Source organism: Rhipicephalus microplus, chromosome X (genome assembly GCF_043290135.1).
Source record: "Rhipicephalus microplus isolate Deutch F79 chromosome X, USDA_Rmic, whole genome shotgun sequence".
Lineage (NCBI taxonomy): Eukaryota > Metazoa > Arthropoda > Arachnida > Ixodida > Ixodidae > Rhipicephalus > Rhipicephalus microplus.
The window spans coordinates 46,334,359-46,592,309 of NC_134710.1; the positions used below are offsets into that span (position 1 = coordinate 46,334,359).

General features: G+C 45.8%; 6 protein-coding genes across 12 annotated transcripts; 4 read left to right on the forward strand and 2 right to left on the reverse strand.

Moving 5' to 3' along the window:
• Positions 1-36,131: 36,131 nt before the first annotated feature.
• Positions 36,132-81,694, reverse strand: Hex-A (Hexokinase A). 2 transcript variants are annotated; one of them, XM_037426918.2, is made up of 9 exons: positions 81,522-81,694; positions 52,965-53,127; positions 52,735-52,874; positions 52,298-52,513; positions 50,039-50,138; positions 48,064-48,256; positions 47,814-47,969; positions 46,165-46,438; positions 36,132-37,031 (listed from the first exon to the last, which is right to left on the reverse strand). In XM_037426918.2, the coding sequence occupies exons 1-9, from the start codon at positions 81,543-81,545 to the stop codon at positions 36,939-36,941; spliced, it is 1,359 nt and encodes a 452-aa protein (XP_037282815.1). In that variant the 5' UTR covers positions 81,546-81,694; the 3' UTR covers positions 36,132-36,938. The 2 variants fall into 2 exon arrangements, with proteins under 2 accessions (XP_037282815.1, XP_037282814.1); XM_037426917.2 differs by lacking the exon at positions 81,522-81,694 and adding an exon at positions 64,909-65,058.
• Positions 81,695-81,863: 169 nt separating this feature from the next.
• Positions 81,864-182,496, forward strand: LOC119175892 (BRISC complex subunit Abraxas 2). Of its 4 annotated transcripts, none has more exons than XM_075876449.1 (9): positions 81,864-82,022; positions 82,222-82,314; positions 82,370-82,460; positions 82,556-82,656; positions 83,145-83,344; positions 85,013-85,156; positions 90,620-90,683; positions 95,846-95,957; positions 182,461-182,496. In XM_075876449.1, exons 2-9 carry the CDS (start codon positions 82,234-82,236, stop codon positions 182,469-182,471), a joined length of 804 nt encoding a protein of 267 aa, XP_075732564.1. In that variant the 5' UTR covers positions 81,864-82,022; positions 82,222-82,233; the 3' UTR covers positions 182,472-182,496. The 4 variants fall into 4 exon arrangements, with proteins under 4 accessions (XP_075732564.1, XP_037282818.1, XP_075732565.1 ...); XM_037426921.2 differs by lacking the exon at positions 182,461-182,496 and adding an exon at positions 114,679-114,834; XM_075876450.1 differs by lacking the exons at positions 95,846-95,957; positions 182,461-182,496 and adding an exon at positions 93,084-93,242.
• On the forward strand, positions 117,945-132,463 carry LOC142775107 (spastin-like). The gene has a single exon (XM_075876448.1). It carries the CDS (start codon positions 127,347-127,349, stop codon positions 128,016-128,018), a length of 672 nt encoding a protein of 223 aa, XP_075732563.1. The 5' UTR covers positions 117,945-127,346; the 3' UTR covers positions 128,019-132,463.
• Nop56 (Nop56 ribonucleoprotein) lies at positions 144,511-194,485 on the reverse strand. Its single transcript, XM_037426927.2, has 10 exons — positions 194,354-194,485; positions 193,650-193,854; positions 191,943-192,110; positions 187,034-187,232; positions 180,595-180,782; positions 178,655-178,806; positions 167,916-168,016; positions 164,498-164,646; positions 161,280-161,401; positions 144,511-144,837 (listed from the first exon to the last, which is right to left on the reverse strand). The coding sequence occupies exons 1-10, from the start codon at positions 194,354-194,356 to the stop codon at positions 144,574-144,576; spliced, it is 1,551 nt and encodes a 516-aa protein (XP_037282824.1). The 5' UTR covers positions 194,357-194,485; the 3' UTR covers positions 144,511-144,573.
• Positions 194,486-199,444: 4,959 nt separating this feature from the next.
• l(3)73Ah (polycomb group ring finger 3-like lethal (3) 73Ah) lies at positions 199,445-240,146 on the forward strand. Of its 3 annotated transcripts, none has more exons than XM_037426928.2 (8): positions 199,445-200,016; positions 200,966-201,071; positions 201,159-201,255; positions 201,323-201,378; positions 201,863-201,931; positions 202,021-202,247; positions 202,837-202,917; positions 224,616-240,146. In XM_037426928.2, exons 1-8 carry the CDS (start codon positions 199,981-199,983, stop codon positions 224,658-224,660), a joined length of 717 nt encoding a protein of 238 aa, XP_037282825.1. In that variant the 5' UTR covers positions 199,445-199,980; the 3' UTR covers positions 224,661-240,146. The 3 variants fall into 3 exon arrangements, with proteins under 3 accessions (XP_037282825.1, XP_075732567.1, XP_075732568.1); XM_075876452.1 differs by lacking the exons at positions 199,445-200,016; positions 224,616-240,146 and adding exons at positions 200,030-200,757; positions 208,475-209,580; XM_075876453.1 differs by lacking the exon at positions 199,445-200,016 and adding an exon at positions 200,035-200,757.
• A 1,529-nt stretch (positions 240,147-241,675) lies between these two features.
• On the forward strand, positions 241,676-243,503 carry LOC119176641 (uncharacterized). The gene is made up of 2 exons (XM_037428000.2): positions 241,676-242,809; positions 242,912-243,503. Exons 1-2 carry the CDS (start codon positions 241,933-241,935, stop codon positions 243,031-243,033), a joined length of 999 nt encoding a protein of 332 aa, XP_037283897.1. The 5' UTR covers positions 241,676-241,932; the 3' UTR covers positions 243,034-243,503.
• The last annotated feature ends 14,448 nt before the right edge of the window (positions 243,504-257,951 follow it).

The following is a 257,951-nucleotide window of genomic DNA, read 5'->3' on the forward strand; positions in this document are numbered from 1 at the left end:
CCATCTTCACTGCGACGTCACATGATTGAAACTGATGAGGTTTTCGGCAGTGTGAAAGTCGTGGAGCTGCCCTCGCAACTTATTTTGTTTCCTGCGAGCTTCTTTACAATCGTCATTCCACCGGAGAACCCTCCGCTTGCCCAACCGTGCACATGTTCTGGGGATAGCTTTAGACGTGGGGTTTATCGAGACACTGCTGCCACAAAAGCTACTCCAACATCCAGGCACGTAGCCAGGATTGTTTTATGGGGGGAGGGGGGAAGGAGGACGGGCTTAGTTCTTCGAAAAAAAGTATTCTCCTGGCAAGTAGAATAGATAGGAAGAAATTAACACTGTAATATATAAGGTGCCTATTTATTCGAAGAAAATGAGAACAAAGTGGAATGCAGCACAAGAGGCGAATTATTATGCGACAGAAAGAAAATTTTCCCACTGAAGTAAAGTTTGTGTGCACCAGAAAGAATACTTCACTACCAAAAAATTGGCCCCGTATCTTCATGTTCAACTGCAAATGTCGTCGAAAGACGATAGTCTCCTATCTGAACCGAGTGAATAGAATTAAGCATTTATTTGATGCTTATTTGATAGTGCGCGAGAAAATCGATCAATAGAATTCTGAAGGCGCTGCGTATGACATGAGCGTTATCTGTCGGTAATCTCAAAAAACAAAACTTGGAAGAAATATTCAGTAGATTTCAAAGTAGGTGGCAGCACCATATCATCTTAAAACTTTTCTTTTTCTCCATAGCATCGCATTGTCAGCGCGACATATAAAACGCTACAGTTCTTAACATTACTTATGTATGCCTTTTGTAGTGTAAAGAAGCACACTGCAGAATATTGACAATTGATGTTGTGCTTCAGATATGCGCAATATTTACACTAATTTGTATAATACTATGTCAAGTGCACGTTAAAGTACCCCAAGTGGTCGAAATTATCCAGAGTCCTTCACAATGTGATCTGCCTCATAATCTTGACGTGTTTTTGGTAGGTAAAACTCCACACATTATCACTATGTCACGGCAATTCAAAACTTTGTTTCCGTTTTAGGCTTTCACGTTGCGCGGAAAGAGACATGGACGCAAGAAGGTAGGAAAAGACGCTACAAGTGCTTGTAGTGTTCTTTGGTGCCTTTTCGTGTCGACTTGCGTTTCCGCGCTACATATAAACTGTTGAAATGATTGACTAACAAGCCCTCATCGGAACCATCATCCATTATGGAGTATTAGTTCGTCATAACGAACACTGAAAATGCGAATACTTAGTTATGGCGAAATAAATACGATCATTGATATTTCGCGCTTCACTTCAAGGACATATTGTTTCTTACAACGAAACTGAAAACGTGAGAATCCACCACGACATCATATGTAACAAAGAGGTATGTGTGGTTTGCGTGAAATTCGATATTCTTAAGGTAGCATAGTGCCGTTTCGCTTTTAGCTTCTCTCCAATGCTGTCGTATCCCATTGAGCCTACCACAGCACCATTTGCAGTCCTTCAGCCTGCGTCTCATGAGAACATGCCACAATCCTAGCTTCAGCAACCCGACTGACTGTGTCAGCCTGAAATTCTACTCGGCCGCTGCAGTACACAAGTACAGTCACCCCTTTATAACGTACATCATGCTCATGTTAAAAAGTGCATACAGCGTAGTGTTTCCTATAAATGCACTAGATGGACCTCTGGTGCTTTTATTCATGGGAACTACAACGCACGGCGCTTCAGTGAGCATAGATATAGTAGTACACCAATTTGTCTAATTTTTAGCACTTTCGGCTCCGTTTGGCTTGGAGTTGCTTTAACATGAGACAACAATCAGCAAAGCTACGCTTCACCACAGTAACGTTTAAGGCTCGCACATTTAAATTGGTCTGCGAAGTTGAAAACGGTACGTTCTTTCATTTGAAACAAAAACAATACATAACATTAGCCAGTGTGTCCGAAGCTCACAAGCGTGGATACCATAAAGAAACATACATAAAAAAACAGACACTCCAATGGGAATCCTGCGGCCGCGATAGGGCGCTGTTTTCATGGCCACGACCTCCTGGTCAGACCCGATACTGTCTTCTGTAATTTTAAAACAACAAAAACTTTTTTTTTTGGACGGTACCCTAATGCTTCGAAAGTAAGTGTCTTTACCACTAGGCTACACACCCATGCCTCCGCAAGGAGAATCCATTTATTGTTTATCTAAACACAAGAATGTTTGCCTTTTGTGCAAAACAAATGCAGAAAGACAGACTTTACCAATTTTTGTTGTAGCGCATTAAACATGCTCAATTGGACACTATAAATATTCCTTATAGAAAATAACACAAATAGAAGTATTTCTTTCTGCAAAAAATTTTGATGTCAAACTTGGGACTTTGTGGTCCTCCTGAAGTGGCTATTACATGAGTCTAGTGACGAGTAAGAGCGTTGCCCTTTAGGCTTTGCCCTTTAGATACGGCTGTGTCCTCTAGATCGGGCGGCGGCACATGCCACCTATCCATAAAGTTAAGTACCATCACGATGTATTCAGGTACTGAATTTCACTTGCGCCTTGATTGTAGGCACCAGTCAGTTAGCCTCGTCCTGGTTATTTCTACCGGTTTAAAGTCTATTTTGCCTTCACTGTGCCTAAACCCCAATGCTTTGAAAAAATTCTGATCCATTATCTTGGTTTATTGGGTGGAGATCTTTACAGAACATTATCAAATGTTCAGCCATTTGTTCCTCCTCTCCATACGCACCACACAACGTGTCTGTGCCCTCGCATATGGCTCGGTACGTCTCGGTCCATAATCACATTCTGGCCTCAAACAGCAGTGAACTACGCTTAGAATTATCGCAGATCTTTTAATTTGTTATTTCTTGCTTGAAAGTTTCGTAGGTCTCCAGTGATGATTTCGTAAGCATTCCAATTTTTTACTAGTCCCACTGTGTTTCCTTCACCTTCTTTTCAACCGATCTTTCCTTTTGGCTTGGTATTTTGCTGCTGTCTAAACATTGGCTTGAATATTTTCCAATTTGCTTCCTTCATTTAGTATAAACATTCTTCACGTGCAAGTATTGAAAGCTTTCCAAGCCCAACGCTCCTCTCCCATTTTTCTCAATCGTTCCTCAAACTATATCTTCTTGCTACTTTCCCCACCCTCGAACGATGTCCACCATATCTCAACCTGCACCCTTTGACTTGGGATATTCCTGTGAGCTCCCAAAGCAAGTCTACCTAAGCCACGTTGTTTAATTTGCAATCTTGCTTGAGCCACTGGTTTTATGCACCGCATAGATGGATAGCAAAACGGCGTGTCTTCTGCTACGGTACTTCCGGTTCAAGGCCCATTCCTTCCGGCTTCAAGGTGCCTGCGACGCGGTGTAGTCGGGCAGGAAACACATGCAAGCTGGCCGCGCGTTTGTTTCTGTTTATTAGCGATTGTGTTCTTGAGTCTTTTTGCGAATGGATAGACGATATTTCGCGATTTTAACAGAACGAAGTTATAAGTGTAAATGTGCGAACAGGAGGTACGGTGAGAGGTGGGTTTATAGCACGTTTATATGCTTTGAAACACAGTAATGTTTTCCATAATCACCTCGATTTAATATTTTCGGTCACAAATGGTGGCCTCCTCAAAATCACTCAAACACATGCTTTCAAATGTTAACGTATGATTACAACATAAGTACCCATACTATGCCCGATGAAGTACGCTGATACCATGCACAGTATACTCTTCATCTCCTATTGATATGTGGGGTTTAACGTCCCAAAACCACCATATCATTACGAAGGCGCCGTAGTAAAGGGTTCCGGAAATTTCGACCACCTGGGGTTCTTTAACGTGCACACAAATCGGAGCACACGGGTCTACAACATTTCCGCCCCCATCAGAAATGCAGCCGCCGCAGCCACGATTTGATCCCGCGACCTGCGGGTCAGCAGCCGAGTACCTTAGCCACTACACCACCGCTGCGGGGCCTCCTATTGTCTGTCAAGTTTATCAAAACAGTTTAGTGCGTAGAAGGCCAACGGCACAAAACGATTTCTCAGTTTAATATATCGGAAGACGTAAAACGATTGAAGTCTCTTTCGAAGCAGCGGGTGTCATGTTGGGATGACTCTATTATGTCAGACTAGTAAGCGTGAAGTGCAGATAGGCTGTGTTGTACTCCGACTCATATAATTAAAAGCTATGTATTAGAAATATATGTTGAGGAGTCATTTAAAAACACTGTAAGTGTGTTTGAGCGAACGGCACGTAAAGGCAGGTTTAGAGGCGTAAAAAAAAACACCATAAAACTGCAAGCACATTCAGTGATTTTTCTAATAAAAACAGTTTATACTGTTTTAATTCACTATTTCGAACCCGAGATGATAGATTTGCGGCACAGAAATAAAATAAATCTACGTACTTGTGAGCAGCATCAAAACAAATAGACGGATGTTTCATGATGCTGTGATGAATTGAAAAACCTACGTGTGCGAGAAAACATGTGCGAAAAGCCCTTTGCTGCAAAATAATGTGCACGCGTCCGGAGGTTCGTTCTGCTTGAGTGAATAAATGACCGCTCGTACCATAACTATCTCGTAGTGACTGATTTTGTTATTCATTTATTTTGCATATCAATCCATTTTGCAACAATTTGTTAGAAAAGGCCTCCGGCAATGCTAGGTTGAACGTGCAGGAAGGGATAGCACTGGCAAGAATGCCCGTCCGACGGCTGGGCATCTCGAACTGGAAGTCGATGAAGACGAGCGTCATAGCCCACAGTCCTTTGAGTGAGCCATGATATTGCTGTCCACCTATCGCCGAACTTAAACCGAGAACCATGACCCCTTTCTAAATCCCTCTCACAACGTTATACCTAGTGTAGTTCCACGGTGCACTATATTTCATTACAGCTGCATTCGTGTTGCCCTTAGTCTTTACTTATCATTCGTGCTCCCTTAGGTACTTACCCCGTTGTTTATCTATGCATTCAAATATTTGTATTTTCCCCCTATTTCTAACCTGACTTTTTGGGTGCACGTTAAAGGATCCCTGGTGGTCAAAATTTCCGAAGCCCTCCACTACGGCGTTTCTCTGTGCACTGTGCACTGTGCTATAGAGGAAAGCTTTGCCAACCCCACTGAATGGATACTCTTTGCACTTGATGAACCCAGGCAACGCTTTGTTTTATAAAAGCATTTAGTACGTAATACTCTACTGTGGGAGAGCAAGAAGCCGTACTAGTCGATTTATATGTGGGGTTTAACGTCCCAAAACCACCATATGATTATGAGAGATGCTGTAGTGGAGGGCTCCGGAAGTTTCGACCACCTGGGGTTCTTTAACGTGCACCCAAATCTGAGCACACGGGCCTACAATATTTCCGCCTCCATCGGAAATGCAGCCGCCACAGCTGGGATTCGAACACGCGACCTGTGGTTCAGCAGCCGAATACCTTAGCCAATAAACCACCGCGGCGGGGTGGCACGTTGGACTCTGACGTGACGCTTGATCTTTAATGCATCACAAGGAAGGCGTCCGCGATCGTCTTTTTGCCCCGCCGCGGTGGTCTAGTGGCGGGTTCGATTCCCGGCTGTGGCGGCTGCATTTCCGATGGAGGCGGAAATGTTGTAGGCCCGTGTACTCAGATTTGGGTGCACGCTAAAGAACCCCAGGTGGTCAAAATTTCCGGAGCCCTCCACTACGGCGTCTCTCATAATCAATTGGTGGTTTTGGGACGTTCAACCCTACAAATCAATCAACGATCGTCTTTTCGGTGAAATCAGAGATCTTGATTTTTTTCTTTTACAATCCAGAACTTTATTCAGAACATAGTGAATATATGCCCGGTATGTCCCAAGCAGCGTGTAGTGCTACACCATGGTCCCAAGAATTGTAATCGCAATAATAGCAAAACCTGTTTTGGATGAGATGAAATTGTTAAAGCGGACGCCATAAGTAAAAAAAAGAAAATGTCCTTGGTTTTTATGTGCATCGTCTATGAAATGAATTCGAGAGGCTTTATTGACTGCGCACTGAGTGTATTGAAATAGCTTCGAAAAAAGGAGAAACAAAAAGGGGAGGACATTCTAAATATATTAGCCTCCTTTCGAGCCGTGTCAAACATATGAGAAAGGCAATTCATGACTGAAGACAGCTTTTTTATTTTACCAGAGTGCCTTGGTATAACGTACAGCATGCTTAGGTTGCAAAGCGTATAAAGCATATAGTTTCACTTAAATACTCTAGATAGAACTATGGCGCTCTTATCTATGGGAGCTGCAATGCAGGGCGCTTCAGCCAGCATGGAAATGATAATGCACTAATTTGTCTAATCTTTCGTACTTCGGCTTCATTTGGCTCGGAGTAGCTTTGACACGAGCCGACGATCAGCAAAGTTACGCCTCACCACTTTAACTTGTAGCGTCATCATCATCGCCATTCATCGTCATTTTTCTAAGCACCGCGCTGCGCCTCTCGTGCAGCTCATGTCACAGCTCGAGGCGCGAGCTAGATGAGATCCTGCCCACGCTCCTGGCGGCTTTGGAAGCTGCAGCCTCCACCGCTCCGCTTCGGCAAATCGCCTTTGATAACAAAGTGGCGAGCGAACCACACGACCACGTTGGCCACCGTCCCGTTTTCCTTTTTCGCTACATTGGTGACCCGGAGAACACGCCCTTCGCCGAGCGGCTCCCTGCCCTGCTTCCACAATTCTGCCTTCCAGTTTCACCGTTCCACCCGGTCTAACCCCGAGCGTGGTTTATGCGGATCGATGCCATTCTCGCGGTCAATGGCAACAAGGCACAGCCGATGATGCACACGATCCTGCTGGACGCCCTGCCGGTTGAGCTGCGTCATCGAGAAGCCGAGTCGTCCTCAAGCCCGCGACCCTTCGATGACCTCTGCGCTGCGGTTCCCGCCAGCTACGTTGAAACCTACCACCCGCTTCCGGGGAGCCACGAGTTATAGGTTTCCCCTCCGCCCCAGCGAGTGGTACCAGACGGCCCGCAGCCCTACCTTGACAAAGACCTCATTTCCCCGGCTTCGACTACTTCTACCTCTGATCCGGTCGCAGGAACATCCAATACTGCAAATGACCACGACCACGAGGTAGAAGCCGCCCCCACTGCGACTGACCTCCCCCCCGAGAAGCGCATTCTCTCGGAGCCCGCGTAGGCGTTCCGTCACACGTGCCTGCCACCTGCACATCTTCCGCGACATCGACGGCACGCGACACTGTGGCCCCACCCGACTTCACGACATCCACCCACGCCTCGGAGTCTGGCACAGACATCCTTGCACCCGCTGTTCACCTCTCGGTCGTGAACCTTCACGATCTCCGATGTCGCAGGGCGACTCTCTACCAACCCCAACGCTCTACGTGTACTGCCAGCAGCGACCAGCATCGCGCTCGCAGTTTCCCACAGCCGAAGTTAAAACCACCCGCCAACAAGCATGGCCAAAGTTCCGAGACGCTGCGACTCTGACCGACGCTCCTGAGGACGACGTGCCCGGTCCGCCTATGACACAACAGACCGGACCTTGTGTACCATCCACACAGGCGGACAACCACCAGGCTGCCTCAACGAGCACAGGTACGCCAACCAACCTTTTGGTAGAGTTCACGCCTACTGAGTATCATGACCGCCCTCCGGACTCCTTGAAGGGTGACATGACCTCGCAACAATGCACCTTGAATTCAGACGTGCTTTCACCACGACCCAGTCATCCACATACCTCTCCGTGGCGCATCGGCGGACAGGTCACTGTGGACCTGCTTGCCTGCCGTGACCTTCGTGCGCTTCTGCGAGCACGGCGTTTCCACGTCCGTCGACTCGGCCACCCGTGCCGGCACGGCACCCGGACTGTAACGCATAGGTCGGTGTTTCGTCGACGGTTGCGTCCGCATCAGCACAGCCAGCCAACTGCTCTTTGTCGACAGCCTTGTCGGCACCATGTGCGCTGTCGGAGACTCCACCGCGACCATTCCATATCATTTCTCGGTCATCATGGCTCCGCTTTGATCCATCCACTGCAGGATAAAGGCCTCTCCCATGTTCCACCACTCAACCCGATCTTGTGCTTTTTGCTGCCACTTTATACCCGCAAACCTCCTAATTTCATATGCCCACATAACTTTCCGTGTCCCTCTCACCCGCTTTCTTTATTTGGGAATCCAGTCAGTTACCTTTATTGACCAGCGGTAATCATTTCATATTCTTGGTTTGAACAATCACATCCTTAACCCCGGTTTGTTTTCCTCTAAAAAAGAATTGTTGGGCCAGTAGCCAGAAGCTAGTGTAGGCCCATAATCAATATACATATAGCAGCTACAACATTACATGCATATCTAGTTCTCAGGTACAAGATCTTAATGGGGAGGCAATGTACATAAACTCAACATCAAATAAAAGCAAAGAGTGCATTCTAAAATAACTCCGAAAAGAAAAAACTTAATTTGGCACAATACGAGATACAACATACGGTGCTACAGAATGGGCACGTCCTTTACTATAGGGGCTTGGCTGACAGAAGAGAACTGGGAGTGGGGTTCCTAATTCACAGAAACATAGCTGACAACATAGAGGAATACTATAGCATTAACGAAAGGGTGGTAGGTATTGTAATTAAACTGAACAAGAGATACAAGGTGAAGGTGGTACAGGCTTACGCGCCTACATCCAGCCATAATGACGCTTCAGTTGAAAGCTTCTATGAAGACGTGGAATCGGCAATAAGTAAGGTAAAAACACAGTATACAATACTGATGGGAGACTTTATAGCAAAGGTAGGGAAGAAGCAGGCTGGAGACCAGGCAGTAGGAGATTATGGCATCGGCACTAGAATCGCCAGAGGAGAGCTACTAGTAGAATTCGCCTAACTCAATAATTTACGGATTTTGAATACCTTCTACCGAAAACGAAGAAACCGCAAGTGGACATGGAGGAGCGCTGATGGCGAAATTAAGAACGAAATAGACTTTATAATGAGTGCACACCCAGGCATCGTGCAGCATGTGGAACTGGTTGGCAAGGTACGATGCAGTGACCAAAGAATGGTACGGTCTTGAATTCGCCTAGACTTGAGAAAGGAACGACAGAAACTGATACACAAAAAGCCAATCAATGAGATAGCACTGAGAGGGAAAGTACAGGAATTCAGAGTCTCGCTTCAGAACAGGTACTCGGCTCTTAGTGAGGAAACCAACCTTAGCATAGACACAATGAATGATAATCTGACGAGTATCATTACGGAGTGTGCAGTTGAAGTTGGAGGCAGGGTAGTTAGACAGGACACTGGCAAGCTTTTTCAGGAAACGAAGAATCTGATTAAGAAGCGTCAAATCATGAAAGTCTCAAGTACAACAGACAAAATAGAGCTGGCAGAGCTTTCGAAGTTGATTATTAGGCGCAAGGTATCCGATGTAAGAAGGTATATTATGGAGAGAATTGAAAACGCTCTGAAAAACGGAGGAAGCGTCGAAGCAGTGAAGAGGAAATTGGGATAGGCGAAAATCGGATGTATGCACTAAGGGACAAAGAAGGCAAAATAACTACCAATATGAATGGGATAGTTAAAATAGCGGAGGAGTTTAACAAAGATCTGTACAGTATATGGCCGGGACAACCACGACTTTAATACTATAAGAAATAGCAGTAACTCAGATGACACCCCACCAGTAATGATAGAAGAAGTCAGAAAAGCATTGGAGAGCATGCAAAGAGGCAAAGCTGCTGGCGAGGATCAGGCAAAATCAGATCTGCTGAAAGATAGAGGACAGATTGTGTTAGGAAAACTAGCCACCCTGTTTACGAGGTGTCTACTGACGGGAAGAGTACCAGAGTCTTGGAATAACGCTAACATCATCTTAATACATAAGAAAGGAGATGACAAGGACTTGAAGAATTACTGGCCGATTAGCTTGCTCTCTGTAGAATACAAGCTATTTACAAAGGTAATTGCCAACAGAGTAAAGAAAACATTAAAATTCAATCAACCAAAGGAACAAGCAGGATTTCGAACAGGCTACTCAACAATCGACCTCATTCATACTATCAATCAGGTAATAGAGAAATGCTCAGAATATAACCAACCACTATACATAGCTAGCCTTCATAGATTACGAGAAGGCGTTTGATTCAGTAGAAATATCAGCCGTCATGCAGACACTACGGAATCAGGGCGTCGATGTAGTACATATAAACATCCTGGAAGAAATCTACAGGGGATCAACTGCCACCATAGTGCTTCATAAAGAAAGCAACAGAATACCAATCAAGAAGGGTGTAAGGCAGGGGGACACAATCTCCCCAATGCTATTTACCGCGTGTTTACAGGAGGTTTTCAGAAGCCTAGAATGGGAACAGTTTGGGATAAGAGTTAATGGAGAGTACCTTAGTAACCTGCGCTTCGCCGATGACATTGCATTGCTCAGTAACTCAGGGGACGGATTGCAACTCATGATTACGAAGTTAGACAAGGAGAGCAGAAAGGTGGGTCTTAAAATGAATCTGCAGAAAACGAAAGTAATCTACAAACACCTCGGAAAAGAGCAGCGCTTCGATATAGGTAATAGTGCACTTTAAGTTGTAAAAGACTCTTTCTACTTAGGGCAGGTAATAACCGCGGAGCTGTTCCACGAGATTGAAGTAACTAGAAGAATAAAAATGGGGTGGAGCACATTTGGCAAGCACTCTCAAATTATGACAGGTAGATTGCCACTATCCCTCAAGAAAAAGGTATATAACAGCTGTATCTTGCCGGTACTTAGCTACGGAGCAGAAACCTGGAGACTTACAAAGAGGATTCAGCTTAAATTGAGGACGACGCAGCGAGCAATGGAAAGAAAAATGGTAGGTGTAACCTTAAGAGACAAGAAGAGAGCAGAGTGGATGAGGGAACAAATGGGGGTTAAGGATATCATAGCTGAAATCAAGAAGAAACGGACATGGGCCGGGCATGTATCGCGTAGACAGGATAACCGCTGGTCGTTAAGGGTAACTAACTGGATTCTCAGAGAAGACAAGTGGGTTAGGGGGAGACAGAAGGTTAGGTGGGCAGATGAAATTAAGAAGTTTGCTGGTATAAATTGGCAGCAGCAAGTACAGGACCAGGTTAACTGGCGGAACACGGGCGAGGCCTTTGTCCTGCAGTGGACGTAGTCAGGCTGCTGCTGCTGAAGATGATGATGATGAGATACGACAAAAGTAAATTGGAGAAAATGACATAATTTTTGTGAAGTACATAATTTTTACAGCAGGCGTGAAACGATTAGCTTCTTTTACTTCATGGGGTATGGCGCTCAGAGTTTGGGTCCCATAAAACTCGAACAGTCGTTGGCCGTACGTGTTTCGAAAAACTGGCAGGTTGAAATCAATATTTATTGAATTCCTTGGTTTGATATTAGGTGTAATGAACACACTTGTTTATAACGAGTAATAATCACGCAAGATTTATCAGAACGGCCACTTTCAGTTCACCAGTGATGGGAAATAGTAGTATACCGAGCTGATTGCAAAGCAAGTTATTATCATTGGGTGGTAGTGTGTAAGTCGATGCGTAAGGCCCTTTTCTGCAAGCGAATGATAGAATTTAAGTATGTTTTTATGTGTACCAGACCATGATTCGAAATAATTTATGGTGTGACAGTGAAATATCGAAAAGTAAACAATGTTAGGTATGGTAATATTAAAGCCGTTTCTGCATTTTATTAGCAAAAAGCACGCAGAACCTCATTGGTTCACATATTACGTATGTATGGTCTCTAGATCGAGTTGCACTCCAATTAAACCCCTCAATACTTTATGTTCTGTAGTTGTATTACTGTTCTATCTACAAGCTGAATTCGCAAGGCTGTTGTGTCACACTTGGCATTACGGGAACGGAATACTACACATATTTTTTCTTGTCTCGGTTCAGTGGTAATATATTACATGCAACCTCTGCTGATATGCCATATAGCTCGCTATTTATTCTATTCTAAAATTCGCTATGGGATTTAACTGAGAATGATAGCGTGGTACCATCGGTATAAATAACAGATTTTAATTGCTTTAGTGCTAATGGGAGGTCATTAACGTATAGCGGGATTAGTATGGTCCCCTATACTGATCTTTGCGGAACTACCACAACAACAGTGAAATATTGGGAAGCAAATGAACCAATTCTGACAAACTGTTTCCACCCTTTAGATAGCTTGAAATAAAGTTCATTGTATACGTTCGCAATTTTTTCAGAAGTATGGAACGACAGACCGTGTCAAACGCTTTTTTTTAATCTAAAAATATCCTGACGGCTCGTTCTTGTCTAAAAGTGTGTATATACTCTGGCTTAGTTCTAACACTGAAGATGACCTTGATGTTTTAGTTCTAAGACCGTGTTGAAATTCTATTAGAAGCTTGTTTTCGTTTCGGTACTGCTTCAGCTGAGCCGCGATGACCCTCTCAAATACAGTATTTAGAATGCTAATGAGAAGGATAAGTCGATAGCTTCCGGGCTCATTGATATCGCCACTTTTGTATATAGGAGAGGCTCTTGCGATTGTTAAAATGTCAGGGTGTATGCCTCGGCTTATTGAGTCGATAAGTATCTTCGTGAGTATTGGTACTAAAACATGCATATCGTCTTTCAATGATTTCGCGGTAACTCCATCATGGCCGATAGCTTTGTAACAAAGCATACCTGATATGATAGAGGTTACTGTAGGTTCGTCAACTTCATTCAAGAAAAACGCCGTATGAGTGACCTGGCAATCGACATTGCTTTCGGTGGCTGGAATATGGTCAGCTAACTTAAGACGGATGCTAGTGAAGTAAGCATAGAAAATATCGGTGCACTTGGCGTTAACATGTTCAGGGGTGATCGGCTTTTTTAATTGGGATATTTATTATTCCTTTTAACACCTCCCAAATCTTTTTTTAATTACCCTGTGCTTGCTGTGCTAGTAAGTCGTTGTATTCTTTTTTCCGCCTCTGCGTAAGAGCTACTACTCGATTACAAGATATCCGAAAATTTTGCAAATAATAAGTGTTGTCTTTCTCCTTATGCCATTTTTGCTACTACCAATCCTTTTCTTTGATAGCAGTGAGTATATTTGCTTTGTTTATATGTTGTGTTTTCAGATACTATCTGTGGGGAGGCAGTTGCAAAGTTTGCGCATCTGATACGAGTGTCACTGTTAAACACTTATTAAAAATATTTTCTTTGTCTGCTACAGATCTTTATAATTATTCCTTCGATTTGCTGAGTAGTTAGTCTTAGCAAAAGTATTTTTTGCATACCGTAACAGTGCAAAAACATCGCAGTGGCTCGTCTCATATACGCCAGAAAATATGTCACCATTGTTGCACAAAACATGGTTTGTAGTCCTATATGCACTGGTTAAAAATCTAGTGGGTTCACAGATTGTATTATTAAAGCGCCATTTGACTGCAGCTGTGTATATATATTCAGAATCTAGGTATTTGCCGACGTCAATGTTAATATCGCCAACAACATAGCCCTTAGTACTAAGGGTGCAAAGGATAGATTCCAACGATCGATAAAAAGTGGGCGGACTCGAGCTTGGCGGTCGGTATATTATACCAACACCCACACTTGAATATAAACGAATAAAGAGAGATTCAACTGAACTGTTACTGATTTCAATACCTGGGAGTACCTTCTAAGAGAACGCCTACTTCATTAGTAAAACCACTCCACCACCACGTGATTTATCATCCCTAAAATCGCTTATAAGACTGTATCCGGGGATTAAGATGTACTCACCTTCTCTAAGCCAAGTTTTTGTTAAACCGATAACATCAAAAGCAAAACTATGCTGTGCAAAAAATGCACACAGCATATCTTTGCTTCTACGAAAACTTCGAATGTCACAATGAAGTTCGAATATGCACTGTGTGTCGTGAAATTCGCGTTCGACTTCACGAATTGAAAACTCCACCCTTGATGGGGTGATCTGAAATTCGAGAGTCCGCTAAACTACCTTTCGGAGATCGTCCTCAGAGGTTATGTGAAGTACACGAGAATGGTCGGGTTTCCGCATAAGAATTTTGGCGTGTGATACCCAAACATATTTCAAATTTCTCTCTTCTCATCTGGCATGCATTTGCCAAAAGAATCTTATTCTTTTGGCGGAGATGTCCTTTGATGAATATAGGCTCATTGTTTTGAAAGCCAAGTTTGGATGTAGATAATCTCTTTTTCTTGGCATTCCTGATCATTTTCTCTCGGACTGCAATACAGGTAAATGTTACCACAATGTACTGTTCAGCTTTATTTTTTGTCGGAACATGGAGCCCTACATCGATGTCTTCAGCACGAAGTTCCGTTTTCAAGGAAGTTGCTAATTTATGCATCATGTCTGGTAATGATTAATTTGCTGACATAGGAACATTTCTAATTTAAAGTTGTTCCGACGTCTGTATTGTTTGAGCTTGATTATTTCTAGTCACATTTCTTTCACTTCCCCTTGTCGCTGGCAAACGACCCCAATAATGCTAGCCTGCTGGTGTTTCACTTCTGATTGTTCATGGTGCATATGGAGTGCATTAGTCCTAAGGGTTTCAAAGCCCTGTACATGGCATCCATGGAACTCTTGATCTCCTGCATGTCTATCTGAGACTGTTTGTGGTCTTCTACACTGAATGTGCGATCTAATGATTGTTGTTATACTTTCTAGCTTCGAAGTCATGTCGTCCAAAACTTTGGCTAGTTCCTCAACGGTGCTTAGTGGTTTGTCGCCAAGACCCAGTCCAAGTAAATTCATTGGGTTTCCACACATTGCAAGATTCATTCAACAGGGTAACAATGTAACATTGCAGAGGGACCCACGAGCTATAAATGAACGTTACTATAAACTTAAATACGCTTACGTACCTGAAATCACACAAGAAGTGGCTTTAGTACTTAAGCACATGCTATATGCAGCCTAAATCGCTCTGAGGCAATTGTGGCTCCGAATAAACCGGGATTTTATAGCTTGAATGAGATGCGTCATTTGCGAGAACAGCCATTCCATGCAGCAGCGGTTGCAGCTTGATCATTCGTAAGAGCGGCAGTTCCGCCTATAAGTACACCGATTGAGTCCCGCACCTGGTTATCACGCCCTTTACAATCAGCCTTTTGTAGATAAGCCGCTCCGTTGCGCCGTCAGAAGCTCAATGGGAAGGAGCTTGCAATCACACCAGAAGCAGGTTTAGTACATAGCTGATGGTATGTACTGCGCCCCGCTGCGGTGGTCTAGTGGCTAAGGTACTCGGCTGCTGACCCGCAGGTTCCGGGATCAAATCCCGGCTGCGGCAGCTGCATATCTGACGAAGGCGGAAATGTTGTAGGCCGGTGTGCTCAGATTTGGGTGCACGTTGAAGAACCCCAGGAGGTCGAAATCTCCGGAGACCTCCACTACGACGTCTCTCATAATCATATGGTGGTTTTGGGACGTTAAACACCACATATTGATCAATCATGGTATGTACTGCCTGGATCGCTCTGAAGTCCCCTGATCTACTTTGCTGTTTTTATTTTTTGTCTCTTAAGGTTACACCTATCATATCCCTTTCCATCACTCGCTGCATCGTACTCAGTTTAAGCTGAACCCTCTTTGTAAGCCTCCAGGTTTCTGCATAGTAAGTAAGTATCAGCAAGATGCAGCTACTATATACCTTCCTTTTAGGGGTAAGTGGCAATCTACCAGTCTTGATTTGATAGTGCTTGCCTAATGTTCTCCACGCCATTCTTATTCTTCTAGTTACTTCAATATCATGGCTTGGGTCCGCGGTTGTTGCCTGTCCTAAGTAGACGTATTCTTTTACAACTTCAAGTGCACTATTACTTATCTCGAAGCGCTGTTCTCGTCCGGTGTGTTGTGCTGTACTTTCGTTTACTACAATTGAATTTGAAGGCCTACCTTTCTGCTCTCCTCGTATAAATCAGTAATCATGAGTTGCAATTTGTTCGCTTAGTTACTCAGGTATGCTGAGTAATTGTCGAAGCGCAGGTTACTAATGTAGTCACCAATAACACTTATCCCTAACTCCACCCAATCGAGGCCTCGGAAAACCTACCGTAAGCGCGCGGTACACAGCATATGGGAGATCGTATCCCCTTGCCATACACGCTTCTTGATTGATATTCTGTAGCTTTCTTTATGGAGCACTATTGTGGCAGTTGATTCTCTATGGAGGTTTTCCAGGATGTTTATATATGCTTCGCCGACGCCCTGATTCCACAATGTCTTCATCACTTCTGATAATTCTACTGAATCAAATGCCTCCTCGTAATCTATAGTGGTGGCAGGCAAAACTGCTGGTGAGGATCAGGTAACACCAGATCTTCTGAAAGACGGAAGACAGATTATGTTAGAAAAACTAGCAACCCTGTTTATGAAGTGTCTGCTCACAAGGAAGGTACCACAATCTTGGAACAATGCTAACATCATCTTAATACATAAGAAAGAAGGTGACACGAACTTCAAGAACTACAGGAGGATATCAGCTTGCTCTCCTTCGTATACAAGCTATTGACAAAGGTTATTGCTAACAGAATAAAGAAATCATTAGAATTCAATCAACCAGATAGCAAATAGGATTTCAAACTGGCTACTCAACAATCGACTCGATATCGTGACGCTTTTCGTGATCCCTCGCACAACGTCACACCTATTGTAGTTCCACAGTGCCCTTTTTTTCTTTACAGCTGCATTTCGGGTGTCATTAGTCATTACGTATCTTTCGTTTTCTCTTAGGTACTCAGCCACGTTGTTTATCCATATGCTGTGATATTTGTATTTATCCACTATCTCTAGCCTGACTTCCTGTGTCTTATGCTCACTGCCTTTGTTTTCCTTGAAAATCATCATTGCCAATTTTTTCCTACTGAACTTCATGTTTAACCTATCCCTCTCATTACCGCAGATGTCTATCAATACCTTCTGATCTTCCTTGTTGTCAGCTATAATACTACATCATCTGCACACATTAGAGCTAGTATTAACTGTTCAACGTGTTTTCTTTCTTTAGCAAAAGAGAGGCTAATGCCGAACAATAGTACGCAATCTAGCGGTTGGTCAGATCCTTTCTTGCTTGCCGCGAAAATTCTCAAGCGGCCACTCTATCCGAAAGTACATTTCTCTATACTAAGACTGCGCAATTTGTTTACTCCTTATCAGTTCCAAGGTCACTGAACGATAGTGGCACCAGAGTGCCCTCTAGACACCCAATTGCCAGACGGTACACAAAACAAGCCCGCCTGGCGTCGAGAAAGCTGACAGAGATGAGATGCCAGTTCGGCTTGTGCCGGGACAGGTCAAACATCTTGTACTCGGATAGAGGCGGGGTTATGAGGCCGACTAAATCTTGGAGTTGCACCTCGACTACGTCACACTCTGGATCAACGCGCTGAATCTCCGCGAGTGTATTAGCCGCACTCGCGTAAAAAGCTGACGGGGTTCCCGCACGGGGCATGCAGTGAGAGAGGGCGCCCGTCGAGAACTGCCGTAAGCGCGTGCTAAGGAAGAACGACGCGAAGCTTCGAGTGAGTGTCATGTCTGAGTCTAAAGCTACACAGGTCCATCTTGCGTGAAGCGCTCTGGCCATGAGCCTCAGGTCGGGGACTCTGAGTCCCATCCGATCTTTGGGCAACTTCAGGACCGGCTCCTCACGTAAGCAAATACATGAACCGCTCCATAAAAACTGGAAGAGAGTCGGTTCCTAGCGATTCTTGGTTCGACTCGCCACCGGCGTAACACTAGCCACAAGAGTTAAAACCGAGAAGAGGAACGATATTGCGAGTGTTATACCTGTGTCACACGTGCGCGCGAAAAGTCTTTTAGGTAAGCGGTCTTTTTACAAAGTTGAAAGACTTTTAACAAAGAGGTGTTGCATCGCAGACACACGGCAGCAACGATCTCCTTTTAGTGTTTTCGTTCGAAGACGCTAGCGAAAGCGTGGCGCTAGCAGTTAAAAGAGAAGCAATGAAAATTAAACGATGTATCACGATGTATAAACTAAGGACTTGTTGCACTGCTCGTTTCTTCAAATAAATTTAAGAATATGAGATGAAAAAACACCAATGTGAAAGTTTGTTGCACTAGTTGAGGAAGCATTCCCATAACTAGCGACGTGCACAAGTCCGTCTGGCACCACTGGGCTATTATTTATCGTATTTGTTTTTTGCTGCTCTCGACTGCTCTCGACACGTTATGGGCAACCGTGCGGAAGAAAAAGCGAGGATCGCAAACCTCACGGCCTGCCTTCTCGCTCTGGAAAGCGAGACAGACGCTGCAAAAGCCGCCAAGGAGAGGATCAAGCAGCAACTGCTGTTCAGCAATTCCTTGCTGTGCGCATTGAAGCTGTCGGAGAAGGCCTGCGATCGATCGATCTGGGCCTTCAGACGAAACGAGAGGTGGTTCGAGGGAACTGTACCTCACCTCGGTGAGCAGAACTTCAAGCAATCTTTTCGAGTGTACCCGTCCACTTTTCGTTTCATTGTGAAGAGCTTGCGCAGTGAGCGCGAAAGACAGTGCACCAGCATGCGCGAAACCATCACTCCTGAGAAGCGAGTCGGCATTGCCCTATACAAGCTTGACCACTTGAATGACGGGCAAACACACGACTGCCACGCTTTCCTCGCTTGTGCAAAATGGCGTGGCGCGAGACCGAGCGTCACCACGTGATATTGCCGACGGGTTGTAGCTGCTTACGAAAGCAGAAAAGGAAATAACCATTAAAGAGTTCATTACACCTTCTGCAGGATATGAAATTTGTTTTTACAAAGAGTTTTGGTGACAGAAAAATAAGCATTCGCTCTTTTTTTTCCACCACTTGAAAATTGCTGGCGCCCACTGGTTTCGAGGCTACTCATTCGGAGCCGTAAAAGAGGTCGACGAACTCCGTTTACGAAAAAGACCGCTTCTGAAAAGGAGTTCGCTCTGTGCCGTGTGTCTGCTGTCAGGAACTCCTTTTCGGAAAAAGACCGCTTACTTAAAAGACTTTTAATTGCCCGTGTGACAGGGGTATTACCCTTGCAGTCAGTGGACAAGAGAGTTTGTCGAACTCCTGAATTATGGCTTCAAGTTTCGCACTCCTCTGCAGGGGAAGGCCTTGGCAGCCCCACTGAACTCTAACTTTATGCATTAATTAACACAGCTACAGCTGTGCGTTATAAAAGTGTAACGATTAAGAGTACGTCGTACTCTACTATGGGAGAGCAAGAAGCCGTCCCACTTACATAGCGCGTATAATCCGCTTGAGATACGGAATACTGCTTGCGCAGATTTGCACCACAATCCGCAACTCTTCTTTTTTCTATGCCACTTTGTCAAACGATTATAGGTGCACTAGCTTTCAACCAATATTACATAGAAGCAACGCAAGTGCAATATACTGAAAACTTAAAAAAGCAAAAAAATATTCCGCAAAGTGTATGTAACAAAAACTTTTTATACGAATCATACGAAAAAGCTACAAAAAAGCGATAAAATTAGGCAGAGACTGCTGCACCGAGCGGCGCACGAGCCACTCCCACACAGAAAGGCTGCTGCGCCACACGGAGGTGACGTCATGAACTTTTCCGGTAAGGCGCTTTGTTTGAATAGTCGGAGTGTTTAGCGGTACGTCTAGACGTAACAATAGAAGCAGTAAAAGTTACGTTCAAACGTGAAAATGAAAAGAAATGTTTGTTAGGTCCAGCGTGAAAACAATACGCAATCGACTTGTTAACCGCTGCAATCCAATTAGCAGTTGTTGCTTAATTGGTTAGAGTGGCACAATATGAACTGGTGAGGTCGGTGGTTCCAACCTTATTGCAGTCGTTGTTACTCTTCCTTTGCTTTTTTGCTCGCGCATGTATTGTTTTAAAATTCGCGCCAGCTCATCTGCTTTCCGTCAGCCGAACTTGCTGCTGGTGGTGGTCCTGTCCACATGCCTTTAATAATGAATGTTTGATGACTCTCGCAGAATTGGCTATATTTGGTATGATAAAGTGGTTTGCGAAATAATGCTGTTAATCAGCGAGATGTAAAAGGACACGAAAAACTCAAACGCGGCTGGCTGCATTGGTTTCTCCTGCACACGCGTCAGAAATGTTGATTTCCGCGCTTTTATCTAAGTTTTGTTGACAGAAAGGCGCACTGCAACGTAGAGCAAAGTTTTTTATGTCACTCAGAGTATCATCCCCTGACGAAGTAACTGGCAGGACGCTTCAAAATGCTGACGTGCCGCCGCAATGGTCTAGGCGATCAGCACACGATAAACGATGCCCAAGGGGAAGTGCCGATGGCGTTAGCCCATTTAACTACAAAACAGCTTGTCTGCCGTGCTTAATAACACGCACGGCCTGTGAAAACACGGGAGCATTTACGTAGCAACGAATTAGAACGGCCGTACATCTTCGCACTTAACAAAACAGCCGGCAATGCAGTAGCTTTGGCCTTCGGAGATCACAGGCTCCCTGAGAACACTACAATAAAGTTGTATCCATCCATCGTAAGAATACTTCAGACGGACTGCGCTTACATGCATGTGCGTCTGGTCAGTCACACGTAAACTGTGCAAAAGCATTTATTTCATCGTCGACATTGGATTTCGCGGCAACCAAAACTCGGCAGCAAGGACACTTTCACGTTTGAATACACCCCACTTGGCATTGCAATTTAGAAAATGCAGTACGTTGAACAACAATAATCCGCACTTCATGCTGAGAAACTTTAGGGCGCACACACTTAGATGAAGCTGCGGCATGGTGGACGGCCGCGCTAGAACAACCTCGAGGTTTAACTGGGCATCCAGCAATCACATGAAGCAGCGACGACACGGGGTCTCCGGTCCTCCTTGAGAGCGGCCCACGCAACGATTTTGCCTGAGTTTTCACCACCGCGGTGGTCTAGTGGCTAAGGTACTCGGCTGCTGACCCGCAGGTCGAGGGTTTGAATCCCGGCTGCGGCGGCTGTAGTTTCGATGGAGGCGGAAATGTTGTAGGCCCGTGTGCTCAGATTTGGGTGCACGTTAAAGAACCCCAGGTGGTCGAAATTTCCGCAGCCCTCCACTACGGCGTCTCTCATAATCATATGGTGGTTTCGGGACGTTAAACCCCACAAATCAATCATTCAAACATGCATGGTCAATCTGGCATGAGTGGGATGCTATAGAAGTGCACGTGCATTGACTCGACGGCAACGGTGGCACGAAGAGCTCCGTGTTCATGGGCATTTAAGGCTATGAAGGAGTGCGGACAGCTGCAGGGAGACGCGATAAAAGAAGTGCTATAACGTGCCCAGCATGGGTCGTCTTCACTTGTATTGTCTTCTTCTCAGCTTGTCTATTGCTAGGTGCGAACGCCATGATTACTTTGTAAAGTGCGTAATGCGTTCGTGATTGAAACCTTCAACTAACATTTCTCGCACCATGCTGCTCTGCTCAAAGGTTTTTTTTTTGTGCTCTTTACTTCGCGTATTAATTTCGTGAATGGCTTCATGCGAAAAAAAAGAAAAAAAAGAATCAACTGTTTTGGAATCTGCCCAACACGTCTGTCAAAAAAACAAAACGTTTCTTGGCTCAATAAAGTGAGCCGCCACTCGGGTGTTAGTTTTTTTTTTTTTTTGTGAGCGGAAGGGGCGGTATGTGGATTCGAATTCACTACATGAGTGAGAATTGCTGAAAAGTGCAGCTATGCTTAGTATCGGTATGTATGGTGTTCGTAAATTGTGCAATGTTCCAACAAGCGCAAGAAGAGAGAAGTGATGAATCTAGAAAAAAATGTAGTTAGCGAAAGCTAGAGCTTATTCTTTCAGTAAACACTCCTGCCTAGTTAACAGCTTGCATGGTTTCTCAAATATCTTTGTTTTTGCTGCGGAGACTGCTTGTGACTTTTCCATGAAAGAAAGATGTGATTGCGCAGAAGAAAATTTGGCTAAAGGCGGCAAACAAAGCATGTCCAACATTTTTTATTTTCTTCATTCGGCTTATGCCGAAGTACTGCGGGAACTACTGCCGTGTAGCGCGGTGCGCTGTATGTGTAGTTGTGCGCACTTCATGCAGTGGTACTTTTTTGCGGGTCTTCTTATAATGTTGCCCATAGTTTATTGCCACCACTTCTTACGCCAATCACTTCATGCGCTTCGCCATAATTAAAATTCACAAAATAAGTATTAAGGTACAAGCATATAAATAAAGGCCAGTTCTTTACAGGAATATAGAATATTTTGTAAAAACCTTGTGAAAGCCAATAAATACGAATACTCTCACAAACCTCACTCCGTTCAATTGGATTTTACGATGCCTGGCAACCACAACTAGCTTGCATGTTCCTTCAAATCAAAACTAGCGATGAGTTTCCGTTGCCTGGTGCAGTGTCGCTTGACTAATTGGTGAACATGGCAGCCAACCACCTGTCACGAAAATGCGGTCTTTGAAAGACTTGAATTCGAGTTGGCGAGGCTCTCTTACTTTTGGCGTGTAGCTTAAATGACGTCAAACAATTGTAGATTGCTTATTGCTCATCAAATGCTTGTAGCCGTGGCTTGAAAATTTATGAGTCTTTACTTGTAAAAGTTGGAGTCAAGGACACGTGATAGACTAATGCTTCTAAAAATTATTACAGAGAATGTAGATGGAGCCAACGTTTCGACAAGTGAACTTTTCTTCATCAAGGCAACGCTGTTGCTCTGACGAAGAAAGTCAACTCACCGAAACACTGACGTTTTTTCTCGAAAAACTTCTGACCGTTTCAAGCCTCTCCGTGCGTTTCTGAATTTCAGTCTTGTTTGGTACTCAAGTTCTCTAAGAAACCTATTCGCGCCACCGCCGCCTCAATCATCATCGCCACCACCACCACCACCACCACCACCACCACCATCATCATCATCATCATCATCATCATCATCATCATCAGCCTGACTACGTCCACTGCAGGATAAAGGCCTCTTCCTCTTCCATGATCTGCCAACCCGGTCCTGTGCTTGCTGCTGCCACTTTATACCCGCAAACTTCTTAATCTCATCTGGCCAACTAGCCTTCTGTGACTCGGAGATGGTCCCACTAGTCAGTGCCTGGCGAATTCCCCACTACAATACCCCGGCGACGAAGACGAGTCATCCTGGCGACTCAAGGTGACGAGAGAACAGGAGGGTCGTAGCAGGGCTTGAGCCGACTGACGTGGACCGTCTCACGACCAAGGTGGCGCTTGTCCGTGGACGGCTTGAGCGGTTCAATCACATAGGTGACAGAAGAAGGGTGCTGTATGACGCAGTAAGGGTCAGTATACTTCGGTGCAAACTTGGGAGTCAGGCCAGGAGAGTGGAAAGGCAGTCGGAGCCACACGAGAGAACCGATGGGGAAAGTGTCCTGAACAAGATCACGGTCGTGGCGATCTTTTTGGAGGGCTTAATTGATTAACAGCTGTGAAGGACCAAGAAAGCTGACGACACTCTTCGGCATGTGCGGCCATTTCAGAAACTGGGCTGAACTCGGAGGCATCAGGATTGTATTGCAGAATTGTGTTGAGTGTGCTGCATGGGTCACGACCATATAAAAGAAAAAATGGAGAAAAGCCCGTTGTTGATTGAATCGCCGTATTGTAGGCATACGTCACAAAAGGAAGGACAACGTCCCAATTGGAGTGGTCGGAATCAATATACACAGCGAGCATGTCTCCGAGGGTTCTATTGAAACGTTCCGTTAGTCCGTTCGTCTGAGAGTGGTAGGCTGTTGATGTGCGGTGTACCGTACGGCATGAGTAGGAGCTGCTGCAGAACTTCGGACAAAAATACGTGGCCCCTGTCACTCAGGAGCTCCCGTGGTGCACCACGACGAAGAACAAACCGATGCAAGATGAAGGTTGCAACGTCACGAGCACCAGCCGAAGGTAGCGCTGCCGTTTCGGCGTACCTTGTCAGATGGTCGGCAGCCACAATCACCCATCGATTACCACCAACAGAGCAGGGTGGCGGGCCGTATAGGTCAATCCCAACACGATCAAATGGGCATGCAGGACATGGTAAAGGCTGCAAGTGACCGGGTGAATGATGAAATGTCTTGCGCTGCTGACACAGGGAACATGAGCGAATGTTTTTGCGTACAAACGTGTACATACCCCGCCAGCAGTAACGTTGGCGGATCCGCTTATACGTCTTTAGCGCACCGGCGTGTGCGTATTGCGGCTCAGCATGAAAATATTCGCAGATATCAGACCGCATATGGCTGGGTATGACTAGCAGCCATTTACGACCCACCACTTGATAGTTGTGACGGTATAACAGGCCATCACGTATGGCGAAATGCGTTGCTTGTCGGCGAAGAGCCCGTGGGTAACCGGAAGTTGATGCGCCAGAAAGCATATTCAAGAGCGAGACAATCCAAGGGTCTTTCCGCTGTTCGGATGACATGTCTGTGACGCTGACGGCAGAGAGGGGATGGTCAAGGGCTGATATTTCTGTATTATCAGATTTCACAAGTGATCGTGAAAGCGCATCTGCGTCAGAGTGCTTTCGCCCCGATCGGTAGACGACGCGTATGTCGAATTCCTACAGGCGTAGTGCCCAACGTCGGAGGCGACCAGAAGGATCTTTCAGTGAAGCCAACCAACAGAGTGCGTGATGGTCAGTTACCACTTCAAAAGTTTGGGCGTACAAATAGGGGCAAAACTTGTTTAACGCCCACACAATCGCCAGGCATTCTTTTTCCGTAACAGAATAGTTGGCTTCTGCCCTAGCGAGGGCGCGGCTGGCATAGGCGACCACATACTCCGTAAAACCTTGTTTGCGTTGCGCGAGTACTGCACCAAGGCCGACGCCACTTGCATCCGTGTGTACTTGGTCGGCGCAGTAGGGTCGTAATGACGCAGTACGGGTGGTGAGGTAAGGAGTTGGCGGAGTGTTGCGAAGGATTCGTCACAGGCTGCAGTCCAATTCGAAAGATCTGCAGGGCCAGCAAGGGGAGCGATGATGGAAGCAAAGTGCCGGACAAACCGACGAAAATAGGAGCACAGGCCCACAAAGCTCCGTAGTTCTTTAACTGTAGACGGCTTAGGAAATTCGGCAACAGCACGAAGCTTGTCAAGGTCGGGAAGGATGCCGGCTTTCGAGACATGACCAAGTATGGTGAGTTGTTTAGCCCCGAAGTGACATTTCTTCAGGTTAAGCTGAAGCCTGGCGTTTGTAAGACACTGTAGAATTTTACGCAGACGAGTGAGATGCGAAGTGAAATCGGGTGAAAAGACCCCGACGTCATGAAGATAGCACAAGCATATGTTCCATTTGAGGCCGCGTAAAATGCTGTCCATCATTCGCTCGAATGTGGCGGGTGCATTGCAGAGTCCGAATGGCATTATGGTAAATTCATAGAGACCATCCGTTGTGACGAACGCCGTTTTCGGACGATCAGACTCAGCCATTGGGACCTGCCAATAACCTGAGCGTAGGTTAAGCGAGAAAAAGAATTCTGCGCCTTGGAGACAATCGAGAGCGTCGTCTATGCGGGGAAGAGGGTAAACATCTTTCCTCGTAATGTTGTTTAGGCGCCTGTATAGTCTACGCAAAACCGGATCGAACCATCCTTTTTTTTTTTTTGACGAGTACAACTGGTGAAGACAAAGGACAAGAAGGCTTGATGACTCCACGCTGTAGCATGTCGTCTACTTGTTCTGCAATTACGCCACGCTCCGCCGAGGACACACGATAGGGACGCTGGCGCTAAGGAGTAATCTTCCCTGTGTCAATCGTGTGCACAACGGTGCTCGTTCTTCCTAGCACCGCTTGGGGAAAGTCAAACGAACGCCTGAATTTGTGCAACAGGGTAACAAGCTGCTCTCGTTGAGCCGGGGCGAGATGGCTGTCAATAGAACTGTGAAATGCATCGGACGACACGTTGTTCGAGGCAAAGTGAGGAACCAACGCGTTCAGCTCCCTATTCGGCTTGGTGTCGAAGAAATCGGCAGGCACGATAGGTATACCTTCATCGATAAGCTGAATGTGGCCGAGCGTCTCGTTGCGGCGCAAACTGAGGGGGCACGAGTTCGGATTGGAAATAAATATTCCGGTAGTGTCTTGACAAAGCGCAAGAACGGCGAATGGCAGCGATGTGTGGTGGCGGCTACCGAAGATGTCAGATGGCGTGAATAGGACGGTAGCGTCCCAAAGTGAAGTGCAGCAGGCAGGGACAAACTGGGCGCTGAAAGGAGGAAGGTCTATGTCCGTCGCGACGACAAGGTTAGCCACACTAAATACGGCCGCATCAACAGAAGGCGCATCACGAAACGGTAACAGCTCCACTTCGGCCCGAGCGCAGTCCACGACGGCGTGATGACGTGATAAGAAATCCCATCCTAGGATGACATCGTGGGAACATGAAGCCAACACGTGAAATTCAATGATGTACAACACGTCTCGAATAACCACTTTTGCCGTACATGCCACGACGGGCTCAATTTATTGGGCGCTCGCAGTGCTAAGAGAAACTACGGGAGAAAGCATAGTCATTTTACGAAGAGAGCGGCAGAGTCTTTGACTAATCACAGATATCGCGGCACCGGTATCGATGAGTGCAAGTGTTCGTACACCTTCGACGATTGCATCGATAAAATTGGCGGGAGACAGGGGAGGACTTAAACAATTAGGTGATGACGCAGCTCGTGCCTCCGAAGCTGCGGCAGTTAGTTTTCCGTCTCAATAGAGGTGGGTCGTCGACGCATAGGCGATACAGAACGACGGCTTGTTGAAGGGAAAGGCGAGCGTGAAGTAGAACGTCGAGAAGCGTAGGTTCAGGTACCGGAAGCAGCTTGCGCATCGCGTTCGTCAACTTCAGGTGGCACGTGGTATGGAGGTCGAAACGAGTAGTCAGTGTATCTTGGTGCATTAACTGCGAATCGCCGACTACATAGACGCACAACGTGACCTGGAACCCCACAAAAGTAACATATCGGCCGGTTTTCAGCAGTGCGCCAAGGATTTCCGGTGTGCTGCTGTGTTGCTGGAAACGGCGCGGTAGAAGGTCGCACAGGATGTGGCGTATACAATGGCAGACGAGGCGGAGGCAATGCCGCGACGGCTGCATAAGTCAGTGGCGCGGCAACAGGTGTTGATGGAGAGGCAGGCGTAGGTAATGGCAACGCCTCGGAGACCTGCTCCTGAATAGCCTGTCTGATTGTCGGCGTTAGGCGGTTCGTTGGTGCTTCGGTGGTCGGCAGATACGAGAGACACGAAAGCTGTCGTGCGACCTCTTCGCGTACATATTCTTTTGGTAGAAGGTCGCACAGGATGTGGCGTATACAATGGCAGACGAGGCGGAGGCATTGCCGCGACGGCTGCATAAGTCAGTGGCACGGCAACAGGTGTTGGTGGAGAAGCAGGCGTAGGTAATGGCAACGCCTCGGAGATCTGCTCCTGAATAGCCTGTCTGATTGTCGGCGTTAGGCGGTTCGTTGGTGCTTCGGTGGTCGGCAGATACGAGAGACACGAAAGCTGTCGTGCGACCTCTTCGCGTACATATTCTTTTATCTGCTCCAGCAGGGTGCTGTCACCACCAACGGCCAGGGCAGCGAGAGAGTCGTCTGCTGTCGTCGACCTCCGAACTGATGCACGTTGCTTGCGAATCTCTTCCAAGCTCTGGCACAAGGTAACAAATTCGGATACGGTACTTGGGCCCTTGGCCAGCAACATTTGAAAGACATCATCGTCTGTTCCTTTCAAGGTATGCCGCATCTTGCCTTGTTCGGTCATCTCAGGGTTAAAGCGCTGGCATAAATCGATAACATCTTCAATATAGCTAGTGAAGTTTTCACTCTGCCTTTGTGCACGTCCGCGTAGGCGCTGTTCAGCACGCAGCTTGCGCACGGCGGGGCGATCGAACACAGCTGCAAGGGTGGTCTTGAAAGCGGCCCAAGTGGTAAATTCAGTACGGTGGTTTGTGAACCACAGGCTGGCGATGTCTTTGAGGTAAAATGGGACGTACTCCAATTTCGAGGGGTCGTCCCACTTGTTGGCGGCGCTCACCTTTTCAAACAGCTGCTACCAGTCTTCCACATCTTGGTCCTCGGTGCCGCTGAAGAAGGGGGGATCCCGTTGGCGCAGGCTGGTAGGTACGATGACCAGTTGAGATTGGGCCGTGCTTTGCAGCATGGTACCTTGCTCGGTCGTCTGATCAGGCATTGCTGATGCAGTGGGCAGCTTCCGGCTTTGAAGTTCGAGGTTTGCGTACCCAGCACACTTCCACCACTTTGCAAGGGAGTTTAATAGCGACGCCAGGTAGTAGGCAGGCAGCCGGTACGGACAGAAATGCTCGAGCAGTCCAGCGTCTACAGCTCGTGCGCACGCTCGCGCTTCACACTCGGAGATGGTCCCACTAGTCAGTGCCTTGCGAATTCCCCACTACAGCAGTAATACAGGCGCGTAATAATACTTAGCTCTATGGCTAGTTGACGTGAGCCACCACCCGATCTAAAGGGCACAGCCGGATCCATCCATCCATCCATCCATCCATCCATCCATCCATCCATCCATCCATCCATCCATCCATCCATCCATCCATCCGTCCGTCCGTCCGTCCGTCCGTCCGTCCGTCCGTCCGTCCGTCCGTCCGTCCGTCCGTCCGTCCGTCCATCCATGCCATCCATGTCTTTTTTGCCTGCGTGCCAAAGTTGCCGCACGCAGGCAAAAAAAGCGGTCGCTACCGAATCAGTGAAGCTGTAGCCGACAGAGGAAGCTATTTTTCACAATGGCGCTCCCTTATTTTCAGGGGAAGATGTCCTCTTTTGAGATAATGGTAAACAATGCCGTAGTTTATGACGAATGGAAGAAACAGACACGGTGTTTGGACTACAAGTGTCGTATGCATTCCTTCTTTTCGTGTAAACTTATCGCACAGTTTGGTCTTCTTTAGGTATGATCCAACGAACCAGACAATTCCTAATGCTGCCCGTATGTCGGCGTCTCCTGATATAGTTAATTATTACGCCACGATCCCTCCACGTGCTCCGCAAGAAAGAAAACGCCCTGGTGATATTAAACACTCCGAAGAAGCTTGTAATAAATATTACTTGCGGTTTTCACAGCTAAATAAATAAAAACTTTCGAGAAACAAAGGGGGCGGGGAAAAGAGGGGAGGGACCACTTTTTTTGTTATCCGCGGTCCCTCCGCAGTTTTAATCTGACCCTGCTTATCAGTGACGAAACGGCAAGCCTGTGCCGTCGCTGTTCGGTGGGGAAAGCTGACGCGCATATGCGCAGTTTGTTTTCATCCGATGGTTGGCATCGTTCTCGGTGTTGTTTTTTTAAAGACGATAGTCTTTCTTGGGGACCATCAACGCAAAAGTTTTTGTCTGTCTCTGTCTGCCTGTCTGTCGGCACATTTGTCTGTTTGTCTGCTCTTAACGGCACCGGCGGGTACTTGATGTGGTTAACCCCATCCGCAGCGCCCACCAATGTTGCTCAAGATTTAGTGTTCATACTTGTGTAATTGTCCATTACAAAGTAATTATTGCGTATGTCTGGGGCACCCTAACAACACGTATATATTCTGCATGTGCGTATTTTACTAGAAAAGGCATGCATAAGTAATTTTAAGGACCATAGCACTTATCACTCTGCGCTGACCATGCAACGCTTGCACGAAAAGGCGAGTGTTTTCAACGCTTTGCTAAGACGAGACGGTGGTGGCACCTACCCGTCGCCTTGCGTTCTATTCCTTATCACCTCTGAGACGGGCGCGCCCACCCATGTCAGAGCCACGCGCTTCGTTTTTCAAGGAAACTGCCAGATGGCGCTCAAGTCTCACGTGTGACGTGACTTGATGCATTCTTTCGCCTCCGCTGCACGCTCGAGGCACCCTAACGCAGCGCCTCCAGAGTATTATTCACCGATTTTCTTGCGCTCAAGTCTCACGTGTGACGTGACTTGATGCATTCGTTCGCCTCCGCTGCAATAATTAGGGACCGCACGTCGCAGCTTGTCGTGTTTATGTTCGTTTCATGCGCTAGCCGCAACGCACGTGCCGGGAACCCTGCCGCACGAAAGCGGGGGACAAATAAGCCAATTGTCGACGCTCTTTCACCCTCCGCTTGGTGCGGCAAGTGTGCCGGCACGTGCGTTGCGGCTGTGCGGCTAGCGCATGGAACGGCCCTTAGCCATCAGTGCCGAGTGGCTGGGCAGTGACAAAGGACGTGTCAGTTCACGGTGATCATTTTATATCCACGACACGCGGCAATTAAGCCTCTACCAAAACCACTGTGCTGTAAAAAAATGCCTATAGTGGGTATGTGCCCGAAATCTGGCTAGTGCCAATAATTTTGCTCTGACCCCGTCACGGTGGTATAGTAGTGGTTAAGGCTCTCGGTCACTGACCCGCCGGTCGCGGGATCAAATCCCGGTCAAGCGTTCGCATTTTCAATGGAGGCGAGAACGCTTGAGGCCCGTGTACTTTGATTTGGGTGCGCGTTAAATAACCACAGGTGGTGCAAATTTTCGGAGCCCTCCACTACGGCACCTCTCGTATTCATTTGATGGCTTTTGGACGTAAAACTCTACAAATTATCATTACCCTGCTCTGCTGAAAAAAATCACCAATGTCTATAATACTGTCTAATGTGACTCTGATTGATTCTTCGTGTTGGGGCAAGGCCAAGTGTGTTTGAAGTCGTGGCTTTCCATACGCCATAAATGACGATTTCGGGGAATTATAGGACGTCAAACACTACGCCATTATTCGTCTTTCTGCGCGGATAAGCCAGGCATACATACTTGTAAGGCATTATGTACACACTTGTGATGCTGCACTTAGTCAACGGATCAACAATATTTAAATATGTACAGCCCAACAGTGGAGGCCTGCTGGGAAATGTGTGCATTACAACTCCTGTGTCCCCCCAGGGTAGTAAGCTGGCTATAACTGTAGCGTTTTCCGTTTCAGTCATTTCTCTCTCCCGCCGATGCCGCATGTGACTGATTACGATGAATTATGGCTGAGCACTTCGGAGTGGGTGGGAGACCTTAAACCACGCACTCGTTGCGCAATTAGCATTGAGCGATGACCGATTGTTAATTCACTCATTGGTCACGGTATATTACATATGTCAGCGCTATCTTTTTGCAAATTAGTTTCAAGCACTAGTGTGACTCTGTGGTATAGAATGCTCGACTGCCACGACGACGCCAACGCCGCCCTATCGCAGGGACGGGCACCTGAAAGCTGCGCTCTACACACTTGCAATAGATTTTGTGCAATTTTTTGATGCTGTGGCTAACGAGCTTTTCTCTTATGGGGTTGGAACATTTGACAACCCACTCGTTACGCAATTCCAATTGTGTGACGCCTGGTTGTTCCTTTGCCTAGAGTCGGTTTGCAACGGAGTTTCAAGCACCAGCCTGGCTCAGTGGTAGAACATTGGGCTAGTGCACAGGGACCCGGGTTCAAATCTTATTGTCTCTTTGGTGCTTAATTTTATTCACTTTCATTTCACTTGATAGCGGTTACGGACACCGGCAGCGGCTGACAACTAGGGCTCCAAAAAACGACCCTTGCTGTGATCTCGTAATAGCTTTCGCTGTGAAATGAATGATTTCACCGTAGCGGGCACTTAACCGTACTTGCAGTAGGCCTTCTGACACGGCCATGTTACGCGCGCAGTCGTTCGTTTCCTTGAGGCCCGACCAGACGCGCCCGTTGCAGCAAGTGGAATTCTGACGCGCCGCCGTGCCCTCTCCGTATAAAGAGTGGGCGCGCAGCTTCGCGTTGCCATGCGCCTTCTCCCTCTGTGGAGAGAAGGCGCGGCGCAGCGTTGGAAAGCCCCGCGCTGACGCACTGCGACGAGCACGTGTGGTCAGGCCTTTACGGCACTATGGTCCCTATAATATTTTAGGGACCGCACGGCCGAGACAAGCGTAACAAGGCGATGCGCACGAGGCCCGACATACGCTATGGCGTTTGACTCTTGACGGCGAAGGTCACGCGTCCTCAAAGATTTCCTGGTATCCTTAAATTTCTCGCGTTATCTGAGTGACGAACACAGTTACATAACATAGATCCATCACCAGGCTCCAACCCAAATAAGAACGATCTTCACATGACAAAATAAAGATACTTCAAAAAACAAACAAAGAAAACATTGTGGTTATCTCGACTACTCGAATTTAGATAACTAACCGCTTTATTAACCAATCGTCAACCCCGGAAGAATTCGCTCTTCCCGCCAGAACAAAGTGAAATCAGTGCATTTGATGTGCCAACATGACAGAAAACACAGCAGTTATCGATCGGCCACTGTAGCACTGCATGCTTGCTAATGCTAGCTAACTGGTTGTGCCCCTTTATTAAAAACTGCAATTAAAAAATTCGGTGAGCGTTCACAAATTCCGCTTTGACAGTTCACCTTACAAAAAATCAACTTGGATTTTACTGCCTTCGCCGAGGCCACTCAGCCAAGCTACATGTACGAACATTAACCCAGAAAAGCTGGCGGCGAGACGGCCTTAATGGTGACAGTCTTCGTGTTGGCATGCAGTACGTTACAAGCATGGTCGTCGGCAGGATTTTACCTTGGCGGAGGGCGGGGGGGGGTGAAAATCAGTGTTGCCTCGCGTCTGGAAGAGATCAGTGGTGTAGCTCGGGTGAGAACAAGTGCTGGTGAGGGAGTGCAAAAGCAAGTGCCCCTTTTGAACACCCATGATTACGGGTCATGCAGTGGTCGTAGGCTGCGCGCTGCTGCCAGATACAATGAAGCTGTACTAATCAATATCGTGGCCATTTCTTTTGTCTACAACTTACTTAGATCTCAAGCGTATCTGCAAGCGCAATCGGAAAGGTATCTATTCCCTGCTTTTAGACGGCCTCATGGCAGTAACCGCTTGCACATATTCCTGCCAATTATTATTTGGTTTGAGTCGATAGAAAACACGAAGACAGAGGAAATAGGGAGGGAACATGCTGACAACTGCCACCTATAGGGGCACAACGCCTGCCAGCTCCTTCGGGACGGGGAGGCATAAAAGAAATAAGGGAAGAAAGAAGGAGAGAGAGAGAAGAGGAAAGTTTAAAAAAGAGAAAAAAAAGCGCACACGCAAAAAAATAGTCACATGAAGAATGTCCCTAAACGTAAAGTTAAGTCTGTTTTCGTTAAGAACGTTAAAAGGGATCTGCGAGCCTGGTCACGCCTAGAAGCACATCTTCCTGGGAAGAAGCAATCATCAAGGGTCGTGCAAGTCCAATTATTGAATGGTCCTTTTTGAGTAGTACTCGCTGCACAACGAATTTAGGGCACTCTAAAATGACCTGTCTCACAGGAGCCACACGACGAACATATCGGACTGTCAGCACGTCCTTGACAGTATAATCGTTCACGCACCAACTCTTAGCTTGTATAACAGGGCTCTGTCACGACGACTCCTCGACCAAGAAACGATCCGCTTGCGACACGCTGGTCAGGATGATGCTTTAGAAGATCTCGGTGAATCAGCAGACGAGCGTTGTCAAACCAGCATGAAATTTCTTGGCAGCCACACTAGTTGTGGGCACAAGTTAAAGCAATGAGATCGACCTTTTCGTTCCCAGGAATACCACCATGCGAAGGTATCCACTGGCAAATTAGGACACCCCACGAGTAATAAGTTTTGTGGCAGATTTAACAATGCTGCATATAATTGGGCCAATGGAGTATTTTCTCAACAATCTGCTAAGGGCAGCACGGGAATCTAAGTACGACAACCTTCAATTCTTCTAATTCAGTGCAACATCAATCGCAGCTAGTTCTGCAGTCCTTGGAAGTGGATGGATGCAGTTTAAGAAACAACCATCGGACGTTAGTAGAAGGGCAAAAGAAAGCTGCAGAGCCTCCTTGGCAGTCATTGTATATAGATGCGTCAGTGAATACTTGAAGATGACTGTCAAAATTTTCAAACAGATGCGACTGGGCCCATTCAAATAGTGCCAAAACAGGCTGGTCCGCCTTTTTGAGTGTTCCGGGAATGGAAAGATAAATGGGGAAGATGCATTTGTTGCGCCCCTTAAGACAATGAAAGAAGTAGGATCTGCCAAACTGCACGTAATTATGGTAAACAATGCTGCCATTTTCCCCATGTGAGAGCTTTCATGCTGAAAGAGGCGATTAATAAGTGCATTACAATCTGGAGCTCTGTACATGCGCTCGATATGGTGCAGCGCTCTCTCCTCAGCCTGCAGCCTCAGGGGCAACTGGTGCGCTTCGGCGAGTAGGGGAACAGATTGTGCATCACGAGATAAGCCTAGTATTATTCGGAGAGCAACACGATGGTCCCGTTCCAGTTGAGACATCAAACTTGACGGCACATCCAGAATAGGCAAGGCGTACATCAGGCCAGAGAGCACAGCTGATTGATACACCTGTAGTTCTGTCGTCTGGTCACAGCCAGCGCCCCTAGCAGTCAATGCAGCTACATATTTTAGGTGCGAATGTGATTTCTGCCTCGCGGAGATAATCGCATACAGGAGGTCATCGATGATTACCCCCATGTAGCGATGTTGTACCCACACAAGTGGTGTGTCGCCAATGTACAGCATGCTCGTGCTCCTTCGAGCACGTTGCCTTGGATGATAAGCAATGACGGCATAGACAAACTATAGACCTGAAATCTATAGACGAACTTCTAGGTATTCTGTAGCCGTATGAAGCGCTCCGATTCCGCGAAACGCGGGCCCTGATGGGAAAGACCACTGATCCACAGTGCGATGTTGGCATAAATTGCTGCGCCCATTGGGAACTCCTACTCTTGAGGTAATCAGCTTGGCAGTCCAGCAAGCACGCTGTTGAACAGAAGCGGCGATAAAACGCTGCCTTGGGGGACACCGCACTTTTCGAAAGCCAACTTCACCCATCCCGGTGAAGCCAATATTAAGACCCCACACACGCGTCGAGATAGCCATCTGCAACGCCACTCGCCTTTCGATCTAGTCATTGGGGTGGTAGTAAATGCATACCGTACTTCAACCTAACTACCTACCTTCCTCCCTACTTGCCTACCTTTGGCAGTCTTCCACCCTTTACCTCACAGCGACCGACGGGGTCGATATATTGCCGGCCCCATTTTTCGGTACCCAACAATGTTTCGCGGAAAGGTGCGAGTTTAATTGTCCCCTAGCAGAGGACGACACTCTTGAAAAGGGCATGCATGAAGTATAATTTGTGCTTTTGCAATACCCACAACTAAAAAAAAAAAAGCAGGCCATGAAGAGTAGTCTTTGTACTCTATTTATTGAAAGATTCTGGTCATTCTAATCCACATTTGCACAGCTCAAATAAATGCGTCCATAATGGAACCCGAAATCTCAAAAACACAACGTGCTTTCTCTGCACACGTTTTAAAAGTAGTAACCTTTTGTAAAAGCACTTTTCACATAGAAGAGGCAAGCACAGGCAGCAGAGATAAGCTAAATTACGAAACGAGCTGGCAACAAGATTCACCTACAATGCTATTTACAAGCCACAAACTGCAAGCAAATCCGGGGGCCCACATCACAATCGCAAGCTTTGACAAAACAGTGTGTGAGCATCATGCTGCGCTAATACCACTTCAAATGGATTTTCTTGAAGCGAGTAAACAAATGCTATGACATGCCTGGAACTCAATACTTATTAAAAGTGGAGGAAAACAAAGGCAGTGCTAAACAGCACCCATAACAAAAAAAAAAAACTGGATGTACATAACTGTTGAGTTTGGCACATGTCAATAAAACACGCAAGAAACTGCTATACTGACCTCATGCAGAAAAATAAAACTTGCTGAAACAAAATGAAATGGCAACAATGAATATTATGGATGGTATATTGCATATATTTTAACACAGGTAATTTAAGTGCATCACATGACTGCGGAGCATCATCTTTCGCATACTTACACACAGGCAGTTCAACTGCATAACATGGAACAGATCTGCTTTTTCTGCTACCACAAGTTACATCTGAAATTGAAGCCGTTTTACTTTATACCTGTTCTTGGAATGTCCTACAATAAGCTAATTCCAAAATTATTCCTAACCATGGGCCAACTGGAAGCCCTACACATAAACTGCACACACACACACGCATACATACAATAAAAAAAAATATCACAAGAAGATCAAAGTGCAGGACACTGCAAGGAGATTACCACATGACAACATTCTTTAAAATCAACTGTACAAGTGACAAGACATCCAGTGGCAAAGTACTTAAAATGAACTAAAATCAAATGTTAAGAGACAAAATGCTTAAAAAATGGCATCCTGTAGTTGATAGCACCTTTCAAACCAATATATGCCACATTTAAGAAAACAATACAGCTCGTAAAATGCTTCTTTATGACTAGTCAACCCCCCATACCCATTGAAGAATGCGCTGACATTTCGAGTGCACCAGAAGAATGCACCATTTGACTCAAAAATGATTTCCTGCTAAGAACTGTAGTGCCATGATGGTTAAGACAAAAGCTACCACTAAATAGTGCAGCACGAAGTGCTACCAGCAAAATTTGCACTAAGAGACAATGAGATTACACATGAATGTCATGACATGAGATGTGTCATGGTAATATTCTTTTCCACATGCAGGGCTGACAGGGCAGTAACCACCCAAGAGAGCAAGTGTGATCTCACTGGTAGTGTTACTGAGGCTCTTGGATACAACCAGCACCTAAGCCAAACAAGGCACCTGTGATTGCTTTATGTTGATTCCTCTGCTCGTAGTACCAACGTGGCACCAAGTTGAACATTTTTGCAACCATTCTCTACAACACATGCATCACATACATAGCATGCTCCCATATTCTCTTGCTCATGCTAAGCAGTTTAAGTGTGCAAGAACGAGTACCCTGGGCTGTAGTTCCAGCACAGTTATTTCCAATGGCGGTAAAAGCCTGAAGCCCTGCAGCAAGAGTGGCAATTTGGGTATATTTTAACATGGTGTCCAATAAATAGTCTCTCACGACAGACCGCAGTATAGTGAAGGCTCAGTATTGCTGTCTCAAGGGTTTTACGGAGCTTTATCCTTCTTCGTGCGTACAGCAACAGCTGCCACCAAGGCTGCACCGCGGCCACTTCCGTCTTCAGAGAGCATCAGGTCAAACTGAAATGGAAGTGAAACCAGAAAATTTATGCAGAGCTGCACTACAGCGAACAACAGTGCAAGCACCCCCTGCACATCCAGACTTCACAATCAGGCACTAATAATATTTTACAGCTGTTCCTAGCAGCACTGAGTGTTTATACTACTTACACCAAGAAAATGTGGTCAACCAGCAGCAACCCAATGTAAAATGCAGATGTCGCTCATTGCAAAAGAAAGAAAATTTGCAGTGCCACATATACAAGCGCCAGTGATATCAGTGCACGGCACAGAGAATAAGTTGCAAACCTGGTTCCCAGCCTCTGTCTATTACCGTATTTACTCGATTCTACCGCGCCCTCAATTGTAACGCGCACCCGATTTCCACCGCGGAAAAAAAAAAAAATGTACGACATCGCTTGCAACGCGCACCCATTTTTCTCGCTGGCCCGCACGATCACACCACTCGAAAAAACGACTCCTTTCGGGAGAGTCTTCCATTTAAATATGAGGTTCGGGCGAAGCTTGTGGCCATCTGACGTGTAACAGAGCATTGCCGTCACTGTAGTTTTACCGTGGACCGATGTCAGCACGCGAACTTGCTCCACCCCCTTCTTCTCGACGGTTGTGGTGCCAGGCATGTCGACGTAAAGAGGCGTCTGATCGGCATTCCCGATTTGCTCAAGCAGGTAGCCGTTGTTGCGCCGCAAGTTTAGGACGAACCTCTGAAAACTGTGAAGCTTTTCATCGTACTCCTCCGCAAAACTTTTCACATATGCATGTTCCCCTTCGGAGGGAAAAGCCTTTCCTCTTCATAAATTTAGTTAGCCAGCACCTGCTCGCTTTAAACTGGCTCCGCATTAGACCTTTTTCTAAGACTAATTGCATAGCCCGCACTTGGAGCAGTTCTGCCGTCACGGGCCGCTGTGCCGCTCGCTGCTCAAGCACATACTCGCCGAGCAGCTATTCAATTTGCGGAAACCGACCCTGCTGTGGTCCACTGAAGCCTTTGCGTGAAGCTTTGCTGTCGACAATCTTCTGCTTTTGTTTCCGCCGGTCCCGCACGCACGTTTCGGGAACTTCGAATGACCCCAATGCGGCCCGATTTCCGTCCGTTTCTGCACACGCGATAACTTTTCTTTTAAAAGCGGCATCGTGGTGCACTCGAGTTTTTGGAGTCGGCCCTTCCACGCCGTCGATGCTAATGCACTACTAGATGACGAACACCTCAGCACACGTACGAAGTGCCGCACATGGGAAACACATAGGCAGAAATGGCCGATGCGCCATGCCGACGCACGTAGAGGGCGGCCATTTTGGATTTGCTGATGGCAATAGATTAACCGCAATTTTTTTGTTCGTACTCGATTCTAACGCGCATGCGATTTATGAACTCGCTTAATCGGAAAAAAAGGTGCGCGTTAGATTCGAGTAATTACGGTATATAAATATTGTTCTGAAGCTAGTAAAAAATGAATTTATCATCAGTGAAACTCTAGCATTAGCACTACTTTAATACAAGTGAGCAAAAATTATTTATTTCATTGAAATTTACTGAAAAACTGCCACATTTGTGGGTGCACAAGTTTCAATTTCTTCCAAAATATTGTGCAAGGCACGCGAAACACCGCAATACCAAGAGCAATTTCCAATGTCTTTACTGACAAATGCTGCAGTACTGGAACAAAGTTTTGTACATGTGTATATGGTATACAACAGCTACGCCACCTTGTTTTGCTGTCAAACTTGGGAAGTAGCAGAATTACCCAAGGTCCATTGTGCAACTTTTCTCCTGTAGCCCGAGCCAGTTATGTACATTTGCGCTTAAGAGTTGCAACACACTGGCTGTGGTTAACATTGGCCAGAGTCGTTCAGGCTTGAGGTCATATTAAGTTAGCTAAGAAATTACCGTTAATTGGGAAAGTTGAATTCATTTTCTTTTTTTTTTTATGTTCATGCCATTTTCCAGTCTTGGCATTATTTTGAGTACAGAAAGCGTGTTGTGAATCATACTATACACCTCTGTACTTGAGTGGTGAAATGACCTTGCATATGCCCTAAGTGTGGCAATTGCTCAGTTTCTATAAGCAGTCTTTTTCTATTGATAAGCAAAGATTGCTTCAAAAATATGCACATTCAAACTAACGGACACCTTCATAGTGTGCCTACGGTCGTATATACGAGGTCTGTTAGAAAAGTATTAGACCTTTTTTTTTTGCAAGCACCTAATTAATTTAAAACAAGTGCGCTTGCATCATCCAACCTTGAACCTTTGTGCGCATGCGTGAATTTTTTCCCACCTGCCAATAGCGTGAGTCGCTGGGACGCAGCGTTTGAGTGAGCTAGTGCGCGGTTCTCTCGTCCGTTTTTCTTTGCTAGGAAAATGACGGAGCGACTGGCCCACTGCTACTGCCTCAAACTTAGCCATAAACTGAACGAAAGCCAAGTGGAAACCATTATAAAGATCAAGACTGCTTTCAGTGACAGCGCTACGAGCCACACACATATCAAGGAGTGGTACAACTGGTTCAAAGACGGCCGCACATTAATAGAGAGCGGGCCATGTTCCGGTCGGCCATCAACATGCCGAAATAACCAGGCCATTGCCAAAGTGAACGCTGTGGTGGTGCGGCACCGTCATGTGACTACCAGAGAAATTGCGCAAGAAATGGGCATCGGCACTTTCTCTGTACATTCAATTATGACCGAAGATATGGCCATGAAGACAGTTGCGGTGAAATTCGTGCCGAAACTGTTCACAGTGGAGCAAAAGCAACTTCTTATTGAAGTCTCACAGGACATGAAAACAGTTGCATAAAGACCTCCCCCATCGTGATGCTGTCCTGTGGCGCAAACTTCAGATGGGTGTCTTTCCCAAACCCTGGCTTTGCAGCAAGGTATGCCCACACCTCGGAACACTACACTGTAGATACTGCTCACAATCTGCCACCCTCATACATATAGCATGGACGTGCTCACAGTACGTTGACGTCACACCCAGAAGATACATGGGAGTTCCTTCTGCGTACCACCGACTCAGCACAGCAACGCCAAACAATCTCGCGCGCATTGGAAGCCGCGGAGTCCCAAGAGATCCATCCCCCCTGACCTCCTCTAAGCAGCGTAACCGACCTCTCGGCCAGTCGGCCAGTCACCTCTATAGGGAGAAATAAAGTTTCGATCATTGTCATCATCACAGGACATGCTGGATTTCACAAGCAGTGATCCAAGCTTCATGAACACCATGACGAGTCTTGGGTGTATGGGTACAGCCTGGAAACCAAATCCCAGTGGTCACAGCGGAAGCATTGCACGTCAAAGTGATGCCGAGTGCTTTCTTTCACTCCCGCAGCCTGGTACACCATGATTACACACCACAGGGTCAATCAATCACCAAACAGTACAACAGGAATGTTCTCCATCGCCTACATGACGCTGTGCGGTGCAAGAGACCCTAGTTGTAGTCAACAGGATCCATCACGCATCCATCACGACAATGCTTCTGCACGTTCCTCACACTTAGTTCAGACTTTTTTGGCGAAAAGCCAGACTCCTGTAGTTCAATAGGCTTCTTACTCTCCTGATATGGCCCCCTGCGACTCCTGGCTGTTTCCCAAACTGAAGAGGACATTAAAAAGAGAGCGATTTCAGACAAGGGAGGATATTATGTCTGCAACGACAGCCAAGCTAAACTCCATTTTGAAAAAGGCCTCCTCAGAATGCTTCCAACAATAGCAGCACCGCTGGGGAGAAGTGTGTGGAGTCCCAAAGGGACTACTATGAGGGAGATTAGGTTTCCGACGCTCCAACAATACCAGTTTTGTTTCTTTAGTCAAAAGTCTGATAGTTTTCCAATATCCCTGTGCAGCCAAAACCTCGTAACAAATCTTAAGATGTGATTTCATTAAATGAGCAATTTATACTGACATAAATTGCTAGTGCATGAAGTGAGTGCTGAAAGATAGAACACAACCTTCACAATTAGGTACTCATACAACCTCTTCACTTAGATGAGCTTCCTTAAGAAATTGACTCGCCTCAATATAGGAGCTAGAAGCTGAACCTACTCTTGTGTGATGTGCACTGATTGCATGTGCAGCAGGTGATACCAAGCAGATGGAATGACCTCTGCATTAGGGGATATTTATGATACTTGGTAATGTTTTTTTTTTTCAAGAGCACCATTGCAGAATTGTCTGCAAGCAGCTCCCCAAGGAGCGGCCCCAAGCAGCAGTCATTGGCGCAGCTTTCATACCAAAACATGCAATCGTTTCCTTCAAAATAAAGCGCTTAATAGTCAGCGGACCTCACTCTGCTACCAAAAAATAAAAAAGGACACAATGTCATAATTCTGCACGTTTAAAAAACTAAAGTAGAGGCAGCTGCAAAAGACTCACTACTTCGCAAAGCCGAACTGTTGTTCTCCGGTCGCGTGCGCTTCAGATCGGAGGTAGACATTCAAGGAAAGTGTTCATTTCCAAGGCTAGGTAATTGACAGACTTCTAACATAACCTTTTTACTGCAATACATCTCCAATTATAAATACATGTCAGATATTAAAACCATGTTGTTTCTGCGTGACCTGTGTAACGCTGTGCTACTTTTCTGGGCTCATTTTCAGGTCACAAGTATCGCTACACACTTTGCAGTAGTGTGCTTCATAGCTTTTCTGAAGAAGTCCGGCATGGACATCTGCATGAGTGGTGCAGCACAAAAGAAAGACTGATGATGTATTTCCATGATCAACTGTACACAAAAGAGCAGCCCGAGTACGCAGAGCTAATAATATTATCTGGGGTTTTACGTCCCAAAATCGCGATATGATTACGTGGGACACCGTAGCGGGGGGCTCTGGAAATTTCGACCATCTGGTGTTCTTTAATGTGCACCGACATTGCACAGTACACAGGTCTCTACCATTCCGCCTGTATCCAAATGCGACCGCCACAGCCAGGATCGAACCCACGACTTTAGAGTCAGCAGCCAAGCACCTTAAACACTGTTTTTCAAAGGCGGACCGAGTACGTAGTGCTAGCTGACAGCACACCGGCTGTTTTGTCATGCTTTGTGGACATAATCCGTCATGCAGATTAAGTATTGTCGTTCTGGTTTCCTTGAACACACTATACATGTGCTTCCCTTGACACATCTTTTAAAGGGCCATTAGACAACGTCGTGGTGCAACATTTTTTAATGGAAAAATAACTGCACACTTGTACTATGTGAACATGCTGCCGCAAGAATTTTACAAATAAGCACTGCAAAAAGGATGTTGCATGGTGTAGAATGATTTGGCCATTTCAGTTTTTTGCTCGTCCTCCCCAGCCTTTCCTAGCAGCAGACATGGGTAGGTGTAGCTCTGTCTTGACTACACTCCCTTCGACAACGTAGGATATAACTTCTGTAATTATGTCATCGGCACACAGCAAATGACCGAGAAAAGATTCCTCCACATGCGCACGCGTCCTGTGAGTGTGGGGAGCAAGCGCAGTGCAAGGAGTAAGAGCCACTGGCGAGGCATGCATTGTTTCCATAATGGAAGAGTAATAACACACCGCTCTATCTCAGAGACTTTTGTTCTGGCAATATCACTTGCCCCGGTAGTCCGAAGGCTCTATGAAATGGCAAAGGGCAACGCAGGAAAACGAAAACGCAGACTGCGTGGCCTTAACTGCATCACCACAAGGCTGAGGCACTGTTTTGTAGTGCAAAGGGCCAATCGACAAGCTCACTAGTACATAATGCTACCCAGGGGTAAGATTTTGTCACCAAGCGTGCCAAGAGGACTGGACCAGCATAAAAAGTGCCGCAGGATTTGTTTTTTGAATGGGTGGGTAAAGTTGAGTGGGATACTCTATCGATCAAACAGCTAAATTTGCTCTACGAGTTTCACAACTCTTACCTCCAACATTTGTGCGGTGCACACTGGCAGTCTAAATGAACAAAACAAAAAATTCACAATTACGATACTGCCTAATGCAAATTTTAAATGACAGCTACTTGAGCATTTTGATTTCCAAGTAAGTTGAGGCAAGTGCTTCAGCTTCGGCAGTGTGCACCTCCAAATTCTAGTGTTAGTGGCATTGACACTCTGGTCAGACAGCTCGTTTGGCAACAGCAGCCGACGACGCACTTCCACCAGTTGCATCGCTCATTGTTTAAAAGAACTGGCTAAGACTATTTCGTACATCGGTAACAATTTACATTAAGAGAATGCCGCAAGTATTGTGTCTGGGGCGAACAATTTCTTAGAGCCCTCTTCACAACACAGACAGAGTGTAGCATGACTGCCTTGCTAACCTAACCGGGAGACACTCCAGAAGGCAGCACGTGGGCATGTTCCACAACAGCTGATGCACGAGTGTGTGCATTACCGTTGCGCTGCTGAACCATCATCTTGCCACGGTCATTCCCTCTGCCACCTGCTCACCTAGTCTTTCATCCTACGCTGCGCCCTGTGTTCCCTCTCCTTCACTCTGCCAGTTATGCCCACGCCCTCCCCGCAAACAAAGTTTTATATAAAATGACAAAAGATGAGGGATACAGGAGCGCACAGTGAAGGGCCGATGCGCCAGGCAGGCTAAGTACTTCGGAATACATTGCTTTGAGAAGCTTGCCCAGAGATGCTCGTTAGTGCCTTTGCAATGATCCAAGTCTCGTGTGGCAGTACTGATTTTCTGTGAACGTGTGCAGTGGTGTTTGTGGCACAAATTTTTAACACATGTGCTTGTCAGCTTAAATTATTGACGGAGCCTTGCACTAGTTTATATGCATAAATCATCGCTTTCATGGATCTACAACACCGACAAGCAAGTGTTGATCAATCTTCCTCTCTCGCGCATGTATAACCATGACCTTCTGTTTGAAATTGCATTTATAGTAATTTTGTTCTGCTTGTCCAGCTAATACTGCATGCGAGCTACCTAAAAGCATGGTGAAATAAAAGCCAAGCTTGGAGGGCGGTGATTTCCGAACAAAAGAACAGCGCAGATTACGAATTCGTGTTAGTACTTCTTTTCTTCGTTTTTCATCATTAAGATAACCAATATTGAATTAAATGCAGTCACCTCGTTAACAGCATTGCCATGGCTACCTGGTTGCTTGAACAGCCAAAGTATTGGAAATTCATCGAAGAACAAAAGAGAAACACCAGCAGCTAGCACTTTAAAAGGGCCCCGAAAAACTTTTTCAAGTAACCACAGAATAAACTCACTGGAAGAGCTTATTGCCTCATGAATTCAATGCCACAAAAATTTCAAAAATCCCTCTAGTGCGAGTGGAGCTACAAAGATTTGTCGCATACCGCAATTGCATTCTCTCTTCTATCGTCCCGACAAAAGCGCTGGAAGCTAAGCAGGGAGAGATAGCAGAAGCAAAGAGAACATGTCAGGAATGCCTCGCGACCTTGAGCACTTTTTTTTTTTTTTTTTCAAATGCACGGCTTTTTCAGCGTGATCGCGCTCGCACGCATGGACAAGTCACTGCCTCCAGCGGCGATCATTATAACGACCGAGCGCGCCATGTTCAAATCAGTTAATGGCTGATCGATGGCCTTTCACGAGCGGTTTTTGAGAATCTTCAGTTATTTCTTGAGAGAAGAGAAAGCAATTTTTAGATGACTGATAAGTTATTGTGAATTCCAGGCCGCATGCTGCGCTATCGGGAGCCGTACCGATCGGCCACGTTTTCTGAACATGCTCGAAAAGTGTTTCAGGGCACCCGTGAAGACTACGATTTGTGGATGGTTTTATTTTCGCACCCAGCAAAAGATGGTGGATTTAGCCTACGAGCTCGTCGACAGATGACTCTGCACATATTGAATACCCTCTATTGTATGGTCATATGCCCACCAACTGCTATGGTATCGAAATGAGACTCTCAGTACATTCGAAATATGGATGTACACATGGTATTAAATTGCAATGGTGATAGACTTATCTTAGATGTTCCATAATGCAATATTTGAAGCAATGATATTTAGAGGGACGAGTAAAAATAGCTGGTGAACAACATAATGGCCAAAAAATAAAATTGTATTTCATTAAAGATAGAATCAATTTTTGACAGAAAGTTTTAGCAGAAAAAATGAACTCCAAAAAGAACTTTCATGTGAGAACACTGAATATGCAGAATCTCTCTCTCTCCCCCCATGCATGCACAAATGCATGTGCACACACACACAAACGTGCATGCATACACACACACACACACACACACACACACACACACACACACACACACACACACACACACACACACACACCTATACGTACACACACACACCACCAGGGTTGATGCTTATTTACACGACCAAAATTCAAAGATCTTCAAGGACGTTGAAGGCTACATGTACAAATCTTCAAGGTCCACATTTAACACATGTTTTTATCGAAACAAGGTAAATCACTGCAGCAAACATCAAACACATGGCTCCAATGATATTTTCTTTCTAGACAGCTTTCAATCATAGTTTCTTAAAGTTGCAGAGGTAATCACTTTCAGTACGACACAAGCTGCACACTTTTATTCATATAGGAAAAACTAAGGAACATCTATTATGCATGCCTTGGTTTTTCTGACTTTTCAAATAAATATCCCCCATCTCCTGCTGCTTGGTCATGGCAGTCTTCCTAAAGCTGTTGGACATGATGATACACGTCAGGTCACTAATTGTCGCTGTATTTTCTTCATACGAGTCAGTTGTAGCTGTTAATACTTTTAACAAAAGCTTCCAGTTCCTTTTCCTCTTTTTTTTTTAGAAATTCGACCTTCCCACATCGCTTTCTGTTCCTCATGCTCCTGCCTTTTCAGAGTTTCCAGGTATGCACAGTATTGGTTCAGTGCAGAAGCTACTGATGTTCTCAATCCTTTTTTGCGATAGGCATATTACATATGCCACCCGCTAAACTTCCTGCATCACAAATAATGCACTGTGAAATGTGCAATTTTTTCAAAAAAAAGTAAATTCAAGAATTTACAAAATTTGCGAAAGTTCTAGCACTTTTAAAACCTTGAAAATGAACTTTTAAAATTCAAGGGTTTTCAAGAATTACAAGAAGTCGGATGAACCCTGGCACACAGAGAAAGACAGGCAGCCAGAAAGGCTGGCAGAGAAAGAGAACAGTTCTAATTTCATTTATGAAATAAACCTTACCTTATACTGAGGATTGGCCAGTTCAGCGATTTTTGCCTCCATAAGATTGTGGAATCTGGGGTGGTACCGATACACTGAGCCATCAACACCGACAGTGGTGTGGGGTCGCTTCATCTTGTTAAGGATGGTGGCCACAGCTGCCGACACCAGATGGGCTGCACGCGACGACACACGAGCACAGATGAGCTTGAGACATTCACAGTCTTCATCCGTGCCAACCATGCCCATCTTGACCATTACGCTGTGGGCTTCATCATAGACACCTCGGGGGTCACTGCACACATGCAATAAGTCGTGGTTAGTCATGCCCATGTAGTGCTGCAACAGATCTCACTAGAAGACGATGACTAATAAACATGGCACTTTCAGGCTCAACAGGAAAAAGCAACTATGTAGTCAAGATGTGCTGCCACTGAACACGAAGAAGCGCGTCAGTGATACATAGGGCACTTTCCAAGCACAAAAGGCGAGCACGCACCAATTATGTAAATTGCACATAGTATATCCTGGTATCCGAGGTTGACAACTGGACAGTCCTAAACATTTATGAACGCTTGAAACCTACAAAGCAGCTTTTTTTTTTATTACTTCACTTCGTTTCAAGTTCCTGGGTAAATGCCTTTTGCCTTTACTGAATGACAAGCAGCAAACTTCATTTTTTAGGTAACAGCAGAAAGAGTGGACATGGGAAGAAGCTCAACAGACTACTCTCAAAGCATGGTCAGAGGATGAAACAGATTGTAAAGTCGCCAGTTGCACTAGTGTCGCACAGGTAAAGTAAAAAGAAATGAAATGTACGCCCTCTGCATCTGATGTTTAATGTACATACATAGGTCTCATGAACCCAATAAGAGACTTGGAGCTTTTTTGGTGTATAGTGCCCATTTTGTTGAAAACTAGACACTTCCTTGAGTGATTTAGTTTTTTAGGCATAACCTGACAGCGTTTTTCAAGCTTTGACTACTTTGCACAGTAAGCTTTCAAGAACTCTTGGTAAACAGTATTGCAGCACACTTGAAAAAATAACTGTGGACAAGATAGTGCACAGAAAATTGTGCGTCAATGACTTATTGTTCCAATTTAATTTGTTAGCCTAAAAGACATTTAAACTACCCAAGCACTCCCATAAAATATTAGGTCAGCCGGCTTAATTTCCTACCATTTGCTACTCCAATGTGCTTAAAGCAAGCATGAACTATGTTTTACAACCTATAAAATTAACCACAAAGACGATTTCAGGCAGGGATGACTGCAATATGAACACCTGAATGGTTAAAGAAACCACCACTAGAATGTACGTAAAAAGATAGAGCCCCAGAACAATTCTCTCAGTCAATTAAAAGGGTGCAATTTTCAAATGAGCTGCTAACATGTTTTTAATTAACTATAAATGTCAGAATCTGGCGATCATCTTCCTTCGAGTTTGGAAGATTTAGTGAAAAGCGGCCAAATAAAAACCACTGGTCAGGAGAGGCACAGAGGACCAAGTTACAAGAGCACCATACTGATGTCATTCACACAATCATGGCCAATTCAAACTTACGCTTGCCAGATATAGTCACCAGTACTTGCACAATATTTGACATTTTTAAAACGGCATGAGCTTTCTAGCAATTTAATATTGCCGTCTAAAATAGAATGTGCTTCACCTTTCAATCTGAGAAATGTACTTCGTCTTAAAGAGATATGGGGTCTTCATTTTTTCAGAAAGTTTTGAGCTGAACATCAAGTTTTCCTCGGCAAGGTGTACCAAGATACGACGGACAAGCTCCCCCATGTACATGCCAGAGATCATCTTCTCAAACCTAGATGTGGAAAAAAGAAAAAGAAAAGAGAAATGAGCAATGTAAACAAGGGCAACATGTAAAACAACTTCTTTGGCTGGCCACCATTACTTACAGCTGCCTTCCAGGGTTGAGTGAAGCCGAATCAATTTCTCTGTCATAACGTGTTCGCACAAATTCCAAGGAGCCATGGTCACCAAATGCACCCCACTCTGTGTTGATGATGACTTGTCGAGGTTCGTCATTGTCTCCATCCCAGAGTTGCACATTTTCAATTTTCTCCATATAACATGCGTTCGTTCCAGTTCCTAGCAGCACAGAATGACAGCGTGAGCAAAGCAATTTAAACTATGAAGCCAGGAAAGCAGTCTCGTTTAAAGTGATGCTTCTAAATAAGAGAGCATCATCTAGACTAGAACATGACAATCCAATGCCCTTCCTTTACTCTAAATCCTGAGACAGTACGATGCTCATGCTAGATACCAAAACGAGTGAAATTTATGGGGACCGTGCAACATTTAAAGGTGGTATGGTGGACTTCAGTGGCAGAAATGTTATTGAATAAGCTTACGTTGCTCATTGTGCAACCATTTGCAGCATGCCATACTAGCCTGCACTCTGTCGTCAGAATCATAAGAGATAGTTGCTCAGGGGATGAAATGTCGACAAATAAAGTCTAGAGAACTATGTATATGGTTTCTCAGACTCGTATGGACAGAGGATCACAAACTCCAATTTCAAAATGCACATGCCTATGAACCTGCACACAGTTATAACATTCCAGTAACTGTTCTTGTTTATTGTTGATCTTCTAACCATGCACGTCTTGTCTGACATGCTCGCTCAGTTAAACATAAAGGGTGGACAAAATTTGTACAGTTTCATCATGCTGTTCATGCTACATATCTTAATTCCGACATTACAAGGATCAACTATGTCACTTCTTGGTCAACTGCATCAGAGAAAGAAGTGTTCACATATCCCAGCGCCCAGATATGCGGACATTAGTATGCATACAAAGGGTTCATACCAGCCAAGCTTTTAGAATGAAGATGAAAAATAGCAAACCCCACAATGTTAAATGGGGTCTCCAAAGATAAACAAGACAAAAAGCAAATGAACTTGTTAAAAGGGCCCTGCAAGACTTTTTGAGCACGGTCAGAAAACACTGCCGATCGGTAGTAAGGGCACCCAAGAACACGCGAGCTAGATATTATAGCACAGTACACGGCCTGGCATTCACAATAACTTATAAAAGTCGGCTGAAAATTGCATTCTCTTCTCTCAACAAATGACGGAAGACACTGGAAAATCACTCGCAGAAGGCCATCTATCAGCCATTGGCCGATTTGAACATGGCGCGCTCGGTCGTTACAGGGGTAGCCGCGGGAGGCCACGACTTGTCCACACGTGCGCGATCACACTGAAGAAGACGCGTATTCGAGAAAAAAAAAAAAAAACAGTGCTGAAGGTTACGAGGCACACGTGACTTTTTTTTTCGCCCCTACCGTCCCTCCATGCTTAGATTCCAGGGCTTTCGTCGGGATGAGAGAAGAGACAATGTGCTTGCGGTGTGCGACAAATCTTTCTAGCTCCACTTAAACTGGACGGATTCTTAAAATTTTTGCAGCATTGGATTTATGAGGCAATAAGTTCTTGTAGTGAATCCATTCCATGGTTACTTGAAAAGTGTTTCAGTGCCCCTTTAAGGTGGAAGCCATGCGATCAAAATTTTGCTAAAAAGAGTTAATGGGACTGGAGTTGACCACATGCACCAATGCATGTACAGAATGGGCCCCTGTATGAACTCTCTAATATTTAAACATGCATGCTCTTTTTACAGTGCCCGCTAGTTCTTCATGAATGCACAGCTTGAATAAAAATCAAAAAATTCTCTTCACAAGAGGTAGTTCAAACAGTTAACACAAATTCGTGAATCCCATAACTAAGCTACGGTGTATGCCTGCATTGTGCTTCACTGTATGGCAGCAGCAACACTCTCTCATGCCTTTATTGCACTCCGCATAAGGCTGCCATCATTTCATTGCATGCTCTCCAAGGACGCAAGAATAAAGTGCAGTACGGCTTACCGACAATGAGCCCGAGCCTGCATTCCTTATTTTTGTGAGCACATGACATGAGAGTTCCCGTTGTGTCATTCACTATTGCCATAACATCAATATTGATGTCCTGAAAAAAAAAAAAAAAAAAAAAAACCTCGTTATTACAAAGCCACAGTCAATGACCACAGCAAAGAGCACCACAAAACTTGTCACATCGACTATAATATAAACATTCTTAACAGAGCTAAGTACTATTTTATGCAGTAGGAACATGTAGCTTATTTTGTATAAAACAAAAACATGTCACAAAGCATTCAAACCCTGCACTATAGTGCTTTTGAGGGCAACCTTCTACGAGGACTTTCAACTCTTTTTTTTAAAGGTTTTCTTTTTGATGATAACTCATGTCTCCAGGAATATAGTTTCTTCCTACAGCCCATGCAACATGCGAAGTTGTTAAAGATGCACATCAAGTTGTGAAGATTGCCAGGTATGACAATGCTAGCAACCCTCAATGAAATTGTTCTTCCGGTAAAAAGGAACACACATCCTCTTTAGCTTGGAGACATAGTATGCAATAGGTTAATGCGCTTCAAGGTGTGCTCCACAAGACTGACTCGCTAAGATTTTTCGTACATCGAACTCACCTCCATCATGTCTGTTTAAGAGACTGCCCTTAAGATGCAAAATGAAGAGTGCCTAAAATTTCGTTGGCACACTACATATTGACTGGATCTGCCTATCTACTCGTCATCCCAGCAGCCCTTCGCACCGAAGTACTGAAAGCATGCCACAACGAGGTTACCTCTGGCCACTTGGGTTACACAAGAACGTTGGCCAGGGTACAGCAAAGGTATTACTGGCCAAGACTAACCACAGCCGTGAAGCACCACGTTCGTACCTGTCTCGACAGCCAGCGACGCAAGTCACCGCCAACTAAACCAGCTGGCCTCCTGCAACCCGTACAGGTCCCAATGACTCCATTCCACCAGATCGGCATGGACATTTTGGGCCAACTCCCTACTTCTACTGCAGGCAACCGATGGGTTATCGTCGCGACGGATTATTTGACCCGTTATGCCGAGACAAAGGCTATCCAGAGAGGTACAGCAGCGGAAGTGGCAAGATTTTTTATCGAGAATATTGTACTGAGGCACGGTGCACCAACCGTCATAATCACAGACAGAGGAACCGCATTTACAGCAGCTCTTTTGGACCATGTTTTGATGCCGAGTGGAACAACGCACCGTAAGACCACAGCATACCACCAACAAACTAACGGGCTGACAGAGCGTCTAAACAAAACCATTGAAGACATGCTTTCGATGTACGTTGACGTCGAACACAAAAATTGGGATACAATCTTGCCTTACATAACGTTTGCATACAACACGGCCAAGCAAGAAACGACCCGCATGACACCTTTCAGCCTTGTTCATGGATGGGAAGTATGAACCATGTTAGATGCAATGTTACTGCACGAAGGCGACGACATCGTCCCGGACGCCGACACGTTTACGGAACGCGCAGAAGAAGCTAGGCAACTTGCATGTTTACGGATCAGCCAGCAGCAAGACTACGATGCAGGCCGCTACAATGCTCACCGCAGAACAGTCGTCTACCAAACTGGCGACAAAGTATGGGTTTGGACGCCCATGCGAAAATGAGGACTTTCGGAAAAACTCTTAAAAAGATACTTTGGACCGTACCTAGTTGTGCGACGACTGAGCAATGTCACTTACGAAGTTGTTCCCGACTGTTCGTATAGTACAAGGCGTCGCCAGCACCATCCTGAACTCGTTCACGTAGTCCGCATGAAACTTTACGTCAGCGAGTGATTGCGTGATACTTTACTTTAGAAAAAAAAAAAACTGTATTACAGACTGCGCATCGGGGCGATGCTCTTTGAGAGAGAGGCAAATTACGCGTGTCTACATGTGGACGATAACGATGATGGGGCATTTAGTGGGCATGAGGTAGTGAGCCTCTAGCTTCTCTCGAGGCCGAAGAAGACGATCTTGTGGATCAGCTGTTGAGGACACGCTGTTTTCGTCGTCCCAAGGTGTATGTGTTTTATTCGCGTGGTACCACGACAATATGTCACAGTTTGGCTAGCTGAATTATTGTTCACAAGGTGCCCTAAATACTCTTAGTTTAAACTACTGTATACATAGTACTGTTGTCTTCGTTCATACAGCGCTCCGAGATCCCATACTTCATTATCAGCAGATGCGAGTAGTGCCTCATAATTGACATAACTGATGCAAAGAGAAAAGTGACACCCACCTCACGCTTCTTGATTGCTTCCCTCAGCAGACGCACTACATCCTCGTTCTCAACACCACTGCACTTGAAGCCCTTGGTCCATTGAACCAATCTGGCCTTTGTGAGACCCTCTTGTCGACAAGGGAAGCTGAATGTAAAGCCCAGGGGAAGCTTCTTGTCCTTGACTTGATACTTGTCCATAAACTTAGACATGCAGTCAGCTATGTGATCGAACAACTGCAAAGCAAATATGAAAAAAATGAGGATGTCTCACAGCAGCAAAATCCCAATTCACCCCCCCCCCCTCCCCGATCAGCAGTACTCTTGCTCCTTCAATTGCTGCTCAACAGTGCACAGCTTTCTGCCCACAAGCAAATATAAGTTATACATGCTAGTTTATTCCAGCTAGTACACAGGTAATCTTAAAGATTAGAACAATAAAAAGAAAACTCACTGACCTCTTCGCCAGTTCCAACCATGACTTCTTGAGGAATAGCATAAATTTCGTTCTGCATGCTGAATCTATCGCCATCAATATCGATGAGTAGAACTCTGAAGTTAGTTCCACCCAAATCCAAAGCTAGAAATGTTCCAGTTTCTGCAGTGCACCAAAAGAATCGTGTGAGTGAAGTTTTATATACAGAAGCACTATGTTCATGAATAGCATAGGTAACAGTACATCACTCACCTGAACCATTGGGAACGTCCCTCACGTAGGTAATGAACATTTTGACTTCTGCCGATTTGTGAGTTTCTTTTCCAAGGCCTTTGTTGAATTCATCAAGAAGTTTGGCCGATACTTTTTGCAGTACATCATTGGGGAGCTCAAGGTCACGGGTCATGGCTTCAACCTGCGATAGCAAAAAAAGAATTGAATATATTAGTTCAACCCTCAAAGTACTATTGGTAGTGAACTGCAGTTGCATAAGAGATATATACAAGTAGAGATAAATACAAGTAGAAATCAAGAGGAAGCTATTAAATAACTCTTAAGATTGCTTTCAGTCCGAAGATTGCTTTCAGGCCGTTAAGAATCACTATTATATATTTTCTTCAGCTGGCAGAAATGTCCACCATCAGAGGTAAAGCAGAGACTTGGACAAGCTGGAAATTCAATATTAACCTCACTACACTTTGTAAATGGAATGAGAAAAAGATGAGCGGACAGGGCAGACACCGACGTAAACCAAGTTTAATTTGTCGAACTAACAGAAATATACACACTGGAGTTGAACAAGTAAAACCTGTGCCCAATGTCCTACCTTCTATGTCGCTATGAAGTAACAGCCAGATACTCAATTTTGTTTCTGGTAGGGTCAATGGACGGCGTGCCAATAAAAAGGCCACCCAGCTGCTGTCATGAAAAGCTGATAAACCTTCATGTTGCGACGATGCGGGATCGACGAGCACACATAGCACCTCGAACAAATATATTTTATTGATCACAGGACAAAGACTGCAACGTCTTCTTCGTCTCTGCCCTCGGCCAAAGACACTCGTGCTGCTTCGTTGTCGCCACCACTGGCACATACGCACGTCATTATTCCCCCTTTAAAAAAACACATGGCCCCGACGTTAAACGTTCGAGAAGCAAGGCAAAACCAAAACTGCGCAGCTAGTCACTGAAAGTAAGGCTTAATCCGAAGCACGTGGACAATCTCTGGTGAATGTCTGTGGTGCTTCGAACATTGAACGCCGTCCGGAACAACCTCGTAGTTGACGTCACTGATGCATCGCAGAACATTGTAGGGTTCTAAGTACCTTTGCAACAGCTTTTCGGAGAGCCCACGCCGACAAATAGGGGTCCAGACCCACACTTTGTCGCCCACGTTGTATATGACGGTTCTGTGTCGAAGGTTGTAATGCTTGGAGTCATCGTTTTGTTGTTTGGTAATTCGCAACCTAGCAAGTTGTCTGGCCTCCTCTGGTCACTGGGTGAACTCTTCGGCATCCGTCTAATTACCATTATTTTCATGAGGGAGTATCGCGTCTAACGTTGTCGTAACTTGCGTCCGTAAAGGAGATTGAAGAGTGTCTTCCGAGTGGTCTCCTGACGAGCAGTGTTGTATGCAAACGTGATGTAGAGCAATGCGTCGTCCCAGTTCTTGTGCTCTACATCTATGTAGATGCTTATAATGTCAGCCAGGGTCTTGTTGAGACGTTCGGTAAGCCCGTTAGTCTGGGGATGATATGCCGTTGTCTTCCTATGAGCTGTACCCCTTAGTCGGAAAACGGTGTTCAAAAGCTCAGCCATGAACGCAGTACCTCTGTCGGTGATGACTATTGCGGGAGCACCGTGTCTTAAAACGATAGCTTTGATGAAAAATTGCGCCACTTCAGCTGCCGCTGCGCGTGACAGAGCGCCTGTCTCCGCGTATTGGGTCAGGTAATCTGTGGTGACAATTATCCACCCGTTTCCAGTGGCAGACTTTGGGAAAGGGCCCAGAAAATCCATGCCAATTTGTGTGAACGGTGTTGCCGGCACTTGAACAGGCTGCAGCAAGCCAGCTGGTTTGATGGATGGTGGCTTGCGACGCTGGAAATCTATACATGCTTGCACGTAAGTTTTGACAACTCCGGCAAGTCTTGGCCAGTAATAGTTTTGCCTTATCTTCGCCAATGTTCTTGGGTAACCCAAGTGACATAGAGGTAGGATCATCGTGGCATGCTTGCAGTACCTCACGGTAAAGCGAAGAAGGAACGACGAGCAAGTAGCTGCTGCCAGCGGGTGAAAAGTTCCTATAAAGAATGTCATTCCGCAAGCAGTACGATGGCAGCCCTCTCGAAAATTACTTCGGCACGCTATTCGTTCGCCCTTGTAGGTAATTTATGAGTGGTAGCAGTTCAGGGTCGTCCCGCTGCTGTTGAGAAAAGGCGGCAGCGTCCACAATGCCCAAAAAGGCCATGTCGTTGTCGTCATACGGCGATGCCGTCTCAACAGGAGATCAAGAAAGGCAGTCTGCATTGGTGTGTCATTTTCCGGACTTGTAGGTAACAGTGAAGTCAAATTTTTGGCGCCGAAGACTCCAGCGTGCAAGACGGACAGATGGATCTTTGAAGTTGATAAACCAACAAAGCGAGTGGTGATCATAATAACAAGTAATGGGCGGCCGTACAAATAAGGACGCAATTTCAGGACTGCCCACACCATTACAAGACATTCTTACTCTGTCGTAGCATAGTTAGCTTCTGATCGGGACAGTGTTTTGCTGGCGTAGGCGATCACCTTTTCCATGTTGTCCTACTGTACGAGCACTGCTCCAAGACCCACATTACTAGCGTCTGTATGTAGTATTGTTGGCGCAGCTTTATCGAAGTGGGCGAGCATGGGCGGTGTTTGCATGCGCTGACGAAGCTCGTGAAATGCCTGCTGCTAGTCTTCACCCCATGTGAAGGGGATATCTTCCCAAGGAAGCTGTGTCAATGGCCATGCGATGCATGAAAAATTGGCAATAAACCGCTGGTAATAGGCACAGAGTCCCAAAAAATTGTCGCACTAATTTTTTGTCCGATGGCATCGGGAAATTTGCCACACCGGCTATTTTGTCTGGGTCGGGTTGGATCCCTTGGCCGCTCACAATGTGACCGAGGAATTGAAGTTCGTGGAAGCCGAAGTGGCACTTTTCGGGTTTTAGAGTAAGACCGGCCAAGCTTATCGCTTCAAAAACTGCTTCAAGCCTTCTTAAGTGTTCCTCGAAAGTCGTTGAAAAGACAATCACGTTGTCGAGGTACACCAAGCAGGTTTGCCACTAAGTCCTGACAGAACCGTGTCCATCAGACGCTGAAACGTTGCTGGCGCCGAACAGAAACCGAAAGCAAGTACCTGAAATTCATAAAGCCCATAGAGCATAACAAAGGCAGTCTTCTCACGATCTCTCTCATCCACTTCAATTTGCCAGTAGCCGTTTTTCAAGTCCATGGACAAAAAATAGCGCGCGTTCGTAGTATATCCAATGAATCAATACACGGCAGACGATAGACGTCTTTCTTTGTGATCTGATTTAGCTTCCGGTAGTCGACGCAAAAACGCAAGCTGCCTTCTTTTTTTTTTTAACTATCTTCCAGCATCGTTGTCACCTGTTTTTTAATTGAACGCTCTTTTGGGGCGACGCGATAAGGATTTTGCCGGATAGGTCTGGCGTCGGAATCCATAATGATGCAGTGTTTCGTCAATGCCGTTTCACCAACTCTAGATGTGGTACTTGTTGATCAGCGCGAGAAGGCGGTTTCCCTCAATGGAGACAACGTTCGACTAACGTCAACATTTGTCGGCGCAGTGATAGTAGACGCTGCTGCTTCCTCCAGTAAATAACAATCTTCTATTTGAGCGAGTTCATTGAAATAAGCAATAGCCATGCCATTAGCTATGTGTCGGCGTTTTCTGCCGAAATTTGTCAACAAGAGTTTAGCGCATCCATCAATAACAGTGATGACAGCCCTGGCAATAGAAATGCCGCTAGTGAATGTGAGCTTCTTGATGTTTTCAGCGATGCCAGTACGGTTTTGTAAGATGCCGTAGTGCACAGATACGAGGGAGCAACTTTGCGGCAGCAGTATGACGTCATCTGCAATACGGAAGTGAGGTGGCTGGTGTTCCTCATTAGTAGCAGTGTGCGAGCTTATAGCGAACATTACGCTTCTGTCGCGGAGGTCAATCGCAGCCCCGTATTCGCACAAGAAATCCATTCCCAATACGAGCTGTTTACAGCACCCGTGAAGAATGACGAGGGTGGCAACAAAGAAGGAACCAGCGATGAGGAGTCGGGCCGTTCACTTTCCAACAGATGCCATCAACTGACCTCCTGCAGTTCTTATGTTGGGTCCGTGCCATGGAATCTTCACCTTCCTTAGTGTTTCAGCTAGCTGCAGGCTTATTATAGTAAAGTGGGAGCCAGTGTCCACAACAGCCGTCACTTGGTGGCGGTCAATGTCAACGACGAGGTCAGCGCCGATAACGTCGGTTATGTCGCCAGTTGTCTCATTCGTCGGATTAGTCGTTGCTGTCGTCTTTTTCGGCATCGGTGGCTTCGAGCTGTCATTTGTCTGCAATGGGGGCTGTTCAGAATTTCAATTATTGGCAACCCCACCTCCTCAAGGTCAATACGTCTAGTTTCCCAGTCGCGGGCTAGGGGACCTGCCCCTGTTGACATTGCAAAACTGCGACGATTAGGTGAACTGGCCCGTGCAGGAGATGGAGAACGTGATCTGGGCATTACTGGATTCTGCGGCGGTGTGTTCACAGGAGCGTCGTTGTACATGCGTCGATCGTCTTATGCAGAGTAATCAGGGTAGTGAGGAAATCTCGAGTATTGAGCGTCGCGATAACAGCAAACTCTGTAGACGTGCCCAGCTTCACCACAATAAAAGCATACTGGTCGTCGATCAGCGGTACGCCACAAATCTGTTTTCCGACGCTGGTAGGTAAGGGGGGCTCACTACTGGGCCACGTTGTGGAGTTCACATGTTGGCTTTATTGCATTCGTCTTGTCGGAGCAATCGGCGATCTTGGGAAAGTCATCGGCGCTGAGAGCGGCTGTGTATGCAGGGTTGGTGGTGGTCCAGTCATTGGAGTTCACTGTGCTGAAGGCGCGCCGACGGGGCGTCGGACTGCATCAGCATAAGTAAGATGTCGTTGCACATCCCCATAGCCGGATGAAGAGAGAGCCTGACGAACCTCATCCCGGACAACATCGGCGACAAAGGACAATGCCGGCGTCAATTCGCTTGCTGGAGTTAAACCAAGCTAGCTACCGAAGCTCCTCTCTCAAAATCTCCCGTATGACTTCCTGCAGAGGCCTGTCGTTGTCGGAGAGGCTCGCCACAGCTGTAACAGGACTACTCGCTCAAAAGTTGACCAGGTTCTGCTGGCGGTACCGTGGCTGTAGGGCCCGTTCAATAGCTGTGGCTTCTTTGATAAACTCGGCTACTATGGTTGGTGATTTCTCACAAGCGCAGCAAACAGTTGCTCCTTCACGCCTTGCATTAGATACCGCAGCTTCCCATCTTACGGCATCTCGGGATCTGCCCTGCGGAAAAGACGGGTCATGTCCTCAGCGAACATAGCAACATCCTCATTTGCTTTTTGAATTTGAACTTCCTAAAGGCGTTGCGCATTCTCCTTTCTGTCGAGACTGGTAAAGGTTTCAACCAGCTGGTCGCTGAAGTCGTCCCACGTAGCCAAGCTTCTTTCCCTGTTGATGTACCACGTCAGGGCGTTGTCTTCCAGGTAGAAGTACACATTAGTGTGCTTGTCTTCTGGGGTGGCCCACTGGTTATACTTCGCACAGCGTACGAACTGGTCCAGCCAGTCTTGGGCGTCTTCATAAGTCTCACGATGAAAACAATCAGGAATCGTGGGATTCTGTAGTGTCATGTGCACTAGAGCTGCAGTGGCCATGGTGGCTGAAAGAGGCAAGCGATTGCTGGCAGTTTCTCGCAAGGGACCGAGCTCGGGAGCCAGGCCTAGCAGACGGCGACTGAAATGATGGACTGGTGTATCGACGCGTGGTAGCGATTCCGGGCTCAAATGTCGGGTCCGCGAAGGAGTGCCAAGCATGAAGACTACCCAGCACCTCAACCAGTGCGACGATGCGGGATCGACGAGCACACAAAGCACCTCGAATAAATCCGCTTTATCGATCACAGGACAAAGACTGCAATGTCGTCTTAGCCTCTTCCCTCGGCCAAAGACACTCGCGCAGCTTCGTTGTCGCCGCCACTGTCACTTACGCGCGTCAATATCTAACTTTCAATGCAATAGGAATATATGCATAAAATGACGAAATGGGAACTCATTAAAGTTGTGGCACAGTGTGCGAGCATTATATGACAACACAGGACAAAGTGGTGTGGAAAGCGCCCAAGCACGCCTACAACACACATGTATATTTGTGGACAATTGAACCACAAACAACTTGTGTTAATTATAAAATTAAATAACCAAAAATCAAACTGTCTAACACATTTTTTCCTTCCTGTTCCAGCCAGACTGTGCAATGTGGATATTACTTTGGTTTGCACTATTACTTTAAGGCCCTAACTATCTTTGCGAACCACGTAATTTGTGGCCTAAGATTGTTCATCCCTACCAACCAGGATCACCACCAACCAACGTCACCAAGGCTACATTCATTTGCAGACATAAAATGAGCCACCAAAGGGCAACTAAAGTAAAACAATGAATCAGTTTGTTATTCTTAATGAATCAAGTAAAAGAATGAATACATTTTATATTCTTAATAATTATGAAAATTGTTCTTCCTAAAATATACTCCTGTTAATGACACCATCCTAGGTTTGCTAAAAGAACAGAAAATGCGGTTCTAATTTTAATTTTTCACGTGAAGGTCAGTGTGATGTCAATAATTTAAAGCTGCTTTCTCTTTTATTGTGTCTGTTTATGTGTGTTCACGCATGTGCTGCATGTATGTGCGCTCATGTGTTGGCAACATTGCCTCAAAAAGTTTTCTTTACACTTGGTACATTAAGTCCCAGGCCACTTCAGGAGGCTATGTACTTCATATCCACCAATCAAGAATTATGTAGGTCACAGTAAATGGCATCAAAATCCGACGCCATGGCGACGGATGCAGAAACACCAAGGTGACAGCACCACCTGCATTTTCTTTTTGGGTGTTTTCTCACTTATAAAGCATCTCCCACTGCAAGAGGGGCACTCTTATGTTGGAGAGGGGTAAAAGCACAGGCACACTACAATACAAAGCTATGCATACTATTTGCACAGTCGCCAACAAATCTTCATTCCCTTTACTTGTTTGATTAGATGCTGCATCAAAAATGCAACGCAAAAAAAAAATAATTGTGCACGAGCAACACTCTGAGCTATACAGTGGAGCGGTGGTTCCCCACTACTCACGTGCACCACCACAAAAATCATTCACACCACACTTTACAAGCAATGAATCCAGCGGTACACTCACGCACGTCAGCTAATTTGACCTTTTCAAGAAGAGATTGTGCTGCAATGCACCTTCATTGAATATCACATGTGCACATGACATTGTGACCGCTCACCTTTTCTATGCTTCTTGGGCCCTGTGTTTTGATATTGTTGTGATGGCAATTATATGGACCCTCTCGGCTTGATTTTTTCGCCGGTGTCGGCGTCGGTATCACTCACCATATATATATATATAGATATATATATATGAAAAGGCAAGAAAAAATCCAGAAAAAGACCCCAACGCGCGCAGTATCGAACTTGGGACCTCTGAAACGCGAGTGCGAGGTGTAAACCACTGAGCCATGAAGCAGCACGTCCCTCTACGTTCAAATGGCAAGCTGCTTACATATACTACTTGCCGCTGGTGACGGGCATCTCGGAATACGGGGGAGGGGGGGGGCATAGTGTTTTCAGCATTACCATCAAGATGGCGCAATGAGCACGCGTCGCCACATCGTCCCGACGCGGCGGCGCGCTCTCTCTCCCACACGTACTTTGCCCCGCGGAAAGAAGAGGGTAGACGCTCAGTCACGCACCCTTATCTCGGGGTGGAGAGGATCGTACGTCTTAGCTGACCTTTGGCTTTCACCGAAACGATTCTGTTGTAGTTACCGGGCGCACAAAGGTCACTGCAATCATTGCAGTCTCCGTTTGCGAAAAGAGCGCGCATTTCAGACACAGCGAACTAACAACTAAGATGCTTATTTGAGTTCATCTGTACCTGTGAGTACGTTTCGTGCGTTATTTGTGCGTGAGAAACGCGGGGCACGTTTCAATCTGCTTGTCATTCTGCCCGTGACCTCCCAATTTGTTGCTATCACGTTTATTGCTTCGCTTGTGTGGTAAAGCTGTGACTAATTTAACAGAGTGAATCAGGTCATTGGGCTTCGATAAATATCTCATATTGCGAGATTTTAAAAAAAGAAGTTACTCTGACGAATAATTGCATGCCTTTAAGTTCATAAATGATTTAGTAACAAGTTTATGAATTAGTATTTCCAACTTAAAATTGACAGTGACTCAGCATTTACGCCTCACCAAAAAGTTTGCCGTACAAGTGTGTTAAAACCTGCATTGGCAAAGCATATAGGTATTAAAAACCTGGTACGCAGGTCTGCATATCGTATTTAGCATAGATTGCCTGCTACAGAATGCTTTAAAAGTTTACCGTAGTATTCAGTAATAATTGATTAAGAACTTATACATTTCCAAATTACACAAATTAGTTTTTCACATTTGCATCCTAGCGACTGTTTTCCAACTTGCCACTTACAGTTACGAAAAAATGGTTACTGAAGCCTCCACGGGAAGGTTTTTCATTTTCTCTCTCTTCTCTATTGTAAGGAAGAGAGAGAAGCGTGCGTTACCACAGCGCCCATTCACTCGCGACAACTGACAGGGCAAAGTCGTAGCTGCAGAATATGGGCGTCATGCTGTTTCGTGGCGGGGGTTTCCCTGGCAGTAACAACAACAACCTTCCACGCTCGTGACCAGTGGGACCGACAGTGCAGACCGGATGTCCTCCGTCAGTCGCCGACAAGCGGCTAAAGGCGCTGCAGCAGCACGTACGTGCCATGGCACAGTTGCGGAAGCAAAACGGGCGGTGAAAAAAAAAACGGCCTCGGTGCGAGGCCTCGCGCGCCGCTCTTGCGAAACACCCGCCGACAAACATTGCTTCCTTCGAAAATCGCACGCGCCCCATGAGCGCGCGGCGGGCAGGTCAATTGGCATTTATTCGCAAGCGCAGCGAGAAAACCCAACGTCGTGACGATGGCGGAGTGTCGACACGGCGCCAGTAGCTCATCCCCTTGACGTCACGAGTGACGGTTGGGGGGGCGCATTATATTCCACGCGGTTTCTGCGGAACAAAAAGGCTTCGACATTGCCATTTGATCGTTCGGCTTAACTGCGACCGAATTTTCTTTTTCACGTGCATTTTTTTTTTTTAACCGGGACCATGTGCCAGCCCACGCCGCATTACCGCTTTGGAAATGGGGAGTTTGACAGGTTGACACACCGATCTACCACATTTAGGAGGTCACGATTTCGATATGAAGGTGCAATGCTCTGGAAATTCAAGGATGGCAGAAACTTCCAGGACTTTCTCAAATTCAAGGATTTCAAGGACCTGTACGCACCCTGCCCCTATGACGGCCGCATGCAGAGCACCGAAGCGAATCACGTAGCAGCACAGTAACAAACAACGCTTAGAACTGGGGCAGATAAAAACGACACGTTGCCCTGTGCTGACACTACTTTTGCTCGTGCCTTTTTTTTTTTTCGTCCTGTTCCCGACTACGCTACTGCGGTGAAGACAAACAGTGAATGTTTTCGCTCGCTAACAGATTTTCGCGCAGTTTGAGCGGAGCACAAACTGACGAGTTAGCGACTCTTCAAAAGCGCTATGCGAACTGCGCAAGGAACTGAAGAAGACTGGCGCCAGTCAGCGCCTCGCCAATTCATGCCTCTCCCGCGCTGAAGAATACTAATCATCACCGGTCCCACACATTCCTTCAAAAGCGCACTTGGATAAAAGGCAAGGCAGAAAGTCGTGAGAGAGAGAGAGAGAGAGAGAGAGAGAGAGAGAGAGAGGAGTGCCTATGCACGTACTCGAGAACGCGAGCCAGCAGCGCCCCAGAGGCAGCTGCGCGTGTCCATCGCCTTGTCACACGCGCGAGCGAAGAACGAATGACTCATGAATGATCAACCATACAAGGTCAAACCATGCTTTGACACTGACGGATACATACTAGCCACGTCGTGCACAAGGCAAGCAACATTACGACGACGCAGAGGCAGCAGTTGAGTGGCGCGGGGTGCTCTCCCACCCAGCGGACCACCTACCTTGCAGCCTAAATTACGCAGCTGAGTTTTATTCTAGACAAGCTGTACACTACGTAAATGTCCATATTTGGATCGCGACAAAGGCGGACTGATCTTGTACAACACCTTCAATCACCCCCCCCCCCCCCCCCAAGCCTGTGTCATCCACACCCCTCCTCTCTTCAGTGCCTGCCATCCACCTGCTGTCGCCAATTAGGACAAACGATTAGGACAACTGTGAGCACACATTGACAGAACTTGTGCAATGATGGGGTTTTTGCGCTAGTGAAAACAAATTCGCGACCCCCCTTCCTATTTGGTGTTACTTCAAGCAACCCCCCCCCCCCTGAAAAAAAAAAAGAATGAGTGGCTAGATCCGGCCCTGCCTTTGATGGACAGTTTCTCGGTTTCTATCCCACTCCTCACCCCTTCGCAGGCGATGCTGACTGAGGCTCTGAGCCGCTTATATACCACATTTCAATTTACGGTACGCTGCCAGCGCCGTGAACCGCTTTTGGGGCCGTGTGCCAGGCTGTAAGGCAGCAGGGACATGACGGTAAGTAAGGGAACAGCACGCAGGGTGCAGCGTTCTCTCGACGGGCCATGGGCGCTGCCAAGCGGCTCACGCGGCCGCTCACCCGTATTGTCGTTCACGGCGCACTTGCCAAGTCACGTCGTGGACAAGTGCAACAGCGAAGTAGAAGGAAAGCTGCCGAGAAAGCGCAGCCCGGGCTTTACCGAGGTGGCGCCAATGACAGGCGGAGGTCAAAGCTGCAGCGAGCCACCTGCGCCTCTTGAAAAGGCGCGGTGCACTCTCGGCGGGAGCTGTCGCAGCAGCAGCGACGGATAACGGCGTCGCGCGAGTTCAGAGAGAAGCCCCCGAGGGCTTCCGACAGCTGGCATGGCGGTCCCGCTGTGCTTGCACGTTTCAAGGGTTCCCGGGGTACCTCGCAATCAAGCACCGGAACCCATCTCTTAAGGATCGCCGGGTCATCAGTCATGCACATACGGATGGAAAGCTGATCGTCTCGGTAGTATCCCAGCACGACAGAGCATAAAAATATATATACAGGAACACACCGCGGTAGATGTATATTAACTGAAAGAGGGATGGGGGCCGCAGATAAAAATAGAAAGGAAGAAGCTCAGCACCAAAAAAATCACCTGGAGCTATCAAATTTGTTCAAAGAAAGGCGCTCGATTCGCTTCAAAACAAATGATGTGTGGCCCATCGGGAAACTAACAACGGCGCGAGCTTAGCATGGCACCTTGAAACCAGTTCCGGCCCATTGCGCCACTAAAGAAATCTATTCATTAGACGACTGGCAGCCGGACAGATAGACTTGTCGCGCACAGGTGTCACCGAAATAGCGAGCATTCTGTCAGAAAAACAATATTCACGGCTGTCTAGATAGACTTACTGTTGCTGCACGTTTACCAGAGGCGTAATGAGGTATGACAGTCAAGGGCGTAAAAAAACAACTCACCGCATTTGTACATGCCAGATGCGGAGAGTTGTCTGCCACAACAGAACTCTGAAGCACTGGGAGCAGCATCGGGAAAGTGTACGCACGCTATGCATGTAGAGTAGCCGGAAAGCACGCTCTCGCGACGAGCTCTCAAAACATGAACCCATATGTCATAACGAATGAAAATATTTCTCGTAGCAAATATTGAACGCTTTCTGTGAGAAAGTCACAATCGTTAAAAAAAAACTACGAAACATCCCGAAATTATGAAAGCGGGGATTTTGAAATTGCCTCTTGAACCCGCACAGCCTTTCTTCAGTACAGACACTCACGACTGAAAAGGTAAACAGAGTGCACTGAAATGACATATCACTCACGGTTCTGAGCTGGGTAGAGAGACAAAGAAGTTTCTGCAGCCGTCCCAAGCACGTGCGCATAGCGATATAGCATGCTCGACTTTGATCAAGTCTGGCGTCACTTCTTACAATACACGTCTGCGGTTCACACGCAAGGCGCCTTCTGGAGGCAGCACGAAACTCAAGCAGGAAACGACGCGAGGGCCGTTAGCGAGGAGGGCTTCGCCGCAGCCAATAACTGTCTGCCCTGTGGCGGTCTGGAAATAGAAAAATGAGTCATCCGAGTGACCAGCGCTTAGGCCTCCAAACCGAACGCCTAACGCTCGCTGAAACCAGGCAGCCGGTCTAACAGTGCCAATACTACACAAGGTCCCGTTAGGGCGGTGGCCACGAGATCAGTCATGGCGTTGTTCACATTCGGGCGTGCCAAGCCGAGGTAAAACTCGGTATACATTTCGGCAAGCTGGCTTTGAAGGCACCCAATCACAATACAGTGCGTGCTTGCACAGCCCACCGCCGAGGCACGAATATCGCTCGGAGTCTGAAGAAAGACCAACGGTTGTGCGGCCATGATTGTCCTTCCAAGGCTGAAGCGTACCGCTGAGCACGATAACAGGGCCGTGCGAAGCCATTGGCGCGGCGCTATTTCCTCCTGAATACAGGAAACGCCACAGTGCACGGGCGCTGAATGACGTACAGTCGCAACGACCCGCAAATGGGAATTGCGAGGAGGCCTATCGTCTTTCATATATTTGGGGAAGCGGCCCATTCCTGGGCTTCGCACCGGTCGTCCCTGTTAAGCGAAGAGCCAGAAACTGGTTCGAACGATGCGAGACAAATGACAGCCTCACGTGTCGTTAACCCCCACGGGCAGACAGCAGCCTCCTGTGAAAGAGGCGGCAGACTTAACAGGGACCCGAGGATCGATTGCATACCAGCCGTGGCTCTTGACCGATTAAACGCGGCCTTTGCCGCCATATACATCTTTGGGCACGCAGGCTGTGCAGCGCGGCTTGACATCCATCTGCGACCAACAAACGCGCGGCGCAACGGCCTTTCATGGAGGCCTGGACTGAGGGCCCCACCCAAAGAAGGCTCAGTGTGCATTTGTTATTAATAAATATTTATTCTCTCTCTCTCTCTTTCATTGTGTGGCAGAACGCTGACGAGGGATGCGATTAGAACTTGCTGGTTACACACCTCGAGTAGTTTGTAGGACAAGTGTGGACACGCATAGCGCCCCGCGGGTCCGTGTGCGTCTATACGTTCCGCCTCACTTGCGTTACGAATAAATTACTCGAACTACTCGAGGTGCTTACCACCGTGCCAATGGCGCGGTTCAGCAGCGTCACGACCACCACGTGTAGTTCATTGAGTAGCGCACATGGCGCCGTTCATGACGTAAGTACGCGCCAGCGCCCTTGAACTACTTCGTCGACAGAATAGCGGGCAAACGGGAGGTGACGCAACAGCGTCGCCCGGTTGCAGCGCGACCCGACAGAGGCAGACGTCGATACTGCGCCAGCCATCGCACCCAAGGAAACGTGGCTTATCACTGCGGCGTCGGACATCCTCCGGCAAACAGGGCGCCGGCCTCCCTCCCGCATCACGCACTGCCAGCAGCGACAAAAGGCAACTGCGCCATCCACGCGGAGTGACGTCAAGGACGCGCCACCACGCAGCATTTTACTTTCGTTTCGGGGCCACAAGGAAACGCAAGGCTAACAACGCAGCTAATAACTTATGTGTCCCTCAGGCGCTCCAAATAGGCGATGACAAATCCGCGCCAGCAACACGTACAGGGCATCGTGCGACTGATTTCTACACGTCACCATAGATGATGTACACGAAAAATACACGCAGGGCTTTTTAGCAGTAAACCAGGCTAACAGCGCTCACGCCCCAGTCTTGTTTTACCCATTCGGCTATTTTCCCGATATCTTGACACATTGCCTAGCATTTCCCGTAACATAGCACGCTGCAGGGTCCTTAACCCCTCGTTTCCTTGTCCTCGAAGACCGATATGCTAATTTGAACTGGCAATGCGCAATGGCTGTACACTTTTTAACCTTTAGAGACAGCGACAGACTCACTGTCATGGTTTGTGAATGTCTGCCGTAAGCAATCCAACCCATCATTTTCCTTCGGCGAATTTCTTAGTATAGGCTCCCGTGTTAGCAATTTACCTAGGTGTACGTAATAGAGTACCGACTCAACGTTTTGGTTACTAATGGTGGATTCACTTTTGTCAAGCTATTAATTCCTTGTGTGTTGTACTTCAGCACATTCACTTGTAGCACCACTAATACTTCATCGGTTTAAGCTTTCAATAATATACATTTCTTGGCCATTATTGCTTAAGTATAGTGCTGAGGTTGAATCCTTGCGGCATTTTTCGTGGTTCTATGGCACAACACGTACGGCCCGAACCAAGCGCACGATACTGCACGGCCGTCGTCAAGAGGGAGCACGGTCGCCAAAATCAGACACGGAGCTCGAAGAAACCGATACGCGGTGTCCCACGCGAGACCGAAGGAGCAGCAGCGCCTGCAAACTACGGCCGTCAGCGGGTGCACTGCCGCGCTCAAGGGCGCGTGGAAGCGCCTTGTCGAGTGGCCAGTGCATGCAGGTGGTCGCTGGAAGCGTGCCCAGTCATGTCGATCGGGCAGACCTGCCGACCAGAAATTGGCCCCTCGGGCTACCGACAGCACTGTTTGCGTAGTCTTGCTCTCTGCAGACCGGTTGAGGTCGTTCGACGTACGCAAGCGGCGCCCAACTTCGCGGGGAGCCCCGCTGAGGGGTCCCGGAAATCGGAACAGCGCATTTTGCACGCAGTCAGCGTCTCGAGCATAACAAGTCGATGCCGATTCGAGGTGAACAATATGCTTACGATCCGGTTAGCGAGCTTGTTTCACTGTGACGGGCCAAACATGCCTAGCATACATCATCTATTCGACTTGGGTCGATTTCTGCAGCCAGTGCACGCGACTGGTAAGCTACAAGGACGGAAAGTTACGGACGCATAAGTGAAGGAGAGGCGCAACAGACAGGCTCGAAACATATACAGTCAGAACGTGGCACAACAAAGCACTCTTTGGGAGCACTTCGCAGGCTATCAGACCCCGTTAAACGGAGAAAAGAACCACTGGTTTCAGTTACTATGCCGAGATAGCGGAGGTGCGCGTTCTTTTTCTTGAGGACGAGACACAATTCTAAGCGCGGAATTTAAAAAAAGAAAAAAAAGAAACTTCGAAGCGGTTTCATTCAGGCTTGGAAGTTCCTCAGTGATTCACATGTAACCTGGCCAATTATGACTCTCAACTTACAGAACTAAATAATACGCAATGCAGGGCTTCGCGAATTTGGGTAAGTTATTGCGCATTCCGCGATAAGTGTGGTTGGATGTCCCACAAAGTTTTGATAAGCATGGAACACTAATGGGCATAGGAGAAAGGCACGGGCAGGGAAACGGTACGACGCCGCTAAAAAAAACACACACACACACACACACACACCAGAGACTAATTTCAAGCGCATAGCCAATAACGATTACATAAATGTCATGCCAACGCGCAATACAATCAGACAACGAACTAAAGAAGAAAAAAAAAGAAAAAGCCCAGAATCATGTACATGCATAACGCAATAAGCAGCAAGTTTCACCAGAACAGCATCGCGTTTCACGATGCTGTTCGGGTGAAACGCGAGACCACAAATACGATTCTCCCAAGGACTGTCAGACACGACGCTGTGCAACATAATGGTCGCGAGGCAAGGACAACTATGCAACACAGGCTGAACGTGAAATACCGCGGCTGGTTACAATACATTGGATCCTTTTGGTTCTACCGGGGAGTGATGAGTTGTCGGTTTGCGTGCCGCGCCTTTTTGCCTTTTTTTTTTTACAATACATTGAGCAAATCATATAAAAGTATACGCAAGCAGGGATTGCACGTCACGATGATTATGATGAAAGCCGCTCGTCAATAGGCGCAGTCCACGCACAAACGCCGTCTTCGCGTACCGCAATTTACGAACATAGGTTTGAATGAAAGTTTAAAGATCTTATGTCGCCCTTCCCCACCCTACTGTTACTCAAGTGTTTGCACAAATGTGACAATCGCACATTACGTTACACAAGAAACACAGCGCCGATCCTAAGGGCATCTGCATATAACCGCCACTGAAAGCAAAAGGTAGGAAAAAAAACGTGTGCTAGGCACAGCATAGTGTACACTCACGATCTTACTGACACACATTGCTAATTCAATTAGACATGACAAAAATACAGCATGACAGACATTTTCCCACTCAAATCTTCCCCCAAATTAAAATATACATGGAGTGTAAGAGCTTCGACTTCTCTGCCGCCTTTTCTGCAGATATTTTGGCAGCTATGCACGGCGCCGACGCCGCGGTGCACGCAAAAGGGCACGAGTTTCAATCATGGCATCAACCACCCCGCACAATGACGGCGCATAGAAAGAGTATGAACTCATCCCCAAGTTCCCGCCTGTCTTGGCTAGGCGTCACGGCCACGATTTCTGGGATACTACCAGTCCACCGCCATGGGAAGTCGGGGACCACTCGCAGCAGTGACCGTTTATTACGAACGTTTGGATCTGTGTCTGCGTTGGTGCTATGCGCTGTATAGGGTACGCTCGAAACTGAGCTTCAGCTCAGTCCACACTCATGGGACGCGCTTGACTTCATTGTAGGGACGCATTGGAATTCATTGCCGCAACTGCGCATGTTCGCCCACATTTGACCAGCGTGAAGTGTTGAGGAAGCACCCGTCACAAATAACGCAAGAAGCCCAATCACGCCTGGCAGCGCTACATCCTTGGTCTTATTTGCGCATTAAATGTTACCAAGCGAACCGTGTATCAAATCTTGCTCTGCGACGTTGCGGTCTCGTGTGGGCGTGACACCCGGGTGCATTTGTGTGCTTGCGCAAGACAGACACACACACATTATATATATATATATATATATATATATATATATATATATATATATATATATATATATATATATATATATATATATATATATATAAGGGAAAGAAGTGTATACCTAAGGGCTCGTTTTTCCGTGTTTTTAACACAATAATAATGAGATATAACAGACAGTAATGCCAAGGAAGGTACAGGGGAAGTTATTAACATTAATGGAATGTAAATAAGAAGAAAGAAAAGTGGTTTTTTTTCATCCACTTTTCTTTCTTCTTATTTACATTCCATTAATGTTAATAACTTCCCCTGTACCTTCCTTGGCATTACTGTCTGTTATATCTCATTATATATATATATATATATATATATATATATATATATATATATATATATATATATATATATATATATATATATATATATATATATATATATATATATATATATGCGCTGCATCACTTCAAGCCGCCAATATCAATATGATCGCCATTTCGACGAAGGGACGGTAGGTGAATGTTCCTAACACACACTCGAAAATAGAAATCGTGCATGTGCCTGGCGATAACGGCAAAGGCTGGTCCTGCCTACGCTGCGCTCCTATAATGACTCGCTTCCGTTCGGGCGCAGCTTCGCTTCCAGGTTCTTCGGAGAAGCTTTGAACGCGGCTCCGAGTTCGCGCACAGGCAACGCTGCGCGAGCTGTCGTTGGCTAACGGCGTACAGCGACCAAATGCGGAGGAGTCTGCCTACTCGGTTGCCGAGGTCGTTCTTTCTCTTCTCGGGGAGCAACTATATACAGCGAAAACGGATAAAGAAGCAGCAGAGAAACGGAGCAGTCGCATGCGATGTTACACACGTTGTAAATAAAACGAGTGAACGGCTAGAGGCGCCTGTCGCAGCGAACGCCGGCTGACTGCCCCTTTCGGCCAACACGCGAACTGACGTCACCAGGAGAAAAAGTTACGACAGCTGCGTGAAACATGAACTCCGTTCAGGCCATTATTCAAATCAGCGTCAGTTGGTGGAAAGTAGCTGTCGACAAGACGAAACTTAAAATAATAACGAAATAAAGATGCTTATTTTCTCTCTCTCTCTCTCTCTCTCTCTCAGACTGACGTCGTAAAATGAACATGCATTCGTATTCCCAACCATTGCTGGAAAAGTAATCAATAAAAATAATAAGCAACGAACCAAGTCCCTTCGGTAGCCGAAATGTATGCAGACTAGCGACGTAGTCTAAATTAATAGTGTAAACAAGGACCGACACAAAAGAACGACATGTGCAGTGATGTGTGGAGCTTTCTTTACGGCGACTCAAATGAACCAGGGCCACTAGCGAAATCGCGAGGCGAACGCTGTCACCACGCACGACATGTCCTGCGAGGCCCCTTTGATGCGGCGGCTTGTCCCCTGGAGAAAAAAAAGCGTGCACTACACAACCGATACTCTTGCCCAGCGACAAGCACAAGACAAAGCCAGACAACACCGCAGACTTCAGGCACCAAGCGTGTCGCCGTCAGGAGCCCGTGTTAGCACACGGCTAGAAGCAATGGATCAGTCACCTTTGACGCTACACACCACATGGTTCGCGCGAATCTATCTCCCTCAAGAGTGCTGTTTCTTGGGCAAGTTGAATATTCATAGCTTAATATAATATTAGCTTAATAAAATACTAACGCCCTATCCTAAAAAATAGAATATTAGCTTAAAGTAATAGCTTAATAAGATACTGGCGCCCTATCCTGTATCCTTTTCTTTGTCGGAGTTGCACCACACGTATTTTATTAAGCTATCTCCCTCGTAAGCTTACTGCGTGGTTCTGGTTTTGTACACTTATCCTCTGTCTCCCTATCATTTGAGGAGTTTGTTTTTCGAAAGCTCAAATAAGGCCATATCGACCCATAAATACTCTGGACTTTGCTCAAAAACGGTAATAAGATACAATTTATTATTACTGCTTTAGAGGAAAGCTGAGAGTATGTATGTGTCAACAGAGTATTACTTGAGCTATAGTTCCGGTTCAGGATCTGGCCCATTTCGAAAAAAAAAAAAAAGGCTCCCCGTTCACTCTCTTTCTCCCATTTCTGCTGCAGATCACCGTTAAAGTGCCAGCTGGGCAGTTGAAAGTGCGGTCAGTAGTAACTGCACCTTTTCCTTCCTTACCCGCATCCTATCTTTTTTTTTGTATGGAATGTTTGAAGAACCAACCACTAAGTCTCTCCAAGCGTTTCGCCAAGAAATCGACAGAAATCGTATATACCACATCATCCTGCATCTATCAACAGATTCTCATAGGAATGCACGCACCAAATATACGGGGTCGTTTCTCTCTCTCCCCTCTGGGTAATGTACAACTTTTGGGGACCTTAATAATAATATCTGGTGTTTTCGTCCCAAAATCACTGTACGAGAGGCGCTTGTTGTTGGAGGCCTTAACGATCAGCATATACATGACCACACCTCGAGTAATTTAATATCAGGTACTTTTTATCACGGAGTTTTAGGTTGAGCTTGCAGTCTTTATCAAACCGGCGCACTACTTTGGCTCGGGGAAACAACTATTTCGTGGTCGCGGCGTGCCCGGACTCTGGACCCGCAGTCAATTCCTTATACTTAAGGTATATAAATGCAATTTTAGCCATCCATCAAACTGTCCTAGTAAGCGCTTTGTGTAAGCATGATCAGTCTATGCTATAATCAATCTAACCTTCAAAAATAGGCATCTGTGCTAACTTCAATTCGACGTACAGGGAGAAGTTCCAGCTCGAGTTGGACTAGCACTACGCGCGAAGGAACTCCCGATCAATAAATAAAGGTGCATTTATGTGAACCAGCAGTGGCAGTGATATGTCAAATAGCCTCAAAAAGTTAACACAGGCTGCCCAAGCAGTGAAGAGGTGACCCGAGACAACGGCTAACGTTCACTAGAGCTACACAGCCAGCTGCGCATATCTTCAGGCATAACGTCGCTCGCAGTGGACTCGAAAAGTTGTGTGCAACGGCACTGAAGCCTATACTTGGTGAACTGCATATGACGCGAGGACGGGTGAACAGAACATGGTGATTGATTGATATGTGGGGTTTAACGTCCCAAAACCACCATATGATTATGAGAGACGCCGTGGTGGAGGGCTCCGGAAATTTCGACCACCTGGGGTTCTTTAACGTGCACCCAAATCTGAGCACACGGGCCTACAACATTTCCGCCTCCATCGGAAATGCAGCCGCCGCAGCCGGGATTTGAACCCGCGACCTGCGGGTCAGCAGCCGAGTACCTTAGCCACTAGACCACCACGGCGGGGCAGAACATGGTGATGATGATGATAATCATAATATGACACCCCAAAACCACGATATGGTTATGAGAGACGCCGTAGTGGAGGGCTCCGGAAATTTTGACCATTTGAAGTTATTTAACGTGCACCTAAAGTTATGTGCAAGGGCCTCGAGCATTCTCGCCTTCATTGGCATTGACACACCTATCTACAAAAAGTTGGCAGTGGTAGCGGCTGCGCGCGCACGTTCGAACACTGAGCAGCAAGAAACCATCGTGCACACGCTAAACTACTCCTCTTTGATATATGCAGCACCATATATTATCTGTCCTGGCTGGCAACTGCAGCACGAGGCTGAGATCGCTGGCCATCAGATAGGCCGGAGTTTTTTTTTTTTTTTTTTTGCATACGTGCTCGCCACCACACGATTCCGCGTCTTTACACCTGCCGTCACCAACCGCCACGTCGAACCGGGAACTGCTAAACGCGTGGCTTCGAACAAGCGGCACGAGAAAGCGAACGCTCAGCGATGCAAAGGCCCGTCCGCAACTTGTGCAATCGGAGACAGCGAGATAGGGGGAAACGAGACCAACGGGGAGAAACTGTAGAGTTCATGCAGGAATGTGCCGACTGCGTCGGGCAGCTCGTATCTGTTGCCATGCGGTTTCACGCTTACAGCCTTTCAAAAAGGAGGAGTCAGCTTCCAGCTTCTCACTCTGGGCACTGAAACGTGCGCGGCTGCCTGCTCTGCCCTCTCCCGCTGTCGAGATTCGAAGCTTATCGTTTTCGTTCCATAGTGCACGGCGTCGCGCGAACAGGTCTGCACATGCGCACGGCCCGGTGAAATCTGTCGTTTAAATGGCGGGATGCTACTGCGCAGAGTTACTGCATATGTGACCCCTTGGTAGGTACGTGGGGTTTAACGTCCCAAAACCACGATATGATTACGAGAGACGCCGTGGTGGAGGGCTCCGGGAATTTCAACCACCTGCGGTTCTTTAACGTGCACCCAAATCGAAGCACACGGGCCTACAGAATTTTCGCCTCCATCGAAAATACAGCCGCCGCAGCCGGGATACTATCCCGCGACCTGCGGGTCAGCAGCCGAGTACCTTGGCCAATAGACCACCGCGGTGGGGCATGTGACTCCTTCCCGTAAGGAGATATACAGAAGCTATTACTGCCTTATCCCGCCACGCAATACCGGCACTTGTTGCGTCATTTGGTATTGCAGCTTTTAAAAGACAGCGCGAACTCGCGCGGAAGTTGTGGCATGTGTGCAAGCACTGTATTCCATCGAGTAAGAAGTTTTGATTTTGGATGTTGCACTGAAGAAAATTACGGATGGGGGGAGGGCTAAGTCAAATAGTAAAGTTTTGTGGTTGCATGGGCATAATGCTTCGCAGCGTATTTGTTCGGGCTGGTCAGAACATTTCATCAAACAGCAGAATATCGAACAGCGCGAACACAGGTCGAAGAAGGGCACAGATAAGGGCGCGGTTAACGCGGTCATCCATCCCGAGTTCGCGCTCTTCAAATTTTCTTACATTTGATTTAACGCTCACGCGCAAAGCCGCATCTTCCGCGCGAGTTCGTGCACAAGCTATTTTGCGATCGCTGAACTGCCTGCTGCATACTTTTGTTTTGCAATGTTGCTTGATGTCATTAGCTGAATATTGCCTGTGCTGAATATTGCCTGCACGCTTCGGTTAAATCTGCAGGATGGGCCAACCTTGTCAGATTTTTGGTCGAAGGCCAATTTTTCTGGGTGCCGCCAGATGACGCCGGGTTCTTCGCGTTTCGTCTCTTGGACTGTACGAATGCGCTGTAATTATCACTAAGATATTGTAACTGTAGCAAATGTAGAACACCTGTTGGAAATTTACGAACGTTAACCGGTAGCGGTTGCTTGCCACGCGATCGTTATTAGGCCCTCCTTCGCATATGTTTTACTCTGTGTCAGACCGACACAATTTAAAGGGACACGAAAGAGGATTGAGCTAATATTTGTCAGTACCTAAAATGCCCAAAAGCTCATACCGCGAACGAAGCTACATACATAAGCCCGATAGAAAGCGAAAACAAAAGACAGGTGATCGTTTTCGCCTATCCTACTATCGCCAAGATCTCTTAAAGAGTATACAGTGCGTAAGCTTCAAGTCAAATCTCCGCACCATTTCCTGTGACGTCGCGGACGCTGACCTGACCTCCAGCGTAGCTATAGTTAAATGTGATTATCTCATTGAGTTCTGAAAAGGCTTGAAGGGGTACTGACACAAAAACTTTTGACTTCTCGTTTTTCTGCTGCAATGTGTTGCTGGGGGCCTGTTAGTCATAACACGACACACCGTTTACTGCCGCACGCGACACATAATTACCAGCCCCACATAGGCTGTGTTCCTATACTCCCCGTAGACGGCTAAATAGACAGCTAAATGGATGGCAGCCATTTTAAGTACCATTCCAATTCTCACGTAGCCGACAAAGTAGACAGCTCCGAGAAGACCGCATCGTAGACAAATACGATGCAGGCTACTTTGCTGTCTAAGCAAGATTGCGGCTAAGCGAATCGTTCAGATAGATCAAATCTCGTCAGAATGGCCGTCTGCATACAAGCAGACGCTTTTCGAGACGCTCAATGTGAGTAACGTTCACTTGTTTTTGATTTCAACACGAAATAAGCCAGAACTTACAACTGTTGCGTTTGTTTCTTTTAGCTTTTTCTTCTCAACGCGAGGTGGCGCATCCTCGCGTAAAAGCTGTCGTCTAAACGTGTTCGAATTCTTGGACAGCATGGGCTCGGTGCCGTCTTCTAAGGAGTCTGCGTAGACTGTCTACGTGCTGTCTAAGAATGGGAACATAGCCATAATTACAAGCCCCACATCCCCGACAACTTTCAGTTTCGGTTTGAGAGAGCTTCAAAAACGAGAAGCCGCCGGGTGCAACTCTCGCCCCCTGGCGTGTGCAGTACTCGACCACGTCACAGAACTGTGACACACTTCCACATGGTCCGCGTCAAGAATTACTTTCGAATAGGAAACGGGACTGCAGTGCCGCCAAACAAAAAACTTTCAAAGCGTGCGCCACGGCAGCGCACTCGCGAACAGCGACCGTGAACGCGGCAAAAGAAAAATGTCGGCTATGACGCCATCATAACTCGTTTCCTTGACTGCGGCGTAGTGACATGAGGCAAGTAAGGGTCCTTTTCGAAGGTGTCAATGGCTCGATGGAGCAGAGTGCTCACGCAAACTCCAAAATTAATTCGACTACCTTCCAAGCTATATTCGCTGTTGATAATTTTCACATGATATACGTATGTTCACGAGAATTGATCCCTCAGGCGATCTCAGCCACGAAATTTTGTGCCAGTACCTCTTTAAAACTGGACATAGTTCAGCGGCCGTACTGTCAGTTCAAAAAGTATACCTAGGATTTTATATGTCGTGGATCTCGATGTAATTCTAAACACCGCCGTAGAGGGGGCCACCGCATTAATCTTTTACCATTCGTTTTTTATCTATACGTACACCTAAATAAAGGCGCACGAGTGTCTTCGCTTGTACTACCAAATGTAATGCGACCACCACCGATGGTAATCGAACCCGAGTCCTCAGTGCACTTTATGGCCCCAGGTATATTGCAGGTTCTCGGCTTGAAAGTATCACACTTCAATAGTGTGCAGTGAAATTTATGACGTCACATCGACGTATCACAGCTGTAAATTTAGCGTTTTTAAATCATTCGAACGAGGGAAGTCAGCTTCATTGCCCGTGCCGTCGGACGCATGAAAACCGTTCTGAAATATTGCTTCAGCAGCCTACGATTATTTTTTTTAATTCAGGTTTCTTAAACGCGGTTAGCGAGAGTTTGTAATTCTCGCAACGAGAGTATGCTGTCCTACACTCTGGCCGTGCACATAATGTCACCACCACAACCGCATTTGAAGAAACGAAAGCACAAAGACAATCGACCTTGGCGTTTTAACGGTGAGCGCACAAAACGTTCACACATGCCAAAAACTACCGGAAAATGCATTACTGAGGTGCGCTCGGCCAACCGGAACACAGAGCAATCATTAGACATTGATTGATATGCGAGATTTAACGTCCCAAGACCACCATATGAGTATGAGAGACACCGTAGTGGAGAGCTCCAGAAATTTCGACCACCTGGAGTTTTTTAACGTGCACCCAAATCAGAGCACACGCGCCTACATCATTTCCGCGTCCATCGAAAATGCAATCGCCACAGCCGGGATTCGATCCCGCGACCATCGGGTCAGCAGCACAGTACCTTAGCCACTAGACCGCTGCGGCGGGGACTAATGATTCGACACTGCAGCTTTGTCAATGTAAAAATCGCCACCCAAGCACTCCGTATACCAACGAAGTTGGAACGTGTGCTCAGTCATTGACTAAGTCGGTCCAGAAATCGAAACTGAAGTTTGCCGCCCATGTGACCCCTCCTTGGTTTTCAGTGAATCAGTTGCGAGTAGTGGGGGCTTGTATTTCTGTAGCACAGAGAGCGCTAGGAGTTTTCGCGCACACTAGACAGACGAAGTCTGGCTTAGCCTATATACAATTAAGTACAGATTTGCGGTAGGGGGGCCTTTGTCAGGCAGTTTCATCTGCCTTTAGCCCTTCATCCCAGACCATGACTGTCTGAATAAACTTCAAAAAAAAAAAACGAGTTAAAATAGGCTAATATCCCATTTATTCCTTTCGTTGGGAGGATGTAAGAAAGAGAGTGCCCATAAAAAGTACCACATAGCAGCTTTAAGCTCTAAACATCTAGGGTAATAAAATTAACCGCGACTATAAAGACGCGAGAAAAAGGGCGGGAGCTGCCGCACAATATATTGTCGAGAGGCGTTGAAGGTCACACTTGCCCGAAACTTCGACCTCTGTTGCTCGACAATACAATGTGCGCATGTTTACTAAGCGCTCCAGTGAGTCTATTTAGCGCGGGGGGGGGGGGGGGAATCTTAACCAATGGACAAGATGAGCACTGAAATTGAACTGCACGCGCATTTTCAATATGCAGGCGGGGAGTCGCACCCGCGACCTCGTGCTGAGCAGTAGAACAACGCAACTGCTTAGCTACTGGTCCGGAATAGTAATTAAAACTAAACCATAGCTTTTCTTCTACCCCTGTAATCTACACAGTTCGAACAAAAATACAAGAACACAGAGAGACCCCCCCCCCCCCCTCCCTTCGCCCGGGGAACCGCAGTTACCAGTAACGCACAGCTAACAGTATATGCGAAGAATTAAGAAAAACAAAATAGAAAAATACAAGTAGCTATCTTTAACACCACTGAGCGCTCCACATTCACACACAGCGACCAGAACGCAGTGGAAAAGGCAACCGGTTTTCCACTCGACACTGTTTTAAAACATACAGCAGCAGCTGCACTTCGGCCTCGTGGCAGTTGTAGGGTTTTTCCAAGCCGCCTCTGCCGAGAGCGGCTTGCCGATAGATAAACACGAAACCAGATGCACCAGACGGTCAGCGAGACAGACTACTTTTACCTCACTTCTGTTCGGCATCCCCTGAAGGGGTTCGGCTGATGCAATGGGCTTAACGAGCACACCGTGGCGCTAAAAGAGCGTATGATAACGATGGAACTACAGCTGAGCGCGACATTTAACATCTGCGTTTCCTACAACTAGGAACGAACAACCAACACAGTGGAGCTGGTTGGTAGGCATTCAAGTGAAGGGCGTTTGGGCACGGACACGATAACGCTGTGCGAGTTGTTCACTTGTGTATGCACTTGACTAGTGTCACTGTTGACAGCAGCGCCGTGCTGATTTGACGAAGTCATGCAACTCTTTGGCGGTTGCTAACGGTGAAAAGTCACTGTTACGTGGCGTGTTCACAATGCAAGAAAAAACTGCCTTTAAACCTAACCTCAACAAACTCGCAAACCATAGTTAGTAGAATATATCTTGTAAATAATGACCATGCAAGGAATGGTCCATTCATAAATAAGCCTCCACATTCCAAGATTTTAAAATGAAACTTCTGTCAAAGGGTGGCACCGTGACCACAGCGTTGTCCCGCTAGTGTCCATGCTAGCACGCCTGCCTTTCAGTTGCGTAAACGCCTTTGATTTAGATTACCAAGGCTCAGTGTGGCGATTAAAAATGAAAGCGAGCCTCATTAGACACCTGCCTTCACGCCATTTGGCACACACTAGAATAACACGTGGCTCGGCTTGGTTTATATGCAGAGTTTAACGTCATAAAACCACCATATGAATATGAGAGACGCCGCAGTGGGGGGCTCCGGAAATTTCGACCACCTGGCTCGGCTAACCGGCGAAAACACTGCACGGTCATTCCTGGCAGGGCGGAATAACTCAGACACGAACGAAACGAGCGCTATAGCGGTACAATTTAGGTTATATTTAAAATAGCCTCGAGACGTTCCTTCCGGACATTTCAGATTTACGCGTATTCTGTTTTAATACTATTTTTCCAGTGAGCAATGTTGCAACGTGAGTAGTCTCTAAAAAATAGAACAGGGCGAGTTGCTATTTTCGATGAAATCTGACGTGCCACGAATAGGACGCATTAAAGACGTGTTCTCTCTTTTGGGTCCCACGACTCTCCGATGAAAATATTTTACTGGTGTTTTATAAAACGTGCCAGAGCCACGATACCGTTATGAAGCACACTGTATAGTAGGGGACTGCTGATATCGACCAACTGGGGTTCTTTGACGTGCACCTGAATCTAAGCACACGGGTGTTTCCATTTAGCACCTTTCGAAACGCGACTGCCGTGGCCGGGAGTCGAACCCGCGCCCTCGAGCTTAGCAGCGCGACACCCTACGTGCTAAGCTACCATCGCGGGTGCACGATACTCCGGCGTGGGTGCAATAACCCCCTAGAATAGTTTACGTGTACATTTAAAGGGTCATACGCGTGGCATGTGACTTAATGGCCAGCACTTGTGTTCGTGTAATGGCTCAAGTAGACCGCAGCGGCAGAAAAACAGCGAGGGATGAGAATGACAACTGGAGCAAAACAAAACTCACTATAATTGCAAGTTACGCCACGACGGCCGTGTGATCACACCTGGCGAATTTTTCCGATGGTCGCGTCCCTGAGTGGTTGTTGATGGACCATGTAAACACGGCTTAAAGCGCGCAAGAGCCTAATGGTTGCGACAACAAAAAAAAAAATCGCTGCGTAAAAATGGCAAGGCCACATTCCGGCGAGGAAAAAAACTAAAGGAAGGAGTCGCAAATGGGGGGCGAGTGACTGGAGCTCAAGGTGGACCGGTTTGCGCACCAGCAATCACCACACACGCACCTACGAGTGACCACAGACTCGGTCTCACTGCAAACAGGAGCTATTTTAGAAGAAAAATAAGTACGCCTTCAAGGGAAACGGCAACCATGTACAAATAGAACCCGCCGGCTTTTGTGGCCACGCAAAGCAAGAAAAAAAATGCACTCGACACCTTTTCCCCAGCAGCCTTTCCATCGAAGGTAGGGCTGAAAGGGAGAGAAAGGCGAAAACGTGCGTTCGTGCGGCTGGTCACATGTCTGTACACACACACGCGCGCGCGCGCATGCAATGAAGTCAGATTCGCAGAAATCAGCGGAGCGAGAGGGATACATATGCATCGCCTGGTCTACACCACACACTACTAGTTTTCCTCGAACAGCGCGACTGAGGACAAGGTTGTGTGACGGCGCTGACTGATAATCACACACCGCGAAGTATCGGAAAAACAAATGTTTGACACAACCGTGTTACACACGAAAAGCTAGACGCGAAATCAACCTGCATAGCACCACTAATCATAGGCCAACGCAGACCAGTTTTACGAAGGCAACTGTCAATCAATGCTAAGGGGCATTTCAGCACCGTTGGCGCGCTTAGTACCGATGGAAGTAACGATACAAGTGGGTCTGCACTTCATCTCGAAAGGCTCAAACTTTCCGAAAGTAACACGATTGCAAAACACAGCAAGCGCGCAAGAGAGGTCAATAACGCGCGGCGCTACGAACTCTGAAGGTGACCTTAATGCATGTGGCTGCCAGCAGACTCCACGCTACTCTAAAGTACAGCGCAGAGTGTGAATTTTCAGATGGCACACATGCTGATACAGCAACGTCAGCCAAAACGAACTGCACGATCTCGGCAATAGCACCGCCAATGAATGACAAAACATACAAAAATGGAACTAGTCATGGCCTACGATGCGAACACGATGCTGTATACATTACAAAAAAATTACAGCTAAAGCATTAAGTCCACAGGCATAGGAATACGAAGGTATAAAATAAAATAAAAGCACATTTAGCAAGCACTCCGAGACAGCTTTCGCACATCCAGCAACGTGCTACGTTACATTGAACAGCTATAGCAGCTAGCGAGAAAGGCTTACCTTCTTTCTCTTTTCGGACATCATCTTGTCTTGCTCTGCTGTATGCAGGTCACACTTGGAAAATGAAGAAACTGGACGTCTTTTAGGTGTTTTTGCCGAATTCGAGACAGCCCAAGCCCGACGCTTTCCTTGCAGACTGCGACTACAGGGAGCACGGCCGATCCACTAGCTCACAGGGCTACGCGAATGATGACGACTGAGGGCGTGCGTCTTTACGTCACATTAGTAGCCTCCTATTGGACAGCGCTTGCACGCCCTCAAGTGACGTTTTTCCGGTTTTCTAAGAAGCGTGCAAGTAGGGTTTGCATATTTTGCGTTGTTTTTTTTGTTGGCTTCGAGCGAAGCGAGGCCGTCGAGGCTGCTGATCGCAGGAGAGCCGAGGTGTGGGGCGTTGTAAGTGTACTAATACCAAAATTTCCGCCCCACTAATGATCGGCAGTTCGTAAGACGTTGAGAAGTTCGCCGGGGTGAAATAAAACTCGTAGCCGAGCTGATGTAAAGGTATGCAATCTCGTATCATACTGCCTAATTAACAGCTCCGGTGTATCGTTTGTAAAGATCATCCGACTGTCTAACTGCTTGAGAGTGGTTTGTTTGTGCTTGGCGTAGATACCAAGCTATTCTCGAAATACTCTCGTCACTGCGTATATTACCTGGGGATGCCACCATTCGTGGCATTTTGTGTCGTCTGTTTTTTCAGTAGCTTCGGCTCATGGCTACAGTTACGGTCACCATCAGTGGTCCCTTGCTGGCTACCCTCGTTTATGAGCATTCTAACAGTCCTGGCGACCAGGTGGGCACTATCTCTTGTTTTATGCATGGCATCAATGATGTACTTAATCTTTTAGGATGGCTTTCTCTTGGGAGAAATATCAAGTCGTATAACTGATACGATCAGTGACGCTCAACTTCACGGCGAAAAACAGGAGACTAACCTCAGTAAGTTGCTTGCTTGCTTCACTTGCAGTTTATTAGAAGCACTGTACGGTGTGTGGTACAGCGATCGCGTCACAGTTTAGTGTTCTTGCTTTCAGAAATATGTTCGATTATCTCGTGTGACCTGTTCGAATTCTACGACAAAAAGTGTCATCTAATTGCGGACAAACTGTCGGCACTGCTACGAGACAAGCAAAAGGTATAGTACATCACACCTATTAGTCAATCCATTCAATGTACGTTTTATTCGGCCGCCAGTTAAAACATTTTTCGAATCAACATGCTTTAAGAGAATTATAGCTGCAATGCAGGTGTTCCTTGTCATTGATCATTCTCCGTGGGCGTAGCATACCTACCAATTCTTTGCACATAAGCTTTCTTGTTGTTTTTAAGCTGAAAGAGTCACCTTCTAATGATTGTGTCCTTTCCTGAACACATTGCCTACTTATCTAACAGCCTATGTATACCAAGCATTCAGAGAAGCCTTCCTATATGACCTACAATGTTTCATGTGAAATGCCAAAAGATGTAGCTGTAATAGGAGACACTTATGTGGCATTCAAGAGTTGCCATGTCATCCAGAAAATATGTGCGGCCCCATAGATGTGACAATGTATCTTTATTAGTTATATTCTTCCCGTGTTACACCACTGTGTAAACATGCCTAGTGGACATTTTCATTCCTAGGAAGTTGTTGGGTGGTACCGCTTCAGGCGCAACACAAGCCTGCAGACATCCCTACGAGAGCAGGTGCTCCATCAACGATTGGTTCGAAAGCTTGGCCAAGGCTATGGAAATTACTTCCTGCTGGCACTCTTCAGAAGCTGCACCTCATCCAATGATGCAACACACTCAATGGAGCATGTTTTCTTGCGCTCTACAGACCCGTGCGTACATTTATGCTCGCCAGTTGCTCTTCCTCGAAGCAACTTGCATACCTGAACAAGTTTGACACTTTAAGTTTTGTTCCCCCATCTTTTAAAGACATGTATGGAGCATTATTATAAGTATATCATTCTACTGATGTCCTTATCTTCATAAGATTTGTGTAGATAAAAGAGGCGGCAAAATGTTGCTGCTACTATGTGGTTTTTCCTCGCTTCTTGGCGCAAGTGCTGCTCTTTTGTACTCAGTGTCAGCAGTGTATTTAATGTTTACATTCGGTAAGTGAAATCGCTGCTCAAGCAAGGAAAAGAAACATCCATGTAACATAGAGATGCAGAGGGCAAGACTGTTGTCTAGAATTTTTCAGCTGCATGCTGCGGCTTTTGCAAGCAGCAAGCAGAATAACTGAGTGTGATAATGCCTACATTTATAGAATTTCTCATTTTATTGTGCGAGCTGGCTGCTGCATGCTTGGACAGCTGCTTTTACGTGGCATCATGGAACAAAACCAAAAGTTACACAACTCTATGCAGACTGTGCATACTTTGTGTGCATAAAACATGGAAATCTCTTGTGATGAGATAACCCTTGTGCTCGGTGCTTTGCATCTGCATGCATTACTCTACCTGTGTAACACTTGCACCGGGACCCGCCACGGTGGTCTAGTGGCTAAGGCACTCTGCTGCTGACCCGCAGGTCGCAACATCAAATCTCAGCCGTGGTGGCTGCATATTCAATGAAGGCGAAAATGCTTGAGGCTTTTGTGCTTAGATTTAGGTGCACATTAAAGAACACCAGGTGGTCAAAGTTTCTGGAGCCATTCACTACAGCGTCTCTCATTGTTAAAAGAATGTAACAAATCTAGCTCTACATGTTAACGTAAATTTCGTTCGAACCAAGTGTAATAATACAGTAACGGCTTATCATGAGTGAGGCACCCTGGCACAATATGCCTATTACTCTGGAGAAGCTGTTGCATAAAAGTCGCACTTAAAAAAAAATTAACAAGTTTTTGATGGCAATAAAGCTGGTTACCATATAAAATATTTTCGTGCAATGAAGGCCACTGAGTCGAAACATACACTGAATTGCACACCGTAATTTAAAAGTCTGAACACTGCTTGTAGCCTTTGTGGTCTTTTTTTTCATATTTATTCTGTAGTCTTTGTTTTACATATATTGTATATTACATATATTGTGCCACAGAACTTGAAAAGATATAATTGTTTTATCCACATAGTAGCCAGAGTTTGGTGTAGTTATATTACTGCACTATTTCTTCACATAAATGAAGATTAGCTTTGTTCAGAGATGTAAAAATATACATACATGATAGCTTGACCAATGATGTACTGTGTAGTTAGTACCTGGTCAGATACAAAATATGTCCAAAGTTTAGCAATCTACACATTTGCTTAAGAAGTATGAATGTTTTGTACATTGCAAGGTTTAATTTATTTGCACATCGTGAAAGTTGGCGAGCCTAGGCATTGAGGTTACTGCATGTACCCTGGTTCTGCTGTCAGTATCCACAAGGTGATTTGCTGTAAATACGTAGACTCCTTGAAGCCATTTGTGCTTGACATCTTCAACTTGGTGTTCTCTGTGAAGTATCAAGCCCAGGTGATGATCATGATTCTAAAGCTTGTGCTTGCCCTTTATCATTGCAGGGCTTTCAAACATTATTCTGCAGTTCCACTACACATAGTGAACCTTGAGGAGCCTGGTCATTCAGATTACCGCATGTACCCTGGTTCTGCTGCCAGTATTCACCAAGGGGCTTTCTGCGAAGTACTCAACTCTCTCCCAGCCGAGTAAGATCCAGGCTCATTCATGAAGGAACATGTTCCCCCTGGAGCTTTTGTTTCCATTTCTGGCCTCTGCTGCTGAAATTCTGTGTGTCACTTTATCGTTCGGTGCTATTTGCAAGAGACTGTGCAGCTACTGATGCCACATTACCAGCTTTGAATCCCATATGACTTAGCATGTACTCACTCTCAAAACTATGAGGGTATTTTTTTTTTTGAAGATAGCATGGTCAGATTGCTAGTGTTTATTTGTCCTTGTAACTGAGCACTAAGGGCCCCATATTGTTATCCACAAAAGATGTTCAGTTCTAGCACATATTGCAATTCAAAACGTGAATTTAAAATCACTGCTTAGGAGCTCCTCCCACCAAAAGCAATCACCGTTTTTACATTGACTGTGTGGGATCAATAATTGGAGCCACCTGTTCTTCTGGCTGTGAAACAGTTTGATAGACTGAACATACAGATATGCATGCTCCTGGTATACATCAGTGGTATTGCTGTTCGCTGTTCATTAGTGCCTGTAATTAGTTCATTAGCCAGAAAACTTGTGATATGCCAATTAAAAAATATTAGTGTATGACAGCCATGGCACACTTCCAGCACTTGAAACCATTCCCATTTGAAGTATCCTAAGGCATGGCTCTCAAGGTGGCTTGCAGTTACTTTGAGAGAGTCATTTCTAGAAGTGTTAATTCGTTTCATCACCACTTACTAGCATGGGTGTTGGAGGCCGCACGAGCACCCCCCTCCCCATCATGATGCAGCACGGGTTTGCACCCCCCTTCCCCCCCCCCCCCTTTAAGAAAAAAATCGCAGACTCCCAAGTCACCAAAAGTTTGTTGCTTCTTACTCTGACATCTGAAGTGTGTGTGCTATAATGGGCTGGTGATTGACATCCCCACAAATTAGGTGTCAGGGTTGTATATATATATATTTACACTCAAATCTCATTACAGCGGAGTTATATCCTACAAGAAAATAACTTCGTTGGATCCAAAAATTCAATACAAAGGTTATTCATAACATTGTATCTAGTGCAAGACTATTTTTCATTTACTTCATTATAACCAATATTTCATTATATTCTTGTTTGTTATATTGAGTTCTGAGTGCATAGCCTAGAGATTCCAAGTCAGTGTTGTTGTTGACAACTTGACAGTATTTAATGGTCAGCAGTATAGATGAGGGGGTCAAACTAAGATTGAAGTTGAAAGGACCAGCAGTTGACCAAAATGTGTCCTGAAGGGGAAGGTGCAACAAGTGAAAATAATACACTTATATTGATTGAATTATATATAAAAGTCATGGAAAAAATATAATCTTGAAATGGTGTAGAACATTATCTAAAACAGCATGCCATTACATTCAGCCGTGAAACTTTCGTGTCAACATTGTAGCAGTCCTTTTTCATTCCAGGTTGGTGCACATAATTTGTCATTAAGTCATCTGTGTATTTATTTTTTACTGTTCAAATGCATGTTACAAAGGAAAGAAAGTTACCATTTTCACAACTGCTGCCATTCTGAACATGAATAGAACAGCAGAATGAGCATGTGGTAGCATCACTTGTACCATGATGGTGTGCAGAGCTGCTTTATTGTACATCAGTGTTCAGAAATCTCCCATTGTTCCATTTGTGGTTTGTGGCCCTCCATGAAATAGAAAACTTATTCAGTTTGTGCAGACACAGGCCACATGTCTAAAGTGATGTGAGTAGTATGAAACCCTGCTCAGAAAAACTGGGGTATCTGGACTTGGTTCGCAAATGACCACAGCATAAAATTACGTCAGGTTTAATGGTTCTGTTCGGATCAATGTCGAGCCAGGCTTTCTTGAAGCATTTCAGTTGTATAGAAAGCGGTACATAATACACGCATTTTTGTTCCGCGAGTCCATGACAATCATAGATGAAAGATAACTTCCTTACATTTAGAACCACACTTGTATGTTCCTCTCGTGCCAGGCTACTATCATTGTCACGCTTGCCTATCAGTGTCTGTAATAAGGTACAATAAATAGTCACGAATAAAAAAGAAAGACAATTGTTAATTGAAAATGTACCATGACATTTTGCACATAACAGTCGTAGCACCACAGTATAGCTTTACGGCTGTGACATTGCATTGTTTAATTCAAGGTCAAGGGTTTCATCCCTATAATGGCAGCCGCATTATGGGGGTTAAAAATAAGGAACAGTTCTCTACCTCGATTTAGGTGCACATTCTGCATCCCAGTTACTCAAATGTAATCCCGAGTTTCTGAATTTTAATCTCAATCTGGTATGCCCCTCATTTCATTGTAATAAAATTATAGTAATATGAAAAATATTTTTGTTGTAATGAGTACTGTAATAAGTTACTTTGAGTGAGTAATTTTTAAAAAATTACTGAGTGCTTTCTTAGTTACTCTGCCTGAATTTTAACATGTCCACTTCCATAACGGCATGAAAAATTGATGAGGACAGGAAAGAAAAATAAGACGAAGTTCATCTGAGTGCTGTACCTGAATCATCAGTATGAGACAGGTCTTTGGAAATCTCACATACTACACAAACTAGATTTAAAGGGACACTAGAGAGCAACAATGACATGGCGTAGATTGACTAATTGCTTTTCGAGAACACTAATGTTGTGTGTTTTGCTATCATCAGTTTATTATGAGAGGGGAAAATCAAAGTTGAAAATTCATTTTTAAATTCCGCACCAGAATCTCTGTGCGTGATGTAAGAAATTTCAAAATGTATTTTTGCTATTTTTGTGGCATTGGTTCAATGTTACTTTCTTAAACTTCGTATGCTAAGTCTATGACACCCACATATTACAATGTACTTCATTATTATTGGAAGCTACGGAGGACCTAGTGGATGTCTTTGAAATTTCTTACATCAGCTCCGTGTACTCAGATTTGGGTGCACATTAAAGAACCCCAGGTGGTCAAAATTTCCGGAGCCCTCCACTACGGCGTCTCTCATAATCAAATAGTGGTTTTGAGACGTTAAACCCCACAAATCAATAAAATTTGTTGCATCACGGCGTTTGATGTGGGAATCTCAAGGTGGCGTCGCCACCCGCATTCTCTTTTCATGCGTTTTCTAGCTTGCTTAGCGTCGATTTATGATAAGACTGGTGTTTTCGGGATTGTGAAATTGTAATTTACTAATACGGGAAAAATTTTTTTACTCTTCAGTGTCCTTTTAAATAAAGTTGCTTGAATAGCTCATGTCAAATTAATTGAAATTTTATTACTTTTCAAAAATAAAAGTAATGTAATGGCATTACTTCTGGCTTGGTACACTTTGTAGTATAAGAAAATCACATTTTTAATCTAGAAAAATAATAATGTGATTCAATTACTTGTTAGACATAACTTTGCCACCTTTAGCATATCTACTGATATGATCGTACTTTTTGGCACGTACACTGTCATAATTTTTTTTTTCAAGAGTTGAGCACGCCAAACATTGTGGTTAACTTTCTGCTAAAAGAAATATATGCATTAATCATTTTTAATTACCATGTTTTACATACCCTATATTGTTATGAGAGGAAAAGTGCAAAGTTTCAGAAGTCCTCTTTTTTTCATCATTTATTTTCCCTTAAGGGCCCCTGACAGGGTATTACATAAGGGGGTGGGGGGGGGGGTCGAACAAGAACACACAAAGGCAATTCCAGACCAAGAACATAAAGTAGGTTAAAATTCAAGCATTGTAATTACAAGGCCATAACAAAAATAAAACTCATTATACAACTAATAGCATGATTAAAAAATGAGAGAAAGGCAACTGGCTACACAGAAATTATGATGGTGCGGTTGTAAAATGAGTTTCGAGTAAGGTTTTAAACTTCACAGTATTTCGTTCGTCGGCTATTGCATTCGGAAGCAGATTCCAATCCTCAATTGTTAACGGGAGGACAGATTTGTTAAAAGCTTTGGTTGAACCTTTTAAATTTTGGACACTCAAAGAATTGAAGAGACGGCGCGAAGTTCAAATTGGTGGGAGAAGCAGGGAGCCATGTAAGTAAGAATAATTGAAATACAGTTTGTGAAATGAACAAAGGTGTGCAATTTTTCGTCTAAAATCCAGAGAGGTGCGAGACTTTCACTAAGTGCGAGACTTGGGACTTGTAGGTGTGAGCACTGTAATAATATTTATAATTGCATCCATAAAGTGCTACTTGAAAGTTGGTTAACAGTAGGTGCCTTCATCCTGTCTTAATTTTTATCATTACTATATTGCAGAATTTGACAATATATAAAAAAGCATTTTGCATGTATATTATCATGTCTGAATTGGTGGTATGCGAGGGCAGACTGACATACAGTTATTTCGTTTTTTTTTTTTTCTGTTCTGGTTGCCATCAAATTTTCATTACCGTCTAGAAAAGCACAGGTGAAAAGCAGCTACATTTACTGCTGAGCCAAATCAAATACTCTTCCTGTTATCAGAAATACCCATATTTAAAAAAAAATTATTGTTATTGCCTGCTGTCACACAATTTGTTACCAAGCTGGCTGATATGACTTAAATGTGCAGATGTGGACAGGGTTCGTTTGGGCTGAATTCTCAGATATAAAGTGGGGGATAAGTACTATTCTGCCTGCATCTCGAATTGGTTTGCTTCCCATTCATTATTACAATTAAAGGCTTGTAACAATCGTGGTTGCTTGCAGCAAGGTGCTAAGGCAAATCAATCCTGTGCGGTCTAGCCTGAACCACATACATGCCGGATATTCTAGTAAAGTTTATTTAACATAGAATAGTTCATGGAGTGCTATCGTAATATGCTAAGGCAGCTGAACGGTGTTGTAATGCTGCTCAAAATACTAGTTATATGCAAATAAATAATTCTTTAGGAGCCACTATGTAAAACCACTGTGAAAATTATTGGCAGACTGCCATCTCCTATTCTGTGTGACATGTCATTTTGGCATTGTGAGTTTTCAGTTTTGTGAAATCGCATGGCAAGCAGGTGATTTTAGCACTGACTGAAAATTCCTCACCAGTGGTGAAGGACTAATGGCGGGGAAAATGCAGTAGCTGACCAATTCATTGTCTTATGTTCTGGACACCAAATCATGCGTAAGCAGACATTATACATGAATGATTTTGTGGCTTGCATCAATTAGCACACAAGTGCTTTGAGCGTGGCCCAGAAGATTTCATTCAATCATGGGGAGCTGGTGGGGAATATTGAACAGCTCACTCAAACATAGGACAAACCCGGACTTAACGAAATATTAGTTATAACAAAGTAATTGAAGAAGAGTCTTGCAATAGATATAGTGTTAGGAATATATCTTTATAATGAATTTTTGGATATAACGAATTTATTTTTGTGCAATTGCAACTTTGTTTTAATGAGGTTTAAGTGTATTGCATTATTCTGCCTTGGGTTGCAGTGCTTGGTTGTTTTCCGAAAAAATTCCAATAGTACTAAATTTTTGTTTTTTCCCTTCTTTGTTTAGCGGATCACCTGACATGGTGAACCACATGCATATACTGCATGATCTGCTCCACACCAAACTTAGGGTAAGTTTCAGCATGCTTGCTTACAAGTACCAGGCATACTGCACAGACACAATCATTCAAACAAGAAACCTCACAAAGTAAAATACAGTCAACCTAGATCCTTGTCAGCATGCATGCTGACAAAGACCTAGGTTGACTGCATTTTACTGTGTGAAGTTTCTTGTTTGAATGATTGTGTCTGTGCAGTATGCCTGGGTGCACCTTGCTTGGTGCCTCAGCGCAGTTTGATGCATAAACTTTATTCCGGCTAGTGAAAGTTATAAAGCCAGTTACTGTAAAAAAACAGCTCCTGCAAACGTTGCTCTACATAGCTCCTCGTGACATTACTTTCCTCTTTTCTGTTAAAGCAGGCATTCTCAAGCTTTCTGACCTCTGGGAACCCCAACAGCTTTTCTAGCTAGGAACCCTCCAGCTTCCCTCTTTACAGTGATCTACCTGCAGTATAAAGGCAGTAGTTAAGTGACACTCCTACTGTCAGGTGCAAGTTAGAAAGTCTGCAGCTATTCCTCCTCAAAGGTGGATACGCCAGCCTGCTATGATGAGGACGCATTCCAGACTAACTGGAGTCACGAGCCGAACGGCCGGGGACTCCACCTTTGGAGAACGTTGCTACATGCACGAGTGGGACTTTCTTTAGTCGCGGAGGCACACAGCTGCTGAGTTTTGGTCACCTGTGGGAGCGGGGAGGAGGGTATTCACACTTCTTAAAGGGGCCCTGCAACACTATTTTAGTATGCATTTTTCATCGGTTCTTCTGGTGCGGTGGAACGCGCCGATATCGTAGCACAAATGGCAACCCCAAAATCGACGCTGTTATAATTTTGATTCACGGCACAAACTACCTTGATTTAAGACTACCGTGGCACACATCGGCCATTTTTGTTATGGGAAGTGATGTCATGTGACATGACGACAAACATCGTTCACTTTTGATTGGCTTGACGCGAAAAATAGTGTGCAATATTTATATGGTCGTAGCTAGGCCACACGAGTAGTGTGCAGTCTATTAGAAAAGTTGAAATTGTCTAGCTCTGCAGGCAACGACATCATCAATTCAAAGTTCCTTAAAAATACACAGCTTTATTCTTCCATTTTGCTTGCTGAACTTTTTTCGCAATCTTCCACTTTGCCAGATGATTGGAAGGTGAGTAAGGTGGTTCCACTTTACAAATCAAGTAAAACCCATCCCCCTCTAAATTACAGGCCAATATCTTTAATCAGTGTACCCTGCAAACTTCTCGAGCATGCCATCTATTCGAACTGAATATCTTTTTTTGAATTCAACTCGTTTTTTCCCCCTTGTCAGCGCGGTTTTAGTAAGCACTACTCCTGCGAAACGCAGTTACTTTTTTTCACTGACCATCTTTTTTGTGCTTTCGACAATAATTTAATCACCGATTGCATATCTTTAGATTATGCTAAAGCCTTCAATACTGTTTTGCATACTCTCCTTCTTCTTAAAATGAGCAAGCTCAATATAGATCTTAAGGTCCTAGACTGGGCTCAGTCTTTTCTAACCAACCGGCTTCAGTACGTTCATGCTAACAACAACTCTCCTACCATTGCTGTTACATCAGGTGTACTGCAGGGTTCGGTTTTAGGCCCTTTACTTTTTTTTATTTATATTATTGATTTATGTGTCGGTATAAACTCAATAATTAGGCTCTTCACTGACGATTGCGTGCTCTATCGTGTCATTCATAATCCGCATGACGTTCCTACTTTGCAATCTGACATTGGCACTGTTTCAAACTGGTGTGACAAGTGGCTCATGAAATTAAACATTACTAAGTGTAAAGTTATGAGAGTAATGCATTCCAATAAAATTATTGACAGCTTTTCCTATACTCTTAACAGCTCCGCTTTAAACCCTGTTAGTACCTATCACTATCTTGGCGTACATTTAACTCGCAACCTTTCGTGGAATTGCATGTTGAACAAGTAGTTAATAACGCAAATCGTACGCTTGGTTTTCTTTGCCGTAATTTTTCATCTGCTCCATCAGACCTAAAACTTAGACTCTACACCACGCTCATTAGATTCAAATTGGAATACGCTTGTTCTATTTGGGACCCATCTAGCTCTGTATTACCCGTATTATGTGCAGCTCTTGAATCTGTTCAGAACCGTGCCGTTCGTTTTGTGCTTTGCAATTACTCCCACTACGCTAGCGTATCTTCATTAAAAGCAACATTAGGTCTACCAACACTTAAGTCACGTCATCAGTACTTCTGCTTAAACCTTTTTCATAAAATTTTTTACGATAACCTAACACTCAAAAATGATCTTTTCTTTATTCCCCTGAACTACGTATCTCCACGGTTGGATCATGACCTTAAAGTCAAAGTTCCCTTATGCCGCACTAACACTTGTTATGCTTCTTTTTTTGCCACAAACAAGCAGTGACTGGAACCACCTTCCTGCCTCCGTCGCTGCGATCAAAAAACCTGCCACCTTCAAAGCTTCAAGGAATAACATATTGTTCAAGCACTCCTCTCTGTAATGCCTTCAAGTCCTGAGAGTAATAAAATAAATAAATATGCTAAAAACGGCAAAAAACCTTTTTACAATTTCTCAGAAATAAATCATTCCCGTTTCTAAACGAATCATTTTCAGAACAACGCACGCAACACTTAGCCTGCGAACGAGGATATGGTACACCAACAACTAAAGGTGAAAACGCATGGAGCGTTTTTAGTGAGCCAAAAATGGAACAAGCAGTGGGCGCCAGTGTTGTCATAAAATGCGTCTTCTAAGCAAGCTGAGAAGTTACCCCACTCAAAGCATGTATGTGCATCTTACATAGTGTGACCGTGGGAGCATCAGCTACCTGACGCATGGAGTTCGTAATAACCATGCTAATGATGTCGTCAAAAAGAGCGGTAGCGAGGTATGGTGTGAAGGCCACCATGATGTGACCTTTCTGGTATGTCTGAGACGCGCGCTGTGATTGGAAGCGGTCTTTGACGTCAGCAGGCAAATGAAATGCGAAAGAGAACGATTCTCCTCATCATCTGCTCGAGTTTTGAACTTTGAGGTCTCATAACTTCAGTTTTCGTGCACCAATTTTCATAATTCTTATTACATTTGTCTCGGTAATCATTGCTACATGCGTTCCAGTGCTAAATAAGGCTGTCCCAAAAGTGTCGCAAGGCCCCTTTAAGTCATACCCGACTATAGATCTCGAAGTCCGTCGCTGCTGATATGAAACTCGCATTGATCCATAGTTTAGTGAAACTGTAATGGGCATCATCTCAAAATGCTGAGACGACAGAACAAAGAACTTTAAATAATCTGTTTAGTGAATTGTTCTTTGCGAGTCGACTCCAGAAAGCTGTAGTCATAACAGGTATGTGCCACAGAATTTGGGCAAGTCCCACTACTCGCTGCTAGAGAGTGGCTTGTAATAATCACGAGACCTTAGTACATAGAGAGAGAGAAAGAAACTGAGAGACAGAAAGAAAGATATAGATTCACGAAGCGGGATTTGAACTATCATACCGTTGATCCGAAGGGAAGCATCCTAACCACTAGGCTATCCAAGCACACTGGCAGAATATAGCATAGCCTTGTATAGTGTAGTGTAGCAAGGGGCTGGGAAAGGAGAGTGAGTGTGAGGAAATGGGATGGTGGGGAGGGCAGAGTAAATTGTGGTAAGGAAAGAATGAGGAAGAGAGATGTAGAGACAAAGAAATGTAGAAAGAAAAAGAAAGAGTCAACAAAACAGAAAGAAGGGAGAGAGAGAGAAAATGATAAATGAAGCAAGCATCGCATTTAGTAGTGACAAGCTCCTGCATCACCTGGCCAAGCTGGGCATGAGCAATAGCTAAGCCATGCCTACTAACGGAGACATTACCTGCAACCTCTGTTATATAGTGCGTAGCCTGGTTGCGTATTCCCGAGGATGAAGTGGCACATCTTAAAGCTAGATGTGTCAGTCGATCAGGAGTCTGAGCGGCGACGAGCCTGTGCTTCGCTGTGCCAAGCTTTGCGGGACTTTGTGCGAACTGTCTGCGTTTTTTTTTCTCTCCTGGTTTTCTCTTATAGGCAGTTTTTAACAGCTCGTACAATATACAGTAGGTAACTTGATTAGCTGTAATGATGTTGTTGCACAATGGCTGTTCTGTTGCCCATTCATTAAAGGTGCCCTGGGACGCTTTTTTGTCTGCATTCTACAGCACTGGAGTTTGTGTAGGGCCGAATACTGAGAATAACACATAAATAACTGCCGAAACTGGCACACGGTAACTGAAGTTATTCAACTGTAACTGAAGTTATTAAGTTTTCAAACTTTAAAACCCTAGCAAACGACAAGAAAAAAACATTCCTTTTCACATTTCGCTCTCTCACTGATGTCAAAGGCATTTCCAATCATCACACGAATTTCACAGAGATGAACCAGACGACTCGCCAAGTAATGGTCACTGTGCAGCGCTCGTAGCATCGTTTTAAAATTTTTACATTTTCATATTACAAAAGAATTTTTTTTGTATTTGAGGAAGTATAAAGAGTGCTTATATAATTTTTAGCGAACAATAGTGTGGCTATCTGGGACCATACAAATATTACGTGCAACTTCTCGCGTCAAACCAATCGAAACGTACAGCCAATGTCGTTACTTCTGATCGCAAAAGTAGCCACTGTGTGTTGCTCTAGCCCTAAAGCAATGTGGTTTTTTGGCAGAAATGAAATTATAACAGCTGTGTTTTTGGCGTCGCCATTTGTACAACGATATTGGTGCATTACATAGTTCGAGAACAACATGCCTAATTACTGTCACTCGGCCTCTTTACGTGGGAGTTGTTCAGGCACGATCTCAAGTTTATTTGTTTAGTCGCAGTGGCCGTATCAGATGATTACTTTTACCTTTCACAGTGTGTGAACTTGATATCCGAAGTCAAAAACATGCTGATGTATTTGCAAATAGGTTTCATGTTTGAGCCACCTCTTTTTTCCATGGGACCCACTGTTCGAGGATTCGTACCAACTTCTCTAGCAGTGGAACTTCTGACTTGGCGTTTAAAGATTGTTGTGTGTTTTTGGTCCATGCCTTGTGTATGTGCATGTGTACCATGCTAATTCAGCTGGCTGCTTATTTTACCAAAACATCTCATACCATTCTACCATTCTATTGCTTTTCTAAGTAATCTCTTTTTTCACAGGAAGTGCTCAACAGTGTTGCTGAATCTGAAGAAGATGTGGCCACATTTGTGGATGACATTGTTCAGCTTAGAGAGAAGTATGGAGCACTGAAGAAGGCTGCTGCTGCTGTGGGTGAGTCTCTGTGAATTGTTTTGTAATCCTTGTTGGCATGTCCATGTGTGTCTTCCCCTCTCTCGAGCCCGCCCATATGCGATTTACTGTGTTGCTCAGTGTTCGCTTGGCAGCAAATCTCACCAAATGCGAAGTTCAAGCAGTAATTCGTTTTCTCCACCCAAGGAATTAATCGCCCATGGCGATCCATTGACAACTGACTGCGGTTTATGGTGAAGAGTGCATGTCCATTCAGCATGTCTGCAAATGTTGCCGGAATTTTCTTGCAGCAACGCACAATAGTTGCAGCAAGATAACTACCGTAAAAACCCGCATATAGCTCGGACCCGCATATAGTCCGGGGTGTAATTCGGGGATAGCAAACGTGAGAAAAAAAGTTTTCACCCGAATATAGTCCGAGGAAAATGGAAAAAATGCATTTATTGACATTTCATTCATCCTCGTCGTCGGACGCACTCTCTTCCGAAGCTCCCTTGTCGGAAATGTTCTCCCACAGCACATCATCCTCAGTGCCATCAAGCGCGTTGGAGATGGAGCACTTTTTGAAGGCGCGGCAAACGAGCGCCTCTGGAATGCAGGCCCAAGCCTCGACTATCCACGAGCAGAGCATCGCTGGCGAGGCCCGTTTCAGCCGTCCGGCAGGGGTCACTTCTGGTTCTCCGGACCTCATCCACTCCACGTACAGGCGCTTGACATGGTCCTTAAATGGCTTATTAAGGCACACATCAAGCGGCTGCAGCTGTGATGTCATCCCTCCCGGGATGACGACGAGCTCGGTGCGGGAGTCGCGCAGCAGTCGCTTTACGGAGTCGGCCAGGTGACACCGAAACGCGTCGAGCACAAGCATCGAAGGGAGCCCCAGCAGTGCTCCGGGCCGTCGACACCACACGGACTTTATCCAGTCAAGGACTAACGATTCGTCCATCCACCCCTTGTCCTGGCAGCGGACGACGACATTTTTCGGGAACTTCTCCCCCTTCGGCAGCGTCTTTCGTTTGAACACCACGTAGGGTGGCAGCTTGCGACCGTCAGCCGTGCAGGATAACATTACAGTCACCCGCGTTTTTTCGTTTCCAGTCGACCGCACGATAACTTGCCTGGAGCCTTTTTGATGCACCGTCAGCGCCGAGGGCATATCCAGGTAGACCGGCGTCTGATCCGCGTTGCCGATCTGGCCCAGCTGAAAGGGGACTGCCTTTCGCAACACAATTATGTACCTTTGAAAAGCCACGAGGTGCTCTTCGTAGCTCTCTGGTAGCTTCTGGGAGATCGACGTACGCCGACGTAGGGAGAACCCAGCGCGGCGCATGAAGCGAGACACCCAATGCTTGCTCGCTTTGAAATCCTCCGGCTGAATGCCTTTGTCTCGAGCGATCTCCCTTGCCTTCGCTTGTAGCAGCTCGATGTTGACAGCGAGATGTGCAGCTCGCTGCTCCCGCACAAAGTCTGTGAGTTCTCGTTCCACGTCAGGAAATGCTCCATTTTTTGGTCCGCGGAAACTTTTTCGCTGGCCGCTGCATGCAAAGAGGGCTTCCTTCTGCTTCCGCCAACCGCGAATGCTCCGCTCGTTGACTCCGAACTGCCGCTCCGCGGCACAGTTGCCGATGGTTTCGGCAGCAGCGATAACTTTTCTTTTAAAAGCAGCAGAGTACTGCCTGCGCGGTCCTGACATGGCGTAAAATCACAGGAGCAAAATCGAGGCCGTCATTATGGGCACCAAGTTGAAGCAAAGGCCACTGACCAACTGACCAGTTAAGACTAACGCCGCTAACACTACCTAGCGCAGAAGCGCGCAGACAGCTGATGATGATGATAGCACCGCGCTATGCCGAAACCGAAACTGAATTTGGGCCGAAAATTCTTGGGACCCGCATATAGTACGGGGCCGAAATTTCGCACCCTAAAATCTAGAAAAAAACCCCGGGCTATACGCGGGTTTTTACGGTATTCTTTGTCACCAAGTGGCAACTCCTCCTTGTTGCAGGGAGGCAACAAGGAGAAGTTGTTGGACTTTATCAGCATGTGAGATGAAACATAGCTGTTTAATTACACTGCCAAAACAAAACAACGATCTCGTCAGTGGCATCACTCGAGTTCACCACCACTGTCTTTCGTAAGTGGCGATTGCGTCTGAGCAAAGATCCCATGCTTCCTCAATAGGTTGGCAGGATACTTTTTCGACTTAGGAATACAAAAGCTGAAGCATCATATTCAAAAGTGTGTAAAAAAGACTGGCAATTATTTTGAAAATAAACAAAAGTGTAAAGTTTTTCAACAGTGTATTAATTATTAACAATAACCAGTGTTTCCTATTTGTAAAAAATGTGGGAACCTCATGCTTGGTATAAGCCTCCTAAATTAGATACTGGAGAATATTCTTCTGTCATTGGTATACAGTCGAGCCCACATAAAACGGCCCCCACTAAAACGAATTTTCACTTGAAGCAAACGATGCCCGCGTGACCGTGGAAATGTACATTGTTTCAATGGCACAAAATCGCACTTACGTTTGCACCACTGATAAGTTACAGCGAAAGATTCGGCGCTTTGGCGACTGCCCGGGAAACCATTTCTGATCACCAATAAGCCCCCGGCCAGGTGCCCATAGATTCTTATTGTTAAACGCCTCCGCACCTCTGTAGTTGTCGCTCTCCCCGACCATTTTTGTTGCGCATTCCTCCGTCTTTTGTCTCCCTGCTACTCTTAGCACCCTGCATCGCCAGACGTGGCCCGTGTTTTCACACTGCCACCGATCTTTTGCTGGAGCAGTCAACCAACTAGTATCTCCTCAGTTTCTCACTGCTGGTTTTTTTAATTGTTGGCGTCGCCGGCAGGGAATAACCAGACCATTTGTCAACATCTTCGGCTGCCGACTGTATTCGATCGTCTGTGTTTTGTCTGAATCGATGTCGTATCTTTTCAGTTCGATTGCTTGTACTACCCCACCGATATTGATCATTCGCAATTCTTTCCATTTTTAGGAGCTGTTCTCTCTCTCTTCGCACCCCACAGGGGCGCCTGCGTGAGTAGGCGTTTGGTGTGTAGCAGCACCACGGACCCGAGCTAATGGGGGAGTTTTGGCTCCCTTCCACACCTAGCCGTGCGTAGCTGAGCCGTGTCTGGGGAAAAGGGGATCCTGGGGGTTGAGCCGACGCTGGGTGATTGGACCTTTAAGGCCCCCCGGACGAGGCAACACACCCCTTTGGCCCCGGCTTCACGTAGACGGCACCCCTGGGCTGACCCACCCAGGGGAAATCGGCAGTCACCTTTTCCTATCTCTCTCTTCTACAACTTCGTCTTTATCTCTCTCTTTTTTAGTCTGTCCTGTCTATTTCTCTCTTCTGTTTACTTCCAATTTTCCTGGTGGCAAGGTTTAACCTTGTGTAATTACTCAACCTTGAGTAGTTATCCTGGTGGCAAGGGTTAACCTTGTGTAATTACTCAACCTTGAGTAGTTATCTCTCTCTTTTTTAGTCTGTCCTGTCTACTTCTCTCTTCTGTTTACTTCCAATTTTCCTGGTGGCAAGGGTTAACCTTGTGTAATTACTCAACCTTGAGTAGTTATATTTGGTTATAATGGCAATGTACGGCTGGCGTCTGCAGCCTTATGCTATTAAGTGCTTCAGCGTCCCCTGGTTGGACTCCATGGTGGGTGGTCGCCATTGCTGTTGAAAAAAAAGTACACTACTATGGGAACACCTGCATTTCCCCGTCTCCTAGATCGTCTTCCGCTTAAGAGGGGACGCACCGATGAAATATCAATTTTCAGCCAACCCAGACAATGCTTTCCAAAATTCCATGTTGTGCACAGCGAAAACCCAACAAAACAAGCCAGAGCCATATCTCCATTTCTTGTTGCTAAATCTCTGACTGAGGTCTTTGGCCCAGGATACAAGGTTACAAAGATGGCTAGCGGAGACCTTCTCCTTGAGCTGCCTGAAAAACACCACTATGAAAAACTTGGCAGTCTCGTAGCATTTGGTAATATCCCAGTATTTGTTTCACCTCATAGATCAATGAACACCTCACGCGGAGTTGTTTCAGAAGCAGACCTTCTTGAAATGTCTGAACAGGAACTGCTTGAAGGGTGGAAAGAGCAAAATGTCACGGATGTGAAACGAATCGTCATCAGACGCGACAACAAAGAAATACCTACCAAACATTTAATACTCACTTTCGCATCTAGCACACTGCCTTCATCTATAGACACAGGCTACATCAAACTCTCTGTCTGTCCCTACATTCCAAATCCAAGAAGGTGTTATAAATGTCAACGATTTGGTCATGGCTCGCAGAACTGCCGGAGTCAGGAAACTTGTGCAAGATGTGGTAGCCACGGCCACCCATCTGATAACTGTGTTACTACGCCTCGCTGCGTGAATTGTGATGGGCAACACGCCGCGTATTCGCATTTGTGTCCTAACTGGAAGAAAGAAAAAGAAATACTCACTCTTAAAGTCAAAGAAAATATCACATTCAAAGAAGCAAGACGAAGAGTGTCGCCATTTTACGGCGCAACATATGCTGATGCGGGGCGTCAGGGGGCAACGCCGCACCAGCCCTCGCCACCCCTTCGGCCAGCGCAGAGCGAGCCATCGGCTGTGGCGCCTGCCCCCAAGGCGGCAGTAGTTCAGTCTACTCCGCCTCCAAGCAAATTGAGGCCAGAGACTCCAGGGTCCTCTGGTCTCAAGGCCTCACCTCACCAGGCGAGGCCTAAAATCCGAACCACCAGCTTGCATGTGCGGGCATCCAGTGCCTCTGAGGAGGCAATGGATACAACGGTACCCTTAGTACCGAAAGAGCGGTGCGCCTCCTTGGAGCGCGCCAAGAAAAATAAAAAACCAATAACTGGGCCGGACGACCATCCTGCCACCTGAATTAACAATATCACTCTAACACAGGATACTCTCTGTACACACAGCAGCATCTCTCCTTTAATATGCAGACAGAAATATTACAGTGGAACATTCGAGGCCTTCTTCGAAACCTCGATGACTTACAAGAACTCCTCCATGGACACAATCCTAGAGTGCTGTGTGTACAAGAGACACACTTAAAACGAACAAACACAAACTTTTTACGTAACTACGTAATCTTCCGAAAAGATAGAGATGATGCCATGCCACCATCCGGTGGTGTAGCGGTTATAGTTAGTCAAGGTATAGCATGTACACAATTACCCCTTCAAACTTCCCTCGAGGTGGTGGCTGTCCGAGCAGTTATTCTAAACAAACTTGTCACAGTCTGCTCTTTGTACATACCTCGGCACCACCGTCTTGAAAAACTTCAATTCCAGTCTTTAATAGACGAACTACCTGAACCTTATCTGGTCCTTGGGGACCTGAACGCACATAATGGTCTGTGGGGTGACTCTCGCTGTGATGCACGAGGTCATCTCATTGAACAATTCCTCATTTCATCAGGTTCTTGTCTGTTGAATAGGAAAGAGGCAACATACTATAACTTTGCCAACAAAACTTACTCTTCCATAGACCTCAGTATCGCATCTCCTTCACTTGTACCAACACTTCAGTGGAAAGTCATAAATAATCCATGCGGAAGTGACCATTTTCCTTTAGTTTTGAGTACACCAATAATATATAAATGTCCTCCACATGTTCCCAAATGGTTGGTAAACAAAGCCGACTGGGAACAATTTCAAAAGATTACTCACTTAAGTTGGACTGACATATGCGGATTAGGCATAGATGAAGCTGTGCAGTACTTCACGGCTTTTCTTACTGACGCAGCAGCCAAGTGCATTCCACAAACATCTGGACTGCCCGGCAGACGACACGTCCCGTGGTGAAACACTGAGTGTCAGAATGCGCGAAAGGAACAGAACAGGGCATGGAGGTTGCTGCGGAACTCGCCGACAGCGGAAAACCTTGAGAGCTTTAAGAAAATGAAATCTCGAGGCAGGAGATCGCGTCGGCAGGCCAGAAGAGAAAGCTGGCACAAGTTTTTGTCAGGGATAAATTCATATACACAAGAGGCTAAAGTCTGGAACATGGTTCGTAGGGTAGCAGGAAGACGAGTACACTCACTCCCACTCGTAAACACACAGGGTGACAGCCTGGAAGATCAGGCAAACTTCCTCGGTGCACACTACGAGCAGGTGTCTAGCTCGTCACACTACACTGAAGCTTTTCAAAGATACAAAGCACAGATAGAAAAGCAGAAACTAGAATTCAAGTGCACAAATTACGAGGCATACAACCACTTTCAACTTAGCTGAGCTACAAACATCACTAAACTCTTGCAGTAATTCTGCCCCAGGCTATGACGGTGTCACATATGAAATGTTGAAAAACCTGCCGCTCAAAACGCGAAAAACTTTACTCTCTCTATACAATGCTATCTGGCTTTCAGGCACCATCCCTGCTTCCTGGAAAGAGGCTATTGTTACCCCTATTTTGAAACAGGGCAAGGACCCTTCCTCAGTTTCAAGTTATAGGCCCATTGCACTAACTAGCTGCCTTTGTAAACTTTTTGAAAAAATGATAAACCGCCGACTTTTACATTTCCTTGAAACACACAATCTGCTCGACCAATTTCAGTGTGGGTTTCGAAAGGGTAGCTCCACCACCGACCATCTGGTGCGTATCGAGGCACAGATCCGAGACGCTTTCGTCCACAAACAATACTTCCTCTCAGTGTTTCTCGATATCGAGAAGGCCTACGACACAACATGGCGTTTAGGCATATTAAGAGACTTGTCTCACCTGGGTGTGCGCGGTAGAATGCTTTCCACAATCGAGAGTTACTTGTCCAATCAGAAATTCCGTGTCCGTGTGGGCAGTATTCTCTCGCAAACATTTGTCCAGGAAACAGGCGGGCTGCAAGGTGGTGCACTTAGCTACACGCTTTTTCTCATCATAATGAATTCCTTGCGTTTGTCTATTCCTCGCAATATGTTTTATTGTGCATATGTCGATGACGTCCAGCTTGGCTTTAGATCTTGTAATCTAGCAATGTGTGAGTGGCAGGTTCAGTTAGGTTTAAACAAGGTCTCCAAATGGGCAGAGGAAAACGGATTCCGACTGAACAAAAAAGCACGTGTGTCTTGTTCTCCCGAAAGAGAGGCATGCACTCAGAACCCGACATTGAACTGAACGGTCAACGTCTGTCTGTTAATGCGGAACATAAATTCTTAGGCTTAATCTTGGGCAACAAGTTGACCTTCGTACCACACATAAAGTATTTAAAAATGAAATGTTTAAAAGCCATGAATGTTATAAAAGTGTTGTCACGTACTACGTGGGGTAGTAGCAGGCAATGCCTCTTGAACCTGTATAGAAGCCTAATTCGCACCCGCTTACATTTTGGGGCCATTGTTTATCAGTCCGCGACCCAAAGTGCCTTGAAGATGCTGGATCCCGTGCTCCGTTTGGGCATCCGCCTTTCTACGGGTGCTTTTCGCACCAGCCCCGTAGAAAGCATTTACGTTGAGTCAAATGAGTGGTCGCTTCATCTGCAAAGAACTTACATGTCCTTTGTATATTTCTTTAAGGTGAAAGCAGACAAGAAGCACCCCTCATACTCTACTATTAATGATTTGTCGAGCTCCATCCTGTTTCAAAACAGGCCTTCGATGAGGCAGCCCTTCTCAGTTCGCCTGAAGGGTCTAGCCGAGGACACTGGAGTGTCACTTCAACACAGTTTAATGAATCCTGTAGCATACCTGCCACCGTGGCAGTGGCAGACTATAGATTGCGATGTGTCTTTCCTAGAAGTTACTAAACATGCGCCTATTGCCCTTATCCAAACATACTTCCTGGAACTTCAACACAAATACACACGTCCTGAGTTCTTTACAGATGCCTCTAAGTCTAACTCCTCTGTGTCCTACGCTGCTGTTGGCCCTTCCTTTTCGGATGCTGGCCCTCTACATCCAGGCACAAGTATCTTCAGAGCGGAAGCTTACGCGATACTTGTGGCAACTAAACACATCAAACAATTACAAATACAAAAATCAGTAATTTATACAGACTCCCTCAGTTTGGTAACGGCTCTGCACAGTCCTCAAAAACAAAAAACCCTGTCCTCGTCTCACTTTACTCCATTTTATGCACACTCTACACACTCAACCAACATGTTGTTGGGTGATGGGTGCCAGGGCACCGTGAGATTCAAGGCAACGTCATGGCGGATCAGCTTGCTGCATCCGTCCACGAAAGCACGGCCACTACACCCATATCAATCCCGGCCCTTGATCTTAAGTCGTCTCTCAAACGAAAGCTCAGGGACTACTGGCAGAGCAAGTGGGATAGACACATACAAAACAAACTACACGTTATCAAGCCACACCTTGGCCATTGGCCACCAGTATCAAAATCGCGTCATACAGAGGTAACATTAACGAGGCTCAGGATAGGACACACATACACGACACACTCATATCTTTTGTCCGGTGGCGATCCACCATTGTGTGACAGATGTGGTGAAGCACTAACAGTTCTTCACATTTTAATTCGGTGCAAACAATTGGACACTCTAAGAAAACAACACTTTTCATTACCCTACCGACAACATATACCTTTACACCCTGCAATGTTCGTCGGCAGGGAACCGCTTTTTAGTCATAAATCATTGTTAGCGTTTTAAAAGAAATTCATAGTTTTCATATCATATACCCGGGCATTCCGTAGCCTGACCTTTCCAGAGAGGCATTCGCTGCGGTGGCTACACAACAAAGCACTTGCCTCACGGCCCTTGGACGCAAGGGTATGAACGAGTGAGGCTCTTGTGCTAATGCTATACATGTCCACCATCGTTTTTATTATCACCAACTTTTGTCATCTATTCGCACCACAAACACCTTTCGCGGCATGGTCATGATTTTATTACTTGTATGTCTTTACCCGCCTTACCGCGAGGAATTTTATGGCCCTTATACAGCCGCTAATCACAATCATTGTCCACATCTCTTGTCCCATGAACTGGCGCTCTTTGGCCATCAAATGGCCCTTGTGCCAAAAAAACACCATATATCATCATCTCTCTCTTCGCACTCAGCTTACAATGCCCTCCCCACGCACTCGAAATCGTAAAAACGGCTGTTACACGGAACGAATTATGAATTATCGAAGTCGGCGGGGTCGCGCACGCTTGCCGGTGCCACAATGCGATACTTAGACCTCTGCGCACGCAGATAATTTTTCCAAATTTTCCTACACGCGAGTTGCGCATTTTTTGGACCTTGCAGGCAAGCTACCTGATCTGCCTTCTTCTCGCGTGTTTTGGTTTTCAAGGTCACCTTCTCACCGTATGCTTCCTTCTCTTCACCCTACCGCAACTCCACCGCCCATCTTTCGCAAGTTTGCACTTCTCTTTTATCGCAACTGCTTTGCCTGTCTCCAATGCTCCGCGATGCTAGCCGCACTCACTCGAATTCAGAAGTTTCATTTTCTGACTCTAAATGGGCCCTGAGCAGTTGCGTCCTGGCTTCTATGTCGCACATGCGTGTCTTGCTTGTTTTTGGTATGCGTGTGTGGTCAGAATTGTGGACTGGAGGCCTTCCACACTTTTTTCTGCCGCTCAAGAATACGTCGGAAGTGTGCCTGGTCGGCTTGGGCGTAATCCCTGTACTTAAGACTTATAATAGGTGCCACGTTGTGGAGCACTTGCTCATATCTGTTGACTGTCTGGCAGCCAACTTGCCGCTTCGAGTGTGCCTGTATTCAACTGTGAAGATGGTGATAGCTTCGTGGGTGGAGGTGACAGCTTCATGTGTGCGAAACTGCTTTCGCAAGGCTGGCTGAGGACCCGATGCCGATTTTGAAGCTTTCATACAGGACCACTCCAGCGGTGATTTGTGGCAGTGTGTTGTTGACTCTGACATGGGAGGGTGAGCAGGACACCTGTTGCGATGATTTCATTAAGCCGACACTGCAGAATCGTGCAGGTGCATAGGTGAGGGCATTGTGAATGAAATCGCTCCAAGAGTGATTTAGAGGAATCGCATGGTGAGGATGACAAAACTTTGTGACCAGTGCCCACAAGCGTGCTTGTAGCAATTGGCTACTTCAATAGTCTCAGGCAGCTTGTATATGCCATGGCCCGGGCCCTAATGAAGAGCACGCTGCTGCTTTAAATAAACTACGAGGCTATCCTTATGGCTTCTACTCTTCGAAACACTTGCATAATAGACTTTTTGGGGAAGAAAAATTGTGTTTTCAATCGCAACTTTTTCAAAGCTGTGTTTCATTTATACTACGTACTTCAGGATACAGCAAACGGATGCCGCATCACGCTCAGGTTTGTTACAAGCGGGCTCGACTGTAACCATAAATCAAAGACATACTAACAGCTTTGTCGCTGTCATATAGCATTGCTTTTTATACACCTCTCATGTTATGTTCTCGAAACATTGCAACAGTTCGTTCACAAATGTTGAATGTGTATTTGAATGAATTCAGGAAGTTACTGTTACAAGATTGGAAGAGTAGAAGCTTGGGCTGGTAGGTGTCCCATCTCTGTTCTGTTTTCTGTCCCATCTAGTGTGCTTCACTTTAAAGTCTGTGGCTTTGACTGAGGCAAATTAGTGCTTAGAAAAATGCTCTCACAGCCCATAGTAAAAAGAGGCCAACACATGCACTGCTCCATAGGGTATACAGTCGAACCTTTTTATAAGAGACACTGATATAAGAGGCAAATGGTTATAAGAGACACCAATGTGCCTATAGTAAAATACGGGTTGTTAAGAAAACACATACACGGTACTAAACTTATAAGGGACATCTCATATAATAGGCAAGAACTGCTGCCCGAAGGATGCCTCTTATAAAGGGGTTCAACTGTATATGTGCACTTAAACGTGGGAGCGTCGGTCAACATCACCTGTTGCCATTACGGCGAGTGCGGAACATTCTTTATACCTGCTCGCATGACGTACAATGTTGGCGTCACGTGCTACATCATGCCAACAGGCAAAAAGAGTGTAACTCACCAAAGTAGTAACAGGCAGCGCTCACTGATGCTCTCACAATCAAATGCACATAATACCTTATGAAATGGATAGAGAGATGACTGCCACCGTACCTCAAAGCATCGAACGCGTTATTCGAAGGTTGCAGGTTCGGATCCTGTCGACTAGTTATCTTTTCGTCCACTTTATTTTCTTCATATTTACATTACAATTACAGTAAACTTCGTTTAGGACAAACTCCAAGGGACTACGATCATTACGGTCAGAAATTCGTCTTAGCAGAAGTGCCCTCAAAAATCAAATGCTAACATTCCAAGTACGCCCAAATATGTTGCTTGAAAGCACTGAATAAAGTATACTTATAATGCGGAGGAAAGGAACAAGAAAAGCATATATTTGGCTCAGCTTGACAAAAACTATGCTTTCGAGTAGAGTAGTTAGAATAACCTAACGAGTACTCAATTTCGCGAGTTCATAATGAATATGCTCATGAATAAATGGCTGCCACACTTTAACAATAAATTTGTAGCACGACCCTGTTTTGACAATTAGAAAAAGGGAAAGACAAGCATAGTTTTCTTTCAAAGAATGGGAAATTTATTCTTCTGGCTGCTGCCCATCTGAGAGGCTGTTTTACTGGCTTGGCTATTATTCTCAAATACGCCTTCATTGCATTATGCTACCTTGACAAGGCCAATATACGCCAAGTTACTTATGGAAGTCTCCAAGCTTTTCTTTGAGGTTTGGATATTTTCTTATTTTCAGGCCGCAGTAACTTTTCATGAACGACATGCAGCTGAAGATTTACGTTTACACTACTCGCAATCACAAGCCTCGTGCACACAAAAATGACATGAGGCAGCTATATTTAGTGTGCACAATGACCTTCCTTTGTCGTACACTTTGATAATGAAAATGGCACATCATAATTTCCTGCATTTTATAGTTAACCGATACGACGTGCACAGGTCCTATGAAAAACAACACAAACTTACCACAACATGTGCCCAGGTGCTATTGTGTGACTCCTCTGATGGGAGTGCTAGTGCTATGTGGTTATGGTTTCACGTGATTACAATGCACAGAAAATTTTTGTTCCCGTTTTTCACTTTCATTTGGCTTTTTTGTGCTCCCCTTCCCTTGCTTTTCCCTATCTAGCTAAGCTCTTCTGTTCTCTTCTGTTCTTCTGTTCTCTACTGTACTCCAGTTGAGGAACTGAAGAACATGAGGAGCATACAAAAAGGCAAACCCTTTTTGATGCTTTCTTTGCTGATAAAGCCAGTTCTCCACCTACATGCTAGGGGTGAGGGGGATACCAGCTTTAAGCGTTGACCTTTATTTTCCACTAATCTCGCTTTGTCCCTCCACGCCTCAATTTTCTTTCGATTTGCTTTGAGTCTTTGTTTTAGGAAGCTTTTTTTTTCTTTATTTTGCTTTCTCTTGTTTACCTGAATGCCCCCATCAAGACTATAATGTTCGTTGAGCTGAATCCCCGCCATTGTGGGACGCTGTAACAGTTCGTCTTAGAGGGCCACTCACCAGGCACCATACCAAATTTTTGTTAGACCGTGGAAGTTATTAGGTGCCCGATGAGGAACATTTTACCAGAAAAAATTTTTGAATCGGTTCATTACGAGCTGAGAAAACTGTTCTTCTGAAGCGGCGCAAAATGAATATGAGAGGAGGCGAGCTTCAAACCCTTGCCGCTCCTCCACATAGCCTTCGCAAGCCAAATCTCTTCCCTACCCTATCCGGCATCGGACCAAGAGGTCATGTGCACATGACGTGCTCGAACAAGCCCAACCTCTGTGGAAGCGAGCGGCATGTTTTTTGAGCAGCCTTGTTTTGAGGTCTACTGCCTGTTTCTGCAGGGTGGTTTGGAAACGCTGGCTTAGACGCGGTAGAATAGATGAGCACAAAGAGTGCGCGAATGCGTAGGAGCGTTCCACGGCTGTCGTCTGCTCGATGCGCTGACCGCGGGAACACAAACGCATGCAAAACGCCGGCACATTAGCCCCGCATCTCGTTGCAATTCACGAAGAAAAAATGAAAAAAAAAAAGAAGACTCACATTTTCTTATTGCATCTCATTCTTCATCTAGAGATTTCTTAATCTCTTCAAGCAACAAATACATAAACTACGCATTGTCATGTTAAATAATTTTTGCCATGTCACGTGCCACTGTTGGCAACATCAGAGCACAGTAGTCTAAGTAGAGGACGAATGTCACTGCATTGCCGTGCACGTAGGGCAATTCATACGCACACGTCATGCCCTCATTCTGTGGGTGCACGCCCGCAAAAGGAAGGGGGAGCAGCGTTCATCTTGAAATTTGACCCATTTCCGCGGCATGTAGCATTGTAAATTTTGGCAGACGTGATTATTAACGCCTCATCTACGCATTGCGCATGTTAGCTCAAAATTGTCAAACCTGGTGAGTGGCCCTTCAATAGAAAAGGCCTATTACACAGTTCGTCTTATGCTGATTTTTTTGTCGCATCGAGTCTAAGGGAAACCAAACAAACACTCCCGTATTGTTCGTCACTGTACTTCTAATAATAGAAGTCTTCAGCGTATCTGGCGACTTCCGAAAGCGGGGAGCACTCAGATGCATCAGGGCGGTACGGTAGTATAGTGTCGAGGGGGTGGGAAGGTTCGCGGCCGTACAATAGAAAGAACGGAGAAAAACCGGTAGTCGCTTGCGTCGCGGTGTTATAAGCGAAGGTAACAAAGGGCAATACAGCGTCCCAGTTAGTGTGGTCGGAGGAGGTGTACATCCTCAGCATGTCGCCAAGTGTGCGGTTGAACCGCTCAGTAAGACCATTTGTCTGTGGATGGTATGCGGTAGATTTCCGGTGGATAATGTTGCATTCAGCGAGGATAGCTTGGATGACCTCCGACAGGAACACTCGACCCCTATCACTGAGTAATTCCCGCGGAGCACCATGGCGTAGAATGAAGCTGCGGAGAATGAAGAGTGCAACTTCGTGGGCGGTCGCTGCCGGTAGAGCTGCAGTCTCAGCGTAGCGTGTCAGATGATCGACTCCGACAATAATCCACCGGTTTCCAGAGCTACTATATGGGAGTGGGCCATAGAGGTCTATACCCACGCGGTCGAATGGGCGAGCCGGGCACGGCAGCGGCTGTAACATGCCGGTAAGGTGCCGCGGAGGTGTTTTGTTCTGTTGGCAAGTGGTGCAAGACTGAATGTATTTCTGCACAAAACGATACATTCCTCGCCAGTAATAGCGTTGGCGCAGCCGTTCGTAGGTTTTCAGGACACCTGCGTGAGCACTTTGGGGATCTGCATGGAAATTCATGCAGATGTCAGAGCGCATATGAGTTGGGACAGCAAGGAGCCACTTCCGACCACCAGGCGTGTAGTTGCGGCGGTACAGAATGTTGTCACGTAAGGAAAAGTGGGCTGCTTGCCGGCGTACCGCTCTCGTGGAAGGGACAGAAGATGGATCGGTAAGGTAGTCGACTAACAAGGCAAGGTATGGGTCTTTACGCTGCTCCGAAAGCATGTCAGTGCTGTCGAGTGGTGACAAGGTGGTAAAAGGGGGTGACACAGAAGCCACATCTGGTGTTAATGGCGATCGGGAAAGTGCATCGGCGTCCGCATGCTTGCGACCGGAACGATATACGACACGGATGTCGTATTCCTGCAATCGAAGTGCCCAACGGCCCAGACGTCCGGACGGGTCTTTCAAGGTGGACAGCCAACATAGAGCGTGGTGGTCTGTGACCACATCGAAAGGACGGCCGTAAAGGTACGGGCGAAACTTCGTAAGCGCCCAGATTATGGCCAAACACTCCTTCTCTGTCACGGAGTAATTCAATTCAGCCTTCTTAAGAGCGCGACTTGCATAAGCGACTACGTATTCGGTTTGGGTACCTTTCCGTTGTGCCAAAACTGCGCCAAGACCAACGCCGCTTGCATCAGTGTGAACTTCTGTGGCAGCAGTGGGGTCGTAGTGGCGAAGAATAGGTGGCGAGGTCAGCAGGCGGCGCAGCTGGTGAAATGCGTCGTCACATGCAGGTGACCATGCAGATATACCTTTGCTGTTGGAAAGCAGACTAGTCAGAGGTGCAATGATGGACGCGAAGTTGCGCACGAAGCGACGAAAGTAAGAGCAAAGACCAACGAAACTTCTTAGGGCTTTCAGTGATGTGGGCATGGGGAAGTCAGCGACAGCTCGAAGCTTATCGGGGTCCGGAAGAACACCGTCTCTTGTGATGACATGTCCCAAGATGGTTAGTTTGCGGGCTGCGAAGTGGCACTTCTTGGTGTTAAGTTGTAGGCCTGCAGAAGCTAGACACGCCAGAACCTCGTGGAGACGACGAAGATGTGTCGGGAAATCAGCTGAAAAGACTACGATGTCATCTAGGTAACACAAGCAAGTTTTCCACTTGTGGGCCCGCAATATGGTATCTATCATGCGTTCAAACGTCGCAGGCGCGTTGCAGAGCCCAAATGGCATGACTTTGAACTCATACAGGCCATCTGGCGTTACAAAGGCTGTTTTAGGGCGATCACATTCAGCCATTGGCACCTGCCAATACCCAGAACGCAGATCCAAGGATGTGAAGTACTCGGCGCCTTGTAAACAGTCAAGAGCATCGTCTATTCGTGGTAGCGGGTAGACGTCTTTCTTTGTAATCTTGTTTAAGCGGCGATAGTCCACGCAAAATCGAACGGTGCCATCTTTTTTCTTGACCAGAACCACGGGTGACGACCAAGCGCTTTGAGAAGGCTGTATGACTCCACGTTTAAGCATGTCATCTACTTGCTCCGTAATGACGCGGCGCTCTTCGGCAGAAACGCGGTAAGGACGCTGTCGCAGAGGCGAATGTGAGCCGGTGTCAATAGTATGAGTGACAGTCGTGGTGCGGCCCAAAGCAGGTTTCTGAAAGTCGAAAGAAGAGCGAAACTTGTTAAGGAGAGCAACAAGTTGGCTGCGATGCGAGGGGGGAAGGTCTGCGTCAATAGCATCGTCGAAGGCTGGTGAGCTTGATGGCTCAGACGCCTGAGTGATTGCGGCAATCTGACATGGCGTTTCGTCGGGAAGAATAATATCATTGATATGGTCGACAGGTTGCACATATCCTAACGTTTCACCACGAAGCAAGCCAATGGGGTAGTTGCAGTGGTTGGTAACCAGCATTACGGTTAAACCAGACGCAATCGTAAGAACGGCAAATGGGAGCACGATGCCCTTGCGTTCAGTAAAAACAGGGGATGGCGTAAATACCACCGTGGCGTCAGGTTGCGCCACACATGAAAGGCTAATAGGGACTGAAGCTTCCGGAGGCAAGGTGATGTCGTCGTCAGCGATGAGTTTGCAGAGCAGTGGTGAATGGTCGGGCGATGGAAACTCACAATTTGGCACTAGGGACACTTCCGCACGGCAACAATCGATGATAGCTTCATGACCTGATAAGAAATCCCAACCCAGGATGAGGTCATGAGAGCAAGATGGTAGTACGAAAAATTGGACGATGTACAAAACGTCTTGGATGACGACGCGCGCCGTACACACAGACGAGGGCTGAATGCGTTGCGCGCTAGCCGTGGACAGCACGATGCCACAGAGAGATGTGGTCACTTTCTTCAGTTTGCGACAAAATTTTGCGTTCATCACAGAAACGGCGGCCCCAGTATCAATTAACGCTTGTGTGGCGACTCCCTCAACATTGACATCAACAACATTTCGCGGCGAAAATGGAGGCCTTGATAATTGCGCAGAAGTTGCAGTTCTTGCCTCTGGAACTGCACTGATTAGTTTCCCTCCTCAGGAGGTGGTCTACGACGCATAGGAGATGGTGATCGGCGACGAGGAGATGGGAAACGAGAAGTTGATGGGCGACGATCCGAGTCAGAGTGCCTCTGTTCGTATGCAGACGAGGTGGCCTGCTGCGACGCATAGGTAGGAGTTCCAAAGGAGGCGTACGCAGGTGTGGGACGGCGGCGGCAGTAGCGTGCAATGTGGCCAGCGATGCCACACGCGAAGCAGATAGGACGGTTGTCATGGGTGCGCCACTCATTAGATTGACGGAAAAAGCGAGGTGAGGGCCTGTAAACCGGTGGCGCTGCCGGAGGAGTTGGAGCCGATAAGGCGACTGGATGCGGTGGGGGCCGCGCGACCACAGCTGCGTAGCTGAGAGGTGAAGGCGGCGCAGTTGGTGCGTAGCCAGCAGTTGAGAGATCAGATGGCACCGAAGTGCACGGGTAAGAGGCCGGAACTGTAGGGAGTGCATTGCAAATTTCAGTCCGTATGGCCTGCTGCATATTCGAAGGGAGGCTTGTCGTGGGCGCGTCACTATGCGGCAGCAGGGAAAGCTGTCGGGCGACTTCCTCCCTGATGAAGTCTTTAATCTGGTTCGACAGAGTTCCTTGGTGAACGTTGCCATTGGCGAGTGCGACGGCCGAGATGGAATCTGGTGATGGAACACTCTGTCGGGCGATGGAACGCTGACGACGCAATTCATCGAAGCTCTGGCACAGGCTTACGAGGACCGCCACCGTGGTCGGGCTCTTCGCCAGCAACATCTGGAATGCGCCATCCTCGATGCCTTTGAGAATATGTCGAATTTTCTCTTCTTCAGGCATGGATGAGTTAACACGCCTGCAGAGGTCGAGCACATCCTCAATATAGCTAGTAAAGGTCTCACCAGGTTGCTGGGCTCGGTGGCGCAGACGCTGGTCAGCGCGGAGCTTGCGGACCTCTGGTCGGCCGAACGCTTCGGTCACGAGGGTCTTGAAGGTGGACCAGCTGGCGATGGCGGTTTCGCGGTTGGTGAACCATAGCTTGGCGACGTCAGCCAAGTAAAAGATGACATAGGCAAGCTTGGAGTCGTTGTCCCATTTGTTGCTGGCACTCACGCGTTCGTACAAGGAGAGCCAGTCTTCGACGTCTTGCTCACCACTGCCGCTGAAGATTGGTGGGTCCCGCTGACGGGTAGCACCGGGGCAGGTCGACGGGGCAGCCGATGGTGCTGGCTGGGCTGGGACGGGCTGGTTGGCGACTGCGTCAGTCATGTTTCGCGGTAGTCTTTCAGGCAACTTGCGAGAGCGGAGCTCCAGGTCTTCTTGGGGATCTCAGCACCTCCACCAAATGTGATGACGTTTATTCGAGCCGAGAAGTCGCAGCGAGGTCGCAACGGAAAGTGGGCGTACGGCAAGTCTGGCAGAGGCGGCACAAACTCTCGCGCAAGCAGAGCACGGGCTTTTTGTTGTCTTCCGAAGGCGCATACGCGTTGGTGCGTATGCTCCACTACACCCCTATCTTTTTGACATCACTGTTCCTTAGTTCTCATTAAGAAGATGCATTTTGTGTAATCTGATGTTTTTGTTTTCATCTAAAATATTCGAGTATCGTGAATAATGCATAATTAAACTTTGAATTCGGGAATATTGGGGATCGATGAGAAATAAGCAGCAATATATCCCGAACTTCTACCAAGAAATAGACACCAAAAAATACCCTCAGGGTGTCAAGACAAATAAACTCTTCAAACATGGTGCTGTAGTTATAAATCACAAGTGAATCTTCTTATGTCTATCTCAAGTTGGAAACGTTTCTTTTCAACTTCACTGTGGCCAAGTAATAATGGTTAGTATTCATTAAATTGAAGTTAAACCTGGTAGTTTACTGTGATATTTTTGTTAACACCTAAAGCTGCAGAAGATTATTTCTTGCTTATGTAACCGAGTTGGCTGCATAACATGTCTACTTTTGCATTAAATATTCTATCATAAGTAAAAATGATTTTGTTCCTTTGTTGAAGGACCAAGTACTGCACCACCTACATCGGAGAGCATCTCGACAACTTCGAAGTAGGAGTCTGGTTTGGTGCACATTTACATTGGAAGGATTACTGTGGTTAAAAAAGTGTGATTGTAGCCATCCAATAAAAGTGTCTCCATTCTTTTTTTTATGTAAAGCTGCGTCTTTCCTGATTCATCGGATCTTTCCCACCCTGTAACTCCGACTCCGATCTCTTTAGAGAGAAGTCGAGAAAAGCACAAATATTACGCACGCTGCGTGGATTATCAGCCAAAAGTGTAACAATTGCTGTCAAATTCATTTTAAACCTGTTATAAATGATGAATGAACTGATGTTAAACTTTGCGTGGTCCTGTGAGCAGTGGATCTCGAATACCACAGGATTGTGGTCACTATTTGTACCAGCCTCAACGGTCTCTCAAAATGATACCGAAAGTCATGAGCCCGGACACATAAGGTACAGTAGTGATCTGAAGTCCCTCCCCTCCCTTAAATATGTTAAGGGCCTACGGTTATATCAATTTAAGTTGTTCGAGGCTGCCCAGTTTTATAGACATTTTGCACTTTGATTCCTTCTGATTACCCGTGAAATATAAGTTAAAATCTTCAGCTGTCATAATCTTTTTTTTCCACTGTTTAGAATAACTGTAAATTTAATTATTGTGTATACAGTACACCCAAAGGAAACTGTGCCTCAACAAGAACAAAAAATGTCCTCCTGGAAGAAGAGCCGATTCTGCCACAAAAATTTCGCTTTCTGTAGGCATTAGCTGAAATATTTTTCTCTGTCACAGAATCTGTTTGATACAAAAGTAAGCAAGCAAGACTGTCCTTTGGATGGACAGTCTAATTGAAAATGTTGCTAATTATGCAAACTATACAATTTGTCAGGAGATAACCAAGTTTCTTGTAGTATGATAGTTTCCGATGAATCAGAATTTAAAACATTTTAATGTGCAGAAGCAGGAAATACTGATCAGCAAATCCACTGCAGTACTTTTTGTCTACCTTCTGGTGATGAAAGTACCGCAGAAGCTACTGTCTTTTTCAAAATATTAGCTGTTGCCTTGGCCTGTTTAGAGAGCCTTGTTTGATTTAAAGTTTGTAAGGGTACCGTTTGCCTGCAGACTGCAGTGTTTCTATGCTTGTAGGTAACCATTCATGCTTGCACATTCCTGCAAATCTGCTGTGTAGGCTTGTTAGTTCAAGGAGCTACCGCTCTTTTTAGGCAAGATGGAACTAAGGGCCCTCATGCGAGGGCATCATCTGTGCGTCATATACTTGTGTGGGAAGATTGTTTCAGCTGCGACCCACTGTCCGAATACTACTCGCTTGTGGCATTAGCTGAATTTGTGAATCTTATAAACCACTAAACATTCGGAGACACTCTACAATTCGTTCCATCATTTTGGCCATAGATTTCAGGACAGATTCTGCAATCACTTGCAAAATAATGTCTGGTGTCATGCAGTTATGCTAGCATACCCATGTTCTCTTGCCCTTACCGCTGAAATAGCATCTCTGCGTGAGCACTGCCTTTGGTCCATAATATCCAAGACCTAGATTTGTTGAGTGCTAGCTGGGCAGGTAGGGTTATCAACTTTGTGGGCACCTCCACACGGGCAGCGTTCGAGCTGCTGAGCAGTGCAGTCGTTCGGGGAGTGACTATCCACAAGTACAACAATGCAAGGCAGATTTTGCAACCTCCCACACTATGTCCAAAGTACCAGCAGTTGCGGCATTCTAATGGGCATGAGACAAGCGTAGCTACTCTGAAAATCAAAAGCCACACTTTGATTTCCCAAGGGCATGACATACCGGCAATAGTGGCGATGGCGGAGTCGGTCGAAACTCGTTTATTATTGAACATTTTCTTGCACCGATAAATGGCTGTCGCACCATCTGTGGAAAGCTTCTCAAGTATCTCTGCCAGACTCAAACTAGCGTCTACATCGCGCAAATCTCTAAGCTGGCTTTTTTGCAAGGTTGTTTTCTAACTAAAAGGTCTAGTTCCTAGACTGCTTTTTTTAGTCATTGTGTTTTTGCCTTCCCCCCATTCCCTTCTTCAGAAAGACAGGTGTCTTGCCCGCCATGCGATCTGAGGATTCGTTCGAGGTGGAACAACCACACGTCATTTTTGGGGGCAAAAGTCGTTTTGACGCACTCACGTGCCTTCACTGGCATAGGAGTGGCAAAATCACAGTGGTAAACGCACAGAAAAGCAGTGTGGGCACGAGTTTTTTTTTTTTTTTTTTTTTTTTTTCGTTTTGGTTGGAAAACAACCTTGCAGGAAAGCCGCCTTGCAGATTTCCGCAAATGGTCAATTATTCCTTTGGTGCAGGCAAGGTGTAGCGGCATGAAAGCACCATGACCTTCTATACATAATGTGCACGTGCGTCACGCAGCGCCCCTTCGTCACTTCCGAAATGCGCCGCCTACATGCCCAGGTACCTACCAACTCCGTCGCCTACCACTGCCGTGTTGTCTCCTCGTGCTTGCGCCCATTTAGTTTTGCCTCACGATGCAAGTTTGAGGGCTGCTAGTGAGGCAAGTTGATTTAGTAGTCCCCGAAGAGGGAGCAGAGCTTCAGGGTGTTTCTTCGCGGAAAGTTATTACCCAAAATTGAGAACGCACATTGCGATTTCCCGAAAAGTACCGGCGTGTTTGGGTGGCGCGGATTAACAAAAAAAAACTACTTGAAGAAACTTGGTGATATTTGCGTCTTCAGGTGTCAGTTCATTCCGGGTAAGTGCTATAGCCAAGGACTTATCTGCAAACAGAGATAGCTTACCAAGATACTGATGTACATACAAACTTGTCCGCGACCACTGCGAGCACAATCAGCGTGTCAGGGAAGTGGTTAAAATCTTGATGGCGATCGCAAAAATTCGGGTAGTGCATTGAAACAAACTGTGAAAATGGATGCGAAACAATATTAGTTCACTTAGAAATATAGCCGATCGGTTTGATTGGGGAGTCAGGACTTGGAAAAGTTGGTCAATTAATTTCTTAACACGGTCTTCATCATTTTCAGGGACTCCACTGTACATTAGCGTATAAAAAAGTAAAATACAAGGTGAAAAAGGTGTCAAAACATACGCAAAAAAAAAGTGATGACCGGCATTACCGCGGCATGCACCACGCGAAGTCTCTATCTGCCTCGCATAATATTTTTCTCGTCTGTTTCCACAAATTTCAATCAAATAGGCTCAACATCAGCACTGTTTAAAACACTTGGGGGGGGGGGGGGGGACGCTGCTACTTTGGTGGTGTGGGCCGCAGCAATATAATTTAATTGTGAGCGCTGACTATGTACTTCATCTTCATCTGTATGACCAAACCATTTTAGTGATCATCATCGTATGTCACACGGGCTGGCTCTCTGGCTCGTGCGTCTGGATTAAAAAAGGATAACCTGGTTGCTGCCGTACCGGACGTGGTCTCATAAGTGGTGGAGCGTGCTTTGGTTCCCACGTCCTCCTGCTCTACCCGTCACCCCTGGAGCTCCGGTCTGGTCGACGGTTGTGCCCTCAAGCAACAGCGATGGCAGAACCCAACCCCCCACTGCTGCAACCGCTCCTTCTCAGCCACTTAGGCTTCACTACACCGTGAGTACCTCTCATCGAGACCCTCCGGTATTCTCCGGCCTTCGCAACGAAGACGTCGAAGAATGGCTCGACAGTTATGATCGAACAAGCGTTTGTAATTATTGGGACGAGGCGCACAAACTGCGCTACGTTCCTTTTTACCTCGATGGCGTCGCTAAAACCTGGTATTACAACCACGAGAGCGACTTCTCCAATCGGTGGGCCTTCACGGGGCATCTCCGTCAGGTATTTGGCACGTCTGCAGGATGTTCTGTAGTAGCGAAACAGAAGCTCGCAACCCGCATCCAAGGGGACGACGAATCGTATACGTCCTACATTGAAGATATTCTGGCTCTCTGTCGCCGAGCACAAAATGACATGACGGAGGCCGATCGCATCCGACATCTACTGAAAGGTATTAACTCTGTGGCCTTCAATGCTCTCGTGATTCAGAATCCGACTACCGTCCGGGACGTCATCACTACATTCCAACGCCTGGACACGCTTCATTCCATGCGCCTTCCACACGCCTCCTGCGACGCTCGCTTTACCAAAGAGCATGAATTGCGGGCCCTTATCCGCACAATTGTCAGAGAAGAACTTCACGGCCTTATTCCAGGCAACCCTACCGTTGCGTCTGTCCACACACCTCCTCCCAACCTGCGAGAGATAATCAAGGACGAACTGGCATCAATGACAAGCGCAGCACATGCCCCCTCTCCTGTGCGCTTCCCAGTGCCTTCGTACGCAGAAGTTGCATCGCGGGCCCCTGCACCAGTTCCAACCGTGCCTGCGGACGTCGGATGCGACCATGTGGCTGCGATGACAACGCAAGCGCCAAAGCCACGCCACTATTCTACATGGCGTCCTCCCCGCCCCATCTGCTTCTACTGTGGCATAAGGGGTCATATATCCCGTTTCTGCCGCCGCCGTCAGCAGGATGAACGACGTGGTTACTCAGCTTACGAGAGAGACTTTTCCCCGAGACCCGATGAATACGATCCCGCACCGTATCCATCCACCTTCCGTCAGTCGCCCTCCCCTCCACGATCTCATGCTGGGCCTCATCCTTCTCGTTCATCTCGTCGCCGTTCTCCGTCACCGTTTCGGCGTACGTCATCACCCTTGCGTCCCGCTCCGATCTCTCGGGACTCGGAAAACTAGAAGGTGCAGTTTTTGTAGGGGAAACTGCTTGTCGTCGGAACGCTACAACTCCTCCGTCTCGTCCAGCTAATTTACAGCCTGTTTCTGTGAAATTGTTTCGTTGGATTGTTACTGCCATAGACCACCTTACTCGCTACGCGGAGACGGCAGCTCTTTCATCTGGTGCTACCTCTGAAGTAGCCGATTTTTTCCTTCGCGCCATTATTTTACGACATGGCGCACTGCGTGTGCTCCTTAGCGACCGTGGCAAGACATTTCTTTCACATGTCCTTGCTGGAGTCTTACAGGCCTCTAACACCATCCACAAGACCACATCAGCGTATCACCCAGAAACTAATGGTCTGACTGAGCGTTTTCACCGAACTTTGTCCGACATGATCTCTATGTACGTGCAACTAGATCACAAAAACTGGGACACAATACTTCCTTTTGTCACGTTCGCATATAACACTGCCATACAGCGTACAACGAATTTCAGCCCTTTTCTCGTGTATGGCCGTGCAACGACTCTTGTTCTGGACACCACCTTTTTGTTTACATCTTCCAATCCATCTTCATCTCTCCCGGAAGAGTTCGCCGCTCGCGTTGCCCGCTGCCGTGAAATCGCCTGCACCAACACTGCTACCATTCAGGACAAGAGAAAAATCGACCTTGATGCGAAACGTCGAGTTGTTGTGTTCCGCCCAGGCGACGAAGTCCTTTTGTGGACACCTGTTCGTGTACCTTGGCTCTGCGAAAAATTCCTTCACCGGTATCTCGGTCCATACACCGTCTTGGAACGAACATCTGAAGTGAACTATCGCGTTGCTCCTGTAAAAGCGCCTTCTGATCGTCGTCGCCGCCACACCGAGATCGCCCACGTCTCTTGACTGAAACGATATATTCGGCGTCCCAACCCTTTCTAACTTGCTGCCCTCTTTCGCGAAGGGAGGAAAATAGTGTGAGCGCTGACTATGTACTTCATCTTCATCTGTATGACCAAACCATTGTAGTGATCATCATCGTATGTCACGCGGGCTGGCTCTCTGGCTCGTGCGTCTGGATTAAAAAAAGATAACCTGGTTGCTGCCGTACCGGACGTGGTCTCATAATATTATTATTATATCTCTTGTAAACTTGCCTAGCTCTGCACGACTCGTTTTCGATGGGACCTGCTGCGCTTCGCTCACCCACTCTTAAAATTGCGGCTCGAGAGACTTTGGGCTTTCACTTGTTCTTGGGCCATGCGATTTGTGGTGTTTGTAGTGATAGCGAGGTAATGGGCCATCGTAGGTCGTGGCGAGCAGCCGGTGTACGCGGTGGCTTGTATACGTGTCGCACATCTTGATTTTCTGGTCTTGTATCGAGTGAACGAGACCTTCCTGATCCGATGAGCTCGTCAAAGTACGACAACAAAAAACCACAATGCTTTCCTTTCAACATGCTTTCCTTTTCGTCATCTGTTGCACACAGCAACAGATGACGAGCCCCCAACAAACCGCGCTGCAGCACGCGAACTGCCGTAGGTACCCAGGAATGGCGAGAGATGGCAACAACGGCGGGAGTCACATCGATTGAACACTATGTATATAAACTTCCGGATGAATGGATGGATGGATGAATATGGCTGTACCCTTTAGATCGGGCGGTGGCTAGCGCCACCAAGCCGTAATACTTAATGAACCAAAAACTAGATTTATTTTTTTTTCTTTAAAAAGTGAGTTTGAGGATTCGTATTTTGCAGTGAAGAGTTTATTTTTCACTTGTGCCTTGACTTTAGCCATCAATCAGATAACCTCCTTCTAGTTAAGTCTACCCGCTTAAAGTCTATTTTGCCCTCCCGGTCCCTAAACCTCAGTGCTTTGAAAAACTCTGCGCCATCATCCTGAACTATAGGGTGAAGCCCTTTACAGAACATTATCAAGTGTTCGGCAGTTTCTTCTTCCTTTCCACACGCACTGCATACTGTGTCTACCCCTTCGTTCTTGGCCCGATATGTCTTGGTTCGCAGTACTCCCGTCCTGGCCTCAAACAGTAGAGAACTACCCCGAGTATTATCATAGATCCTTTCCTTGGCAATTTCCTACTTAAAAGTTCGATAGATCTCTTAATCATGCCTTAATCATGCCTTAATCATGCAATAGACTTCTTAATTATGCCCATTCTGCACATGTCAGTCTCCGTTTCCTTCACTTTCTTCTTAACTGATAGTTCTTTTTGGTTTGGCCACCTGCTGTTTTCTAAGTATTTACCAGTCGATTTCCTGGTTCGCTTCCTCAATTTCGTATCGACATTCTTCATGTACAAGTAGCTGAAAACCTTCCTAGCCCAACGCTCCTCCCCCATTTCTCTCAATCGCTTCTCAAATTTTATCTTGCTGCTAGCTTCCCTGCCCTCAAATGATGTCCATCCCATATTGCCTTGTACTCCCTGATTTGGTGTATTCCCGTGAGCTCCTAAAGCAAGCCTACCTATTCCACGTTGCTTAATTTCTAATCTTGCTTGAACTTCTGATCTCATGCACAAGACCGCATTGCCGAACGTCAGCCCAGGAACCATGACCCCTTTCCATATTCCTCTCACAACATCATACCTATTGTAATTCCACAGTGCCTATTTTTCATCACTGCTGCATTCCTGTTACCTTTAGTCGTCACGTATATCTCGTGTTCCCTCAGGTACTCGGTCCCATTGCTTATCTATACGCCCAGATATTTATATTTATCTGTTATCTCTAGCGTGACCTCCTGTATTCTAAGCTCACTACCTTCGTTGTCATTGAAAATCATGACTGCTGATTTTTCCTTACTGAACCTAAAATCTAACCTATCTCCCTCATTACCGCAGATGTCCATCAATCTCTGCAAATCTTCCTTGTTGTTGGCCATTAGCACTATATCATCTGCGTACATTAATGCTGGTAGTGCCTGATCAATAAGTTTTCCTTGTTTGACTGAAGAGAGGTTGAAGCCCAGTCCACTTCCCTTTAATTTGGCCTCTAATCCTTGTAGGTACATCATGAATAATAAGGGTGACAGGGGACACCCCTGCCTAAACCCCCGTTTTACCTCTGCAGGCTTTGATACCTGTTTTTCCCACTTTATAACTACCTTGTTACCTTTATAGACACCGTTTAAAAGATTAGCGACTACATGTTCCACGCCTAGTGTGTCCAGTATTCCCCACAATTTCTCTTGAACCACGCTATCGTACGCTCCCTTGATATCCAAAAATGCTAGCCACAGGGGCCCGTGTTCCTTTTCTGTTATTTCGATGCACTGCGTCAGTGAGAACAGATTGTCTTCCAACCTCCTGTGTTTCCGAAACCCATTCTGCAGTTCCCCCAGCACCCCCTCATCCTCTATCCATGCCTGCAGTCTTTCCTTTATAATCTACATCGCCAGCCTGTAGACCACTGATGTCACTGTTATAGGACGGTAGTTGTTTATGTCAGCTTTGTCCCCCTTTCCTTTATAGATCATGCTCATTCTGCTAAGTTTCCATCCATCGGGAACTTCACCATCGATTATTATTTTACTCACTGCCTCTCTCAAAGCCTGCTTAGACTTCGAACCTAATGTCTTTATCAGCATAATTGGAATGCCATCTGGGCCTGTTTATGTACTACTAGGAACCCTTTTCTCAGCCCTTTCCCACTCTCGTTGTGAAAATGGAGCCATTTCACCACTTGACTCGTCCTTGTCTATTGTGGTGCTTAAAGTACTTCTTTGTTGAAATTTTCCTGTCACCCATGTTCTTATATATTCAATAGCTTCCTCCCCTTCTAGCCTAGCACCTTGGGCTGTAGTTATAAAACTCTTCTCTAGACTCGTCTCATTTCTTAGGGAGTTGAGATGGTTCCGAAATTTCGCAGCTGCCTTTCTATTTTTTTATGTACTTCTGCCAGCCACTGAGCTCCCTTTCTTCTAATATTTTCATTGATAAGAAGGGATGCATCCCTTCTACAGCTTAGAAAGGTTTCCCATTTTCTTTCAACATCATCTGTCGGTTCACCCCGCTGCTTAGCATGTCTGTGTTCCCTAGAGGCTTCCTGACGTTCCCGACCTGCTCACCGGCGCGCTCCCTTACGGCGGTGCATGGGCCTAAAAATTGATGTGTAGGGACCGAAATTGCCCCCAGATGCCGCCAGAACTTACCCACATAGCAGACGATGCGCCGTCGTTTACATTGAGCGCGCGGCAAAGTCCCCGCGCCATGGTGTGTGTGTGTGTGTGTGTGTGTGTGTGTGTGTGTGTGTGTGTGTGTGTGTGTGTGTGTGTGTGCGTGCGTGCGTGCGTGCGTGCGTGCGCGCGCGCGCGTGCGTGCGTGTGCTTTTTAACGCATGCGCTGACTGATTCACGGGGTTTAATATCGCGAGGCAACCCGCTGGTCATAATGAGCACAGGAGTCGAGTGGAATTGGTGTTGATCAGCCGACTTTCCGTCAGACGGCCAACTGACGGTCGGGAACACGTAGGCCGCAAAAACAAATAATATACTAAAAATGAAGTGGGGAATGCAACCGTTACATTTCTAACTTCGCTTCGCGGAGCCTTGCATCAGCTGAGGAAAGGTAATTCAAGGGTTGACGGCACATCTTGAAGCAGGAGTTTCCGCAGGGCACTCTGCCCTGCTGGACCTACGCTGTCGCTTGTCTTCAGGACCAACTCGTTGCCGCTGCAAGAACTGCTGTTTCAAGACACACCATTCCCACGCTGTCCAGATGTGAAGGGTGTGTGAGGAGCGATAATTGTAACCGTCAGGGTCAAGCAAACTTAAGGCGACGTAAACGTGCGGCCCTTGCACATGTCAAAGTTTTAGCAGAGTATTAAGGGACTGTGGTTTTAGCAACGTAGCGGCTTGCCGCTACAACGACAGTTCGCGCCAAGAGCATTTTCAAAACGTCCACCATCTAAATTTAGTCATCGCGGTTACAGTCAGTTGAAACGTTGATCCGCCTTCAATAAAATTACCACGTATCTTGCATCGGCGGGGCCACCACGCGTTCTCATGACTGCTGGTACACCGTCTTGAGAATATGCTTCATATAAAATCATTACGAGACAAACCCAACTTGGTCAGTTGCTCTCCTTATCATTTTATCTATTCCGGCTATCCACTTCGCAATATCACTTTCTTGTATCACGTAATTTTATATCTACCAACAAGTTTTACAGTTTGCTAAACTATGTTAACCTACGCAGCAATACCTACTATGCATGCACTGTTTCTTATCAATGGTTGCATTTCCAAATTTCTTGGTTGACATCATGCACATTATGCATCCTGAAGGCCTGTTTGGCAATAATTTCGAAGAACGAAATTTCAATGCTGTTTACACATTCACCCTGGCAATTTACTAGACAAGTCCCATATATATTTCACTACTACACAAGTTCATAAATTGCATGCTTGGTGCTGAAGAAACAAAAGTGGATTCCTGGGAAGCTATTGCCGGTACCTGTGCGAGCTTTCCCACTGCAAGAAGCAGAATTAAGAAGCAAGTTCTCAATTTAAATGAGTTTATTTTACTCAGCATACACTGAAACACCTGCATTTGGCAGGCACATTCTAGTTAACATTTCCAACATTGAATGTGCAGTCATTATCAGTGATGGAATAGACATTCTGATTTTTGTGGCAGGAAAAAGGTTCTCCTGAAGTGGAATTTGGTGTGAGGGGGCAGATGGCAAAATATTTTAATCAACTCCTCGAGTTTAAAGCATCATTTAAAGGGGTGGTGACACCAAACTTTGAGGCTACATATAACAAGCCTGTCGTGGGTTTTCTCTGTATGCAAGGACACCCCACACGAAGGGTCGGACGCAACAAACGTTCAAAATATAGTTTAATTAACTTCCAAAGTGTACCCAAATGCTCATTCTCCCAATCAGCCATCACTAGCGCGGCCGACACTGACGTCGTTCTCTTCCTAGAAAGTCGCCCGCTGGACCTGCAGTAACGAACGCAGCAGTATACCGTCGCAGAAAATGGTATTATACTGCTGCCATCACCTTGACGATGTTGCCGACTATGTATAGCAACTGATTACACGCAACAGCTTCACAAAGGAGCACCTGTCGCACTGGGAGCGTACGGAGAATGTATGAAGTGGCCGCTAACACGATGTGGGTTAGTGGTGGCGCGACGGCGTGCTGTGGCCGTTTCGAGAACCAAAAAAACTAAACAAGCAAAAGCAAATGTGACGACAGGGGGAGCGACGCCATGAGCAGGTCGGATGTTTATATAGCAGGTCGTGGAAAGCACTCACTTGCATCGATCCAAATGTCGAGCATTTCCCAAGTTCGTACACACAAGCCTGGCCCGGCGATTTGCTTACTATCCCACCTTTGCCAAACTGCCGGACATGAGTAATGTGGAGATAGTGGCGCGTGGCCAACTGGATTTTCGCCTGTTGCGGACAGGTTGGTAAGTTGAATGGTTTGAACCTGGAGATCAATATGGCACATACCCACTATGAGGCTCAGCCACGATTTCGTAGTTTAAAGTTTACAAAGTAAGTGAACAATGTTCAGTGATGAACAAATAAATAAAAAAGAGTACAAGGCAATATAATATCAATGCGGTTCTTAGTGTGCGACCAGACTGTCGTATTAACCTGGTTCTATAACAATTTCGAATATTTTTTTAGACATTGCGTTGACAATAGGCGTTTTAGTCCAGATTAAAATGGAATACGCTTCGAATCTCGAGTGAAATTACAAACCGCAGTAGACACTTCTTTTTCTTTTCTGTGCCTCTCACGCCAGCCGCGCCGCTCGAGATCACGTGAGTCTTCTTTCTCCATTGAGTCGAGGCTAACAAGCAACAAGCGGACCGAGAGTCACAGAAGCTCCAAGGAAGCATGACGACGCCCGCAACCGCACCGGGTGTTTCTCCCGAAGCCGGCGCAGAGACTCGCCGACAAGGCACGCTGACATCCTTAGGCAGCTGCGCGTTCTACCCCGTACTCTTGGTATGGCGGCTTTTGAAAATGGTAGGCACGAGCGCGTTCGCCGTCTACGTTTTCTGCGGTGGGCGCAGAGCTTACCACGGAATACCCCAAGCAGTGTCAGCTGGCAGCTTAGGCTCGATTCCGGGATCCAGTGTGGAGCCGGATCCATCTGCGTTCATCCGACAAACTCGTCACCAGAAGCGGGCGTCTAGATACATCTCAAAGGCCCTGAAATGGGACGAAGGAAATGAAGAATCTGTAGAGAACCCCCATTTTAAGGAATTGACTATCGACCTCTACTGCAGGGGTATGGAAGAACTGAGGAGATGAATCGCCGTCAACTTCTCGCATGGGAACAGGCCCTGCGTGGGAGAAGGCTCACGCGCTCACGGGCGAGATGAAGGTGATGTTAAAAATGGCCAAAGATAGACTTTCCTTTTTAGAAAGCATGGTACAGGTAGAGCACCTTGGAGATGGTGCAACTAAAATCAGCAGTGACATGCATCGGCGCTACAAGGCATCGGCGACGTGGGCAGTCGCTCCGCAATCCCTGCAGACGCGCCTACGGAAAACGAAGGTCGGGGTTGCCCGGACGCCAGTCAAGTTACTGTCGCGTCTGTCCAGGCCAGCTGCGAACGGTGCCTACTCTACCACAACTGCAGTGAGCCGACGCCTAGAAAAACTCAATGAGATCGCAAAGCAGACCAGGAGTCCGGAGCCACGCTCTACAGCAGGGAAACGTGGTTCCCGAGGAACGTCTTGTTTCGGCGGCATGAGAGAAAGACGTGTGTCGACAGTCAAGGGTGTCGAGATCGCCGACGGTGAGCCTGAGCTGCTGTTCAGCGACATTGCCGGTCAGGAAGTGGCGAAACAGGTTCTTAAATAAAGTTTTGTTCTACCCCTAGATCGGCCACAGCTGTTTACTGGCCTCAGGGCACCGCCAAAGGGTCTCTTACTCTTTGGCCCCCAGGGAAATGGAAAAGCGATGTTGGTGAAAGCGTTGGCGTATGAAACCGGCAGCAGATTGCTAAACATCACTGCATCATCACTAGCATCAAGACATGTTGATGAAGGAGAGAAGCTCATACAAAGCATGTTCTCAGCTGCGCGACAACTACAGCCCAGCATAATCTTCATTGACGATGTGGACGATGTGCTAGGAGCAACGCGTGAAGCATCGCGCAAACTGAAAACCACACTGTTCGCTCAATTCGACGGGCTCAGCACTGGCGGTAAAGAGCGGGTTGTCGTGATCGCAGCCACGAATAAGCCTCAGGAGCTGGACGACGCTGCACTGAGGCGTTTCACGAAGCGCGTATACGTCACGCTACCGGATGAAGATGCGCGGCTTGTGCTTCTCGAAAACATTCTAATCAAGCAGGACAGCCCGCTATCCATTCAAGAGCTCAAGTATTTGGCCAGGGTGACGAGCGGCTTCCCTGGAAGTGACCTTACGGCATTAGCAAAAGAAGCTGCGCTAGGTGCCACACGAGGGCTCAGTCTTGAGGAAGTCCGACGCCTCAATGCCCAAAAATTGCGAAACGTCACACTGGAGGACTTCATCACGCCGCTAGAGAAGGTCCGCGGCTATGAGTCGTCGGAGAGCCTCGAGTTATGCGAGCAGTTTAATCGGAAATTTGGTGACATCTCTGTTTGACGCGACTCGGCGAGGCCACCGTCATTCTTGTCACATTTTTTTTCTTGTTTGCTACAATGACAGGAAGCTTTGTATTCATTAGCAGCAATTAAACTCCTCATGCACGTTGCTTTTGTTTTCTGTTGTTTTTCTCTTGTTGCATCATTTTTGCAGCAACCTTTGCTCGGCCGTCACCGCACTCTGTCATGATCTCGCTGCTTCGTGTTAGCTGGTCGCCAACTACCCGATCCGAAGCACACACATTGCAGACTAATTTTTAATTTTAACAACCTCTCCGGTCTTGTCATAATCGCATTCATCTGTAGAGTATTGAAGAAGAAAAAAACCCCTAGAAAAGCGGGCTTTCTGGAGCGTTTTCACATATTGCAAGCAATTTTGGCGTCAGTCTATCTATCTAGCCGTATAGTATGGTTCACTGTTAAGGGGAACACGCGAAAGCGTGGCGTTTTCGCGTGTTCGATATTTGTAAACGTGGCGCACGCGCATAAAAGCGCAAAGGCGGCGCACGTCGGGTTTCGTCTCCTATACTTTCCGCCCCTGCGCTTGCCGACCGCTTTCGTTTTCCCGCGTAACGATGCATGTCGCCGCTGGTCTGATGATAATCAGCAGGCACACAAAATGTTCGGGTTGTTTCTTGCTGCGGTATCTCGCCAGTTCTGAAACGATGCGATTCACGCCCACAGCGGTGGAATTTTGACCAAAGGAGAAATACTATAAAAAGCTATGCGATTATATTTGGAAACATGTTAATAAACGTTTAATAATAATTAATGTCGGGGTATAACATCGCTGAACAGCGCTGTGTTTATGAGCTATACGCAGCGAAAGGCTCTACAAATTTCAACCACATTGGGTTTATATCAAAATACACGGGCCTCGAATATTCCCGCCTCCACCGATAATGCGGCTGCCACGACCGGGATGTGATCCCGTGACCTGCAGGTCAGCAGTGGAGCACCATAACCCCTATGCCATCGTGGCGAGCGAAGAAAAGGATGAAATCTCTTCAAAGTCTCTCAATACGGCTCGATCCCTGACGTCATCTCTCCAGCTTGCTATATCCCGGCAAATATTGGTGTTAACGTTCTAAATCGTGCGAGGTTTTGATTATTGAAGCAACAGTGGAAGAAACTTCGTATTTCGAGTATACGCGATAACATACACTTTTATGAAAGGTACTGCGCAATATGTACCCGCATGAGAAATGAAGTGCGTAAAACTATGCATTAGAGTAAACACGAAAGATAAAATTTATTCGTCATATTTTTGTGACAAAAGATGAACCAGGCCACATATACGGCCTCTTACCGCTAAAACAAAAGCGCCCTTCAGTATCGGGTGATGTCACCTCCAGCGTCAAGTACGGCCTTCATCCTTGCAGGCGGAGCCCTGTACATATATCTTCCGTGCCCACAGCCCATAAATCATCCGCAGATTTCACGCGGAGAGTTTGATGAGAGAGCGAAATTATTTCATTCTGCCCCACACATTTTCAATTACGTTCAAGTCAGGTGACGGGGGGGGGGGGGGGCACATGAGCACTTTCACCGTCTTCAGTGGCCTGTTGACCACGGCGGCGACAGCACGCTGACTGCATTTTTTTTAGTGTAGAGCCCGACTATGAGAAGCCTGTCATCCTCAGGTACCTTGGCCATGACTCATCTAAGCTACCTAAATTTGGTTCATCGAGGAATTAGGCCCCCAGCTGTGGAATTCTGTGAAATCGACTAGGAAGCTAGCCCATCACTTGCGTAACCTATATGTAGTGTCAATGCTCACCAAAACGCTAGTCGTAAGCTTTAAACGACGCTCGAACTAGCCGACTGCCTTTGATAACAAATAAGAAAATTGGTGCTTTATTCAAGAAGCATAGCCAGCACCTACATAGCCCGGCGTTTGCGCGCGCCCAGCGCTAGGACGGGGAAGTGGCAGATGACGCAGGGCATGAACCGCTCTTGGGATTCTGTGCTCCGCGTTTACACATCTCGCCAGTCCAGCGGATAGCCGGCCTTAACGCCGGTCGCGCGCTATAGCGTGTTCCCCCTAACAGTGGACCGTATACACTGTACGTCTTGGTGCTCTCGTGATCACTTCTTTAACTTGGGATAAAAGAAAATTAGTGTGGAAACGTGGTTTGACGAACACAACTCGCTGGTGACGACATAAACAATGCCGCTATCTTGTCGAGTACATCGTCAAACACTTTCCTCCAGACTGTGGCACACGTGAAACCGTGGGCGGGCATGTGCCACTGGTATCCGCGTATGTGTCGCAGCTGATTGACTCTTCATTTCTACCCAGCCATGGCGAGAAATTACATGGGTAATTTTAGCGTGTTGGCAAAAAGCTGACATCAGCATCGTTGAACCAAAGAATGTAAAAAAAAAAATAACAGGGTTCCAGCGGCAATCGAACCCCAGCATGCTGCGTACGGCAACAAAGTATCCTACCACAGAGCCACGCCATGTCTCGCAACTGATTTTAAAATAGACCGCAATGTCCCTGAAGCGTCGATTGGCGGGATACAGTGATGGCTATCCAAATTTATGAACATTACATTGTACTCCTGCGATGCAGCCGTCACGTCGGGTGAAGATCAACTGTAGTTAAGCGCAGTGCACCAAAGGTGATTGGTAATTTATATAAACCGAGTAACGGCGCGATCAGACATTGGTAATAATAATTCGAGATCGTTAACGAAAATCGGTATATCTTCACGAAGCGAGTGACGACGAGTGGGCGAAGTCCTCAGCTCCATAATGTCTACGTTGAAGTCGTCATCTATACTCTGTTTCACACATCATGTGCAACATTGCGAAAGCTAGCGCGACTTCTTGCAGTCGATGCGTTCGCAACAAAAAGTATAGTTCAATGTCCTTACCACCAATAATTTAATTTTTCTTTCGGAATAAGGGACCCTCCCACCTTCACCCACAAGCTTCATTCAATAAATGTTTCTCTCTCTCTCTTTCATTATTACGACGAAAAGTAATTGATTATATTATGTGACTTTCAAACAAAACGCCGTTGAACGTCTGTTATGATGTTGCTGTATAGCTTCGTTTTTACTTGACGTCACATAGCGGCCCTCTACTCTAAGTACTTCACGATGGCGGCAACCTTACCTTCGGTTTCACTGCAGGTAAGTGCAGGATAGGACACCACAGAGTCGTTTGGTACCCGCGTTCTTTTGTGCTCACCCCACTTTTTTCTGTTCAGCAGTCGTGCCAAAGGGGGGCACAAAGAAACGTGAGGCTGCGCCGGCACTTATCAGATGTCACGCGAGCGACCACGAAACGCGCAGAGTTATACGTTTCGCTGGCCGAGCTTCTTCCATAGCTTCCACAGCGTTGCACCTGATGTATGAAACGGAGTATAGTATAAAGGACGGAAAGATGGAAGGAAATAAGCATGGACGAACGGATAGGTGGACATGTGCACGGACGGACGGACGGACAGATGGGTGCACATTGCACGGATGCGTGGATGGTAGGACACACAAACGGATGGACGGACGTACATACGGACGGTGCGGGTTATCATGTATTGTGGTGTCATATAGTTGGTTACGCGTAAAGTCGATTATATACACATGTCGTTTCATTTTTTTCTTGCGCAAATGTTCAGTTTTGGTTTGGGTTTTGTTGGGTGTAATGGACGCTAACTAGGTCTAAGGAGCAGAGTGACTTGTTGGGCGAGTTGCTTCATTCTTAAACGAGCTTATGGCGCGAAAAAAAACACGAGAGAAGGACAAGTGCAAACTATCAACTAAATTTATTCGTAAAAGCGCACTCACTTATATGCAGGTCAATAAAGTCACACGGCATATTAGCAGAAAAAGATCCTTTTTAGTGGCATGCACTCAGGTAATCCATCTCGGTGTCATCTAACGTGATTGAGGGCCTCGCCGCGCGTGTGTCACCTAATCTGTTAATAAAATATGCCTACTCTATTTCTCGTGCAATCTTGTCTAAGGAGCTTCGCCTTAAAAGCTGGCGTCGGCAGCGTTGACCCAACGAATGCATAGAATAAACATCATGCTCCAATCAGGAATCGAACTGCAGCATTCTTCGTGGCAATAAAGTATTCTACCGTAAAGCCACGCCAGGTCTCGGAACTGCTTTTCAAGTAGACATGTAATGTTCGTGAAACGTCCACTGTGGTTGCAGGGCTGGCTATCCAATCTCATAAACAGCCTTTACGTCGGGTTAACGACAGTTGTAGTGAAGCGCCATCAACTGAAGCTCGTTTATCCAGCAGTGTCTTTGGCCGCTATACTCGCTGGCTCATACGTCTCTGTCGCCGCGCAGTGTTCACGTCCGCGTGCCATGCATGCAGGCGGGTCGTTTGGCATAGTGCGTGTGTTTTCATCGTTTGCCTTGCCCGTCTGGCTACGGAGAATCGCACAGGACATTGTCCTGCTTACTTTGACGAACTTGTTGGGCCAACGCAGGCCAGATACAGGGGAAAAAATAGCCCTGTGAGACGGCGTGGATCCGTGAACTGCTGGTTGGTGCTCAAGCCGCTCTCGATACAAGCCTGCTTCCGACGGTCACCCACGCCGACATTGTAAGTTACATAACACTGTTGATGAATCATGTTTCACTTAGCCAGATGAAAGCGTAAAAGTCGCTAGACTGTCATAATTATTTCACCAGCGGATGGGTACGGTACATAAAAGCCAATAGGTTGCCTTCTCAGAGTGTCGTCGTACTTAGTCAGGTGAGTTTTAGTGCGCTCTGCATTTTACACAGTAAGACTGCAGCCTGCAGCAGTGCTGGCTGTGGAACACGGATCTTCCGTGTCGGCCGCGTCTAAGGCGTCGCATGCAGCAATGGGTGAAGCAGCTTCGCATGATTCGCAGTTGCGCTTGTCGCCGCCCGCAATTTGCGGCGCTCAGACCGGGCAGATTTTGACACCGGCTGTTCCAGACTACCAGGGCCCAACAACGTGTTCGGCAACCAGTCAGCGTTCGTGTCATCGAAAAGGTTAGCGGGCCTTCCTGAAAAGCAATGCGCGTTTGATGTATTCAATGCGATGCATCACCCTTCGACAAAAATTTACTACGCGCTTGATGAATCCATCCGCGACGATTCACATGAGCGAAAATGTGAGGAGATCCGGAACATAACTTGCCTATTAAGAAGTGACGCCCGCACACACGAGTTGTTCACTGTTTTGAGGTCCTTACGATTGATGCGCGAAAGGCATGTCCTCCTTCGCCCCTCACACAGCTGTTTTGGTCGCATGTGGTGTTTGATTACCTTGGGCACGCAAAACATTCCCACGTCGGGTCCATCGCGGTGCGATTTGCAATTGCTTAGCGCGCGGCAGCCAAATACCGCACTAACCGGCAAGTGCAGCATAGTTCGACTTGGTGTCGTCTGCTGCTATATATGTGCTCAGCCATGGCGGTGCATACCGAGATCGTATCTCAGAGTTCCGCGGTGTGGCGCGAATACAAGCTATTGTGTCTAATACCTATGTTCCTGTTGACATCGTTGCAGGGGCGTAGCCAGAAATGTTTTTCGGGAGGGTTCACACCGACCCGACGAGGGGGGGGGGGGGGAGTGCTCTACTACGGCGTCTCTCATAATCATATGGTGGTTTTGGGACGTTATACCCCACATATCAATCAATCCATCAACGAAACAGTGTCTGGTTTTTACCAATAAAATTAACTTCTTCCTAGTGAAAATTAGCGTAGTGATCGACTCCAGAGAGATCTGTTCCGGCGGGTTGACGTATGAACATCGCTACAGCATTAATCTCGTCGCCGAGCCAACCTAAAGCGCTCGCGGCCGACATTCCTGCTCATTATCTCAGAGTGCCAAAGCCTTGACAAACATCGCGACATGTTTTCCCTTGCGCAGACATTATTGAGTGTAAAAGTGCCCAAGAATGATATTGGGATAGTAGCACCGCTTAGTTTTTAAATCACCTTAGCGCAAAGCGAAGGGGAAAAAAAGGTGGGTAAGTGGCGGGGGTTGGGGTTCGCGCGAAAAAAATTCGGGGGGGGGGGGGGTATTAACATATTGTAGGTCGATGGCATTTCGCGTGCCGTAGTGATCGCATTCATAAGCTCGCCTGCGTCTTCCAACGCGCCCGTCGCGACTGGAATCGATCTACCCTGGAAACGCCGCGCGCATGCGCAACTGCACTTGTTTCCCTGCAGAGGACACGAAAGCAGCGCCGATTTTCATGCTCTACCGTTAAAGAACCCCAGATGGTCGGAATTTCCGGAGCCCTCCACTATGGCGTCTCTCGTAATCATATGGTGGTTTTTGGGACGTTAAACCCCACATATCAATCAATCGATTTTCATGCTCTACTTTTTTTTACCTTGTAAGGCGCACAGAAACAAACGAAAATGAACAATAACGTACATATTCAAAATTTTAAGCCCTTCAAAAATTTGAGCCCTTATTCTGGTGCGCTTTAAGTAATCACAGCAAAGTTATTAGGACATCATATTTGGGGTTCATGGCCCTTGCTCTAGGGGCGTGACATGCCGGTTTTGGTTACTTTTAAACGCGATTAAAAAATACAAACCCTACTCAGATCGCGAAAACCTGTCACCATAATTCACGCTCTTTTCCTTTCCATCGGAATCTAATCACCCGTTGTGGCCAGTTGTGGGTCTCTTTAAGCTGATAAATAAAAAGATGATGGTAATAAACCTAAAGCAGCATAATGATAAAGTTAATGTGGGTAGTTGTAGTGAGCACAAGTTTTATTGTTCAGCAGCATGGAAAACGGTGCGAAAATAAGCAACATAAAGCTAAAAAAATATACAACTAAATAAAAATATTTAGATTGATTCGCTTCATCTGTTCATCCCTTTGTTGACATGACTGAAAGGGCACTTATAAGTGTGGCAGCTTTGGCTAGTTGGTATGACATGACGATGATAGTTATAGCGCGAGAACAGAACGATGATGTGTCTTTCTTGTATCTGTGTTGTCGTTCTGTTCTTGTTGTCGCACTATAACTATCGTCATGGAAGGGCACATCGATTGATTTCTGCAACTAGCGACATAACGCACAACAAGAAATGCATAGAATAATAAAAAAAACATAGGCGGTCGTAGTTATGCTATCATGCACAATATACATAGTAACCATAATTTTTAGAAGAAATTAAATAAACTTTGTGCAAGTGATGTTTCACGCAGCAAAGAGACACATGACACGGCGGAATACTGTTGATTATCTTTTTCAATTGACACGAAGATTATCCGGCGCATTACATGTCACATTATATGCCACATATGTTACCCGACATCTGCGAGAATGGTTACGTGCAAACTTGGGTTGTTGCATTGCCGTTCACGCCTTTCGTATCCGCGAACCACGACTGCAAGTGAAAGGCGCCACCGAAAAGCAAGGAGTAGGCAACGGGTGAAAACGGAATCACTCTGCCATGGTGTGAAAGTTATTTTCAGCATTGTATCTCAATCAGGTCAACTTGCACCCGTAGAGCTGGAAGAAAAGTTGCGCATGAATAGTGATTTTACCCAAACCGTCTTTTTTACTGCTCGCCACGACGGTCCAGTGGTTATGGTGATCTATTGCTGACTCGCAAGTCGCGGAATCGAATTCCTGTCGTATTTTCGATGTAGGCAAAAATGCGCGAGGCCCGTGCACCTTGATTTAGGTGCACATTTGAGACCCAAAGCGGTAAAATTTCCGGAGCGCCCCACTACTGCGTCTCTCATAATCATATTGTGGTTCTCATAATCATCGATTACAATAACCTTGTCGCCCACAGAAGATGATAGCGTCTATGATGGAGATCAGTTTTTTTTCTGTTTAATTCGCTTTGAACTTGCGCTAATGACTCCATCTTTTCAGCAATTGACTCGCCTTTGAGTATAATATATATACTTCTAGCAGCGGTATTGTGGTAGTCATAATCGCTGTGGTTTCTGAAATTTTCGAGCGCGTTCTTCCGACGCGTGTTAACGGAGAGGTGACCGAGCTTGCACCAAGAGCTTGGTGAGTCCCCTTGCCTGAACTTTCTTTTCCAAAAAGCACACATTTCTTGCTCCATGCACATATTTGGAACACAACAGCCAGGAAAAGATTTCTTGCCAGTGAATTTGAAACTTCATTTTGCGCTTACTAACTCGGGGAAAGTTGCAGTTAGCGCCTGGTTTTCATGCCATCATTAGCAAACAACGTCTATACTCTGCGACAACTTTTCGTGGCACTGAAGGGAAAGCTACGGGGACGGAGCTTCTGCACAGGCAGCACTGTATACGCGAAGTAGTGCGTTTTTGGCGCCCGTCTGGTAACGCTGTGGAAAGTGACGGCGGCGTGCCAGGGAGAGTCCCTTTGCACCTCGACAGCTCGGGGTCACGTGACCTAAAGTGAAACGTCACATATGACGTCACTGGAAAAGCAGAGAAAAAATAAACGGGGTTGGGAGACTTCTCCATGAGAGAGACGAAAACATGCAGGGAAGGCGCGTTTCGTTGTACGCTTCAGACACTGCGCCGTGCTTCCTAATGGGCTGCAGAAATTAGGCGTCTCATTCTTCCGCGAACCACAACCAACAACAAAATTACACTTCCATCTGTGTGCCCTGTCGTATTTAAGAGCTCGGCAAAGGAAGCCCGCCTAACCGAAGTCACTGCTCTGTGGCGCTCATGGACGTGTCATATGTCGTTGTGTAGGTATAAAAATAATGAGTGGTGCCGAGTGTATACAGTGCCAAGTGTGTTGTGTATGCAGTGGCGGATCCAGAGGGGGAGGGGGCGGTAGAGCTGATCGCCTCTCCCCCCAAAGCCTTTCTGCACTCCCTGCCCCTCTTTCCTGTGCTTGCCGTCCACCTACTATACCCGTTAGGACAAATGAAAGACAACTGTGAGCACAGATGAACAGTATTTATGCCATTACTGGGTTCTTGTGCTTGTAAAAACAGGAAAGTAATGACCACGCCTGCCTTTCCGGTGGTTATTCAAGCCACCCCCCCCCCCCCCAAATGTCGATGGCCATGAATCCGCCCCTGTGTGTATGGGGAGCCTACATAAACAACTGGTCATGTGGACGCTCTGTTGTGTTGCGGGTGGCAAACATACTTAAGAACATGTTTGCCGGTATTTACTGATACGATTATCAGCGTCATACACTTTACATCAAAATAATCTATTGAAGTCTACAGGTGTACAGCCCGGAGTCCTTCCGATGGCCATTCGGTTGCCTCGCTGCGTTACAACAGTTGACGCTTCTAATTTTTGAAGTAACCACGTCGACAACTACAAGGGAAACTAGCCCATAATGACGTAATGGCACACTCCAGCACTCTCTGGCGTCATACCGATATCTAGTTGTTGACAGCCAACACTTAAGCATTTAACCTTGGTGGCTTTGCATAATCAAAAATTCTGGCTCTTTCAAAATAGTGGCAATCAGAAAATGTCATCAGTGCAGTCCGGAGCGCGCCTTTTCGGTGTTTTGGACAAATGTGCTGACCAGTGACCTGCATTGTACTACGTTACGCACGGCAACACACGACTCGCCAGAGAGGCGAGCACTCGCTCTGGTCCGAAGGTAGCGCCGTGGTGGAATCTGTTGCGGTAGCATTTTCGATGGAGGCAAATATGATTGACACCCGTGTGTTGAGATTCAGGTGCACAGCAAAGAACCCGAGGTGGTCGAAATTACAGCAGCCCTCCACTACGGCGTCCCTCATAATCTGATCTGCTTTTGAGATTTTGAACTCTGACAAATATTATTACTTTTCGGCCGAGTTGCGACTCAGAAGAAAATGGGATACCGCGGCCCAACGGAGCTGCCAAGTTAACGAACTACGCAGCGTGGATGATGATTAGAAGAATGTACTTAAAATAGTGCAAGCCGACCTTAATGTAAACAAAACGCGTCTTTCTTCTTTTTTTGTCACGTGACCTCAAACTCGCTCGACAAGACGTAGCCAGTTGCAGTGCCGTTGACTTTGACGTCATATGTGACGTTTATCTTGGTTCACGTGACCCCAAGCTGTTGAGGTGCAAACAGACTCTCCCGGCGCACCATCAGCGTTTGGTAGAATATAGGTGTTCTGTGGTTTCATAGAGGCAGACGCCGCTTAGCGTTTGCGGTACACGTAAAAAGGCGGGACTTTGTTGCGCATTCAAAAAACGCAAAGTCACAACGAATAAATTAAAAGAAATACGAATATCATACTAGTGTGAGCTGCAGCCTGTCTCAAATAGCTCCAGGTTGAAAATTAAGGAGGAACTTTTGTATTTCACGTTGAAAATACGGCCGCTTTTGAAGAACTACATTCACTGGTGGTAGGATGCACGTGATTTGGCTCTGTAGCCTTTGCTCCAATGCGAAGAAAAGTTGTCCCCGAGTACATAGTCTCGTCGTGCTGCAACTCCTGTCGTCTTGGCCCGTTAGACACGTAAAGACCAATGTCGTTGTCTAGAATCGCGGTTTCCGCGGCGTGCATGCGTCACGTTCCGATAGGCTTTCAGGAGTTCTTTCGGCACACGGGTTGTATTCAGGCAGTGCAGAACAATACTGCTGGGAACCGTTTCTTCGGTTGCTGTAGCTTTTTAGTCAGTTGTCAAGTGGGCACTGGGAGCAGCGTCGCCTTTCGAGAAATGATCATCAAACGTTACGTTACGGCGTTTCGGCGTAGCTATACAGATGCATTTCCGATGGAGGCGGAAATGTTGTAGGCCCGTTTGCTCAGATGTGGGCACACGTCAAAAAACCCCAGGTGGTCAAAATTTTCGGAGCCCTCCACTACGGCGTCTCTCGTAATCATATGGTGCTTTTGGGGCGGTACACCCCACATATCAATCAATCGTATGTCCGTGTTCTGTGTCAATGCCACTCTATGAGACTCGATATATCGAGTCTCATAGAGTGGCATTGACTCTATGACTCTACGAGACTCAATCTCATGGAGGGGCATTGACACAGAGCATGAACATACGATTGATTGATATGTGGGGTTTACCGTCCCAAAACCACCATATGATTATGAGAGACGCCGTAGTGGAGGGCTCCGAAAATTTTGACCACCTGGGGTTCTTTGACGTGTGCCCAAATCTGAGCACACGGGCCTACAACATTTCCGCCTCCATCGGAATTGCATCTGTCGCAGCCGGGATTTGATCCCGCGACCTGCGGGTCAGGAGCCGAGTACTTTAGCCACTAGACTGCCGTGGCGGGGCACCACGAACACGAGTATGCAGCGTATTTCAAGGGGGTGTTTTCGCATTTCTAGGAAGCAACACGCTCAGCAAAGTTCGGGCAGTGGCACTGAATGCGACGAACTAGAACTTTACCGACGATTCATGTCGGCTGGCGAAGTTCCACGGAAGGGTGGTAGTTTCTGCTACGTTGTGATCCCCCACCACAAACGTGAATGAACGCGAAGAAGTTGATGCCAGCAGTGAAATTCCGGCGACTCGCATCAGAATTCCCGAAACAGGAAACCGCCAGGCATGGATGGTACACAGTACAGCGTAAGTACACTCGTGTTGCATGCGCTAGCAGCTCTCGTCGGTGATCACGCGTTCTGAGAAATTGATTGTGGTGTTATATGCTCTGAATGAGACTGGAGATCATTCCTTCATCACTATAGTGAATCGATCACTCGAGATTTTGTGCGGTACGAGGCTGCTCCTGTTCGCGCCGGCGTAAAAAGTGCTGCAAACATGGATGCGTGTACTTTTTAGAACAGTGTATACATGGCATATCTCATGGCATATCGATGCTGTGCGGTGAAATATTTTGTACGGTTCTTAATTTGTTGACGTACAGAGAAATGACGGCTGCACGTTTGCAAACAACGGAAGACAATTTGCCGAAACGCTATCGTTTCAGGGAGCAGATCAGCGAATAAAGCAAAAAAAAAAAAAGAACAAGAATATTACGCGTTTGTGTGCGTATAGTAAGTTTTCTAGCGCATACACGCAGTGAACAAGCTGTTTCTATGTGAGTAGGTAAAGTCTTGTTCCAGGTGCATTTTCGATTGGTACAATTGGTACACGATTGTACCGCTGCACGCCCCATCGCGGTGGTCTTGTGGCTAAGGCACTCGGCTGCTGACCAGCAGGTCCCGGGATCGAATCCCGGCTGCGGCGGCTGCATTTCTGATGGAGGCGAAAATGCTGTAGGCCCGTGTGCGCAAATTTGGGTGCATGTCAAAGAACCCGAGGTGGTCAAAATTCCCGGAACCCTCCACTACGGCGTCTCACATGGTAGTTTGGGGGCATCACACCCCACATATCTGTCTATCAAAATTTCTTAATGACTACTTTACCCTCCCACATTGCACGATAAAACCTCTAAGGTTGGAGTAATACATTGATATCAAAAGTCACAGTGCAACTGTACCATGGCTGCGAGAAAGAGTGCCTGAAAAATAGCGCGTGCGAAATCCTCTTGCCAACGTGCGGCATAATTTACGAAAAAAAAAATCTCATAGCGTGTCACTGGGAATTCGCCGCTAGGGAGTCGAAGAGACGCACTGGGAACTCCGCCAACTTTCAAGGATAGTAGCGAAACTACGAACCTTAGGAAAGTGAAGTTATCAGCAACGATCTGGAAAGGTCAACGATCCTTACCGACAGCTTCAGTTTATTCAGGAAAGCCAATTCTTGGCCGCTACACCTACTCTCCGTTCGTGCAACGCTGATGGCAGTGCTAACCCTAACAATGACCAGGCGACGCCATTACTTCAACCGACTCCATGACTCGCCTCACAGCCTAAAACAAAGGACGTCGATCAAAAGGACGGAGACGACATCTCTGGAAAGGAAACTCTAGAATAACAAGGCTGGATAACGATCCATGCACGTAAGAAGGATAATAGGGCAACAGACGCGGACATTACCGCAGGCAGGCAAGGGATGCCGCGTCAGAAGACGCGGAGGACCATAAGAGACGAGCGTCTAGGAACATACAGAAGGTGAACGCGGCCCCAAAGAAGACTCACCTTCCAAAAGAAGACATCAAGGTCATTATCCGACCGAATTCAAGGATGGCTTTAACACAGCTGGATACAGCATTGCCTAGATAGGCAACTGCATGCTGAGAGCAACTGGGCTGACGCCCAAAGAAGTGATAAAGGACTCAATTCGCATCAACGAGTGGCGGAACATCATTGTAGTAAGTACACAGGTGCTCGCAAGAGAAGAAAATACACTGCGATGAAGGCATTCCGCATAGGAGACAGAACGTACGAAGTCACCGCATACATAACCACGTCGGAACATACGTCGAAGGGAATAATATAAGGGATACCGGACTACGATGACTCCAAAGATACTAAGAAAAGCTATAGTGAACGAGAGGAACTCCGGCATATTACACGCCAAGAGGATGGGTCGCACCAATCACGCGATCATTATATTCCAGGGCACGTATGTACCACGTTACGTGTACTACAGGAGTTGTGAATACCGCCGCGTACTGTACAAGAAGCAATATGAAACGTGTTACGCGTGCGGAGGACTAGGCCACCGATCGGACGTTTGTCCACAGCCGCAGGCAAAAAGGTGTCGTGGATGTGGCAGCGCTGAGCCCACCACCCATCATCGGTGCGAGCTTAAGTGCCTTCTCTGGGGCAGTTCAATTAGCCAAAGGACCAAGCAGGATTTCGTACCGGCCACTCTATAATAGACCATATTCATACTGTTAATCATGTAATAGAGAAATGCGCTGAATACAAGCAACCACTATACAAGCTTTTATAGATTACGAGAAGGCGTTTGACTCAGTCGAGACATCAGCAGTAATGCAGGCACTACGGAATCAGGGCATCGAAGAACCCTATATAAACATACTGGAAGAAATCTACAGAGGACCACAGTCACCATAGTTCTCCATAAGGAAAGTGAAAGGATCCCAATAAAGAAGGGTGTAAGACAGGGAGACATGATCTCTCAAATGTTATTCACCGCGTGCTTACAGCAGGTATTCAGGACCCTACACTGGGAAGAGTTAGGGGCGAGTTAATTGAGAGTACCTTAGTAACCTGCGATTTGCTGATAACATTGCCTTGATGAGTAACTCGGGGGACGAATTACAGTTCACGATTACTGAACTGGACACGGAAATCAGAAAAGTAGGTCTGAAAATTATTATGCAGAAAGCTAAACTAACGTGCAACAATCTCTGCAGAAAACAGCACTTTGTGATACGTGGAGAGGCGCTGGAAGTTGTAAAGGAATATGTCTAGTTAACAGAGGTAATAACCGTGGAGCCGAACCACGAGATTGAAGTAACTAGAAGAATAAGAATGGGGTGGAGCACATTTGGCAAGCACTCTCAAATTATGACTGGTAGATTGCCGCAATCCCTCAAGAGGAAGGTTTCTAACAGCTGCATCTTGTCAGTACTTACCAACGGAGCATAAACCTGGAGGCTTACAAAAAGGTTGCAGCTTAAATTGAGGACGACACAGCGAGTAATGGAAAGGGAAATGATAGGTATAACCTTAAGAGAAAAGAAGACAGCAGAGTAGGTCAGGGAACAAACCAGAGTTAAGGATATCATAGTTGAAATCAAGAAAAAGAAATGGGCCAGACACGTAGCACGTAGGCAGGTTGACCAATGGTTATTAAGGGTAACTGACTAAATTCTCAGAGAAGGCAAACGCACAAAGGGGAGACAGAAAGTTAGGTGGGCCGATTACATTAAAAAGTTTGCAGATATAACGTGGCAACGGAAAGCACAAGACTGGGTTGGTTGGCGGGTCATGGGAGAGGCCTTTGCCCTGCAGTGGTCATAGTCAGGCTGATCGTGGTGATGCAGCATGTTTAGCATTTTTTAGTAAAAAGCACATACTTTTCCACCAGTAATATAATTACATTTTCTGCTTCTTACAATCCTACATTAAGTGATTAAAATACTTCGAGAACAAAGGAAGCAAAAATATTGCTCAAGTATTGTGGCAAAGTTGGGAAAAACCACACCAACTCGTATTACGACTTAATTTTCGCAATGCAGTTAGTGACCCAAGTAAACATGTGGCTTTTATGTTGCTGCATAGTATAGTTTGTCAGTAAGATAAGTAGAAAGTTTCAAAAGAGTGATTGTTGTTTCAAGGATGAAAATAATTTTCCAACTGAACAACCACAAGTTCGTAAGAAACCTACCTTTGCCTCACCTTCACTGCATAGCACGTCAGCGCGAGGTTCCAGCGGGGGCTTTTCGGCAGCGAATAATGTGTCACACAACTCCTTGTCACCGTTTCAATAATACTGCTGTATATTAAGACAAAATGGGGCAGCAGTGCTTTCTTTATGGAACAGTATCTTCTCCCTTGTACCACCAAAGTGCAGGTTATATTGAACCACTTCTTAGTTCAAAGGGGCAGTCGATGCAGTCAATGGCCTGAAATACAGTATTGAGGCACTGTGTTTGTGATACCGACTTGTGATACCTAATTGGTAAACGCTCACGGATCGATTCGGACGGAGAGATCTCCACAATGAAACGAGGATCATCTTTTGCCATTAAGTCCTGTGATGAGCTCGACAGAGGTTGCCAAGCTTCGCGCACTACAGGACGTGAAGTTCTGAGCTAACGCTTTGGAAGGCCTCGGAGTATCACGGAATCAATAAATAGTCGTACTAAATCGTGTTATGATGTGCTGCTTTGCCAGATGATCTGGCTGTCATGAACCGACAAAAGGCCAGCACGTTACTAGTGGGGCAAAGAGTTCCAAAGACAGACCGCGTCAAGCAAAGGACCTTTATTTGCTTAAAGGTGGAGTTGTGGGAGGAAGGTTGGCTGCAACTTAGTCACTAATCATGTGAAAGTGTAGCGTTAGAAAGCACGAATGGCACGGAACACATTCCATCAGCTGCAGCTCTTACAAGTTTGTTGAACAGTGTTGGTCAACTAAGTGTGCCCACTTTGCAACGGACAAGAGCATAGGCACTCCTCTAAATGAAGTGCCATGTAGCTGATGTATATCAAGCAGATACGTGGCGAGAAGAGGACATCACCGTGCTCATAGGATCTCATGCCTTTTGAAAGGTGACCACTGGCAAGATTGACTGTGTAAACGAGATGTGCAGTGAAAACATTTGGATGGACAGTACAAGGAGCTTTGCTGTCAGACATCTAGTACCGGACTCGAGCAGCGCTTACGTTTTCCTTTGTATATTTTTCCTTGTGACTGCTGTATACGAGCTTGCATCATTTTTTGTAACTGAGGTATCTCTGTAGGCAAAAATAATTGTAATGTTTTATTGATAAAGCTTGTGAATATTGGTTTAAATAAAATACCGTGGAATTCTCAGGCTGTTTTGAAAATGGTTAGCTTACTATCTGAGAACCAGTTGAGTGGTATTCAAGTGGAAATTCGCTATTTGAACACCTTTGCAAATTACCTCACTACTTTCTCTATAGTAAAAGTGCCCGCGTGGGATGACAAAGAGCTTCATAAGATAGTAGTAGCCCCAGCAACTACGCTCAAAAGCAGCAGATTGCCAATAACACAGAAATATCATTCCTGTAAAAAGTAAAATATGCATTTACTTTTTGACACCTGAACTTCTGTACAGAAATTTGGCCTCATTCACTCTCCCTTGGATTTTTTCTTCTTTTTCTTCGGCTTCTTCAGTTCTCCGTCAGTATCGCCATTACAGCTAGGCTCTACTGTTTCATCAGCATCTTCTTCTGCTGCATGTTTCTTTTTCTTCTTTTTTGGAGGTGGTGCTTCTTCCTCCTCTGCATCTACTGTTGTGTCCATGTTGCTGTTTTCCATTGCTTCTCTTTCTTTCTTCTTCTTTTTCTTTTCCTTTCTCTTTTGTTTTTTCAGAGCAGCCACTGCAGCTTGTGCCTGCAAAGGAGCAGTAATATATAACAATTAAATAAAGTTCATAACAGATATAGTGGAAAACATGGGAGTTCCCAGGACTCCTCAAGTCTTCTGAGAGTACTTGAAAGAACCAAGGAATTCTCATATTCAGACAGCTTGGAAACCAAGTACTGTACTTAACAGGAAAAAATTCTCAGCATGTTAACTAGCGAGCATGACTGTTGTTAAACATGAAATGCAATAACTTCAAACACTTGATGAGGTTTAATGCTTTTCAGGATACCATGATTTGCGACACACTTGCTATTCAACTAATCTTTCAAAGATGTATTAAGCACATCATTGAAAGGAAGTCCAATTACAACTGCAGGAATGCTAAGCCAGCCCCCACAGCACCAGTGATGTAAAACAAAATCTGAGTATGCGATAACCTGCATATTATGACAAAACGGTTGGATTCCAACATAATTTTCATAGGAATAATGTACTGAAAACTGATATAACCATTTCTCTACTGTGAAAAAAAAAAAAAAATCACAACAATACCACTGAACAGATTTTTGTAGTTTCTTTTCTGAATAAAACTGCACCCTTATAATAACTCATTGGCATATTCCTTTATTTCTCCAATCACCTGAAAAAGATAGCAAGTAATGGCTTCATCAAAAGCATTACGATCAAAGTTGCCAAGGTTGTGGCACAGGCACAAATGGGAAACTCGGATCCTCCGTATTGGCAGTGTCAGAGTTCATGGAGTCGCATGTTGTGGGTGAAACAATTTGCACGAGATTTGAAAACATAGCTTGCCTGTTATGAAGTGAGGCCTGCACACATGTCCACTGTCGTCCTTAATGAAAGGGAACACTTTCATGAAAGGGAAGCCGCTGCGTGTGGCCTGCACACTGCAGTGGTTGCCTACAGCACTATCAACTAACACCTGAAGAAGGCGTGTCTGCTTTTGGCGGCACTGCCTGTGATCATACCGCAGTGTTACCTAGTAGCATTTGTCCAACAGCAATGACTCATTATTTTGTTTGTACTCCTCAAAAGCCGATGTGCTTTCTTTGGCTGTTGGTTGATAATGCTGTAGGCAGTGACCACAGCGCACAAACTATACACTTGAGTGTTTCGTTGCATAAAGAACGACAGTGTACGTCGTTCAGTCTTGAGACCCTTCCTGTTTATGCATGCACATGAGCTATGTGCTACGACGTCAATACTATGCTGCCCCGTCACTGTCTAGCCCTGGCCTCCTATGTGCTATCACATTTCCGAAGCTAATCACAAGGTTCACCGTCTAGCGAACCCGCAGCGGAGCGCAAACGGCAAAATGCAGAATGGGTCAATCTTCGTAGGGTCTGACGTCACCGCGGTATCGGAGTGTCCACCAGCATTTTAATCTGACCTATTTTTGGTAGTGATCAATTGTCCGCAAAAATGAAAATGACAACAAAGCTGACCGTCGTCAGGAGCCACTCCATGCATTCGCTTATGGCGACAAAAACAAAGAGCGAGCAACACAGATACCACAGGATCTCATTCAGAAAAGCGTTCTCCATATGAGGGGTGAACTCCAACTGTAACAACACTTTGAGAATTTTTTGTGGCATTCAGAGTTCTCCGCACGGTAGTCAGCGGCAATTTTGCCGTCCTCCTCTTCAGCCGGCCGTCCACCACCGCCCACCTCCCAATGTTCAAGCTTGCTGTACTCGGTAAAAACTGGAAGCTACAAGCGCGAGACACTGGCTTCCGCAAGCCGCCAACCACAAACGCAGAACAGGAAGGAAACATTGAATGAGCGAACCTGTCAGCGACTGCAGAGAAAAGTGACGGTCAAAGAACGCACTTATCGCAAGATAACAGAAGCTGAGAGCACACAGTGGTGATACGGTAAAGAGTGACAAATCTCCTCCCTTTCCTGCCTAGGCTTGGCTGCATAGCCACAGAAAAATAGCAATCGGCGTACCGATTCCGATCATACTGCTCGCGAGAGTTATTTTCTCGTCGTTGAGGGCTTCTATTGGCAACGTTGTCACTGATTTCTTCCTCAACTTTATGTATTGTTATCTCAAGAAGCTGCATTTTCTTATTTGCGCAACATTATCACTAGTACAGAGCCTAGATGCTCATAGTATGTACATGTTAAAAAATATTCGTGGTGTGGTGCCACTGAACACTCCAAATTACCTTCCCGCCCTGTAAATCCAATCTAAGCAAACAAAGTGGTAGATGTCCTCGATGTTCTCTGAGTGTGCTAACAAAAGCCTGCAGAAGCCTCGCAGAATTCGTAGTTGTTCAGTGTTCAGTCTATTCAACTGGTTCATTCAGTGCGTGGGAAATGGCTGCAAGAAGAAAGGTGGTGCAGCAGTCTTTGTTGTCGTTTTGTTTTTTCTTGAAAAGTCATGGAAGAGGTGACTAGTAGTAATTCGCAACAACAATTTATGCAGCAGGAAGTACCAGATGCGGATGCTGTTGAACCCCTGGCATCGCCTGTGTTGCAGGGACTTAAATCCAGTGCGCATGGTGGCTGCAGTTCAAGCGTAAGCGTTAAAGTAATGTGTGATGAGCCAAATGCTTGCGAAGTTGGCAAGCAGGCAGCACTCAACACATCTTGAATATGTGACCATCCCCGGCTTTTTTTTATGGCAATAGCAAAGGTGGGATGTTTTACAAGCTCTGCATAAAATAGAACAAGAGGCCCTTACAGAAGTCCGTATGGAATGAAGAACCATTCAAAACAATACGGCTGAACAGTGTTCGTAAACAAGATGAGTGCCAGTCAGACGCCATGACGCTTGAGGCAAACAGCAAAGTTGCCATGTCACCACTTGAAAAAGTGCAGTGCCTGGTCTCCCGCAACGCCATGAGCCAAGCATTTGCATGAATGTATTACTTGTACAAACACAGGATACCTCACACAACAAACTTTGAGCCGCTTCTCAGTCTGCTGTCTCTGCTTGCTTTTTTTTGGTGTGAAAGCTCAAATAACAGCCGGTAAGAACACTATGTACTGTAGCCAGAGATCAATTCAGAAGACGATCCCCTGCCTGTCAGATGTTATTGAAGATATAACCCTACGCGAACTTCGTCAGAGTGGGCACTACGCTCTTACACTAGACGAAATGACCGGCTGCGCAACTGTGGAGCAGCTGGTCATACACTGCTGGTACATTTTTGGTGGTGAATTAAGAATTAAATTCTTGACCATGACTGATGTACTGGGCAACAATGAACTACACCAAGGTGACAAAAGAGCAACAATAACCCTCAATTCCACCAACATTGCTTGTGCCGTTACAGATTTTATTACTAATAAGGGCCTACTCTTGAGTACCCTTGGCGGAATTAGAACTGACGGCGCACCTGTTATGACAGAAAAAAAAGGGGAGCTGTGAAGTTGTTGATTAACAAGCAAAAAGCTCTAACAGCTCCCCAGAGCTTGCAGGCTGTAGGAATTCACTGTGTGGCACACAAGCTCAACCGAGCAGCATGCCAGGCAGCCAAATCAGTTCTATAAATAAGTAAATTTAAAAAAACTTTTGCAGCAACTGTACAACTTCGTTGAATCCAGCTCAATTCGAACAGCTGGGCTGAGTGCTGTGCAGAACACTTTGGAGTACCGTATTCACTCGATTCTACCGCGCCCTCGATTTCCACCGCGGAAAAAAAAATAAATAAAAATAATAAGACATCGATTGCAACGCGCACCCATTTTTCTCGCTGGCCCGCACAATCACACCACTCGAAAAAACGACTCCTTTCGGGAGCGTCTTCCATTATTTTAAATATGAGGTACGGGCAAAGCTTTTGCCCATCTGACGTGTAACAGAGCTTTGCCGTCACTGTAGTTTTACCGTGGACCAATGTCAGCACGTGAACTTGCTTTGCCCCCTTCTTCTCGACGGTTGTGGTGCCAGGCATGTCGACGTAAAGAGGCGTCTGATCGACATTCCCGATTTGCCCAAGCAGGTAGCCGTTGTTGCGCCACAAGTTTAGGATGAACCTCTGAAAACTGTGAAGCTTTTCATCGTACTCCTCCGCAAAACTTTTCGCATATGCATGTTCCCCTTCGAAGGGAAAAGCCTTTCCTCTTCATAAAGTTAGTTAGCCAGCACCTGCTTGCTTTAAACTGGCTCCACATTAGACCTTTTTCTAAGACTAATTGCATTGCCCCCACTTGGAGCAGTTCTGTCGTCATGGGCCGCTGTGCCCCTTGCTGCCCAAGCACATACTCGCCGAGCTCAAGCACATACTCGCCGAGCAGCTCTTTAATTTGCGGAAACCGACCCTGCTGTGGTACACTGAAGCCTTTGCGTGAAGCTTTGCTGTCGACAATCTTCTGATTTTGTTTCCGCTGGTCCCGCACGCACGTTTCGGGAACTCCGAACGACCGCGATGCGGCCCGATTTCCGTCCGTTTCTGCACACGCGATGACTTTTCTTTTAAAAGCGGCACCGTGGTGCACTCGAGTTTTCGGAGTCGGCCCTTCCACGCCGTCGATGCTAATGCATTACTAGATGACGAACTCCTCAGTACACGTACGAAGTGCCGCACATGGGAAACACATAGGCAGAAATGGCCGACGCACCATGCCGACGCACGTAGGGGGCGGCCATTTTGGATTTGCCGATGGTAATAGATTGACCGTAATTTTTTGTTCGTACTCGATTCTAACGTGCATGCGATTTATGAACTCGCTTAAGGGGAGACGCGGGTCTTAAAACGGCAAAAAATAGCAAAAAAGTCGATTTTTGGAAAAGTGCATTTTCGCGATGTTTAAACATTCAAGAATCCCTCCGCGAAGTCTAAAAGTTCAATTTTATTGGGAAATAATAAAAAAGTGCGCTTATGTGACCCAAGGTGGACGTGAAATTGGAAAAAATCGGCCCAAAATGTTCGAAATTCGTGCCGTCGCCACGTGCGAACGCGGTGGCCGGGAGCCGCCATCTTAGATTTGTTTGAAAGCTGTTTTCTTTGTGCGCATTTTGCGCCCTTTCAAAATGGCGTCGGTGGGCTGGAACTGACGCTATCGCGTCATTCCTGGAGGACGCGTTCGCGCCGCTGATTGGCCAAAGCGCGCACACCCCCCGCGCGCTTCGCTCCTATTGGTCTAGCAGCGAGCGGGTTGTTTTTCGCGCGCTCTGCCTCGGAGCCGTCGCCGGTTGCCTCTCTCGCGTTTCGCTGTGTTTGTATATCTCTGTGGTTTTATCGCGCCGCTGTTTACGCTTGTTCGGCCGCTCGCTCGACAGCGTGTGGTGAGGTGTCACCTTCCCTGCCCGAATGGCTAAAGGAGATCGTCGTCTGAAGGTTACGACGCGTGAGGCGTTCGGCAAGACTCGAAAGCGGCCCTGGAATGCGCGACGGAAGGCGGCGAGGCCTGTCATGCTGCCCGAGTTGCCGGTTGCTGCTCTGCCTGGAGGCTCTGCCGGATCGAGTTCCGAGCTGCAACCCAACACATCAGGCGTCGACGCTTCGTCTGCCTCAACTTCGCGTGTTGCCGCAGATCGTATAAACACCACTTTCTTCACACCTGAAGAAAGCAGGGAGCGCACAGCGACCGCCGGTAACATAAAAACGCGCCTGGCATCGAAGTCTGCAACAGAGCGAAAGTTCGAGCTTCTGGGTGTCGAAATGAAAGAGGACGTCAACGACAGCGGAACTGAATTTGCAGTAATGGCTTTGACCGTGGTGCAAGAGATTCTTGGACTTATGCTGTGTCCCGGGTGCGGCAAGAAAACTGTGGCACTTTCGAAGGACCCCACCAAAGATTATGGGCTTTGTGTCAAGCTTGTGGTGGAGTGCTCCACTTGTGAGATGCGCTTAGAGCGATTTTCTTCCCCGAGAGTCGCCGGTGACGCCAGGATAACGCCGTTCGAAGTGAACGTCAGAGCGATGAAGGCCATTCAGAGCATCGGCAAGGGAGCAACAGCCCTCTCCGATTTCTTTGCTGTAATGAACATTTCTCATCGCGGCTTACACCACAAAACTTTCCAGGGCCACATGAACATGATGGTTCAGGCATGCACCAGTGCTGCAACAGACTGTGAGGCCGCAAGTGTGGTTCAAATCAAGGAACTCTACAGGGACTTTGGCAACCCACCAGGCAACATCGACGTGATCTTCGATGGAACTTGGCTGACGCGTGGCCACAGTTCACACATTGCGGTCGGGTGCATCATTGAAATGTACACCGGGCTTGTTGTGGACCACATTGTCTTGTCCAACTTTTGCTTGGGCTGCTCACTAGGTCCAAAACCCAGTGAGCAAGGCTACACAGCTTGGCACACAACACATGTGCCAGACTGCCAGAAAAACATTGATTGTAAAGCCGGGCAAATGGAGGTGCAAGCTGCACTCATTATGTTCCAGAGATCTCTAGAAAAGTACAAGCTGCGTTACACCACGATGCTTTCTGACGGTGACAGCAGGACTTTCCATGCCTTGACCGAGCAGGCTGTGTACGGCTTCATCAAGGTAGAAAAGAAAGATTGTGTGAATCACGTACACAAGCGTATGGGAGCAGCCTTGCGTGCACTGGTTGACAAGAAGAAGGCCCAAGGTGAGCCACTTGGAGGAAAGGGACGGCTCACCCAGGAGAGAATCAAGAAAATTATGAATTACTACGGCTGGGCTTTGAGGAGTCATAAGAATGACGTGCCAGGAATGAAGAGGGCAGTTGAGGCAACCCTGCTCCACATGTCGTCGACTGACGACGCCCCGAAGCACGATCTTTGCCCCGAAGGGCTAGAATCTTGGTGCTTTTATAATCGTGCTGTGGCAAAGAACGAGGAACTCCCACCACACAAAAACAGCTTGCCCAGCTTCGTGTGTGAAGCTTTGGAGCCAATCTTCAAGCGGCTGAGTGAAGAAACCCTCTTGGAGCGGTGCAACGATGGCATGACTCAGAATGCTAGCGAGTGCCTGCATTCTGTTATTTGGGAGCAAGCACCAAAGACTAAGCATGCCTCGCTTCACAGTGTCCAGAGGGCAGTGGCCGAAGCCATCAGCCGATTCAATCAAGGTGTGACGAAAAGTAACACTGTCATAGCAGAGAAACTGGGCTACAGTGCTGGTAGCCATGCAGTGCGCCGAAGCCTCGAAAAGGATCGTCGACGAATTCGCATGTCCAACAAGGACCACACAAGCAGGAATGCTGCCACAAGCAGGCTTGCAAAAAGGCACAAGCCAGCAGCAGACTCTGCCTACAGCCCTGGGCTACTATAGGTCTAGGTGTGACTAGTGCTGTGCAGGGGCGTAGGCAGAAATTTTTTTCGGGCGGGGGGGAGGGCGGGGAAGGGGGGGCAGGCAGATGTGGTCGAGTGTCATTTTGTGCTGTGTATGCCATGGCAAAAAAAAAATTCCGGGGGGGGGGGGGGGGGGGACGGGCCCGGTGTGCCCCCCCCCCCCCGGCTACGCCACTGGTGCTGTGTGCAAAGAATTTTTTTTTGTTATTTTGAATTCTGGAATTTTGTGTGCCAAAACCATGATGATTCTACTCTTTTTGACCAGCTGGGATGCACTGTAGCACAAGTACAACACAACTTTTTTGCTTTTCTCCCCATCTAAATGTGGATGCCACCACTGGGATTTGATCTAGATTTGTTTCCTTGCTGCCATAACTGTGCAAAAGGCATATTTTGTTGTCACCATGAACATTGAACTGCTTTATTTGCACAGGGAGATCTTTTGTGTGCCTTCTGTTCAACTAGGAACCACAAGTGAAGTGGGTGGTGCTGGCTTTCTTGCATCACTTTCAATGACTGTGCCTGATGTTACATAAAATATCTCAGTGTTATTTCTGCACAGTGACCACATATTTACCATGAACTTGATGCTAAAGAACAGGGCTACATGGTGATGCAATTTATATTGCCAGATTTCTAAGCTAATAAAAGTTATGGTGAACCGAAATTTCAGATCCATTTTTCTCAGCTTTGTTTTTTTGACCATCGCACACGTCCTTACGGAACATTTTCGCATGTTTTTCCTGAGTACAAGCAAAAAGTTTGATATCGAAATGTTCATGCTGAATGGATCTAGCCGGTGATGCTATTCATTTATTTCTAAAGTTGTGTGTTAAATTCTAGTTGCCACCGATTATAAATGAAAATTAGCGCAAATTTAGCAATCAACTATACATATGTTTTTCTTGCATTATAATTGGGCTGAGAACAATAAAATTAGCATCACCGGTTAGAGGAACTCTCTGGCATTCTCGTCATATACTTAGTTTTTGATTTTCACCAAGCGAAGTTTTTGAAAAGCCTCGTAAGAAATCGACCTAATTTCTGTATTAAAATCTTTGTATCTTTTGTTCTAATGCAGCTATACAAAATATAGTTACATATTTGAAATCAGCTGAACAACACTGTTAAATATCATTTAATTCCCTCCAAAATTAACAAACTTCATTTGAGGACCCACGTCTCCCCTTAACCGGAAAAAAGGTGTGCGTTAGATTCGAGTAATTACGGTAAGTGAAATGTAGAGGGAAACTCATGGAGCCATCTGCCACACAGTGGCTGAGTGTTGGTGGGTCATGCACAGCTGTCTGCAATGATCTCTCAACCATCATAATCAGCATCTCGAGGAAGGCAGAAGAACGCAGTTCATCACATCACTGCGTTCATCACATCACTGCGATGTGATGAACGCAGTTCGCAACAAATACAAAGTTTATCGGGACACTAATGATGATGTGTGAGCTTCTAACTCTTAGACATCATTTTTGCAGGCAGACCTAATACAAGGACTTATCAAATCATGCATCAAAACCTTGGAAACTCAATGCAACATCCAGAAACATCCAGACACAGGTTAAGGATTTTTGTGTCAGCCACGACATACACGTAACCATCACAGGGGAATCTGAACAGTGGCTCAATAGTGCGAAAAGGACATTTGTCAAGAAGCTACTGAAAAATATTCAGGACAGGTTTCAGGATCACCCTATATTGGCGAACTAGTCTACTGTGTTTGCTCGCAGCAGCTACAAACAAATGCATACCTGCGAAGTTCAAGGATTCTGAATCCGGGAGATTTCCGCAGTGGGGAGGGGGGGGGGGAAGGGTCTGAATTATTTGCTCCTATTTTTTTTTCGGCACATAAAAAAACTCCCAAGGAGAAACAAACAAACAAAAAACATAGCGAAAAACAAGAGGGGGTGGGGAGTCTCAATCGTAAGTGCAAAAATCAGTGTCGTGGTCGGCTTGGAGTGGCGGAACTCACGAAGATAGGGTTTCCCACTAAGGCGAGAATCTCAAAGGATCAACACATTTTGCAGAATTCATTTCCTTCAAAACAGCTCGTGTATGTGCTACTGGGCCACACGTGAACGGACGAGACGGTGCAGCTGGCTGCCGCAAAAGGGCGGGTCAAAGCTTTGCTCCCTACTAGATTCTTATGACAGGAACAGCAAAACGAGTCTGGCCCCTTTGTTATTGACAGTCTAGGCAGGTTTTTTGCCGTCGCCGCTACCGCCGTCATTCACCGTATATGTATACTTATCATATATATACTCGCAGAAAGAAAAAAAATTTAAAAAAAGCGGCCCGAACTCTGTGCCCAGCTCTTTGCAATGCGCCGATGTGCGCTTATCTCCGACGCGTACCGTATTTACTCGATTCTACCGCGCCCTTGATTGTAACGCGCACCCGATTTCCATGACACAAAAAAAAAAGTAAGATATCAATTGCAACGCGCACCCATTTTTCCCACTGGCCCGCACGATCACACCACTCGCAAAACAACTCCTTTCGGGAGCGTCTTCCATTTAAATATGAGGTACGGGGGAAGCTTGTGCCCATCTGACGTGTAACAGAGCATTGCCGTCACTGTAGTTTTATCGTGGACCGATGTCAGCACGCGAACTTCCTTCGCCCCCTTTTTCTCGATGATTGTGGTGCCAGGCATGTCGAAGTAAAGAGGTGTATGATCGGCATTCCCGATTTGCCCAAGCAGGTAGCCATTGTTGTGCCGCAAGTTTAGGACGAACCTCTGAAAACTGTGAAGGTTTTCGTCGTACTCCGCAAAACTTTTCGCATATGCCCGTTCACCTTTGGAGGGAAAAGCCTTTCCTCTTCATGAAGTTAGTTAGCCAGCACCTGCTCGCTTTGAACTGGCTTTGCGTTAGACCTTTTTCTAAGGCTAATTGCATAACCCGCACTTGGAGCAGTTCTGTCGTCACGGGCCGCTGTGCCGCTCGCTGCTCAAGCACATACTCGCCGAGCAGTTCTTCAATTTGCGGAAACTGACCCTGCTGTGGTCCACTGAAGCCTTTGCGTGAAGCTTTGCTGTCGACAATCTTCTGCTTTTGTTTCCGCCAGTCCCGCACGCACGTTTCGGGAACTCCGATAGACCGCGATGCGACCTGATTTACGTCCGTTTCTGCACACGCGATGACTTTCCTTTTAAAAGCGGCATCGTGGTGCACTCGAGTTTTTGGAGTCGGCCCTTCCATGCCGTCGATGCTAATGCACTACAAGATGACGAACTCCTCAGCACACGTACGAAGTGCCCGGCACACATGGGAAACACATAGGCAGAAATGGCCGACGCACGTAGGGGGCGGCCATTTCGGAAATGCCGATGGCAATAGAATGACCGTATTATTTTTTTTCCCGTACTCGATTCTAACGCGCATGTGATTTGTGAACTCGCTTAACCGGAAAAAAAGTACGCGCTAGGTTCGAGTAATTACGGTACTTTGCCCCACGGATGGGGGGGGGGGGGGAATGGCGGTTGATGCTTGTGCGCGCGCGCTTACCTTTCGGTGGGGAGCATCATGTGCCTTCGGCTTTCACTCGAACGATTGGGTTAGTTGCCGGGCCCACAAAGGTATCTTCGGTCTATGCACAGGCCCCGTTTGCGAAAAGAGCGCACTTTTCATGCACAGCGAGGTATAACTGGCACACTTGTTAGTTTGTACACATTCGTACTTTTGATTATGTATCGAGCATCGCTTTTTTTTCTTTAAACAGCACATTACGTGTCGAGCGATAAACGTTGCTAGTTCGCTCTCGTCTTGTGTGTATTGTTCTCGTGCGTCATTTGTAAATGAGCAGCGCACTGCGCGTTTTGATCTGCTTGCCAGTCTCAGAGTGACATTCCAAGTTGTTGCTGTTGCATTCATTGCTTCGCCCTTGTGGCGAAACTGTGACTTTTTTTTTTAAACGCATTCACTGCCTTTAGTCTACCCCTGCATGCCCTCGGAGCTCGTAGATCGCTGTCGCGCCACCCCGACCACGATGTTGTGCGCGGCGGTTGCGGCAAATGGTAGTTCCTTCTTCAACCCTCATGCGCTTGACTGCGCACGCACCTTCAATCAAAACAGTCGTTTTATGCCGTATACGATTGCATCTGCCGCGTTTTGTCCGCAGGGTTTGCAGAAAGCAGCATTGCCTTGACTGGTTGCGCGTTGCACGCACGCACACTTTCGGGACTCTGTCAGTTATACATGATCACGTAAAAAGCGACCACTGTTTCGTCGACAGCGGTTGTGGCAACGACAATCACGCACACTGTAGAAGGCAGTGCGTGCGCCGGTCGCACACGTACTTCCGAAGCTTCAAGTAGGTTGCTCTCGGATTTCGTTTGACGATTTCCGTACTAAAATTCGAATCACCTGCCGCGATTAGGAAATGTGTTAAGAACATTCGAATTTGGGCCGAATACACATAGTGGAATTTCGCTGAGGAATTTTACGAATTCGTATCTGCCTCAGTTTCGCATAGATTTTACTGTACGTTTAGATGAACGCCTCTAAAACTAATTCATAATAAAATGCTGTAGGTTCACAAAGCCTGGAGCGGATTGAGCTGCTTTTTTTGTCAAGGCGGCCGGATCACGCACAAAAATTTTGACCCAGGAGATTTTCATGACAACCGTACAAACGGAAGAAACGGTCCAAATCCGGGAGTCAGGACATGCTTACAGAGTGCAATGCTTTCGCCAACTAGGTGCTTGAATATGAGCGTTTACAAAAGCTTACAGCTACAGACTTTTTGCTTTTTGTGGCACATGATGTGAAAAAGCCGTTTCCTGTCATGGCTTATTTAGCAGGTTCCTACCTTGTACTCCACCACACAATATAGACTATGAGCAAGACTTTTCAGCTCTGAAGCCAATTAAGACGCAACTAAAAAACCGCCTGAGAGAAAAATCACTGGACTGCCTTATTCATATTGCATGCGAAAGACCCGACGTTGACACCTACCCATACGACGAGGTTGTTGAAAAGTGGGCAAAGACCAAGAATTGGAGGCTGAAGGTGTAGCACCTCTTGGAAGAAGAAAGCCCTCTTGGAAGAAGAAAGAAAGTAAAATGCCTTCTTGTATTTTGTACTTGCGCTTGAACATCTGCTGTTCCGCTGTCATTATTTGGTTCACGCTCATATGACACCCTCCCCCCTCCCGCCTAAACCGCACTTCGTTTGATTATTTGGTTAATGCTAATATCTCTAAGCATTCTTCCCTGCTGAGTTTACAAACCTCATTGTGCATGCACTAGGGTTATAAGGGAGTGAATGCAACAAAACCCACTGGAATTTTCCTCTCCTTGGTGCCTAAGTGGCCGGAAAACCATGCACTGAGGTCTATGCGAAAAAAATCGATCGGATACCAATTTTCCCGCCATGAGATAGCAGATCACCTTGTTTGCTTCACGGCTTTGGCTACACCGGCTGCTCTAGCTCTCATACCACGTAATGTAAACAACCCGCCTCAAATTCAACATGACAGCAAAGGCGTCGGTGCTATCGCGAACTACCCGTGCAGCACACGAAAGCTCACGACGTTGAGAAGGATGAGTTCATTGAGAAACTGGTTTGGATTACGATTGCTGGAGCAAGCGGAAGTAGGAGGAGGTGCAGCAGTAGCGAGTCGGCAGGCCTTAATGTGTCTCGCTTTTGCACTGCTGGCTGAATCCGTCGCTGCCGCTGCCGGTGTGTCCGCTCGTGTCGTTCCTGCTGGCGTATCTCCCGAAACAATGTTTGTAGAGGTGTAAACTGTTTCTTTTCAGTGCTTTGCGTGCATAAATAGAACTTGATACAAATTTGAATGCTCTGGAAATGAGCAAAATGGAATGAATTCTGAAGCGACGGCAGCTCTGTCAGTTTCGCTTGATTTCTCTAAGACTAATTTTTTTCTTGTCGACTTGGCGGCACGGTTTTCCGACTGCTGAAGCAGCGAAGCAAGAGAATTTTTAATGAGTTTCGCTACTTTCACTTCCTTTGACGTCAAGTGTGAACGTGCCTTTAAGCATAAGCAGCATGAGTGAAGAAACCGCTACATTTTATTGAGAGACGGTGAAGGCAGGAAAGTTCAGAAGAGCAACACTGACTTTTTTCAGCAAGAAGCAGTTGATCTTAATAAAGTTCTTGTTAATTTTTATTATCAGCTTAAACTTGTTTTTGGTTCATATAAATTCTGGATGATACGAATATTTTACGTGCCCCTTCGAATTAGTATTATGGAGATGCTACTGTGCAATGCCTCGATTATGTCAACAGTTTTGCATGGGGCCTTGAAGTTGTCAAAGCGAGGCTCATTGTTGCATCAGAGGTGTTGACTTTATTGTTCATGTTAAGGGGGCAGGTGATGTTGAAAAAAAACTGTTTTGTTTGCTGACCTAGAGCAATGAAATTCGGCATGCCTACTCATAAGTGTTTTGAATAGGGAAATATGCAGTTTCATCATGATACCTGGAGTAGTTCTCAAGTTACATCATGCTACGTGGCTAGACTTTTATGGTCTGTTCGTGGAAAGCCTAGCGATGTAACAAAACATGCCAGAAAGCTGCAATTGGTGTTGATCTTTACTCAAAGTAAGCTTATTGGGTATGATAATCTTAGAATTTTTTTCTCTCTGCTCTTTCTTTAAATAAAAAAATATTTCATCATGGCTGCCTAAACACAGTTAGAAACAATGTCATGTACAAGTCATCTTAAAAAAAAAAAAACTGGGCCATAAACAAGAATTCAAAAATTGTCAGACCCTCAAGAAATTTGTTTGGTATACAGGAAAAAAAAGACTGCATCAAAATCTGTCTAGTTGATTGATTGATATGTGGGGTTTAACGTCCCAAAACCACCATATGATTATGAGAGACGCCGTAGTGGAGGGCTCCGGAAATTTTGACCACCTCGGGTTCTTTAACGTGCACCCATATCTGAGCACACGGGCCTACAACATTACCGCCTCAATCGGAAATGAAGCCGCCGCCGCAGCCAGGATTCGATCCCACGACATGCGGGTCAGCACCAAAAAAGAAGAGAGTAGTCATTCCTGTGCTACACTTTCCACCAGCAATGCACAATGTGCAAAACACACGTGTGAGTAAAAGCCTGTCAATGTTTTTGACAGGCTTTTTTTCCAACGAACTTTCTTGTTCTTGGTTGGATATTGATGAAAATGGGCACAAGACACTTGGCCTCACAAGTGCTTCGATAAAAATTTCGAGGCGATACCACAAATACTTAATGAAAGACCAATTATTTCTTCATTGAACCACGTGAAGGGGCTGAGCGCAATGCCCCCCGCCCCTAACAGTAGTATTGATAAAACTGGGTTTAAGGTTTCAATTTCCCTTTATGCCTCTAAAACACCTAAAAATTGTGATCTCAAATTTGCCTTGCGATATTCGACTTCTCAAGCATGTGGTCACTTCCCAGAGTGCCTTTCATTAACTTAATTAAGTACTCGTTTATAAACAATCACTCAACATTTTTTATATAGAGAGAGGTTTATATTGCATCAAAAAAATGGCTCACACCATGACAGCCTATGCTTTCTTTCCAAATAACAAGGTTATGGGCAGGAGATTGGTGGCACAGGAATTTTTTAGCAGTTTATTTAATGACGCGTGACGGGCATATAAAAATTCGTGCCCCTGCTTCATACATTCTCTTTTGCAACTCTAGCCAAGAAACGCATCAGCATATGGCCGGTTGCGGAAACGCTTTTCTACGAGGCTTCATTGTCTCAGAACGTTCATAGACGCTCGTGGCGATACCAAGCACGGCTCCAAGCACGTCTAAATTGCACCACAAATGCTTATTGACAGAACTCCATATGACCGTGGAGTGCATGGCCGCTTGGACAGTGTAGCCGGCGCGTGATGCCCTTGGCGATAACGTTCGGTGACAATGCGCGAAATGTGTAGCTACCGTGACAAAAATTCGGCACGCGCTGCGCTTGGTATCGCATTTTCGAGTGATGACGCGCGAAACAGCGGCAGTGGGAGGGGGGTTTGACGAACTTGACTGTGGGGTCCGCTGCCGATGCGTAAAATGCTTATCCGTGGTTCTGAGGAGCTAGCTAGAAATGTGCTTCGTTGCTTGCGAAGAAGCACGTCAGCCCGATTGCACTACCGCATCATTCTTTTTCTCGCAGTCTCGCCGTCAGTGGAGTTAGGCCTAAAAACGACTCCGATGACGCACCGCCACGCTCGTAGTAATCTAAACGTGAATCCGCTTACAGCTTCGTTTCTTGCGAAAAAGCACGTCGCCACGAGTGCGCTAGCGCGTCGTTCTTGCCTGCAGTCTCGATGTCAGCAGAGTTGCGCCTCAAGACGGCTCGCGATGATGTGCCGCGCTGGTGGACCGCTAGTCCGCTCATAGTAATCTGATCGTGCATCCGCTTACAGCTCCTAACTAAAGCGTAATTATATCCTAAGGGATCGTCGAGCCATGAACATGTCAGGAAGTAGCGATTTTCGAGAGCCAAGTCCTCGAACGCACAAGCAGCAGACAACCATCTCCCGGAGCAAGCATCGGGCCAATGGCGAGGGGAGCTGAGGCAACATGGCGGCCACAGTGAATCAGGGGCCTCGCAACGACTTTTAGACCTTTGCTTTTTGTTCATTTGTTTTTAAAGGGAGGAGCCAGCTGAGGCGGGAAATTTAAACACGGAGAAATGCTCTTTCTGATGCGCCCAAGAAGCTGGCTCCTGGCTATGCCATCGTGAAGCTATAATTTCTTGCAAATCGCTGTTTTGTCGCGATTGCCAGAAAAAGGTTTCACTGCCTAGGAGGGTGAAATGAATTTTCCGAAGCACTTCTGCATGGTTTTCAGTGAAGATATTTTGGAATTAGATGGAAAAAGGGTTCCAGAAACTGAAAACTTTATTGAAAAATCATTTTCTTCGCCATTTTACACGATACCAATGCTGCATCCCCCCTCAAGTGACACAAGGAAATTAAACACATGAAAATATAAGAAAAAAAAGCTCAATGTGGTGTCTGCTTTACATGAAATAACTTCATCTACATAGCTCTAGCCAAAACATAGCCACCACTGAACAGCAGGAGCCTATCAGTGGTGTTTGATAAATCGCATGAGAACTTAGCAGCATGACTGTACACAGAGTTGAAGACATACATACTGCTTCAAGTTTGTGTTCAGTTTAGACCACTATCTTGTATGATGAGAGTGCCCCGCCCCCAATGCATTTTAGCAGACAACTCACCTCAGCCAATGCATCAGTCATCACATCCACATTCTTCCTCGGTATGTCACCGGTTTCATAGAACTTCAGCCTGTCTTCGACCTGCTCTTTGAGCTTCAGGCCAAAAATATTGGTTGGCAAGTCTAAATTAAAAAGAAAAAACAACAATAATGGAAGCTTTAAATATTGCATAATAAGCTAATATAAATAGAATTGCAAAGTTCTGAGAAAAAGATCCGCGCTTGGAAAAATACAAGCACCTACAAGTAAATGCTGTGACAGTCGAGCAACATCTCTGCTTCATTAACTAATGACAACATCTTACCTGCATTATCAAACAGGGCCTGTTTCAATATCAGATAATATACAAGGGTGACTATTTAAGAACAGATTTGAAAGTTCCCTGCACTGCTCACAGTAGGGAATCTACCCCACGGCAACAAGCACAATGAAAAGGGCAAAGTCAAGATTAATTGATATGTACGGTTTAACACCTTAAAACCACCATACTATTATGAGAGACGCCGTAGTGAAGGACTCCGGAAATTTTGACCACCTGGGGTTCATTAACGTGCACCTGAATATGTGCACACAGGCCTACAAAATTTCTGCCTTCATCGGAAATGCAGCCGCCACAGCCAGGATTCGATCCCACGACCTGCGGGTCAGCAGCCGAGTACCTTGGCCACTAGACCACTGCGGCGGGGCACAAAGTCAAGAGACTGCATCAATATTTCTTCCATGATAACGCAATTGTGTAGCATTAAGTTATGCACACAAAGCAAACGAAATTCCATGTGAGCATTCTGTATAAATAGACAATGCACTAAATGTGTGCGATGTCCTGGTTTTGTACAACTTGATGGTAGCTAGAGTAAACAACAACCCACTACGGCATAAGCAGTCTTATGGAGGCAGAGTAGGGGATTTGTTCAGTGATGCTACTCATGACTTTTGATTTAGAGCAATATTTGGCGCACCAAAATTTTAATTTTGAAGCAGCCATAACTTCAATCTTTGTGCATTGTGGAACAGGTACTTTTACATCTGGGAACACTATGCAGCATCGAATTTCACAATCTGGAGTACACTGGAGAACCAAGCTACATTTACATTTAAGCACCTGAACAATTATTATGCAGCTCTTATGAAGAGCTAGAAATATTCAGATTCATTGCAAATCTCCAAGAAAAAATCACCTCAGGGGCACTCCATAGCTCCTTCAATAATGTGAAAAATAAGAGCACGATGCAATCACCTGTTCTGACATAACTGTTGTTATTAATTTTAACAATTACAAATAAACAAAATACTGGGTCATTAAATTTGTACTTCATGAAATAACACTCTAAATACATCTGGGTCATTCCATGTCAAACATCCCAGCCATTTTGGTAACCATCTCAAATGTATCTGAAAAAAAAAAAAAATTGTGCTGATTTACTGCATTGAAAACAATGAAACGGTAGAATATTTCTGAGGAAAAATTTTTTTTGGTTATCTGGCTGCCTTCTCAACTTCCCGGAATGTCGTTTGGGTGTTGTTTGGGGAAAAATTCATTTTAAAAGCACATTCTATACCAAACTTGGTCTACATGTTGAGTGAAGGTTCTTGTGTAAGGTGTTGTGTTTGAATCTAAGTAATATTAGTGAAATTTTACTGGCACATACGCCTCTAAGAATTTAGCCAAAATGTGTTACGTTTGCATTTTTTTCTGTTGCAATACAGCCCTTTGCATGAATATCTGAGCAGTGAATACTTGCTCCATAGAAAATATGTTTTGAAGAAAAAAATATACCTTCTGTGGAGTAAGTATCCACTACTCATACATTCATACAAAGTGCAGTATTGCAATAGAAAAAATGGAAAGATCACACATTCTGGCTTAATTCTTGGAGGCATATTGCCAGAAAAAATTGCTTTAATATTACTGAGCTTCAAACACTTTACTTAATTTGTAGACCAAATTTGGTATCGAAAGAAGCGGTGCTTTTACAATGAATTTTTCCACAAACAATACGCAAACGACATTTCGGGAAGTCCAGAAAGCAGCCACGTGACCAAAAATCTTTTTCTCTTAGAAATATTATACTGTTTCATTGTTTTGAATGCAGTAAATCAGTACAATTTTTTCGAATACATTTGAGATGGTCGCCAAAAAAGCTGGGACGTTTTGGCATGGAATGACCTATCTGTGATTATCAGAAAAGGTGGTAGACAATTTTCAGCACGTAGAACAGTGCCTCGACGTGAGAGAGCCGCACAGTCCCTATTAGGTTCTCATAACACGACTTCAAGGCAAAACCCAGATTATTTTTCTTCCCAACTGATTGTATTGCTAGGCACAACATGACAACCCTTAGTTAGCCCCAACAAAGCTCACAACCTCCAACACTCCTTTTCATTTTTCTGGAGCGCCTCTGTGCTTTAACAAGACCATTTCAGCAGTGCTTCCAATTTCGCATGCGCCGGGTTGCCTGAATGATACAAATCTGCCTCAAATTGAGCTTCCGTGAAGTGTCCTCTGGGGCCCTCTAGAGACAAGTAAAACCATACAGAACCCTCATCGGGTTTCTTAGGCATTTTCTTAAGATGACACAAAGGTGCAAGCTATCATCTTTTTCTTCTCACATGATGTACTGATTGTCCCCCCCCCCCCCCCCCGCCAAAGCTTCCAGAACCTAATCTCGTTTTGCACTGCATCAGAAGCATTCCAAGCTTTGTGCACTTCATCTGGTTATGCACTGCCTTTATGATTGGCGCACCAATCACAGAGGCAGTGCAAAGTGACTATGTCACATGAGATGAAGCCATCATGTGCTATACAGTGTATGATGTCGCAAAATTTGGTGATAATTTACGTCACCGTTACATCATCACAATAATTTTTTTTAAAAAATCAGCAGTGTTCACGCCCTGAAAGTTGACAGTCAGTTTTTGTGTTTGATAAGGCATACACAAGGTTTTCGCAAATAATGTTGCGTATTCGACTTCAATCTGCAAGTAATCTACCATATGGCCCTTATTAACTCGGAGGTCGATGCTCTTATGCCCATGTTAAAAAAAAAAGTGGCTATACCAAACCAATTTATTGTGAAATGTCTGTCCTCACAAGTAGAGGTGCAATTGCGGTGCCACTGTATGGCATACTGAAGTGTGTTGCAGTACACATGATTTTCATATAACCAAAGATGAAAGTAGAAATAGCAGCCAGAAATATTCAATATGAGTGTACACACCACTGAAACAGTCAATCCGTGAAGCCAGGGAACACTTGTTGGCCAAGTAGCGCGAGATGCGGCCTTTATTTTTGGCCCCAGCACGTCCAATGTATGTTGAATGAAATATGAGGCCGTACTTGGGCGTGTTGCCTCGAGTCTTCAGAGCCCTATGAACATAACATAATTAGTTTTACATAGGCATCATCATAGAATGATTGAGAGCAAAATAGCAGGCATGCCATGTACTGCAGGAAATTTCTCCAAAACAAAAGGCACACAATATTAGGGCAGAGGTTGTACTTTTCTTCGTGCACGTTCCCCTGATCTTTTTGGTCAGTGAAACTAAAGATATGTGTAAAGAAACTAGATAGGAATTTCACGGTATAGCAGAAAGTTGCAAACATTTTTTTTTCCAGACCTCTAAGATAATGAGGACTTTGGACACAAGACTGCACCGCACAAAAACTGTATAGTATGCAAAAATACCAGATGCTGTATGGTACTGCATCGACTTTCTGAGGCAGATGCGTGACGTCAAAAACATGCCAGATTGTTTTGAATAAAAATATAAGGACGTTTTAGTACCCAGAACAGTTCACAACTGCAGTGGTGGGAATTGATTTGTGGGGTTTAACGTCCCAAAACCACCATTTGATTATGAGAGACGCCGTAGTGGAGGGCTCCGGAAATTTTGACCACCTGAAGTTCTTTAACGTGCACCCAAATCTGAGTACACAGGCCTACAACATTTCCGCCTCCACCGGAAATGCAGGTGCCGCAGCCGGGAATCGAACCCGCGACCTGCGGGTCAGCAGCCGAGTACCTTAGCCACTAGACCACCGCGGCGGGGCCGTGGTGGGAATTCCTTTGAGCATTTTGGAGCAGGCAAAATGTGCTTTTGGGGCAGCTACCTCTGTGTGTGGAGCCCGAGTGGGCTTTCCATGACACTCACAGAGGAAGAAAATTTAGATTTAACTTAGTTTAATGTTCCCTCAGCTTACATAATCATTTCTACAGAAGCAGCAAGCCCACAAAACAAATGTAGGATTATGTACAGAAGTGGAGGATATTGCACCAACAAGCTAGCTGAAGCAAGCATGAAGTTCATAGTAGCGTGCGCAACACACAAACCCATGAACACACAGACAATCAAAGCTTGTTACAGTAGAACCTCGTTAATATGTTAATACATGCCGAGAACCTTCTGGGAATGCGGCTAACTGTGCACTGAACGTAGTATGCATCAACCGCCAAGTACATAAGCGTGCGCAAGAAGAAGAAATGAACATGGGCTGGGCACGTAGCACGTAGGTATAGGATAACTACTGGTGATTAAGGGCAACTGACTGGATTCCCAGAGAAGGCAAACTCACGAAGGGGCAGACCGAAAGTTCGGTGGGCCGATGAGATTAAAAAGTTCGCAGGTATTACATGGCAATGAAAAGCACAACACTGGGTTGATTGATACATCATGGGAGAGGCCTTTGCCCTGCAGTGGGCGTAGTCAGGCTGATAAGCGTGTGCAGAGTTCCCATTCAAAGGAGGGGGGGTGGTGTAAAGGTTCATAACAGCGCTCGCCTTATATAATGTCATGGGGCTGGCTTTGCTGCATCTCCTCTCGCCCCCCTGACTCCCCCCCCCCCCCCCGTACGCCATCACCCCTAGAGAAGGAATGAGTGGGCTGCCACAGAAAATATTGCCTAAAGTGGCCAACTCGAAGCTATTTAATTCTTTCCGCTAATGTTCAGAAATGATTGGCATTCTTGTATGACCGTCCGATGGCACGCGGTGGCGACACAAAAGAGCATTTCGAAACTACTACGGAGTCCGGGATACACAGCCGACGCAGCGAGTGACACAGCGACAAAATGGACATGATCGGCTGTTCAGGATAAATGTGTGCTAAATCTGCTACTTAGTGAAAACTGACACAGCTTTTGTTAAGACTCGGTACGGTCGCAGAGAGGCAATAGTCTACTGGCTAGTTCAGTGCAGAACTTCGCCTACTTTCTGTACACACAGTGTTGAGCTGCTTGCGCCCACTCTACTTCAGACCGTTGATTGATTGATTTGTGAGGTTTAACGTCCCAAAACCACCATATGATTATGAGAGACGCCGTAGTGGAGGGCTCCGGAAACTTCGACCACCTGGGAACTTCAGACCGTGCACAGATGCAGTGAGAAACCTGTTGCGTTAAAGCGTCAATGTGCAGCTAGCTGCAAGCAGTGCTATAGCAGCCCAGGCAGCGAACGGAGACGCGATTGGGCTGTTGCCTGATGAAAGCGTGTTAGTTTCATGATGCGACAGCCTAGCAGCACTGAACTCCACAACAGCGCGATGCTTGTGTTTCTACGAAGTGGCGCACATAGAATAAGGTCTCGCACAACGATTGAAACGGCAGCAATCGGCACCTATGCGCTCTCAGATAGTCTCCGGCTATTAAAACTGTGCAGTAGGCTTACCGCGGAGTTACACCACACACGTAGGCTTTGGGACGCCGATAAGTCATACTGGCATGCTTTCCAATAGCCACATTGTCTTCGTTCTTTGCTGATAGTACTTACCAGAAAAGGCACCACCGCTAGAGCGGATAAGTACGAATAATTGATAGGCTGATTCTGTGCTTCTGCAGCAGCACAAGTGTACGATATGGCGACCATCACGTAATATTCCCTCACAGTGTGTGTTTTCAGCATTACTTCCGGTTCCAAAACCACCTTGTGGTGCAGCAATGGTGCAGTAATTTTCAGTTTGCGCAGGTTTCCCACCACTGCAATGGGAGCCTTGTTTGGGAGATTGTGAACAAGGCTCCCGTTCTGGGTGCAGAAATGTCATATTTTTACTCTATTGTGGTCGGCGTTTTTGCCTTTTTATTACAAGATTCTTCCCAACCAGATGGGCATCCGTCGAAAACCTTGATATCTGGCCAGACAACAAACCACCACTTCAGTGTTGCACATTGCTATTCACACCTTCATGATCATGCAACATATTCGCCTCTTTCCAAGTGTAGCCACTGCAAGGGGTTTTGCTTACTTGGCGCCCAACTGCCACTTTGACCTTTATTACTTTTGGCCACTACTTGCAGGGCAGCTAGCTACAACTCGTTAGGCATACCCAGATGACTAGCAAGTCAAAATAAAATAACTTCCATGCGACGGATTCGATTCAAATTTTGCCAAACGACCTACGCCTAGCGCACCGAGCAATCATAGGAAGGACACACCTCGATTCTGAAATTTGATGTCACTGCTCCTTTAAATTTCTTTTCACTCCGATGCGTCATATTTTACCACGGATTTGAAAAATGTTCTCTATATGTGGATGCAGTCTTAATGGGTAGTACAGAAAATTTGTAAATGCACCTTTTATGCTCATTATAACGTACTGGTTGTTATAGGAGGGTTTGAAAGTATTTACAAAAGCAGTACTCACCTAAACAACGCCTTCTCAGCACCAAGAATTTGAACAGTAGATGCTGGGTATTTGGCCAGGTTAGTCAGGCTACCTGCATGTGATATCAACCGTGCCCCTACCTGCAATGTAAAAAAACAAAAACGAAATGTCGCGGCTGGGATAATAGTTGCAAGAAACGTTGAAACGACAGTGCGGTATGTAAACTTTCTTCAGCTGAAACCTGCAGCAGAAAATTAAGTTGATTTAGCTGACAGAAATGATGGATGTATTAAACATTGCTTCTTGTTTTACCTTTCCTAGAACTTTACAGCTGCAGTAATAATTTCTGGGCTTCTACAAGCCAAAACCACAGTATGATTCTGAGGTGCGTGGTTGAGGAAGATTTCAAACTAATTTTGGACATGTGAATTCTTTATAGTGCACCTAAATCAAGCACGTACATGTATGTTATTCCATTTCTGCCAAAGTGAAATTCAGCCCTGGTGGTTGTGAATTGAATCCGCTTTTTTTTTTACCACCCCAACATCACCGCAGTCAGCTAGGATAACATGACAGGGGGCCAAACAGCCATTGGCGGACACAGATATCAATACACAACTCTTGAAAAGATAAGAGAAATTAAAACACTTTTGTCCTATGCATCTATGCGCACAAATCTGTGAAAAATTTGAAAGCCACGACAAATATAAAAAGAATGGTATTCTGTGCACCATCACGAAAAAAAAAGAAAAAAAAGGGTGTGTCCACTTGCAACATGCAAAAACAGTGACTAGGAGGCTACGATTTCAGACTCATTTCCCCGCTAATTTCTTAGTGCATATATTGTTTTTCTCCAAATGGCGTCGGTGTACAGAAAGTGATAGTACTATCCTGTCTCAAGGACACCTGTGTGCCACTTATTGACCAGAGCGTGCACCTACTGATCAAGCAGCTTTGTTTTGCCTTTCCTCCTTGCTCCTGCACAGCTGGTCAATCATGACCCTTATGTTTGGCCACAAGACATTAGGCACCCCAACGTGTAGAGGAAAAATGAGTTATTTTAAGAAAATTAGGTCAAACTTGACGCGAAAATGGAAAATACAATTTGATGTGGCACATTTAGAAAAAGCGAGAGACAGATAGCACTGCAACACATACAGTGAAATCTTGATGCAACAAATCTCAAGGGACTGCTAAAAATCATTCCTTATGTTGAAAAATCGCGTTGAAAGTAATAAAAATTCGTGCAAAAATTGTAACCGCGACCACATGCGTCGCCTACCTGTGTTGCGTGTTTTATAGATTCCCGACTGTGTTATGCTCTAATGAGTGCAATCTATCCTGATGTGGGCAGCTTGACTGATGAAAGACTAATTCTTGAATGTGCGCATCCTTCTGACGCACTGCGAAGCATGGATGTTAAAGTGGTTGCACAGTTTTGTCGCCGTCTTTGCTCTCGTCACTGTTTCCTTGTGAGCTTAGCTGACGATCTAATCGATTGTCAGCTTAGCTCACATGCATGTGTAACCATCGGAGACTTCATCCCATAGATCACCCGCGTCGCATTTTTCCCTGCAGGGGTGCAACAGCCAAAATGCCATACCTGCCAACCTGCCAACAAAGAAACTTGTAAAACCCCCGAGAGGGGAAGGGGGGGTTACTGACTTTTCTTAAAAATTTGTAGCTGTGATGGATTTGCCTTTAGCAAGAAGCATAATCACGTTTTGCCACCATAAAGTCAAAGCGACGCGCTGCATTGTTTCCCCTCATTTTTGGCACTGAAAGAAAAAAAAAGCATTGCAAAAAACAATAGGGGAGGGGGTGGTCGTCTCCAAATGCAAGCATCGGCACTGCGGTCTCATAATGGCTTGGAGTGGCTGAACACACAAGGGTAGGGTTTCCCACTAAGGTGAAAAATTTTGCGCAATCGAAACTAGCGAAAAATTCGATTTCCGTGAAAACAACTCGCGTATATCTGCACACGTGAACAGACGGGATGGCGCAGCTGGCTGCCGCAAAAGCGCGAGTCAAAGCTTTGACTTTGCTCGCTACTAGATTCTTTGGACAGGAACAGCGAACCGCTTCTAGCCTTTTTTACATCTTTACTGCCTGTGCTGCATCAGCCATGTGCCCTCAAAGCACGTAGATCGCTATCGCATTGCCGCAACCGTGGTTTTTGTGTAAGACGGTTTGCGGCAAACAATAGTTTTGATTTCAATCCATGTGCCTACAAAAATAAGTCGCTTTATGCTATCTATCATCTTAACTGTCGCAGTTTTGTCAACAGAGTTTGCGGAAAGCAGCGTTGCTTTGACCGGTGGAGCATTGGCTGTGCGCACTTTCAGAGATCTGTCAGTAATGTCATCACCATACATGATTGTGTTGAATGACCGCAGTTTCGTCCACAGCGGTAGTGGCAACGACAACCACACGCACTGTAGAAGATAGTGCGTGCACTGGTCGCACGCGTACTTCCGAAGCTTTGAGCACGCTGCTATCAAACAGCCTTCGTTCGATGGTTTCAATACTAAAGTTCACATCACATGCTGCGATTAGGAAAAGTGTTCGGAACATTCAAATTTTGGCCCAACGGACACATGAATTTGGTCGGGGAATTTCACGAATTCATATTTATCGTGGTATCGCGTCGCTGAGACTCTACTGTAAGTTTAGATGAACGCCTCTGAAATTCATTTATAATAAAATGCGGTGGGCTCGCAAAAAGCCTGGAATGAACTGACCTGCATTTTTGTCCATGCGGGCAGATCTCGCGCCCAATTTTATGATTTTCGGGAATCTGGCAGTCGGGAGACTTCGCAGGTATGCGATAATGATAAGACCAATACACATACAGTCGAACTCCGCTTACAACGAAAGCCGCTTCAACGAAAAATTCACAATTCCCCGTTAGCAGTCCATAGGAGTGAATGCATAAATATTGTCGCCACAACGAACACTTTTTTTCCCAGCATCCCGCTTCAACGAAATTTCACGATGGCAAGCGCCATTGCCGCCAACAAAGAAAGAAACTTGGTGCCATTGGAAATATTGCCTGACCCACGCAAAGCCATTTCTTTCCTTTAGCCAAAGTACGGAAAAGTTTTTGACTCCCGCACAACCGCCCAACAGTACGCGGTGGCGACGCTGATGAGCATTTCGAAACTGCCGCGGGATCCGGGATACACAGCATGGTACAGCGACAGAACGGACACAACTGCATCACGGCTGTCCGTGATGCAGTCGATCAGCGGACCGTTTCTAAGCAAAGCTGCGTCAGTTTTCATTTGCAAGCTGCTTGTGTTTCTGTAAAGCAGTGCGCGCTTGAACACGGTCCCGCAAAATGAAGCGGCAGCGATCGGCAGCCTAGCGTGCTCAGGTAGTTGCCAACTAAAAGCGTGCAGTAGGCCTCAAGTGACGGTATGCCACACACGTGCCTGAGCAGATAACCGGGGATGTTTACTGTGATAAGGTTTTTCGCCAGCAATAAGTCATACTGGCAACGTTTGTCTGTGGTCGCCACCTCGCCTTCGACTTTTCCCCGATGGTTACTCGCAACGTCATCGCTGCAATCGCGCTGAAATCGAAATAACTTATCAGCTAATCTGCGCACTTATCAACATGACGGAAAACCATTCACGGCACATTGTGACGTCTGCAAAGTTTAGCAGAGCAGTAAAATTTTGTTGCGCAAAATGTGATCGCTGCACGCAGTTAGTACGCACTATTCGGTAGGCATAGGCCGAACACAATGACTTAAATTGTCCGCGAATGCATTAGTCTCTATGAGACTCGGTTGGGGATTCGTGGCAACTACTTAACCGTTAGTACGCTTGAAGCGAATACGCACTAACGAGGTTTGACTGTAAGCATTGGTGGCTACAGCAATGCATTTCTATCTTGAAGTTCTGCTGTCCCAGCAATACGTATCAGCTGCGGTCAGCATTGTTACTTTATCTGGTCGATCGCACCTTGCGAGCGAAGGGCGGGTGCCTAGAATATTCTAGGCACTATAGTTAGAGTCAGTGCACTTTGACTGCTGGCGCAAACTGCAGGTGGCCGACGTGGCCTGCATTTGTTACAGAAATTAGCGAACCCGAGAAAATTTTGAGGCTGGCTGCACATTTTGGCGCCCCAGCATGGCACAATTTCAGGAAATTTCACGGCTTAGGCGCAGCTCGTCGCAACATTCGAGAATTGCATCAAATCGGAGCAATTAGCGCAGCTTTTGCACCCCTGTTCCCGTCTAGCATTTCTTTCGTGCCGTTTGTGAAGCACATTTTGAATGTTCATTCACCAAGAAAAAGGCTAGAAAACAGCAGTGTAACAAGCGCACAGATAAAGCTGCCAGACAAAAGCAAAGACAAGAAAGCTAAGCCTCACGCAAAAAGCAAGTACCAGGTAGTGATGATGGCGATACGGCTATTGCACATTGGAATAGGGTGGGCACCTATAAAAGTACACGGGTGCTTTGATGATGATGGTAGTGACAGGTGCGGAGAGCTGGACATTATTTCAGCAGCTGCGAGTAACTTTAAAATTGGTATTTGTTGTTTTTAAATGTTGTGGAGATGCAGTAGACACAGTAAACGGAAACTGAAGGGACCGCGAAAATATGTTCCATTTAACAGGAGTTCCGTTTACCGAGAGGTGAACATGAATGCAGAATACAAGCCCGAATCCAAGTATTGCAGAGGCAATAGTTCTGTTCAATCAGTAGTTCCGTTTAACTGATTTCCATTTACTGAGAGTCTACTGTATATGAGGAACAAAAGTTGATACGTTATTCTGAAACATTCGGTATTTTGAAATTCGTAGTACAGTATAGACCGCTTATAACGTAAGTCGCAGGAGTCACGAATATCTGCACTATAACCAAAACAACCTTTTTCAAAGGCCGCACTTGCGCAAAACGTATTGAACATGCAGCTTCGCGTGTCCGAAAATCGAAACGTGTGATGCGTACTTGTTAACATATAAATTTCTGAATGTTAAAAAAATTTAATGTCCAAAGACACACGTTGCCAATGAAATGAACACAAAAGGATGGGATCTAACAAATAAAAGCACCATCACGGAAATTCGCTGACTACTAGACCACCTCGATTATGCGCATTACATAGAAACTATGTTGAATCACATCTAGAATTTGACGTGCTGAAAGAGGTCAACCATTCGATTTCATGGGTGCACACCCGATTTAAGACATCGCAATAGAATTGCATACCACTATTTTAGCGCTACAGGTACCGCACTTGTTTTCATTAACGATATGTACCGTATATACTCGTGTAAGGGCCGCACTTTTTTTTCGAAAATTTTGCTAGGTGCGGCCCTTACACGAATCAGGCCGATTTAGTACAGGCAGTACAGGCCAAAGGTCTGTACTGTTTATGCAACAGTAGCAGAGTGCAAGAGTCACAAATGACATGCCAGAAATGTTTTTATTCGGATTCCATTTCGCTGTCCTCGTTCTCGGAGGAGCTCGCCTCGGCGTCCGCGTCTTCCCAGAGACGGTCATCTTCGGTGCCGTTCATGGAGTTCGAAATTCCCGTTACCTTGAAGCTTTTAGCAACTACTTCTACTGACATGGCACGCCACGCATTCAAAATCCATTCACACACCTGTTGGAGCGACGCCCGCTTCAGCCGTCCTGTAGGGGTCTTCTCGTGGACGCCTCCAGCCATCCATTCAGAGTAACATCGGCGAAATTCCACTTTGAATGGTCTGTTGACGCATACGTCGAGCGGCTGCAGCACACTCGTCAGGCCACCGGGAATGACGGCCAAGTCCGTACGAGTTGCGGCAACTCGGTTCTTGACGCGGTCGGTCAAGTGGCCCCTAAAGCTGTCCAAAACAAGGAGGGCTTTCCGTTGTAACAGCCCTCCAGGTCTGTTTGCCCAGACGGTCTTAATCCAGTCAACGACCAGTTCCTCGGACATCCAGCCCTTCTCTTGCGCACGTACGACGATTCCCTGAGGGAACTTCTCTTTTGGGAGAGTCTTCCTTTTAAATACGACGTACGGCGGAAGCCTCCTGCCGTCTGCCGTGATGCACAACATCACAGTGCACCTTTGGCGTTCTGCACCAGTCGTGCGCACAGACACACTTTTCGCACCTTTTAAATCCACTGTGGTGCTTTCCGGTGCATCGAACCACACAGGTGTCTGGTCCGCATTCCCAATTTGGGACAGGTCGTATTCATGCTCCCTCCTGAGAGCATTCACGAAGCGATGAATCTTAATGACGTGGTCTTCGTACTCGCGCGGCAGTTTTTGGCAAATCGTCGTTCGGCGCCGAATAGAAAGCTGGTTACGGTTCATAAACCGCGTAGCCCAGCCCCGACTTGCCTTGAATTGTGCCGGGGGTATTTCCATGTGGCGAGCGATGCTGAGGGCTTTGACGCGTATCATGTCAGTCGATACGGCGTAGCCGTCCCTTCGTGTGTCGACGACGTAGTTGACGAGCTCGCTTTCGAGTTGCGGGTACTTGCACTTTTTCCCGCGAAACGCCTTTCGGCTCCTGTTAGTAGCGGCGAGGGCATCTTTCTGATTCATCCAGTAACGCACGCGCTTCTCATCGACGTCGTACTTTCGTCCAGCTTCCCGCTTCCCGTGCTCCTCGGCATAGTCAATCACTTGCAGCTTAAATGCTGCAGTGAATGATCTCAGATGCCGGCCCATCGTCCGTCACGTGCGCTGGCTTCTGCAGGGTTCACTACAACCAACAAAGTGACACCGACGACACCGATCTGAAGTCGCGCTGCCAACGTATCGACACGATGCTAGGAACGATGCCAACAAAGAGGCCGCACAAGGCAAATATGGCGGCGCGCTGTCAACAGCGTGGTCGGCGCGTCGGCGGAAGTAGAATAAAAGCGGAAAAGCGTGCAGCGCCATCTGGCTGTAAATGAACTAACTACACTTTTCTGGCGGGACATTTTGAACTTTTGTTTTTTTTTTTCGAAATATCCGCTTTCAAAGTTGGGGTGCGGCCCTTACACGAGGGCGGCCCTTACACGAGTATATACGGTATCCTTTCCCGTCAAGTGCGGCCACAGCAATGAGTTTCGTTCATTCGGTACCAAACCGCAACTCAAATTCAAGCAACTGCTACTGATCGAAGCGCAACAGTTAGTATGAGGCAACAATTACCAGCATGTTGGGTGTAGCGTAATTAATGCGGCGGATGTGAAGCGCGTAGCCAGCTCCCGTTTTGTCAACAAACGAAGTTGATCGGTTCCGCGAAGGCGAACGCGGAAGACCCGAGCACGGGAAAAAAAAGGAGACTTCTTCGTTCGCACGGTACACGAGTGGGGCAGTCAAGGTCGCCCCTGTTTGGGACTAGAAGGGAAAGCCTTACTCGGAAGAGCGTCTGGCAAGAGGCAGGTCAGGCGCCACCGTCCGAGTTTACGCCATTGTTGGCATGCACGCGTGCCATTGAGAATGACGCGGGGACGCGACCACCTGGCTGACCGAGACATAGTGGTGGCAGGGAGACGAGCATAACCTCCCCCGCTGTACCTCATTACCTGGTGTTTTTAGGATGTCGGGGCGCCTCGCTGTGGCATGCCCACCTGCTAAGCGCACAGAGCACAACAGTGTATTCACCGCTCTTAAGGTCGCTTCTACGAAGCAACATTTAATGAGAGAGCTGACGGGGCTCGAGCGTGAGAACAGCCACCGACGGAAGTCGGCCGACGAAGGCAGCACGGCCTGGCATGGGAGAGAGTGCCACACGCAGAGAGTGCCCTTTGCGTGTTGTATTTGGTAACGGGGTTTTTACCAATGTAGTGTCTATCATCAAAGTGTTTCTGCAATTGGTTGAGGCAATACGAGGCCGCACGTGTGGTTGGCTTGTGTGAAGACCCTTTGTTCAACCGAGGGTTGAAAAGAGGATGTCTGAATCTGAAATGGAGAGCGGAGGTTCGGGCTTGGACTCGGGCAGTAGCCTGAGGCTGCAATAAAGCGTCTCTTCACCGGACTACGGCTCTTCCTTCGCGCTGCCACCGTGCACTCGAGTCATCCAGGGGACCCATTCCAAACTTCAAACATCTTCCCTCCTTAGCTAGTGTTGCTAGTCGAGGAGGAGGAAATTAACTGCAACCAACATCGGTTAGGCCTAGCTTGCCATTTGGTATGTTGTCGCAAAGAGTTTGTCCAAATATGAACAGTCGGCGTCAAAAAGATTACACTAGCAGTGAACCAAGAGCAGCTTGCATGATACGAAGTTTGCGTTCGTGGCCGCCAGATCAGCAACGAAAACAACTAACCAAGCTTACATACGACAGCGCACCTGCAGCAAAAGTGAAAGCTCGCATCATAAAACCATAAAAGGTTTTCAATTTACGGACAAGGGAGCAAAGCGATATTTGTTGCAAGCTCAATAATGACGTCTTTCCCGACAGAAAACTGTTCAGCCCCTGCAGTTGATGATGGGATCGCACGTGCCACGTTGAGCAGCGCACGGCCGAACGAAGCCACGCTAGCGACGTAGTACGCTGTGGTCGTATCGGCGCCGGTGCAAAGGCTTATCGGTCACCGTCCTCCTTCCTTACTCGTTGAGCCTGTGTAGTGTCCCTCGGTTTTTTTTTTCTTTTTCTTATCTCTGCCCTTCGTCCGTTCACTCCGTGTCCCCTCATCCTCCGTAACGACCTCGTCGTTCGCTCCCCAGAAGCGCACCCTGCGCACCTCTTTTCAGAAGCGCACTCGCTACCGCATTTACCACAATTTCCGGCAACTGCATTATAACCGGTCTTTCATTTTGGCAGACTGCACAATAAGCGGTATGCGTATACATGGGGTTGTATGGGAGGGTAAACGGGAGTAGAAAAAGACTGCATTGCAAGCAGTTGCGTTATAAGTGGTCTACACTGTAGTGAAATTTTTTTACATTAAACCAATAGACATTTTACAGAAATTTTTGAAAATGTTAATCTCAAAAAAAAAAAAAAAACTGTTAATCTAAGGTTTGCTATAACGTGATTTGACCGCAGTAATGCTGTACAGTCACAAACACAATAAAATTCTATTAAAACAGTGAGTCTGGTATGAGCATCAAACAACTTTTTAGCACCTGAGTGTAGTAAAAGAAACAAAAGAGCTGGCAAAGACAGTAACTCACACACTACAATAAAAGCAAAAAGTCTGCCATGAGCAAGCAACATGCGGCACACAGGCCAGCATGCATAAACTGTACAAGCAAAGGTTACTAAACCTCGCTGCGCCACCCTGGCCAGCTTGTGCCTCCCAAGGTCATTATGGTGTCGATGAAATTTAGGAGGCCATGCATAGCTGCGTCAGTGTTCAGTAGCGTCTTGTATCACTCATTAGCGCCGCCTTGGTTTTAAAGTTGAGGCATGGCCTCGGAGACTGCCATGCTGAGATTATGGATGCCACACGACGACCACATACCATGCCTATTGTCACCAGCTTGCACCACAGTGAGGAGGGCACTATCAGTGAGAATGTAGGAAGGCAGTAAGCCATGGCTCGAACGAACTTAAAAAAGCAGCTGTGCAGCTGAGACGTAGGACCTTTCATCTACCACACCAGAGAGGCACTAAACACTGCGGCAAGCGATACAACCTCCGCGAAGATTTTTTTGTTCACTTTTTGTTTTTTAATACTTATCTGCAGGACAATTTCACTTCATTAATAACGAAGCTTAATACGGATGTATCATTATAGAATTTTCAAGAGGAATATTATTTACATTATGGTATCCAGTTTTCTCACCAGTTTTGAGTGTGCAATAGTTGTTGCAAAATATTGCTACATGCATGTTGACATTTTGTGGGACGATGCGCGTGTGTGCCGGACGAAGAGTGGTCTCAGCTTGGTGTCTGGTGAACGGGTCACGCCGCTGCTGCTAGTTTGAAATATATTTCACCCACAGCCTCGTCGATACGACGTCTCTTCCGTAACATATTTGGTGGAGGTGGAATGTCCCTATCCTCACCACGAAGCTTCGCAATGGCTGCACCGTCCAGCCTGCGGCCATGGCTTCCAATGATAACAACCCGTCACCGCCTTCAGCTGGAGCGCCAGCTACTACGTACCTTGTGATGTCCCACCCCCGTGATCCCGGTACGTTCGCCGCCCGGCCTGGCCTTGACGTCGACTACTGGCTCCGCATGTACGAGCGCGTTAGCCTGTCTCATCGATGGGACCTTACCATGACGCTCGCCAGCGTAATCTTTTACTTAGATGGCAACCCGCGTGTATGGTTCCACGCTCATGAGGTCGAGCTCACCAGCAGGGACCATCAAGGAACGACTACGCGACATCTTTGAGAGATGTCGCGTAGTCGGTCGACAAATGGCCGCATGACAAGAACTCCCCACCCATGTACAGCCATCAACCGAGTCGTATGTCTCGTACAAGACGTGCTCGCGTTGTGCCGCAAAGTGGACGAGCAAATGACCGAGAGCGACAAGGTGGGCCATACACTCAAGGGCATCGCGGACGACGCTTTTAACTTGCTCGTGTACAACGTGACGACTGTCGATCTCATAATTAAGGAATGCCGCAGCTTCGAAATGGCCAAAAACCGCCGAGTTTTGCCTCAATTTTCGCGGCTCCCAAACACGGCTGTCACGTCAACCTGCACCCATCTCGGTGCCACACCACCCTTGCACGAGAATGTTACACGCATCGTCCCACAAAAGGTCAACATGCATGTAGCAATATGAAACTAAACAAGAGAGAAAAGACCACTAACAGTGGTGAAGGATGCTCCCTGCTTTGTTACTGCATACAAAGTGCATACAAAGTCCATACCGTTTCACCGATGAGTGTTGCCAGGTTCGGGGCAATGTCATGCATCTTTGTCCTTAGATACTCCATGAGTTCCTTGCGATATTCCACAAGGGAAATGACTCGAGAGGCAAACATCTCTATGTTGATCAAATCCACAGGTGATATATCCATGCCTGAGAAAAGACCACCACAAGTGATCACTGTTGAACTGAATGCTAAGCAAGACAGATAATGAGACACATTCATTTCTAAAACTGATTGTCAGCATCAGCAAGTAAAGTGCTTCTACATTAAGCATGTCTTTTAGTGATAACTTAACGCTGAATAAAACATTAAATTGACATTTGCTCTGTAAGAACTACCACGGCAACAGAGGAAATTGGCTGCTAACATTCATCGTACTATGGTGCCTTTCTCTAGGGAACCAGCGCTGGAGTTTCTGCGGTCACCCCAACCGTCAAAGCGTGCTTATTCCAGCTGCTCTCGCTGACCTAATCTACTTTGCATAAGTTCTCTGGGTTTTCCAGTACCTTCCTGTATCCTTAAGATAAAGTGACATCAAGTCATAAAGTGAAATACACTGCAGTATTACAGGCGCAAGGGCTGCTTGAGCTGTTTGTGCCAAAATCAAGTACGGGAATGATGCATGTGCAATCACTTGCTGCGGTACACTGCGGCCAATCGTCTGTGCGGGTGGCTGAGTTATGTCGCAAATTTTTGCTGAGGGCCCTTTTTTTCTGCGCACCACCTATTTACCACTGATCTCCAATAAGGTCCAGAAATATTGAGTCGGGGAATTCAAACTTTTCTAATGCTAATTAAAACTAACACTTTTTCTGCAAGGCCCATCAAGGTGGATTCAGGGGAGACATTGGTCATAAAAAAGAAGATACTCATTAATAGATTAATGAAATTTGGTGTGTATATGTGTTGCTTTTTTCTGTTTTCAAAAATGTAATTAGCTTTATTGTACCTTAATCAACTATCAGATTACGATAAAATAAGTAAATAAGTGAAAAGCGCGTTTTATCGAGAGGTGGTTAGATCGGCTGCAAGATCGCAGCGAAATCGAACGGACCCACCTTCACTGAACCGACCTCGTAAGTGGAGCGCAAGATGCGCTCTATGTTGCGCTGCTCACGCGATCGTTTTGCACACGCAACTAAGTTACATGTAAATGGAGCGGATCATAAACATATGGGCACAGACTCCACAAACTCTCGTCCCGATAGTGCACTTCTAGCTGGTGCCTCCTTGTTCGAAGCTCACTTTTGCAAGGGGAAAAAATTATGCGTCGGTCAGGCCAGCCAATGGGAAACACGAAAAAGCACTCTAAAAAATCGCACAGGCCACGTCACCCAATGGGAGACTGTACGGTTTTTCGAAATGCACGTAGAGTGAGAGCCACTCGGCAACCTGGGAACGATTTTCAGAAAACTTGCGAAGGTGGCCGTGCTGCATGGACGACCCCATTTAGAGATGGTGCAAATTACACACAATAGAAACAGCTTCAAATCCAGCTCAAAATGTCGGCGCTCCGCCTGCTGCAATGAGTGTGCACATTGCAGCAGGCTGAGTAGCAACTCGCATGTGTGCCAACACGCGACCCACATTGGCCTGCACGCAATTTTCGAACAGATTTCGTTATTTGGGGGGCATTTTACTGCTGCCAGGGTGCTTTGAAGGCTCATTTTCTTTCATTTCTTGACCGAATTTAGCGTTAGTAATTTGAGAGTAGGTGCTCAGAAGCCAAAAAATAAGTATTGCAAAAAATCCATTTTTTGGCAATTTTTGGTCATACCAAGACTCGCGTCCCCCCTTAAGTATTTGTCCATCACAGAGATGAACTGATGCACTTCTCTTGTAACCCACGATTTTGCATTCCTGCCTGATGAATGTATAATAAATACATTCACACTGTATGCCAGATCTGCAAAATTATTTTACCAAACACTACCTACCCATTGATGCTCTTGCAGCATCGATTATAGCTTGGGCCTTTGCACTGTCCATGACCACTTCCTCGAGTGCAGCAAGGCTGTCTTCATTCAGGTCCTTCCGGTTCTTTATCAGAGAGGCTGTTTTGGCATATGTGTAGTTGTCAGGGACAATCTTCACAAGTTCTGGAAAGTGGTATGAATACCACTCTCTGCAACAAACACATAAAGATTATTACAGTGAACCTGCTAATATTCTTCACAAGTTCTGGAAAGTGGTATGAATACCACTCTCTGCAGCAAACACATAAAGATTATTACAGTGAACCTGCTAATATTTTGCGGCAGTCCTCATCAGAGGGGAAGAGTGTGACTTCCTTCATTAAAGCGAACGGTGCATACATGGTCTGGACGCACACATAAAAATGCAACACAGCATTCACTTCAGTAATGAAAAGGCATCTAAGCCCCATATTTTTTTACTATACATCCGAAGTGAATGATAATTTTGGTCAAATAATTTCAAATCAAATTTGAATAGTACATATCACATATTATAATGAAAAATGGGCATATTTGTGATAACTAACCTACACAATATTTTCTAAATATTGAAACAAGACCTGTGAAAATGCCATTTTTTTAAATTTCAAAATAAATACAGTTAAACCTACTTATAACAAACCACCATATAATGAATTCCTTAATATAACAAAGTTTTCCTATTCCCCGCCGTTGCTCCATAGAAGCACATGTATTTGCGGCCTCTATGTAACAAAGTAACAGCGGGAGACAGCCTTGATATAGCAAATGTTCCCCGCAGACAATCTAGGAATTTCGCCCCGGATTTTGCATTTTGGTACAAGCATGCATCTTCTGCGGGTGCTGCGTCTTCCGTGGGTGTGCGAAGCGGCAGCACGCATGGCGCACTTGTGGCCCCGGCAACAACCAGCCGTGAAATACCGTGAAATTTTCAGTATTTTAAATTCAAATTAAAGAGAATCTGATTACTCTAATATTCATTTGAATATTTGAAGCATTCAAGTATTCGCACAAGTCTAACAAAACACTTTATTTTGAATAGCTAAACAAATCCACATGTGAACGAATGGCACTTTGCTTACTCATGATACATAACTAATAGAATAAAAATTTTAAGCCTGGTTATATTACTTTATGATTTGTGGGGTTTAACGTCCCAAAACAACAACATGATTGTGAAAGATGCCGTAGTGAAGGGCTCCGGAAATTTCGACCACCTGGGGTTCTTTAATGTGCACCTAAATCTGAGCACACAAGCCTACAACATTTCCGCTTCCATCGAAAATGCAGCCGGGATTTGATGGTTATATTACTTAAATATACAACTCTCTCTCTGTGTACAATAAATCATATGACACACAAATGACAGATGAAAACAAAGAAAAATGACAGTAAAAGCACTTTGTACTGTCATTCCTCTTACGTTCTATCTGGTCTGTCGTGCGGTAAAATAGGTTTCAAGACAAATTATCAACCTAGCCCAGCTTACCATTCTGAGCTTAAGGGGAAACATTGATCTGAAATGCGTCTCTTTTTTTTAAATTTTGAAAACACAGTTTTATTGTACCTTAATTAGTTGTCAGGTTACAAAAAATGGGCAAAGTCTAATTAGGCCATTTGTTACGGGTGATCAAGGCACTTTCCCTCGATATCTTTTTATTGTAGTTCAGTTTAAGATGCAGCTATAGCAAAGATATGCCATTTTGACACTTGCTGCAGAAATATTTAAAAGGAATATTCATCAATAAATTTCATTTAGGTGTTCCCTATCTGTTTCTCTGCTGAACAGAAAGTGTCTTATGCAGGGTGTTTACCAATTTGTTATTTTGAAATTCCTTGTCTTTCCAGATTTTCCATGATGACTCAAAGGGACACTAAAGTCAGATAACAATTTACATCAGATTGAAAGCTCAATGTATGACATCTAAAACAACAATGTTATCAACAACAGTGCCCTACTTACAGAGTAATTAAGGTAAGAACACAAGAACACAAGCGCCGCAGTAGGACGTTTTCATAATGATCCTAGTGACATCAGACGGACCGCCTACAATTAATCACTAGTAATAGATCTAACTGCACTAAATAAAGAGCCTTCCGTGCATCAAGAGACTCAATAAAATGCTGCTTGTTCGTTTCTGTTTGATTCATGAAAAAAAAAGAACCGCCGGACTAGCCACCATAGCCGGACGTTACTACAGGGAATGGCGCAAGTGGTTCAAAAATTTAATGCTCGCGTAATTACACTTGACAGGTGGTTCCATCTAGTGGGGCGCAGTTGAAACAAACAACGTTCGCAATCTCGAAGCCAATGGCGGGAAACTGATCAATGGCCGTTGTTGCTGCTGTGGCTCCCACTGCTTTCGGTCTGCTGCTACTAGCACAGTAAAGCCAGGCAACGTTGTGCATGGCAACAGTGGACGTGAGTCGGTCCGGTTTATGGCCGGTTGGTCCTTTTTTTGAGCTGGGTGATTTGAAGTGCGCTAACCTGATGCAAAACGCTAAAACATGATTTTATTTCAAAATAGGCCCTTTCTTGACACAAAAGTAACACTACAAGATTTCTGGACCGCTATTTCAACAATCAACGTCGACTTAGTAGTTGCCTTTAGTGTCCCTTTAAAGCAAATTCCATACCCATTACGTCTGCTTGGAAGACTCCGTGCACTGGAAACAGACCCACGAGTGGAAAAAAGAACTAAAGCAATTCTATGCAATCCCCCCCCCCCCCCCCCCCCACTACTCTGAGCATTCGGCATCGCCCGACGAGGCCCGTGTTTTCACACTGCCACCGATCTTGGGAAGACCGGTCGGCCATCTACCCTGTTTTTGATCGTTGGTACTGTCGTTGGCGTCACCGGCCTGGAGTGACGAGACCATTTGCCAACATTGTTGGCCACCGACTGTATCAGATAGCCTGCGTCTAGTGCACGCGCGAACGCTACCCCACCGACTCTGATAATTTGCGATTCGTTTCGTGTTTAGGACTTGTTCTCGATCACTTCGCACTCAACTCAGCATGCCTTCCGCGCGCGTGCGGAAGCCCGAAAACGGCTGTTAATTTGCGTGGAACCAATCGCGAAATATCGAAGTTCGTGAGGCCACGCAAACCCGCCGGCACAACAAAACGATTTTTGACCATGGCCGCCGATTCTTCGAACACCGCCGCACGCACCGATTCAGGTGGCCATGCACTCTTTCCAAGTTTTTCTACGTGCGAGTTTCGCGGACCTTTCAAGCAAGCTACCCAACCTGCCTCCTTCCCGTGTGTTTTGGTTTTCAAGGTCGCCCTTCTGCCGCATCCTCCCCTCTCTATATCGCAACTTCTTGCACTTCTCTCGCAGTCTGCTCTCCTCTCTTGATCACAACCCCTTCGCCCGCCACGCTGGCTCGAATTAGTTTTGTTTGCTGACTGGAAACAGGCCCCGAGCTGTTCCACGCGTTCTGGCATGTGTGTAGTGTGTGCGTGTCTTGCTCGCTCTTAGTGTGCGTGCCTGGTCATGATGGTCGACGGGAGGTCTAGCACGCTTTTTTCTGCCGCTCAACAAAATGCCGAAAATGTCACCGCTTGGCTTGAGCGTAGTCCACGCGTTAGGTGCCGCGTTGCGGAGCGCTTGCTCATAGCTATTGACCACCTGGCAGTCAACTTGCCGCTTCAGGCGTCCCAGTATGCAGCTGTGGAGATGGTGAATATTTCGTGGGCGGCGATGACGGCTACATGCGCGAAACTGTTTTCGCGAGGCCAACTTCGTCGACGTCGAGCCTGATGCCGAGCCTGAAGCTTCCGAACAGGACCACTGCGGCGGCAATTTGTGGCAGCGTGTCGACTCCGACCTGGGAGAGCAGGTGGGACATCTGTTGCAATGGTTTAATTACGGCCGATGATGATGCTGACACTGCGGAACCGTGCACGGATTAGGGCATTGTGAATGAAGTATGTGGCGAGAGCGATTTGGAGGAATCGGATTGCGAGAATGACGAAACTTTGGAGTCAGTGCCTCATGCAGCTTATGCCACGGGCCTCGGCGAATGAGCGCCCTGCCGTTTTAAATGAACTCGAGACCACCCTTATCGTTTCTGCTATTCGAAACACGTGCATCACGGACTTTTGGGGGCATAAAAAGTTTGTGTTTTCCCGCGCAACTTTTTTTAAAAACTGTGTTTCATTTACTACGAACTTCAGGATACAGCGAATGAATGCCACGTCATGCTCAGGTTCGTTATAAGCGGGCTCGACTGTATTATGTGCACCACGCGTTGACAATGACAAACAACGTCGCAAGAACAGAGCCACACCGCATACTTTTTTTTCCCTCTTTCTTTTTTCTACAAGGACATGCAAGTTGATGTTTTATTGTTTTATTTCTCTGGGCTCTAATGCTTGGAGTTCAACTAAGTCCTCAGATGCCTTCTATGCGATGACATTCGAATATGTGCTGGCAAGAAAGAATCTGCCCGGTCACAACAGCTCCCTCAATTCTACAGATTCATCACAGATGTGGGTGGGTTATCTTCGTTTGTGTACTCTTAAACGCCACCAGGTGTTATCTCCCCGCACTCACTCCCTCTTTCACAGCAGCAGCTGCGGGCACGCGCGCTTATCCTCGCTCCTAGCAACCAAAGCATGTGGTGCGAGAAGGTAGGGGAGGGTAGGTGCCGTGCTTCACCGCTCCTTCTCTCGCCGTTTGCTCTCTCTCCGCCCCACTCTCGATCGTTTGCTGTCTGGGCGCATCTCAAGAACACACAGAAATGTGTGCTCGAGACGTCGCTGTGAAACGCCAACGCCGAGTTGAGAATGTTGGTGCCCCACTCTCCTGTACGCTCGCTCCTTACTCTCGACCATTCGCTGGCTGGGCGTCTCTCAAGGCAATGGCAGAAGTTGGTGAAGCCCAATGTCTGATCGCATTGGTACAGTCTCTTGGGGCAAAAAATGCACTGGTGTTTCCTCACGATTCTCTTCGGGGAGGTGGGGGCATTTTTTTTTTTGCGCTAGCCAGTTGAAGTTATGCATATTTACCAACCTGCCCAAGTTGCCGCATTTATCAAGGTAATGTAGTTCATTCCCGCAATTTTTCTTTCGTGAACTTAGTATCCTAAGTAATTTTAGATTAGAATATATTCACTTCACTTTGAAATTGTTCAAATGAGATAACAACAGTCAAATCTCCATATTTCGAACTCGAGGGGGCCCGAAAATTTGTTCGAATTAATGAAAGCTAAATGAACGGAGGGCTCACTATGCAGTGGCACATGTGCATTGAGCCAACACATGAGGGGGAAGTTTCAGAATACATTACATTTATTCACAAATCACAGGACATTCGTCATTAATTGAAGTAATCGGTGATGCATGTCTGCACGTTTGCTTTGCAGCGAGTCAATTTCGCACGCAGCTTGCAAAGAATTTCTATTTCGGCTTCAGCATTTTGGAGGCAAGAGAAGTTACGCGCGGCAATGTCCAGCGCGGACACTCTCTAAAGACGACGACGACAACGACTGCGTCTCCGCTAAGCAGCCAGCAGGTGATGAAAAAGGAGGAGCGTCTCCATGCAGAGAGAAGCAGAACGGCATTTAAGAGAGAAGCAACACTCCATGGCAGCTTTTTTTAAAATTTTTTTCTTCGCACGCGTCGTTGAAAGGAGAAGGGTCTACGTGGCAGGGACGGGAAAGGAAGAAGCATGGCACTGGCGCGCGAGAGGGAGCCAACACTCCGCGGCAGCTTTCATTTTTTTCCTTTCATCTCTCTCTTTGCGCACGTCGTTGCTAAAAGAAGGGTCTTCACGTGTTATGGACGGAGGAAGAGAAGCATGGCACCATTCCACCGAACATTCCACCGCAGCCTTTTCTTCCCTTTCCTTTTGCTTCGCGCGCAGCGGTGAGGTGTCGGAGGAACCGCTGCGAGATTGGGCGTGGTGCTGAGAGCATTTTCAAAGCGCAGTATGTTCGAATTGACCGTCGCAAGTGCTCACGCGTTTGAATTACAGGGCGTTTTCACCCCTTGAAATACACATAGCTCTGATGGGACTTCAGCGTGAGTTCGAATTAACCGGAAGTTCAAATTAAGCATGTTCGAATAAAGAGATTTGACTGTATTCCATTTGTATTCGCTTTGAAGCGAAAAATAACTATTCACACCTGCATAATAGACCGCCATTAGGTTTTCCCTTAGATACAAACAATATTGAAATAAACGCATTGATAGAATATGTGGCTAAGAAGTTTCATTCTTTGGTCATGACTTATAATACACTCATTATCACTGAATTTGGCTCAATTCTACAAGTTCTTCATATAAACGAATTAAAGGCAAAACACCTATGTGCATAGTATGTACACTACTAAAAAGCAGCTTAGACGTTAGTTTCAAGACAAATTCTAGAAGCAGAAATGCACACAACAGTAAGTCACATGAACAACCCACCTGACTCTCATGGCAAAGGTGTTGATGTCCTTGTCAAGTTGATCCAAGAGGGCAATGCTTTGGATGATCATGTTGTCAATACGATTAACATTAAATTTGACTTTAGAACGCGAGTAGCTGTGTCCCAATCCAAGCTGCGCCTTGGAAGAGGATACAGCTGTGAGCCCTTTGACCAGCTTGTAAAAGTGCAGTCGAACACCTGCAAAGCAACAGAATATATTGATCAGCCAATAAGTTATTCCAAGAGAATGTGCACAAGCCAGCAGGCTGCTTGCTGGTGTGGTGGGGCTGTAGCAGCGAATGACATTCAGGGTGAATGAATTATAGAAAAATAAATAAAAAATTAGGGCACACTAACGCTTTGGCTTTAGCAGTTGAATGCGATAGTGATATCCTGTTCTTAGTGTGTAATTCAAACACTTTGTGCTCGAAACCTTTTTGAACTTGATATGCACTCACTACATGGCCTTAACCTCCTCGGACCCTCAGTACCCAATTGGGCAACGGTGTTCTAAAAGCTACAGATCATTCCAGTTCGATATCAGCGTGTTCAAATTTGTTTTGACACAAAAAAGATGAGCTGCTTTCACAAAGCCCTGAAAAGTCGTGCTGCGTGCCTTGTCAAATTTTCAAAACGAGCGAACGAAAGTGACAGTGCTGCATGAGCGCTCAGATACGTTTTCATGATAAATGTAAACCTTTTTTTTTCTGAGTTGTAGCGTGAGCGACATCATCTATAGTGCATTCCTTTAACTGTGGACATCATATACTGTGTATATCATATTGAAAGTCAGTCCGGTCAGATACATTTGTTGCACTCAATTTTAGAGACTTCAGGAGATCAAGAGTATGCGAATGAACACCATAACATTTTGAGACAACCATCCAATTTTTCAAAATCACATTTTTTCTGCATTTGTTTTTAAGGGCAGGGAGTCAAATAATATAGCTTTGCAAAAGCTTTTTCATTAGTGCATTCTTGGAACTAAGGAGGTTAAGGGAATAGGCACAGTAGCGTGCGTGCCTTTTGTTGTAGGTGACCGGCTTTAAACCACGAACCCACTGGTAATAGGCGCTTGTACCACACATTATTACAGCAATATTTCATGTTGTATTGTGAAACATGTATACAGGACGAATGTGTTTGTAAAGCATGAAAGCTACTTTCACTGCATTTCCAAGCAAAGGAAGTTCCTTTCACTGCTTTCACAAGCAGAAGCGTGGCCGTATGGTAGAATGTCCGCTTGCCACGCAGACGACCCGAGTTCGGTCCCCACTCGGACCCTAATGACCCTGGTTCGATCCCCACTCTGAAACAGGGTTTTTTAAATGATTTATTTTATTTGCATCATTCTAGAGTTTTTGGTCATGCATAAGATGATTTTTCGTTCAGAACCAACAACGCCGTCATTTCTGTGAAATGAGCGCATTAACGCTATCGCGTTAATAAAATTTAACATCACAACATATCCACAGAGTGAATGATGATGAGTGGGGCAAAGCGCTGAAGGGTTACATTGCTAAATCGCGAACCACCTGCAAATATGGCCCACTACACCATCAAAGACGTGACGAACACTGTGTCGAGGAACGGGAAATGAGACGACGGCGATGCGCCCGTGCCGAGGTCACAGTTGTTTTTGGAACGCGGGCACAGGTGGAGTTGCAGCTGCAGCCTCCAGCCAGGCCAGGAGCTAGGCCGTTCTCCCCCTCGTGGCTCGTGCTACACGAATCACGTGGCTCACTTCTTTTTCTGCGTGGCCAGCTGACCAAAACAAGCATGGCGCCACAACTGTTTATACAAGAAATTTTATTATTTCTAAGTGGTAGCTATATGCCGCTTCATTCTCCCTTCATTCTAGCGGCTTTATAGTCGGTGAAGTGGTGGATTAGAGATGGCGCGTAGTCGAATGTTTGAAAGGTCGAAGTAGTCAGCAGGTTGCAAAGGTGGAATCATAGGCGGTCACGCACAAAAAAGGAATGACACAGTGGGACCATATATGGTTGTTTAAGGCGCACCTGGATACAAGCACACGACAATCTTGCATTTCGTATTGGCTACTTCTCAACAGTGTTTGCTTTATGGTCGGTGAAGTGGTGGATCGGTGATGAGGCGTTGTGGGATGTTTGCAAGGACCAAGTAGTGGGCAGTTGGCAAAGGTGCAACTATAGGCAGTCACGTACATACAAGGGATCGACAGACCCACGCCTTTAGAAGCTCCGCCCCTAAAAATTGAGGCAGTCACGATATCAAGTACATCACCGCTCGGCAAACGCTGACTATTGTGGGGGTGCTGATACCCCCCTGTAAAGTTGTTTGCACACGTGTCTCGCGCAGAGGCCGTCTTTTGGGGTCACAGATATTAAGCGGTAAGTAGCGTGTTCGTGAACGTTGATCACAACTATCATCATCATGGTTATATATGGGGAGCGCCGGTGGTGACCCCTGGCAGCAAGCCTTGGTGGTGGCAGGAGACAATTGAGAGAGTCTCTTTCGGTGCTAGCGTCTGGTGCAAGCGGTTGTCTCTCGCAATGCGACCGCGGTGCACGGCACCGCGGACCGTCTGCCGGGGGCTCTTGCGGTGAGTCAGGCGTTAGCGACACCGCCTTGTTTGTCATGTTGTTGTTGAGTGTTGTTTAACATTGTGCAAGGATGTCTTAGCGTGTTAATCATGATTGATTCACAATGATTTGGCTGACGATATCGTCATTCAAAAAGTAGTTAAATAAATGTGTTGTTTGGTTTGTCCGACCGTGTCTGCTGCGTCCGTTCACTCCAAGAGTGTGGTGGCGCTCGCCACATCGAGACCCTACACTATGAAGTACTGGTATGAAATGTGACTTTAGGATGTGCTGTTCCTTTCTTTTTGTGGCATACATAAAAAGTGTCTGACACTGAAATAAATCAGTTATTACTATGCACATAACAGAATGCATGTGTGTTCTTCTCGTCCAATTGGCCCTCACAGCAGCTTTACGGACACCAAAAACGTTATGCACCTGCAGAAGCAGCATTGCGCAATCTAGCGTGAAATACTGAAAAACACCTAATAAGCCAGCATCCTATTTAAGTGTGCCACACCATATGTTCTAGCATGCAGCTTACGACGACTCGACACATAAAACAAATGAGCAAGCAGCCCGTAGTCTGTCCGGATCCGACAAGCATGCCTAGAAGAGTTTTCATCAATGTAAAAAAAGAACAAACTGCAAAATGCTGCTTTATTTCACAAGAGTCTTGTCATTAAAAACCTTACTCCCATGAGCAAGAAACATGTTGTAAGCACATGGTGCCAGAAAGCTCCTGAAACGGCCCCGAAAGTGAGCTAGCATGTACACTGACTCGCACACCCGCTCATTAGTGCTACACCCGGAGGCAACTTTCTGTAACAATGAAGAGAAAGCTATGGGACAAAGCTAACTGCTCTATATTACTGCGCCAATGTAGTTCCTAATAAACTTGTTTCGGGTTCAGTTTCGATGTGACAGATGCGTATTTCCTGCAGTTCATTTCTTCACATGTGCTCTTTGGTGCACGTGAACCATGCATTGAACCGCGATTACCGAGCTTGCAGGCATATTGGCATTTCGTTCCGTACGTTTAATTTGTCTGTGTCATCCAGAAATGACGTGAATATTTTAGGCGCTGCAGTTTTTTGGGCATGCACGGATATGTAAACTCATCTCAAACTGAAAAATGACACATGTAGCATGCTTACATAGCGTGGGCCCGGCATACTGAAGAGCAGCTTGCAGTCTTGCGGCGCAAAGTGAAATTCAGTTAGTAGGATCGCGTTGCGAAACGCCGGCATCAAAAGGCATCAGTGGCTCACTGCCCACACGCTCTACGGCTCAGGAAACTTATAGCGGTAACCCCACGCCACTGCATAACCCCAGAATGCTGTGTTCAATCCCAACTGCTACTTGTTTTCCGTCTCCTTCATCAAAACCGTACGGGCATGCGGTCATTTCTCGTGATACTGCATGGAGCCAGTTAGGTACACCTCAGGACAGCAATTGTGTGTTGCACCTGACATTACTTATTTAGAACAGGAAGGCATGTAAACCCCTGCATATCTGTAGAATCTCATGCTTTCTGAACATTTACATAATTAGCGCTGGTTCTAAAGTTCAGAAGTAAATGGTCACCTACCGTTTTACCACCAATAATTGGTTCCTGACAATGCAAAACACATTTCATGAGCTAACTTTGTTGAACGCCAACATTCTGAGCCCTACTCTGCCTAGTAATTCACCATCCCTATTAAGAGTTTCATCGCTGTGGCCGGTATTCAGACACTGTAGTGAAGGCTGTGCGTACAGGGCCCCAATTACGCTGCTGCATTCTACTCTTGAAGGCTAAGCTCAAGCGTCCTCCAGTGTTTATAATATTGCAGCAGTCCTCAGAAACAATAAATGAAAATGCATGCCAGCCTTCTTGTCTCACATACTAGTTTTCTATGTTCTCTGGTGATACAAATTTCGGATTATGTGAATATATTTGCAAGGAAGTCTAGATACCACTGTCCCAAAAATTTGCGTGAGGAATATCTAACCAAATCACTTGATTCAGTTCAAATTTAAGTGCTTATTCAGCCATGCACTCCTTGAGATTTTGTTTTTTAAAGAAAAATGTTTTTCATTTTTCAAGTGAACAAGCAGCTGCTTGTTCACTTCAAATTTTTATTGACAAACTGCATCAGTACCTTGAATCACGGTGACTTTATACAGCCTATTAAACTATATATTGGCTTCAATTTGAGACAGTGCGAGGAAGTCTCAGTAATGTAACACCCAGCAACTAGATCATACCAAAATTTATACACATTCCACCAATGGAATGCAAGTTGTTGCTGTAGATTTTAGACTACCCTTTTGTTCTCCCTTTAAAAGGCATGCAACACCTCACCTCGGATAACTTCTGGAACCACTCCCGTGTGCTGGCAAGATATTCCCAGAGACTCCTGGACAGTCATTCCCAATTTGGAGTCACCAACACCAAGAATCACCTTGCTCTTCTTATGCGATTTGGGAACATTTGTTTCCAAGAAAGTCTGCAGATCATCATGAACTACACCTGGAAGAAAACATCATGAGAAGTAAAATTTATTCTAGATCAAGCCTACTAGTTATGAATTGCAAATCTGTTCTATTTATAAGCAAGTCGTGAGGTAACAAGTCTGCTTTATGAATGATCAAGCTGTGTTCCAAATAAAGGGAGGGGAAAAGGTTAAAACATAATAATTATTGGAGTTTATGTCCCCAGCCACCATAATATTATTAGGGACACAGTAGCAAAGGGGTTCAAATATTTGGACCACCAGGCATTCTTGAATGTGCACCATGGGCCTCTAGCATTTGCCTCCATCGAAATGCGGCCGCCATTGCCAAGATTCGATCCCGCACCCTTTGGGGCAGCACTAAAGTCCCATAACTACCAGACCACCGGGGTGGTGTATGGGTGGCAACCCATGGCTTCGTATGTACACAATGCGATATAACCTTTTGGCCAGTGAACTTCAAAATCCACAAAATCTTGAAAACAGATGCACACACAAAGGGAAAGAATAACACATATTTTTTAAAATAGCTTGTTGCATACACAATCGACTTGATTCACGATTACTTCCCTGTGATGTGAATCAGATGATCACACAAATAATCTGGCTCGCATCACAGTTTCATAGTGAGAATGCCTGCTAGCATAATTGAGGATAGTAAGTTTATGGGCTCGTCTCTTTTGTTAGGCACAATAATGAGAACTACCAGATGATAATGGATGGGAAAGTATAGGTGATATTAGAAGTAATAGTAATGTAAATGTGAAGAAACAAAAAGAATAACTGGCCATCGGCCTACACTTTTGAAGAAAGTGTCCGATGCTTTAGCAATGAGTTATGGTGGCAGTTATCCCTCATTCACTTAATAGAGTATATTTGTGCATTCAAACGTGAGAGCTTCAGTCGGTGCCACCTGTCGCCACTGCGGCGAGTGAAGAACACACTTTTTTGCCTGTTTGGCATCACGTAGTGCGTGATCATAATATGTGAACTTTGTGCTCCAATTGTGAACTCTGTGAAACACACAACCATGACATTTGGCTGAACTGCAAACCCCAGCATTTGCTCTTCGAATAATGTGCTTTTTCACTAAACCAGAGGAGTCGTTAAGACCTCTTCAACCTGGTGTCTGTAACCGATTACATTAAATGGCATTTGGGACGTTAAACCCTACTTATCAATCAAAAATAATAAGTTTATTAAGCAACAGTTTATTGTTGCAATTATCTCAAATGTATGACATGATAAATGTAAATTTTCTCAATCCCTTTCCCTTGAGGTCACGGAATAGGAATTGCAGTGGTCATTTTCAACTGAAATTCGTTTTCGTCCCGTGAGGCAGCATGCAGGAAAAATGACATCGATACACTTCGACGGAAATGACATTACATTTGCCGTGCAAGCGGCAGAAGTTATGTCGAACAGTAGGTTGGGCATAGCTGTGTTTGAATGCGGCGTTGTATTACTGTCAAAAGAAACTACGCAGGCGCAACGGCTGATTGGATCACTTACGAAAAAAAAAAAAACAACATTGCGGCTATATTAAGTGAACCTACCTTCAGTGACACAGTTCATGTTCTCCAAGGCGTTTACGGCAGTGCGGAAGGGAAAAAACGCCATCAGATGCACGAGCGACTTGAACTTGTTGAAGTCCAGGATGCTATTTTCCACCTGAGGCAACGCCATGCCGACCTCTTCGAACTCCTTGACTTTAAATAGTCCATATCCCACAGCGTGCTCAAAGAGCACGTAGAGCTGAGACTGCAATGACACAATAGACAACATCTGCGCACGTACTCCATATATTCAATGTTCACCGATCACCACCGAAAGTCGCAGTGTAAGTGCAAGCTCAAAAAAAAAAAACAATGCAGCACTCAATCACCGAAAAAACGGAGCACAAATAGTAGTGTAGATCAAGCCGCAAATGATCCGTTTTACAGGGTGTTTGGATACCATGTGAAACGGACACTGAAATAACTGCTTTGTTTTTCTCATTTATGTAGCAAATTAAGATTACTCTTTCCTATCGCAGACAACATTTCGTTTGAAAATGAAAGAAGGAAGTACGGAATTAATGAAAAAGGAAAACAAACTGGCCACGGCACGAAATCTGCCGATTTCCATCAACGAAGCACAAAAGATCGCAGTGGCACCACTCCACAAACCACTCAAGCGATGACAATGTGAAATGCCCGCAGTGTCTAACACCAGTCACTATCAAGTATATTCAGGAGATACAGCACAAACGTTTACTAACCATTTTGTCAACTTCGCTTAACGACGGTGCACCGTACCATAGACAGAACACGTTGCCTCGCCGGCTAAGCCTAGGTGAGCAACACAACACAGCGCGGCCTAGAGAAACGTGCACCGCGCGCGTGCCGCATGGTCAGCGTGACGGACAACCTGAAACAGCACTACAGTAACTTTTGAAATAAACAAAATTGAATATTATAAAAATGAACGAGTGAATTATTTTTATAAATAAATTATTAGGTTGTTGGTAAGTTAAGTTAGTTAAAAATGTTATATTTATTTTTATTGGTGAAATTGCAGTTTTTTTGCGTTTTTTCATCTGAGAATCTCTAGAATCTCTTAGAAATTTACCCTTAGGTCTACAGATTTTTTACCTCATTTAGGGATCTGGCGTCATTTTGTTGAATCTAACCCCCGTATTCACAAACGCTCCTCGACTCGACTTCCACCCTTCACTTAAAAGAGTTGAACACTGCGCCACCGCTCGGCTGAAAATGAGGGTGCGCTACTCAAGAATTGCCGCAGATTATTGCTGATATGCAGTGATTTGCCGTGCATAGAGACGGCGCTCCCATCGGCTTTCTCAAGTGAAGGTGAAGCGTTGAGTGAAGGGACGTTCTAGAATACGGGGGTAAGGATTTTTATGAGGCTGTGGTAATGTGACATTTCGCTGCCTGATTGAAGGCATTACTAAGTGACCACTCTCTTTCAACTAGAAAGGCTGTAAAAAAATAGTTCATGTCCCTTTTTATTTAAGATAGTCTTAGTGTGGTAATGAATCGTTTGAAAGGGTAGCAGTTTTGTAATGCGAGATTGTTATAGTCTGAATATTGCAGAAAATTAAGCTGTGTAGTCGTAAGAGTTAAACACACGCATATTACGAGCTCCGTGGGTGATTGTTGCTCTGTGAAACAAAGATAAACTTTCTTTTGTAAAACACATAAACACGTGTCAAGTAGCCGTATAACGAAAACGAACTGCTATTCCGTGTTTCCTTCTTCCATGACCGACAGAAACGCAATCGATGCCAACGGGTTGCTGCTTTTCGAGCGTCAGGATGATCTTAATACTTGAACTACAACAAAAAACAATCACTGCTTTTCTATTATCCGACCGCTAAAAGAGGAGTTAGTAGTTCCACTACACGCGCAAATGACAAAACTCGCCGTGGTCGATTGTTTCGCCCTCTACGGCCATCACAAGAACTTGAGAGTGTCCGGGGCATGACCTACTACACTCCTGACCTGCCCAGAGAGCACCTCTTCCAGCGCCCACGTTCTAGTTCATACCTTCTGCCGCTAGGGCCGTCACCTACGAGCGGCGTGGCGCTAGGCAGCACCTGTTCGCTGTCGTCTGCTTCAGCCATCGCTGTGGCAGTGCAAATCGTTCTTATTGTGCATGAATTGTGTATGAATGTGTAAAATATGGCAAATAAAGCGATATGATTCCTCGTCAGAGTTGGCTGCATTCGTGTGGACGTTTGAAGCAGAAATAGAACCGTAAAAAAAGCACACAAAGGGTCACAGTGGCAAGCAGACGGGAACTTTTCTACAAATGAAGGAAAATTTATTATGAAAATATTTCTTGAATGAAAACGTAGTCCAACGAGATAAAAAAACTATTGTTAGGCATTCATTGTTCACACTGAATCACGATGGTTCCAGACGATACGCATACACAAATTGCAGAAGATACGCAGAAACACAGTAGGTCGTGTGCAGAAACTTGCAGACGGCAGATAGCTGCAGTAGTCAGCTCTAATAGTGGCCGCGTGCAGTTTTTTTTTTTTAGATGAGCTGACACCTCAAATGTAAGTATGGTGTATTGCTGCGTGCCATATTGCAAATCGGAACAAGGCAAACAAAGTAAAGTAAGTTTTCACGAGTTTCCTGCCACAGACATACGGGAAGAATGGATCGAGGCAATTGGAAGAAAAGGTGAGTCTTGTGTTTTTGAGAGTCGTTTCAATTCAGAACGAGTTGCAAGCTAGCAAGAAGCACCAGGGTGCTTTAGTAAACTTTATTTCCGTGTGTTATGCTAATTCACTGAGCTAAAAAACATGAAAGCTTTTTTAAAGTACCGCGGCTAATATGGCAGGCTCCACAAATAGTGCCAAGAAATTTAAATATAGCACACAAGAAAAAAGTAAATATACGAAATCTGTAAATTATGTAAAAATGCGTAGCGGTGGGTTGCGAGGGGTTCGAGCACCCTTCCCGAAGGCTGCCTCAACAAATGCCGCCGAAATCCATAAAAAAATTAATGATATGAAATATTTACGTGCTGCCTCCACAGTTTGTCTCTCTGTGTGTGTGTGTGTGTGTGTGTGTGTGTGTGTGTGTGTGTGTGTGTGTGTGTGTGTGTGTGTGTGTGTGTGTGTGTGTGTTTAGCGATGGACAACTCTTGAACACTGGGTGTCACTGAAGTTAGCGACCGAATTTGGTCAAATGTATTTCTCATCTCAAACCTCTATCTTCCCATACAGCTTTGTTCGTTTCTGTATAAGCTTACTTAAGGTAATTAGAAACGTTACGCCGGTAACGAAATGTGGCGATTAACTGTTCACTCTATATAGGGCTGGCAGGCGGTCGGGTATAATGACATAATTGAAGTCCTTCGTGCAATGAGCCCATCGGCTCTGTGAGGGTTAAGAGACCCAGCCGGTGAAACCGAAATGAGGAACCTGGAATAATCAGCGACAGATACTCTATTTATGTGCGTGCTGCATCTGAGATTACATCATGCATGACAAAGATTCGTTTTGGAGAATGCAAAAGAACAAAAACCACTGAAGTCATCGTCGTCAACGGCGGAGTCATTGTACAGGTTAGAGGTTTGCGCTCTAAACCAAGACCAAGGCGCTCAAGTGCGCCTCGGTTTCGGCTCTGTCGTATTGGGTCGCGCTTCGTTACTGAGCAGCCATTAGGAAATTCAGCTTTGTTATGAAACCTTGTATAGCCAATGAGCTCTTCGAATAAAGGGCTTCAAGTATGCCACTGGACTCGACCACGTACCATCACTAAACATCAATCGACGAATGTAGTCATCTAAAAAGACATTTACAAAGGCTGCGAGAAAATATGAAAATGCACTAAATGGGTATACAGGTACTTCCCCAGAATAAAATCGTGGCTATGCTTTTTCTTAACCTCCCCATTTGGCTTGTTACATTTTGGAAAAATTAATTACAAAAAAGGTGTTATGGACTGTTATTTTGCAATCTTGCTAGCCATGCGTATACGCCTTTACCTTTGATGAAGGTTCAGGAAAGCATCGCTGGGAGCCCAGCGACCGGTCGAAGGTATGCAGCCTGCATTTTACCGCTGAAGATTACAGAACAGTGACGAAAAGGAAGATGTTGAAGCCCACAGCCGTGCCTTCCTTATTTCCCGCTTCTCCTGATCCACGTGGGCAAGATCCAATGCCGCGGAAAAAGCGGCTAAAACGAACGCAGGGGGAAACAACGCTGGCACCCATACAAGTAAAAATACTGTAAGTAAAACTTGAAGTCTAACACAACAACGGATAAGAATAATGTTAGCAGTATTCCCTTATGCGTTTAGCGGGACAATATATCTGTCATGCTTCGCTATTTTTTCGGCTTAACAGGGGAACGTCCAACGCAGATTCTTCTCAAGAAGAGCGAGCATCAGCGGAGCCTGGGGAAGTATATAGTTCTGAAAACCCAATTGAAACTGCACAAGAGGCCATGTTCATGAAGGACTACGACTAACACGCGCTTACAAAAACTGTACCTGATGCAAAAGACGTATATTAGAATAATTTTTTACTGGTCGTATGATGCTCGCAGAAGTGAATTGTTTCAACAGGCTGGAATACCACCCCTACATCGTCTCTACGATTTTAAGTTAGCATTGGTGGTCAGGCGTCAATTTCAAGAAAGTCGACATTATTTGTACGACCTCTCGAAACTGCAGCCAAATAATTTGTTCGAAACATGACATAAAGAAACATGGAAAATAAAAACTTCGAGAACAAACTACTCCACAGATAGGTTGTTCTACACAGTTTCTACGTTAATTGATAAATATGTGAAAGCTGGCATAGATTTCTTACTCTGTACCCGAACTCAATTGCACGATATACACATGTATAGTTTTCAAGATTTCTTTGCAGTTGCTACATTGTTATCATGGTTGCTATTTTTATTTTTAGAATTTGAACTTGATATTTTTGTAATTGTTGCTTAGATAACATTGCTAACTGTTTGCCAGTGCTGTCGTGCTAAAGGCGTCTGTGGGCCTATGTCAAGCTGCCTCTTTCGAAGAGCAGCTTTTACCTGCCGCTGTCCTTCATCAAACTATTGATGAAAAATAAAACATTATTATTATTATTATTATTATTATTATTATTATTATTATTATTATTATTATTATTATTATTATTATTATTATTATTATTATTATTATTATTAACTATGCTCGACAAGATGATGATAATGATGACGATAAAAACTTTATTGGGGTCGCAATGTGTTGCCCTCGATAGGCACATCACTGCCTTTACCATATCGTCTCATCGCACGGACATATAAAATCATAGAAACGCGCATCGGCCAGCGCTCCCCGTTCCAGCAGACAAACTCCCGTAGCGAAATTTGACGCACAATTTTTGTTGTGTAGGTCACAGTAAGAGTTAAAGCTTCAATTCCTGTGTCTCTCCTTGATATGCGTCCGTGGGCGTATGTGCATTATTCTCTTCTATCAATTGACTACAAGTGTAACACCTGTCCAGGGCGAGTGTCCAAGGTAAGTGCTCAACAGGGGCACTGCGTTTCACCTGACGCGTCCTAAACAACCTAAAATCAGTTTGATATTCTATTACCAATGAGTACATTATTAGTCAAAAGCTTTATGAATACTAAATTGAAGTTTTTTTAGGCTGGAATGGCAAAAACAACCATGCAGCAAGACATTTCTACGCAAATATACAGCTTTAGAAGTCAATCAACCAGTATAGCCTAACTACTAAAATGTAACACATAGCACACGTTAGCCTTTTCAGCAAAAAACAATCACACGTATAGGCAGTTTGTCACAGAAGCAGACGCATGGTATCAGTCCGTCGCCCTCCTGCCGGCCGCACAGTAGCAGACGAACAGGTTATAGGTAGCGCCACCTACGGCGAGCGATTGAACGAGAGCGGGGACACGCGCTCCCATAGGAACCCCGCTATCTGAACAGGTCAGGAGTGTAGTAGGTCATGGTCCGGGGCCTTGCTAGATCAACTATAGATTTGCTACAGTTCGCGCTATGCCGGAAAAATAAATCGCGACCCGTAGGACAACAATACAGTGGTGATGGGGGACGGCAGCTTGGTTGTGCGGCTTTAGCGATCCGTGAATCGCTAACGAAACCCTCATCGTAGATGATTTCCGCACAGTTTTTATTAGTCTTTCTTCTCGTAGCTGCTAAAGTTCCTCACCTCTCAGACGTTGCTTTCCGCCGTACGTTGCCGAACAGAGCGTCGAAATACCAACTGTAAGCCTTGTGACATGCTTTTCTCCTCAGTTGGAGCAGTCACGGCGTACAGACCAAGTTCTCCAAATAAATCGGGTCTCATCTAGTGATATGTGAGCAGGTGACGCCGAGAAACAACTAGTGCTTCATGGTTTTCATTCCCCAGGAGTCCTTATCAAGACAGGTAAACCGTGCCTGCTTTCTCTAATAATCAATGTGCGTGTTCTCCTGTGCCAATGCAAGGAAGTTTGCTATCGTGGTGCACTTGGTTTAGAAGTTTAGTTTTTGTTAGACTGATGAGCCGCGAACCCTTTGTCTTCGCGTTTGTTTCGCCCTAGCATTGGGACGATTGCTGCATGCACCTCGGTGCGAAAAGCCGACGCGTTGTTGCGGTTGTCACTGCGTCTGCTTTTCGGAATGACTGCTTACCACGTCAACTCGGTGACTTTCTTTGCTTGTGGTCTGCCAGAACACCGTTCTGAGCCTGCCTCCGCTAAAGTCATGGCGTATTTTCGAACGTATTTGATCACACTACCTCGTGGTACGAACTGCAACATGCTAGCGAAAGTGAAGGCTCTCAGCAGCTGAAGAAGTTGGTGCGAGTCTCGTGCAGTTTTGCGATGGCACGCGCCGCGAGCTCGGTTCATCTTTTCTTAGGGTCGCGTGACGTGGTGGAATTTTTCGAGCTCTCTTCGCCATGCTGACGGACGGCTTAGAGATTTTTGAAGAAACAGAGAAGATTCCTTCCCAAAGTTATGAGGTACAAGAGCAAAAGGCGCAAGGGCCTCTGGAAAGTCAAGACACGAAGGAGCCGATGAAGGTTGAATCTCCCGAAGATGACGATTCCACCGATTCGACCGATGACATTAAGCGAGCACTCTCTTTGCCAACGACCTGCTGGCAAAGCATTTTCGTTCCGCCAGAGGTAGTCGGTTTTGCTGCAGTACCTATGTTATATGTCTAAACACAGCATGAAGCAGAGTGTGTCTAACGCAGCGCCGTCAAATAGGCTCAAGTTGAGTGCATACTGACAGAATGCAGGCATTTAGGCTGGCTTTATGTGTGTTGTGGCTCGACCTGTCAATATTCTCTGTTGCATGTTATAATGTTACTGTCTTATGCATTTTTTACAGATGGAAAGGCGGATACGATTAAAAACGCTCAACAATCACATCACTTGCAAGATATGCAAGGGGTATTTAATCGATGCTACTACAGTCACAGAATGTCTGCACACATGTAAGTGACCGTGCTTTTCTGTTCATATGGAAGTCTGTTCTGCCACTGCATTAGCACACTATTAATATGTTTGTTACCTTGTTGCAGTTTGTAAAAGCTGCCTGGTCAAACATTTGGAGGACAACAACACATGCCCGACCTGTGAAATTGTCATTCATCAGAGCTATCCCCTGCAATACATCAGGTATGACTTTAGTGATCTGTTGTGCCAGAATCGGAGAACTCTTAGGTGACATTGGTTTTCCTTGCAGCTACGACAGGACTATGCAGGACATTGTGTACAAGCTGGTGCCAAATCTTCAGTACAGTGAGTGACCCATTTTTTTATCCTAGATGGTCGCTGAACAAACTTGGAACCCATTTAATTTAGCTCCTTGTAATTTCTTGGATTTTGAGGACATGTTTTTGACAGCCTTTCATTTCAAAAGCCGTATCTGCTTCATTAGATGAGTAATGTGGCATTATTGCGAACTTGTACAAAAAAAAAAAATACCGCAAACCAAAACATACTGCATTTTAAAAAGCATCAGCTGTGTGTTTACTTTGCCTTGGTACTGTTCGCAAGAGTTGAAAAAAAAAAAATGACAAAGTCGGGATTCTTTTAAGCATAGCTGAAGGTCACTGTAATGCTTACAATTTGTTCAAGTTCCCAACACTCGTGTGAAAAGTTGTCAAGAAGCTTTTTTGAGCTCTATTTTCAGTTTGCTGTGGCCAGTTGAGGGTTTGCCGTTGAAAGGTAGCTTTGTACTGTAATATCTGTAAGTACTTTATGATCTCTGTCCTTTCAATAGATGAAATGAAGAGAGAGCGAGATTTCTATCGGCGCAAAGGTCTACCGTGTCCCAAGGTCCACAATCCTGGTGAGCTAGGTTGTCTGACTTTACGGCATTAATTTGCCCATTTTGCACGAATGTCTGTTGAATTAAAATCTTGTTTGCCATCCTTGTAGGGCTGCTCAATGAAAAGGATGCAGGCTCGAAGGCATCATCCTCAAAGGAAGACGAGGCGGATTGCCACAGATCGGATGAGCAGGTCAACTTACTGCTGGAATCGGATAGTGTTCAGCTGAAGCAAATGCGGCGCAAGTTCATTCGATGCTCTTCTCAGGCCACCATCACTCATTTGAAAAAGTTTATTGCAAAGAAACTGTTCAACAACATTGACAGATACAAAGAGGTATGGCTTGTTGGTCTTCGACTTAAGATGTGCATTTCTGTTTCTTGTAGGCATAAGGATATTCAGTTATATGCAGATGCCTTTTGTGAAAGCAATATTTAGTTAATTAAAAAATAAAAATAAGTGGGGATGTGACAAAATCTTGAGTTTTGTTTTGCATATTTACTGGCTTCATGTAAACTCTCACCAAGCAAAGATGATAAAACATTGCAGACGCATCACTTCCAAACCTACCAATACATGCAGTGTTCATGTGTGTCCTGATTTACTAGATCCTACCTTGCCTGATGTACAAGCAGTTTCACGAATGAGTATACCGTTCAGGTGCCTCATGAATTGATACTGCCTTCAGTTGCCGTGTCTGCATTGATACTTATACGAGGCAAATTTAACGCCTTGTACAAGAATTCACAACTTGTGAATCTCTAAGTATTAACCGTCCTCCATAAGTTTCTATTATGCGAGGTCTCATCTAAGTTGAGATACTGATAGGAGCATACAATGCACCCTGTCTGTGTATTTGCCTTCTATCTCTACAACTTGAAAAATTTTTTAAATTGCTCTTTAAATGCACAATATTTTGTTGCAGATTGAGATCCTATGTAACCAGGAGATACTAGGCAAGGACCACACATTGAAGTTTGTCTATGTCACACGATGGAGGTTTAAGGTAAGCAACCTTTTCTTTAATCGCAGTTGTTATGTTCTGTTGGCCAGAGATTTAACGTCACTTGCTATTTAGCTTAGACACCAAAGTATTGAGTTAGTGTCAGTTTTAAATGTCACACCCCTTGCACAGAGCCTGCCCTATGTCTCCCACAACTCCATGGAATGCACCTTCCTTTGCACTTGATGGAGTATTGGCAAGTAGTCTATCTGAATTCTAAGAAAATGAAAAATTATTTGTATGGTCAGAACAAAAACATACTTTTTTTTTGTTCTGATCATGTGGGTATTATTGAAGGGGCCACGACGCCCAATTTTCGCTCATAATCCGTGTTATGTGGGGTTAGTTCTTGGGTGTTCACAAACAAGCTAGTGAAATTTCACCGCATGTGGTCAAGAGCCTGATTTATAACATACATTCTTATGAACCTGCGAGTGGCTCCACAGTCTGACATCATTAGCACACTCGCCAGTCGTGACGTAACAAGCTGCTTGATTTGCGAGCGATGTTGATTGGGTGGTCAGCTGCCTGTACAATGGAGCTAATAGAGCCTGCTTGAGTTCAGCATTGAAAATTGAACAATTTGCAGCGGCTGGAGCTTAAGTACAAAACGACGGAACCGCTCGACGAAGCACATGACGTCACTCATGCCATGGCAAAATAGTGGTTGCCAGCAGTAGAAGGGGTTAATAGCCAGCGACTTCTAGGGCTCGTTGTAATAAAACATTCTTCTGCAGTGGATCCTACTTATATAAACAGGCACAACAGACCCCCTACTTTTATTTTTTAACGAAAACCGCTATTTGGTGGGTGACCTGTCTAATTAAGTGAAATGTTGGAACTGGAATGACTTATCTTCTCTTGGCCTTTGTCTTTCTTTGCTAGTACCCTTCACCAGCCCAGATGTCAACAAAGTAACTTGTTTAGCAGCTTTTGGTTCGAGGGACAAGTTGGCAATCTGAAATAGTACTGACATGGAGGGCGCGCCAGCAATTGCATTTCTTTCAAACGGGGATGGTCCAAATGACAGCTGCCTTATTGTGCTAATACTGGTGCTTGAGCAAGCTTGCTGCTCAGTCCACTCAAGGATATATTGTAGGCATCGTATCAGAAATGGAGCTTAAGCTTGCATGCATAATAAATGGAAACTGGATCTGTATTTTTTGTGAAAATAGCCCTCGGTGTACTAACTGTACACGCTGGCTATTGTGTAATGGTAATTTTTTGTGCTTCAGTTAATTTTTATCCAAGGTTTTTCAGTTCACAGTGTATTCTTTGTTACTTTCTGCTTTTTAAATCATGCTTTATGCCTTCAGTTACTCATGGGTCCCTTTTCCTGGATTCTTGAGGGTTTTGTCGTTTAAGGACCGGGAGCTTGCTTAACATACTGAATCCTTTAACCATTAGGCCTGAGTTTTGTAGTTATAGGATACTGCACCAATATCACCAATGATGAGGTCGGACTCATTCTGCCCTGTGTGTTCTTTCAGTGTCAAATATACATTGCTGTCATCATTAGACTTTCGCTTGCATTTTAAACGCTAGAGGGTGGTAGGGCATAGCGTGGACGCACAAAGCAGAGCAAACGTGTTTGTCGTTTCTGTTGCACTGGCTTGGTACTAATTTCTTGCACAAAAATCCAGTCCATCTAGCAGTGCAAACTCGCTTATCTCCCATATCTTCCATGTTAAGAGGCAGTTTTTCATCTTTGCTGTGTATTTAGCCTGGTAACAATGATTCAATAATGTTCGAATGCATGAAAGAGGCTGGGGGCAGAGTAATTTTGAGAAAAGGAGCTTTGTAGTTCGAGTAGGCCTGATAGTGGCATTGCTAAAGACTTTGCATTTGATTCTGTGAATGAGTTCAGCACATCGTATTTGTCATAGGGAATAAGCCTCACTTAATGGACATGAAAGGGCTTCAGAGTGGTGGCGATGACATGCTGGCTTGTGCTGGTATGAAGTAATGTCTAAGCGCTTCACGGTATCTTATCGTGTTCATTTAAATAAATGTAGGTCATATCGGTAAGTTCTATCTCATTGCTAGGGCATGCTTAGAGGGAGGAGTCCCCTTTAGCCGCTCAATCCTCTTTATTTTTTTTTAACTAGTATTTTGATTGGTAAGGAAATATATTTTCAGAACTCACGCTGCCCAGTGCAAGTTAGCACAAATTATGACAAGACCAAAATTGAAAAGTTTTGCATGATTTTTCGGAAAATAATTTGGTTCCTAAAGGGTTATTTAACTTTTATAACTAAATACATTTTATTTATTTATTCATAAATACTGCGATTGTCTTCTGGGAAGATCATTGCAGGGTAGGAAAACTAGTCTATATAAGTTACATCCATGAAAGCAAATAATCAAGGTACAATCAACGAATAACTACTACAATGTGATATACAAAAGTATAGTTCCAAGCACTATTATGCTTAATTTATATTGTAACATGGTAACACAGTGATTATAATTAAACAAATTATAGAATGCATTAATAATTGAGGGGTTAAATATTTACATTGCATATGAAATTTTGTTGGCAGGCTAGTAAGTGTGCAAATACATTTGTATTTATCAGCACAGCCATTATGAATTTTTTTTTAAGTTCTTGTATGGTTGAATTCAAGCATTTTGGGGTTCAATATCAACGGTTAATAGCCTTTCAACCTGCCATGGTGTTCTAGTGAACGCTCTCTGTTGCTGACCCACAGGTCAGTGGATCGAATCTCAGCTGCAGCGGCTGCATTTTCGATAGAGGCGAAAATGCTTGAGGCTTGTGTACTCAGATTTAGGTGCACATTAAAGCACTCCAGATGGTCGAAATTTTCTCTCATATGAAATCATATGATGGTTTTGGGACATTAAACACGAACAATTATTACTTATTGTTATAATATCAATGGTCATTCCCCATCACCTCGCTTCTAAGGCAGAAGCCTGTTGTCATGGTTATAGTGCGATACTTATGGTGATGCTAGCAAAAGGTCTGAAGTGCTTCTTCGAATGTGTTGCAAGTGTTTTAACAGCGAAGCTTTCTGTGTCGATTTTTCGCTGCGAGCCGTCATGATGCTCAGCAAAGCTTGTTAGTGTGATAAGAGTGAGGCAAGTAGAGAAAGGCGTTGTTAGAGAGACAAGCACACTGATTTTGTGGCCTTGAGGTGTGGCAAAAGTGGGGCCCACGTGGAGGGGGGCACCATGAGGAGCATCATTGGACGCTCGGTCTGACAGGGAGAAAGCCAAATTTCCTGGGCGAGGTGGACAGCTAAGGCATTGCAGCAGCACTTATTGCATTCCAGGGCAGCTTGATAGTAATTCCGTATTCATTCGAATATAGGTCAAGCTTTTGTTTTTGAAAATGTTGTTCATAACCAGCTATCGACCTATATTCGTGACCAAAAAATCTCCACCTATATTCACGCTCAAACCAACCAAAAGTGCCGAGCTTATGGCATTTTACTGCCGCACCCGCTGTTCTTCAAGCGGTTCATCCTGCATATCCACGTTATATACCATAAAATCTGGAATAAAACCCCCCTCTCCTTTCCGGCTACCGAAGGAATTGAGAAACGGTTATTGATGCATAGCCGTGTACCGCTTTTTAAAAGCCCCCGCGAAATGCATCTGCTCCGCCATGTTTGTGATGAAACCCACGATTTCTCTAGGTACAGGCTGTAAAGTCTCTAGCCTGCTAGCCGTGCTTCTGGTACTGCCTTCCGGCGCGCAGCCGCACTGGCCAACTGGCCTGAGGCCTTGCCGCTTCGCGCTTTGTTCGTTGTACGATTGGCATGACGGGGTGACAGCGCCTTAGGCACTGCGCTGTGCTCCCTACCAGGCTGCAGAAACTAGGCGCCTTCTTGTTCTTCTAACTACCTGCACCATTGCTTATGCACCGTCGTGACGATGTCACGTTGGCAGAGCTACACACATAGGCGTATAAGCCGGGGGGGGGGGGGAGGGGCAAGGGGAACATAAGCCCCCCCCCCCCCCACTGAGAAAAGTTGGGGGGGCTGGGCCCCCCACTTTTGATAGTGGTCACTCTTGCTGCGCGCTGGGAAACTCAGCAAGTGAAGTGAAGTTTTCCATCACAACAGTGATCACTCAATTCTGTTCTTACGGGAGAATGACAATGTTACGAGGCAATGTTACAAAATAGTGAAATTTTGAAACATTTCTTCTGTGATGATTTTCCTTTTGGGCTCTTCGCGGTGCGGGTCGCCTATGCGATGATTTTGTGTCTTGTGCTGTAGTATTTCAAAGCAAGTAAGTGCTGAACAGGGGCCCTATGATATTACATCACGTGTTCATGCTTTTATTCTGCTGTGACTTGTTGATGAAGTTACAGATGGGTATAGAGTTTCCCAAAATTAACTAGAGGGCACTCTGGCGCTGCGATCGTTCAGTGACCATGGGAATGATGGGTAGTACGCACATTTGCCTAGTCTTCGTACTTGCTGGCTGCGAATCATACTTGCGGCTTCGTTTATTGCTGGTTACGGTTTTGTTTTGAAAAAAAAAAAAAAAAAACGAACCCTTTTGAACTTAGTGACTGGATTCGTAATGGTAAGCCTAAAAGAATAAGGTTGTGGAGCGCAAACGGTGAACATATGCTAAATTATGTTTTCGTGAAAAAACAGCTCCAAGCCACACGAATACACACGGAGCCAGAAGCAGGCCAGAAGTACGAAAATTAGACAAATGTGTGTACTACCCATCATTCCCATGCTCGCTGAAGCGCCGTGTGTTGCAGCTCCCATAGACACTAGCAGAGTTTCCTCTAATGTGTATTAAGAAACTCTATGCAGATGGGAACGAGCACACTTTTTAATGACAGGTCAAAGCATTTGCTGCTTCCGAAAAATAATTCTCTTTAAAAAGGATATATGTCGTCACCACTGCTCTGTCGAAACTGTTGCCAGCTGATGAGTCTGATGAATCATTTTGGACGCGGAAATCAGGCCAAGGCCGCCATTTCTCAGTTAAACTGTGACTGAACTTGGTGGAACCTTAGAAAGCGAGTCTTGTAACCTCTGTGTATGCAAATTCATATCAAAGTGCGAGCGCATCAATAAAGTTCTCTTTTGAAATATATATATTCGTATATATATATAGTGGGAGTAATAATTCGATGGGCCAGTTAGTCTTCGTGAAGGTATGGGATATGGCACAACGGGAGCGTTGTCAACAAGGATAAATATATTTATTTCCCAACAGTTTCGAGAGGGGTCCTACTCATTTCCTGATGAAGGGAGGACCCCCCCGAAACTGTTGGGAAATAAATATATTTATCCTTGTTGACAACGCTCCCATTGTGCGTTGTGCCATAGCCCATACCTTCTAGTATATATATATATATATATATATATATATATATATATATATTGTGGGCATTCATCATGCGCTTTTCATATATGCATTATCATAATCATCATCATCCATCTGGGTCTCTGTCCTCATCTTTACTGGGTGTCAGCACAATCTTCATCGGCTGTGTGCACGCTCGCTCTCAGACTGCCCGTTCACTGCTGAGCCCTTGGACTGAATAAACGCTGTCTCAACCCAGACGTCATACGTGATGGAGGTGGATTTTCGGTCCTCGGTCCTCTCCCACTTCGCTCGACTCCCTGGGGCTGCGTTCAGGCCGCCGATTGCCCCCACTGTCTGGCAGCATGTCACAGAACGAGCCTGTCGGCGCTGCTGCTGTCGCTGCCGCCATCTCTCCCCCGCCGTCTTCAGCCGCGCCTCCTGTTTATGTACACAGCCACCAGCGTGATCCCCCTCTCTTCACCGGTCTTCGCGGGGAAGAGGGGGAGGACTGGCTCGATGAGTACAGCCGCGTGAGTGTTGCTAATCACTGGGACGATAGCGCCAAGCTGTAACGTCTTTCTACTTGACCGGTGTGACGAAGACATGATATTTCAACCACGTCATTGACTTACCCGACTGGGCGACATTCCAGTACCAGCTGCAACATGTTTTTGGGACACCGGCCATTCGTTCCGCCGTCGCGAAGAGGACCCTTGATACTCACCGACAACATCCCGGCGAATCTTACACTTGCTACATTGAGGATGTCCTTTCACTGTGCCGGCGTGTCAATTCAGCTATGCCAGAATCGGACGAAGTATGCCACATCTTGAAAGGCATTGGACCTGTTGCTTTTAATGCTCTCGCTGCGCAAAATCCAGCTACCATCGCTGCACTCCGTTCGTCTCCAACCGCACATTGGCGACCACCACTCCACGTCCCATGGCCATCTGCGTGACCTCATTCGGGACATTATACGAGAAGAATTGCGGTCTATGGGCTTCACACCTCCTTCACAGTCGTATTTTCTTGCCAAGGACTTAAAAAATTGTGCCGGGCAGCGTGTGTTCTGTGTAAATGAGAAGTTGATTAGGGCTTGGCGAAAGCAGCGGGACCATCAGTTTGCATGCAACGAATGGTGTCGTGCTTTTCATGGCCGAGAAATTGGCAGCGGTGGCAGCGAGGACGACGACGTTCGGGGAGCCGTGGATGCTTGCGAAAAATCCGATGACAACAATATTTTGCACATCTGATAAGAAGACAGCTACGGCAGTGATTAGGGGGCTAAGTTATGTAAATGAAGATGTGCTACGCTGCAATTTTTCTGTTTCTAAATAAAAAAAAAAAACATAGGCCGACCTATATTCGACTTTTTTTTTTTCTCGTGGAAAACTATTTGTTGGGGTCGACCTATATTCGTGCTCGACCTATTTTCAACTAGATACGGTACCCGCTTTGGGCGATTGGGCAGATGGAATAGGCCAACGTTACTAGATCCTAATGTTGGAATAGGCCGTGGCCTCACTGGAAAGCATCATAGTATTTCAGCACAGCTGTGAATGAGCATGGCATTGCCCCATACCCTGAAAAAAGTGTCAAATGAAGAGTGATGATACTGCGCAGAAACTTTGAAGAGACTTTCAAAACTTAAAAATACTTCCGACTTTCTAAAAAAAAAAAAAAGACATGGAAAGGTTAATAGCCTGACGAAGGGGGACCTCAGCTGCGCTGTATCAACGGCGTCACGGAGTAAAGATAGCTCCATCTTTAACTTTAATAAATCAAAAGTATGCATGTGCCCAGTCAAGGCAGCGATGTTGGCTAGTTGGTTTCATTCACTTGCACTCATATATGTAGTACAGAATGGAAAGGAACGGAGACACAGAAAGAACATATAAACAGAACAGGCGCTAGACGTCAACTGATCTCTTATTGAAAAGGCCGAAAACCGTCGGACATTAGCGCGTGTGCAAAATCGCACTCTGAGGTGCTTTCTAATGTCTGTCACTTCACCTGTTGCCATCCTGCATGCGTAAACCAACGCCACACTCACACATTTTCTCTCATTCTCGCTTTAAGCGAACCCTTTTATAATTACCCGTGTTGCCTTATCCTTGCCTTTTCCAAGCACACGTGTATTGTCGAAATCAGGAACACAACCACACCTGTGGCAATGATCCGCCAAATGACTCCCCTGCTGCCTGTGCGTCAACTGCTAAACGGTGCTCTCGCAATCTGTCATTAGGACAGCGCCCGGTTTGTCCTACGTAGCACTTGCCACATGAAAGGGGTGTTTCACGTATGACACCCATCTGGCAAGACATGAACAGTGTCGCGTGCTTTTTCGTGCAAGCAGTTTTGCCTTTTCGACCATTCACCACCGGGCACATGCGGGCCAACTTCTCTGGGGTAGAGAATACCACTGACACACCGCATTTTGCTGCCACCTTCTTTAGCCGGTGAGAGAAGTGGTGGATGCAATGAAAAGCTACAAGCCTCGTCCTTGGCTTGCCAGAGGACCTTGTTGAGCACCCCCTCCAGTCCTCACCTCCTTTAGGAGGGCTTCAGCCACAGAACTGATGAGTTCCTTGGTTAAGCTCGCCCTCTCGAGGTGGTCTATTTGGCGTTGCAAACTTTGTCCAACAAGGTGTTCACATGACTTTGCGAGAGCCGCCCTAAAGCAGCTGACAGCGATTCCCCTTTTTATTAGTTTTGAATGAGCCGAATCATACCTGAGAATTTCCATTTTTGAGCGTGGTTTGTAGCTGCAGCACACGTGGTCCTCAGCCAGCTCAAGACACATCGAGGAATAGTATGCCTCCCTTTTCCGGCAATTCATAGGTAAACATAAGGGGAGTATACTTCACCACCCTCATTCTTGCTATCAGCGAGAATGAGGGAAAACGTGTCAGTGTGGCATCAGTTGCCTTATCCAGGAAAGAGATTGAGTATTTTAGAGTAAATCTTATGCATGCAAGGTGGTAACACGTAAGTGACACACAAAAGAAAGCACCTGTGATTGTGTGCATGTGCTAATGTCCAACGGTTTTCTGCTTTTTCAATAAAATATCAGTTGATGTCTAGTGCCCGTCTTGTTTATGTGTTCCTTCTATGTCTATGTTCCTTTTCATTTCGCGCTATAAATATGAATGTGCCCAGTGTCTAAGATAAAAAAAGTGTTCTATCTCTGCTCTTCTAGTCTTGATTGACAGTCTTCTGTTCGGTGTTTTATTTTCTGCTGCACATGGTGTAGCCGCACTTGACATGTGCTGCATATTTGCTCTTTCAGAAACTTGTCTACCCTGTGTGACAGCAGTACTCAATGGACGTACTAGTGTGCATGTGGGTTTTGAGTTCTACCCTCGTCTTTCACATGACAAATGGTGTAAGCGGTGCATTGTGTAGATACTTTGTTCACCATGGGGTACTGTAGCATACTGGGATGAACCCTCTCTTTAGCTGACTGCATGCTGTGTTAAATCTCTTGGAATGATTGATCGAGTCAATTAAGTGTGAGCGTCCCTGAAGCAGAGCCAATATGTTCAAAATAGAAACTAGAGAGAATGTTTAAGGCCATGACACAGCTGTGTAATCTTTTGTTGGCACCTTTCCCGCAGGGGCGCCTGTGAAAACAGGTGTTTAGTGTGTAGCGACACCACGGACCCGAGCTAACGGGGGGGGGGTTTAGGCTCCCTCCCACGCCTAGCCGTGCGTGGCTTTGCTGTGTCCAGGGAAAAGGGGATCCTAGGGGTTGAGCTGACGCTGGGTGATCGGACCTTTAAGGCCCCCCTGCAGAGGCAACACACCCCTTTGGCCCCGGCTTCACGTAGACGAAACCCCTGAGCTGACCCACCCAGGGGAGATCGGCAGTTGCCTTTTCCTATCTCTCTCCCCTACAACTTCGTCTTTATCTCTCACTTTTAGTCTGTCCTGTCTACTTATCCCTTCTGTTTACTTCCAATTTTCCTGGCGGCAAGGGTTAACCCTGTTTAAATAGCCTACCTTGGTCTAGGTGCATTGGGTTATGACAGTGTTGTACGGCTGACGTCTGCAAGCTTTCAGCACCTGCAAACTTGCAGCGTCCCCTTGATAGGCTCCGTGGTGGGTCAACGCTGCTGAACAAAAATAAGACCGGCATGCATGAAGCATTTCTCCTACTGTCTAATCGTACCGGCCTAAAGCGGGTACGCACCGATGACATAAATTTCTTCAACCAGCCAATAGAAACATTTCCCCACTTCCACATCATTCACTGTGAAAAAACCGGAAAGCAAGCCAGGACCGTATCTCCTTCGTAGTTGCCAGGTGTCTTACCGAAACTCTCGAGGCTGGATACAAAGTAACCAAAATGGCTAGCGGAGACCTTCTCCTCGAGATTCTGCCCCGCCGTGGTGGTCTAGTGGCTAAGGTACTCGGCTGCTGACCCGCAGGGCGCGGGTTCGAATCCCGGCTGCGGCGGCTGCATTTCCGATGGAGGCGGAAATGTTGTAGGCCCGTGTGCTCAGATTTGGGTGCACGTTAAAGAACCCCAGGTGGTCTAAATTTCCGGAGCCCTCCACTACGGCGTCTCTCATAATCATATAGTGGTTTTGGGACGTTAAACCCCACATATCAATCAATTCTCCTCGAGATTCGGGACAAAGCACAATTTGTAAAGCTCGACAGCCTTTCAACGTTTGGTGACGTATCGATCATCGTAACACCACACAGATCTATCAACATCACTCGGGAAGTGGTATCTGACGCAGACTTACTTGACCTGACCGAAACTGAACTTTTGGAAGGGTGGAAGAGCCAAAATGTCACTAATGTACAGGGAATTATCATCAGAAGAGATAACAAGGAAACACCGACGAAACACTTAATACTCGCGTTTGCATCCAGTAAACTACCAGAATCTATTCAAACAGGGTACACGAAGACATCTATCAGGCTGTACATACCAAACCTTCGTCGTTGCTTCCAATGTCAGAGGTATGTATGGCCATGGCTCTAAAACCTGTCGTGGTCGCCAGACTTGTGCTCAATGTGGAGTCCTAGGCCACGTGTCTGAGAACTGCAAACAACCACCACACTGTGTAAACTGCGAAGCAAACCATGCCGCATATTCACGCTCCTGCACATACTGGAAAAAAGAAAAAGAAATAGTTACATTAAAGGTGAAGGGGAACATATTATTTAAGGAAGCACGGCGAAGAGTAGCACCATTCTATGGGCCTACATACGCTGATGCGGCGCGTCAGGGGCACCGCCGCACCAGCCCTCACCACTCCTTCGGCCCGCACATAGCGAGCTGGCGATTGTGGCTCCTCCCCCCAAGGCGGCTGTAGCCCAGGCTACACCGCCTACTCCCAAACAGATATATATATATATATATATATATATGTGGGGTTTTAACGTCCCAAAACCACTATATGATTATGAGAGACGCCGTAGTGGAGGGCTCTGGAAATTTAGACCACCTGTGGTTCTTTAACGTGCACCCAAATCTGAGCACACAGGGGCTACAACATTTCCGCCTCCATCGTAAATGCAGCCGCCGCAGCCGGGATTTGAACCCGCGCCCTGCGGGTCAGCAGCCGAGTACCTTAGCTACTAGACCACCGCTGCGGGGTCCCTACTCCCAAACAGAGACTGGAGACTCCAGAGTCTTCGGGTCTCAAGGTCTCACCTCACCAGGCGAGGCCCGAAATTCGAACTAACAGCCCGCACGTGCGGGCATCCAGTCCGAGGAGGCAATGGATACGTCGGTACCCTTGGTGCCGAAAGAGCGGCGTGGCTCCTTGGAGTGCGCCAAGAAAACAAAAAAGCAGATAACAGCGCCTGGTGACGGCCCTGTTAAGTGAACTCAAACTCCCTGTCTAAACAGCTACTCGCTTTTTGTACACACAGCACTATTTTACATTCACCATGAACACTCAAACTATACAATGGAACGTCAGGGGCCTTCTCAGAAACCTTGACGACATCCAAGAACTCTTACACGAACACTCACCAAAAGTGCTGTGTGTATAAGAAACACACCTTAATTCAAAACACACAAATTTTCTTCGTAAATACGTTATTTTCCGAAAGGACCGTGTTGATGCCATGACATCATCTGGAGGTGTTGCCATCATAGTGAATCAAGGAATTGCATGCACACACTTACAACTCCAAACATCCCTTGAGGCAGTGGCTGTTCGAGCGGTTCTTTTTGATAAACTTATCACAATCTGCACTATATACATTCCTCCTAGCTATCAGCTGCAAAAACGTGATTTACATTCTTTAATTGATGGACTTCCGGAGCCTTATGTTCTCCTTGGAGACTTTAATGCGCATAGCAGGCTATGGGGTGACTCTCGGTATGACGCGCGAGGTCGACTGATTGAACAGTTCCTTCTTTCGTCGAGCGCGTGTCTCCTAAATCGAAAAGAACCAACCTATTATAATCTCGCTAATAACACCTACTCCTTCATAGACCTAAGCATAGTATCTCCATCTCTTGTGCCTCTACTCCAGTGGAAAGTCGTCAGTAATCTGTACGGAAGTGACCACTTCCCCGTAGTTTTGAGCACAACTACAGCAACTGAGTGTCCACCACGTGTTCCCAAATGGCTCACAAACAGAGCCGACTGGGAACAGTTCTATTCCATCGCTCGACTAGGTTGGAGTGAAATATGTACTTTGAGCATTGATGTTGCTGTCAACTACTTCACAGCGTTTTTGATTGATGCTGCAGCAAAATGCATACCACAAACAAATGTACACCCTGGAAAACGGCATGTGCCATGGTGGAACTCTGAATGCCGAAACGCGCGCAAACAGCAAAACAGAACATTGAGGTTACTTCGGAACTCACTGACAGCCAAAAATCTTGACACCTTCAAGAAAATAAAGTCTCAAGGCAGGAGAATGCGTCAGCAGGCCAGAAGAGAAAGCTGGCAGAAGTTTTTGTCAGGGATCAATTCATACACACAGGAGGCTAAAGTCTGGAACATGGTTGGTAGGATAGCAGGAAAACAAGTACACACAGTTCCCCTCGTAAACACTCAGGGTGATACCTTGGAAGATCATGCAAACTTCCTCGCTGCGCACTTCGAACGGGTGTCCAGCTCGTCACACTATTACTAACACTTTGCGAAAATATAGAACAAGAATAGAAAAGCAGAAACTCGAACACAAACGCACTAGATACGAGGCATATAACCAAGCTTTCAGTTAACCTGAGCTCCGAACATCTCTAAACTCCTGCAGTACTTCTGCCCCAGGTTTTGACCGTGTGGTGTATGAAATGTTAAAAAACCTACCAATCGAAATACAAAAAACTTTACTTTGTTTGTACAATGCTATCTGGTTTTCTGGCGCTATTCCTACTTTTTGAAAGAGGCTATTATTATTCCCATTTCGAAAGAGGGCAAGGACCCTTCTTCAGCTTCGAGTTATAGGCTTATTGCACTTACAAGCTGCTTGTGTGAAGTCTTCGAAAAAATGATAAACAATTTACTCGACCCATTTCAGTGCGGGTTTCGAGAGAGTAGATCCACTACAGACCACTTTGTTCATATCGAGGCACAGATCAGAGACGCTTTCGTCCATAAACAATATTTTCTCTCTGTGTTTCTCGATATCGAAAAGGCTTACGATACAACATGGCGCTTTGGAATTCTAAAAGACCTGTCCCACCTTGGCGTGCGTGGAAGAATGTTTCACATAATCGAAAGTTACCTGTCAAACCACACATTCCGTGTCCCAGTGGGCAGCGTTCTTTCCCAAACATTTGTCCAGGAAACAAGCGGGCTGCAGGGTGGTGTACTTAGCTACACACTTTTTCTTGTCATAATGAATTCCTTGCACTTGTCCATTCCTCGCAATATGTTTTATTGTACATATGTCCATGACGTCCAGCTTGGCTTTAGATCTTGTAATCTAGCAATGTGTGAGTGGCAGGTTCAGTTAGGTTTAAACAAGGTCTCCAAATGGGGAGAGGAAAATGGATTCCGACTGAACCCACAAAAAAGCACGTGTGTCTTGTTCTTCCGAAAAAGAGGCATGCACTCAGAACCCGACATTGAACTGAACAGTCAACGTCTGTCTGTTAATGCGGAACATAAATTCTTAGGCTTAATCTTGGGCAACAAGTTGACCTTCGTACCGCACATCAAGTATTTAAAAACTAAATGTTTAAAAGTCATGAATGTTCGAAATTGTTGTCACGTACTACGTGGGGTAGTGACAGGCAACGCCTTCTGAATCTGTATAGAAGCCTTATTCGCACCCGCTTAGATTATGGGGCCATTGTTTATCAGTTTGCAACTTAAAGTGCTTTGAAGATGCTGGACCCCATGCACCATTTGGGCATCCGCCTTTCTACCGTTGCTTTTCGCACCAGCCCCGTGGAAAGCCTTTACGTTGAGTCAAATGAGTGGTCGCTTCATCTGCAGAGAACTTACACGTCCTTTGTATATTTCTTAAAGGTGAAAGCAGACAAGAAGCACCCCTCATACTCTGCTACTAATGATTTGTCGAGCTCAATTCTGTTTCAAAACAGGCCTTCGATGAGGCAGCCCTTCTCAGTTCGCCTGAACGGTCTAGCTGAGGAAACTGGAGTGTTACTTGAACACAGTTTAATGGCTCCTGTAGCATACCCGCCACCGTGGCAGTGGCAGACTATAGACGGCAATGTGTCTTTCCTAGAAGTTATAAAACATGCGCCTATTGCCCATATCCGAACATACTTCCTGGAACTTCAACACAAATACACACGTCCTGAGTTCTTTACAGATGCCTCCAAGTCCAACTTCTCTGTGTCCTTCGCTGCTGTCGGCCCATCCTTTTCGGATGCTGGCCCTCTCCATCCAGGCACAAGTATCTTTACAGCGGAAGCTTATGCGATGCTTGTGACCGCTAAACACATCAAGCAACTACAACTGCAAAAAACAGTAATTTATACGGACACCCACAGTGTGGCAGCGGCTCTGCACGCACCTAAAAACGAAAAAACCCTGTCCTCGTCTCACTTTACTCCATTTTATGCACACTCTACGCACTCAAACAACATGTTGTAGTGTGCTGGGTGCCAGGGCACCGTGAGATCCAAGGCAACGTGATGGCGGATCAGCTTGCTGCATCCGTCCACGAAAGCACTGCCACTACATCAATATCAATCCAGGCCCTTGATCTGAAGCCGTCTCTCAAACGAATGCTCAGGGACTACTGGCAGAGCAAGTGGAATAGACACACACAAAACAAACTACACATTAAGCCACACGTTGGCCATTGGCCGCCAGTATCAAAATTACGTCATGCAGAAGTAATACTGACGAGGCTCTGGATAGGACACACATACACGACACACACATATCTTTTGTCCGGTGGAGATCCACCATTGTGTGACAGATGTGGTGAAGCACTAACAGTTCTTCACATTTTAATCCAGTACAAACAGTTGGAAGCTCTAAGAAAACAACACTTTCCATTACCCTACCGAAAACCAACCTTTACACCCTGCAATGTTCGTCGGTAGGGAACCACTTTTTAGTCATAAATCATTGTTAGCGTTTTAAAAAGAAATTCGTAGTTTTCATTTCATATACCCGGGCATTCCGTAGCACGACCTCTCCAGAGAGGTTTTCACTGCGGTGGCTACACTCAACAAAGCACTTGCTTCACGGCCCTTGGACGCAAGGGTATGAACGAGTGAGGCACTTGTGCCAATGCCATACATGTTCACCATCGTTTTCTGTTATCACCAACTTTTGTCATCTATTCGCACCACACACACCTTTCATGGCATGGTCCTAATTTTATTACTCGTATGTTTTTACCCTCCTTACCGCGAGGAATTTTATGGCCCTTATACAGCCGCTTATCACAATCATTGTTCATATCTTTAGTAGGATGAACTGGTGCTCTTTGGCCATGAAATGGCCCTTGCGCCACAAAACATCAAACATCATCATTATTTTGGTGGCACCTTGTCTCCTCATCCCCCCCTCCCTTTGTGTGATGCCACTGCACTTGGTGGTGGTGGGGGGGAGAAAATGGCAGAGAAGCTTGCTAGGAGTGTGTGATAGCTGCTACCTGTAACACCACTAACACTTGAAGGTTTTGAAAAGTAGTTGGTAGATTTGTGAGCCAATTTAGCTAAATATTGAGGCCAGAATTATGATTAATGAGAAATTTGAGTTAAATACGTAATTGGATTAAGGAAGAAAACAAACATAAACTATGCTATGACAACATATGTCATCTTTCGAAAAAGACAATGTGTCAACTAATTTTACAATCACCAACCTAGCTTTGTATTTGTTGAAAATGTGCTTTTTTTACCGAATTTTTCATCACTTTGCTTTGTGTATTCTTATTTTATTATTGTGACAAATGAGAACTCTTGTTAATGTTGCTGCTGTTATTGTTTGGGAAGGTGTGACTAGTCGAGCTGCCTATATGCAGCATTTATCCCACCATCATTCCAGTTTAAACATATTTTGTATCGATGTGGCAATAAACTTCTCTTCAACACACGCACAGCTGCATGCAAACTTATCAATTTTGGCAACAGTCAATGCGAGCTTTGAAAAAGTAATGCATTTTTCTGTATTTCAGGAAGCAGCATTACACATCTTAAAGCTCAGGCGAATATTCTGTTTGGCTTGAATTTTGTATTCAAAGTATTTGAAATGCATTCTTTCCCCACGTATAAGCTTCTTGCAAAGGTGATTTCTCGGCACTGTGGCTCACAGTGCCGTGAAACCACTTCTTGAGGAACATTGTGCACTGCTGTGAAGCCATACTCCAAGGAAAAGTTTGCAAGTTATTTGTTCAGATATAGTTTTTTTCTTAACAGATTTAGTTATGCACGCAGATATAGTAAAGTTTGAAACGTATTTTGCTGTGCTAAACTCACATGCTCAATGTACAGGAAAAAGATTGTGTGTACAACTGGCAGAAATAAACTAGTTATCTTAATAGTAAGGCGAATCCATAGATTTTGTATTTTTAGTTCTGCTATTAAAAACCAACTTTAAACAAACTTGTCTTTATCAGGAACTTTGTATTAACATTTTATGCCTAACCAACTAAGTAAACTATTTACTTAGAATTTCAATACTAATTACTATTACTTTAATTTTGCAATCAAATTATTTGTGCGATCCTTTGATATTGGATGAAAAATCACTAGATCTGATAGCTGAGTAGATAGTTTTCAAAGAAAAACTTTTTTAGCTTACAGAGCATGTAAGCAATGCCTTATTTGCAATTTTGTCATGCTGAACCAACAGCTCTTAAGGTACACAGCTGAGTGATTCAGAATGTTCTGCCAGCATGTCATTTGGTAAAGTTTGCACCATTATTGGTTATTGGAGACTCAAAACTGTTGTAATGAAGATTTTTCCCGTGATGCATTATCAGGGAATTCGAGCCTATAGAATTCACTAGTGTAGGTATTTATTGCCATGCTGGCATATAATCATGCTTTATTTGTTCATGTGTATCTGAGGAATAGTTGCTTCATTATAATAGCACTGTGGAAAAGAAAAAAATATTATAAGGATCGCCGTACTGGTGTTCAATCAAATATATTGTAAAAGAAAAAATACACACACAATCATCTTTGGGAGTTGTATAAGTGATGGATAAGGGTACATTTTTATTGTAGGTGCTGCCCTCCTTAGAATAGTTTTCAGGTGGCCTTGGAATGTTGTCTTTCACTTCTAACATTTGTCAAAATTTGTAACTCCCATATCGGAAGGTGCATTGCATTACCATTGAAACACATGCTTGGCAACACTTTTTCGCAGAAAAGTGATTTTTCGTATGTGTATAATGCTCCATTTCGGCTCTATATGATGTTCTGTGGAGGGCTTTGATTTTACTGCCATAAAATTTAATGACGCTTTCATAAAAAGTGTTCTCCTTTTCTATTCTTTTTGCACCACTGGTACCACGCCTTCATCAGGTTCAAATATAAATTCTTCTGCATGGGTGCGTATTCCTGTGGTCAAGACACTCCTACGGTGCTCGGTTGCTGAACTGAAGATCACGGGGTTAAGCCCGGCCGCGGTGGTCGCATTTTGATGCAGGCGAAATGGTAGAGGCTTGTGTGCTATATGGCGTCAGTGCACGCTAAAAAACACCACATGGTCAAAATTTCCGGAGCCTTCCAGTACGGCGTTCCTCATAATCATATTGGGGTTCTGGAGGTGAAACCCCACGAATTATATAATTGTTTTTTTTTTCTTAGCATTAAAATCCTTGAGGGGTGTGGTTGTACTTGCTGTTGTGTGAGTACTGAATACAGAGCAGGTCAATGCGGGTAATCCATCTTTTTAGAATATTTGGAAGGAAGGAATAAAAATTGGGTGTAATACTTCAAATCATAAACATTATGAGGTATTTAATCTCAACTGAAGTGTTACTTTTCGAAAACATTAGTGAACCCTTTAGTGAATGGAAAAAAAAAAAAAACAGGCAACGATTACCAGAAAAATTTTTTAGCCCCATTTTTTCTACAGATTTTTTTGCCCCTAAATAGTATAGCACCACTATTTCAATGAAATAATGTTTCTTTGTATCCCTGATTGCATAATATGGTACCATGTGTGAAGTATCAGAGTAGGCAATGTAATGAAATTCGAAACACAGGAGGAGGAATAAACTGTATTGAATAAACAAGGACCATTGGGAACATCTCACATTAAAAAACATTTGGGACTGGTGTAGTCTTCATTGGTTCCATATGGGATCAATTTTTGTTGAGGCCAAGTATAGTCAATTGGTCATTTTGGTAGAAAATTTCATGACTGTTATATTCGTCAGCAGTTGTAAAAGGGTCAACCCCTTGAGTCCCTGTGACCCCGATTGAGGCTATTGCCCCATTGCGGGATTGAATCCCGGCCACAGCAGCCGCATTTTCAATAGTGGTGAAAATACTTGATGCCCGGGTAGTGACATTTAGTCCACGTTAAAAAACTCCAGGTGGATGATATTTTTGTAGCCCTCGACTACGGTGCTCTCATAATCATATGATAGTTTTGGGACATTAAACCCCAGCAATTAATAATTCATTGGGGCCATCACTTCGAGCGAGCATAGTTTATTCTGAAGAAAGTACTTTTTTACCTTCAACCTGAATTTGTCGCATGGGAGCCATTACTTAAACAGAACGAGATGGCACTTTATGTCTAGTATCTGTGACGCATGGCGAGTTTGAAAATGGCGTTTCCCAGAAACATTATTTATTTTTTTGTCCTTGCAGTGTGTAAATGCAATTTCCCAAAGTTTATTTTCATCGATTATGTACGACAGCTCTGCTCAATGGCCTCCAATGAACTTGTAATTGATTTTCATGCATAATCTGTGTTTTAAATCGCAGTTAACAGCTGTGAAACTTCATTAGATATATTTTAATAATTAAAATCAATTGGCAACGAATAAATAACTTTCACCAGCTTTTCTTTTTTTTTAATTCTTCGGAAATGAATTTTTTTCGGTATTCTTGTAAGCTTGAGAGCAAAATCAAAAAGTTTGAAATAAATTGACCTGTAATTGCCTTCTTGGGTGTGAGAAGGTTTAACAAAATAACCATTCTCAGCAAGATCCAACATGTACGGATTCTACTGCAAGTTGTGCAAATTTATCCGTACAAATCGTCGCTACACTTGCAGTTTTCTGAAGCAGTTTGATACTAGTGAAATGCCACAAATTGCTTCTTCATGAATGTACCTGCTTCTTGAGCATACAGGGTGCCCCAGCTCTTGCTAGCCAGAGTTTAAAAATATTCCGATGCACCCAATGACAGCGTGACCAAATGCAAGTTGCTGATCGGTGCCTGGAGTAAGTCGGACTATTTCTTGAGTTCGGAAGAAGTTCTCAGTTAGGTCACTTTAATTAGATAACTTTTGAAGCAAGTAAGCTGGGCAGAAAATTTCATGGAAAAACTGTAGATCGGGTTGCTAAACATTCGATAAGACAGTTTCTAACTTTCTATCCATCAAGTATTAGTGTTTTTCTACTTGATGCAGATGCTCGCGGGAAAAAAAAATCGGGACATGCCTGCTTATCTGCTATGCCAGTGGCGTAGCCAGGGGGCGGTGCATCAAACATGTGCCCTGCTTCCCGAAATTATTGTAGCCATAGCATATATAGAGCACAGAATGGCGGTCGACCACATCTGTCTGGCTGACCCCTTTTTAAGATCTAAGAGGTGCCCCCCCCCCCCCCCCCAAAATCCTACGCCTTTGGCCTATGTGCACCATGAATGCAGTGCTCCCTTAAACTACGCACTAATGATATGCTTTCTGCATGCTGGTTCATGACCGCGATCATCAGACGCAGTGATCATCATTTCCGTTGCCACTAGTGAAACGCGTTCATCGCACAGCTACCACCATAGTCTATGTCCTGTCGAGACAGCATCTCTGGGCAAATGCTATGGTCGTTGGCATATGAAACGTTAGGGAGCACTAAAATCATCACATACACAGGCGCACAAGCGGGCACGTTCTGTGGTACTTTTTGTTTTATTGCGGGCATCTGTAGTTAGCGGAAGAACACTCATATCTGATAGAAAGATGAAAACTTTCTAATTGGATGTTTTGCTAGATGATCTACAACGTTCTTATCAGAATTTTCGGCATAGCTTCATTGCTTCGAAAGTTAGTTAAATAAAGTGGCCTAAGTAAGCAAGTAATCGATACACAAAAAATAATGCAATGTACACGGCATTATTCAGCAACTTGAATTTGGTGGCATCATCATTCAGTGTGTTTGCATATTTTTAATTTCTGGCTAAAGATAGCTAGGGTGCCCTGCATATAATCAATGAGAGCAGTAGTCTGGGATAGTTGGGGATCCAGTACGATTGCACTAGAACAGCAGCAACAAAGAAAACACGGACAACATCATCTTCTCCACTGTTGTACGTGTTTTTTTTTTTGCAGGATTGTATTGAAGGTATATCATTAATATTAGATGAACATACATGCAGAACTTTGAATCAAGTTGCGAGGATGTTGCATGCCATAACAAGGATATAATTATGAGGCATGTTGTAGTAGGTGACTCCAGAATAATTTTTGCCGTCTGGAGGTTCCTTTACATGCACCTAAGTAAAAGTTCGTGGGTCTTTATGCATTTCACCGCCATCGAAATGCTGCCTCCGTGGCTGGGAATTAAACTCTCGTCTTCAACTTGAGCAGCGCAGCACCCGAGTCACTTGGCTTTCGCTGCGAATCTCGTGGGATGAATTCCGACCTCTGCAACATGAACCCATTTCAACACACGTGCAGTTACCTTTCTCCCCTAATTGATGCCACTAGATATCAGCGTGGAAAAGAAAAAGTGCAGCCTGTTAACAAACAGGCTCAGTTAGCTGCATTTGTTACCTTTGCAGCTTGTTAGGTTCTTCACAGGCTGGCAAACTATTGTAGCTTACTGTATATGAATGAACAGCAAGATAGAGTACCTAGTGTAGTGGTAGCTACGAAGTGGTACAAAGTGGCAGGAGTGTTACAGGAACTAGGTACTTGATAATTCGTTAATGTCCAAAGCTAACATATTTTTCAGTTGGAATCAGCACTTGAAGTGCTTTGAACAGACTAGTAGTGCTTTGAACAGTAGTCTAGTGGCTGAACAGTAGACTGAAGTGCTTTGAACAGTAGTCTAGTGGCTAAGGTACTCGGCTGCTGACCCGCAGGTCGTGGGATCGAATCCCGGCTGCGGCGGCTGCATTTCTAATGGAGGCGGAAATGTTGTAGGCCTGTGTGCTCAGATTTGGGTGCACATTAAAGAACCTCAGGTGGTTGAAATTTCTGGAGCCCTCCACTACGGTGTATATTATAATCATATGGTGGTTTTGGGACTTTAAACACCACATAATAATCATCAATCAAGAGACATGGTGAAAGGTATTTAATGCATTTCCTGTCTTGTTTACATGTAAGCATTGATGAGAAACATCCCTCTAAGCTGAACTATATCATACAGTACACATTACAAGCAGTGCCAACTTTAGTCCCCAGTAATAGGCAGCATTTTTTATTTTCATATTTTATCTACCATAGACTTTTTGGATAGTATATGCCCATAAATCATTCAGGGCTCTCCTTGGGTGTGTTTAATTTCACTTTCACAATGATGCACAGCCATTATATTCAAGCTGTTGCACATAAAGAATCTTACCCTTGTATGTCAAACTTATGACAACAGATAATGTTCTAATCATTGCATGTAAACTGAAAGTTTTTCATGCAATGTTTGAGTGATTGAGGCATTTTGTGAGCTCAAGATGTTCATTGCATTTGCGATTTTAATTGAGGTTTTTGTGTTGCAGATGGTGTCTGAGCAATTCCCATTCCTTGAGCATCCTTGATGGCATTAGTAATTGTGCTTATTATGCCGAATGTGTGCAGGAGCCTCCACTGAAGCTGTACTACAGGCCTAAGGTGGAGTTGTGACAGCAAGAACTGCGATGCAAGTCTAAGGTCTTAGTAGGTGCCACTGGACTATGAGCTTGGGGAGAAACAAAATGGAAGCTCTGGTTGCAAAGTCTGATGTCACTAATTAGTGCCGGGAAGCTCTGGTTGCAAAGTCTGATGTCACTAGTTAGTGCCAGGAAGCTCTGGTTGCAAAGTCTTGATGTCACTAATTAGTGCCGAGTTGGTATTAAAGTTGGAATTTGGCACCTACTGACTGTAGGCTGCTTTACAGGTCAAAGCCTTTTCACAGTTTGCCGGGGCTGGTCTTGGCAAGTAGTCCGAGCTGTATTAATGAAGCCTCCCATTGTACATAAGTCATGATCATGCCTGTAAATACTGTATTATCCCACCGATGCTGGCCATGAAATTCTGCATATGTTCAGGTTGCTTGTTCTAGAGATGAAATTACTAGGCTCTAATGACGTTTCTAGAAGCAAACAGGGTGAAAGCGTGCTGTATCAGCTCATGTAACTTAAAGAAAAGTGGCCCTTACATACCTGCCAGCTCTTCCGATTTTTCTGTAAAATGTGCAAATTTCGACCGACGTTACGATTTTACCTAGACTAACTACGGTGCATTGCCGTAGGTAGTCGTTTAGGACCCCACCCTCTTGTTTTTCGCGATGTTTTTTTTTTCTTTTCTTTTAGTGCCGAAAATGGGGAAAAATAATTCGGCGCGTCGATTTGATTTATGGCAGATAAACATGAATATGCTTCTTGCTAAAGCAAAATCCATCCCAGCTATAAATTTAAAAAAGTCTGTATCCCGCTCCGCCCCCTTCCCCGCTTGAGGGTTTTACTAATTTCTCTGTTGCCAGGTTGACAGGTATGCTCTTATTTCAATTGGACCGTAAGTACTGCTTTGCCTGCTGCACTTTATTCACTGTAGCAGGCAGCAGATTACCTGCAAAAGAAGGAAGTGACCAGCCATCTCGGTTTATTCAGGCCTCTGCACTTGCTGCAGATTATATACAAGCTAGAGCATGTGGGCCCCCTATGCACTCATTTGTGCTCTTTAGTGGAGGAGACTTGCTAAGCCACTGTTCTAATCACTTGTGATGTAGCCGCAAATTGGTTCGCACAATTTACAAGCATTGTTCGCACAATTGTTGAGATGAGGTTATTTTTGTTTTCGTATCTTTTGGTGTCTTTTGTTTTGGTGTCATTGCTAAATGATGGAGAGCCACCTTTCACAGCCAATCGAGACCCTGTGAATGTTGGCTCAGCATTTCCATTCCAGCAGCTCTTCTCCTAACCTAAGGTGTGCTCATCGTATGTCTTAGGTGAGCACACCCTGGATATGATAGGTGCTTGGTTTTTCACATCTCCAATTAACAGATGACCACAGCCACCCTTTTCATTCTGTACTGAAGGTTTCATGTTCAGTGGTCAGTTTCAAAGCTGGGTCCTCTTGCACAGCAGTATAGTGTTCTGCCCACCAAACTACTGATGCATGACTTGACAGAACTACAATCTTACCCATGTGCCATTTTCTCCCAATATATCCTCATAGAGGCTGTTGCTTTCACTTGCTGTGTAAAATTGTAATGCCTTTCAGATCGGTCTACTTTAGCCCAGAGGGATACCATCAGCTTGTGTGTTTTTATGCCCATGGTGATGAGCTGTGCTCTGTGCTCCAAGTGGTACAGGTGTTCCTTCAATCGCAGCCTCTCTGCTGTGCTTAAAACTTTCCCACTTAATAATAATGAACCATTTGTAGATCAGTGTTTCAGTGATATCAGGAATTATTTCTCTTCATTGCTCCTATATTTTGTTTTAAAAAAGGGCTTTATGGCATAGTAAACAAATCAAAAAGGTTTCAAATGTGAACGGTGACCCCTCAGCTTGGAAAAAATCTAGTCATCTCATGTAAGTGTAGGTACGTTTCTTCCACTTTTTGAAGCCGTCTTACAGGCAACTATGGAGGCCATGCAATTTGAGCACCGGCTCATGGCTCTGTCAAGAGGCTTGTCAGCTCTACAATAGGTGTTGTGAATCAGCGTCTTTTGCCTAGGTTGTACACTTGGGGATATAGTGTTGTCCTTCGCAGATTTTTGATGTGAGGTCAACGAAGAAGTGAGGGCCATGTCACCCAATATCCTTTTTGGGGAAACTTTTTACACAGCAAACAACGTAATTAGTTCAGCGATGTGCAAGTGTAGGGCATTTTTTTTTCTTGGGAAGATGTGTTATTCTTTACACTGGAGGTTTTATTAGCTAACTATTCAACTGACATGATGCTGTGGAAGCTCGTGTTGCAGTCGTAAAACTGGTCACTAAGAAATTATGTATCAGTCTGCTACTGATTACTTTAGTGAGTCCCAGCTGTGGAAGGGAAGTACATGCTAACCAAAACTTTCAAGCATGTTTGATGGATGGTCCACGTTAATGTTCATTCCCACGTGTAGAAGCTCTAAAATTTTTGCGGTTTGTCGCATAAGGTTGCACAAGTACTAATGCATTGTGTTGCAGTGGACTAAGGAGACACATGTATTCATGGCTCTTCTCAATAGTGTCGAAGAAACCACCAAGAAGGACTTGCTATTGAGTTTATAGTTTCCCTTAAGTCGTTTTTTTCTTAGAGCACTGCTAAAAGTACTTTTTCAAATTGGGCATGTGTAACAATAAGTTTCACCAGTTCGAATATTATTTTCACCAGCACCTGTCACTTGGAGATGTGGTTGCTGTGTAGTTTAGAGGGAACTAAGCACAATATGGTTAGCGACACATTTTGATTTTACATGAAAATAAGTTATGCTGATTGGTTACTACCACTTATTGTGATATTGTGTGTAGCATATTTGTGACCCACTGGAAAGGTTCAAAGCACTTGTTGCAATACATTAAAACTTGAGAAAAGGGCATATTGATGGAAAGGTCACTGAAGGCACAGTGGAACTAAACACATGATCATCTGAGTTGCGAGGGGTCTTATTAGGTATGGTCCTATTGACGGCATGTGTTGTAGCAAAGTGTGGCAAAACACTGTGAAGAACCAGCTCTAATCATTTTGCAATGCAAGTACTTGCAACTTTTGACAATGTGTACAGGGAAGGTCAAAAGTTTCCAGGCCGCCCCGCCGCGGTGGTCTAGTGGCTAAGGTACTCGGCTGCTGACCCGCAGGTCGCGGGATCGAATCCCGGCTGCGGCAGCTGCATTTCTGATGGAGGCGGAAATGTTGTAGGCCTGTGTACTCAGATTTGGGTGCACGTTAAAGAACCCGAGGTGGTCGAAATTTCCGAAGCCCTCCACTACGGCGTCTCTCATAATCATATAGTGGTTTTGGGACGTTAAACCCCATATATCAATCAAAAGTTCCCAGGCCAGTTCCCAAATCCCATTTATTTCTATGGAAGCGTGGTCTCGAAACTTTTTACCTAGACTGTGCATATTCCTTAGCTATCTTGCGCTTATTTTGGTTAGCTTCAATTGCTGGCACTATGATACTGTCACTGCAGGTAATACTTCTAGAAAGCAGTGGTTTATTTGTGTTATTTGAAAGGTGATATTGGTGGGCATGTTTTGATAAAATGTGCAAGACCTTTTTATAACTTCTTTAGGAGTTTTCTTTAAACAGTTCTACTATTTAATGTGTATGTCTGTGTAAAGGGATATCTACGATATCATTTGCACGTCCGGGTATTGTTTAATGTGTGTCTATATTGTTCATTACCTTTAAGTGTGGTCATACCTGGGGAAGTTCGAATGTAGAGTTACACTCATGCCATTTGTTAATGTAATGGAAACAGGTATGCAGTTATCACATGAAAAAATGTTCTCCTATTTATACACATTCATGCCCAACTAGCATACCAGGTAGTTATTTCTTGCACAGTTCAGTGGTATTTTCTTGGCTTATGAGCAAAATTGATGGCAAGCTACAAAAGCGAAGTTCCACATTGCACAGAGCAATGGCACGCTTTGTTTTGGTGATATTGAAATATCTTCTACTAATTACATGCCAGAAGAGCACTGAGGAGGGAAAAGTGAGCTTTGGACGTACTCAAGAATTGAAATTGCTGAGGAGTAACCTCATTAGCATAACTTGTAGTGTATTGTATCAGTAGTTGAAAGATTGTCAGCTTGTCTCCCACTGCTTGCTGATTCTTTCTTCTTCTGCTTTCACTCCCTCTATCTTATAATTTCTAAACCTGCAAGTCTTTTTCTTGAGGTTTTCGTTGGCTTGAAGTGGTTAGCACACAAAAGCTGGCCTTTTTATTAATTGTTCACCTTCTTTAAGGTAGTTTTCAAGCGACTATGCTTTTTCTCACACTTGGTTCATGTCTAGAGTAGCAGCTCATCTTTGTGCTCAAGAGGCCCTGTTAAAAATTTTTTTGGAAAGGTCAAATTATTTCTGGTAGTTCATAAATTAAATTTCAGCGATATCTCTTGTCACCTCAGTCATACTTCTTGTATATTTCAGTTTTTACGTTGGTCGTATTGGAAAAACTTTTTAAGCACATGTGTCGAAGAGCACCATGATAATTTGCAGGCAAAGGGAGCCTGAGTAACAATGAAGGCGAAATGGAGGGCAGCTCCATTTGCATTGGGTGGAACAAGGTCCTTTAATACTTATTTTAGTCACAAAATTTTGCCGTTATGTTATGGGGCAGCTTCATGCGCTTCACAAAGTTGCCATAATGTGACACCACGTCTACAGGCTGATACGCTTGTGCGGTGTGACACGAACTGATGGTTTTTGTTTTCTGTGCATCTGCTGCGTTACTTTATTTAGACAGCTGAAGTATGTGTGATACGTCTTTGCCGAAAGCTTGTTGCGTGCCATTGGGTACTTTTGTATGCTAGAGAACCACCAAAAGGCATGTTTAATTTGCCGAGTGAACAAGGAGCAGCACAAGATATAAAAGTAAGCCCTATGGCTGCTAGACAGTAGGGATTCCAATTTTGAATCGATTCGCATGTGTATGCACACAAAACGCATTGATGTCTCAGACATAAACATTGTATAACGATTCCGATTTCAATGGCCCAAATCTAGTTCAGAAGTGGCATCGCACCGGTAAAAAATTTGTAGCTGCCCAAGTGCATCAGTTTCATTTTTTTTCTCATTAGATGTAGCCACTCTACAGAAGCAGTCTTTGCAGTAATGATTTCTTGACCTCACAGTTTAACAGAAAACTCGACAGCCCTGCTGGGCAAACAGTCTGCTCTCTTTGCAGTCATTAAGTTGCGACTTCTTATGGGTAAATGTGTGTACAACAGCCAAGATGTTTGCCTCTCTCTATGAGTGGCACTGCTGTGGCATTGTTGTGAGTGAAGAGCACTTAATTTTAAACAAATAATAAAAAAACCATGCCAGGCCTATCACGTGTTGTTTGTTATCAGCTGCGCCTACTGATGGAGACAGTCGGTGCAGCTTTTCACTCTGGGAGGAAAAAAGAAAGCAAAGATATGACTGTGTATATTTTTATTTTATTTAAGGCATTTGGTGTCATAAATAGATGTGAAGTCTCCCAGTCCACCATGCGAGGACTGGGAGACTGGTCATGCGACGTTTTGCTCAGGTCTTGCGGTCTTGTCAAATCGCACAAAGAGTCTCGACTCATGAGACACGTAGGGCCTTAGAGTCCATTCCTCTGAGGTGCCTCAAATTAGCTGAAGAGATAGTCAAGGGCAAGCATAAGCATGCTGCCTCTCAATTTGTGTTGGAAGTACAGTAAGGCCAAGATGAATAACTGGTGCTGTAGGTGTCCTGTGCAATAGATGGTGTTTCGTAAATGTGTATTGTGTAAAATTGTTGCTTTCTTTAAGTACAGGTGATGAGTGAGTGTCTCCACATGATGTTACCTTTACGTTTATTTTGGAAGCAAGGTGTGGTTGGCAGTTGAGCCAAGAGAATGATGCCTGTTTCCATTCTTGACACAATGCAGAGAAGTTGGCTTACCAGAAACAGGATGTGCCTTGACTATGTGCTTGCCAATCTAGGCTTGGCTGTAACTTTTAATGTGGTTTGTAAATGTATATCCCTAGTATATAGTTTTAAAAACCACCTTGTTCATTCAAGCATTTTGTGTGTGTTGTTGCTTGATGCTCAATTTAGTCTAGGTCACTTAATTTATTTGCAATTTGTGTTCTAGAATGAGTACTACAATTTATATTGAAGTTGTTGAAGAGTATACAGTTGCACTGAAGAGAGAGAAATCTTAGGTGTGGCTGTAGGGCCAGTACGCTATGTTGAAGGCATGAGGGTGTGTGCATCAGAGCGGGGTATTTTATTTGTAACATAATTCTAGTATTGGTGTTGCATTCTGAAGCATTGTCAATCTGTGACAGAAGCTGTAGGAGTTGCCTCTATCTAAAAAAACGGGAGCATTTTTTGTAGCAGGAAATCTGTAATGATTAAAGTTATACTACCTTTAATTTCCTGAACTTGAGTTTACAGTGGCTTCCTGATTAAAATTAAATGTTGAGGTACTTTGAACTTGGGTACTTGAGACATTGCCAGTGCTTGAGGTTGAAAAAAGTAAGTTTTGATGTAGGTGAGAAGGTACTTTTTTTTCTCCGCTGTTGTCTTTGTCTTGTTCGAGAGTTCATTTATTGAAAAGCATTTTTTCGTATCATAAGCACTATTTAGTAGGCAGCTATAGGTATTGTATGAGTGAGTAACTGTACGTCATCCAAGCATTGCCCCATATAATACAAGTTTAATGACTAAGTGTTTATAGAAATGTAAATTTATTTTACCTTTGAGTCGTATTTAGATAATTCCTGGAGGGGAGAATACGCCTCAAAAGTGAATTCAAAAACCCGCCTTCTTACTGCTAGTAAAATACCATTTTAATATGTATAATTTGTTGGTACATAGAGTGCTTGATGTTTGCCTTTGTGTTGCACATTTTTTTTTTAGAAATATCAACATCTAGGCACCATTTAGCAGAGATCAAATCATCAATACTATTCTCGTCAGGTTATTTTCATCAGGAAGAGCTATCTATTAAGTCAGAATTAGCCTATTTCTATGTTGAAGTCTATGGTAAAACTTTTTTGTGTCTCGCGTATCTTTCGACAAAGCAAAGATTCTGTACCGTGACCACAATGGAAGACAAGGCTAGATCCTAAAAAGAAGTATGTGTAATGGTAGGACTCGGTCAGAAAGCCCAATGCTTTACCCAGTTGGCCACTGGTGCACTTGTGTCTCTCATGCTGTTGGCAAAATAGTGCATTGAATTTATCGTTGCATACATCATAGTTGACAAACAGCATTTTCTGAAGAGCAAGAAAATGTGGGCGCACACTCGTGTTTATATTGACACAGCTCGACCATCGCAGAAGACGCGTACCACAATTCACGTTCGTAAAAGCCGTCAAGCAAGTAGCAAGAAAGCCGCGCCATGGAACACCGTCCTGCACGCGCCACGATGCTACGCCATGGGACTGGCACGAGACTCGAGGGGCAGAAGAAGAGACCGACGAAGTTAGAGTCAGCGGGCACAGACATTTTTTTGGCTGACCATTTTTAGCTTCGAGTTTACGGGCACAAGTTTGCCCTAAATAAAGAGTTTATATAGTACCAGGTGCTATACTTATTCGTAACAATCTGGTGGAGGTGCTGGGTATGATTCCAAGCCCACCACAGGCAAGGAGAAGCCCAGATCCCAGAAGATTAGAGCCAGCAGAATTGACACCTGTGCACCAACGCACGAGTCGCCGACTACGTGGTGAGCAGCCCGAGTTTGGCCCCCTAATTGACTCGTCAAGACCTGTCGAGACCTCAAGCACAAGCGTCACTGCGATGGCCACCCAGTCGATGCCATCTCCATCTCACCTCATCGTGGATTCGCCACGTACACCAGAGGTCTTCCACGGTGAGACCTTTGAAGACGCCGAGGACTGGCTTGAAGGCTTCGAGCGCGTTGCACGTTTGAATGGTTGGGACGAAGCCCGAAAACTTCGTTACGTTTACGTCGCCCTGCAAGATTCGGCACGTACGTGGTTTGAGAACCACGAAGCGTCCTTGCTGTCATGGGACGACTTCCGACGAGAGCTAATCGCAACCTATCCGAACGCGGACCGCAAAGAGAAGGCAGAGGCTGCTCTTCAGGCGAGGAACCAGCGGAATAACGAGAGCGTGGCCATGTACATAGAAGACATGTCACGGCTCTTCCGCCGAGCCGACCAAAACATGGCCGAGGAGAAGTTGCGGCACCTAATGCGCGGAGTAAAGGAAGAAATTTTTGCAGGCCTGGTGCGTAATCCACCGCGAACTGTGACGGAGTTCCGGTCCGAGGCAACGACCATGGAAAGGACACTACAACAACGTGCGCGACTGTACAACAGAGGCTTCAGCGTCTCTTCAGTCAGGGCGGAGTCAACAACCCTCCCCACCAACGTTGACGTCCTCCGGGAAATGGTGAGGGCTATTGTTAAGGAGGAGCTCCAGAAACTGCAACTTCCTCAAAGTCCTTCAGCGATGCCCTCAATCGCGGACGTTGTGCGTGAAGAAGTGCGGCAAGCAATTATTCAACCGCAGCCTCAGGTGCCACACTACACGCAACCGGAACCTCAGCCACAGCTGTCGTACGCGCAAGTCGTACGGTAAGACATGAGACGCCCGAGCTTTGCACAAGCTCCCGTTATGCCACCGACCTTTCCTCGCAGTACTGCAGCGCCGATGCCCGAAGCAAGACCCCGCAAAAGTGATGTATGGCGCACGGCAGACCGGCGGCCCCTCTGCTACCACTGTGGGGAGGCAGGTCATCTTTATCGGACATGCCACTACCGTCAGGTCGGGCTACGTGGCTTCCCAGTGAATGCGCCCTGCCCTCGTAACGGTGAGCGCCCTTACGAAATCGAAGAATATTTATCTTCGCGCTATGCCTATCCAAACACTCAGCGACATGAATCGCGGTCGATTGCACCAATGCGCAATAGGTCGCCGAGTCCACACCCATCATCTACTTTCCCGAGGCGTCGTTCACCAAGCCCGCGACGGGAAAACTAGAACCGGCGACCTGTGGAGGCAGGGCCGTTGATTTTCGAAAAACTGAAAACCCTCCATCGCTAACCGGATCAGACAACGACACTGACACAACGACGGACAAGCGCAGTAATGGTGACGTGACATCCGAGCTACAAGTCAGAATAGACGACGTCGAAACCATAGCGTTAATAGACACAGGTGCAGATTACTCAGTAATAAGTAGCATGCTCGCAAAGAAGCTGAAGAAAGTGCTCACTCATTGGACCGGATCGCAGATACGCACCGCCGGCGGGCACTTAGTCAGCCCCGTAGGATTGTGCACAGCGAGAGTGGGAATAAGAGGCCATGTGTACGTCTGCAGTTTTATTGTTCTCCCTGAATGTTCCCGTGAGGCAATTCTGGGCATGGACTTTCTGCAAGCAAACAGTGCCATCATCGACTTTCAGAAATCCCAAGTTTCTTTCTCTACAGAGAACGCTGTTGCCGTGTGTCATGCGGAGCAACCAATTGTTTCGTCTCTTCGTATTGTGGATGAAGGTGTGACAGTGCCGCCACGTAGCAGCGTGACAGTTTCTGTGAAAAGCGACGTTTTTCGTGAATATGCCGGACTAGCTGATGGAAATGTCGAACTGCTGCTCACAAAGGGAATACGCGTTGCGAGAGGTCTAGTGAACCTGCGGAACGGATATACTGATGTGCTATTGACTAACTTTACCAACGAGGTACAGCATGTGGCGAAGGGAGCAGCCATAGCATCACTTCATGACTACTTACAAGTCTCAGATGTTTGCACCATAGAAAAAGTACCTACAACGCCCTCAACAGTGGACAGTGTCCTCGAGAAAATAGATATTGACCGAGAGCTTTCATCTCTGCAGAAAGACCAGATTGTGGAGTTGATCAAGGAATTCGCAGAGTGTTTTTCCTCTTCTTCGAAAGTCGAACGTACGCCTGTAGCAAAGCACCGCATTGTAATCGAAGGGCATGTTAGACCAGTATGTCAGCATCCGTACCGAGTAGCTCCAAAAGAAAGGGAGGCGATAAAGAAGCAAGTACAGGAGATGCTCGACGACGATGTCATACAGCCCTCTAAAAGCCCATGGGCATCGCCGGTAGTACTGGTGAAGAAGGACAACACCATGCGGTTCTGTGTTGATTACAGAAAACTCAACCTCGTCACGAAGCGAGACGTGTACCCACTCCCACGAGTCGACGATACGTTGGATAAACTGTGCAATGCTCACTTTTTTTCATCGTTGGATCTAAAGAGCGGGTACTGGCAAATAGAAGTCGACGAACGAGATCGGGAAAAGACGGCGTTTTTGACCCCTGACGGACTCTACGAGTTCAAAGTACTCCCATTTGGTTTGTGTTCTGCTCCCGCTACCTTCCAGAGGATGATGGACACTGTCCTCTCCGGCCTCAAATGGCAGTCATGTCTTGTCTATCTGGATGACGTAGTAATTTTTTCCACTACGTTCGAGCAGCATGTACAGAGATTGAGAACGGTACTGGACGCTATTCGTATGGCTGCGCTTACGATAAAACCCGAAAAGTGCCACTTCGGGTTCCGGGAGCTTCGGTTCCTCGGGCACATTGTCAGTTCTCACGGTGTCCGCCCAGATCCGGATAAGATCACTGCGGTTGAAAATTTCCCAAGGCCAAGAGACAAGAAAGCTATGCGACGTTTCCTTTGGCTTTGTGCCTACTATAGGCGCTTTGTTGAAAATTTCTCCAAGATTGCGGAACCACTGACACGGCTTACGAAGGAAGGTGTGCCATTCATCTGGCACCAAGAGCAAGAAGACGCCTTCTCTGAGTTACGACGGCGTTTGCAGTCACCTCCCATACTTGCTCATTTTGACGAAGATGCCAAAACAGACATTCATACGGACGCCAGCAACGTTGGCCTCGGTGCTATTCTTGTTCAATGGCAGAACGGGGAAGAAAAAGTTATTGCTTATGCAAGCCGCACTCTGTCGAAAGCTGAGTATAATTATTCAGCTACAGAAAAGGAATGTCTCGCAGTTATATGGGCCATCAGTAAGTTCCGTCCATATTTATACGGTAGACCATTCCGAGCCATCAGTGACCATCATTCATTGTGCTGGCTTGCGAACCTCAAGGATCCTTCCGGAAGACTTGCTAGATGGAGCCTACGTCTACAAGAATATGACATCACCGTAGTCTACAAGTCTGGCCACAAACACAATGACGCGGACTGCTTGTCACGAGCACCAATCCAGAACTCGTCTCCTGAGCATGAACAAGACTCCGCATTTCTTGGAGCTGTGAATGTGTCGGAGATGGCTCATGATCAACGAATGGACCCAGAATTACTCCTGCTCATTCAATACTTAGAGGGGCAGCAAGTCGAAGTACCGCGAGTTTTCGTCCGTGGACTACGTTCCTACGTCCTCCGCAACAACGTTCTCTACAAGAGAAACTTTCAACACACTGGTGAAACGTTCCTACTGCTGATACCATCATCACTGCGAGCGGAAATTTTAGAAGCGTGTCATGATGACCCATCGGCAGGTCACTTGGGCATTAGTAGGACTTTGGCAAAAATTCGCCGCAGATATTACTGGCCAAAATTGATGGATTCAGTACAGCATTGCGTAAGATCATGTCGAGAATGCCAAAGACGCAAAGTACCACCCCTAAAACCAGCAGGTCTTTTGAAACCGATAGAGCCACCGAAAGTCCCGTTTGAGCAGGTCGGAATGGATTTGCTAGGACCATTTCCTATGTCATCGTTTGGGAAGCGCTGGATAGTTGTAGCAACCGACTACATGACCCGGTATGCCGAGACGTCATCTCTCACAAAAGGAACGGCAAATGAAGTGGCTCAGTTTTTTGTGACCCAGATAGTGCTGCGACATGGCGCACCTAAAGTTGTTATAACTGACAAAGGAACTGCGTTCACTGCCAGGCTAGTACAGTCTGTCATGAAACTAACGCACACCGACCACAGAAGAACTACCGCATACCATCCGCAAACTAACGGGTTAACTGAAAGGCTGAACAGGACGCTTGCTGACATGATCGCGATGTATGTGGACGTCGAGCATTGGACTTGGGACACCAGATTATCGTATGCTACATTTGCATACAATACCGCAGTACAAGAGACAACCCACTTCACGCCATTTGAACTTGTTTATGGTCGGACAGTAATAACGACATTAGACGCGATGCTGCCTGTCAACAGCACGAATGAAGAGGACCCTGACATAAGCGAATATGTAGAAAGGGCAGAAGAGGCGCGACAACTAGCACGGAACCGCACCATTCAACAGCAGAACGTCGACGCGCACCGTTACAATCTAAGACGAAGGGACGTTCAATACTCCCCTGGAGACCAAGTGTGGGTCTGGACGCCTGTACGCGCACGTGGCCTATCAGAAAAGCTTATGCGGCGCTATTTTGGCCCTTACAGGGTTCTTCGTCAGCTAGGCCCATTAAACTACGAAGTGATCCCTGAAGGTCAAGTATGCACAACACGACACAGGAATCTCCCGGAAGTTGTACATGTACGTATGAAACCGTACTACGACAGGAATTGAACAACGTCGTCTAACACAAGGACAAGTCCTATTGTTTAGAAACTGTCAGCCGGCTCTACGCATCGGGGCGATGCGTGCTAGGAGGGGGACTAATGACACAGCTCGACCATCGCAGAAGACGCGTACCACAATTCGCGTTCGTAAAAGCCGTCAAGCAAGTAGCAAGAAAGCTGCGCCATGGAACGCCGTCCTGCACGCGCCACGATGCTATGCCATGGGACTGGCACGAGACTCGAGGGGCAGAAGAAGAGACCGACGAAGTTAGAGTCAGCGGGCACAGACATTTTTTTGGCTGACCATTTTTAGCTTCGAGTTTACGGGCACAAGTTCGCCCTAAATAAAGAGTTTATATAGTACCAGGTGCTATATTTATTCGTAACAATATTAGGCTATAAAGCCCAAACCACATAAGCGTGAAAATGCACGCGACGAGCGACGCTATGAGCGACGAAACAGGGCGTTCGCGCGACGTGTCGCGTGCTCGTTTTCGCGCGATCGCTCGGTTCTCCCGATTTGGAAGCCGTCGCTCATCGCCCGGAAGTGCTGGGCTCAAGCAGCCAATAGCAAAAAACCGGAAAAGACAAAGACTACGTAGGTGCACGTGACCCTGCCCGAGTCACGTATGCGCAACAAGAAATAACGCAATGTTTATTACGCATGTGCTTATAAAGAGTGCTGCAAGGCAATAAAAAACACTTTCTGTTTCATTACACAACAATATATCTTATTTTTAAATTGCATACCGCTCGCTACGCGGTTTTCTTGGTGCGATAGGACGGCCTCATGCCAGCAACAGTGAAGTTCGCTCGCCGAAGCCGTCGCGTGAATGAGGTTTGCCTGCGCTAGCGACTGATCGCGCGAAGACGGTCTACGTCGCGTCGCTCGTCGCTGTCGCGTGCATTTTCGCGCTTATGTGGTTTGGGCTGAATGCAAAAATGGAATCTTAAAATAATTACTAATATTTCTGCTTACTTTGCTTGCATTATGTTGTATGGCAGCAGGTTGTTTATAAGAGCATTGGTGTACCAGTGTTTCCTGTCATTGCAGTCGGCTCTTTTGAGGTGCAAAGTAGGAGTTCACCAGTTTTCTGATTGCCCGACCTTTTTGGTCCAGTGCTTTCCTGTGGCAGCTGGTAATTGAGCAATATAATACTGGTGTCACACTGGCACTTTTAATTGAGATCAGGGCGATCCGGATGGGTTCTTTTGATCACGATCAACTTTATAACCGACGCTACACGGCCCAAGCTAATCCGGTTCGAGCGAGGGTCAGATGAGATGCCCCAGGGAGCATTTGCGTGCCGTAAAACATACCACTGACAAAACTTGACGTACGGTATACCTATAGAGCCCTTTATCAGCAATGTTATATGTGCAAGAACGGGTCAAACGTCAAAAACTTTGCAGGCCTACTGCGATAGTAATCTCATAAATCTATCGCTCGGTAAAATTTTCTTAGCATTTACCTGTATTGCTGTGCGAGGTTATTAACCTTCGCTTTTTTGTTCTGATGGCCCCGCTCATATCCGTGTAGTCGCAGTGAAGCGTCAATCTCTTTTTACACGCCAGTGTTTCACTTCTGGCGCCTCAAGTCTGTTCCAGGCACTCCTGCCAGCAATCAATTATTGTAAAGATCTCTTCATTCGACCACGAAGTGCGCGTTTGTTGCGACGTAGTCGAAGTGCTTGCAACACTCAATCAGTTTGCTTCTAGGTGCTCTAAGAGCTGTGACGGAGCGAGAGTTGAACTAAGCGCTGAAGGCAACGGTCGACTGCTTGTCGTCTACTTGCTGTCTGCTTCTCCCGTAACTACATGCAGTCGATGCGAATCCTAAAATATGCTTCACTTTAGATATTGTTTTCATTTAAATAGTTTAGAATTTCCTTTTTTATAAACATTTAGATGTTTTAAAGCGTTTCTATCGAACTATGCTTGATTTTCTTGTTTATTATGCTTTCAACAAGCTCGGCTAGGGGGTGCAGACGGCAGCAAAATCGCGATCTCTCAGGCAGATCACGATGCGCGGATCGCGATAGTCTTGATCCAGATCACGCATGATCGTGATTAAGAAAAGTGACCCTGTAGCAGCACCTAATCTAGATCGTGGTTATACCAGATTGACACTGATCGCGATTAAAAGTGCCCGTGTGACATTGGTATAACGTTGGTGCATTGTTTGGAATTGACCCGAGTAGCAACAGTTTGTAAAACATTTTTTTCTGGTAGAATAGAATGAACAATCGTAGTGACCCTGTCCCTGTTATTATAACACAAACGTGTTAGTACAATTAATGCTTTACAGAACTGCAAGCAATGCTAGATAGCCAGCTACTATTTTCACAATATTTTGCATAACGTCAATTGTGGTGTGCGATACCTGCATAATGTTTTTTCTTCCTCGCCACTGGAAATGTCCCAGATGTCTTGCTTATGCTGCACCCTGTAATGCTGATCTACTAGTTCCAAAAGATAAAAAAGGTCATTCTGACCTTGTGGCTTTCGTACTTTGACATCAAACTTCTGCAAATACAGCTCCCTAGATTGTAATGTATATTGTGGCTTTTCTTAGTGACTTCTTTCATCCCTCACAGTTATTACACAACTAAACAGTTGCTTGGATTCGCTGTTAATGTGTGTTTCCATTAAATTTGTTAGTGTCATCTGTTAGTATTTGTGTACATTGTTCTTAGTTTGCAACTTTTTTGCACTTATTCAAACAAGTTTTAGTGACCCAAAATGCCTGTATGAATGATCAGTGCACTTGGTTAAAATATGCATCATGGTACATTGTCATCTCTTCTTTCACTTTTAAAGTGTTTGTTTCAAGTTTCTGGGGTGTACAATTCCAAGTTCAATCATACACTTTTTTATGTGCTCTGGTAATGTTATCTCTGTGTCGAGCAGTGTATAATATGTAAAGTTTCATGAATGTAAAATAAAATTTTGAAATTTCTCGAGCTGAGATTTTTTTGTGCTTGGAAGCTGTCTGCATCAACTTGCTTGAAAAGTAATGTCTTGAAAACTGTTAGTGCAGCACGAAACTAGTGGTTTCGGTGCAGTGGTCAAATCAAGGGCAAAAGTGCAGCCGCATCATTTACCTAGAGCTACTTGCACGAGACGAGAACTCACGGAAGGCTAGCGCTGAAAGGTCCATTTGATTCACCCTGCACTTCCAGAACTAGTTCACGGTGGTGCCGTCTGAGTGTTGTCTTCGTGCAGGTAGGGTGCAGGTGACGTTGCAGCAAGTGCAGCAGCGAAGAGATGGGGAAAAGAATACGAGAGTGCTGATGTCTTGCAAGGCCTATGCTACTCGTTGGCTGTCTCGATGGTTGCGGAGGCTGTGATTCGTGAAAGATGGGGCCGCTTACGTTGCTGGGCATGTGTCTACCGGAAAATTTTTACTTTCCTACTTGTTGCACGTCACTAAAGCAGACACGAACGCAATTGGCTGTGTCGTCTGCTGCAGCTGCAGCCATATTGTGTTGCACGGACTCGGCACTGCCTCACGAGCAGGTGCAGGGAATTGGTGAGCTAGCCTTGCATCACAGCTACGTGAATACTGCGGTGTTGTTGCCGCCTTGTTGAACTTTTGAAACAAATACCGAAGTGCAGGTGAAACTAATTGACCTGAAGTGTCATTGAACTCGTGCAGCATGTACGGCGTCAAATCGAGGACAGACATGCAAGCTGCAGTCGCCAAATTCAGGACCAAAGTGCAACACTCTTGAACTAGTGCAGAAAGTGCAGTCAAATTGAGGAGACCTTTGGATAGGTGTGTTCATGGTACAGCAGATTTCCACTGCAGTGAAACCACATTTACAGAGAAGTTGCATGCGGAGTAATATACACTTATTCGTTGACTTCGAGTACTTCGACAATTTTCCGATAATTTAAAGTTGAATGAAAACGAATTGGAATGCTGTCATAATAGTTCGAACATTCGGACAAGCGTAGTGTCGATGCATCCATCCATATCTCTTACTGTGTGTGCGAGAGAGATAAAGAAAATTGGCCCCGAATCTGCATGTTACACTGCATATGTCGTCGAAAGACGATAATCTTGCGTCTGGAGAGAGTCAGCAAAACGTTTATTTGATGTTCTGCGCAAGAAAATTGTTGAATGCTATTCTGGAGGCGCTGCGTTAGTGCTTCGAGCGTGTATCGGAGGCGAACGAGCGCATCGAGCCACGTTAGACACGAGCGCTATCTGGCAGTTAGAAAACGAAGGAAGGCGTGCGCGCCCGCGGAGAACGATGTGCGCTTGTCTCGGAAATGATAAGGTCTAGAACGCAAAGTGACGGGCAGGTGCCACCACCGTGTCGTCTTAGCAAAGCGTTGGAAGCGCTTACCATAGAGTTTCTCAAAATTAACTAAAGGGCACTCTGGTGCTGCGATCGTTCAGCGACCATGGGAATGTTGGGTAGAACTATAGTGAACTAGAAGTACTCTAGTGGCACGACCGCCAGGCCACGCCGCCTCTCTTGGCGGTCGAAAATACCACGGACCGCCGCTAGGGTTTCTCGTGGCGCTACTGCGCCTTTTCCTAGGCGAGGCGCGGTCACTTGGTGATTCAGCGCGTTAGTTCAGCACGTCTGCCGGTATCCTGCGCATCGCTTTGTCTGCAGCTACTGTACTGCACGTGTACCGGTATACTCTGCTCTGCATTTTCTCGCACGGACCGTTGTGGAGCAACTGTCTTTACCTGTTCAGGTATTCCGTACCAACAAACATGTAGCTCGTGACATGTCGAAGCGGAGGACGGATTCACACTGTTTTGCTCCGGGTTGCCGAAGCGGCTACCCGGGCGCCCCGAAGGCATCGTTGTTTGCAGCTCCTAGAGAAGACGATCTCCGCAGAAAGTGGGAGCGTAACCTCCGGAGGGATGACAAGCCTCTGACCGAAACATCAGCGGTGTGCGAACATCACTTCGAGCCAAGATATATTCTGCGCGAATATGTGCACGTGATAAATGGCTGTGAAGTGCGCACTCCCCGAGGAAAACCGTCATTGGTGCCTGATGCCGTGCCAACGCTTTTGCCAGGTTGTCCAGCGTACCTTTCCGTCGCTGCGCCCAAGCAAAGACCCGAGAGAAGGAAAGCAGCCAAACCTCCTGAAGGCGCAAGCAGAAAACGGCGCAGGCCTGATGCACCTGACGAAGTGTGCGACGGCGGTGAAATGGAAGGCATGGACTTTAATGCTGCCACTAGTGCGCGACTTTCAATTGAAGCTATTCGCACACTTGAAGTTCCTGCAAACTACTGGTGTCGTATAGAAGCAGTTGGCCACTGCGATCTAATATTTGTGACGACAGTGATAAGCAAGCGTACAAAACTGGATATTTTTCATGAAAAAGCTGTGTGCTTTATGTCCACAGAAGGAAAAATTGTAGCCGAAGTCTTCTATCAAGGTGTTTTGTGTCAAGAGAAACCCGTGCAATCCCTTGCTGAGGCCACATCCGTATTGGAAGAAGCTCGAGAAAGCCCTGTCTGCAAGGGAGCAATGTGTAAACAAGAATTCAAGCCGCTTTCCTCTCGGCTGACCGCACATCATCGAGCTGAAGCAAACACTGCTGGACGATCCGTGATCAGCGTACGCTGCTTCGGAAAAGTTTCTTCTGAAGGTAAGTAGACGTAAAGTGCATTAGGATGCCCATAACATTACCACATTGTCTCAGGTATTGAGGGGTGTGATTTTAATGTATGCATTGTTTGTTCATTTGCAGGCTCAAGTTGTGCAGAATGCAAGTCCCTTAGGAAAGCGTTACTGACAAGAAAGTCGTACATTAACTGTCGTGTACACCTGCCTGTAAAGAAAACCCTTTCTTCACGACTTTTGTCGTTTTGAATAGTTTTGAAAAGCTGTTAAACTAGTAAAATTTATTTTGTTATTTTGTATTTTTTTGTACTCTTCCAACCATCACAATAAATAAAAAGATGTTCCTGTTTTCATTTTCGATGCTGAGCACTGTGTCCTTACCATGACCTTCTATGTAATAAGCCAGCACCAAAACTATAGTGGAAGCGCGCCGTAAGCTTGTGATGGTGATGAGCAATCGCTTTGTAGCGAATGTTATTACCGCGTGTGGTAAATATGAATATATATATATATATATATATATTCTTGGCCAAACTATGTATATACAAACCGCTGAGCCACGCAATAACTAACCTAGCAATTTTACGTTTGCATGAGCCAGGAAGCAAACACGCGCGTTAGAATTGACCATAGCTGCAACTCAGAAGGAGCCAGCGACGGCCGGTCAACGCAGCCGAAGCTCCTAGGAAATGGAGCAGTGGCGCCACCTCGCGCCATTCGTGTGAAAGGCTGGCGCCAGAGCCTGGCCGGTCGCATCACTAGAGTACTTCTAGTTCACTATAGGTAGAACACACATTTGCCTAGTCTTCGTACTTGCGGGTGGCGAATTGTACTTGCGGCTTCGTTTATTACTGGTTACGGTTTTGTTTTGAAAGAAAGAACAAACCCTTTTGAACTTGGGGACTTGGTTCAAAATAGTAGGGTTAAAAAAATAAGAATGTGAAGCGCAAACGGTGAACATTTGCTAATTTATGTTTTCGTGAAAAACAGCTCCGAGCCACACGAACACACACGGAGCCAGAAGCAGGCCAGAAGTACGAAAATTAGTCAAATGTGTGTACTACCCATCATTCCCATGCTCGTTGAAGCGCAACTGTCGTACTAACTTTACGAGCCCTACGGTAGTAAAAAGTGTGGTCAGACTGGGCACAAAGCAGACGCATGTCGTAACAGAGCGAGTCAAACTCACCAGGTATCCTGTGTGCTAGCAGCACCGAAATCCGATGGTGAAGCCGTCACCAACGGATTTGTAGAGTTGAAAAATGGAGAGAAAATCTCTATTGTGGGTGCTGTAATGACAAAACAACCAACCGGTGTTACGAAGGGAATGCCAACGCTGCCTGGAAAAGTTGCGGGCAAAAAGCTTACGGTGTTAAGAGATACCGGCAGCTCCACTGTTATCGTGCGGAGAAATTTGGTACGGGAAGGTGAGTTGACAGGCAAAACGAAACCGGTTTGCCTAATTGACAGTACGGTTCGGATGCTTCCCGAAGCAGAAATTGAGGTTGAAACCCCGTACTTCAGCGGGAAGGTTCCGGCTCTATGCACGACGACCCCCCTATACGACCTCGTCATCGGAAACATCGACGGGGTGCGAGGGCCGAATGATCCAGAATGTTTGGGGGAAGACCCGAAGATGGAGCCCCCGCCGACACAGGGACCGCGAGATACAGCAGAGAACAGTCGCGTGAAGGATTTCACTCGAGCCCAAGGTGAAGCCTGGGCGCAAGAGACAGTCAATGAGAACATCATCGTATTGAATGAGTTTACGTGCTGGGCAGCTGGACTTACGTCAGCTCGACCTCAACCGACCGACAGTGTAAAAGTGACGGAGTCGGCCAGCCAGGCCCAATGTCGTGACATGAACACGTGGGTGACAGGATCGGTTCAATGTTATGACCCGTTAACGGTTTCGAAAGTGACAACGATGGCTGAAACGCCGCCTCAGATACCATCGGTGGAAAGGGCTCGCCGGAACAAAACGAGGAAAAACAAGAAGAGATCGAGCGAGCACCGCAAGAAAGGATGCAAGCGCAGCTCGAAGTACACGGGATAGGTGTTGAGGTCGACTCGAAATATGTGTTTGACAGTGCTGAGTGCAATATGTTAAGTTAATGTGGTTGTTGTCCTGTGGCACAACTGTATGTCGTGTGAATCAAAATGTTTGTTGCAGTGATGTGATGTATAGTATTGTACAATTGTTATAATGAGAGAACTTTGTACATTTGTATTGTTTGGAATATATGATGGAGTGTTGTACTCATGCACCTGTGGCTATATTTCATGTGTTGTGAGATTGAATTACAATGTACAATTGTATTGAGTGATCTATTGTGAATGTGACGTGTCATGAGAGACTGACTATGTTACAGTCTCTGAGAGTGTAGGGACTGTTCGCGCTCGTTTGTGTGGTTTTGAATATTATGAGATAATATTCTTAAAGTGGGGGGCAGTGTCACAAAACGAGCGCTCAAAAAAGGGCCCGCCGCCAAATTCTTGTGACGAAGTGCCGAGAGGTCAACGATAAAAAAATTCCGCCAAATCCACGAAGTGAATGATGATGAGTGGGCGAAGCTCCGGAGGTAAACCTGGTAAACCATGAATCCTCTGTACATTTTGCCCACTCGATTTTATTACATCGCTCCCCCTAGCGTACGTCGCCGCACTAAATCGAACGATTGCCTTCAACCAATGACACGCGCCATATGTGACATCATTCCTATTTTATAAGATCTCGCGTCTTTCATCAACTACAAGTACCGCTTTCTAGTTTATAACATCTTGCATCTTTTCATCATCAGCTACAAGTACCACCATCTAGTAAACACTACAAGAACTAAACGAGAGGTGGCTACATACAGGAGACGGTACCGCCATCTAGTGAACACTGCAAGAACTAAACTAGAGGTGGCTACATACAGGGGACGGTACCGCCATCTAGTGAACACTGCAAGAACTAAAGTAGAGGTGGCTACATACAGGCTACAGGGGACGCACAGCCCACGCCCTAAGGAGCTTCGCCCCTAAAAAAGAAAACAAGCATCCAAAGACTCCCCGGGCGCGCGCCTTTCTCCTCTCGGAAGCGTATGTTCGCCGACGAACCTCCTCACCCCACATCGGCGGCCGAGCAAGCTCTGGAGAATTCTAGATGGAAAGGGGCGTGGTGATGCCGGGTTGCGTCATTCGTCGCGGACGGCCTTCGAACCGTCTCGTCCTTTACCCCAGCCTTCGCTGCGCATCGCGCCGACGAAATGACGAGAACTTTCTGGAATCTCGCGCGGAAGGTATTTAATCCAGCAGCCGAGATGAGAGATCAGGAGAAGACGGAAGTTAGCGCCAGAGCGCGTAGGGTATCCCGCCGTGTAGTCGGCGAAGGTTTTGTCCGTAGGGACAAAGCAGGAGAAGAAGAGGATTTCCACCTGAGGGGTGAAGGCTCGAGCTACAGGCAAGAGTGTGTGTCTACCGCTATCGAGCGAAGACGCGTGGCAACCGCTGCGTGTGTGAAGCCGACGTGTTTCCGGCGAAGAAGTTTGAAGCTTGGAGAGCGGCCAAGTGAAGCCGTGAGGTTCCCTGGAAGATAAACTTCGGGGGCAGCGGAACGACAGAGGTTTCCTGCATGGAAGAGAAACTTCGGGGGCAGCGGAACGACAACAATGCTGGACTTTGAGTGAGTGATTCTCGGAAGAGTATCATCCAGACTTTTGTTCCAAGAACTTTGGACTGAATAGGTTTTCTATCTCTTTAGTCTTTAAGTGTCTTGGTTGTTCAATGCATGCGACTGCATTGTAGTGCGTATTGTTGTCTGTGTCCGTTGTTTCGAGTGTGGCTGATCGTACTGTGTAGTAGGTTGTTTGATTGGTGACATATTGTACTCAACTATTGTGGAGTGTGCATACTTGTGTATTGTTTTCATCTGCCATTATTGAGAATATAATTTTGTTTTGTTTATCAACTCTCGGCTCTGACTTGTTCTTTGGGCCACAGCCGGCGTCCGCTGGCGCGCCAATAAGGACCACTTCTAAATTGTTCACGCTTTCGTGGTGCGGTTCGAGGGGGTGATATTTCGGTCCTTGGAATTAGCCCGGCGATCGCCTCCCTAATTAACGGGACCGTGTGACACCGTCTTTTGCGGACATCTTAAATTTTCATCGCTCCATTCAACTTGCTATGAATAGACGAAAGAAGGGGAATTTGAGGGCTCGTTTTTTTTCTTTGAACAGGGCGCTACGAAGCATGATTTGCGTGCTTCGCGAGACAGAAAAGGGGTGTGCCACACTCGCAGTCACGGCTACTAGCGACGCTGTCTAACGCTCCATCCTTTAATGCACATGTGTGAGGCGCTTTTTTTTCTAAAAGAGACGAACGCAGAAACCGAAACTAGGCTAAATTTTTGTGGAACATAAAGCATGCCTAAGTATCTTCAATTTCTAGAACAGTTATAAACAAAATGTGGCCATTCCTTATTGTAACACGAGCTCCAAAAGGCAGTTTCTAATCAGAAATAAGCCAAGTAATCCAACTGTTATAATCGAAGTGAGCCACATTCATTAAACCAGCACTGAGCTAAGAAACTTGATCAAAACAACCAACATGGTCCCACGCAAAATGTTTCATTTGTGTCTTATGTTGAATTCCAATGGCGGAGTCGGAGCAAGTTTTTCTGCTCCTTTCAGAGCAAGTGTGTTCCAATGACAGAGTGAGAGCGAGAGTCAGAAGTTCCAATGAGAGAGCCGGAGGGGATTCAGAGCGGGAGTCCCTCCGTGGGGCAGGAAAAACTGCTCCGCCGAAATCGGTGGAGTGGACCGGAACTCAGCGTGACGCATTTCCTTTAACACGTTTGCCTGCTTGAGGGCGCGGCTGGCGTGGCGCGAGTTGTGTTGATAATGGCGGACGGCATGGACGGCTCGGCTACCTCGGCAAAGCGTGCGGCAATGCTTCTGCTACTCGATAGCGACAGCGGACGTCGTGGACAATAGCTGTTGCACGCTTGGCGTGATATTCATTCCACACAGGTGAATAGCGCTGAACAAGCAAACGAACGATGCGGCGATGCTGGTAAACCACGTGGGAAACAGACAGCGGAAAAGACCACGCGCAAGGTATCCTGGGTAACGCGGCAGCTTCCGCCTTGCTCCAGCAGGGCGGGTTGTGTTCCGATGGCGGATTTGGAGGATTCGCTCTACGCCAGAGTCGAGTGCTCGCTCGCGAAGTCGGTCGGCTGCACCGACTCCGCCATTGGAATTCAACATTAGTTGCTCTGTTATCGTGTTTACGTTCTACAATTAAGTTTCCTAGCGCGAGTTGGCACTTACTGCAGGACATGATGTTTAATGACAAAACTCGATTGTAAAGAGTAAAAGCCTGACTTGCTTACTTCTTTTTGCATCTTATTGATTCTTTTGGACTTGAGCACAACAGTACCTTGTCCTCCATTCACTCCAACTCGGTATACTTGGAATAATATAGGCATAAAATAAAGATATTGGGCTACTATATATTACCTAAAGAAGAAGTTGTCAGAAATGGCATGGCATAAAACTAACTGGAATACTTTTCAAGGCCTTCAATAGATGCCAGGAACAGGAAAACACTGATTACAGTTCAGAACAGCGGCCTTTTGGCACGAAGGACTACTCGTTCTTTAAGTCTAGTGATCGCCATTACGCCCATGCGTCGAAGCACTTCTCTGGCGGAAGCACAAGTATAATGTCAATTCTATTGCAAAATATTGCTATACCGTGCATTCTGTTTTACACTTAATTTATCAGCTAATTCATGTCCCCATGAAATGTTTCAATCGATATGAGCCAAGTACAAACTTTGCTCCACAATACGATTATATCTGGCTATGTAAATTTTAGCCACAATATATATTTGGGGTATTTAGGGGAGAGGAACGTACTGGAAAAAAAGTTGTTTGTGCAGGTCCTACCATATTGTCAGTAAAAAATAGTACGTTTTTTTTTCAGTTTCATTGAAAGTGCATTTGACTCTTTTAGAAAAAGAAAAAAAATGAACGCCTCGTATATACCCCGTAAAGGCGCGGGCGATGACTGCCGTGGTTGCTCAGTTGGTAGAGCAGCGGACGCGTTATTCGAAGGTCGCAGGTTGGCTTCTTGCCAGCGGCAAGTTAGTTTTTTGTTCGCTCAACTCTTCGTTCACTTTAATTTCTTCATGTTTACGTCATACTTACTACAAATAACATCTATTCGCCCCGTGGTCGGGCTACAGGTGTACCATCACCGCTTAGTATGGATAGGCGCCGGTTGCCCGCACACAGGTTCCCAGAGGGCGCTTTTTTGTGAGCGGAGTGAGCCGATTGCCGGCGAAAAAAAAAAAAATGCAGCATACTCGTATTATGATGTCCCATACCGAGTGGATGCACCAAGCTTTCGCCGAACGTTACTAGTACCTGCGAGAGAAATGCAATCTGCCATTGAAAAGCAGGAGCATGTATATTTACGCTAGCAAATTTCAAACATTCCGGTGGGAGGATGAGGGAATTACCCCCCCCCCCCCTCCCCTCCTATGCCCCTGTTCAAAAGGATGTTCGCGCTTGGCGACTGTCTTCGTTTTCGCACTATGTCTCGTTTCTAGTATTTTTTTATTTGCAACTGTTGAGATTTTGTCCCACCTACTATACACACTGCTGTAGTGGGACAGAATAATATATTTTCTTCATGCATGTTGGTCTTGAATACAAAAGAAGAAAAAAAATCGCAGCATATCCGCGGAGTGAATGATGACGAGTGGGGCGAAGCGTCCGCCAGCTTGTCCGTGCTTCTGTCCGTCCGCGCGACCATCTGTGCGTCCATCCATGCATCCGTCCGTCTGTCCATTCGTTCATCCGTCCGTCCGTTCGTCCATTCATCCGCCCGTTCGTTTGCTAGTCCGTCTACCCGTCCGTGCGTCCATCTAGTGAACATTCCAAGTACCGCCATCTCGCATCCCCTGTGGCACATACCCGCTCTAGAGCGGGTATGCGCCACCGCTGGCTACGTTCTACTCCACACATACGGAGGAGCGATAGACCCGCACCGTAAGGAGCTTCGCCCCTAAAAGATGAATCCCATTTTCTTAGGCGAGGAGCTAAAACAACCGCGACTAAACATCCACATTTTTTTTCAGTATTCTATGAAAGGAACCTATAGGATAGTTGATAAATTTATCCAGGAAAGCTACGTGGCTGATAGCGCTTTATGGTGCTTGTTATCGTTTCAATAACAATAATAAAAGGTAACATTTCAGCATGCAACCTTCTTTGATTGATTATTTCAATGACAGTTATGCAAAAAGGGTTCGGTTATTTAATGGGACAAAAGTTAATGTTTTTTTTTCAAGCGAACAATATCGTCTCTCTCTGTCTGTCTATACCAACGCCGCAAAAGCGCTCAAGATAATGTAAAGAAAGGATGATGTTTAACGTGAAATTATACGACATAACTGAGAGGTACCTGGTCTGGCTTAATTTTGACAATTTGGTTTCTTTAAAGTGAACTCAAATCTAACCACACGGGTGTTTCTGTATAAATTTCGCATGATATTGAAATCGCGCACGGTGGCTCAAGTTTGACAACGTGTGTCATTTCATTTTCTGTTCTTTTTAAGAACCGGTGTGTCAGAATTCACTTGACAGAAATATTTGACTGTAGTAGGACCGGGACCGCTGTCGCATAACCGATAAGCAACAGCGCCGCAGTTACACACCTAACAGGCGCTAAAACGCTGCACACGATATCTAATATTCCTCCCGTTTGGGACGATGCCAAGGGCAATTTACGGTGTGCTTCAACTAAAAAGTGGCCCCTGCACCGAAATGATCCTGGTGAACGGAGGGTACGACGACGATACCCAGCACTCTTGGCAATGTCATTGTAATACAGCGCAAAAAGACGAAGACGTGAGATGCAGTATTCACAGGACAGTATCAACTGTTGGGTTTATTGTGCAAATTGGAATAAATACATGCAGTCCGACAGCGCGCGCATCATCACATTACAGATAATTGTCACTTCTTTCGCTCCCTTCGCGACGCATATTAGGCAGGGATGAACCCCGAGGCGAATTGCTGCTGCTACCACCGCGCGAGAGCAGAGGCCGGCCTCCGCAGCGGCTGCGGTCACTGCTGCCAATCGGCGGCGTCCTTGGAGGCGGCACTCACAACGCGACGAGCTGGCCGACCAGCTTTGGGCAGTCCGGCAAGCTGAAGATGCCGTCCGGGACCAAGGACTTCTCACACCTGAGGCACCACCATCATATTTGACGGAGAGTGGGAGGGAACAGGGGTTTGTCCCCTCTTCCCCCACCTAGCCCGGTGAAAACTGCCGGACTTTAAATAAAGTTTATTCAATCATTCATTCTTTCGAGCTGGCTAAATTCGCAAATCACGAAGACAGATAGATGGGGCGGATATGCGAACATCATGGTTGTTCCTAAAAAACCACTCACCAGGCTCTCAATATAAAAAAAAGAGCGCAATATTCTCTCCTGATATATATTGTTCTTCTCGCGCCCTTCTGTGATGCAGAGAGTAGTTCCCGAGGCGTCTAAAGCGTACACGTTTTCGATTGGTTCATATACGCGAAATACCAACTGTGATTTGTCTCCTGCACTGCTTTGCCATGCAGCCGCCCATCCGTTGTTCCTGTCTCGCATGGATATCGTGCAGGATCAACCGATCCCACTTCATTTTGAGTGTTTACAACTGCGCAAGCGGCGATAACAGCGTGTAGCCGAAAAGCTTGAAATCCTGATAGGTTCTGGCGCTTAATTCTGACACTGTTCACGTGCTTTTAAGAACTAAGGGGCGAGGAGGATGCATCGCGTGTATGAAGGAGAGGAGAAAATCTTCCCTCGATTTTATGCATGTGGTGGTGAGTGGCCCTTCATTGTGAAATGCTTCTGTGATTTCATGTGACCTTAGGTCAACGTGCCTGACCTAAGGTCACATGAAACCACAGCTTTTAAAGAACGGTTTAAAACCAAAAAAGCGGCAATGAGATGACAAATGTGAAGTAGGCTTCCCTCAATGTGTTGTGCTGGCGTATCCTCTCGTTAAGAGGGCCAAAATGCAGTCTGCCTAATATATACTTTTTACGCTAGCTATTGGGGTGCTATACACTGCACATGGTAGAGAAGTGATTCTTAAGAGAGAAAGGAAGGGAAAAGTGAGCCCCGTAACTGTCTGCTAACAGTGAGCGACACCTCAACAGTAGCTCACAAGCGATGGGGGTGAGGAGAGATAAAAAGGGGGAGGAGTAAAGGTGTAGAAAAGAGAATGAAGATGAAGAGAGGAAGAGACGTGAGGTGGTAAGCCAGAGCGAGTGACAACAAACTGAGGGGATAGAAGAGATAGGAAAGATGGAAACACGGTCACTGGAGTCCGAGGACGGGGCACACTTGCGAGAGCTCTTGTCGGCGTCGGTAGATGGCGTAGAGCAAGTCCAGTCGGTCAGAGCTACACTGTCGTCGAAGGTCGTCGGCATCAGGAGGTGACGTAGGGCGAGCCCAGTCGGCTAGAGCTACGCTGACGCCGGAGATCGCAAGCGCGCGCGCGCACAACCGGTCGGCACGGAATCCAGCAAGCGAGTCTGCTCATGGTACCAAACATGATTGGTTGGTTGATATGTGGGGTCTAAACTTGATTGGTTGGTTGATATGTGGGGTCTAACGTCCCAAAACCACCATATAATTATGAGATATGCCCTAGTGGAGGGCTCCAGAAAGTTAGACCACCTGGGGTGCGCCCAAATAACGTGCGCCCAATTCTGAGCACACGGGCCTACAGCATTTTCGCCTCTATTGAAAATGCAGTCATCGCAGCCGGGATTCGATCCCGCGACCTGCGGGTCAGCAGCCGAGTACCTTAGCCACTAGAACACCATGGCGGACCTGGTACAAAGGAGGTGCGATGATTGACGGAACATATAATTCTCCGCGACTGGCCGTTAATCTTTAGATTTATTGCGGGGTATGTTGTCTCACCTTTCCGTGAGCGGAAGAAACAATATTTACGTCATAGCCCTTCGCAATCTTTTATTGCGATGACAATTATGTGGACACTCTCGGCTAGATTTTGCCGCCGACGTCGCCGTCTCTCAACGTATATGTAATAGGTTTCTATATAAATGAAAACGGAAAAAAAAAGAAAACAAAGTTACAGAAAAAGAGTACGGCGCGTGGAATCGAACTTGGAACCTCTAAGACATGACGGAGAGGCGGTAACCACTGAGCCACGAAGCAGCAACCCTTAAGGGTCGAACGGTGAGCTATTTATATAACCACTTACCGCTGGTGACGGGCATCGGGGGGGGGGGGGGCTATCGTGTTTTTAGCATTACCGGCAAGATGGCGCAATGAGTGCGTGACGGCGCGCGCTGTCATCTCCCACGGGTACTTTGCCTCGCAGAGAGGAGGGGGTGGACGTGAAGCGCCTGGACGTAAAGCCCATATACCTTCGGAAAAGTACAGCATTCTTTCAATCTGCGCTGCTTCCTCCTCTCCCCGGCTTGAAAGCAAACTGCAAGCTCGTGGCGCGTTACAAGGGGCACCACTGTCACAAGCGAATGAAGAAAGCAAAACGCCTGAGAGGAATCGGCGAGGTGGAGAGCAGATGGCCATACTTAAAAAGTACAACGTTCTTTTTATCTGCGCCGCTTCCTTCTCTCACCGGCTCGAAAGCAAAGTGCAAGCTCGTGGCGCGTTACAGTGGGCGCCAATGTCACAAGTGAAAGAAAAACAGCAACGCGCCGGAGAAGAGGCGGCGAGGGGGAGAGCAGATGGCGGTACTTTTACGAAGTATAGGGGCTTTACCTGGACGCTCACTCGCGTTCTCTTATCTCGCAGTAAGGAGCATCCTACGTCTTGGCTGGCCTTTAGCTTTCACCGGAACGATTCTGTTGTAGTTACCGAGCGCACAAAGGTCACTGCAATCGTTGCACAGCCTCCGTTTGCGAAAAGAGCGCGCCCTTCAGACGCAGCGAAGTAACAACTGAGACGCTTATTCGCGTTCATCTGTACCTCTGTGAGTACGTTTCGTGCGTTATTTGTGCGTGAAAAACGCGGGGCACGTTTCAATCTGCTTGCCATGCTGCGCTTGACCTTCCAATTCGTTGCTATCGCGTTCATTGCTTCGGCTTTGCTGCAAAGCTGTCACTTTTTGAACCTATGTGAAAGCCAATGGAAATATGGGGGTTATTACGGCAACAGTTTTCGTTCATTTTCCGGTGGCGTTGGTGCGCAGATCGGCTCAAGAATCGCACAGCTTTAATGATTTGAGCAACCTCAGCGAAATGGACGGTATGGTTGTCTTTTTCGTTTCGTTCATCGAGTGCCTTGATGATAACCACTTGTCACCGTCAGCAAAAAAAAAAAATAGTGTGCTTGGTGTATGTGAAACCACGTATAAAAATAAAGTGAGAGAACGCAAGGGCGAAATAAAATGAAACAAAGAAAAATAGGAAACAAATTAGAAAGAGAAAGAAGCAGATAAGAAAAGAGGAAGAAATAAATGGAAATAAAGAGAAAATCAGGAAAATGATAGAATGAAAGGAAAAGCGGAGGAAAGAAAAAGGCAACCGAAGAGAAAAGGCTACCCAGCTGCGCACTTCCCACTGCGAAGCTGCCTTCACTTTTCGTGGTCGTTGTCTGACCCTATTCCAACCTGATGCTGCGCCCACCTATTTCTGTTCCAAGGCACGCATGGTCCTCAACTCCTCCTCAAGCCCCCTTTTTTGCGTGTTATGCTCGAAGTTTCAGTCCATATTGATTGTGTACTTTTAATTTTCGGGAGAGTGGCAGTGTGGCTAATGCTTGCCGTATCTACTCCTACCCATCTTTATCCTGCAGTGAATCTCCTCTTGAAGAGGCTGCTCTGTTGGTAGTTGGTTGACTGAGGTATACATACTGCTGCAGAAACCCTGAGGCTTGGTTGCCGATGATGAATTCTGTTGCCTTTGTCTGGATAAATATTGCTACATGCATGCATACTGAGATTCTAGGGGGCGACGCACGTGTGTGTCTGACGACGAAGACGAAGGGTGGGCTCCGCTCGCTCGCAGGTGAACTGGTCACGCCATTACCACTGGTTTAATTAAAATACATCTATTCCACAGCCTCGTCGATACGGCGTCTCTTCTTTTCCGTAACACATTTGGTGAAGGTGGAACGTTCCCCGTCCTCACCACTAAGCTTCGCAGTGGACGCACCGTTCTCTCTCCAGCCATGGCTACCAATAACAACAACCCATCAGCGTCGCCATTTGTGGCTCCAGCCACCACATACCTGACGATGCATTACTTTTTAACAGCGAAGCTAGCTGTTTAAGCCGAGCATTGACCCGTGACGGGTGAACCGAAATGATCGTCGTTTCATCTCAACAAACCACACACTACTGGGAAATGTCTCTGAATGGTTTCAGTAGTACAGATTCAACCTCTTTAGAACAACTCCACCACACTCCGAAAATGCCTCCACCTGCCCGAAGGAAATCGTGAGGAAATGCGAATGCACTTCTTGCGACGAGAGAGGGTACCGTTGCCATCAGACATTTGCCTTCACCGACTTCTGCCATCGCAATGAGAGGCGTCCAGCCAGCGAACTGTCGAGAGTGATGAGCGAGCTGAAGGGTAGGGGGGGGGGGGGGTGCGCCAGTGTTCTCGGCTCGGCGTTGGCGTTTCACGGTGGCGTCTTGAGCAGACATTTGAGATTGCAATGCAATGTGTTGGGTTTAACGTACCAAAATCACCATAGGGCTATGAGAGACGCTGTAGTGAAGGGCTCTGGAAATTTCGCCCCCCTGGGGTTCTTTAACCTGCACCCAAATCAGAGCACACTGGCCTACAACATTTTCGCCCTCATCGCAAATGCAGCCGCCGCCGCCGGTATTTGATCCTGCGACCTGCGGTTCAGCAGCCGAGTACCTTAGTCACTAGACCACCGCGGTGGGGTGTGATGTATGTTTTGAGAGGCGCCCAGCCAGCGAACGGTCGATAGTGAGGCGCGAGAAAACAAGAAAGTGGGGTGCGCTGAGAAGAGAGAGCGAATGGAGAGAGAAGGAGTGGCGAAGTGCAGCACCTACCCTCTTCTACACTCTCTCGCACCACATGCTCTGGTTGCTATAGGGGCTAGGATAAGCGCACGCGCCCGCAGCTGTTGCTATGGGAGAGGGAGTGAGAGTGTTGAGATAACACCGGCCGCCGAGTGGATAACGCCGGATGTCTGAATAGACCGACTAAGAAATACATTCACATTAAAAAAATGTCATCATTGATATTGAAATGCCCCCCCCCCCCCCTAAAAATGTGTATCGAGGAACCTAAGGTTTCTCGCTAATTTCTCGGCTCTAATTCTGAATGACGAAGCGCTTTCCTGTTAGACATAAATCCTAATTTTATGTATTTATTGCCAGCGGCTACACCACTGGATTCAGGTGTATAGAAGTTTGGCTGCATTTATACATCCAAACGCGGCACAAAAAAAAATCCGGTTCGTTGTACTTATGGATCTTTGTAAAATGTTTACAAATTAAATAGTATTTACTTTTATAAATGATCACACTCATCGTGGAAATATAATTTAATAATATGCCCAGGCGCTTGAGGGATGACTACGCAAATACAGCAATGTTAACACTCTACGTACGCCACGGAGTGCACTCTGTCCTGTAAACGCATGTGTCTCCTGCCACATACAAAACGAGTATAAAAGAAAATAAGTAAAACCTAATTACGTAAAGCAATTTTAACCTAATCACAATTAAAGAGAAACAGTGCTGTAAGACTTGGCATACAATGCCTCACTTCACTGTCTATGACAGCCTCATCTGAGGACGCAAAAACAACCCTGATGGTCGTTGCAAGTGCAGCTAATGAAGAGCTTTTCTTGACCATTCCACTTCGTTATGTTGAGTGCGCTGCTTAACTCGCATTTCATAAGAATAGTTACTGTATTAATTATCAAGATATACAACAATGAGAGACAAAAACAGAAGTTATGAACATTGACTCTTACGTGGCTTACATTAATTTTTATGTCATATATTTCACGATAGTAAAAACGGGTTATTACTGTTGTTGCACGTTGGGTTTGTTGGCATATCATACAAAATGTCGTTTACATAGCATCTTTGCAAAAGCATTCATGAAGAATCTACCTATAAAAACGGGTAGATTTTTGAGTGAACCAGATTATACATACTTTTCAGTCGCATGGTTGGGCTCCACGTTTACAACGTGTTTTGAGTAGGCACATTTCTTTACAACTTCCAGAGCGCTGTTCTATCCTGAGACTGAATAACTAGAAAATAAGGACGGCGTGGAGACCCATCCTACAGTGTGAACGGTGTTTACCACTATTCCTCAGAATGAAGGTATATTACAGCTGCATTTTACCAGTACTTAACTAAGGAACACATACCTGGAGGCTTACAAAGACGGTTCAACTTAATTTGAGGAAAATGCAGCGAGCAATAAAAAAAGGATATGATAGATGCAAGCTTAAGAGAGAGGAAGAAAGCAGAGTTGGTTGGGGAACAAAAGGATGTTAAGGACTTTGTCGTTGAAGTCAATCCTAAAAAAATCGACATGGACGAGACACGTAGCGCGTTGACAGGATAACCGCGGGTCATTAAATGTAACTGACTGGATTCTAAGAGAAGGCAAACGTACCAGGGAGAGACAGAAAGTTTAATGGGCCTTTGGGAATAAGAACTTTCGGTTACAACGTGGCAGCAGCAGGCACAAGACCGGGTTGATTTGTAGACAAAGATTTGTTAAAAATTATGCTCAAATAACGTGAACAACAGGGGACGTATCGCACCAGAAAGCCATTTGTATCGGGGCCAGTGAACTTGTTTGTATCTAACTTGAGAATCAAGTTTAGGATACCATAAGTGCTAATACATTATGATGGTCATAGCTAGTTACTTTATGCTACCTATTACTTACTGTTGACTTGCTACTGCTACTGACTTGCGCTTGGACATCAATTTACAAACCGATAGCATTTTTCTTGACTTTTCCAAAGCTTTTGACTGGGTGGCTCATTGTCGATTGCTTTCCAAATTAAATTTCGTTGGACTGGACTCTGCTAGCTTATCTAGGATTAGAAATTTCTGATCCTCTCGCCAACAATGCACCGTGATTAATAATTGTTTTTCTCCCCTAGCT

What these genes read in the sequence shown, in the direction of transcription:
- LOC142775107 (XM_075876448.1), top strand. Translation starts at nt 127,347, where the DNA reads ATGTTGGTGAAAGCGTTGGCGTATGAAACCGGCAGCAGATTGCTAAAC.
- Hex-A (XM_037426917.2), bottom strand. Translation starts at nt 64,968, where the DNA reads ATGCGCACGTGCTTGGGACGGCTGCAGAAACTTCTTTGTCTCTCTACC. An exon ending in AAGCAATCAAGAAGCGTGAG is followed by an intron (nt 50,139 to 52,297) that starts GTGGGTGTCACT and finishes TTTTTTTTTCAG; the next exon opens with GACATCAATATTGATGTTAT. An exon ending in TGGCCAATCCTCAGTATAAG is followed by an intron (nt 37,032 to 46,164) that starts GTAAGGTTTATT and finishes CTTCCATTTCAG; the next exon opens with TTTGACCTGATGCTCTCTGA.
- LOC119176641 (XM_037428000.2), top strand. Translation starts at nt 241,933, where the DNA reads ATGTCGAAGCGGAGGACGGATTCACACTGTTTTGCTCCGGGTTGCCGA. An exon ending in CGGAAAAGTTTCTTCTGAAG is followed by an intron (nt 242,810 to 242,911) that starts GTAAGTAGACGT and finishes GTTCATTTGCAG; the next exon opens with GCTCAAGTTGTGCAGAATGC.
- LOC119175892 (XM_037426921.2), top strand. Translation starts at nt 82,234, where the DNA reads ATGGCTACAGTTACGGTCACCATCAGTGGTCCCTTGCTGGCTACCCTC. An exon ending in CTAACAGTCCTGGCGACCAG is followed by an intron (nt 82,315 to 82,369) that starts GTGGGCACTATC and finishes TTAATCTTTTAG; the next exon opens with GATGGCTTTCTCTTGGGAGA. An exon ending in GAAGGCTGCTGCTGCTGTGG is followed by an intron (nt 95,958 to 114,678) that starts GTGAGTCTCTGT and finishes CCTTTGTTGAAG; the next exon opens with GACCAAGTACTGCACCACCT.
- Nop56 (XM_037426927.2), bottom strand. An exon ending in TGCTGCAAGAGCATCAATGG is followed by an intron (nt 178,807 to 180,594) that starts GTAGGTAGTGTT and finishes GTCTTTTCTCAG; the next exon opens with GCATGGATATATCACCTGTG. An exon ending in GCTGAGAAGGCGTTGTTTAG is followed by an intron (nt 164,647 to 167,915) that starts GTGAGTACTGCT and finishes TTATGTTCATAG; the next exon opens with GGCTCTGAAGACTCGAGGCA.